General features: G+C 41.1%; 12 protein-coding genes, 2 long non-coding RNA genes and 4 pseudogenes across 21 annotated transcripts; 13 read left to right on the forward strand and 5 right to left on the reverse strand.

Annotated features, from left to right (window-relative positions):
- The first annotated feature begins 27010 nt into the window (after positions 1-27010).
- Positions 27011-28087, forward strand: LOC115664241 (disease resistance protein L6-like). The gene is made up of 3 exons (XM_056310365.1): positions 27011-27296; positions 27357-27519; positions 27931-28087. The coding sequence occupies exons 1-3, from the start codon at positions 27011-27013 to the stop codon at positions 28085-28087; spliced, it is 606 nt and encodes a 201-aa protein (XP_056166340.1).
- A 3238-nt stretch (positions 28088-31325) lies between these two features.
- LOC115664240 (sugar transport protein 1-like) lies at positions 31326-32243 on the forward strand. The gene is made up of 3 exons (XM_056310366.1): positions 31326-31461; positions 31560-31882; positions 32124-32243. Exons 1-3 carry the CDS (start codon positions 31326-31328, stop codon positions 32241-32243), a joined length of 579 nt encoding a protein of 192 aa, XP_056166341.1.
- Positions 32244-48006: 15763 nt separating this feature from the next.
- Positions 48007-56213, forward strand: LOC115663313 (disease resistance protein L6-like). Its single transcript, XM_056310882.1, has 6 exons — positions 48007-48190; positions 48295-48361; positions 50492-51129; positions 51993-53112; positions 53891-54172; positions 54250-56213. The coding sequence occupies exons 3-6, from the start codon at positions 50624-50626 to the stop codon at positions 55930-55932; spliced, it is 3591 nt and encodes a 1196-aa protein (XP_056166857.1). The 5' UTR covers positions 48007-48190; positions 48295-48361; positions 50492-50623; the 3' UTR covers positions 55933-56213.
- A 15295-nt stretch (positions 56214-71508) lies between these two features.
- On the forward strand, positions 71509-128276 carry LOC115679425 (disease resistance protein L6-like). Of its 7 annotated transcripts, none has more exons than XM_056310878.1 (8): positions 71509-71717; positions 71787-71907; positions 72001-72067; positions 120128-120765; positions 121708-122833; positions 123120-123401; positions 123479-125335; positions 126465-128276. In XM_056310878.1, the coding sequence occupies exons 4-7, from the start codon at positions 120260-120262 to the stop codon at positions 125327-125329; spliced, it is 3765 nt and encodes a 1254-aa protein (XP_056166853.1). In that variant the 5' UTR covers positions 71509-71717; positions 71787-71907; positions 72001-72067; positions 120128-120259; the 3' UTR covers positions 125330-125335; positions 126465-128276. The 7 variants fall into 7 exon arrangements, with proteins under 7 accessions (XP_056166853.1, XP_056166850.1, XP_056166852.1 ...); XM_056310879.1 differs by lacking the exons at positions 71509-71717; positions 71787-71907; positions 72001-72067 and adding exons at positions 117507-117694; positions 117848-117884; positions 117978-118044; XM_056310875.1 differs by having other exon boundaries at positions 71509-71907.
- Positions 74330-79816, forward strand: LOC115665892 (disease resistance protein RPV1-like). The gene is made up of 4 exons (XM_056310367.1): positions 74330-74829; positions 75768-76893; positions 77667-77948; positions 78026-79816. Exons 1-4 carry the CDS (start codon positions 74330-74332, stop codon positions 79814-79816), a joined length of 3699 nt encoding a protein of 1232 aa, XP_056166342.1.
- LOC115669198 (disease resistance protein L6-like) lies at positions 96222-99944 on the forward strand. The gene is made up of 4 exons (XM_056310368.1): positions 96222-96721; positions 97587-98712; positions 99487-99727; positions 99844-99944. Exons 1-4 carry the CDS (start codon positions 96222-96224, stop codon positions 99942-99944), a joined length of 1968 nt encoding a protein of 655 aa, XP_056166343.1.
- On the forward strand, positions 100087-101562 carry LOC130137869 (disease resistance protein RUN1-like). Its single transcript, XM_056310369.1, has one exon. It carries the CDS (start codon positions 100135-100137, stop codon positions 101560-101562), a length of 1428 nt encoding a protein of 475 aa, XP_056166344.1. The 5' UTR covers positions 100087-100134.
- On the forward strand, positions 102217-103967 carry LOC115679524 (disease resistance protein RPV1-like; annotated as a pseudogene).
- Positions 128277-146495: 18219 nt separating the features above from the next.
- Positions 146496-148344, forward strand: LOC115665056 (disease resistance protein L6-like; annotated as a pseudogene).
- A 2009-nt stretch (positions 148345-150353) lies between these two features.
- Positions 150354-153990, forward strand: LOC115665055 (disease resistance protein RPV1-like). Its single transcript, XM_056310883.1, has 4 exons — positions 150354-151032; positions 151808-152089; positions 152167-153757; positions 153890-153990. Exons 1-4 carry the CDS (start codon positions 150391-150393, stop codon positions 153988-153990), a joined length of 2616 nt encoding a protein of 871 aa, XP_056166858.1. The 5' UTR covers positions 150354-150390.
- Positions 153991-166057: 12067 nt separating this feature from the next.
- LOC115679493 ((-)-germacrene D synthase-like) lies at positions 166058-169258 on the reverse strand (annotated as a pseudogene).
- Positions 169259-189665: 20407 nt separating this feature from the next.
- On the reverse strand, positions 189666-194194 carry LOC115679490 (conserved oligomeric Golgi complex subunit 5-like). Its single transcript, XM_030603087.2, has 3 exons — positions 193514-194194; positions 192515-192991; positions 189666-190907 (listed from the first exon to the last, which is right to left on the reverse strand). Exons 1-3 carry the CDS (start codon positions 194090-194092, stop codon positions 189972-189974), a joined length of 1992 nt encoding a protein of 663 aa, XP_030458947.1. The 5' UTR covers positions 194093-194194; the 3' UTR covers positions 189666-189971.
- A 41-nt stretch (positions 194195-194235) lies between these two features.
- LOC130137998 (uncharacterized) lies at positions 194236-195294 on the forward strand. The gene is made up of 2 exons (XR_008816427.1): positions 194236-194375; positions 194635-195294. It is a non-coding gene; the product is annotated as an uncharacterized LOC130137998 (long non-coding RNA).
- A 28344-nt stretch (positions 195295-223638) lies between these two features.
- On the forward strand, positions 223639-233976 carry LOC115679455 ((-)-germacrene D synthase-like; annotated as a pseudogene).
- Positions 233977-236910: 2934 nt separating this feature from the next.
- On the reverse strand, positions 236911-237351 carry LOC115679492 (histone H2B.5-like). The gene has a single exon (XM_030603089.2). It carries the CDS (start codon positions 237349-237351, stop codon positions 236911-236913), a length of 441 nt encoding a protein of 146 aa, XP_030458949.1.
- Positions 237352-253952: 16601 nt separating this feature from the next.
- Positions 253953-257077, reverse strand: LOC115679491 ((-)-germacrene D synthase-like). 2 transcript variants are annotated; one of them, XM_030603088.2, is made up of 7 exons: positions 256895-257077; positions 256192-256471; positions 255476-255851; positions 255042-255260; positions 254790-254928; positions 254371-254622; positions 253953-254264 (listed from the first exon to the last, which is right to left on the reverse strand). In XM_030603088.2, the coding sequence occupies exons 1-7, from the start codon at positions 257033-257035 to the stop codon at positions 253968-253970; spliced, it is 1704 nt and encodes a 567-aa protein (XP_030458948.1). In that variant the 5' UTR covers positions 257036-257077; the 3' UTR covers positions 253953-253967. The 2 variants fall into 2 exon arrangements, with proteins under 2 accessions (XP_030458948.1, XP_056166783.1); XM_056310808.1 differs by lacking the exon at positions 255042-255260.
- A 9764-nt stretch (positions 257078-266841) lies between these two features.
- LOC130137871 (uncharacterized) lies at positions 266842-267753 on the forward strand. Its single transcript, XM_056310370.1, has one exon. It carries the CDS (start codon positions 266842-266844, stop codon positions 267751-267753), a length of 912 nt encoding a protein of 303 aa, XP_056166345.1.
- A 3175-nt stretch (positions 267754-270928) lies between these two features.
- LOC115679503 (uncharacterized) lies at positions 270929-271980 on the reverse strand. Its single transcript, XR_008816447.1, has 3 exons — positions 271751-271980; positions 271508-271663; positions 270929-271425 (listed from the first exon to the last, which is right to left on the reverse strand). It is a non-coding gene; the product is annotated as an uncharacterized LOC115679503 (long non-coding RNA).
- Between the last annotated feature and the right edge of the window lie 16378 nt (positions 271981-288358).

Below are 288358 nucleotides of genomic sequence, written 5' to 3' on the forward strand. Positions count from 1 at the left end.
CTATCATGAGATTTTTGAAAGGGCTCAGGCAATTTAGCGAGATCAAATGGATCGGGCTGCCGCTTCTAGATCGCGGTATACCCCGGCTAGGGACAACCGTCAATTTGGGAAAAGACCCATGGCGGGAAATAGTCGTTTTGTCCCTCCCGTTCGAAGGAATATCGGGAAGCCGAACCGTTTTAAGAATGCCCCATGCCGGATATGTGGAGGGAGGCATGGCAGCGGGCCTTGCCTGAATAGGGCGGAACATGTTTTATATGTAGTGGAAGGGGCCATCAGATGAGGGACTGCCCCAACAACAGACAAGCTAGGTCGCCTGCGCTACTGCCGCCGCCGCCTCAGAATGGAAATCAATTTGGAGCTATCCAGCCGACCAATCAGAATAGGCCGCCGGCCCAAGGACGGGTGTATACAATGGTAAGGAGGGAAGCTGAGGACGCGCCTGGCATTGTCACAGGTATGGTCTCTCTCTGTGATCATGCTGCATATGCTTTGTTTGATCCGGGGGCGTCGCATTCGTTTATATCTGAGCAATTCGTTAAATTATCTGGGATTGAGCCAAAACCGCTTGACGTTATGCTGTGTGTGACTACTCCGCTGAATGATAAAGTGCTGATTGCGTTTGGATGTCCTGATTGTAAGATAGTGATTGGCGATAGGGAAGAAAGGATAGATTTGACGGTTTTAGCTATGTTTGACTTTGAAGTGATTGTTGGAATGGACTGGCTAGTCAAACAGAGAGCTGTTATGGACTGTAGTAGCAGGGTGATCCAATTTAATCCGGTTGGACATCCTAGATTCGAGTTTGTGGGAAACCGAGGAGGAACCTCGATCCCTTAGATTTCGTCGCTCGAGGTAACAAAGCTACTAGACGAAGGGTGCCAAGGATTTCTGCCGTCCGTAGTTGACTCGATGGCTGGAGAGCCAAGGCTAGAGGACATAGCCGTGGTGTTTAATTTTCCCGATGTCTTTCCCTAGGAATTGCCAGGACTGCCACCTGATAGAGAAGTGAAGTTCGTAATTGAGTTAGCCCCAGGGACGGAACCGATCTCGAAAGCACCTTATAGGATGTCACTATCGGAATTGAAGGAATTGAAGGTCCAAATGCAAGAGTTATTGGATAAAGGCTTCATTTGCCCGAGTGTGTCTCCATGGGGAGCGCTAGTGTTATTCGCAAGGAAGAAGGATGGATCATTGAGGTTGTGCATTGACTACAGACAACTGAATCAGGTGACCGTTAAGAATAAGTACCCATTGCCAAGGATTGATGACATGTTTGATCAATTATAAGGGACGTCAGTGTTTTCTAAGATCGATTTGAGGACTGGTTATCATCAATTGAGGATTAAGAAGGAGGACGTGCCGAAGTCGGCATTTAGGGCGAGGTATGGACATTACAAGTTTACAGTAATGCCGTTTGGATTGACTAACGCCCCTGCAACCTTTATGGATTTAATGAATCGGGTATTCAAGAAATTTCTGGATCAGTTTGTGATCGTGTTCATAGACGACATTCTGGTATATTCGAAGAGTTCCGCCGAGCATGAGTTACATTTGGAAAAGGTTCTACAGACTTTAAGGGAACACGCACTCTACGCTAAGTTCAGTAAGTGCGAATTCTGGCTTCATCGAGTGGCGTTCTTAGGACACATGATATCCGGGGAAGGAATTGCGGTGGACCCGACAAAGATTGAAGCCGTCACGAATTGGCCGAGGCTGACAACAGTAACCAAGGTTCGGAGCTTCTTGGGTCTAGCAGGTTATTACAGACGCTTCGTGGAAAGGTTTTCGGCATTAGCGACGCCGTTGACGCGACTACTAAAGAAGGAGACGAGGTTTGAATGGACGGATAAGTGCGAAAGGAGCTTCCAAGAGTTAAAATAGAGGTTGACGACCGCGCCAGTGTTGACAATCCCATCAGGTCCGGGAGGATATGAGATCTACAGTGATGCATCGCTAAGAGGATTGGGATGCGTTCTAATGCAGCACGGGAGAGTAGTGGCATACGCATCACGACAGCTGAGACCGCATGAGCTGAATTATCCGACACACGACTTGGAATTGGCTGCGATTATCTTCGCTCTTAAGATTTGGAGACACTACTTATGTGGGGAGAAATTTTAGATTTATACGGACCATCAAAGTTTAAGGTACTTATTTTCCCAAAAGGAATTGAACATAAGACAGCGTCGTTGGATGGAACTCCTTAAGGACTATGACTGTGAGATTATGTATCCTCCCGGAAAAGCTAATAAAGTAGTGGATGCACTGGACCAGAAATCGAGCATCGCGCATATGATGGTCAAGGAATGGACTCTGTTGGAGGGAGTTCGGGATTCGAAATTTAAGTTTGAAGTGAGTCATATCTCAAGTCTGCTTGCAGTATTAAGGATTGAACTGGAAATCCAGACTAAGATTAAGGCTTTACAGTCGACGGACTCGGAGATTCAGAAGGTTCTGAAAATGGATGTCGCAAAACGGATATCGGACTTTCAAGTATCCGAGGATGGGATTCTGAAATTCCATGGAAGGTTGTGTGTGCTCAATGATGTAGAACTTAAGGAGGAGATTTTTTTTGAAGCACACCGTAGCAATTACAGTATTCACCCGAGTAGTACGAAGATGTATTTAACTTGCGACAGCATTATTGGTGGAACGGCATGAAAGTGGATGTAGCCAAGCACGTGGCCAAGTGTTTAACGTGCCAGCAAGTGAAGGTGCAACATTGCAAACCGGGTGGAATGTTGCAGCCATTAGAGATCCCTGAATGGAAGTGAGAACACATCACGATGGACTTTGTAATGGGATTACTGAGGAGTCAGAGGGGTCATGATTCGATTTGGGTGGTAGTCGACCGATTGACAAAGTCAGCACATTTTCTACTAGTGCGAAAGGACTTCGCCTTGGAAAGGTATGCCGAGATATACGTGCGACAAATTGTCCGTCTGCACGGAGTGCCAGTGACGATTACTTCATACCGTGATCCTAAGTTTACTGCCACTTTTTGGAAAAGTCTTCATACGGCATTAGGAACGAAGTTACAGTTTAGCACGGCCTATCATCCCCAAACGGATGGTCAGTCTGAAAGGACGATTCAGACTTTGGAAGACATGCTGCAAGCATGTGTATTGGATTTTAAAGGTAGTTGAGAGGAACAGTTACATTTGGTTGAGTTTACCTACAACAATAGTTATCAGCAGAGTATTAGAATGGCACTATTTGAAGCGATGTATGGCAGAGCTTACAGAACACCGGTTTGTTGGGATGAAGTTGGTTAGAGGAACATCACGGGCCCAGAGTTAGTTCATCAGTCAGTCGAGACAGTCAAAGTGATTCGGGACAGGCTTAAGACCGCTCAAAGCCACCAAAAGAATTATGCAGATCGGAGACGTAGGCCTTTGGAATTTCAAGTGGGGGACCACGTTTTCCTCAAAGTATCACCTATGAGAGGATTGTCACGGTTCGGCAAGAAAGGAAAGTTGAGCCCGAGGTATGTGGGTCCGTTCAAAGTTTTAGAGAGAATCGGTACCTTGGCCTATCGTTTCGCACTACCGCCGAATTTGTCCCAGGTTCACAATATATTCCACGTGTCTATGTTAAGGTAATACGAACCGGATCCGACCCACGTGCTGAATTACGAAGAAATAGACGTTGGTGACAGAGTGTCGTACGTGGAAAAGCCAGTAAGGATCGAGGACAGAATGGAACGAGTATTGCGGAACAAGACAATTCTGATGGTCAAAATAATTTGGGAGCACCATGGAACCAAATGTGCGACGTGGGAAAGTGAAGAATTGATGCGACATTAATACCCTCATTTGTTCGAATAGTTGGGTTGGATTGTAAATTTCGAGGACGAAATTTTTGTAAGGGGGAAGAGTTGTGACATTCTGAATTTCGACCCATTTTTGGGATTTATAAAACGTGTATTTCGTCAGTGCGCTTATAATAAAATCTCGCCCGGAACTGATCACTCTTGGGTTATTAAGGCATGTTCAGATCTGTTCAGAAGTTTCAAATGCTGGGCTGTCCAATTCTGCAACCGACCTTCCCCTGAACACGAATTCAAGGGGTAAGGTTCCTTTGCCTCCTGTTTTGAACCCCACACAGGAACATGAACGTACAAGGCCTGATCTGTTTTCCTCGAAGGTCCAGACCGCTGAGTTGGTCCCATCTGCTGCACCTGATCCTAAAGAACACCTTGTCCAACCACTAGGGGACCTTCTCATCAACTCGAAGTCTTCCTCTGAAGATTCTTCTGGATCACATATCGGGGAGGAGAATAGTGACTCTGAACAACAAGTGGTGGAGGAACCTACTATTTTATCCCCCCCAAACACCCGTTCTCGAGCCTTGGCTTCTTATACCGTGGAGGATCCCTCCAAAGCCTCCCTTGGGCCTATCCCTAACATGAGTTGCTTTGATATGACTCCTGGCCCGTCCTCCTCGAAGAAGAAAGACAAGAGGAGGAGGTCAAGGAAATCTCGAAGATAACCTCCTCTCCTCCCTATGTTTTTTGGAATTTGGAATATTAGGGGACTAGTAAATCCCCTCCGTCAAGCTGAAATCCGGACCTTTATAAGGAATAATCGCCTCTCTTGCATTGGTATCATTGAGACTAAAGTCAAAGTCCCTTTTTTTGCTGATATTTCTAGGGGATTATGCAATAGTTGGAGATGGGTTTCCAATTACGATTTCTCTCCCTTAGGCCGTATTTGGTTCGGTTGGGACCCGAATATGCTGGAGATGAACTTATTATACACTTCTGGTCAACTGATCCATATGCAGCTCAGGCTTCTAAATCTGAATTCACTCTGTTTGCTCTCTATTGTATACGGGGAACATACTTTTGTTCATTGGCGTCCGCTGTGGGCTGACCTCATACGGCTTTCTTCTTGCGACTTACCCTGGCTTGTTGCTGGGGATTTTAATGCTATCAAGGACCCGCAGGATAGGCTGGGTAGTACAACCCCGTGGATTCCAATCTTTGAAGAGTTTGTGGACTGTCTCAACCAAGCAGGACTTGAGGACCTTAGATATGTGGGATTCAGATACACATGGTCTCACTCTTCCGGCACTAACAGGAAACTCCGAAAGATTGATCGGGTTCTCATCAACAACCAATGGACCCAGCATTTCTCCTTCTCGGAAGCTTCCTTCCTTGCGCCTGGTATATCGGATCATTCCCCAATGGTGGTTAAAATCTTGTCGCCACAAAATTCTAAAAAACCATTCAAGTTTTTCAACTTCTGGGCTACGCATCCCTGCTTTCTGGAACTAGTAGCCCAAGCCTGGGACTCTCCAGTAGTGGGCACCCCCATGTACACTATTTGTTGCAAACTTCTAGTCCTAAAACAGAAGCTGAAGCAACTTAACAGGAGTTCTTTCTCTGACATCTCTGCAAGAATGGATCAAGTTAGATTAGATCTTTATTCTGTACAGGCTGCCCTTGAGCTCCATCCTTTTGACCAGAATCTCCTGGAAAGAGAAGTGGAGCTCACACGTGCCTTCTCTACTATAAGATTGCAGGAGGAATCCTTCTATAGGCAGAAATCCCGCATCCGGTGGCTGAAGGAAGGAGATCTAAACACGAATTATTTTCATCTATTTGTCAACAAAAGACGTGTTCAAAATCGTATTCTCTCGGTTTCATCAGAGGATGGGGCTCTAGTTACTGATCCTCAGGAGGTTAGGTCTCATATTGTTAATCACTTCCAGGGGATTCTTAACGGTCCTTCTGCTTCTTCTCGGCCCTCTGTTAGCGAGATTGGTGTCTTCCTTGGTCGAGTTCTTGATGAGAATCAGAGGAACATATTGGCGCATCCGGTCTCAGATGACGAAATCCGGTCCACTATTTTCTCACTCGCAAAAGGCAAAGCCCCGGGACCGGATGGCTACAATGTTGATTTCTTCAAATCTAGCTGGGAAATCGTTAGGCCCTCCACCCTTGCCGCGGTAAGGGACTTCTTTGAGTCAGGATGCATGCTTAAGGAGCTCAACAATACCATTCTTACTCTTGTGCCGAAATCCCCAAACGCTTCAGCTATGTCGGATTTCCGTCCTATTGCTTGCTGCAATACTCTATATAAGTGCATCTCCAAAATCTTGGCTAGGCGTTTAGCGAGTGTCCTTCCAACCCTAATTGGGCCTGCCCAAACGGCATTTGTTAAAGATCGTAGAATCAGCGACAACATCTTGATAGCTCAAGAGTTATTTGCGGATTTCCACCACCAGTCCTACCTTGCCAAGTGTGCTATCAAAGTGGATTTCCAAAAAGCTTTTGACACAGTGGATTGGAGCTTCCTAGAAAAGACTTTATTGGCCTTTAACTTCCCTGCTTCCTTTGTTAAGTTGGTGATGGCTTGTGTATCCACAGCAAAGTTCTCGGTCTCCATTAATGGGGAACCACATGGCTATTTTGGGAGCTCTAGGGGCATTCGCCAAGGAGACCCGTTATCGCCGTACCTGTTCATCCTGGTTATGAAGGTCTTCTCGGGCATTCTAAAAGCTAAAACTGATACGCCGATTTTCCACTGGTTTTGGCGATGCAAAAAGATCCGGCTATCGCATCTTTTCTTTGCCGATGATGTACTCTTATTCTCTGAAGGCCACTTGAGATCAGTTCAAATAATAAAGGAATCTCTCCTCTTGTTTTCCGATTGGTCTGGATTAAATCCGAATAATGCTAAAAGTAATATCTTTCTCTCGGGTGGGACCCAATCGCTGCATGACCAATTAATCCAATGCTTAGGGTTCCAGCAGGGTGCACTACCTTTTCGGTATCTAGGTGTGCCCATTATCTCAACTAGATTGCGTAAGGAGGACTGTAAAGCGTTGATTGATTCCATTACTACCTTTTCTTTCCTTTGCTGGTCGCCTACAACTTATCAAGTCGGTCTTGCATTCCATCCAAGTATACTGGGCTACTATCTTTTCTTTACCCAAAAAGGTATTATATAGTATTGAGGCTATTTTGTGACAGTTCTTATAGAAAGGTCCTGACCTTGGAGCTGGTGGAGCTAAGGTAGCGTGGAATGCTGTTTGCCTACCCAAAGATGAAGGTGGCCTAGGCATCCGACGACTTGTGGATTACAACAATGCGATGACTTTAAAACACATTTGGCTTCTCTTTACTGACAAAGAATCCTTGTGGTGTAAATGGATTCACTCCACCTTTTTAATGAAGAAAAACTTTTGGCTTGCACCCAAACCTACTTTCTGTTCATGGACATGGAAGAAAATCCTCGATATGCGTGCTTCGGCTCAATCTATGTTCCGATGGAAGATTGGAAATGGGCGCTCCGTATCCTTCTGGTTTGACTGTTGGCACAGTAGGGGCCCGCTATACTTGCTTTTTAGTAACGCGGAGATTTATCAATCGCGCATTCCTTGGGAGGCTACGGTCCGATCCTTCTACGAAGGTTCTTGGCAACCTTCTAACACCCTTGCCACTATTATGGGCTGGACAGATCCCCTTCCGCCTAATGTGGATAGCTCGATGGACAACTTTGTCTGGACACCTCATCCAGCTAAATCCTTCTCTGTTTCTCTTGCTTGGAATCATATCCGCAGGAAATGGCATCCAACCCCCTGGCATTCCTTCGTTTGGGATCGGCACATAGCTCCTCGTCATGCCTTTCTCCTATGGCTGATAACCCTTAACCGGCTACCTACCCAGGTATTCCTGTTACAAAATCGCAGGATTGACGATGCTCTCTGCGCCTTTTGTGGAGCTACACCAGACTCAATCAACCATCTTTTCTTTGGTTGCACTTCTACTTGTAGATTGGCTTCTCTTTGGGCGACAAATTGCAGACTACCTTGGCGCAACCGCCCCTGGCAAGAACATATCCTCTGGGCTATGAAAGTTTGCGGAGGATCTTCGTTTGCCCACCGCATCGCCAGATTTTCCTTTGGTGCTCTATGCCACATTATCTGGACCGAAAGGAACAACGCTATCTTCAGGAACAAGAGCGTCTTCATCCCTGGTATGCGAAAGCACCTTTTCAAAGTCGTGAAGGATAAAGCTATTTCCATGGGGACAGTTGAGGATACTTATAGGAACCGCATTGTACAGAGAAAGTGGGACCTTCCTCCTTCTATCTTTGATTAATGCTGGTTATGGCTGTTCTGGTGTCTCTTCGAGCGGATTCCGGAGTTTTGGGCTTCTCACCGACATGGTTTGGATTGGTTCGGCTCTTGTGGTTTCCTGCCGGCTTCTATGCTGCTCTCGGTTGTTTCCGTAGTGTGATGGCGCTGTTTTGTTCGGTGTCTTGGGCTTTATGCCTCCTATTTTCGGATTGGTTGGTGGACCTTGGTTGTAGTTTCCCTTCTTTCCATTTAGCCGAGCTTGGTTTCTTGTATAGTTACTGCTGAACCTCTCTTGACCTTGTGTGGACATCTCTATGTCCTAATAGGGTCAGGTACTGGTTTGGGCTTTAGTTTGTATTTGGTGTTCTGAAAAGTTATATATATACTTGCCTTACCAAAAAAAAAAAGATTTCGCTAGAATCGTACTCGATCGAATTTGGATGTTATTGTCACATCCCGATTTTTGGGCCTGGGAAGCGGCAGGTAAATTGTAATATCCTCAATTTCAGTCACTGGGAAATGGCTATGGTTTAAGTTTGATGGTTTTCCAATCAAAACTAAATTGTTTTCTCTTGTTTTGGAAAACCCAGTTTCGGATCCTTTGTATCCCTTTGTTTTGTTATTTTTTAGGAGACTTTTGTGATCCGAATTTCCAAATACTTACTTCTTGAAAGTTGTTCCAAAAATCTTGACGTTTTACATACTTTAATTTCAGAATTTTTTGAGTTGATATGAGTGGTATGATGGACTGATTTTTGGACCGTGTGAAACTGCCCAGAATGGGTATTTCGGTGATGTTCACACCGTCTTTATTTTCTACAAGCTTTTCTGGGCCGATTTTGGAAAAGTTTCCTTCACAAAATTTGTTGAGAACGTCCTTTTCTATAACGTGTATAAATTTGGAAATTTTCCGAGATGATTTGGATTCTGGACAGAGCTTACTTTGCGAAACAAGAATGTTGTTCCAGCGAACTGTTTTTAGTCTGTCTTTGAGCTACTAAAAATGGTGTTTACAGAGAGATTCAGATTTAGTGTTCTTCATTAAAAATGTTTGTTAAGGCCTTATTTATGACATATTCAAATTTTAGAATTTTCGGAGTCCATTTACTATGTTTTCAAGTCCGATTTCGTGAACAGTGCAAAACTGTCCGGTTTTGTCGGATTTCAAATATTCAGCATTTTCTATACGAGAACGTTGGAATTTGGACTTGGTGTCTTCTGGTGATTTAAAATACACGTTCTGAGCTTTCAAATGAGATATTTTATACTTTGATTGGAGAAAACCCTAGAAAGTTTGACTAAGTCAAACCTTATCATCTTCATCATTACTCTCATTTATTGCTTGGCCTTCTTTTCCACAAGCCTTTATGAAGCCATTATGAAGTCTTGGCCATCAAGTATTGACCAAGAAAGGGAGAGGAAGCCACGGCAAGGAGGGGGAGAGAGAGAGAGGGTCACGGCCAAGCTTGAGGAGAGAGAGAGGAAGACATAATTAGTCATCTTCTTCATGATTTTTGGCTTAGGCTATAAATGCTTGGATGACACGTGCGCTTACCTCATCCAAGCTTTGGCCCAAGTTTGTCTCTCTATAAATAGAAAGAAAGGCCATTCGGCCAAAAAGGAGAGAGAGAGAGAATAGCCGTGAGGGGGAGAGAGAGAGAGAGAGAAAGAGAAAACCGAGAGAGAGAAAATCAAGGGAAAGAAAAGAAAAAGGTCGACACCGTGAGTTGCCGAGATCTCGAGGCCATCGTCTTTCCCATCTATTTTCTACTCTCTAGTTCTGGTTTCGTTAAGAGTAAGTAAACTTCCTAATATCGGGAAAGGAAGTTGTGATACGTTGTGACACGGTTTGCTTGGACCGTTTCTCGGTCATTTGGTTGGTTGTGGTTGGTTCATTTCTCGATTTAATTATGTTTCATGTTTGACGTTTGTTTTGGAGATAGAACCGAGACTTGGATGGCAAGGTGCACATGTTATAGCCATGCTTGATGTTCTCTTGTATGAACTTTGCTATTGATCTGCCATCGATGCGGGTGCGGTAACGGCTGACTTGTGCTCATGGCGATCCCCTCGTCCTTGCTTGATATTAGTAGGTTTACTTGCTGAGTCTCCCCGACTCATCCCCCGTTGTTTCCCCTTTTTCAGGTCCGTAGGATGGCATCTCCCCTAGCCCGCGTTGGCAATCCCGTGGAGCAGCGAGCCGAAGTGCTCACCGTGATAGATGTCAGAGAAGACCGTTCCTATCGCCGAATCACGATGCTTGTGACGATTCGATGAGGGCCTAATGAACTTGGTGCCTCATCCGTGCGTAGGTTCAACGGTGCTTTGGCGGTGCGGGCGGGTCGGCTCCGGGATAAAGCCACAGGTGGGATGTGAGATGGCCAGGCGGATGGGACCGGAGTGAAGGTGAAAAAGCGAGGAGCGAGAAGCCGTAGTGGGTATAGGATAACCCAAGTCAAAATTTGTTATTCATAATCGACTATGAAAAAAATGTGTTATTTGCCATGGCCCGAAGGGCTTGTTAAAACATGTTTGTATGCACTGTAAACATAAGGTTTGCTCATGATGCTGTTTTTCTAAATTTCACTGTTTGTTTAAAATGTGATTGTCCCGATATATGCTTCCGCTTGTGTAAAGAAAGATAATAATGAACGAGACATCACGTTAATAACCCCGAGGTCAGGGCGTCACAGTTATTTAGAGCTCGAACTTTGGTGTCGAATTTCTAGGAGTTTCGTGACGAATTTAATTGGACGGTGTCGATATTATTGTTGCCAGCCTCGATATTGCTCGAGATATGTGAAAAGTGAAATTTTGATCGGGTACGGATTTGGACTAGTAGACCTCCCTCGTAGTGTGTTTTAATTAATATCCATTGGCCCTTTTTCCTAATTTATAATTAGGGTTTTTCGCGGACCGTTGGATCGTTTTAGGATTTGAACGAGGACCGTCAGATCGCACTCGAGGACAAAATTTGACTTTTGTCCCCTCTCTCTCTCTCTCTCTCTCTCTCTCTCTCTCTCTCCTCGGTCACCTCCCCCCTACGCCCGTCCCTTCTCGCTCCCCCATGCACGTCCCCTCCCCCTGCATGCACAGACCTGTCCCCCCCCTCTCTCTCTTCCTTTTTTTCTCCTCTTCTTCTTCTTCTTCTTCTTCTTCTTCTTCTTCTTCTCTTCCTTCTCTTCCCCGGCGCCGTGACTTCTGCTTCTTCTTCTTCTGCTGCTCGACCACCGCTTGTCGCCCGCCGCCACCGTCGCCAGCCAGCCCGGCTGTGTGCCAAGTCGCTCGACCGCCGCACCGCCCGCCGGCCGTTTGCCCCGTGCCGTCGCACGCACAGCTACCGGACGCCGTTTACATGCAGCAGCAGCTCACCGCCGCGGCCAGGCTCTGCCAAGCCACCGGCCAGCTTGTCCGGCCTTGCCCCGCCACCTGCGATGCCACCGTGCCGCCCCGACCGCTGCCGGCTCGCCCCCTCAGCCCCAGCTCTCCCTCTCTCGCCACCACCGCCCCAGCTTTCCCCCCTAAGCCGCCGTCACCGCTGCCTTGGCCGAGCCAGTCGCTCGTCGCCGCTGCGAGCCCAGCTCGCCTGCCCACCAGCAGCTCGCCGCCGCCGCCGCCGTCGCCGCCGCTGTAGCTCGTCGCCGCCGCCGTGTCGCCCAGCCAGCCGGCCAGCCAGCTCGTCGGCCAACCAGGCCAGCCCGCCCAGTCGCTCCCCCAGCCGTGGCTGGAATTCCCAGGCCGTGGCTGAGCTGCCCAGCCACTCGCTCGTGGCCCAGCTACCCAGCCACTCGCCCGTGGACCAGTCGCTTGCCCGATCGTGGCCAACCCCGTTGCCCGCGCGTCCCGGTCGCTTGCCCATTGCCCTTGCCCGTGGCCGAGTCGCCTAGGCCGTGTGCCCAGCCGTGGCCGAGCACCGTGCCGAGCACCCCAACCGTGGCCAAGCGCCTTACCAGCCACCGCGCCCGTCGCGCTCGCGCCGAGTCGCCACTGTTCACCCGGGCCATTTTGGGCCCGTACCGATTTCTCCCGGGCCAAATTTAGGTAAGTGACTCCCTAAACCCTACCTAGTATTTTGGATATTTTTAGACTTGTTTAGGGGTTAATTAGTACATGTTTAGTGGCTAAGCTTGGATTATGATCAATATGTGAATGTGGTTAATTGGTAAATTAAATTGTGATGATTGTGGGGCTTAATTAGTGACTGATATATATAGGTGCGATGATCGGATTGTCGTGGCGTTTGTGGGTAAAATTGACGTTTGATTGGGCCGACTTGAGTGTCGGATTGGTGGGCTAGTGTAATGAGTTCGTGATTTGAATTTGAATAGTACGACGGGTTATGATGGTAAATTGTGTTGTGGTGCATGTGCATGAGGAATGTCCTGAGGCGTGGTTACGCGGGACTAAGCCCGGATCGATCGGAGGGCTGACCCGAGGCGTGTTTACGTGGGTCGTGAGAAAGTGTGAAATGTCCAGTGAGGGACGGAGCCCGGATTGATCGGAGGGCTGCTCACCTGAGGCGTGGTTACGCGGGTGTGGCTAGAAAGGTAAGAAATGACCTGAGGCGTGGTTACGCGGGTCAAGAGAAATGTCCTGAGGCGTGGTTACGCGGGACTGAGCCCGGATTGATCGGAGGGCTGACCTGAGGTGTGTTTACGCGGGTCGTGAGAAAGTGTGAAATGTCCAGTGAGGGACAGAGCCTGGATATATTGGAGGGCTGGCCTGAGGCGTGTTGACGCGGGTCGTGGAAAGTTGGCTGGACACGCATGTGGAATGTGCTTGATTGAATTGGGTGAACGCACGTGAGTATGGTGCTTATATGATTTTGATATGTTCATGTGATTTTATTGAATTATAGTGACTGGACTAATATGCTGGGTTGGTGTGTGAATTGAGGCGAGGTAAGTACAGTTTTGTGAATTCTAGTTTGTTGGCTGTTAGATCGTATGTTAGACTCGTCTGGGTACGCATTGGCCTAGGTGGGGTATATGTTGTCTGCTTATTGAGATTTATTCTCATTGCTGTAATGCAAACCATTTCAGACCCCCGACCCCGACCATGAGTGATCCGCCTGAACGTTTTGGGATCCCGAGGCATACTGAGCACTCGGCGGTGGAGTACCCCATAGGGAACGGGGAGACCTATGTTAAGCATATCATGGTGGTGTGGGTAGATGCGGGTAAGCCGGAGTTGCAGCCCAATACATACCGGGCATACTGTTATCGGGATTTATACGGAGTCTATGGACCGCTACGGCATTTTGATGTTCCTTTTAATGGGATAGGTGAGTGGGACCCCACAGCTGTTCTTGCTCCTGATGGTGAGGTCCTGCACCCTGGAGATTCCCCGGTAAACCCTAGTCCTGAACCGGAGCCCGTACCCGAACCTATGGCCCCTGCAGACCTCGAGCTTGAAGAGGAATTCGAGGAGCCTGAGCCCGAGCCCGAGGAGGAACCCATGGAACCCGAGATCGAGGAAGAATTAGAAGAACCAGAGCCCGAGTCTGAGCTTGAGGAGGAGCCTATGGTGTCCGAGCACAACGAGGAGCCGATCGAGATCGACTCGGACACGAAGTCGGAGCCTTCAGGGTCCGATTCGGATTGGGCACCATAGGAGTGTTTGGGTGCTGGGCCTAGAAGCCCTTTTTGGTAGAGCCCTTTTTGTGCAGATAGCTAGCCTACCCTACCACCTATCCCTTTTTTATGATGAAGGTGGATGCTAACCCTAGAAGCCTAATGTATGAATATTTGTGGTCTCAAGTTAATGATATGAGTTCATTGTTTTGTGCAAGTACTACCATATTGTCATTATTAATTGTCTGGGTTGTTTGATTTCTGCTTCCGCTTGCGTTTGTCTTCGCGTGTTTCGTTTGGGTCGGCGACGCGTCCTGGGACGTCGCGTTCAATACAACCGTCGAAGGGGTGTCGCGAGCCCGTTGAAGTTCGGGGCGTGACACAGATGAAGTCCTCACTCATTGAATAAAACTAATGTGAATGGAAGTGTCGTCCGTTGAACGTAATTGGTCACTTATATGTTTGATGTTTGTTTTTTCTCGGTGGATTGATATCTTATGCTGACATGATTTATTATTTGTCCTATTTTACATTTGTCACTTGTGATTAGGGGCTTGTCGCAAGTAATCTACAAGGAATCCACATCATGCAGAGACCTTATTCTTTCTAAATGCGGATTACATATTCATGCTTACGATGACGTCCCCACCATTTCCATAATTCTCTCTTAAGGAAAGAGGAAAATGGGACCTGGTAGTCTAGTACTCTAATTTCCACGAATCTGTCCCAGGCATCAATAAAGGTTGTGATTTCCTTTATCTCTTGTGGTTGGTGTTCATTAATTAATTGAAAGGTGACATGGAATCAATTGAAATTATATATTTTCCATTTTAGAGTGATAGAATAATTTTTAATTTCTTAGGCCCTTCCAAGAAAAAATGCAATGCGATGAAGGAGACTTCCCACGACTTAGAACGGGAAGTGGAATCAATGCAATTATATATTTTTCTTTTTGGAGGATAATTAATTAGAATAGATGATAGAATAATTTTACATTGTGGGAAATTTCTCCAACCCTTCCACGGCTCTCTGGCTCGTCCATAAGTCCTCCAAAATCACGTCTATTAGACACTATTCTTACATCTCTCTCCTCATTATCAAACTCTACCAGTCTTAGTCGAAGCATGCATATTCCACGTTCTTATATTTCAACCCATTCAACTCTACCCGACTCTTGAAAAAGAAAAAACAAACCTCTGCCTGACTAATTAAAATCAATACATTCTCTTATCTTTTTTCTCCTTTTGAAAACCATATAATGAAATACTGTAGAAATTAATGAGAAGTGCATGCACTGGGCTAAGACAAATGTCATCTGTAACTAGATCAGACATGCTGCAATAGCCAAATAGAAATTGAATTTTTGTTAGCTCAATTTATTTATGGTTATCTAATAGCGCAACAACAAAATAAACGAGGGAATTGCAATAGAACGGTATACACATAATACTTGTGGAGAGTTACTCTTCTTCTTTTAGTTAATCATGCTAGTTGTGTGAGAATAAGTATAATAGAAGTCCTAATGTTTTGATGGTTGACTCATCAAGTCCTAAATGTCTTACTTTTAGTCAATTGAGTCCTAAATGTTTTGACAAACATGCAATCAAGTACACATGTCATTGCCGGTGGCCTTTAGTAACTGGACAATTATATTCTTTTAGAGTATTACCAAAAGGAGCATTATTTTAAGAACAATCAGAAATATGGCATATTAATCTTGTCGATCATTGAGTAGACAACATTATTATGGAGAGCAATTACAAAATAAAGCCTAAATTTTACCTAAACAGATAAAAAAAACCCAAAGAATAATTTTTATTCAATCACACAAAGTTGAGAAAAATTGAATTCTACTTTTCAATAAAATCTTATAATCAAATTTCTCCACTCAATTTTCAAGAAACATATGTGTTTTACTCCTCGATTGTTATCATAACAAGGTTTAGTTTTGTCAAAAACTAAAAGGACATGATTTTGTCATGAATAAATGGGGGATATTAGGACTCAATTGCACATTTTCAAAGGATTAGGATTCAGTTGACTAAATAGAATGTCTAAGACTCAATCAACAAACAACCGAAATGGTTTGGGCTCCTATAGCACATATTTGAGAACCTTTATTATTTAGTTGACACTTTACAATAAAAAAAATATTAAGTTCTCATTTACATAATAGATAGACATATCATTCAATTAGGGATTATATTTAAAATAATTTAGCAAATAATATAACTTGTGATTTTTATTTAGAGGAAAATGGATTGTCATGGGCGAGAAAGACAATACATTAAAAAGAGAAAAAAAGAACTGTCTAGTTACCTTCTTTGGGCGTTACCATAAGAGTTCCACACGCATTACAAACGTTATGTTTGAAACTCTTGGTCTAATGAGAAAATATTGAAAAAAGAATATTCGATACTTTTCCCTTATAGTTTAATTCGAACTATCACATATATAACATAAGTTTCTTAAATTTTAACAGAATGTGATACATGAATGAAATGCTTTCTTTATCTTAAATTTGAAAAGATGGAATACACTCATCGGTCGTGGAATTATACATTCTCCTACACCATGGGCAATTTTATATGGACCTAATGGAGTCCTTATGCATTGAATAGAACAACATGTGAATGGAAGTGCCGTCCCTTAACCAGTCATGATCTATTATTTTTCTTTTTTGTATTTGTCGCTAATGATTGGGGTGCAGACACTTTATTTTCTCTTAACACATGAACGAAATGCTTTCTTTATCTTAAAATTCTCTGTTGCATGGTATGCGCTCTCGTTATTAGATCGCACACAACACTATGAAATTGGATAGAGTTTTTGGTACTCTTTTCCATTTTTTAAGTGTTAGTGCTATAAAGAGAGAGGAGGAAATTCCCAACGCTATGCACACAGTTATTAGATGGGACGCACTTCAAAAATACATAAAATTCTGATATATCACTTAGTGAAAGAATAGCCGAGGTTCGAAATGATGCATTATGATTCCAAAAAGGACGAATTGAATTTATTTTGCACCCAATCCTATTCTCTTAGAAAAAGGTGGCGAGGGGTGAGCAGCACTAGCGATCCTCGTTGGGTGATATCATAAGAGTTTTACACTTGTTATGGAATGTTTAGTTTGAGTCACGACTGCTCCGCCCCACCCGCAACCCAATGATTCGAGGTTTGCGGGGTCATCGCTACAGCCCAACCAAAATGCTATCAACTAAAAACTCTTTCAAAATGAGTTATGATGTTGTTACGTAATACAACACCCAATGAGTGCAGAGTGAGATTGAAGTTGAAGTTTAAGACTGAGTCCCAAGTTTGATGCGCACCTTCCACCTTCCATTTTTATTTACTACGCCGGCCAACCGCCATTTTAATGTGATTGGGTGCTTGTTGCAAGTTATATTCGAGGAATCCACATCATGTGGACTCCTTATTCTTTCTAAATGCGTATTATGTATCTATGCTTATGATGACGTCCTCACCATTTCCATAATTGTCTCTTAAGGAAAGGGGAAAACGCCTGGTAGTCTTGTACCCTAATTTCCACGAATCTGGTCCAGACAATATTAATAAAAGATTATGATTTCTTTTATCTCTTGTCGTTGATGTTCATTATTTAATTGGAACGTGTGGAATCAATGGAAATTATATATTTTCCTTTTTTGGAGTGATAGATTAGTTTTTAACTTCTCGGACCCTTTTAAGAAAAAACACAATGCGACAAAGGAGACTTCCCGCAACTTAGAAAAGGAAGTGGAATCAATGCAATCATATATTTTCCTTTTTGGAGGGTAATCAATTAGAATTGTTGATAGAATAATTTTTTATTGTGGGAAATTTCTCCATCGCTTCCAAGAAAAAACGCAAAATAATGAAGGAGACTTCCCACGGCTCTCGGGTTTGTACATAAATCCTTGAGAATCACATATAATAGACACTACTGTTACATCTCTCTCCTCACTATTAAACTCGATCATTATACTTGATATAATGTTATTTGCATGGAATGATGTCATAAGTTAATGACTGATGGTTCGATCATACATATTTCACGTATACATATTTCAACCTGTTCAGCTCTGCTTGACTTTGGAAAAATAAGAAGAAACCTCTGCTAGACCAACTAAAGATATTTGACCCCAAAAAAAAAAACTAAAGATCAATGCATTCTCTTATCTTTTTTCTCCTTTTGAAAGCTATTTAACGAAATACTATAGAAATTAATGACAAGTACATGACCCTAGGCTACGACTTATGTCATTTATGGCCGGATCGAGCGTGTTGCTACAGTGAAATAGAAATTGAAAATATAGTTTTTGTGAGCTTAATTTATGTATATCTTTTAACGTTACCTAATAGGGTAATAAAAAAACAAACAAGAGAGATTGCAATAGAACCGAGTAAAAATAGCACATGTGGAGAGTTACCCTCTTTCTTTTAGTTAATCACACTAGTTGTGTGAGGATAAGTGTAATAGAAGTCCTAATATTTTGATGATTGATTAATTAAGTCCTAAATGTTTTATTTCAGTCAATTGAGTCATAATGTTTTAACGTAGATGCAGTCAAGTACTAATATCATTGCTGGTGACCTTTATATTATACTCTTTTAGCATATAATGAAATGAAGCATCATTTTAACCACAATCAGAAATAAAACATATGAATCTTATCGATGATTGAGTAGAGAACTTGATTAAGGAAACAAATAAAAAATAAAGCCTAAATTTTACCTAGACAGATAGGAAAAATGTAACATCCTGAATTCGACCCACTTTTTTGATCAATGAAATGGATGGTTATTTCTCATTTCGTTTTAGTAAGTCTCGGCCGGAACTGATCATTCTCGGGATACTGACCAATAGGGAATGGCTAACTAGGAAAACGGTACGTGGACCCAAGAACTCGACCGCGAATCGAGTCCGATTCCGAGAAACGACGAGGAAATATTTTGGGCCAATGTGGGTCGATCCAAGAAGGGTGACGGATTTGGTTTGGCCAACGATGTACGATCGGAACGCGGGTGATTCCGCACGACCGAAAGTACGCGTGGCGAACAATCCCGAACTTACTCCGAACGATCGCGACCTCCGAAACTGGTGATAAGATCCTCGTGTTCTCTTGGGAATCGAGACCGTCACGACTCGAGTAACCCTAGGTCGATACGCGTAACCCCTAAACAGCCGCCCGTTAGTAAGAAACGCTAAAATCGCATTTGAGCGAAATTGATCGTGGAATTGAGTCTGGACTTGGGTGTCGAATTTCAAGGACGTACGCGACTATTTTTGCAAGGACGACGTCGTATTTATGTGGCCAATTATATTTGGGATCAGTTTAGTCGAAAAATGAAATTTCGGACCGGGATTGAAAAATTACCGTTTTGCCCCTAGCCCTTAGGTGCTAATTCCGAATTTTGGGGTTTAGATTAGTCTTGATCAGCCTCTATTATTGCCAAAATTGATGGAATAATTTGCCCCTAGATATTTTTGCAAGATTCAATCCTAACCCTTGAAGCTTGGGCAAGATGAACATTTTTGGGTTGGGTAGTTCAACCACCCCACTCACCCAATCTCTCTAAAACTCCCTCTCAATATCTCTCTCCTCTCACTCTCACCATCTTCCTCCGGCCACTCCTCCCCCTCTCGCCACTCTCTCCATTTCCTTCCCTCCCGGCCGCGCGAAGGAGACGCCGGAGCAGCCCGCCGCCGCCCGCCGGTGCCGCACGCCGCTCGCCACCGCCCGTCCGCCACCATCTCGCCTCATCACCACCCCCATTCGACCGGCTCTCTCTTTCTCTCTCTCTCTCTTCCTCCTCAGTTCGGCACCATCACCATCACCGTCGCCCCCTCGCCGTGTGAGCCAGCCGAGAGCCGCCCACCGTTCGCCGCCGTGAGGACCGCCGGAGCGCCGCCGCTGAACCGGATTGAACCAGCCACCGTCCAGCCCATTGCTCCTCCTTGTCCAGCCCACATTTGGAGCTCAAAACCTAGTGAGTGGAAACCATAACCCTTAATTAGGCTTATGTGCACTTTAGACAAGTTTTAGGGGTTAATTAGGGTGTTTTAGGGGTTAAGTGTTGGCTGGTGATTAGGCTGATTAATGTGATGATTTTAGTGGCCTAACGAGTTGATTTGAAGGTGATTAAGAGGCCTAGACAGACCTGGTTGTTGGCTGGTTAATGTGGTATTGATTGAGCTCAGTGTGGCTATTTTACGGTCTAAATGTGGATTAAAATGGGTGCAATGTGCGGGCTGAGTAGTGGCTGATTTGTGGTGATTTAATGGCTAATGTGATGATTTGGAGGTGGATAAGTAGCCTAGAGGAGACTGTTTAAAGGCTGATCATGATGGGCCGAATTGGGCTATGTGCGATTAATTTGTGATTTAATTGTGAATCGCCAAGTATGCCTTGATTTGCTTATGTGGTGGCCGAATTATGCATGAATCGAGATCAATTATGAGATGCCATGTTGTGTGCTTGATGTGACCGAGAATCGAGATCCTTGGCGAGTCATGAATGTGCATATCGAGCATTGGCATAACATGTGCATTATGCGAGTGTGCACAAATGGCATGAGCATGTGATCACCTAAATCGCCCTGATGCGTTTTACGCGGGGTTCAGATAATAATTGGTGGATGTGTACGTGTGATCACATAAAACCCTGATGCATTTTACGCGGGGTATTGAACCCATCCTGACGCGTTTTACGCGGGATGATGCCCAGACTACCGGAAGATGGCCAACCTGATGCGTTTTACGCGGGTTGTGTCATGAGCCTGATGCGTTTTACGTAGGCCGGAGATCGATCGAAAAGTGATAGACCTGATGCGTTTTACGCGGATCGGACCTGATGCATTTAACTCGGGTCGGTGTCAAATGGGAAAGTTGACACGTGTGCAACTGTGCAGAAATGAGCTTGAGCATTTGCATAGTGATGACATGTGTGCAAGAGTGCATTAACGAGCGCAAGCATGTGCATGGCATGTGTCCGTGGCCAAGTGATTGCGTGTGTGTGCCATGATGGGATTCTGCCTTATTATTGCCATTGTTATGTGCCTAACCTGCAGGGTCACTAAAATGCTTGATTTGGGCCCGAGGGCCTAAATCCTTTGTGTACTGTGCTATCGTGGTTTAATACTTGTCCGGAGGTGCATGTTAGCCTAGTTTAGGTTTAGGGAGGCTACTCGCTGAGATTTATTCTCACTGTTGTTTAAACCCCAACTTTTCAGATCCTCGACCTTGAGATGGCAGGAGTACCGATTCGTTTTGGGATCCCGCACCGCATAGAGCGGTCGGTGATCGAGTACCCCGTAGGGAACGGGGAGACTTACATTTGACATTTTGCCACAGTTTGGGTCAATGTGGGTGGGCCGCAGTTCCAGGCTCATCAGTATCTGGGTTGGTGCTTTCGAGACCCGTTCGGGATTTATGGACCCCTTAGGACCTTTGATGTCCCGATCGTCAGGGTTAGCCAATGGGACCCGCAGAATATTGATGGAGAGGTAGCCAGCCTTGAGGCCGTGTCCGAGGAGGATTCTGATCCCCGGCCGATCATTTTTTAGATGGATTTCGACCCGGAGGAGGAGCCGATGGAGTGGGAGTCCGATCCCGAGCCGGAGCCGATGGAGCTGGAGCCGGAGCCGGAGGGCGATTCCGAGGAGGAGCCAGTGGAGGCCGAGTCCGAGCCGGATTCGATGGATTCCGAGTCCGAGTCGTCTGACGATTCGTCCGAGACCTCGGGATCCGACTCGGACTGATTGCCCTAGGGTTTAGCCTAGACCTTAGTTAGATAGGGCCGACACTTTTTGGATAGGAGCCCTTCCTAGTTTTAGTACCCTGACCGCCCCGAGCCACATACCCCTTTTTGACGTTAGTGGCTGCTGACCCGTTTTGGTATTTTGTGTATCTCTGTTGTATTGAATATTGTAAATCCCTGTTATTAATGCAAGTTGTAACTATTGTATGTATCGCTATCCTTGGTCATGTGTTGTTTTATTATGTTCAGATGTTATATTGCTTCCACATGTGCATTGTTCTCTGTTTCGGATTTTAGGTTGGCGACGCGTCCTGGGATGTCGCACTGACTCAACTGCGGTAGGGTTGTCGCGTACCGTAGGGTTCGGGGCGTGAAAAAAAACCAAAAATATATGATTTTGATTTTTTCTTGAGTCACATATAGTTATGAACAAAATTTAATTTAATTTTTAATAAATATGTTAGGATAAGAACAGCGCAAGTGCCATAACTTTCGTACGGCGCTCAATTGAGTACCATAACTTTTTTTTTCGCTTACTTGAGTCCCACAAATTCGAAAAATCGATCACTTAAGTGCCATCGGCGATTTGCCTTGCCGAAAAATCCGACGTGGACGCCGGTCATCTGGCATGGCTTCACCGGCGCTAACATGGATAGTTTTTTAATATACTTTTGAATTTTTATTTTATTTTTTTGAATTTTTGAATTATTCTTTTTGAATTTTGAATTTTTCTTTTCCTTTTTTTCTTTTTTTTTTCGGTCCAGCGAGGGTAACCGGCGACCCTCGCCAGCTGCGAAGCCCTCACCCAGATGGGCAATGGCCACCTTGCCCTCCACCGCGAAGGCTTGGACAAGGGCTTGCTCGCGGTCGCTTAGATCTGGCGACGGCCTTTGTGGCCTTGCCCATTGCCGGCGAGGCCGCGATGGCCTTGGCCGGGCCTTCGTGGCAGAGGGCAAGGTGGCTGTCACCCATTTGGGTGTGGGCTTCTGTGACATTTCAAATTTCGGCCCATTTTTGGGATTTATAAAACGTATAATTCGTCAATGTGCTTATAGTAAAATCTCGCCCGGGAACTGATCACTCTCGGTTATTGTTTTTAAAATTGAGATTTCGCTAGAATCGCATTCGATCGAATTTGGCCGTTATTTAGAGCCCAAATTTTGGTGTCGAATTTCTCGGAGTTCCGGGACGAATTTAATTGGACGGTGTCGATATTATTGTGGCCAGCCTCGATATTGCCCGGGATATGTGAAAAGTGAAATTTTGATCGGGTGCGGATTTGGATTAGTAGACCTCTATCGTAGTGTGTTTTAGTTAGTTTCTTCTGACCCTTTTTCCTAATTATTAATTAGGATTTTCGTGGACCGTTAGATCGATTTTGGATTTGAACCGTGACCGTTAGATCGCACTCGAGGACAAATTATGACTTTTGTCCCCTCTCTCTCTCTCTGCCGCGTCTGCGCACGTCTGCCCATGCATGCAGACGTCCCCTCCCTTTTTCCCGCTCACGTCTCCTCCCTCTCTCTCTTCCTTTCTTTTCTTTTCGTTTTCCTTTCTTCCTCTTCTTCTTCGTCTCTTCTGCTTCGTGCTTGCTGCTCGCCGCACGACCAGTCACTGCCGACCGCCGCGCGCCGCCGCCGTCGCCAGCCAGCTCGACCGCCGCGCCGCACCGTCCGCCAGTCATCGCCCCCGACCCGACTATTCTCTCCCTCGACTCCGCGCGACAGCAGCTCGCCGCTGCGTCCGCCGCGACCAGGCTCTACCGAGCCGCCGGCCAGTTCGTCCGGCCGCTCGCCCGGCGCCGCCTCCCTGCCAGCCGCCACGCCGTGTCGCCCCAACCGCCGCCGGTTCGCCCCCCCTCAGCCTCAGCTCTCCCCCTCTCGTCACCCCCGACCCAACTGACCTTCCCCTCCACTTCGGCGCCGTCGCCGCCACGTCGCCGGGACCAGCTCGCCGCCGTGCCGCCGTCGTCCCTGCTGCTCGACGACGACGCTGCTGCCCCCTGCTCCGGCCGAGATAGTCGCCGAGCTCACCACCGCCGCCGTCGTACCTGCCCGCCGCCGTAGCTCGCTGCCGTCGCCGTTCGACTGTCGTCCCGGCCAGCCCAGCTCGCCGGCCGAGCGTGCCCAGCCGTGCCCGAGCTCGCCGATCGAGCGTACCTCGCCGTGGCCGGACTGCCCCTACCCGTGCCGAGCTCGCCCCGGGCGGTGGCCGGACAGCCCAAGCCACTGCCCCAGCCGTGGCCCGTCGCCCGTCGCCGTGCCCTGCCGCGGCCAAGCATTTTGCCCGTGGCCAAGCCCGTGGCCGTGGGCCGCGCCGAGAATTTCGCCCGTGTGCCGAGCCGTGGCCGAGCCCCGCGCCCTCGCCCGTGCCGATCCCAGCATTGTTCACCCTGGCCATTTTGGGCCCGTGTGGATTTTTCCCGGGCCAAATTTAGGTAAGTGACTTCCTAATCCCTACTTAGTACTTTGGGTATTTATAGACTTGTTTAGGGGTTAATTAGTACCGGTTTAGGGGCTAAGCTTGGATTAGGATCAATATGTGAATGTGATAAATTGTTAGATGAAATTGTGGTGATTATGTGGCATAATTAGTGGTTGATTTATGTGGGTGCGATGACCAACTTGTCGTGGCGTTTGTGGGTGAAATTGACATTTGATTGGGCCGACTTGAATGTCGGATGGGTGGGCTTGTTTGGTGAACTTGTGAATGGAATTTGATTAGTATGACGTGTGAGAATGACAAATTGAATTGTGTGGCATGTGTACCTGTAAGAACGGGCTTGAGACATGTTGACGGTGGTCCGTAGAATGAAAGTTAAGGGACTTGAGACGTGTTGACGATGGTCCGTAGAAATGAAAGTTAACGGACTTGAAACGTGTTGACGGTGGTCCGTGAAAGGAAAGTTAGACCTGGGATGTGTTGACGGCGGTCTTTGGAAATTGATTGAATTGTGTGACATGTGTACCTGTAAGAACGGACTTGAGACGTGTTGACGGTGGTCCGTAGAATGAAAGTTAACGGACTTGAGACGTGTTGACGGTGGTCCGTGGAAGGAAAGTTCGACCTGAGGCGTGTTTACGCGGGTCATTGGAAAGAAAGAAATGTCCTAAGGCGTGGTTACGCGGGACTGAACCCGGATTGATCGGAGGGCTGACTTGAGGCGTGTTTACGCGGGTCGTGTGAAAGTGCGAAATGTCTAGTGAGGAACGGAGCCCGGCTTGATCTGAGGGCTGACCTGAGGCGTGTTGACGCGGGTCGTGTGAATGTGTGAAATGTCCAGTGAGGGACGGAGCCCGGCTTGATCTGAGGGCTGGCTTGAGGCGTGTTAACGCGGGCAGTGTGTAAGGACCTGGGAGGTCGTGGAAAGTTGTTTGGCCACGCATGCGAATTGAGTGTGATTGAATTGATTGAATATGCGTGGTTATGGCGTTTGAGTGGTGATGTTATGTTTCTGGATTATTATTGCATTATAGTGTTTAATTAATATGCAGAGTGGACGTGTGGACTGAGACGAGGTAAGTGCGTGAATGTGAACCCTGTACGTTATTGGTTAGATTGCATGTTAGACTTGTCTGGGTACGCATTGGCCTATGTGGGGTTTAGGGTGTTGCTTATTGAGACTCGTTCTCATGGTTATTATATAACCATTTCAGACTCTCAACCCCAACCATGAGTGGTCCGTCACAGCATTTTGGGATGCCGAGGAAGGGCCGATGGAGCAAGACTCGAAGACAAGCCCATGGAGTTGGTGAACCTTTTTGTATAGCTAGGCTAGTCTACCTGCCACCTGTTCCTTCTGATGATTATGGTGGATCTAACCGTAGGAGCCTAATGCCTGAATTGTACGACTGAATGTTATAAGTGACAGTCTTATATTTTTAGGATGTTTTTGGTTTGTGTTATTGTTACCTCCCTGTCATATTTTATTGTCTGAGTTGTTTTAAATTCGCTTCCGCTTGCATACTCATGTGAGTGTTTCTTTTGGGTCGGCGACGCATCCTGGGACGTCGCATTCAATACGACCAGCGAAGGGGTATCGCGAGTCCGTTGGGGTTCGGGGCGTGACAGCTTCATAGTCGGCGAGGTCGCCGGTGACCCTCGCTGGCCCTGAAAAAAAAACAAGTTAAAAAAGGAAAAGAAAAAAAACTAATAATCAAAATAAATAAAATTCAAAAAAAATATTTAAAAAATCCACGTCTAATGGAAAATTAATTAAAAAGCCATGTAGGATGGTTTGCCGGAAATGGCACTCAAATGATCAATTTTACTACAATGTGGCACTTAAGTGAGCGAAAAAAAAAGTTATGGCCTTCAAATGAACGCCATACGAAAGTTATGGCACTTGCGTTGTTCTTATACAAAAAATGTCATAATCAAGTTTCCCACTCAATTTTCAATGAAACTTTCGTAATTTATTCCTTAATTGTTGTCAAGTTAATGTCTAGCTTTGTGAAAAACTAAAAGGACATGATTTGCGATGAGAAAATGCCACCAGCAGGAGATTAGAGCTCAATTGCACACTTTCTAAAAAGGTGTAGGAGTCAATTGATTAAATAGAATGTTTAAGACTCGGTCAGCAAACAACAAAAATGCTTAGGACTTCGTAATTGAGAACATTTATTATTTAGTTGACACTTTCGGATAAAAAAAATATGAAGTTATCAATTACATAATAGATCAACGTATCTTTTAAGTAAGGCATATATTAGGATAATTTAGCAAATAATCTTAGGCAAGTTATTAGCATGTATTTGTTATTTGGAGGGAAATGAACTGTGGTTGGTGCAAAAAATAATAATTTGAAAGGAGGAAAAAAAGAAATTTTTTTTGGTTACCTCCTCTAGGGCATTACCATTAGTGTATCACACCCATTACGGAATATTCGATCTTAAATTTGAACTCTTTGTCCAACGAGAAAATCTTGAAAAAGGAGTATTTAGTACTTTCCCCTTTCGGTTTTATTCGAACTAATCTTTATATAACATAATTTACTTAATTAAATAGAACGTTATACATGAATGAAATGCTTTCTTTATCTTAAATTTAACAAATGATTACACGCATCGGTCGTGGAATACATTCACGTGCACCGCGGGCGATTTTAAATGGGACATATGGAGTCCTCACTCACTGAATACAACAAAATGTGAATAGAAGTGCCGTCCATCATACTTAATTGGTAACTTATGTTTGAGGTGTTTTTTTTCGTACATCGATACATTTCTTATCCCGACATGATTTATTAATTTTCCTTTTTGTATTTGTCGCTTGTGATCGGGTGCTTGTTGCAAGTTATTTTCGTGGAATCCACATCATGCAGACTCCTTATTCTTTCTTAACGCGAATGATATATCTATGCTTACGATGACGTCCCCACCATTTCCATAATTCTCTATAAAGGAAGAGGAAAATGCGACCTGGAAGTGCCGTCTCTTGGACTTAATTGTTGACTCATAGTCTAGTAGCCTATTTTCCACGGCTCTTTAGCTCATCCATAAATCCTCTATAATCACATCGATTAGACACTACTCTTACATCTCTCTCCTCATTATTAAACTCATCAGTATACTTTAGCTCTTGAAGATGGAGAGGAGGGACTCATCGAATGAAACAACAGTGTCGATGACCGATAGATGTGATGTCGAGTCACCACAGGGGGCTGAATTCGAGGTGTTCTTGAATTTCAGAGGGCCCGACACTTGCCAGAATTTTGCCGACTGTCTCTATCACTCTATGGAAGTAGCTGGAATTCGTGTTTTCAGAGACGACGATAAGATCAGAAAAGGCGAAGCAATCAGAGGCGAACTGGAGCGTGCGATCAAGAGCTCCTCAATTTGTATACCCATCTTCTCTAGAAACTACGCATCTAGTGCATGGTGTCTTCGTGAGCTTGCAATCATGGTGGATTGCAAAGCAATGATCCTGCCAGTTTTCTTTGACGTGAATCCTGATGATGTCAAGCTCAAAACTGAGCTATACCACGTCGCTCTAGAGAAGCACGAGCAGAAGTTTGACAGCGATGTCGTGAAGAGATGGAAGGAAGCTCTGGGGAAGGTTGCTCGGATGAAAGGATGGGATCTCAAAGATAGAGGGTAGAGTTTTGAGCTTTGCTTATATTTTCTTTTTAAATATTGATATAGATTTAAAGAACAAGAAATACTCTTCTCCTCTCATCAAAAGTTAAAACTATCAATTGTTCTCTTTTTTATCAAGTTGTGACTCAATCCACATAGTGTTAATAAGTACCCCACTACACATCCATTTAATTAAATAATCAATCAGTTTCTTACAAAACTAGATGATTTCTCTACAAAGATATGACAAATTCAATTTGAATCGATAAATTGATTTGCATCTTTTAAATAGAGAAAAAAAATACTTTTTTTAATTTACTCATATTTATAAAATATTTTTTTAGTAGGGAACTGGTCGCCCCGCCTCTCCCTCTCCCGTTGCTGGTTTTATAATATCTAATATTGCTGGGCTATTTTTGAGCTTGATAGGTACCATGGTGAACTCATTAGATCAATCGTTGCTGTGGTTTTGAACAAGCTGGATAAAAGAGACAAAAATCTACCCGATCATTTGGTCAGAATTCAGGATTGTGTTAAAGAGGTCATGCGCTTGTTAGATGAAGGTTCTCCTGATGTGCGTTGTTGACACCTATTTTTAATTTGCCCAAAATTAATTGCACAAAATTGAGGCCATGTTATTGTAAATCTGATACTTATTCTGAACTAATTTATTCCAGGTATGTTTATTCTGGAAGCTCAGAAGGAAGTTATTTAGACTTTACAAGCTGGCAAATATCTTATTGAAGACCCACATAATCTTAATTCTGAAGTTTCAAACGCTGAAATTGTTCAGACGCAGAAATTATTCAGATGCAGACGAAGAAATTATTCAGAAGCAGACGCAGAAGTTCTTCAGACACAGACGCAGAAGTTCTTCAGATGCAGACGCAGAATTTCTTCAGACGCAGACGCAAAATTCAGAACGAGACAAAACAGCTAGTGATCTGGTATGGATTTCACAGAAGGAAAGCTTTGATCTCAATCAAATTGATTGACAATCAAACACTACGACAAGCATGCATTACAACGGATAAAGCTCTACTTATGGAAACCAAGATTCTGATTGTATGGGCGACCAGAATCAGCGGGATTCAGAAAATGTCATCCAACGGCTACTCAATCCTTTCTATACAAATCTGTCCAAGGTGAAGATTGGAAGATGATCCTCTGAATGCTGTCCAACGGCTAGTTTGGAAGTAGAGGAGTATTTAAGGAGATCAACGAGCAGCAGAAGGAAGTATATAATCAAGAATCATCAAGTCCAAAGTCTGAGCATACTCCGATCATTTCTCTTGTCTTTCTGAGCCATACATTAAAATCTTGAGGGACACTTTGTAAAAGTGATTGTGTGAGATAGAGAGTCCTATCATACACAAGAGTGCTAACACTCAGATTGTAATTCCTCTTGATTACATAGTGAAATCCAGCCAGTAGGCTGTCAGCGTGGGAGAGTGGACGTAGACTTGCTATAAGCCGAACCACTATAAACTTGTGTGCAGTTTTTCTATCCCTCATCTCTTACTTTACACACTGCACATCAAGAGCACCGTCTATACAATCTGTCTTGAATCTGAATTTTATTCAGACTATTCTATGATTTGTTTTGTTTCCGCATAAATTCTCAAAATTGTTTAAGATCACATATTCACCCCTCTCTAGGTGATCCTTGCTAGCTACATCACTCGGTAATTTCTAGTCGTTCTTGACAAATACTGGAGTTCATGGTGAATCAGAGTCTTGCCTGAACCTGTCACCAAGTACACTAGTGCAGCATGTGATACCTTAATGGCCATCTCTAACGCCTCCACCTGATAACTCTTTTCTTTTTCTTTTCCTTTTTACAATCATCAATGCCCAAAAAATCATCAGCCCAAATTACCAAATTGAAAAAGGGTTAACTAGAAAGGGACAGTCTTGGCAGAATTGGATGATCATGTGAGATTGGATTGTCAAACAAGAGTAGAAGAGGAAAAAGGAAATGGCCATCCGGGAAAGGGAAGAAGATCGGCAGAGAGCTGCACATTGGCCTGTACGTCCATGGAACCAAAATTTTTAAGTCGTTCACGACAGATTCTGGTTCTGGTTCCAACGACAGATTCCAACCAATGCGCATCATTAAACGCGAACCCAACATGAGAACCCGAAGATGTTCAAAACCCAGTGAAACCAGCCTGAATCACACCACCCATGCTTCGCGGATCACGCCCAGTAGCCCCCCCACCCAACAGAAGTGGCCAGGACATCAAGAAAACGGAAACCATAACAACCCCACCTCCCCATTGGGGACAAACTGCAACCCAGCAACGGTCTCGCGAGAAAAGAGTCAGCGGACGACACGCATTACCTGAAATCTCCAAATTTGTCCACCGTGCACACGAACTACGCCGGCTTCCGGCAGCTCCACACGAACCCAATATCAATCTCTCTCTCTCTCTCTCGGTGTGGACTGGACTGGTGGTTATGGATGCCGGCGAGCTGCGGAGAGAGACATGGATCTCTCTCTCTCCTTGTGTCTCTCTCTGTGGGTTGAGGTTGTACAGTGTGATAGAAATCGCTGGAAGCTTTCTTCTACGTGGAGGAGATTCGAGGGAGAGTGACGAGTAAAGAGGGAGGGGGTGTTTTCATTCTCTCTTTAATTAATGTCATGTTTGAAAAATTCCAAAAAAAAAAACATTAAAAATCTCAAATTATGTCGTTCGTCGAGCCATAACTGTTTTTTTTAATGATACCAAAATCAAACTTATAACATATGGCACATTTATCCTCTACCATTACAGTTTTCTCAAAGAGCCACATTAAAATCCTACGCGGCGATTAACATGGTATTGTTAATGTTTTTTCAGAATAAGTGATGCCACATCAGAGATAGATAAACAAAAAAGAAGAACTAAAAAGATTAAAAAAAAAAGAAAGTTCTGACCAGAGGAGAACGAGATTGCAGATGGTCGAGGGTATCTAAGGGCCATTTGTCCTCCGCCCTTTGGTCACCGCACAATATGATTTCCTCCTCGAGTGCGCCCCGAAATCGTCCGAAGGCCTGCGAGGTTTGACGGCCCTCACCGGCAAGTCGGAATGGGAGACACCCTCGACCATCTACAATCTCACTCTCCTCTAGTCTCAAACTTTCTTCTTTTTTTGTTTTGATTTTCGGTTTTTCGTTTTTAATAATCTTTATTCTGATGTGGCGCTCATGTGGCACCAATTATTCTCGAAAAAACATTACTAATGCCACATCGGCCACCATGTAGGATTTTGAACGGCAGTGTTTGACAAAACTGCAACGGAGGCTAAATGTGCCACACGAGTACAAATTTAAAGTTTTAGACGTCACAAAAAGAGAGTTAGGAATAAACGTGTCATAGTGGCCACAGTTTGAGATTTTTTATGGCTTTTTTCGTAAATTTTAATTTGTTTGCTTACTTATAATAAGTTCTTGATTAATTATAGACATATACAAGACGATTTCTTACAAATTGACTGCACAAACTAATCTTCCCTGTACAGATAGATCCCAGTTAGGATGAGAATTCTGGGATGATCATTATCTAATAAAGGATCTTGGAGTCCATCAGTTGTTCTATTCCTACAAGCTTTCCTCAATCCCTATCTTTATTAAGAGGAACTATCTCTCAACTTTACTCACTTCCTCCTATCTTCATTAGAAGTCACCCTTCCTCAGGAATGTTGCACATGACCGACTCCTTGTGGGAGTAGAATTGGTTTGTCCAGATTGAAGAAACATCTCCACACCAACGCCTATATATACAGTCTTGACCCTCCATCCACGTCAAATCTACGTTTGTGTCTTCTGTAGTTTGTTCGAGATGGCTGGTGGTTTCGGCATCCAAAGCGGCGGCGTTCCCAAGCATTATCCTGGGAAAGTCACGGCTTACATTCTCATCACATGCATCGCCGCCGCCATGGGCGGGCTGATATTTGCATATGACATCGGTATTTCAGGTAATGCTTTATATCAGCCTTTTCTCTCTTCTGTCATTCATGTTGAAACTTCAGATTTTATTGTGACTAAGATTCTCTCTTGTAAATCATTCGCGTAGGCAGCGTGACGTTCATGCCTCCATTCCTGAGGAGGTTCTTCCCTGCCGTGTACCAGAAGGAGGCGCTGGACAAGTCGACGAACCAATACTGCAAGTTCGACAACTTCACGCTGACGATGTTCACATCGTCGCTCTACTTGGCGGCGCTCGTGGCTTCGTTGGGTGCATCCAAGGTGACGAGGAGCTTGGGTCGAAGGTGGTCCATGTTGCTGGGCGGCACCATTTTCCTCTACGGCGCTCTCATAAATGCTGCCGCCCAGAACATCGTCATGCTGATCATTGGCCGGATTCTGCTCAGTGTCGGAGTCGGCTTCACCATTAAGGTAAAACTCCTTGATGACTGCGCTATTTTTGTAACAAGTTTTCTTTATTCATCGTATCATAGGTTACATGTATCTATATACGCTTGACGAGATTTGATGATGATGCCTATAGACTATCAGTTGCATTTAATTATTTATATAGACTTCAATCAACCGTAATTGCATAATTGCAATTATGAGTTGTGCTTGAGATTGCAAAGAAATCGACCTAACCTAACATGACTGTAATTGAAATTCACAGTCCGTGCTGCTCTACGTGTCAGAGATGGCGCCATACAAGCACCACGGCACGCTCAACGTGCTCTTCCATCTGTCCATCGCGGTGGGCAACCTGTGCGATGCTTTGTCTTATGTGGCATGATCGGCGCTGAAGTAGACTATCTTTTATAATTTTTATTTAAATTTATGAATTTATGAATTATCTTTTTTTCTTTTTCGGTTGGACTCTGCCGTTGGAATCAGGACCATTTGATAAAAAAATGGCGATGCTTTGTCTTGAACCAGAACAACGGCGATGCTTTGTCTTGCCATCCTTTGCCAGTGAGGATTATTTAATTTTCTTTGCCTGGAGAAAAAAAAATTCCTTAAAAAAAAAAACTAGAGAAAGGTGGTTGTTCTTTCTTTACGAGAAAAATAAGAGCACGATATAAGGTTGTTGTGGTAACCAGATCTGGATTAGCGTGATAAAAAGCCGTGAAATCACCCATTAAATGCCACGATGACATCCTATTTGGCCGTCCAAAATAGAAGAATAAGATAGCTATTTTCTGAAAATTTCTCAAAAAGAAAGCTTGAAATGGAAGGAAAAAACAGAAAGACAAATCAAATAAGAGCTGTTGCAATGGGGTGGGCATTTTTGCTTCCGTTGCTGCTTTAATTGAGACAAAGAAAATTTAAATTATTAGAAAGTTTTATCTTAAAAAAAAAGTATTTGATAGTTTTCCTTTAAATTAATACTCGAAATCTAACCTATATATAACATACTTTACTTAAGTTACTACATGAATGAAATGCTTTCTTTATCTTACATTAGAAAAGATCATTACACGCATCGGATCTTTGTGGAATCATACATTCAGGCACACCACGGGTAATTTCATATGGACAGATGGAGTCCTCACTTATTGAATAGAAAAGAATGTAAAATGGAAGCGCGGTCCCTTGAACTAAGAAATTGCACATGTCCTAGTAAGCACCTGAACACGATGCGTCCTGACGTAGATTGATTCCGTAAAAGAGCGTGAAAGTTTCCCAAAATACTTGCTTTATACTTTCCTATTGTTCTATCGATCAATTTATGTAATTGTTCATCTTGCATTCAGTGACGGCGAATGCACATGCCACGAAAACAATGACAGTTGCATTTGAGATGACGATGACAACATCATTCGTTACTAACTTGCATGGTGTGCGCTCTTGTTATTAGATCATACATGATTGAAAACTGGTCGATATTAAGCTCCAATTAAGCCTATGAAATTAAACAGAGTTTTAAGGGGATAAGTACAGCGCAAGTGCCATAACTTTTGTACGGAGGACACTTAAGTGCCATAACTTTTTTTTGGCTCACTTGAGTGCCATAACTTTCAAAAAAAATGATCACTCAAGTGTCACTTACGAGTTGATCGTGAGGGCTCGAAACCGCGGTTTTTCCGGTCGAACGGTGACCTTCCCGGCGAGGCGAGCACCACCAACTTGAAGAGGGGGTGTCGGTGAATCATTACATGGCCTCCGTTTGTCTCGAAATTTCCGTTTTAGCCTCCATTGACGAAGGTAAAAATGCTTCGTAGTCACACAAATCGGCTTGATAAATATGTGACTACGAAGCATTTTTACCTTCATCAACAGAGACTAAAACGGAAATTTCGAGACTAACAGAGGCCATAGAATGATTCACCGACACCCTCTCTTCAATTTGGTGGTGCTCGCCTTGTCGGGAAGGTCACCGTTTGGCTGGAAAAGCCGCGGTTTCGGGCCCTTACGACTAACCCCTCTGACAAGCTGGTCGTGAGGGCCCGAAACCGCGACTTTTCCGATCGAACGGTGACCTTCCCGGCGAGGTGAGCACCACCAGCTTGAAGAGGGGGTGTCGGTGAATCATTCCATGGCCTCCGTTCGTCTCGAAATTTCCGTTTTAGCCTCCGTTGATGAAGGTAAAAATGCTTCGTAGTCACACAAATCGGCTCGATAAATTGTGACTACGAAGCATTTTTACCTTCGTCAACGGAGGCTAAAACGGAAATTTCGAGACGAACGGAGGCCATGGAATGATTCACCGACACCCCCTCTTCAAGCTGGTGGTGCTCGCCTCGCCGGGAAGGTCACCGTTCGACCGGAAAAGCCGCGGTTTCGGGCCCTCACGATCAGCTCATAAGTGGCACTTGAGTGATCATTTTTTTGAAAGTCATGGTACTCAAGTGAGCCAAAAAAGAGTTATGGCATTTAAGTGTCCTCCGTACAAAAGTTATGGCACTTGCGCTGTACTTACCCCGAGTTTTAAGTATAGTTTTCCCATGTTTTAAAGTGTTATTGTTATAAAGATAAAACGGGATATTCCCAAAGCCATGCACGCAATTATTAGATGGGGTTCACTACACGTTGTGCTTTGAAAACACATAAAAATCTTATATATCACTTGGTGAAAAAATTGCTGAGGTTTGAATTGATGCATATGATTTCAAAAGGGAAAAATGTAATTTATTTTGCCTCCATTCCTTTTCATTCAAAAAAAGGATGGGAAGGGAAGACCAGCGCTCGCGATTCCCCTTTTGGTATTATTATAAGAGTTCCGTACTTGTTATGGAATGTTTGATTTGAGTCACAGCTATTACATATCACCTGCAATCCAAAAGTCCAAGGTTGACAAGGTCTCTCAACAATCTCACCATCTGACCAAAAAAAAAAAAACAATCTCACCAAAATGTTAGAAACCAAAAAATTTCTCCGCACGAATTATACCGCAATTAGGTAACAAAATTTCTCAAGACTGAGTCCCTAGTTTGGTCCTCCACCTCTTTTTTTCTTTAGTGAATGTCAAAGAAGAAATTTTTTTTTGGTCAAGATGTCAAAGAAGAATTTAATTGGTCACTTATGTTTGATTTCTTTTTTCCGTTGATTTATTCTTATTTTTTCCATTTTGGATTTGTCACTTGTGATTGAGTGCTTGTTGTAAGTTATTTCCAAGGAATCCACATCGTGCAGACTCCTCCTTTCGTAATACGAATTATATATCTATGCTTATGATGACGTCCCCACCTTTTCCAAATTTCACTCTTGCACGGCATGCTCTCTCGTTATTAGATCGTACACAGTTGAAAATCTCTCGAGGATTAAGCTCCATTCAAACCTATGAAATTAGATAGAGTTTTAGGTTTCTTTTTTTCCATCTTTCAAGTGCTATTGTTATAAAGAGAAAAAATCGCAAAATTCGCAACACTATGCATGTGGCTATTAGATAGGGTGCAATAGATGTCGTGATTCAAAAACACATAAAATTCTTATATATCACTTAGTGAAAAAATAGCTGAAAAAAGAAATGATGTGTCATGATTCCCAAAAGGACAAGTTAAATTCGTTTTGCAACTAATCCTTTTCTTTCGGGAAAAGAGTGGGGAGGGGTGACCAGCACTATTTATCCCATTTGGGCATTCTCGTAAGGTTCCATACTTGCTATAGAAAGTTTAGTTTGACTCGCAACTACCCCGCACCACCCACAATCTAAAGATCCGAGATTGGCGAGGTCGACCAAAAAATGTTACCAACCAAAAATTCTCTTCACACGAGTTGTGGTGCGATTAGGTAACGCATCACGCAATGACTACAGAGTGAGGTTGCAGTTGAATGCTGGGTTTTGGTACGGTGAAGAAATGATGTTAAGACCGAGTCCCAATTTTGATGCCCACCTTCCACCTCTCATTTTTTATTTACTGTTGTCGCGACCTATCCATCCCGATTGGGCTAGGCCAATAGGTATTTGTCGATGGATATGAACAACGATTGGTTCGTATGAAGGACAAACCAAATGGTTCATTAATCCAATAACCGAGGCACTCCCGATCCTCATACCTCGCGTGACGAGAATTGTCTAATTTACGCATTTGATTGGAGTTGCCACTAGACATGATCAAGGGTCGGCTAGAAACCCTAATCGAGACGCGGGAATGTTGTCTCGATAAGCGCAAAAAAAAAGATTCTAAAATTCGAAAACTTGATTACACTAGCGATCTAACTAGTGCCCTTTCGGTACCTAAACTTGAATTTGTACAAACTAACGTAGCAGGCATCCTATCGAAAAAGCTAAGATTCCACCTAACCGTTCTAAAAATAGAAAATTAACAATCAATGTATTAAAAATGCGCAATCAAATAATCATGAAAAAAATAAACAACCAGCGACCTCGCATTGTCTCTAAAAAGAAAATGCAATCAAAAGCCCTAAAGTAAAGCCCTAATGGTTTATCCGATTTTTGGGAACTTTTTTAAAGGGTTTTCTCAATTTTTTAAGAGTTTTCAAACTAAGTCTAGAATAAAATTAACACCAAAATCTAGTGAAATTAAGCCAAAAAATGATTTTTGAACAATTCCTAATTTCCTGGATTTTTTGGAATTTTTCTGGATTTTTCTGAAATTTTTTTAATTTTTAATGTATTTTCTAAAATTTTTAATGTTTTTTAATTTTTCAGATTTTTTAATATTTTTTGGGCTTTTTAAAAATTTTCGAATTTTTTTGGAATTTTTAATATTTTAATATATATATTTTTTGAATATTTTTATTAATTAAAAAAGATTCCTGACCAGGTCCCCGACCCGATCCGCCCCGGATTATGACCCGCCCGGGATCCCCCTTTTTTCTATTTCTTTTCTACTTCTCTTTTTCCTTTTCTTTTCTAAATTTTTTTATCCTTTTCTTTTCTATTTCTCTTTTTCCTTTTCTATTTTTCTTTTTTCCTATTTCTCTTTTCTCTTTATTTTTTATTCCCTTTTTGTTTTCTTCTGCCAGGACGTCTTCTTGGGGACGTCCTCTGCTTCTTCACCGTGAGTGTCTTTCCACGAGTCTACGCCCCCATCCTTTCTTCGCCTCCGACCGTCGGCGCGTGTCGCCACCGCCAGCCTTACATTTTCACCGCCGGCCATCACAAACCACCGGACCGTCGGCTAACTCCGGCCACAAAAAATGACACCGGAGACCAAACACCGATATCGACTTCGGTTTTTTATATCTCCAAATCTCAACCAAATCTAAAACTCTAAATCTATACTCACATAAAACACACGAAACAAGGATGGGAAACTGACCACGGCGGACTCTTACCTCGGGCAATGCTCCGGTGAGAGGAGTGAGTCTCCGGAAGGTGCTCGTCCACGACTGACGACTGGCATCGACAAGTATGCCACGAAATCATACAAAAACATAGAGGCAGTCACCATTCGATAAACATGAGGATTAACCGAGCATAAAAACCGATTTCCAAGCATCGATTCAGCAAAACTCAATTCGGTTCTTCATTCAAACATTTCGTGTGCAAGTTGAGATATACGCTCTAAAGTGAGATTCAATGAGATCTTCGGTTCGGTGGTGATGTATGAAGACCTAAACCAGCATATTTCATATCAGCTCGATCTCAGTTTGCCATATCTCACTCAAACTTTGCGCAATCAAACTCGGTGCTCTAAGCACCTAATATCTCATTCAGGCATTTCAACGAACAGTTAGCATGTGACTAAGAATGCGAGGTCCGAATCTAACCTCAACGTGATTCTTGGCCTAAACACGATACGTACAGACCCAAGTCGTCATTATACATTACAATCCAGCTTCGGTATCGCATGATTGGGTCACGACACCACCGAGTGAACCCGGTATGTGAGTCCACCAAGATGCAAGAGAAAACAGGGGATACACGAGAAGCTTACATGGTTCGAAATGGCCGGAACGACGCGCGACGGCTGGCAGACTGGCTTCCGACAATAACGACGGTGGTTCAAGCCAACCACCGGTGAACGGGAAGGATTTGTGACTCCCTCTCTCTCGGTCTCCATCTTTCCCCCTTTAGAGACGTGGCCATTGAGCAGCTTCATTTTCTCCTTCCCCTCTTGATCATCAGAACCGACACTCCTCCTCAATGATACTATCTCGGACTTCAAGGCAGCGACTTCATTCTCCAACGAAACTCTGACGGATAATGCTCTCCCCCTTTCCTCTTTCACAAGGTCTGCACTTGTCCGTTCCGCTTCGCATGCTTTCTTGTGATTAAAGCTTTAGATCTGAATCTTGTCGAGCTGTTACTCGAGGAGCTTCGCGGCTTGTCTGAGAGCATTTCGTTTCTCTTCTAGCTTCGAGTATTTGACCTTCCACGCTCAGCAACAGACGTTCTCCGGCTCCCCCTTTCAGTGAAACATTTGCTGCCATTGCAGCCACCGCAAGCGAAGAACCACCGCCAGTTCAGCCTCGGATCCACCCCAGAAGAAGCGGTGCATTCATGGAAAACCCTCAAGCCTTGCCCTTCTCTGTTTCTTCCCTCTCTCGGTCACTCTTGGCCTCTTTATCCCCGAATGCTCCTCCTTTTTCCTCGGGACCACTGGCTATACTTCTGACATTCTCGGCGTCGCGCGACGCCCTCTGCCGCTGCGCGACCTCCCCCTCTGCTCCGTCCCGTTCTGCTTATTTCTCTTTTTTGTCCTATCCCTCTGGTCCCCTCAATGCAGAGCGTGAGGGAAACAGGAAGAGAAAAGAAGGGGGGCTGGGCTGGGGAAAAGGAGAGAAGGGAAGTTGGGCCCCGAATAGGTGTTGGGCTAGAAAAGGTAGTAAAGGTAAGCTGGGTTGGAGGTTTTGTTTTTTTTTTTTTTTTTTTTTTTTTAATTTAATTTTTTAATTAATTTTTTTAAATTTTTTTAAAACAAGAAAAAATGTGTCTAATAGCCCCCATTAATTCCAATGCGCCTAATGTCTATATGCTATGCAATTTAATGAAAATATTTTTGTTTAGGGATTAAAAAAATTAACCCTTAATTTTATATATAATTAACCTAAAACGGATAGGTAAAAATTAGGTGTCAACAACTGCGCCAGCCAACCGCCATTGTATTTTTAATTCGCAAATTGATTCTTATCTTACGTCCCTAAATTCTCCAAATTCACATCTATTAAACACTACTCTTACGTCTCTCCTCATTATCAAACTCGATCACTACATTTTAGCTCCTGAACATGGGAGGAGGGACTCATCGAGTGGAATAATGCCATCGACGACTGATAGAGGTGATGTCGAGTCATTGCTGGGGCTAAATACAAGGTGTTTTTGAATTTCAGAGGGCTCGACACTCACTTGAATTTTGCAGACTACCTCTATCACTCCATGGATGTAGCTGGGATTCGCGTGTTGAGAGACAACGAAGAGATCAACAAAGGCAAAGCAATCCGAGGTGAACTAGAGCAAGCAATCAAGAGCTCCACAATTTGTATGCCCATCTTTTCTAGAAACTATGCATCCAGTACTTGGTGTCTTCGCGAGCTGGAATACATGGTGGATTGCTCCAACCTTTCCAAGAAAAAATGCAACGCAACCAAGAAAACTTCCCACGACTCGCTGGTTCGTCCATAACTCCTCCAAAATCATGTCTATTAGACACTAATCTTGCATCTCTCTCCTCATTATCAAACTCTATCGGTCTTAGTCAGAGCATGCATATTCCACGTACGCATATTTCAACTCAACCCGTTCAACTCTGCCCAACTCTTGAAAAAGAAAAGGAAAACAAATCTCAGCCTAAATAACTGAAAATCAATACATGCTCTTATCCTTTTTCTCCTTTTGAAAATTATATAATGAAATACTGTAGAAATTAATGACAAATGCATGATGTTGTGTCGCGACCTACCCTTATCATGATCGGGTTTAGGTCAAGAGGTATTTGTCGATGGATGTGAACAACGATGGATTCATTTGAAAGACAAACCAAATTATTCATTAATCCAAAAACCGAGGCCTTCCTAAGCCTCGTACCTCGCGCGACGAGAATTTTTTAATTTATGCATTTGATTGGAGTCGCTATTAGCCATAATCAAGGGTCAACTAGAAATCCTAATCAAGGCGCGTGAGTGTTGTCTCGATATGCGCGAAAATATTCTAAAGTTCAGAAACTTGATTACACTGGCAATTTAACTAGCGTCCTTTCGGTACTTAAACTTGAATGTTTGCAAACTAATGTACCGGGCAACCTATTGAAAAAGCTAATATTCCACTTAACCGTTCTAAAAATAGAAAATAATAATCAATGTATTAAAAATGCGTAACCAGATAATCATAAAGAAAATAGATAACCAGCGACCTAGCATTGTCTTTAGAAAAGGAAAAGGCAATCAAAAGCCCTAAAGTAAAGCCCTAATGGCTTATCTGGATTTTTGGAAATTTTTTTTAAAGTGTTTTCTCAATTTTTACAAGTTTTAAACTAAGCCCAAAATGAGATAAACACTAATATCTAGTGAAATTAAGCCCAAAAAGTTATTTATGAACACTTCCTAATTTTCTGATTTTTTGGGGGATTTTTCTGATTTTTTCTTCTTCTTTTTTAATGAATTTTCTGAAATTTTTAGTGTTTTTTAATTTTTTTCATATTTTTTAAAATATTTTTTTGGATTTTTTAATATTTTAATATTTTTTGCATTTTTGAATTTTTTATTAATAATATAAAGATTCCGGACCGGGTCCCCCGACCCGATCCGACCCGGATTACGACCCGCCCGGGATCTCCCCTTTTATTTCTTTTTTTATTTTTTTTTTGTTTATTTTTCTTTTTCTACTTTTTGTTTGTCTTTTCTGGTCTCCATCCCCTTCTTCGTGCCTTTCCCAGAATTCCTCCCCTGTTCTTCACCGAGAGCTCTTCATCATTCCATCACCGGGACTTCGCCGGGGGCGCGCCATCGCTGCCCGACGGCTCGGCCCACACCGGTGACACCGACGGCCACCACCAGTTCCACCTCCGCCGGCGGCCAACGTGGCAACCGGACCGTCGACTAACTCTGGCCACGAAACGACATTGACGAACAAAAACTCGATATCCGGCCACCACCCTTCCGGCCCCAAAGAAACGCACTAAATCTAAGTAAATAAACATACACACTAAGCAGCAGAGATAGTGGATTAACGGGAGCGGCCTCAAACTGCGGGCGTCGTTCCGACGACGAGAATGGCACCTCCGGCGATGGCTTCATTGATAGCTCACTCGGATATACGACAAATATGCCACAAAAAAAAAGAACAAAACAACACAGCATCAGTCACCAAACATCACCCTTAGAACAAACAAACGTGAATCTAAGATTTTTACGGGTCGACGCGGTGACTTCGGTTTCGGTTTTCATTCGGGCATTTCATCGAACGGGTGGGATGCGCCTAAAAATAAGGGTTTCTAAGTGGATTTCAGCGGGATTCGAAGGTTTTTCTTGATGAAAATCGTTCAAGAACACATCCTGGAGGTGCAAAGAAACATTTTCCTCATCTTGTGATGCCGGGCGACCACCGAATAGACTCGGTGTGCCCGGCACCCGAGAGGCAGGGGAGGGGGAAAAGCAAAAACAGGGGAGCTAAGACACCCACCTGTTCGTGACTGGCCGGCGGCGACGCGGCGGCTGGAGACTTGTCGGCGGCACCTCGGGGTCTTCTTCAGGCTGATGGGGGCTCCCTACACTCAGGTTTTTCCTCAAAAACTCTCGATCCCTCCTCTAACCTTCTCCCCTTTGCTCTTGACGGACCAAGGGGAAACGCGACGGCCGGAGGTGGTGGACGTCCGGCGACGGTGGCTGGCTCGCAGGGAGGGGGGAAGAGATTTTCCGGCGATCCTCTCCGGTGGAGGAGCCGGGCGATCTCTTCTTAAACCCCCTTTCCCCTTTTTTTTCTCTCTCGGTTTCACCTCTCCCCCTCTATTCTCCCCGCTCTTCTTCGCTTCAGATACCGCCCCAGCCCTTGCTTTTTATCCTGGATCAGGACCTCCCTTTTGGGACCACTGGCCGCCTGATCTCTGCCCCCCTCGACGCGCGACGACGCCCCCTGCTGTTGCGCTAATTCCTCTGCTGCGCGTCCCCTTCCGCTCCCGTACCAGCCTCCCCTCTTGGTCCCCTCTGCCGAGAACGATGAAAGGGAAAGAAGACTCTGCTGGGCCGGGCCAAAGAGGAAAGAAAACTAGGCTGGCCTGTGCAAGAAGGGAAAAGGACCGGGCCGGGCTGATCCGGCCCACTCGAACCGGGTCGGATCGGCCCGGATTTTTTTTTTGATTTAACAAGAAAAATATGTCTAATAGACCCCATTAATGCCAATGCACCTAATGTCTACGTGCCATGCAATTTAATGAATTTTTTTTAGAGGTTAAAAATTAATCTCTAATTTTCTATGTAATTAAACCCTAAATGACTAGGCAAAATTTAAGTGTCAACACGTTGGGCTAAGACTTATGTCATCTATAGCTAGATCAAACATACTACTATAGCGAAAAAAAGTTGAAACTATAGTTTTTGTTGGCTCAATTTATATTTATTATTTAATGTTATCTAATACCATAATAACAAAACAAACAAGGGAATTGCAACAGAACAGTATATCCATAATACATGTGGAGAGTTAGTCTTCTTCTTTTAGTTAATCACACTAGTTGTGTAAGAATAAGTGTAACAGAAATCCTAATGTTTCGATAATTGATTATATAAGTCCTAAATGTTTTACTTTTAGTGAATTGAGTCCTAAATGTTTTGTCAAAGGTGCAATCGGGTACACATATCATTGCCAATAGCCTTTAGTAACTGGACAATTATACTCTTTTAGAGTATTATGAAAAGAAGCATTATTTTAACAGCAATCAGAAATATAGCATGTGAATTTTGTCGATCATGGAGTAGACAACTTCATTTTGGAGAGCAATTTCAAAATAAACCTTTACCTAAACAGATAAAAAAAATCCAAAGTATAATTTTTTCTTCAATCACATAAAGTTATGAGATAAATTGAATTCTACTTTTCAATAAAATCCCATAATCAAGTTTGTCACTCAACTTTCAAGAAACTTATGTGTTTTATTCCTTGATTATTGTCATAACAAGGTTTTATTTTGTCAAAAACTAAAAAGACATGATTTTGCGAATGAGTAAATGTGGGAGATTAGGACTCAATTGCACATTTTCCAAAAAGACTCAGGAATCACTTGACTAAATAGAATGTCTAAGACTCAATCAACAAACAACCGAAATGGTTAGAGCTCCTATAATACATATTTCAAGAACCTTTATCGTTTTTTTGACACTTTAAAATAAAAAAAAATTTAAGTTCTCAGTTACATAATAGACAAACATCTCATTCTATTTGGGATTATATTTGGATAATTTAGCAAATAATCTTATGCAAGTTAATAGCATGTGATTTTTATTGAGATGGAAATGGATTGTCATGGGCGAGAAAAATAATGCTTTGAAAAGAGAAAAAAAAGGAACTTTTTAATTACCTTCTCTGAGCATTATCATAAAAGTTCCACACCCGTTATGAATGTTCTGTTTGAGCTCTTTGTCTAATGAGAAAATTTTGAAAAAAATGTATTTTGTATTTATCCCTTAAAGTTTTGTTCGAACTGTCCTATATATAACATAAGTTCCTTAAATTAAATAGAATGTAATAAATGAATGAAATGCTTTCTTTATCTTAAATTTGAAAAGATGGATTACACACATCGATCGTGGAATTATACATTCTTCTACATCACAGGCAATTTATTATCTAGTCATCGAATGGAACATGTGAATGGAAGTGCCGTCCCTTGAACTTATCCAATTGAGATTAATTTTTTTTTATTTTGTATTTGTCTCTAATGATTGGGTCCTTGTCGTAAGTTTGTTTACAAGGAATACACCTTTGCACAGACTCTTTATTTTCTCTTAATGCGAATTATATGTCAATGCCTATGATGAATGTCCCCCCATTTCCAAATTTTTTTGTTGCATGGTATGTGCTCTCGTTATTAGTGTGAGATTTTATGGGACCATTATCAAGTATTCTAAAAGCTTAAGTTCTTAGATGAAAGCGTTATTTAATATTTAATTATTCTAACAATTAGATCATACACAACACTATGAAATTGGATAGAGTTTTAGGTACTCTTTTCCATTTTTTAAGTGTTATTGCTAAAAAGAGAGAAATGGGGAAATTACCAATGCTATGCACACGGTTATTAGACAGGACGCAGTAGATGTCGTGCTTCAAAAATACATAAATTTCGGATAATCACATAGTGAAAGAATAGCTGAGGACCGAAATGATGCATTATGATTCCATAAAAGACAAATTAAATCTATTTTGCACCCAATCCTTTTCTTTCAGAAAAAGAGTGGCGAGAAGCGACAAGCACTAGCGATCCATGTTGGCTGATATCATAAGAGCTTTACAATTATTATGGAATATTTAGTTCGAGTCACAACTACTCCCCACAACTAGCAAACTGATGATTCAAGGTTGGTGGGGTCATCGCGACAGCCCAACCAAAATGTTACCAACTAAAAAACCTTTCAAAACGAGTTGCGCTGTTGTTAGGTTATACAACACCCAATGAGTGCAGAGTGAGGTTGAAGTTGAAGTTTAAGACTGAGTCCCAAGTTTGATGCGCACCTTCCACCTTCCATTTTTGTTTACTGCACCGGCCAACCGCCATTTTTATGTGATTGGGAGCTTGTTGTAAGTTATTTTCAAGAAATCCACATCATTCAGAGTCCTTATTCTTTCTAAATGCGTATTATATGTCTATGCTTACGATGACGTCCCCACCATTTCCATAATTCTCTCTCAAGGAAAGAGGAAAATGGGACCTGGTAGTCAACTACCCCAATTTCCACGAATCTGGCCCAGACAACATCAATTAAAGGGTTATTATTTCTTTAGTCGCAATGTTCATTAATTAATTAGAACGTGACTTGACATCAATTAAAATTATATATTTTCTTTTTTGGAGCAATAAAATAATTTTTAATTTCTCGGGCTCTTCCAAGAAAAAGCGCAACGCAACGAAGGGGACTTTCCATGACTTAGAATGGGAAGTGCAATGCAATTGCATATTTTTCTTTTTGGAGGGTAATCAATTAGAATTGTTGATAGAATAATTTTTTATTTGTGGCCAATTTCTCGGGCCCTTCCATGAAAAAATGCAATGCACAATGAGACTTCCTTTGACTCTCTGGTTCGTCTATAAATTCTCCAAAATTATGTCTATTAGACACTACTCTTACATCTCTCTTCTTACTATTAAACCCCGTCGGTATACTTGATAAATTGTTATTTGCTTGGAATTGTGTCAAAAGTGAATGACTGATGGTTTGAACATGCCTATTCCACGTACGAATATTTCAACCCGTTCAACTTTACCTGACTCTGAAAAGGAAAAAAACACTGCGTGACTAACTAAAAATCGATGCATTGTCTATTGTTTTTTCTCTTTTTGAAAAACATATCAGTCAAGTAAAATTGAGACAGAATCTAGCTTTTATACCATGCTAGAAAAGTTCAATCTAAAAACTTAAGCCGAATGGTATAGGAAGACCACATGTATATAAAGAGAATATAAAACCTAGTAGCAATGTAGGATATTTTAACAAAAATAATGACAAGTGCATGACACTAGACTAAGACTTATGTCATTAATACCTAAATCGAATTTTCTGCTATAGTGAAATTGAAATCTAAACTATAGTTTCGTTAGCTTAATTTATGTATTTTTTGTAACTTTATCTAATAGAGAAAAAAAAACAAACAAGGGAATTTTAATATAACAGATTACACAGAGTGTTGTGGAGAGTTACTCTTCTTATTTTAGTTAATCACACTAGTTGCAAAAGTACTAATGTTTTGATGGTTGATTAATCATATCCTAGATCTTTTATTTTCAGTCGATTGAGTCCTTAGTAATTTGACAAAGATGCAATTAACATCATTGCCTTTGACCTTTAGTAAAAGGGCAGCTATACTCTTTTAGATTGTTATGAGATGAAGCATCATTTTAACCACAATCAGAAATAAAGCATAGGAATGTTATTGATCAGTGATCATTGAATAGATAACTTGATTATAGAAAATCTAAACAGATAGGAAAAACTCTAAGAATATTATTTTGATTTTTTCTTGAGTCACATAAAGTTATGGAAGAAACTTTGATTCTACTTTCAATAAATCTCATAATCGAGTTTCTCGGTCAATTTTCAACGAAACTTATGTGTTTTATTCCTTGATTATTGTAAAATAATGTTTAGTTTTGTGAAAACCTAAAAGGACATGATATTTTGCGATGAGTAAATGTCCCAAGCAGGGAGATTGGGACTCAATTACACATTTTCCAAAAAGGCTTAGGAGTCAATTTACTAAATAGAATGTTTAAGGCTCAATCAACAAACAATAAAAAAAGCTTAGGGCTCCAATAGCACATATAATGTATTTTGAGAACCTTTGTTATTTAGTTGACAATTTAGAATAAAAAATACTTGGAAAATGATCTCATGCAAGTTAATAGCGTGTAATTCTTATTTAGAGGGAAATGTTATTGTCATTTACGAGAAAGATAATACTTCGAAAAAAGAAAAAAATATATTTTTTGCTACTCTCTTTGAGAGTTACCGTAAGAGTCTCACACCCATTACAGAATATTTGGTCCGAATTCTTTGTCCAACAATATATCTTTATCTGTGAAATCTTTATCTTGAAAAAAAGTACTTTTTCTCTTGAATAAGAACCCGTATATGACATATTTCACTTAGTTAAATAGAATGTTATACATCAATGAAATGCTTTCTTTATCTTAAATTTGAAAAGATCATTCACGTACACCATGGAATCCATTGATGTTACATATTTTCTTTTTGGTGGGTATCGATTAGATTAGTTGATAGAATATTTTTAATTAGATAAATTTATTTGTGTTTTTTATTGTTATCTAGTAGAGTAACAACAAAACAAACAAGGGAATTGCTATAGAACCGATAACACAAAGTGCACGTGGAGAGTTACTCCTCTTCTTTCGGTAAATCACACTAATATAAAACAAACAAGGGAATTGCTATAAAACAAACAAGGGCTCCTATTGCTCGTATATTGTATTTGGAGAATCTTTATTATTTAGCTGACACTTTAGAATAAAAAATCAATTACATAATAGACTACCATAATATTCAATTAGGGAATATATTTGGATAATTTAGCAAATAATCTTTACAAGTTAATAGGGCGTAATTTTTAGTTAGAGGGAAATGGATTGTCGTCGGCTAGAAGGATATTACTTTGAAAAGAGATAAAAAAAGGAATTTTTTAAGCTACCCATATGGACCTAGCCATAGGAATCTTTTATTCGTTACGGAGTGTTCGATTTTAACTTTTTATTCATTGAGAAAATTTTATCTTAGAAAGTAATATCTTGAAATGGAGATATATGGTATTTTTTTTCCTTTAAAATCTTATTCGAAATGTAACCTATGTATAACATATTTTACTTAATCAAGTTTAGATGAATGAAATGTTTTCTTCATCTTAAATATGAAAAAATCATTAAACGCATCGGACCTTTGTGAAATCATGCATTCACAGATACTGCGATAATTCTTATATCGATAGATGGAGTCCTCGCTCATTGAATTGAACAATGTGGGAATGGAAGTGCCATCCCTTGATTCAAGAAAAGAACACAATCATCAGTCTTGCTATACCCGATCAAATGCGTCAGCTTGAATTTATTTGGAGCGTGGAAAAGTTATTTAGTTTAATAAATTAGCAGTGAAGTGGAATCAATTTTATTTAGTTCAACAGGTGGGTCTTCACGCGTGACTGACTGAATTGTCAGGCTCCACTTCCACGAAGGCTCATCTCCCCGTGTTCTCTCTCCTCTATTCTTTCATCCTTCAAGCAATACAGCGCTGGCCTTCAAGCGATGCAAGGGCTTCCGCGTGGAGGAGAGGCGATTGAGCCCGAACCAGGCAAGCGAATCCTCCCGTGAGCTTCCCTGAGGCGTCTCGGCACACACCGGTGACCGCACACGACATAGAGCCAGCAACGAAGGCCGCGTCCGCATTAAGCTTAAGAGCTCCTTTCTCCGGCGGCGTCCAGATCGCAGGTGAGATCCCTTCTCGTTCTTGTTTTTTTCTTTCGATTCGCGCGGCAAGTTTTGATATCTTCGTGCAAGGATATCGCTTCATTATCTGTCGCTTGCGGGTCTGGTGATTTGCCTCTAAAAATCGCACTTTTTCTCGCCTTCCACCGGAACCAGAGTACTTCGGAAACGAGCTCGAGAGACGGCAAGGCTGGTAATCCGCTCTTGTAGCTTAATAGCCACTGATCTATGCTTGCGAGGCCTTGATCTTCAATTCGGATTTGTATATTGTGGTCTGACCAAACTTTGGTTGTCCAGGGACGAAGGAGAAAGAGGTGTTCTGGTGTTTGGGGGGGCGTCTTACACACTGGGCACAGTGGGTCAGGTAAGTTTCTTCGCTTGAACAAGTTTTCCTTTGTAGGCAAGGCATTTTGGCAAAGTTGCCAGAGGCATAGTTTGATTTTGGGTAGGGTGTTCATGTTCCACCCTTTAGAGCGTAGGCCTCGTGGTATTTGGTGCGAGGACGAGGCTTGTTGATTGGCTGGGCTGTCTGCTTCCTTTGTGAGATGATTGTACCCGCTTTTAACTTAGTAATTCCCTGATTTGGCTGCTGTCCATGCTAGTCTTTCTTTCTCTTCTATAGATGGGATGGGGATGGCCAAGATTTCCTCCACAATATTGTCTTCAAACAAGCTATAAGGCTTTGTTCATTCCATATCGCCAGGTCTCTATCAATCAGTTCAGACACTAATTGGGGATCATCTTGGTTTGATGGACTTGCGATTGTGCCCAATCTTGTCCACTTGTCTTCACGAATTCTAATCGATTTTCCATTCTTTACGGACCATTGAACTGAGCCAGCTAATGCATCTCTTCCAATCAGCAAGTTGTGCCACCCTCGGGACGATCTTTGTCCTTTCCTCACATGACAAAAATCAGTGTTGGGGAAGTAGAGCCCTTTCGGTATTTGGCACCAAAGCGTCGAAGGTAATTAGGTCAGCATTTGCTCAGCATTGCCCTATTAAATGTAATTAGGTCACAAAAACGCATACCTCCACGGTCCTTCCTCTTTTTCATTACCTCCTAGCACTTCCAGTGTATACCAGCCTTGGAATCATTGTTTATCCACCAGAATGAGGCAATCTTTTGTTCAATGGCTCTACAAAGGGAAAGTGGTATCTTGAAGATTGACATGGCATATTGCGGGAGTGCCTTGACAACCGTTTTCAATAGGATCTCCATTCTAGCCTTTGACATCATCTTTTCCTTCCACCCTTCAAGTTTCATAATTACCCTGGCCAGTATCCAAGCGAACATTTGTTTCATTGATACGCCCTAATCCGAAGGGATACCCAAGTATTTCCCTATTTTGTCTATTTCTAGGACTCTCAATTCCTGTGCCATATTCCTACGAAGATTCTAGGGGCAGCCCGAGCTAAAGAAAACAGTTGACTTGTTTAAATTGATTGCCTGGCCCGTGGCAAAACAGTATTGATTGAGAATGTTAGCCAGGTTTTGGCATTCTATAGCTTTCCCTTTCGGGAGAAAGATAGAATCGTCCGCAAACAACAAGTGGGAGAGACTTGGGCAATGTCAATTTAGGTTTAGTCCTTTTACTCTACCATCTTCAACTGCTTTTTATAGTAAGGAGAGGACATTAGCCACAAGTATAAAAAGATAAGGTGAGAGAGGGTCACCTTGTCGGATTCCATGTGTCGGGTTGAAAGAAGGCAAAGGCTCCCCATTGAACTTCACACTAAATAAGATAGTAGTGACACATTGCATGATCCATGAGACCTATTTTCTACAGAAACCCATTTTTAGCATACAAGCTTCCAGGAAGTTCTGCTCAATCCTGTCGTAGGCTTTTTGCATATCTAATTTCAGCACTGCTTGGAATTTTTTCTTCCTTTTGCTGATTCGTAGTTGGTTCAGTGCCTCTTGAACTATCAGGATATTATCCTGAATTTACCTTCCACTAACAAAGGCACTCTGTTCCACTTCAATCAATTGAGGCAGCCACGTTCTAAACCGGTTAGCCTGCACCTTTGAATTTGAAATGATCTTGTACGTGAAGTTGCAAAGGCCAATGGGTCGGTATTGTTAATTAGAGCTTGACGTGATATCAATTGATATATTTTTGGGTCTGTTTGTTTGATGGAAATTAGTGGAATTGTTTTCATGAAAGATGAGTCATTTTCTTATGTTTGATGGTGTTGAAAATCACTTGAATGAAATTCTGGTGTTTAACAAAAAATGAAATTGATTGGAGAATCCATTACATATTGCCTTTAAAATAGCAGTTCAGTCGTATTTAGAGTCAATTTACAAACTTCGAGCTCAAATAAGTCTTCTACTTATTGTTCCCGGTGCGAATAATAAATGAGACGAGTTTACGAAATCAGATTTGAACTTGTCCTGTTGTGGCCTGGGCGAAAGTTTTGAGTTCAGTAAATTGGATCGTGAGGTGGAATCAATTGATCAGAATGGTTTATAAAATAATATTTTACTGCAGGAAATTTCCTCAGCCCTTCCCACGATTCTTTGTCTCGTCCATAAATACTCCAGAATTGCATGCATTGGACACTACTCTCTTACATCTCTCTTCTCATTATTCAACTCGATCACTACACTCTAGCTCCCGAAGATGGCAGAGAGAAAATATTCGGATGGACCAGCGGTGTCCACCCGTAGAGGCGATGTCGAGTCGTCGCTGGGGGCTGAATACGAGGTGTTCTTGAGTTTTAGAGGGCCGGACACTCGCCGGAATTTTGCCGACTGCCTCTATCACGCCATGGATGGAGCTGGCATTCGCGTTTTCAGAGACGACGAAGAGATCAGAAAAGGCGAAGAGATCAGAGGCGAACTGAAGCGTGCGATCGAGAGCTCCTCAATCTGTGTTCCTATCTTCTCTAGAAACTACGCGGCAAGTGCGTGGTGTCTTCGCGAGCTTGCATACATGGTTTATCACAAAGCGATGATTCTGCCGGTCTTCTTTGACGTGGAACCCAGAGATGTCAAGCTTAAAACTAAGCTGTACCAGGATGCACTGCAGAAGCACGAGGAGAAGTACGGCTGCGAGGTCGTGCAGCGATGGAAGGAGGCTCTGGAGAAGGTCGCTGGTATGAGTGGATGGGATCTCAGAGATACCGGGTAAGGTTTGGGCTTTTATTTTTTTCTTTGATTAGATATTCAATTGATATAACTATAAATAATAAGAAATATTATCATCCTTGCATTAAAAGTTACAACTACCGTTGTTCTCTTTTTCATCAAATTGTCACTCAATCTCCACGTATTTTATAACTACTCGCTACACATTCACTCAATTAAATCAATTCCTTTCAAAACTAGATGAGTTCTCTATTTAGACATGACAAATCCAATTTGAATTCATTATTCAAAATCCATCTTTTAGATTGAATAAAAATACCTTTTTCTTAACTTCTAAATCAATGTTATGTGGATTTTATAAAACAATTAGTCCATGCAAAACTAGTAAACCGAGCACACACTATGTATAAGCAATAAAAAATGAATAAACAAATCCTTTGCATATATTTAGAGGAAGAAAATCCAAAGGTTTCGATTTTTAACAATTTATGGATGAGGGAGCATCTTTTACAAAGTTTAAGATTTCATTCTTGTCTTACCAATTTACATCTTTGACCATAGTATACACAATTGCAATTCGTTTTAAGAAAATTGACTGGATTTTGGTTGATTTTTCTGAAAAAAGGAGTATGGATTGAAAGTATATGTGAGATTACCTTGTATATAATATAAATTAATATACTTTTTTGAGGAGGAGGGGCGCAATTCACTTATAGTTGATTTTTTCCTATATATTCACAGAGTATATATACAAAATTTTTTGGGAGGGGGAAGGTCGCCCCCGCTTCCTCCCCACTCCTCCTCTATGGTTGGTTTATCTTTAATTCATAATATTTCGGAGCTCGATTGTTTAATATTCTATTCGGATGTTTCTTACTAGACCCTTTTATCAAATATGACAGTCACGGCGAACTCATTAAAATAATCGTTGCTGAAGTTTCGATCAAGCTGAATAAAAGAGACAAAAACCTGCCGGATCATTTAGTCGGAATTGAGGATCGTGTTAAAGATGTCATGCGCCTAATAGATGAAGGTTCACCTGATGTACGTTATCTGGTAATCCACGGAATGGGGGGCATCGGTAAGACGACTCTTGCCAAAGTTGTCTTTAACCAAATTTCCAGTCGATTTCATGGGTGCAGCTTTCTTTTGAATGTTCGAGAAGCTTCAAAGGGCGGCAATGTCATTCAATTGCAAAAACAATTATTGTCTGAAATTCTCAATATCAAACAAGTGGAGATTTCCGACTGTGATGCAGGGATTTATCAAATTGAAAGGAGATTCCGCAATAAGAAAGTCCTCATCGTTCTTGATGATCTAGATAAGCGTGAACAATTCTCAAGACTTGTAGAAAAGCGTGATTGGTTTGGTCTAGGGAGCAGAATTATTATTACGACGAGGGACACCAACTTTTTGCCGAATGATGAGGAGAACCGAGAAAATAATGTCTGGACGCATTTCAAAGAGTTTACAATCTATCAAATGAGAGAATTGTCCTATTGGCATTCTCTTTGGCTTTTTAGTAACCATGCTTTCAGAATGGATTCTCCTCCACATGATTATGAACATATTTCTCGTGATATTATTCAGAAAACCGGTGGACTTCCTTTGGCTCTCGAGGTGATTGGATCCTCTCTTTGTGGCAAAAGTAAGCCAATTTGGAATGTCACGTTGAAGAAATTAGATTTAGTTCCCAATCAAGATGTATGCCACAAATTAAGGATTAGCTTTGATATGCTAGAGGATGCACAGAAAGAAATTTTTCTTGATATTGCGTGTTACTTTATCGGTGAAGAAAAAATCCATCCACATTATATGTGGAAAGCATTGGATTTTTTCCCCAAAATTGAGATCCCCGTCCTTTCTCGTATGTCTTTGATTAGAGGTAATGTCATATTGTCGATGCATGACCTGCTTAGAGACCTTGGAAGAGACATTGTTCGACAAGAAGACAAATTTCTTGAGAAGCGCAGTAGACTATGGTCTCCCAAGGATGCGTTGAACATAGTGCAGCATAGAAAGGTACATTTTATTCACAGCTACTATCTTTCTGATCATGGAAACATCAGCTCAAAGCTTAGAGTATATTCCTGGATGTGTTCTTTTGTCTGTGTTGTGCATCGCATAAAACTAAATTTGTCAATTTTGAGTGAAATAAAAGTAATTTCATAACTCATATCTGTTGGTTTTTGTTCCTATACTACTCGTTGGTTTTTGGTCCGATACCAATGTCGGATTGCGAAAGCATGATTTTGATATCACTATTTAGTTTGTGGTTTAATGTGCAAGTGTGTATGTGTGCGGGATGTATTTGGAAGAGGATGAAAAGAGAACAAGGTAAGAGAACTCCAAGGATATAGCCAATAGGATAAGAAAAAAACAATAGTTTCATTATTTCAACAAAGTAGTTATACTGCTCCTCACACAATTACATGAATGATTCTAAGCTCTACTTATGGAGCAATTCCACCGACTTTGACAGGGAAAATCTCTGCCGAGTTGTGCTTAGATATATTATTTTTTCTTTTAAGATTTTTCTAGGCACAAGCACAAGTGGACTTATATCCAAAAAATTTTGTTGCCTTTGCAGGGAAGCAGAGGTCTAGATGCTTCTTGAAAAGGGATCACTTATTTTAACAATATCTAGCAATATATATTAATTGCTTACATTTACAACCCCAAAGTGGAAGAAAAGAGAATGGTTTACTTATAGAATAGGTCTATGCAATATTTAATCACGGAATGCTTTGCTCTGTTTCTTCACCGTAGAAAGTTCACTTATGCCTTTTCATGTTGTCAGGGAACAGATAACATCACAGCACTCAAACTAACTGGACTTCCACAGGAGCACAACTTTACAAGTGAAGAGTTTTCACGGCTGCCTAACTTAAGGTTGTTGGAATTAGAGGGAGGGAACTTGACAGGAGACTTTAAATATCTTCTCTCGAGTTTAAAATGGCTCTCTTGGCATCATTGCCCTTCAGACTTGCAAGCGGTCAATCTATGCTTAGGGAAATTAGTCGTGCTCAAGCTTTCAAACAGCGAAATTCCCGAGAACTGGAATGGATGGGGCCCATGCTTGGTATGGTTTCACATCCCATGTATACGTTTGTTGCCATTTCCCTTGCCTTACTTTTCTAATTCTAATTTGATTCACAGGCAAATCATGACTTGAAAGTTCTACATCTCATGAGATGCCATCTATCGACAACTCCCGACTTCTCAACGTGCTTGAATTTGAGGATATTGGTTTTTGCTGAACATTGTCCAGAGTCGACACAAATCGGTAGCTCTATCGGTAAGCTAGAGCGCCTAAAGCGCTTGGAAATAATTGGAGCTAGAGTTCAGCCATCAATGTTGTCTGGAAGCCCCCATTTTGACCTGTGCACAATACCTTCTACAATATGCCGTCTAAAGAACCTGTCAAGTCTAAAGCTAGAGGGGCAGTGTATGCGAGAGCTTCATCCATCTATTGGAGGGATGGCGGGCTTGATGTTCATGTCTTTAAATCATTGTTATCGGCTTAGAAAGCTTCCAGACTCCATTGGGAAATTGAGATCATTGCTCGAATTGAATTTGTTCAACACAAGAATCGGAAAGTTACCTAATTCTATTGGAGATCTCAAAAGGTTGGAGACAATGAACCTGGGACTCACTCGGATGAGGGAGCTACCAAATTCCATAGGAGGACTAGAATCATTGCTCAACTTAGACTTGCAGTGTGCTGATGTTATAGCACTGCCTGCTTCCATTGGATATCTTAAAAGACTGCGGCACTTAAGTATGCGTCACACTAAGATAAGAGAGTTACCTGATTCTATTGGAGATCTCAAAAGGTTGGAGATAATGGACCTGCGCTTCACTCAGATAAGGGAGCTACCAAACTCCATTGGAGGACTAGAATCATTGCTCTACTTAGACTTGTGGTGTGCAAATATTACAGAACTGCCTGCTTCTATTGGATATCTTAAAAGGCTGGAGGGCTTAGATACGCGTGATACAAAGATAAGAGAGCTACCTCAGGCCATATGGACTTTGGAGAATCTTAACCGGTTGGTATACCATGGTTATGATTCTAGAAATATAGATATCACATTGCCTCCTAAGCTTTCGCGAGTACACATATATTGTGATGATCTTCAATCTCTCCCAAGGCTTCCTTTAGGTCTTCGTTCTTTGGAATTAAATGGTGTCAAGTCTCCGATAGAACATCCCCTCCTCTCCGATTTGAGATGTTTGTCTGAGTTAAAACTCTCCAATTTGGGATTGAGAGAGATCGAGTTGAAACAGTTAGAGAACCTCCATTATTTAGAGGTGGTTGGATGTAATTTGCTAGTGAGGCTATCAGGTCTATCAAGCTTAAGGAAGCTCAAAAAGCTGAGTATTTTTCACTGCTCACAGCTAATCGAGATTCGAGATTTGCGAGAAATAGAATCGCTGGTGGAATTCGACATTAGATATTGCAGCTCCATAGAAAGGTTACCTGATCTATCAAAACTACATAAATTGAAGCGCATGTACGTACATGAATGTGAATCGCTGCAAGGTTTGCCTAATTTGCCAACCTTGATGATGTATTTAGAAATTGAGAATTTGAGCTCTATAGAAAGGTTACCTGATTTATCAAAACTGCATGAGTTATATTACTTGACCATACGTCAAGTTGAATCACTGCAAGGTTTGCCTGATTTACCAAACTCACTGCAGCAATTATTAATTGAGAAATGGAGCTCCATAGAAAGGTTACCCGAATTATCAAAACTACATGAGTTACGGGTATTGAATATCAATCACTGTAAAGCGCTGCAAGGTGTGCCTGCTGTTCCAAACACATGCCTTTGAGATGTTCATGCATGCCCACTGTTAGGCGAGTATGGTGACTTTGACGAACGTTGCAGATGGTGCCGGGAATCCAACTTGGGCCTATCTTCAAGGAGGCCAGGTATGTATATGTGACACGTGGCACTCTTTCCCATTTCGTTCCTACTTTGCCTTATTTTCTTCATTTTTTTTTCTTTTCCCTTCCCATGTCTCCTTCTGAACAGTCAGCCAACTCTTTTCTGTAAGTTCTTCCTGTTCACTCCAAAAGATGCAAATCACCCAATTTTCACCCCATTTCTTTATTTCATTGTCTAATCTTATCCATGTTTAATTAGATGAATGCGTGGCGGTGCGTACTCGCACTGCTTTATGAATAGTTAGACATCGACACTCTCTCCATCTAACACATGGCGATTGTTCTTCTCTTTTCTTAGGCTAACTTAATTGTGATTAACGATAAAGAAACGCCACGAAATTTTTTTTAAAGAAGAATTGAATCAAGCTTCACCATAGCAGAGTATTAAATGAGTAGACAAAACCTTGCCTCCACCAGGTGATAAAATTAGAGGAAAATCGTAACAAAAGAGAGCTACACCAAAAACATCAGTACAGTATATCAATTCAAAGGTAAGAGAATATTGAACTATAGCAGAGGATTTTCAAAACTGACATAGCATGGTCATAACAAACTGGGCGTGGAAGCTAAAAGAGGTTAAACCCAAATTATCTAACAAGCAAAATGCGACTTTATAATTAAATATTGTATCAGGATAGAAAGTCTACGGTATAAAAAGAGGGATGAAGGCACGAATAGATCCTGGACTTTTGTAAAATGTTTAATCGAGTCTTTGAACCTTTTTTATTTTGGTCAGTTGAGTTCTTGAAGTTCAATTTTTAGGTTCGGCAATGACTACTGTGAAAGAAAGAAAGGAAGAATCATGATTTAGGCTCTGTTTATTTCGCGGAAAATGAATGATTTAGAAAATATTTTCCTAAAAATAATTGCTTATATCACTTGAAATAATTAGTCAATGAAAAATAATCTCGATATCGACAATAATTTATGTCTAAATATTTTCGTGGACGATGCAAATTTTTTTTGTTCATTAATTTGTGTAAGCGATACGAGCGATTAATTTTTGGAAAATATTTTTCAAATTATTCATTTTCCGCAAAACAAACGAAGCCTTAGTGAAATTAAATGGGTACTTCAAGAAGTCCAAACACTCAATGCTTAGATTACAAAGCCGCTCCGGCATGGCGTGACATCGTATTTCAATCCGAAACCGCTCATTAAAATTTCATTAGATGACATGAACGAGACATCCCCGTTTCGAAGGTGTAGTAAAGTAACGCCTTGGCTGCAAGGTGCATTCCCGTGTCCCCGTTGTGATTGAGGGGGGCATTGGTTCTTGTTCCTAGAGAACCGTTCTCTCTCTTGCTGACGTTAGAATTGCATGTATGCTCATCGCACCTCTTCGGTTTCGACTCTGTGTCCGGATCTTTGCTGCTCGATTTTGAATTTGGAATCTTTGCTTTATTCATAGGGATCGATTTTATTAAGTTGCTCAGCTGATGTGTTGCTATTGAGCTTTGTAGGACATAGACATCGCTATTGTTGCTATTGAGCAGGATTACCCACATAGTACCCTCGAGGTAAATCTCCATGTGCTTATTTTCTGTTTATTCGAATTTGTTTCGTTCTATTTCATAAAACTAACATGAAAATGCTAATCAGTGATAGCTTAAGTCTTAGCACACAAGAATAGATTTGACTGCCACCAGAAAGAGAGGACAACATTGATCACTTTCCTCAGGAAGGTGCCATTCTTGTGCAAATTCAGAAAAAGTGGAGAATGTCTTTGGGTTCTGATTTTGTTAGCAAATTGATGTGTAGATCACACACCCAACCGGCCCTCTTGTTCACTGCTGCATCACATAAAAATTCAAGATCTTTAATTTTACTTCTGAAGATATTTGGTCCAAGCTTTTATATTCGTGTATCAATCTATATCTTGGATTCTCCTTGAGAATTAATTATCAGGGTCAGGTGCAATTTGAAGTTAAGAGTCCTTGTCAAATCAAAAGGTGGTCACAGGCTCTATATCGCCATTTCATTTATTACCAAGGCAGAGAAAATCTATGTGATTTTTTCCTAGCTCTAGATCAGCAGCAACAGCCTTCTTGGAAGTCTTATTACCCATCTTCTTCTTCTTCTTTTGTTTTTTTTTTTCTGTTTGACATTTTCCTATGATGAGTCGATTCGACTATGCTTTCAAGCACGACTTGAACACAATACGACGTATGACAAGAAACTTGAGTGATGGTCAATCTTGCAGGTTAGAAGAAGTTTGTGTTGTGTGGTTGGCGTGCGATTATTGGTGATAAGAACACCCACGGAGTTATCGCTGGGCTCTTGCAAAGAACAAGATTAATTGAAGCCGACTTTCAACAAAGCAGAAAGAGAGAGAAGATTTTATTGGGTGGGCTGGTAATTTCATGGATGATAATGTACTACATTTTGGGATTGTGATTGATTGTTGTAGGTGTATTTTTGGAGCTTTAGATTGGTTGTTGTAGAATGGGCTGTGATTAGTGGAAAGTTTAATTGTTTTGTAAACTCATCTGTTGCGTTTTTTTTTTGTAATGCAAATAATTAAGTTTAATGTTCCTTTTGTAATGCAAATATTTGAGTTTAATGAATTAAGTGTTTATTGATGAGCGGACGATGATGGTTAATGATGGTTGGTTGACCATGTGCTTGCTGTTGAGCTGATGATAATGGTTAAGTTGATGATGGTTGAATGACGAGTTGTTGATGATGGTTGCCTGGCCAAATGCTTGCTGTGATCAATGGATGTTTCATATGTTGTTGTTGGCCACATGCTTGCTGCTAAAATTGTTGAAAAGCAATGCACAACACCTTCCGTGCTGAGTGCACAATACAGCACTCACTGCGCACACAGGCTGTGCGTACAGCACTTAGCCATGCTGTGCAAACAGTGCTGTGCTACTGTGGTGATGATTAATGATGGAAAAGGCACAACTCAATAGAAGGCAAAGCAGACTAAATAGCATTACATTAACTTATAGTGATTCACATTGTTTGATGTAAAAGAAAAACATCCCAACATGAGCAATCTTCCCAACACGGCAAACTTATACACACTATAACTTCAAAATGCTCCCTATATAGACCTATACAAATCCATCTATATCAACTAGTAGAACCAAAAAAAAAAAAACAGTTAGTGTTGTTGCTCTGCTACCCTTGCATATCTCAAAAATTCTCTTCTACCACTTTCATGTCATGGTCCTTACATCCTCCTCTTTACCTACAGTTGGATAGAATAATTCAATTAGTCAAGACAAAGCGCAAATAAGAACAGTTTTAGGACAAAGTCAAGGATAAGATGGATACCTTCATCTTTTTTATGATCACTTTGGTGGACATCTTCGTGGGGTACTGCGAGTCGGAAGAAACTCTGAACCAAATTCGGCATGTCCACTCCCTCTAAGAGAATTGTGAAGAGTATAATTTACCTTGAATGGTGAATTGTCGGTCCGAAACGTGATGTTCAGTACCTCTCCAATACAGGAAGCCTCTGCACATGTCACGATCGTAAGATATGATAGCTAAAAGTCTTGAGAGGAAAACGTGTTGCGAAATCAAACCATATTCCATCCAGCTTCTATAAATGGACCGACCCTTAGCGTTGCATACATTCCTAACTCACCGATCATTTTGATGAATTTGACCAAATCACAGTTCCCATTGAAATTGTGGTGCAGTTTTAGCCCAAATTGTGAAACATCTTAAATCCTAAAAATAGCTCATGAAATAGGAAAAGCAGCGAAGCTGAAGTGTTACCCGAGCCTGCGATTCATGAATGTTCCACAAGACATAAGTTTGAATCACATTGAGACCGCCCTTTTTCGCATTCTGTAGAATGTCTCCCCACATCTGGTCGGAAAAAAGAAAGGTGTTTGTTAGTTTCGAAATAGAGCGAAACAACTTCGAATAAACAAAAAATAAGCACATGAGATTTACCTCGAGGGTGTACCATGTGGGTAATCGCGCTCGACAGGATTACCCACAAATAGCAATGTCCGGCTCGCGCTAAACATGATGATCACGCTCAACATGATTCGTGGCTTTACCAATAGCAATGTCCGGCTCCTACAAAGCTCACTAGCAACACACACCAGCTGAGCACCTCTATAAAATCGAGCCCCGTGAATAAACCAAACATTCAAAATTCAAAATCCCAAGAAACAACTCAATTTAATTCTACAGCAACCTTCACAGTCGAGATGACTGTAACCGAACGGTCAGCTCCGAATCAGAGACTGCAACTACGACACAAACTTTTCTTCCTAGAGATCAAACAACACTGCATTTCTTCAAGGACACGGAGTGATCAAGCACCGTGATAAGCTCGCTATCACAAACGGTAAGAGCCGACTCCAAAGCCTCCATCAGTCGCAGAAGCCACAAGAAAACCCCAGCGAAAAGCCAGCGGCGAACCAAATACGCACGACTCCACGAAAAAAGAAACGTTTCTAACAACCCGAAATGCTCGATAAAAACCCGTGGAAAAGAGAAGAAGACGGAACAGAATCGGCGGCGACTCGATCGAGCAGCGAAGATCCGGACAGAGAGTCGAAACCGAAGAGGCGCGATGAGCACACATGCAATTCTAGCGATCGGCAAATCGAAAATGAAACCGAAAAACAACGACGGAGTTGAAGTTCGCGGACGACGGAACCTGGGAAAGAAGAGACGACGGCGGACGACGGATTGAAGCTGGCGAGGAGCAGGATCGGGCGGAAGCGTTTTGCTTGGGCAGCTGGGAGAGGAGGAAAAAAAATGTGAAAAATTGAAGGAAAATCGCAGTCCCAAATCAATTTGGGAGATTTTATCCAATTTTTTTACCCAATTGATTTGTCGGACAAAATTGCCCCTGATATAGTGGTCGGAAAAAGTCGGCCAGTGAGTTTCGGCCATTGTTTGAGATTACCTTGATCACTTCGTGCCTTTATTTTAGACAACGTCTACTCTAAATCATTTTCTGAGAAAATAGCCTAACTTCGTGTCTTTATTTGAAATTTTCCATTAATTTTCAGATGAGCACAAAGTTTTGCCATCCTTTTGCCGGTGAAAAAATTCCTAAAAAGAAAACTAGAGAAAGATTGATGTACTTTCTGTACGTGAAAAATAAAAGCACAATATAAGCTCGTTGCAGTAACCATATCTGGATTAACGTAATAAATGCCGTTAAATTAGGGGTGATCAGTTTCCAGTCCAGTCCGATCCCACCCAGGAGCTGGGAATCAGACCAAACGGAGCAGTTCCGGTCCTATTTGATTCCCGAGCGATCCAATGGGAGATGAAAATAAAATCAAAATGCAACCCCTTGCCCATATTCGTGTCCAGACATTGAGAATCCAAACTACTGCTTTCCAACGATAAGAACATGAATTTGACCACATCACGAACCCATTATGATACTAGTTGGTCGGTGTTGTACTCCCTTTGAGAGTTTATAGTGCTTATAGATTATTCATGGCTGTTAATTTTATGAGCGGATTACTGAACGCAGAGGATAAAGATAAACAACGAAGTAGCTCCGAGCAGGACACATGAGAAGGGAAGGGAAAGAAATTTTCACGGTAAATAAAAAAAATAAAAAATTATCTGTCCGATCCAGGTGGTCTAGTCGGTCCAGTTACCCCTGAAACCAGGGATCGGATCGTAAATCACTGGTTCCAATTTTATGGAATTGGGAACCGGACTGACGCCCTGGAGAATTGCCTAGAACCGGCCGATCCGATTCGGTTCGGGTGGTGCTCGGCTCGGTTGGTCTGTGTTGCTCGCCCTTACATTATTTTATTTTATTTTTGGTCGAAAGCCCTTATTTTTTGTAGCAAGACTCTCTCTCCCCTACGTTAAACCACCGTTAAATGCCATGATGATATCCTATTTGCCCATTCAAATTAGAAGAATAAAATTGAACTTATGGCTCAGGCCGTATAAACTATAAATATAGGCCCTTGCTCAAGCCCACAAAGTTGCTTTTGGCTGGCCCTTATGGCTCAGGCCGTATCTGGGTAGGCCCATGTTGTGGCGGGCCTATTTTTAAGTCTACTACCGATAACTGATTTATTGAGCAAAATATTTAAATTAAGCTTACTTGATAAGCAAAAATTTTCTTATAATAATAAATAAGGTCTAAAATGAGTTCACGATCTTTATCACTAATAAATAAATTTACCACTAGCTATTGCGGTAAGTATAACTCTTCGTAAATTTCTAGTCGCTCTTGATAAATACTGGAGTTCATAGTAATTATAAGTTGTTTTCGATAAATACTACATATAGAAGTTGCTCTAAGTCAACACAAGTTGTTTTCTTATAAAACTAACTTGTTCATGCTAAATATAAGTTTCCCTTTTCCTCATTTGTTTTAATAATAGTGTAGCATTACTAATGATAACTATAATGTATCGAGTATGAGTTTATTTGAAGCTATATTCACTAGGAATGAAAAAGTTTGCAATGAACATTTATCATGAGTTCATGACCTTTGTCGTTGTTGCGAAATAGTGCGAGAGCTAAAGGATCTAATTAATTAATTAATTTAGGAAACAAGAGTAAAAGTAAGAGAGCAAAAATCCGATCTAATTGATTAATTAGTATAAGGCCTGGCCTATAGACTCATTGGGTGCTCTGTTCTCCACGTGGCCACCTTTGATTGGTGGCAAGCCACTCGTTGGTGCCCGGGGGCGGCGCCACCGCCCATCCCTTCCCCTTCCTCGTCTCCCTCCCTCTCTAGTGTTTACGATTATAGATTTTTAATTTTCTTCATTATTTTATTCCACATCAATAAGTAAATTTAATTATTATCCATATGTTACTGATGTGGTTTGTCGCGTCAAAATTTTTATCCATGTACTTGATGGAAGGACTAACATGAACAAAAAAAAAATTATATAGTTCAAGGATTCAAGGTGGTCAAAAAATATTTTAAGGACCTCATTAAACAATTTCACGAAATTTCAGGGATTAATTGTGCTTTTATCCCATAAAAAAAAACCAATAGAGCTCAGCAAATCTTATCATTATTGAATAATACTCCTTTTTTGTCCTTTTCTCCAAAAAAGCCCCAACTTTCACCCATAGAACAAATTTCCCCAACTTCCAAGTGTTGTCCAAAAATACCCCTACTTACATCCCAAAGATAAATTTGGCCACAGTTAGACTTGTCATTAGACTTTGCTTATGTGGCATCTAATATGTAAAAGGGAGGATGACATGGGCAACAGCGACGGCCATGTCACTAATGGAGCTGAGACTTGGCTTAACTTAAATGGCATCGTGCCCCTCATTTAAAACAAAAAATGACGTTTGACGATAGAGCCCGTTGTGATTTCAATTTGGGGGATTAGGGTTCTTGAGCTCGATTTGGGACTTAGCTTGAGCTAAAACAGAGTAATGCAGCCTGTCCAGTCGACATCGTTCAATCATTTCACTATTTGAAGAAATCACGCATTGTTGTATTTTGATTCCGATTTTGACAAATGTGCGAGCAAGTTCGATTCATTTTCCTCCAAATCTGATCTGATATCATGACCTTAATTGAGCCTCCCTCCCCCTCACCCCTCCCTGTCTCTCTCACAATATGATTCCGAAGCCTTAACTTGATGGTGTCATTTTCTTTAGAAGAGGGGATGACGTTTTTTTTGCTTTTTTCTTTTTGTGTGTGGAGATTTTGCGATGTAAGCTGACGTGGCAATCATTGTTGGCCACATCGTCCTATGTTTGACAAATCAGATGCCTTCTAAGCAATGTCTATTTGTCTAATGACTCGATTGACAGTGGCTATCCCTCGGGCGAAATTTAAGTGTTTTTATGAGGCACTTGAAAGTTGGAGCCGAATTTATTCCACGGATCAAAATTGGGGCTTTTTGCGGGAATAAAAATTCCAAGTCTTGCACAACTCTCTCATTAATGTGGTTCTATATCCGCGTGGGTCTCATTTAGTTTTGACAAGGAAGGAATCCTCAAATTTCCATTCCAAGTAACATCATTATTCCTTGGGATAAGATTTTTTTGTTTTGATTATAAAAAATTCCGGTGTTCTAGTAGAATACTTCTTATTGACGATAGAGACTGCTGATTGGCAATCATCATGGCTACCGAGCAACTCGATGTTGATCAGCAGTAATCATTAGTGACTGCCGGCAGCAAGCAAGGGCAGCGATAAGCAACTGACGATGAACGGTAGTATTAGTGGCGACCGACAGCCGGCAGCTATGCAGTTGGGATTTTTTTTTTATAATTTTATGTTATAGAAATGTGGAAGTGAAATCCCAATACTAACTCTAGTTTGGTAATTTGCCAGAAGGATTACAATGGAATTTCGCTTAAAGAATTAGACTGCAGTAGCAAAATTGAAAAGTTTATGATCGAATTGGCATCCGTATAATAAATTTTGGACCGAATTTGTAATTTTTCCTACTACTATCATTGCTGCTGACCTTCAGTAACCGGAAGTTATACTCTTTGAGCTTATAATTGAATGAAGCATCCCTTGAACCACAATCAGAAATAAAGCATTTGTATCTATCGACCATTGAGTAGAGAGCTCGATTATGGAAACCAAGAGAGAACTACAGCCTGCAGTTTACGTATACAGATTGGAAAAACCCAAGGATATAACTTAGATTTTTTCTCTGAGTCACATAAAATTACGGAAAAAAATTAATTCTACTTTTCATTAACATTTCATAATCAAGTTTCACACTCATTTTTAATGAAACATTTCCATTTTATTCCTTGGTAATTGTCGAAATAAGGTGTCATTTTGTCAATAATTAAAAGGATGTGATTTTGCAATGAGTAAATGCATCAGCTGGGAGATTGTGACTAGATTGCACATTTTCCAAAAAGGTTTATGAGTTAATTGACTAAATTGAATGTTGACGACCCAATCAACAAACAACCAAAACGCTTACGGCTTCTAAAATGCATATATTGTATACTGAGAGCATTTATTATTTACTTGACGCATTATAATAAAACTATTGAGTTATGAATTACATAATAAATTAAAATATCATTTTTTGGTCGATTATTAACATATCATTCAATTAGGGTATATTTGGATAATTTTACAAATGATCTTATGCAAGTCAATAGCGTGTAATTTCTATTTTGAGGCAAATGGATTGTTATCAACACGAAAGAAAATACTTTGAAAAGAGAGGTAATTTTTTTTTTTCTGTTAGCTACTCCTTTGGACGTTACCATAAAAGTCTCCCACCCATCACGGAATCTTTGGTTTGAACTCTTTGTCCAACGAGGAATCTTTATATTAGAAAGTTTTATCTTGAAAAAAAAAACGTATTTGATAGTTTTCCATTGAATTTTTATTCAAAATCTAACCTATATATAACATACTTTACTTAAGTAAATAGAAAATAATACATGAATGAAATGCTTTCTTCATCTTAAATTAGAAAAGATCATTGCTAGCATCGGATCTTTGTGGAATCACACATGCAGGCACACCACGGACAATTTCATTTGGACAGATGGAGTTCTCACTAATTGAATAGAAAAAAATGTGAATGGAAGCGTCATCCCTTGATCTAAAAAACATGGGTATGTCCTAGCAAGCACCTGACTACAATGCATCACGACGGAGATTGATTCTTTTTTATTTATTTTTTGATTGAACAAAAATTGATACCGTTCACTTAAAGGAGCTTAGTGAATACAAATCTAAAACTTCATTGCATAATAAATCAAACGGGGCAAGCAGGGGATTTTGTTAGTTTCCCTTCACTTAAATGACCCAATTACAAGATAGGCAATTTGTCCGTTGGGCCTTGGCAACCCGTTCCACAATTTTGTTAGTTTCCCTTTTGCAGTAGGCCAAAGTGAGGCCTGATAAATTCCTCAACAGCGCCTGGGTATTGCATATTTGCCTGGTGACCAATCGTCTCACTGTTGTCGAAAAATGTCTATTTGCTAGTTTGCTCTTTTTGATTTACATTTCATTTACGGTACTTAAATGAAGCCACCTGGAATTGGCGACTCATGAAGACGATCATGACTATGTGCCATGTGTACGATGAAAAGCACAACTATGTCACATTTGACCAATTAACTGGTGCCTGAGGATTCCGAGCCCATTACATTCTTGAGAAAAGTGATGCTTGATTTTGCTTGAGAGGATATTTTTGTCGGACTCTGGTGATCTTCAGCTCTCTCTCGCTCGTGGTCTTCTCTTCTTGAATTAATCTGACAGTAGGTTACCGGTCATTAAGATGATCTTCCACTTGTTGAGTTGACGCTTATCCATATTAGAGAAGAAAATATACTTGTGAACTTTTTGGAAGTTCAAATTTTTGTTGTCCGTAGTATGTTTCAGCATGATGACACATTATACAGTTTCTTCCATGCCAACATGATAGTCGCTCAAAAGATGCACTTAGTATCTCTTAATTCTGGTCATGCTATTACGAGTGTACTTGATTATAATTAGATCAAGCTTGTTGTTTATACATTTTGGTATGAGTTTGCGCAGATTGCATATTTCTTGAGAATCTCTTGCTCACGGGTTGGGAATGCAATATGTCAAATTGGATAATCAATAGAAACTTGTCACGAAAGTGCAATTGAGTTTAAAACATTCAAAAAGTGCAATAAACGGAAGGACTCGTTTAGATCAATTTGACAAGTTTCAGGATTTGATTGTATTTTTTGAAACTCATAGGACTTGATTGTACTCTCGCGACGAGTTTTAGGATTCGATGACATTTTTTCGAAAGTTTAAGGGCTCGATTTTACTTTCGTGATAAATCTTAAAACTTTTGATGCACTTATTCCTATTTAATTAGTGTAATTAAGATTATGCGGATTTGTGTCCGATTTCTTAGACGAAACAAGTGGGACAAGGAATGTTAAAATCTCGATCTTTACCTCGGACAAGGACGGACATCTTTTTTTTCGGTTTCGTTCGCACATCGCGTTCTGCGTGGGGTCATGCAGACGATGGTTGGATTTCGAGACGTTGAAAGTGTGAACAAATTGGGGGAGAAAAAAGACGTGCTCCTGACGACTTCTCTGCCATCGAATTTCGTCCCCCTTTTTTTTAATCAATTATTTATTTTACGAAGGAATACGGCTTCTTTCTAGAAGTAGTTGGAGGGGGCATTAAAAATTAAAGTGAATGAATTGGAGGAGATAGTAATGTTTTAAGAAGTGGTTTCTTCTCGTCGTCGTTTGGGGGGCTATGAACGTTGAAAACGACTCTGCGCTGACTTGTTGATGTCTTTATTTTTTACGGTTTCAGTAAGGATAGCGCTCCCAACTTTAATAGTAGTTCTAATTTCACGGGCGAAGCTCGGCCTCTTCCATTGATCAACGAATTCTCACATTCGTGACAGTTTTGCTATAGTCTAGCTCCATTTTGCACATTTTCTATCGTTCTAGATTTCCGCACAAGTAGCGCCTTCCAAGTATACTATTACTTAGCATGAGAGCATCGTTGCCATTTATTTTTTCTATGAGCGTTACTATAAGAATCTCACACTGGTCAAGGAACGTTTGGTTTGAACTCTTTGTCCAACGATACAATTTTATATTAAAAATCGTTATCTTGAAAAAAAAAAGAACTTATTATGTTTCCTTGAATTATTATTGTAATAACCGATATTTGACACATTTCACTTGATTAAATAGAATGGATCACATCAATGAAATGCTTTCTTTATCTTAGATTTGAAAAGATCATTCACATGCGCCTTGGGCAATTTGTTATGGACAGATGGGAGCCCTCGAATAGAACAAAATGCGAATGGAAGTGCCGTCCCTTGAACTTAATTGGCTACTTATGTTGCATGTTTGTTTTTTTCGTGGATTGATACTTTTCATATCCCAATATGATTTATTGTTTATATATGATGTGCCCACCATTTCCAAAAATTCTCTCTCAAGGAAATAGGAAGATGGGACCTAGTAGTCTAGTAACCTTATTTTCCACGAATCTAGCCCAAACAACATTGAATGAAAGGATTATGGGCCTGTTTGGTTCAACTTTGAAAATGCTACTTGGGGGAATGCAAATACCTTTGGGTGAAAGCCCATTGGGGAAATGCAAATGGTGTTTGGTAAAAATATTTTGTAAAGCTACTTTGGCCAAAATATAGTGTTTGGTGAATTTTTTTTGCAAATGGACTTTGGGAATAAAAAACCTAATTTACCCTTCACCAGAGCCGGCGCCGGCCGGCCGCCGGCGAGCCAGATCTGGCGCCGGCCGCCGTCACTTGAGGTCGGGCGATCGCCGGCGGGCTAGATCTGGGGCCGGCGGCCGTTGCCCGAGGCCGGGCGACCCTCGCCGAGGGTCGTGGGACCAAGCGGCGCACGGGTCGCGCGACCCAGGGCGTCGGCCGCCCGGGTCGCGCGACCCGGCGGCCTTGCCGAGGGTCGCCCAGCCTCGGGCGACGACCGCCGGCCTCTTGCCGGCCCGATCCGGCGCCGGCCGCCTCGCCGGCCTCCCTCGTCGGCCACCTCACAAAGAAGAAGATGAACAGTACACACGAGGGGCAAAAGTGGGTTTTTAGACAAATTTTAAGGGCAAAAAATGCAACTAACATATTTTCATTAATTGGGTATTAGTATTCCGAGAATGCTGAAAGCTCAAGGCACCCTTTCAACCTTGAGAAGGCCAACATTTGGCCAAAGAGTCCCAAAAATAATTTGCCAAACACTCCATATTTCCCCCAAAGGGCTTTGGAGGCTGAAAGCTCCTTCACAAAGCCCAACCAAATACCCCCTATGACTTGCTGCATCTCTTATCGTTGATGTTCTTGTTTATCAATAAAAGAACGTGAAGTGAAATCAATTCAAATTATATATTTTCCTTTATGGAATGAAAGATAAATTTTGATTATGGGAAATTTCTCGGGTCTTTCCAGTAAATTACGCAACTCGATGAAAGAGACTTCTCACGACTTAAAACGTGAAGTGAAATCCATTGATGTTACATATTTTCTTTTTGGTGGGTATCGATTAGAATAGTTGATGTCTCAAGCATTTGTTTGTTTGTTTTCTTAGTTTGGGATCTAGTGCGTGGGTAGCTGAGCGTTGGTGCATTGTTAGCTGTAAGAATCAAATAGCCTTTGTCCTGTTGTGACGTGGGGGAATATATGTACGGCACTGACCAAATTACGAGAGCTTATGAATTTATTCTAAGACTATAGTTTTAATGAAACGAGGATGAGGAGGGCAAAGGATGCGTGTGACTCTACTTTCGGCGCGTGCATACATTAGACTCCTCCGACACTTGCTGATATATACTGTTGTTTGATGAACCCACTCAAATACTAGTTGTGCTATACCCGATCAAATGCATCGGCTTGGACTTATATGGAGTGTGGAAAAGTTATTTAGTTTAATAAATTAGCAGTGAAGTGGAATCAATTTTCCTTTTTATCGAAAATGCATCCTTCCATTTCATTTAAGTAGATAAAGTGAAGGACCCAAATGAGCTTCAGCAGACAAAACATCCAAAAGGGGTTTAGGGGGCTGGAAAACCAGCACTGAGGAAGAGTGCTGCGAAGTTGAGCTTTAGTGATCCAATCCGGTACTTTATTTTGGGTCGTAGAGCAGTGGGATAAACATTAAAAAAAGGCATACAAGAAAGCAAGGCCCGACAATCTTTGACTGCTACTTCAACATATTTGTCTTCACAACATCGAGACATATTACAATAGGCAAGAGAAATAATTACCATGGTTTGAGGACATAATTACTTAAATCCGATGAGCTGTGTATGGTTATATGAGAGAGAGAGAGAGAGAGAGAGAGAGAGAGAGAGTTATCGAGTACATAATAGATTAACATATCACTCACTGATTACATAATAGATTAACATATCACTCAATTAGCGAATATATCTGGATAGTTTAGCAAATGATTATCATTTGCAAGAGAGATAACACTTTGAAAAGAGAAAAAAAACACAATTTTTTAGCTACTCTCTGGCGTTACTGAATGTTTAGTGTGAACTCTTTGTCCAATGATATAATTTTATTTTAGAAATCGTTATCTTGAAAAAAATACTTGTTATTTTCCCCTTGAATTTTTATTCTAATAACTGATATATGACATATTTTACTGGATTATACATCAATGAAATTCTTTCTTTATCTTAAATTTGAAAAGATAATTCACGTACACCACGGGCAATTTGATATAGATAGATGGAGTCTTCAACCCACTGAATCAAACAAAATGCGAATGGGACCTGGTAGTGCCGTCCCCTAACTCAAGGAAATAGGAAGATGGGACCTGGTAGTCTAGTAGCCTTATTTTCCACGAATCTGGCCCAAACAACATTGAATAAAGGATCATGACTTCTTGTGTCTCTTGTCGTTGATGTTCTTTTTTGTCAATAAAAGAACGTGAAGTGAAATCAATTCAAATTATATATTTTCCTTTATGGAATGAAAGATAAATTTTCATTGTGAGAAATTTCTTGGGTCCTTTCAGGAAATTATGCAACGCGATGAAAGAGACTTCTCACGACTTAAAACGTGAAGTGGAATCCATTAATATTACATATTTTCTTTTTGGTGGGTATCAATTAGAATAGTTGATAGAATATTTTTAATTAGATCAATTTATTTGTGTTTTTATTGTTATCTAGTTGAGTAACGACAAAACAAACAAGGGAATTGCTATAGAACCGATAACACATAGTGCACGTGGAGAGTTACACTTCTTCTTTCAGTAAATCACACTAGTTTAAAACAAACAAGGGAATTGCTATAAAACAAACAAGGGTTCCTATTGCTAGTATATTGTATTTAGAGAACCTTTATTATTTAGCTGACACTCTAGAATAAAAAATCAATTACATAATAGACTACCATATTATTCAATTAGGGAGTATATTTGGATAATTTAGCAAATAATCTTTGCAAGTTAATAGGGCGTAATTTTTAGTTAGAGGGAAATGAATTTTCGTCGGCTAGAAGGATATTACTTTGAAAAGAGGTGAAAAAAGGAATTTTTTAAGCTACCCATCTTGACCTTATCATAGGAATCTTACCTTCGTTACATAATTTTCGATTTTAACTTTTTGTCCATTGAGAAAATTTTATCTTAGAAAGTAATATCTTGAAATAGAGATATATAGTATTTTTTTTCCTTTAAAATCTTATTCGAAATGTAACCTATGTATAACGTATTTTACATAATCAAATTTAGATGAATGAAATGTTTTCTTCATCTTAAATATGAAAACATCATTAAATGCATCGAACTTTTGTGGAATCATGCATTCACGGACACTGCGATAATTCTTTTATGGGCAGATGGAGTCCTCACTCATTGAATTGAACAATGTGGGAACGGAAGCGCCGTCCCTAAATTCAAGAAAAGAACACCATCATCAGTCTTGCTATACCCGATCAAGTGTGTCTTACTGACTGAATTGTCAGACTCCACTTCCACGAAGGCTCATCTCCCCGTGTTCTCTCTCCTCTATTCTTTCATAAAGATTCAAGAACTACTGGCCTTCGAGCAATAAAGCACTACTGGCCTTCAAGCAGTGCAAGGGCTTCCGCGTGAAGGGTCGATTGAGCCCGAATCAGACAAGCGAATCCTCCCGTGAGCTTCCCTGAGGCGTCTCGGCACACACCGGCGACCGCACACGACATAGAGCCAGCAACGAAGGCCGCGTCCGCATTAAGCTTAAGAGCTCCTTTCTCCGGCGGCGTCCAGATCGCAGGTGAGATCCCTTCTCGTTCTTGTTTTTTTCTTTCGATTCGCGCGGCAAGTTTTGATATCTTCGTGCAAGGCTATCGCTTCATTATCAGTCGCTTGCGGGTCCGGTGATTTGCCTCTAAAAATCGCACTTTTTCTCGCCTTCCACCGGAACCAGAGTGCTTCGGAAACGAGCTCGAGACACGGCAAGGCTAGTAATCCACTCTTGTAGCTGATCTACGCTTGTGAGACCTTGATCTTCAATTCGGATTTGTAAATTGTGGTCTGACCAAACTTTGGTTGTCCAGGGACAAAGGAGAAAGAGGTGTTCTGGTGTTTGGGGGGGCGTCTTACACACTGGGCACAGTGGGTCAGGTAAGTTTCTTCGCTTGAACAAGTTTTCCTTTGTAGGCAAGGCATTTTGGCAAAGTTGCTAGAGGAATAGTTTGATTTTGGGTAGGGTGTTCATGTTCCACCCTTTAGAGCATAGGCCTCGTGGTATTTGGTGCGAGGACGCGGCTTGTTGATTGGCTGGGCTGCCTGCTTCTTTTCTGAGATGATTGTACCCGCTTTTAACTGAGTAATTCCCTGATTTGGCTGCTGTCCATACTAGTCTATCTTTCTCTTCCACAAATGGGATGGGGATGGCCAAGATTTCCTCCACAATACTGTCTTCAAACAAGCTATAAGGGCTTTGTTTTTCGCCTGGTCTCTATCAATCAGTTCATACACTAATTGGGGATCATCTTGGTTTGATGGACTTGCAATTGTGCCCAATCTTTTCCACTTGTCTTCACGAATTCTAATCGATTTTCCATTCCTTACTGACCATTGAACTGAGCCAGCTAATGCATCTCTTCCGATCAGCAAGTTGTGCCACCCCCAGGACAATCTTTGTCCTTTCCTCTCATGCCAAAAATCAGTGTCGGGGAAGTAGAGCCCTTTCAGTATTTGGCACCAAAGCGTCGAAAGTAATTAGGTCAGCATTTGCTCAGCATTGCCCTATTAAATGTCATTAGGTCATGAAAACCCATACCTCCACGGTCCTTCCTCTTTTTCATTACCTCCTAGCACTTCCAGTGTATACTGGCCTTGGAATCATTGTTTTTCCACCAGAATGAGGCAATCTTTTGTTCAATGGCTCTACAAAGGGAAAGCGGTATCTTGAAGATTGACATGGCATGTTGCGGGAGTGCCTTGACAACCGTTTTCAATAGGATCTCCATTCTAGCCTTTGACATTATCTTTTCCTTCCACCCTTCAAGTTTCATAATTACCCTGGCCAATATCCAAGCGAACATTTGTTTTATTGATATGCCCTAATCCAAAGGGATACCCAAGTATTTCCCTGTTTTGTCTATTTCTGGGACTCTCAATTCCTGCGCCATATTCCTACGAAGATTCTGGGGGCAGCCTGAGCTAAAGAAAACACCTGACTTGTTTAAATTGATTGCCTGGCCCATGGCAAAACAGTATTGATTGAGAATGTTAGCCAGGTTTTGGCATTCTATAACTTTCCCTTTCGGGAGAAAGATAGAATCGTCCACAAACAACAAGTGGGAGAGACTTGGGCCATGTCAATTAGCTTTATTCCTTTTACTCTACCATCTTCAACTGCTTTTAGTAAGGAGAGGACATTAGCCACAAGTATAAAAAGATAAGGTGAGAGAGGGTCGCCTTGTCGGATTCCACGTGTCGGGTTGAAAGAAGGCAAAGGCTCCCCATTGAACTTCACACTAAATAAGATAGTAGTGACACATTGCATGATCCACGAGACCCATTTTCTACGGAAACCCATTTTTAGCATACAAGCTTCCAGTAAGTCCTGCTCAATCCTGTCGTAGGCTTTTTGCATATCTAATTTCAGCACTGCTTGGAATTTTTTCTTCCTTTTGCTGATTCGTAGTTGGTTTAATACCTCTTGAACTATTAGGATATTATCCTGAATTTGCCTTCCACTAACAAAGGCACTCTGTTATGCTTCAATCAATTGAGGTAGCCACGTTCTTAACCGGTTACCCTGCACCTTTGAAATGATCTTGTACGTGAAGTTGCAAAGGCTGATGGGTCGGTATTGTTAATTAGAACTTGACGTGAAATCAATTGATATAATTTTGGGTCTGTTTGTTTGATGGAAATTAGTGGAATTGTTTTCATGAAAGATGAGTCATTTTCTTATGTTTGATCGTGTTGAAAATCACTTGAAAGAAATTGTGGTGTTTAACAAAAAATGAAATTGATTGGAGAATCCATTACAAATTGCCTTTAAAACGACAGTGCAGTCATGTTTAGAACCAATTCACAAACTTCGAGCTCAAATAAGTATTGTACTTATTGTTCCCGGTGCGAATAATAAACGAGACGAGTTTATGAAATCAGATTTGAACTTGTCCTGTTGTGGCCTGGGGGAAAGTTTTGAGTTTAGTAAATTGGATCGTGAGGTGGAATCAATTGAAATTATTAATCAGAATGGTTTATAAAATAATATTTTATTGCAGGAAATTTCCTTAGCCCCTCCCACGATTCTTTGGCTCGTCCATAAATACCTCCAGATTTGCATGCATTAGACACTACTCTCTTACATCTCTCTCCTCATTATTCAACTCGACCACTACCCTTTAGCTCCCGAAGATTGCGATGAGGGAATATTCGGATGGAACAGTGGCGTCGACTAGTAGAGGCGATGTTGAGTCGTCGCTGGGGGCTGAATACGAGGTGTTCTTGAGTTTTAGAGGGCCTGACACTCGCCAGAATTTTGCCGATTGCCTCTATCACGCCATGGATGGAGCTGGCATTCGCGTTTTCAGAGACGATGAAGAGATCAGAAAAGGCGAAGATATCGGAGGCGAACTGAAGCGTGCGATCGAGAGCTCCTCAATCTGTATTCCCATCTTCTCTAGAAACTACGCTGTCAGTGCGTGGTGTCTTCGTGAGCTTGCATACATGGTGTATTGCAAAGCGATGATTCTGCCGGTCTTCTTTGACGTGGAACCCAGAGATGTCAAGCTTAAAACTAAGCTGTACCATGATGCTCTGCAGAAGCACGAGGAGAAGTATGGCTGCGAGGTCGTGCAGATATGGAAGAAGGCTCTGGAGAAGGTCCCTGATATGAGCGGATGGGATCTCAAAGATACCGGGTAAGGTTTGGGCTTTTATTTTTTTCTTTGATTAGATATTTAATTGATATAACTATAAATAATAAGAAATATTTTCGTCCTTGCATTAAAAGATACAACTACCCATTGTTCTCTTTTTCATCAAATTGTCACTCAATCTCCACATATTTTATAACTACTCACTACACATCCACTCAATTAAATCAATTCCTTTCAAAACTAGATGAGTTTTCTGACCAATTAAATCAATTCCTTTCAAAACTAGATGAATTCTCTATTTAGACATGACAAATCCAATCTGAATTCATTATTCAATTTGCATCATTTAGATTGAATAAAAATACCTTTTTATTAACTTCTAAAATAATTTTATGTAGATTTGATTTAATAAAACAATTGTTCTAGCTATTACTATTTTACTCCATGCAAAACTAGTAAACCGAGCACACACTTTGTATGAGCAATAAAAAATGAATAAACAAATCCTTTGCATATATATTTAAAGGAAGAAAATCCGTAGGTTTCGATTTTTACAATTTATGGATGAGGGAGCATCTTTTTCAAAGTTTAAGATTTCATTCTTGTCTTACCAATTTACATCTTTGACCATGGTATAAAATACACAATTGCAATTCGTTTTAAGAAAATTGACTGGATTTTGGTTGATTTTTCTGAAAAAAGGAGTATGGATTGAAAGTATACGTGAGATTACTTTGTATATAATATAAATTAATATACTTTTTTGAGGAGGGTGGCAATTCACTTATGGTTGATTTTTTTCCTATATATCTACAGAGTATATATGCAAAATATTTTTGGGAGGGGGATGGTCGCCCCCGCTTCCTCCCCCACCCCTCCTCTATGGTTTGGTTTATGTTTAATTCATAATATTTCAGAGCTCAATTGTTTAATATTCTATTTGGATGTTTCTTACTAGACCCTTTTATCAAATATGACAGTTACGGCAAACTCATTAAAATAATCGTTGCTGAAGTTTCGATCAAGCTGAATAAAAGAGACAAAAAGCTGCCGGATCATTTAGTTGGAATTGAGGATTGTGTTAAAGATGTCATGCGCCTAATAGACGAAGGTTCACTTGATGTACGTTATCTGGTAATCCATGGAATGGGGGGCATCGGTAAGACGACTCTTGCCAAAGTTGTCTTTAACCAAATTTCGAGTCGATTTCATGGGTGTAGCTTTCTTTTGAATGTTCGAGAAGCTTCAAGGGGCGGCAATGTCGTTCAATTGCAAAAACAATTATTGTCTGAAATTCTCAACATCAAACAAGTGGAGATTTCTGACTGTGATGCAGGGATTAATCAAATTGAAAGGAGATTCCGCAACAAGAAAGTCCTCATCGTTCTCGATGACCTAGATAAGCATGAACAATTCTCAACACTTGCAGAAAAGCGTGATTGGTTTGGTCTAGGGAGCAGAATTATTATTACGACGAGGGACACTAACTTTTTGCCAATTGAAGAGGAGAACCGAGAAAATAATGTCCAGACGCATTTCAAAGAGTTTTCAATCTATCAAATGAGAGAATTGTCCCATCGCCATGCTCTTCAGCTTTTCAGTAAGCATGCATTCAAAATGGATTCTCCTCCACATGATTATGATCATATTTCTCATGATATTATTTACAAAGCCGGGGGACTTCCTTTGGCTCTCGAGGTCATCGGCTCCTCTCTTTGTGGCAAAAGTAAACCACTTTGGAAAGCCACGTTGAAGAAATTAGATTTAGTTCCCAATCAAGATGTCAGTCACAAATTAATGATTAGCTTTGATATGCTAGAGGATGAACAGAAAGAAATTTTTCTTGATATTGCATGTTGCTTTATTGGTGAAGAAAGAATCCATCCACATTATATGTGGAAAGCATTGGATTTTTCCCCCAAAATTGAGATCCCTGTCCTTTCTCGTATGTCTTTGATAAAGGTTGATGGTAATGACAAACTGTCGATGCATGACCTGCTAAGAGACCTTGGAAGAGAAATTGTTCGAAAAGAACACAAATTTCTGGAGGAGCGTAGTAGACTATGGTCTCCCAAGGATGCGTTGAACGTAGTGCAGCATAGAAAGGTACATTTTATTCATAGCTACCGTCTTTTCGATCATGGAAACATCAGCTCAAAGCTTAGAGTATATTCCTGGATGTGTTCTTTTGTCTGTGTTGTGCATCGCATAAAACTAAATTTGTCAATTTTGAGTGAAATGAAAGTAATATCATAACTCATATCTGTTGGTTGTTGGTCTGATACTACTCGTTGGTTTTTGGTCCGATACCAATGTTGGATTGCGGAAGCATGATTTTGATGTCACTATTTAGTTTGTGGTTTAATGTGCTAGTTTGTTTGTGTGCGGGATATATTCGGGAGAGGATGACAAGAGAACAAGGTAAGAAAACTCCAAGGGTATAGCCATTGGGATAAGAAAAAAACATAGTTTCATTATTTCAACAAATTAGTTATACTGCTCCCCATACAATTGCATGAATGATTCTAAGCTCTATTTACAGAGCAATTCCACTGACTTTCATAGGAAAAATCTCTGCCGAGTTGTGCTGAGACATTTTTTTCGTTTAAAATTTTTCTAGACACAACCATATGTGGACTTGTATCGAAGATATTTTGTTGCCTTTGCAGAGAAGGAGAGGTCTAGATGCTTCTTGAAAATGGATCACTGATTTTAACAATATCTAGCAATAGATATTAATTGCTTACATTTACAACCCCAAAGTAGAAGCAAACAGAATAATTTACTTACAGAACTAGTCTATGATATTTTTACTCGCGGAATGCTTCGCTCTTTTTCTTTACCGTAGAAAGTTCACTTATAACTTTTCATGTTGTCAGGGAACATATAAAATCACAGCACTCAAACTAACTGGACTTTCAAAAGAGCACATATTTACAAGGGAAGAGTTTTCAAGTCTGCATCACTTAAGGTTGTTGGAATTAGAGGGGGGCAACTTGACAGGAGACTTTAAGAATCTTCTCTCGAGTTTAAAATGGCTCTCTTGGCATCGTTGCCCTTCAGACTTGCAGGCAGTCAATCTATGCTTAGGGAACTTAGTTGTGCTCAAGCTTTCTGACAGCAAAATTCCTGAGAATTGGAATGGATGGGGCCCATGCTTGGTATGGTTTCGTATCCCATGTATACATTTGTCGCCATTTCCCTCGCCTTACTTTTCTAATTCTAATTTGTTTCATAGGCAAATCATGACTTGAAAGTTCTACATCTCATGAGATGCCATCTGTCGACGACTCCCGACTTCTCAACATGCTTGAATTTGAGGATATTGGTTTTTGTTGAACATTATCCAGAGTTGACACAAATCGATAGCTCTATCGATAAGCTAGAGCGCCTAAAGCGCTTGGAAATAATTGCAGCCAGAGTGCAGCCGACAACGTTGTCTGGAAGCCCCCGTTTTGACCTGTGCGCAATACCTCCTACAATATGCCGTTTGAAGAAACTGTCGAGTCTAAAGCTTGAGGGGCAGTGTATCCGAGAGCTTCATCCATCTATTGGAGAGATGGCGGGCTTGAAGTGCTTGTCTTTAGAGCATTGTTATCGGCTTAGAAAGGTTCCAAACTCCATTGGGAAATTGAGTTCATTGCTTGAATTGAATTTGTTCAACACAAGAATCAGAGAGTTACCTGATTCTATTGCAAATCTCAAAAGGTTGGAGAAAATGGACCTGGGACACACTCGGATGAGGGAGCTACCAAACTCCATTGGAAGACTAGAATCGTTGCTTGACTTAGACTTGCAGCGTACTGATATTATAGCACTGCCTGCTTCCATTGGATCTCTTAAAAGCCTTAGGCGCTTAATTGCGATTAAGAGTAAGATAAGAAAGTTACCTGATTCTATTGGAGATCTCAAAAGGTTGGAGAGAATGGACCTGGGAAAAACTCAAATAAGGGAGCTACCAAACTCCATTGGAAGACTAGAATCATTGCTCTGCTTAGGCTTGTGTTATACAAAAATTACAGAATTGCCTGCTTCCATTGGATATCTTAAAAGGCTGAATTCATTAAGTACGCATGGGACAAAGATAAGAGAGCTACCTAAGGCCATATGGACTTTGGAGAATCTTGACAGGTTGGTATACCATGGTTATGATTCTAGAAATATAGATATCACATGGCCTCCTAAGCTTTCGAAAGTACACATATATTGTGATGATCCTCAATCTCTCCCACGGCCTCCTTTAGGTCTTCGTCATTTGGTATTAGACGATGTCAAGTTACCGATAGAACAACCCTTTCTCTCTGATTTGAGATGTTTGCCTCATTTAACACTCTCCAGATGGGGATTGAGAGAGATCGAGTTCAAACAGTTAGAGAACCTCCTTGAATTAAGTGTTGGGAAATGTAAATCGCTGGTGAGGTTATCAGGTCTATCAAGCTTAAGGAAGCTCGAAGTACTGAGTATCTTTTCGTGCTCACAGCTAATCGAGATTCGAGATTTGGGAGAAATGGAATCGCTGAAGAGATTAGATATTGTTGAATGCACCTCCATAGAAAGGTTACCCGATCTATCAAAACTACATGGGTTGTTGAGCTTGTATGTAAGTCGCTGTGAATCACTGCAAGGTTTGCCTGATTTACCAAAATCGCTGGGATCATTAAAAATTTACAATTTGAGCTCTATAGAAAGGTTACCTGATCTATCAAAACTACATGGGTTGTGGAGATTGTATGTAAGACACTGTGAATCACTGCAAGGTTTGCCTGATTTTCCAAATTCACTGGTGATATTATTTATTGGAGAATGGAGCTCCATAGAAAGGTTACCCGATCTATCAAAACTACATGGGTTGCTTTCATTGGCACTCTCTCACTGTAAAGCACTGCAAGGTTTGCTTGCTGTTCCAAACACATGTGGTCTCCATGTTCATGCATGCCCACTGTTAGGCGAGCATAGTGACCCTTCCTATGGATGCGGATTGTGTGACATTCCGGGCCAACGTTCAAGGAGACCAGCCAGGTATTGCTGACACGTGGCACTCTTTCCCATTTCGTTCGTACTTTGCCTTTATTTCTTCATTTTTTTTGTCTTTTCCCTTCCCATGTCTCCTTCCGAACATTCAGCCAACTTTTTTTTTGTAGTTCTTCCTGTTCACTCTTGATGCACATCCCGCACTTTTCAGTCTTTCCCGTTTCTGTATTTCATTGTCTAATCTTATCTAAGTTTAATTCGATAAATCTGTGATGGTGCGGACTCATAGTGCTTTATGACAAGTTGACATCGACACTCTCTCCACCTAACACATGGCGATTTTCCTTCTATTTTTTTTCTTTCTTAGGATGACTTAATTGTGATTAACAAATGAAGAAATGCCACGAATTGTTTAACGAAAAAATAAATCAAACTTCATCATAGTAGTATTAAATGAGTAGACAAAACCTTGTCTCCACCAGGTGACAAAATTAGAGGAAAATCGTAACAAAAGAAAGCTGCACCAAAAAAAAAAAATCATTAAAGCATATCAAGTCAAAGGTAAGAGAAGATCGAACTAAAGCAGAGGATTTTCAAAACTGACGTAGCATGGTCATAGCAAACTGGGCGTTGAAGCTAAAAGAGGTTAAACTCAAATTATCTAACGAACAAAAAGTGACCTCATAATTAAATATTCTATTAGGATAGATATTCTTGGGTACAAAAAGAGGGATAAAGGCACGAATAGATCTCGAATTTTTGTAAAATGTTCAATTGAGTCTGTGAACTATTTCTTTTTGGGGGGCCAATTGAGTTCTTGAACTTCAATTTCTAGGTTCGCCAGTGACTATTGTGAAAGAAAGAAAAGGAATAATCGCAATTTAGTCAAATTAAATGGGCGCCTTAAGAAGTCCGAACACTCGACGCTTTGATTACATAGCCGCTCCGGCATGGCGTGACATCGTATTTCAATCCAATGGCGCTCATTAGAATTTCGTTAGATGCCACGAACGAGACGTCGCGGTTTCGAAGGTGTAGCAAAGTAGCACCTTCACTGGAGCCCCCACGCAGATGTGCTCTCTCTTTCTATCTCACGTACTTCCTAATTTTGTGCGAACGGTATAAAATTTCTCGAATATTAATTTTCAGATGAGCATAAAGTTTTGTCATCCTATGCCAGTGAGGATTATTTGATGTTCTTTGCCCGGAGAAAAAAAAGCAAACGAGAGCAAGATTGCTGTTCTTTCTTTACGTAAAAAATAAGAGGACGGTATAAGCTTGTTGTTGGTGACCATATCTGGATTAACGTGATAAAAGGCCGCTAAACCACCGTTAAATGCCACGATGACATCCTGTTTGGCCGTTCAAATGAGAAGAATGAAATAAGTATAATCTGAGAATTCTAGAGAAAGAAAGTTTGAAATGAAGCTGCGAATGAGATCCAACCTTCTCCGTCAACCCGGCGCGTGCCATCAGTGACCTCTTGGCTGAAGCGAAACTAGAGGTGCAGAAAGAGCTGGGGTCGAAGAATCGTGGAGAATATGGTCGAGGAGGTTTGACGATGGACTTGTCGAATCCAGATCTGTTGTGGCCATGGAGGGCAATGGTGGCCATTTTTGCTTCCATGGCTGCTTTATATTTAGACAAAAGAACTTTGTTCTTAAAACTCCGAACTTGAGCGTCGTGGGCTTTGCTCTGAAAGTGCCAAAACAAAGAAGCAGCCAAAACGAACAAGAGTAAAAGTAAAAGAACAAATTTGATTTAAGAATTCCAGACCCTCTTTTTTTTTTCTCAAAGCATGAAGACACTTGCATGGCCGAGCACGTGGTGGTGAGGTGCTAGCTCGAAGATGCATCGACAAAGAATGATATAGGAGTTTGTGGGCTAGGTGGGCCTGGCTCGGTCCCAAACGGACCGGGCAGGATCTAATAAACGTAGGCCCACGAATATGCTTTTGGCAGGCCCTTATGGATTAGGTCATATATGGGCAGGCCCGTGTGCCGCCGGGCCCATTTCTAAGTCTACTGCCGATACTTCTGATTTCTCGAGTAATATGGTTGTTTAAGATTAAGCTTACTTGATATGAAAATATTTTCTATTGATGAATTGCGTTTACGAGTTCATGATCTTTATCCTTAATAAATAAATTTACCGAAATAACTGGTTCTCGGCAATTTCTATTTGTTCTTAACAAATACTGGAGTTCATGGTAAATACAAGTTGTTCTTGACGAGTGGAGAGAGAGGGAAAACCTCAGAGACGAGGATGAGTTTTTTTTTTTTTTTTTTTTTTTCGGTCTGTCTTACTCTAACTCTAAACTCACTCTCAGACTTTTACCCTGCTTCTTACAAGGCGTGAGAGTCGAAACCCTCATTTAAAACTACACATCCCCACCTTTAGCTTTTCTGAGGAGGTGGGGAATCGAACTCTCCATTTTCCCCTTTCCAAGTAGGAAGGGTGGCCATTGGGGGACGAGGACGAGTTGAGGGACCAAGAAAACAACAATGAAAGGGGAGGGTTTGCGAATCAGAGTCTTGCCTAAACCTGTCACCAAGTACACTAGTGTATCTTGTGATACCTTAATGGCCATCTCCAATGCCTCTACCTGATAACTCTTTTCTTTCTCTTTTCTTCTTTTTTACAATCATCGACGCCCAAAAAAAAAATCAGCCCAAATTACCAAATTGAAAATGGGTTAACTAGAAAGGGACAGTCTTGGTAGAATTGGGTGATCATGCGAGACTGTACATCCGGGAAAGGGAATAAGATCGGCAGAGAGCTGCACATTGGCCTGTACGTCCATGGGACCAAAATTTCTAAGTCGTTCACGACTGACCTCGTGAAGTAACAACGGCGATGCTTTTTTTGCCATCCTTTGCCAGTGAGGATTATTTAATTTTCTTTACCCGGAGAAAAAAAAATTCCTTAAAAAAAAACAAACAAACAAACAAACAAGAGAAAGGTTGCTGTTCTTTCTTTACGTGAAAAATAAGAGCACGATATAAGATTGTCGCGGTAACCAGATCTGGATTAACGTGATCAAAGGCCGTTAAATCACCCATTAAATGCCACGATGACATCCTATTTGGCCGTCCAAATTAGAAGAATAAGATAACTATTTGCTGAAAATTCTTAACAAGAAAGCTTGAAATGGAAGGAAGAAAAGAAAGACAAATCAAACAAGAGCTGTTGCAATGGGGTGGGCATTTTTGCTTCCGTTGCTGCTTTAATTGAGACAAAGAACCTTTAAATTATTAGAAAGTTTTATCTTGAAGAAAAAAGTATTTGATAGTTTTCCTTTAAATTATTACTCGAAATCTAACCTATATATAGCATACTTTACTTAAGTAAATAGCAAATACTACATGAATGAAATGCTTTCTTTATCTTACATTAGAAAAGATCATTACATGCATTGGATCTTTGTGGAATCATACATTCAGGCACCCCACGGGCAATTTCATATGGACAGATGGAGTCCTCACTTATTGAATAGAAAAGAATGTAAAATGGAAGCGCCATCCCTTGAACTTAGAAATTGGGCATGTCCTAGCAAGCACCTGAACACGATGCATCATGGCGTAGATTTATTCGTTAAAAGAGCGTGAAAATTTCCCAAAATACTTGCTTTATACTTTCCTGTTGTTCTATCGATCAATTTATGTAATTGTTCATCTTGCATTCAGTGGCGGTGAATACAGATGCCACGAAAACAATGACAATTGCATTTGAGATGACGATGACAACATCAGTCGATACTAACTTGCACGGTGTGCGCTCTCGTTATTAGATCATACATGATTGAAAACTGGTCGAGATTAAACTCCAGTTAAGCTTATGAAATTAAAAGGAGTTTTTAAGTATTGTTTTTCCCATGTTTCAAAGTGTTATTGTTATAAAGATAAAACGGGATATTTCCAAAACTATGCACGCAATTATTAGATGGGGCACACTACACGTTGTGCTTTGAAAACACGTAAAAATCTTAGATATCACTTGGTGAAAAAATTGCTGAGGTTTGAATTGATGCATTATGATTTCAAAAGGGAAAAATGTAATGTATTTTGTGTCCATTCCTTTTCATTCAAAAAAAGGGTGGGAAGGGAAGACCAGCGTGCACGATTCCTCTTTTAGTATTATTATAAGAGTTTCGTACTTGTTACGGTATGTTTGATTTGAGTCACAACTATTATATATCACCTGCAATCTGAAAGTCCAAGGTTGGCAAGATCTTTCAACAATCTCACCAAAATGTTAGAAACCAAACAATTTCTCCGCACGAATTATACCACAATTAGGTCACGAAATTTCTCAAGACTGAGTCCCCAGTTTGGTCCTCCACCTCTTGTTTTCCTTAGTGAATGTCAAAGAAGAAATGTTTTTTGGTCAAGATGTTAAAGAAGAATTTAATTGGTCACTTATGTTTGATTTCTTTTTTCCGTTGATTTATTCTTATTTTTTCCATTTTGTAATTGTCACTTGTGAGTGAGTGCTTGTTGTAAGTTATTTCCAAGGAATCCACTGTTGTGAATATAAATGGCTTCGAATCAAAAGAGCAATCAAGTCGGACTTTGAGGCGTGATATCACTTTCCTTAAGGATTTATTTGCCCCACAATTGTTGCTAATGGTCACCGGCAAAAATCCTCCAGGATACAACAAAGTCTCAAAATGAGAATACTAGATAGCAATTCTAATATTTTTCCAGGGTCTCTCTAGGAAACAATTGAAAAATGATGGCTGTAGTTTTCGAAAGAAGACTTGAAAAATTGATTTCGTTCTTTCTTTCTTGCCAAAAACTGACATATATAGAAATCGGTCTTAAAGAACATAGACAACTCTTCACGAAAAGTTGCAAAGCTAACAAAGATATTCCTTCGGAAGAAGTTGAAAACTGAATAGATGCAACCCTTCGGAAAAGATTGAAAAATGAACAAGTATAATCTCCAAAAGTTGTCTTGAAAAGACATATGTAAAATTCGGAATAAAATAAATAAATATATAATTCCGAATTTTCATAATTTTGAAAATTATTTAATAAACAAAAAACAAAATAAAATAAAAAATAAAGGGATTAGTGCTAATTAAACCGCGGCCGTACAAGCGTGCTAAGTGCGCCTAATAATCGCGCCAAAATCGCACACCCGCACGCGTGTATTGTGTGGACTAGCACACACCCCATTGTCTTCATTCTAAGGAGCAAGAAGATATTCACAATTATAAAGTGGCCCACTTTCTTAAAACTTTCCTATGTGAGACAAAGGAAAGAGCATTATTTTGTTTGTTTTACAAACAAACATCCAACATCCACATCATGCAGACTCCTTTCCTAATACGAATTATATATTTATGCTTATGATGACGTCCCCACCGTTTCCAAATTTCACTCTCGGCATGCTCTCTTGTTATTAGATCGTACACAGTTAAAAATCTCTCGAGGAAAAAGCTTCATTCAAACCTATGAAATTAGATAGAGTTTGATGTTTTTTTTTTCCATCTTTCAAGTGTTATTGTTATAAAGAGAAAAAATCGCGAAATTCGCAACACTATGCATGCGGTTGTTAGATAGGGTGCAATAGATGTCGTGATTAAAAAACACATAAAATTCTTTTATATCACTTAGTGAAAAAATAGCTGAAAAAAGAAATGATGCATCATGATTCCCAAAAGGACAAGTTAAATTCGTTTTAGAGTATTATGAAAAGAAGTATTATTTTAACAGCAATCAGAAATATAGCATGTGAATTTTGTCGATCATGGAGTAGACAACTTCATTTTGGAGAGCAATTTCAAAATAAGCCTTTACCTAAACAGATAAAAAAAACCCAAAGTATAATTTTTTCTTCAATCACATAAAGTTATGAGAAAAATTGAACTCTACTTTTCAATAAAATCTCATAATCAAGTTTGTCACTCAACTTTCAAGAAACTTATGTGTTTTATTCCTTGATTATTGTCATAACAAGGTTTAATTTTGTCAAAAACTAAACAGACATGATTTTGCGAATGAGTAAATGTGGGAGATTAGGACTCAATTGCAAATTTTCCAAAAAGACTCAGGAATCACTTGACTAAATAGAATGTCTAAGACTCAATCAGCAAACAACCGAAATGGTTAGAGCTCCTATAATACATATTTCGAGTACCTTTATCGTTTTTTTGACACTTTAAAATAAAAAAAAATTTAAGTTCTCAGTTACATAATAGACAAACATGTCATTCTATTAGGGATTATATTTGGATAATTTAGCAAATAATCTTATGCAAGTTAATAGCATGTGATTTTTATTGAGATGGAAATGGATTGTCATGGGCGAGAAAAATAATACTTTGAAAAGAGAAAAAAAAGGAACTTTTTAATTACCTGCTCTGAGCATTACCATAAAAGTTCCACACCCGTTATGAATGTTCTGTTCGAGCTCTTTGTCTAATGAGAAAATTTTGAAAAAAATGTATTCAGTATTTTTCCCTTAAAGTTTTATTCGAACTGTCCTATATATAACATAAGTTCCTTAAATTAAATAGAATGTAATAAATGAATGAAATGCTTTCTTTATCTTAAATTTGAAAAGATGGATTACACACATCGATCGTGAAATCATACATTTTTCTACATCACAGGCAATTTATGATCCAGTCATCGAATGGAACATGTGAATGGAAGTGCCGTCCCTTGAACTTATCCAATCGAGATTAATTTTTTTATATTCTGTATTTGTCGCTAATGATTGGGTCCTTGTCGTAAGTTTGTTTTCAAGGAATACACCTTGCACAGACTCTTTATTTTCTCTTAATACGAATTATATGTCAATGCCTATGATGAATGTCCCCCCCATTTCCAAATTTTTTTGTTGCATGGTATGCGCTCTCGTTATTAGTGTGAGATTTTATGGGATCATTATCAAGTATTCTAAAAGCTTAAGTTCTTAGATGAAAGCGTTATTTAATATTTAATTATTCTAACAATTAGATCGTACACAACACTATGAAATTGGATAGAGTTTTAGGTATTCTTTTCCATTTTTTAAGTGTTATTGCTCTAAAGAGAGAAATGGAGAAATTACCAATGCTATGCACATGGTTATTAGACGGGACGCAGTAGATGTCGTGCTTCAAAAATGCATAAATTTCGGATAATCACATAGTGAAAGAATAGCTGAGGACTGAAATGATGCATTATGATTCCAAAAAAGACAAATTAAATCTATTTTGCAACCGATCCTTTTCTTTCATAAAAAGAGTGGCGAGAAGCGACAAGCACTAGCAATCCATATTGGCTGATATCATAAGAGTTTTACACTTATTATGGAATATTTAATTCGAGACACAACTGCTCCCCACAACCAGCAACCCTATGATTTGAGGTTGGTGGCGTCATCGCGACAGCCAAACCAAAATGTTACCAACTAAAAAAACTTTCAAAACAAGTTGCGCTGTGTTAGGTTATACAACACCCAATGAGTGCAGAGTGAGGTTGAAGTTGAAGTTTAAGACTGAGTCCCAAGTTTGATGCGCACCTTCCACCTTCCATTTTTATTTACTGCACCGGCCAACCGCCATTTTTATGTGATTGGGTGCTTGTTGTAAGTTATTTTCAAGAAATCCACATCATTCAGAGTCCTTATTCTTTCTAAATGCGTATTATATGTCTATGCTTACGATGACGTCCCCACCATTTCCATAATTCTCTCTCAAGGAAAGAGGAAAATGGGACCTGGTAATCAACTGTAACAGTCTGAATTTTCGATCCTTTTCCCGGGATTTAAGAAATGAATTTGACCAATGCACTATAGTGAGGTCTCACCCGGAAATGCGCATTCACGGGATGCTAACCTTAGGGGTAAGGCTATTACGGGATTGAGTTTGCACGACCAAAAAACTCGACCTGGGTTCGATCTTCGACTATATGAATTGACGAGGGAATGTTTTGAGCCAACCGAGACCGGTCTATCTGATTGATCGTGTCCGAAGGGAACTAGTGACAGACCCTCGCAATTATATGACAATCGAGGTCGCCTTAGCTCGAGCAAAGTTAAACGTGATTTGACTTAGTGTCGGTCACGGGTCAAGAGCACATAATCCCAATGAGCCACCCGTTAGCCTGAGATAAACTAAAGTCGCGATTGTTCGATCTTAGTCATTTCTTGGAATTCGGGGCCGGGAATCGAGAATTTTGAAAGTGACAATTTTGGACGGCCGATGACGTTTTCGGCTTGGCCAACCTTGGGGCCACCCATTTCTGCAAAAAAATAGATTTCGGTCCGGGGCCGGAAAAATTACGGTTTTGCCCCTGTGGACACCGATGTTGGATTTTGAGGTCGTTTGAGGTTATTTTTCGAGGCCAAGGTCATTTTAGGGTGGCCACGCATATTTGGAGTGGTTACGGTAAAAAATTAGAATTTCGACAAAAATTGGAAAAATAATATTATTTTATTCCCGGAACTTCGCAGTTGATTTTCGAGGGCTTAGAAAGTGAATTTCGCGATTCCGACACCACATTATGTTGGCCACGCACATATGGAACGCGTATGTGCGAAAATTGGAATTTCGCCCCGGGACCGGAAAATTACCATTTTGCCCCTGGGCTAATTTTTGGGTCCGAATTTTTTTTGGATAAATTGGGATAATTATGGATAAATATCAGCTGCATCCTTGGGGACCATTGACCCTTTTGCCCCTCTCTTTTTAGATAAGAATGAATAGGAACCATTTAATTAGGGGCATTTTAGTCCTTTTTACCTAAGCTTGACACATGGCACCCCTAATTAAATTATTTGACCAAGTTGGCTGACCTCTCTCTCTCCTCACTCACTCTCACGTGAAGACCAGCCCTCTTCAGAAATTTTCTCCCCATTTTCCCACCTTTTCTCTCCACTTTCTCTCCATTTTCCTTCATTTTCTCTCTCGCCGGAGTTTCGCCGGAGCCACGCCGGCCAGCCGTTCCACCTTCCCGCTCTAGCCGAGTTAGTCTAGAGTCCGGTAAGTCGCTCCCTAAACCTCGCCTAGGACGTCGGGTATTTTTCGGACTCGTTTGGGTGCGGTTTGGGGTGATTAGAGGTTGATTAAGGTGTTGATCATGGTTATTGGTGGTTAATCATGGCTATTGGTGGCTGAGTATGACTGTTAGTGGTTGTTGCGGGTTGGATTAGACGTCGGGAAATGAGTTTTGGCGGTTGGAATTCGGTAGAAATCGGTTCGGGCTTGAATCCGTGAGGTTCGGGGTGAATCGCGGATTCGCGGTTACTGTACCCGCCCGGTTTGCTATTTTCGTAGAAAATTTTTTGGGCTGAATTTGAGGAAGTTTTCTTCATGAAAGTTTCTCCCAACATCTTTAAGTATAACATATTTTAATTTGGGAATTTTTGGAAATCATTTGATGCCATTCGGAAGTCCATCTTTGGACCGAAATAAAAATGCCCGATTTACTGTTCACCAGACCTTCGGGTCTGTTCGAATTTTTATAAATTTTTCCAGGCCTATTTTCAAAATACTTCCTTCGCAAAATTTGTTGGGTACATTCGTGGCTATAACATATAAAAATTTCAAAGCTTTTCAAGGTGATTGGGGTGTTGAAATAAATGTATTTTGAGGACAAAATATTCTGTTGGAGCAAACTGATTTTGGTCTGATTTCGAGGGACAAAAAGGCATGGTTGTAGTTTGAACCAGATTTCGTGTTCTTCATAAGAAATGTTTATCGGGATGTGTTTTGTGACATATCCAAAATTTATAATTTTTGGAGTTCGTTTACTATTTATTTTGATGGGATTCCGGTCACTGTTTAGGGTTCGGTTTAGGGGATTTTGTGACTGTTTTAGGGGCTGTTTGGGGCTGAATTGAGAGACTGGTTATTTGGTGGTTGTGGACTGATTTGGTGACGAAAATTTGAGGTATAGAAAGCTTGGGTAGGACCGTGATGTTGTGACTGGATTGGGGTTGAATTGTGCAATCGATCAGTGGGAATTATGCTATGAATTGAATTGTGTACGTGGTTGTGTGATTTGTGATCGTGGGCTGATTTGGATTATGCTTGGGCTGAATGTGGATTGGTGATATGCAGTGTGTGCTTGGCCGTGAGATGTGGTGGTGTGATAGTGCATTCGCGTATTGTATTCGCGTGCCAAGAATGTGTGATTGGGTGGCGTGTTCGTGTGATGAGAATGTGAAATTGTGAAATGTGTGTGAGGTGTGCGTGTTTGGCAGTGTGTAGGTGTGGCCGTGTGACAGATGTGGTTTGAGTGGAACGAAGGTACTGAAATGTAGGATTGGTTCGAAAGGTGAGACCCTGAGGCGTGTACGTTTACGCGGGGTGAGGTCCGTCCTGAGGCGTGTACGTTTACGCGGGACGATGCCGTCCCTGACGAGGTGACGATGCCCGGCCCGACGGGGTGACGATGCCTGACGTGGTCAGAAGACCGTTGGCCTGATGCGTTTTACGCGGGCGCGGTAGAAGGAAAGTGTGTGTAGGATTCCGTCCTGAGGCGTGTTCGTTTACGCGGGACGATGCCGTCCCTGACGAGGTGACGATGCCCGGCCCGACGGGGTGTCGATGCCTGACGAGGTCAGAAGACCGTTGGCCTGATGCGTTTTACGCGGGCGCGGTAGTGATGGAAAGGTTGAGAACGAGCGGGATTTGGCAAGACGAGTGAGAGGATTGTGAAAGTGATGCATGGTGTGAGTTAGTGTGCGAGTGTGTTTGTATCGCGTGATGCAGTGCGCGATTATGGAGTAAAATCTGCTAGGTATGGTATGGGACGTGCCCAAGTAGGTTTTGCTTTATAATCGAGGCACGCGCGCTGTGTGATGTCTCTGTGGTATGATTGGCGTGTGTATTGATATGTGGAAAGTGTGTGATGGCATGTGTGCAAGAATTGTATGTTGGGATTGTGGGCTAACGTGCATGGTGCGTATGCGAGAGAGTCCGGTATGTGTGAATGTTTGATTGCTGGTTGTGTGGTTGTTTGGTTGCGCGTTTGGATGTGTCTGGAATTACGTGATAGCCTAGGTGGGGCTTAGGTTGTGACTTATTGAGATGTGATCTCATGGTTATTTCAACCAAACCATTTCAGAGCCCCCGCCTGAATGTCGAGATTGAGGTCGACTCGGAGTCGTCGGGTGAGCAGACAGCTGCGGAGGATTCAAGTGGTGATGCCGAGGACAGTGAGTCAGAGTGGACGCCTTCGAGAGGGCGTAGGGGATAGTTCTGGGAGGAGGATGTGCCCCATTTTTGGATAGTGCTGACCTAGAGAGCTGATCTTAATAATTTGGTGGTTTGGAGTTTACAGTTCGGTGTGCATATAAATTATTTTATGGTTTGTATTGGCGGATGATGTAAATATTTGGAAGTGTAATATATGCTTGGTAGTTTGTCGATTTGTTCCTTCCTGGTGTTCTCCAATTTTATTGTTCGGGATTTTTGATTGCTTCCGCCGCGATTTAACTCTGATGTTTGGGTTGGGTCGGCGGCGTTCCTGGGACGTCGCACTCTGTTCGACCGGAGGTGGGATGTAGCGGGCTCGACGGGGGTTCGGGGCGTGACATCCCAGTTACCCCAATTTCCACGAATCTGGCCCAGACAACATCAATTAAAGGGTTATTATTTCTTTAGTCGCAATGTTCATTAATTAATTAGAACGTGACTTGACATCAATTAAAATTATATATTTTCTTTTTTGGAGCAATAAAATAATTTTTAATTTCTCGGGCTCTTCCAAGAAAAAGCGCAACGCAACGAAGGGGACTTTCCATGACTTAGAATGGGAGGTGCAATGCAATTGCATATTTTTCTTTTTGGAGGGTAATCAATTAGAATTGTTGATAGAATAATTTTTTATTTGAGGGCAATTTCTCGGGCCCTTCCATGAAAAAATGCAATGCACAAAGAGACTTCCTTTGACTCTCTGGTTCGTCGATAAATTCTCCAAAATTATGTCTATTAGACACTACTCTTACATCTCTCTTCTTACTATTAAACACCGTCGGTATACTTGATAAAATGTTATTTGCTTGGAATTGTGTCAGAAGTGAATGACTGATGGTTTGAACACGCCTATTCCACGTACGAATATTTCAACCCGTTCAACTTTACCTGACTCTGAAAAGGAAAAAAGCACTGCGTGACTAACTAAAAATCGATGCATATTGTCTATTGTTTTTTCTCTTTTTGAAAAACATATCAGTAAAGTAAAACTGAGATAGAATCTAGCTTTTATACAATGCTAGAAAAGTTCAATCTAAAAACTTAAGCCGAAAGGTATAGGAAGACCACATGTATATAAAGAGAATATAAAACCTAGTAGCAATGTGGGATATTTTGACAAAAATAATGACAAGTGCATGACACTGGACTAAGACTTATGTCATTAATACCTAAATCGAATTTTCTGCTATAGTGAAATTGAAATCGAAACTATAGTTTCGTTAGCTTAATTTATGTATTTTTTGTAACTTTATCTAATAGAGTAAAAAAAAAACAAACAAGGGAATTTTAATAGAACAGATTACACAGAGTGTTGTGGAGAGTTACTCTTCTTATTTTAGTTAATCACACTAGTTGCAAAAGTACTAATGTTTTGATGGTTGATTAATCATGTCCTAGATCTTTTATTTTCAGTCGATTGAGTCCTTAGTAATTTGACAAAGATGCAATTAACATCATTGCCTTTGACCTTTAGTAAAAGGGCAGTTATACTCTTTTAGATTGTTATGAGATGAAGCATCATTTTAACCACAATCAGAAATAAAGCATAGGAATGTTATTGATCGGTGATCATTGAATAGATAACTTGATTATAGAAAATCTAAACAGATAGGAAAAACTCTAAGAATATGATTTTGATTTTTTCTTGAGTCACATAAAGTTATGGAAGAAACTTTGATTCTACTTTCAATAAATCTCATAATCAAGTTTCTCGGTCAATTTTCAACGAAACTTATGTGTTTTATTCCTTGATTATTGTAAAATAATGTTTAGTTTTGTGAAAACCTAAAAGGACATGATATTTTGCGATGAGTAAATGTCCCCAGCAGGGAGATTGGGACTCAATTACACATTTTCCAAAAAGGCTTAGGAGTCAATTTACTAAATAGAATGTTTAAGGCTCCATCAACAAACAATAAAAAAAGCTTAGGGCTCCAATAGCACATATAATGTATTTTGAGAACCTTTGTTATTTAGTTGACAATTTAGAATAAAAAATACTTGGAAAATGATCTTATGCAAGTTAATAGCGTGTAATTCTTATTTAGAGGGAAATGTTATTGCCATTTATGAGAAAGATAATACTTCGAAAAAAGAAAAAAATATATTTTTTGCTACTCTCTTTGAGAGTTACCGTAAGAGTCTCACACCCATTACAGAATATTTGGTCCGAATTCTTTGTCCAACAATATATCTTTATCTGTGAAATCTTTATCTTGAAAAAAAATACTTTTTCTCTTGAATAAGAACCTGTATATGACATATTTCACTTAGTTAAATAGAATGTTATACATCAATGAAATGCTTTCTTTATCTTAAATTTGAAAAGATCATTCACGTGCACCATGGAATCCATTGATGTTACATATTTTCTTTTTGGTGGGTATCGATTAGAATAGTTGATAGAATATTTTTAATTAGATAAATTTATTTGTGTTTTTTTATTGTTATCTAGTAGAGTAACAACAAAACAAACAAGGGAATTGCTATAGAACCGATAACACAAAGTGCACGTGGAGAGTTACTCTTCTTCTTTCGGTAAATCACACTAGTATAAAACAAACAAGGGAATTGCTATAAAACAAACAAGGGCTCCTATTGCTCGTATATTGTATTTGGAGAACCTTTATTATTTAGCTGACACTTTAGAATAAAAAATCAATTACATAATAGACTACCATAATATTCAATTAGGGAATATATTTGGATAATTTAGCAAATAATCTTTACAAGTTAATAGGGCGTAATTTTTAGTTAGAGGGAAATGGATTTTCGTCGGCTAGAAGGATATTACTTTGAAAAGAGGTAAAAGAAGGAATTTTTTAAGCTACCCATCTGGACCTTGCCTTAGGAATCTTACATTCGTTACGGAGTGTTCAGATTTGTAAATTGTGGTCTGACCAAACTTTGGTTGTCCAGGGACGAAGGAGAAAGAGGTGTTTTGGTGTTTGGGGGGGCGTCTTACACACTGGGCACAGTGGGTCAGGTAAGTTTCTTCGCTTGAACAAGTTTTCCTTTATAGGCAAGGCATTTTGGCAAACTTGCCAGAGGAATAGTTTGATTTTGGGTAGGGTGTTCATGTTCCACACTTTAGACCATAGGGCTCGTGGTATTTGGCACGAGGACGAGGCTTGTTGATTGGCTGGGCTGTCTGCTTCTTTTGTGAGATGATTGTACCCTCTTTTAACTGAGTAATTCCCTGATTTGGCTGCTGTCCATATTAGTCTATCTTTCTCTTCCATAGGTGGGATGGGGATGGCCAAGATTTGCTCCACAATATTGTCTTCAAACAAGCTATAAAGGCTTTGTTCATTTCATTTCGCCTGGTCTCTATCAATCAGTTCAGACACTAATTGGGGATCATCTTGGTTTGATGGACTTGCAATTGTGCCCAATCTTGTCCACTTGTCTTCACGATTCTAATCGATTTTCCATTACTTACTGATCATTGAACTGAGCCAGCTAATGCATCTCTTCCAATCAGCAAGCTGTGCCACCCCCAGGACGATCTCTGTCCTTTCCTCGCATGCCAAAAATCAGTATTGGGGAAGTAGAGCCCTTTCAGTATTTGGCACCAAAGCGTCGAAGGTAATTGTGCCATCCTCCAAGCATGTTTGCCTAGCATTTCCCTATTAAATGTAATTAGGTCACAAAAACCCATACCTCCACTGTCCTTCCTCTTTTTCATTACCTCCTAGCACTTCCAGTGTATACTAGCCTTGGAATCATTGTTTTTCCACCAGAATGAAACAATCTTTTGTTCAATGGCTTTACAAAGGGAAAGTGGTATCTTGAAGATTGACATGGCATATTGCGGGAGCGCCTTGACAACCGTTTTCAATAGGATCTCCATTCTAGCCTTTGACATCATCTTTTCCTTCCACCCTTCAAGTTTCATAATTACCCTAGCCTGTATCCAAGCGAACATTTGTTTCATTGATACGCCCTGATCCGAAGGGATACCCAATTATTTCCGTGTTTTGTCTATTTCTGGGACTCTCAATTCCTGTGCCATATTCCTACGAAGATTCTGGGGGTAGCCTGAGCTAAAGAAAACACCTGACTTGTTTAAATTGATTGCCTGGCCCATGGCAAAACAGTATTGATAGAGAATGTTAGCCAGGTTTTGGCATTCTATAACTTTCCCTTTCGGGAGAAAGATAGAATTGTCCACAAACAACAAGTGGAAGAGACTTGGGCAATGTCAATTAGCTTTATTCCTTTTACTCGACCATCTTCAACTGCTTTTTATAGTAAGGAGAGGACATTAGCCACAAGTATAAAAAGATAAGGTGAGAGGGTCACCTTGTCGGATTCCACATGTCGGGTTGAAAGAAGGCAAAGGCTCCCCATTGAACTTCACACTAAATAAGATAGTAGTGACACATTGCATGATCCACGAGACCCATTTTCTACAGAAACTCATTTTTAGCATACAAGCTTCCAGGAAGTCCTGCTCAATCCTATCGTAGGCTTTTTGCATATCTAATTTTAGCACTGCTTGGAATTTTTTCGTCCTTTTCCTGATTCGTTGGTTCAGTACCTCTTGAACTATCAGGATATTATCCTGAATCTGCCTTCCGCTAACAAAGGCACTCTGTTCCACTGCAATCAATTGAGGTAGCCACGTTCTTAACCGGTTACCTTGCACCTTTGAAATGATCTTGTTCGTGAAGTTGCAAAGGCCAATGGGTCGGTATTGTTAATTAGAACTTGACGTGAAATTGATTGATATATATATTTTTGAGTCTGTTTGTTTGATGGAAATTAGTGGAATTGTTTTCATGAAAGATGAGTCTTTTTCTTATGTTTGATCGTGTCGAAAATCACTTGAAAGAAATTCTGGTGTTTAACAAAAAATGAAATTGATTGGAGAATCCATTACAAATTGCCTTTAAAACGACAGTGCGGTCGTATTTAGAACCAATTCACAAACTTCGAGCTCAAATAAGTATTCTACTTATTGTTCCCGGTGCGAATAATAAACGAGACGAGTTTATGAAATCAGATTTGAACTTGTCCTGTTGTGGCCTGGGGGAAAGTTTTGAGTTTAGTAAATTGGATCGTGAGGTGGAATCAATTGAAATTATTAATCAGAATGGTTTATAAAATACTATTTTATTGCAGGAAATTTCCGCAGCCCTTCCCACGATTCTTTGGCTCGTCTATAAATACCTCCAGATTTGCATGCATTAGACACTACTCTCTTACATCTCTCTCCTCATTATTCAACTCGACCACTACCCTTTAGCTCCCGAAGATTGCAATGAGGAAATATTCGGATGGAACAGCGGCATCGACCAGTAGAGGCGATGTTGAGTCGTCGCTGGGGGCTGAATACGAGGTGTTCTTGAGTTTTAGAGGGCCTGACACTCGCCAGAATTTTGCCGATTGCCTCTATCACGCCATGGATGGAGCTGGCATTCGCGTTTTCATAGACAACGAAGAGATCAGAAAAGGCGAAGAGATCGAAGGCGAACTGAAGCGTGCGATCGAGAGCTCCTCAATTTGTATTCCCATCTTCTCTAGAAACTACGCTGTCAGTGCGTGGTGTCTTCGCGAGCTTGCATACATGGTGTATCGCAAAGCGATGATTCTGCCGGTCTTCTTTGACGTGGAACCCAGAGATGTCAAGCTTAAAACTAAGCTGTACCATGATGCTCTGCAGAAGCACGAGGAGAAGTATGGCTGCGAGGTCGTGCAGATATGGAAGAAGGCTCTGGAGAAGGTCCCTGATATGAGCGGATGGCATCTCAAAGATACCGGGTAAGGTTTGGGCTTTTATTTTTTTCTTTGATTAGATATTTAATTGATATAGCTATAAATAATAAGAAATATTATCATCCTTGCATTAAAAGTTACAACTACCCATCGTTCTCTTTTTCATCTAATTGTCACTCAATCTCCACATATTTTATGACTACTCACTACACATCCACTCAATTAAATCAATTCCTTTCAAAACATACATGACTTTTCTGACCAATTAAATCAATTCCTTTCAAAACTAGATGAATTCTCTATTTAGACATGACAAATCCAATCTGAATTCATTATTCAATTTGCATCCTTTAGATTGAATAAAACTCCCTTTTTATTAACTTCTAAAATACTGTTATGTAGGTTTGTTTTAATAAAACAATTGTTCTAGCTATTACTATTTTACTCCATGCAAAACTAGTAAACCGAGCACACACTGTATGTGAGCAATAAAAAATGAATAAACAAATTCTTTGCATATATTTAGTGGAAGAAAATCTAAAGGTTTCGATTTTTAACAATTTATGGATGAGGGAGAATCTTTTACAAAGTTTAAGATTTCATCCTTATCTTAGCAATTTACATCTTTGACCATAGTATAAAATACCCAATTGCAATTCGTTTTAAGTAAATTGACTGGATTTTGGTTGATTGAGGAGGAGGGGTGCAATTCACTTACGGTCGACTTTTTTCCTACATATCCACAGAGTATATATACAAATAATTTATGGGAGAGGGGGTGGTCGCACCCGCTTCCTCCCTCACCCCTCCTCTATGGTTGGTTTATGTTTAATTCATAATATTCCGGAGCTCGATAGTTTAATATTCTATTTGGATGTTTCTTACTAGACCCTTTTATCAAATATGACAGTCACGGCGAACTCATTAAAATAATCGTTGCTGAAGTTTCGATCAAGCTGAATAAAAAAGACAAAAAGCTGCCGGATCATTTAGTCGGAATTGAGGATTGTGTTGATGATGTCATGCGCCTAATAGATGAAGGTTCACCTGATGTTCGTTATCTGGTAATCCACGGAATGGGGGGCATCGGTAAGACGACTCTTGCCAAAGTCGTCTTTAACCAAATTTCCAGTCGATTTCACGGGTGCAGCTTTATTTCGAATGTTCGAGAAGCTTCAAATGGCAGCAAAGTCGTTCAATTGCAAAAGCAATTATTGTCGGAAATTCTCAACTCCAATCCACACGAGTTTTATGACTCTGATGCAGGGATTTACCAAATTAACACGAGATTCCGCCGCAAGAAAGTCCTCATTGTTCTAGATGACTTAGATGAAATGGATCAACTCTCAAAACTTGCTGAAAAGCCTGATTGGTTTGGTCCAGGGAGCAGAATTATTATTACAACAAGGGACACGAACTTTTTGCCGATTGAAGAGGAGAACCGAGAAAATAATGTCCGGACGCATTTCAAAGAGTTTACAATCTATCAAATGAGAGAATTGTCCAGTCGCCATGCTCTTCAACTTTTTAGCAAGCATGCATTCAAAATGGATTCTCCTCCACATGATTATGATCATATTTCTCACGATATTATTTGCAAAACCGGTAGACTTCCTTTGGCTCTCGTGGTTATCGGTTCCTCTCTTTATGGCAAAAGTAAACCAGATTGGAAAGCCACGTCGAAGAAATTAGATTTAGTTCCCAATCGAGATGTCTGTCACAAATTAAAGATTAGCTTTGAAATGCTAGAGGATGCACAAAAAGAAATTTTTCTTGATATCGCGTGTTACTTTATTGGTAAAGAAAGAATCCATCCACATTATATGTGGAAAGCATTGGATTTTTCCCCCAAAATTGAGATCCCTGTCCTTTCTCGTATGTCTTTGATAAAGGTTGATGGTAATGACAAACTGTCGATGCATGACCTGCTAAGAGACCTTGGAAGAGAAATTGTTCGAAAAGAACACAAATTTCTGGAGAAGCGTAGTAGACTATGGTCTCCCAAGGATGCGTTGAACGTAGTGCAGCATAGAAAGGTACATTTTATTCATAGCTACCGTCTTTTCGATCATGGAAACATCTGCTCAAAGCTTAAATTATATTCCTAGATGTGTTCTTTTGTCTGTGTTGTGCATCGCATAAAACTACATTTGTCAAGTTTGAGTGAAATGACAGTAATATCATGACTTATATCTGTTGGTTGTTGGTCTGATACTAGTTGGTTTTTGGTCCGATACCAATGTTGGATCGCGAAAGCATGATTTTGATATCACTATTTAGTTTGTGGTTTAATGTGCTAGTTTGTTTGTGTGCGGGATATATTCGGAAGAGGATGACAAGAGAACAAGGTAAGAGAACTCCAAGGATATAGCCAATGGGATAAGAAAAAATATAGTTTCATTATTTCAACAAAGTAGTTATACTGCTCCCCACACAATTACATGAATGATTCTAAGCTCTACTTATGGGGCAATTCCATCGACTTTGACAGGGAAAATCTCTGCCGAGTTGTGCTTAGATATATATTTTTTTCTTTTAAAATTTTTCTAGGCACAAGCATACGTGGACTTATATCCAAGATATTATTGTTGTCTTTGCAGAGAAGGAGAGGTCTAGATGCTTCTTGAAAATGGATCACTGATTCTAACAATATCTAGCAATATATATTAATTGCTTACATTTACAACCCCAAAGTAGAAGAAAACTGAATGGTTTACTTATAGAATAGGTCTATGCAATATTTAATCACGGAATGCTTCGCTCTTTTTCTTCACCGTAGAAAGTTCACTTATGCCTTTTCATGTTGTTAGGGAACAGATAACATCACAGCACTCAAACTAACTGGACTTCCACAGGAGCACAACTTTACAAGTGAAGAGTTTTCACGGCTGCCTAACTTAAGGTTGTTGGAATTAGAGGGAGGGAACTTGACAGGAGACTTTAAAAATCTTCTCTCGAGTTTAAAATGGCTCTCTTGGCGTCGTTGCCCTTCAGACTTGCAGGCAATCAATCTATGTTTACGGAACTTAGTTGTGCTCAAGCTTTCGGACAGTGAGATTCTCAAGACCTGGAATGGATGGGGTCCATGCTTGGTATGATTTCGTATTACATATATGTTTGTTGCCATTTCCCTTGCCTTACTTTTCTAATTCTAATTTGTTTCACAGGCAAATCGCGACTTGAAAGTTATACATCTCATGAGATGCCATCTCTCGATAACTCCCAACTTCTCAACGTGCTTGAATTTGAGGATACTGGTTTTTGCTGAACATTTTCCGGAGTCGCCACAAATCGGTAGCTCTATCGGTAAGCTAGAGCACCTAAAGCGCTTGGAAATAATTGCATCTGGAGTTCAGCCGTCAAAGTTTTCTGGAAGCCTCCATTTTGACCTGTACAAAGTGCCTTCTGCAATATGCCGTCTAAAGCACCTGTCAAGTCTAAAGCTAGAGGGGCAGTGTATGCGAGAGCTTCATCCATCTATTGGAGAGATGGCGTGCTTGACATGCTTGTCTTTAGTGCAGTGTTATCGGCTTAGAAAGCTTCCAGACTCCATTGGGAAATTGAGATTGTTGCTCGAATTGAATTTGTTTAACACAAGAATCCGAGAGTTACCTGATTCTATCACAGTTTTCAAAAGGTTGGAGAAAATGTACTTGGGATACACTCGGATAAGAGAGCTACCAAACTCCATTGGAGGACTAGAATCATTGCTCGACTTTGACTTGCAATGTACCGAGATTACAACACTGCCTGCTTCTATTGGATATCTTAAGAGACTGCAGCGCTTAAATATGTATTGCAGTAAGATAAGAGAGTTACCGAATTCTATTGGAGATCTCAACAGGTTGGAGAAAATGGACCTGGGACACACTCAAATAAGGGAACTACCAAATTCCATTGGAGGACTTATGTCATTAATCGACTTCGACTTGCGATATACAAAGATTACAAGTCTGCCTGCTTCTATTGGATATCTTAAAAGGCTGAAGCACTTAAATATGTACAAGAGTAAGATAAGGGAGCTGCCGAATCCCATAGGAATGTTGGAGAATCTTGAATCGTTGGCATACCCCGGTTGTAGAAATACAGATATCACATGGCCTCCACAGCTTTCGGAACTTTCTATATTTGGTGATGATCCTCGATCTCTCACATGGCCTCCTCAACTTTCGAGACTCTCCGTATTTTGTGATGATCCTCAATCTCTCCCAAGTCTTCCTTTAGGTCTTCGTAGTTTCGCATTACACGGTGTCAAGTTACCGATAGAGCAACTACTCCTCTCCGAATTGAGACATTTGCCTGAATTAACACTCATTGGATGGGGATTGAGAGAGATCAAGTTTGAGCAGCTAGAGAATCTCCATTATTTAACGGTGGATAGCTGTAAATCACTGGTGAGGCTATCGGGTCTGTCTAGCTTACGAAAGGTCGAAAATTTAAATATCATTGGTTGCTCACTGCTAATCGAGATTCAAGATTTGGGAGAAATGGAATCATTGGAGAAATTACTACTTAGTGATTGCAGTTTCATGAAAACGTTACCTGATCTATCAAAACTACATAAGTTGCAAAGTTTGTCCATACGCAACTGTAAATCACTGCAAGGTTTGCCTGATTTGCCGCACTCGCTGGAGGCATTACTCATTATCAATGGGAGCTCTATAAAAAGGTTACCTGATTTATCAAAACTACATAAATTGAAGTATTTGTATGTAAGTCACTGCAAATCACTGCAAGGTTTGCCCGATTTACCAAACTCCATAATTGATCTCCAGCATCATGCATGCCCATTGTTAGGCGTGCCTCGTGACTTTTTCGAATTTTGCCGGTGGTGTCGGAAGTCCAACCCGGGCCAATCTTCAAGGAGGCGAACAATGTGGGGGTGACACTTGGTACTCTTTCCCATTTCACGCGTACTTTGCCTTATTTTCTTCAATTTTCTTTTCCCTTCCCATTTCTTTATTTCATTGTCCCCTTCCAAACAATCAGCCAACTTTTTTGTGGTTCTTCCTGTTCACTGTAAAGATGCATATCCCCATTTTCCACATTGCAAAATTACTCGCTCTAATCTTCTCTGGTTTATTTACAGAACTAGTCTATGCAATATTTACTAATGGAATGCTTCGCTCTTTTTCTTTACCGTAGAAAGTTCTCTTATGCCTTGTCATGTTGCCAGGGAACAGATAACATCACAGCACTCAAACTAACTGGACTTCCAAAAGAGCACAACTTTACAAGTGAAGAGTTTTCACGACTGCCTAACTTAAGGTTATTGGAATTAGAGGGGGGGAACTTGACAGGAGACTTCAAAAATCTTCTCTCGAGTTTAAAATGGCTCTCTTGGCATTGTTGCCCTTCAGACTTGCAGGCGGTCAATCTATGCTTAGAGAACTTAGTCGTGTTCAAGCTTTCAGACAGTGAAATTCCCAAGAACTGGAATGGATGGGTTCCATGCTTGGTATGGTTTTGTATCCCATGTATACGTTTGTTGCCATTTCCCTTGCCTTACTTTTCTAATTCTAAATTGTTTCACAGGCAACTCATGACTTGAAAGTTCTATATCTCGTGAGATGCCATCTCTCGACAACTCTCGACTTCTCAACGTGCTTGAATTTGAGGATATTGGTTTTTGCTGAACATTGTCCAGAGTCAACACAAATCGGTAGCTCTATCGGTAAGCTAGAGCGCCTAAAGCGCTTGGAAATAATTGCAGCTAGAGTTCAGCTGTCAACGTTGTCTAGAAGCCCCCATTTTGACCTGTGCACAATACCTTCTACAATATGCCGTCTAAAGAACCTGTCAAGTTTAAAGCTAGAGGGGCAATGTATGCGAGAGCTTCACCCATCTATTGGAGGGATGGCAGGTTTGATGTTCATGTCTTTAGAGCATTGTTGTTGGCTTAGAAATCTTCCAAACTCCATTGGGAAATTGAGATCATTGGTTGAATTGAATTTGTTCAACACAAGAATCAGAAAGTTACCTAATTCTATTGGAGATCTCAAATGGTTGGAGAAAATGAAACTGGGATACACTCGGATGAGGGAGCTACCAAACTCCATTGGAGGACTAGAATCGTTGCTCGACTTAGACTTGCGGTATACTGATATTATAGTACTGCCTGCTTCCATTGGATACCTTAAAGGACTGCGGTTCTTAGTTGCGATTAAAAGTAAGATACGAGAGTTACCTGATTCTATTACAGATCTCAAAAGGTTGGAGATAATGGACCTGGGATACACTCAGATAAGGGAGCTACCAAACTCCATTGGAGGACTAGAATCATTGCTCGTCCTAGACTTGTCCTATACAAAAATTACAGAATTGCCTGCTTCTATTGAATTTCTTAAAAGGCTGGAGAGCTTATGGATGTATGGGAGTAAGATAAGAGAGCTACCGAAGGACATGGGGATGTTCGAGAATCTCGAACAATTGGTAAACTGCGGTTATGGAAATATAGATATCACATGGCCTCCTCGACTTTTGAGTCTGCATATTTTGTGATGATCCTCGATCTCTCCCAAGGCTTCCTTTAGATCTTCGTTATTTGGAATTAAACGGTGTCAAGTCACCGCCAGAGCAGCCCTTCCTCTCCGCATTGAGATGTTTGGATGAGTTAATATTCTCTAGATGGGGATTGAGAGACATCGAGTTTAAACTGTCAGAGAACCTCCTTCATTTAAAAGTGGAATACTGTAAATTGCTGGTGAGGCTATCAGGTCTATCAAACTTAAGGAATGTCACGGATTTGGAAATCTATTCGTGTTCACAGCTAATTGAGATTCGAGATTTGGGAGAAATGAAATCGCTAGACCAATTAACTATTGGTGAATGCAGATCCATAGAAAGAATAACTGACCTATCAAAAATACATCAATTGGGGTATTTGAAAATATGTCAATGTGAATCATTGCAAGGTTTGCCTGATCTATCAGAACTACACAAGTTGCGGAACTTGCAACTCTCTCACTGTAAAGCGCTGCAAGGTGTGCCTGCAGTTCCAAACACATGCTGTCGAGATGTTCATGCATGCCCACTGTTAGGCGAGTACGGTGACTTTGCCGGAGATTGCTATTGGTGTAGGAAATCCATCCCGGGCCTACTTTCAAGGAGGCCATATATGTATATGTGACAGGTGGCACTCTTTCCTATTTCATTCGTACTTTGCCTTAATTTCTTCATTTTTTTTTCTTTTCCCTTCCCGTGTCTCCTTCCGAACAATCAGCCAACTTCTTTGGTAGTTCTTCCTGTTCACTCTAAAAGATGCATATCCCCCATTTTTCAGTCTTTCCCATTTCTGTATTTCATTGTCTAATCTTATCTAAGTTTAATTAGATAAATCTGTGACGGTGCGTACTCGTGGTGCTTTATGAGAAGTTGACATCGACACTCTCTCCACCTAACACATGGCGATTTTTCTTCTATTGTTTTTTTTTCTTAGGATAACTTAATTGTGATTAACAAATGAAGCAATGCCACGAATTGTTTTAACAAAAAAATTAAATCAAGCTTCATCATAGTAGTATTAAATGAGTTGACAAAACCTTGTCTCCACCAGGTGACAAAAGTAGAGGAAAATTGTAACAAAAGAAAGCTACACCAAAAAACATCAGTAAAGCATGTCAAGTCAAAGATCGAACTAAAGCAGAGGATTTTCAAAACTGACGTAGCATGGTCATCACAAACTGGGCGTTGAAGCTAAAAGAGATTAATCTCAAATTATCTAACAAACAAAAAGTGACTTTGTAATTGAATATTGCATTAGGAAAGAAAGTCTACGGCATAAAAAGAGGGATAAAGGCACCAATAGATCATGAAATTTTGTGAAATGTTTAATTGAGTCTTTGAATTTTTTTTTGGTCAATTATGTTCTTGAACTTCAATTATTAGGTCCGGCAATGACGACTGTGAAAGAAAGAAAGGAAGAAACATGATTTAGTGAAATTAAATGGGTGCTTTAAGAAGTCCGAACACTCAATGCTTAGATTACTTAGCCGCTCTGGCATGGCGTGACCTAGTATTTCAATCCAAAATCGCTCATTAAAATTTCGTTAGATGACACAAACGAGACATCGCCGTTTCGAAGGTGTAGTAAAGTAATGCCTTGGCTGCAAGATGCGTTCCCGCGTCCCCGTCGAGATTAAGGGGGCGTGGGTTCGTGTTCTTGGAGCACCCCCCTCCCCTTCCCTCCCCTTTTCACTCACATGCGTTCTCTCTTGCCGACGTTAGAATTGCATGTATGCTCATTGCGCCTCTTCGGTTTCGACTCTCTGTCCGGATCTTTGCTGCTCGATTTTCAATTTTGAATCTTTGCTTTATTCATAGGAATCGATTTTATTAAGTTGCTCAGCTGATGTGTGTTGCTATTGAGCTTTGTAGGATCTAAATATGGCTTTGTTTAAGGCCATGAATCACGTTGAGCGCGATTATCCACATAGTACCCTCGAGGTAAATCTTATGTGCTTATTTTTTGTTCATTGGAATTTGTTTCGCTCTATTTCATAAAACTAACATGAAAGTACTAATCAGTAATAAGCTTAAGTCTTCGCACACAAAAATAGATTTGACTGCCACTAGAAAGAGAGGATAACATTGATCACTTTCCTCAGGAAGGTGCCATTCTTGTGCAAATTCAGAGAAAAGTGGAGAATGTCTTTGGGTTCTGATTTTATTAGCAAATTGATGTGTAGATCACACACCCACCTGGCCCTCTTGTTCAATGCTGCATCACATAACAATTCAAGAATATCCTAAATTTTACTTCTGAAATCATTTGGTACAAACTTTTATATTTGTGTATCAATCTATGTCTTGGATTCTCCTTGAGAATTAATTATAAGGGTCAGGTGCAATTTGAAGTGAAGAGTCCTTGTCAAATCAAAGGTGGTCACAAGCTCTGTATCGCCATTTCATTTATTGCCGAGGCAAAGAAAATCTATGTGATTTTTTCCTAGCTCTAGATCAGAGCAACAACCTTCTTGGAATCGTGTTACCTATCTTTTTTTTTTGTTTTGTTTGACATTTCCTACGATGAGTCGATTTGACTATACTTTCAAGCACGACTTGAACACAATACAGCCTATGACAAGAAACTTGAGTGATGGTCAACCTTGCAGGTTAAAAAAAGTTTGTGCTGTGTAGTTGGCGTGCAATTATTGGTGATAAGAACTCCCACGGAGTTATCGCTGGGCTCTCGCAAAGAACAAGATTAATTGAAGTCGACTTTCAACAAAGCAAAAAGAGAGAAGATTTTATTGGGTGGACTGGTAATTTCATGGGTGATAATGTATTACATTTTGGGATTGTGATCGGTTGTTGTAGGTGTATTTTTGGAGCTTTAGATTGGTTGTCGTAGTATGGGCTGTGATTAGTGGTAAGTTTAATTGTTTTGTAAACTCATCTGTTCTTTTTTTGTAATGCAAATATTTAAGTTTAATGAATCAGGTGTTTATTGATGAGTTTGGTTAATGATGGTTGCTTGATCATGTGCTTGCGGTTGAGTTGATGATGACGGTTAATGAGTTGATGGGCTGTGATTAGTGGTAAGTTTAATTGTTTTGTAAACTCATCTGTTCTTTTTTTGTAATGCAAATATTTAAGTTTAATGAATCAGGTGTTTATTGATGAGTTTGGTTAATGATGGTTGCTTGATCATGTGCTTGCCGTTGAGTTGATGATGACGGTTAATGAATTGATGATGGTTGAATGATGAGTTGGTGATGATGGTTACTTGGTCAAATGCTTGCAGCTAAAATTGTTGGAAAGCAATGCACAACACCTTCCGTGCTGAGTGCACAGTACAGCACTTGCTGCGCACACAGGCTGTGCGTACAGCACTTAGCCATATTGTGCAAACATTGCTGTGCATTGCTGCTATGCTACTGTGGCGATGATTGATGATGAAAAAGGCACAACTCAATAGAAGTCAAAGAAGACTAAATAGCATTACATTAACTTATAGTGATTCACATTGTTTGATGTAAAAGAAAAATATCCCAACATGACCAATCTTCCTAACACAGCAAATTTATACATACTTTAACTTCAAATTGCTCTCTATATAGACCTATAGAGATCCATCCATATTAACCAGTAGTACAAAAAAAAATGTTGTTGCTCTTGCTGCCCTTGCATATCTCAAAAATTTCTCGTCTACCACTTTCATGTTGTGGTCCTTACATCCTCCTCTTTACCTACAATTGGATAAAATAATTCAATTAGTCAAGGCAAGTGCAAATAAAAACAATTTTAGGACAAAGTGAAGGATAAGATGGATATCTTCATCTTCTTTATGATCACTTTGGTGAACATTTTCATGGGGTACTGCAAGTCGGAAGAAACTCTGAACAAAATCCGGCATGTCCACTCCCTCTAAGAGAACTGTGAAGAGCATAATTTTCCTTGAATGGTGAATTGTCGGTCCGAAACGTGATGTTCGGTACCTCTACAATACACCTCTGCACATATCACAATCATAAGATATAATAGCTAAAAGTCTTGAGAGGAAAATGTGTAGTGAAATCAAATCATGTTCCATTCAGCTTCTATAAATGGACCCACCCTTAGCGTTGCATACATTCCTAACTCACCGATCATTTTGATGAATTTGACCAAATCATAGTTCCCATTGAAATTGTGCTGCAGTTTTAGCTCAAATTGTGAAACATCTTAAATCCTAAAAATAGCTCATGAAATAGGAAAAGCAGCGAAGCTAAAGTGTTACCTGACCCTGCGATTCATGAATGTTCCACAAGACATAAGTTTGAATCACATTGAGACCGCCCTTTTTCGCATTCTGTAGAATGTCTCCCACATCTGGTCTGAAAAAAAAAAAAGTGTCTGTTAGTTTTGAAATAGAGCGAAACAACTTCGAATAAACAAAAAATAAGCACATGCGATTTACCTCGAGGGTACTATGTGGGTAATCGCGCTCGACGGGATTACCCACAAATAGCAATGTCCGGTTCGCGCTAAACATGATAATCACGCTCAACATGATTCGTGGCTTTACCAATAGCAATTTCCGGCTCCTATAAAGCTCACTAGCAACACACACCAGCTGAGCACCTCTATAAAATCGAGCCCCGTGAATAAACCAAACATTCAAAATTCAAAATCCCAGAAACAACTCAATTTAATTCTACAGCAACCTTCTCATTCGAGATTACTGTAACCGAACGGTCAGCTCCGAATCAGAGACTGCAACTACGACACAAACTTTTCTTCCTAGAGATCAAACAACACTGCATTTCTTCAACGACACGGAGTGAACAAGCACCGTGATAAGCTCGCTATCACAAACGCTAAGAGCCGACCCCAAAACCTCCATCAGTCGCAGAAGCCACGGAAAAACCCCAGCGAAAAGCCAGAGGCGAACCAAATACGCACGACTCCACGAAAAACGAAACGTTTCTAACAACCCAAAATGGTCGATAAAAACCGTGGAAAAGAGAAGAAGACGGAACAGAATCGGCGGCGACTCGATCGAGAAGCGAAGATCCGGACAGAGAGTCGAAACCAGAGAGGCGCGACGAGCACACATGCAATTCTAACGATCGGCAAATCGAAAATGAACCCAAAAACCAACGACGGAGTTGAAGTTCGCGGACGACGGAGCCTGGGAAAGAAGAGCCGACGGCGGACGACGGATTGAAGCTGGCGAGGAGCAGGATCGGGCGAAAGCGTTTTGCTTGAGCAACTGGGAGAAGAGGAAAAAAATGTGAAAAATTGAAGGAAAATCCTAGTCCCAAATCAATTTGGGAGATTTTATCCAATTTTTTACCCAATTGATTTGTTGGACAAAATTGCCCCTGATCTAGTCGCAAGAAAAAGTCCGCTGGCGAGTTTAGGCCCTTGTTTGAGACTACCTTAGCCACTTCATGCTCTTATTTTAGATAACGTCCACTCAGTATCAATTTTTGAATATGGCCCAACTTCATGCATTTATTTGAAATTTTCCCTTAATTTTTAGATAAGCACAAAGTTTTGCCCGTGAGGATTACTTAATTTTCTTTGCCCAGAGAAAAAACAAATTCCTAAAGAGAGAACAAGAGAAAGATTGATGTACTTTCTTTACGTGAAAAATAAAAGCACGATATAAGTTCGTTTGCGGTAACCATATCTAGATTAACATGATAAAGGCCGTTAAACTAGGGGTAATCGGTTTTCTGTCCGGTCCGATCCCACCCAGGAGTCGGGAATTGGACCAAAAGGACTGGTTACGGTCAGGTCCGATTCCCGAGCGGTCTAATGGGAGATGAAAGTGAAATCAAAATGCAACCCTTACACATTCGTGTCCAGACATTGAGAACCCAAACTACTGTTTTCCAGCAATAAGTTCATGAATTTGACCACATCACAAACCCATTATGATACTAGTTGGTCGGTGTTGTACTCCCTTTGAGAGTTTATAGTGCTTATAGATTATTCACGATGGTTAATTTTATGAGCGGATTACTGAACGCAGAGGACAAAGATAAACAACAAAGTAGCTCCAAACGGGACACATGAGAAGGGAAAGGAAAGAAATTTTCACGAGAAATAAAAAAATAAAAAATCATCCGTCCAGTCTGGGTGGTCCGGTCGGTCCAATTCCTCCTGGAAACAAGGAACGGATTGAAAATCATTGGTTCCAATTTTATGGAATCGGGAATAGGACTGACGCCCGGGAGAATCACCTAGAACCGGCTGGTTCGATCCGGTCCGGGTGGTACTCACTTCAGTCAATCTGTGTTGCTCGCCCTTACGTTGTTTTATTTTATTTTTGGTCGAAAGCCCTTGTTTTTCCGTAGCAAGACTCTCTCTCCGCTACGCTAAGCCACCGTTAAATGCCACGATGACATCCTATTTGCCTATTCAAATTAGAAGAATAAAATTGAACTTATGGCTCAGGCCGTATAAACTATAAATATAGGCCCTTGCTCAAGCCCACAAAGATGCTTTCGACTGGCCCTTATGGCTCAGGCCGTATCTGGGTAGGCCCGTGTGGCGCCGGGCCTATTTTTAAGTCTACTACCGATAACTGATTTATTGAGTAAAATATTTAAATTAAGCTTACTTGATAAGAAAAATTTTCTCTTAATAAATGAGGTCTAAAATGAGTTAACGAGCTTTATCACTAATAAATAAATTTAACACTAGCTATTGCGGTAAGTATAACTCTTCGTAAATTTCTAGTCATTCTTGACAAATACTGAAGTTCATGGTAATTATAAGTTGTTTTCGATAGATAATACTTTTTTTTTACATATACAAGTTGCTCTAAGTCAACACAAGTTGTTTTCTTATAAAACTAACTCGTCCTTGCTAAATATAAGTTTCCCTTTTCCTCATTTGTTTTAATAATAGTGTAGCATTACTAATGATAACTATAATTTATCGAGTACGAGTTTATTTGAAGCTATATTCACTAGGAATGAAAACGTTTGCAATGAACATTTATCATGAGTTCATGACCTTTGTCGTTGTTGCGAAATAGTGCGAGAGCTAAAGGATCTAATTAATTAATTAATTTAGAAAACAAGAGTAAAAGAAAGAGAGCAAAAATCTGATCTAATTGATTAATTAGTATAAAGCCTAGCCTATAGACTCATTGGGTACTCTGATCTCCACGTGGCCACCTTTGATTGGTGGCAAGCCACTCGTCGGTGCCGGGGGCGGTGCCACCGCCCATCCCTTCCTCTCCAGTGTTTATGATTTTAGATTTTTAATTTTCTTCGTTATTTTTATTCCACATCAATAAGTAAATCTAATTATTATCCATATGTTACTGATGTGGTTTGTCACATCAGAATTTCAATCCATGTACTTGATGGAAGGACTAACACGAACAAAAAAAAAATTATATAGTTCAAGGACTCAAGGTGGTCAATTTTTTTTTATTAAGGACCTCATTAAACAATTTTACAAAATTTCGGGGAATAATTGTGCTTTTATCGCATAAAAAAAACCGATAGAGCTCAGCAAATCTTATAATTATTGAATAATACTTCTTTTTTGTCCTTTACTCCAAAAAAGCCCCAACTTTCACCCGTAGAACAAATTTCCCCAACTTCCAAGTGTTGTCCAAAAATACCCCTACTTACATCCTAAAGATAAATTTGGCCACACTTAGACTCGTCGTTAGACTTTGCTTACATGGCATCTGAACTGTAAAAAGGAGGATGACATGGGCAACAGCGACGGCCAACTCACTAATGGAGCTGAGACTTGGGTTAACTTAAATGGCATCGTGCCCCTCATTTAAAACAAAAAACGATGTTGTGCTACAGAGCCGATTGCGATTTCAATTTGGGACTTAGCTTGAGCTAAAACAGAGTAATGTAGCTAGTCCAGTCAACATCGTTCAATCATTCCACTATTTGAAGAAATCACGCATTGTTAAAAAAGGCGAGGGGGAGGGAGGCTCGATTAACCTTAATCAAGCCTCCCTCCCCCTCGCCTCTCCCTGTCTCTCTCACAATATGATTCCGAAGCCCTAAGTTGACGATGTCATTTTCTTTAGAAGAGGGGACGGCGTTGTTTTTCTTTTTTCTTTTTGTGTGTGGAGATTTTGCGATGTAAGCTGACGTGGCAATCATTGTTGGCCACTTCGTCCTATGTTTGACAAATCAGATGCCTTCTAAGCAATGTCTATTTGTCTAATGACTCGATTAACAATGGCTATCCCTCGGGCGAAATTTAAGTGTTTTTATGAGGCACTTGAAAATTGGAGCCGAATTTATTCCGCGGATCAAATTTGGGGCTTTTTTGGGGATAAAACTTCCAAATCTTGCGCAACTCTCTCATTAATGTGGCTCTATATTCGCGTGAGTCTCATTTAGTTTTCACAAAGAAGGAATCCTCAAATTTCCATTCCAAGTAACATCATTATTCCTTGGAATAAGATTCTTTGTTTGGATGATAAAATATTCCGGTGTTCTCATAGAATACTTCTTATTGACGATAGAGACTGATGATTGGCAATTGTCATGGCTACCGAGCAACTTGGTGTTGATATGATAAGCAGTAATCATCAGCGACCGTCGGCGGAAAGCAAGGGCAACGATGAGCGACTGACGATCAACGGCAGTATTAGTGGCGACCGATAGCTGACAGCTATGCAGTTAGGATTTTTTTTTATAAATTTATGTTATAGAAATGTGAAAGTGAAATCCCAATACTAACTCTAGTTAGGTAATTTTCCAGAAGGATTACAATGGAATTTCGCTTAAAGATTTAGACTAAAGTGGCAAAATTGAAAAGTTTATAATCTAATTGATATCTATACAATAGATTTTGGACCGAATTTGTAATTTTTCCTACTACTATCATTGCCGGTGACCTTCAGTAACCGGAAGTTATACTCTTTGAGCATATAATTGAATGAAGCATCACTTGAACCACAATCAGAACTAAAGCACATGTATCTATCGACCATTGAGTAGAGAGCTCGATTATGGAAACCAAGAGAGAACTAAAGCTTGCAGTTTACATATATAGATAGGAAAAACCCAGGTATATAACTTAAATTTTTTCTCTGAGTCGCATAAAATTACGAAAAAAAATTTAGTCTACTTTTCATTAACATTTCATAATCAAGTTTCCCACTCATTTTTTAATGAAACATTTCCATTTTATTCCTTGATAATTGTCGAAATAAGGTGCCATTTTGTCAATAATTAAAAGGATGTGCTTTTGCAATGAGTAAATGCATCAGCTGGGAGATTATGACTAGATTGCACATTTTCCAAAAAGGTTTAGGAGTTAATTGACTAAATTGAATGTTGAAGACCCAAATCAACAAACAGCCAAAACGCTTATGGCTTCTAAAATGCATATATTGTATACTGAGAGCATTTATTATTTACTTGACGCATTATAATAAAACTATTGAGTTATCAATTACATAATAAATTAACATATCATTTTTTGGTTGATTATTAACATATCATTCAATTAGGGTATATTTGGATAATTTTACAAATGATCTTATGCAAGTCAATAGCGTGTAATTTCTATTTTGAGGCAAATGGATTGTTATCAGCGCGAAACAAAATACTTTGAAAAGAGAGGTAAAAATTTTTTTTCTATTAGCTACCCCTTTGGACGTTACCATAAAAGTCTCACGCCCATCACAAAATCTTTGTTTTGAACTCTTTGTCCAACGAGGAATCTTTATATTAGAAAGTTTTATCTTGAAAAAAAATTATTTGATAGTTTTCCATTGAATTTTTATTCAAAATCTAACCTATATATAACATACGTACTTAAGTAAATAGAAAATAATAATGCATGAATGAAATGCTTTCTTTATCTTAAATTAGAAAAGATCATTGCACGCATCGGATCTTTGTGGAATCACACATGCAGGCACACCACAGACAATTTCATTTGGATAGATGGAGTTCTCACTAATTGAATAGAAAAAAAGGTGAATGGAAGCGTCATCCCTTGATCTAAAAAATGGGTATGTCCCAGCAAGCACCTGACTACGATGCATCACGACGGAGATTGATTCCTTTTTATTTATTTTTTGATCGAATAGAAATTGATACCATTCACTTAAAGGAGCTTAGTGAATACAAAACTAAAACTTCAGAGCATAATAAATCAAACGGGGCAAGCAGGGGATTTTGTTAGTTTCCCTTCACTTAAATGACTCAATTACAAGGTAGGCAATTTGTCCGTTGGGCCTTGGCAACCCGGTCCGCAATTTTGTTAGTTTTCCTTCTGCAGTAGGCCAAAGTGAGGCCTGAGAAATTCCTCAATAGAGCCTGGGTATTGCATATTTGCCTGGTGACCAGTCGTCTCGCTGTTGTTGAAAAATGCCTATTTGCTAGTTTGCTCCTTTTGATTTACATGTCATTTACGGTACTTAAATGAAGCCACATGGAATTGGCGACTCATGAAGACGATCATGACGATGTGCCATGTGTACGATGAAAAGCATAGCTATGTCGCATTTGACCAACTGGCGCCTGAGGATTCCGAGCCCATTACATTCCTGAGAAAAGTGACGCATGTTTATGCTTGAGAGGATATTTCTGTCGAACTCTGGTGATCTTCAGCTCTCTTTCGATCGTGGTCTTCTCTTCTTGAATTAATCTGACAGTAGGTTACCGATCATTAAGATGATCTTCCACTTGTTGAGTTGACGCTTATCCATATTAGAGAAGAAAATATACTTGTGAACTTTTTGGAAGTTCAAATTTTTGTTGTCCGTAGTATGTTTCAGCATGATGACACATTATACATTTTCTTCCATGCCAACATGATAGTTGCTCAAAAGATGCACTTAGTATCTCTTAATTCTGGTCATGCTATTACGAGAGTACTTGATTATAATTAGATCAAGCTTGTTGTTTATACATTTTGGTATGAGTTTGCGCAGATTGCATATTTCTTGAGAATCTCTTGCTCATGGGTTAGGAATGCAATATGTCAAATTGGACAATCAACGGAAATTTGTCACGAAAGTTCAATCGAGTTCAAAATTTTTAAAAAAGTGCAATAAACGGAAGGACTCGATTAGATCAATTTGACAAATTTCGAAACTCGTAGACTCGATTGTACTCTTGCGACAAGTTTTAGGACTTGATGGCACTTTTTCGAAAGTTTTAGGGCTCGATTTTACTTTCATGACAAATCTTAAGACTTTTGATGCACTTATTCCTATTTAATTAGTGTAATTAAGATTATGCGGATTTGTGTTCGATTTCTTAGACGAAACAAGTGGGACAAGGAATGTAAAAATCTTGATCTTTACCTCGGACAAGGACGGACATCTTTTTTTTCGGTTTCGTTCGCACATCGCGTTCTGCGTGGGGTCATGCAGACAATGATATAATTTCGAGACGTTGAAAGTGTGAACAGATTGGGGGAGAAAAAAGACGTGCTCTTGACGACTTCTCTGCTCTCGAATTTCGTCCCCCTTTTTTTTAATCAATTATTTATTTTACGAAGGAATACGGCTTCTTTCTAGAAGTAGCCGGAGGAGGCATTAAAAATTAAAGTGAATGAATTGGAGGAGATATTAATGTTTTAAGAAGTGGTTTCTTCTCGTCGTCGTTTGGGGGGCTATGAACGTTCAAAACAACTCTGCGCTGACTTATTGATGTCTTTGTTTTTGACGGTTTCAGTAAGGATAGCGCTCCCAACTTTAAAGGTTGTTGTATGATATAAGGATAGTAGTTCTAATTTCAAGGGCGAAGCTCGGCCTCTTCCATTGATCAATGAATTCTCACATTCGTGAAAGTTTTGCTATAGTCTAGCTCCATTTTGCACATTTTCTATCGTTCTAGATTTCCGCACTAGTGACGCCTTCTAAGTATACTATTACTTAGCATGAGAGGATCGTTGCTATTTATTTTTTCTCTGAGCATTACTATAAGAATCTCACACTGGTCAAGGAATGTTCGGTCTGAACTCTTTGTCCAACGATATAATTTTATATTAAAAAATCGTTATCTTGAAAAAAAAAGAACTTATTATTTTTCCTTGAATTTTTATTCTAATAACCAATATTTGACATATTTCTCTTGATTAAATAGAATGGATCACATCAATGAAATGCTTTCATTATCTTAAATTTGAAAAGATCACGTACACCTCGGACAATTTGTTATGGACAGATGGGAGCCCTCGAATAGAACAAAATGTGAATGGAAGTGCCGTCCCTTGAACTTAATTGGCTACTTATGTTGCATGTTTGTTTTTTTCGTGGATTGATACTTTTCATATCCCAATATGATTTATTGTTTATACATGATGTCCCCACCATTTCCAAAAATTCTCTCTCAAGGAAATAGGAAGATGGGACCTGGTAGTCTAGTAGCCTTATTTTCCACGAATCTAGCCCAAACAACATTGAATAAAAGGATTATGACTTCTTTCGTCTCTTGTCGATGATGTTCTTGTTTATCAATAAAAGAATGTGAAGTGAAATCAATTCAAATTATATATTTTTCTTTATGGAATGAAAGATAAATTTTCATTATGGGAAATTTCTCGAGCCTTTCCAGGAAATTACGCAACGTGATGAAAGAGACTTCTCACGACTTAAAACGTGAAGTGAAATCCATTGATGTTACATACTTTCTTTTTGGTGGGTATCAATTAGAATAGTTGATGTCCCGAGCATTTGTTTGTTTGTTTTCTTAGTTTGGGGTCTTGTGCGTGGGTAGCTGAGCGTCGGTGCATTGTTCGCTATAGGAATCAAATAGCCTTTGTCCTATTGTGACGTGGGGGAATATATGTAGGGCACTGACCAAATTACGAGAGCTTCTGAATTTATTCTAAGACTATAGTTTTAATGAAATGGGGACGACGAGGGCAAAGCATGCGGGTGACTCTACTTTCGGTGCGTGCATATATTAGACTCCTCCGATACTTGTTAATATATACTATTGTTTAATGAACCCACTCGAATACCAGTCTTGCTATACCCAATCAAATGCGTCGGTTTGAATTTATCTAGAGCGTGGAAAAGTTATTTAGTTTATTAAATTAGCAGTGAAGTGGAATCAGTTTTCCTTTTTGTCAGAAATGCATGCTTCCATTTCATTTAAGTAGATAAAGTGAAGGACCCAAATGAGCTTCAGCAGACAACATCCAAAAGGAGTTTAGGGGGCTGGAAAGCCAGCACTGAGGAAGAGTGCCGTGAAATTGAGCTTTAGGGCGCGAATGGTAACCATTCTGCTCCAGAAATCAAATTCTTGCCAGAAATTGATTTCCGGAATTCTTGCTAGAAATTGATTTCTGGAGGAGAAATCTGTTTGATAAAACATGACTAATTCTGTTCCAGAAATTGATTTCTGGAACAGAAATCTATTTTGATTTATTGATTTTTTTGGGCACCTCAAAAAAATTAAATTTCACTCAAAGTTGGTGCCCAAACATATTCTAAGCCATTTTGTGAAGTTTTGAAATTTTTTATTTTTTGATTTTTTTTGGCACCTCAAAAATTTAAATTTCACTCAAAATGGGTGCCCAAAGGTATTCTAAGCCATTTTGTGAAGTTTTGAAATTTTTGATTTTTTGATTTTTTTGGGCACCTCAAAAAAATTAAATTTCACTCAAAGTGGATGCCCAAAGGTATTCTACCATTTTGTGAAGTTTTGAAATTTTCGATTTTTTGATTATTTTGGGCACCTCAAAAAAATTAAATTTCACTCAAAGTGGGTGCCCAAAGGTATTCTAAGCCATTATGTGAAGTTTTGAAATTTTTGATTTTTTTCATATTTTTTGAAAAAAATTCACCAAATTTCCTATTTTCCCGAAATTTGACTTTTTTTTTATTTTCTAGAAATTTTTATGAATTTTTCTGGAATTTTTCAATTTTTATGCATTTTCTGAAAAAAAAATTAGTGAGATTTCAAAATATGTTGTAAAGGCAACGAAAAAGAGAGAAAATAGGGAAAATGTATTCTGGAATCAAGAAGCTACAAAAAGTAGCTTCTCTTTTTCTTGCCCAAAACTCATTCTGGAATCAAGTATTTTTAACAAACGCATTTTTATTTTATAATGTAAAAATTGCTCCAGAATGCATTTCGAAAATTTTTTAACAAACGCATTTTTGTTCCGGAATGCATTCTGGAGCAGAATTAATGGATTTCATGCGCGCCACCCATTTCGCTGCTTTATTTTGGATTGTAAAGCAGTGGGATAAACATTAAAAAAGGCATACAAGAAAGCAGGGCTCCGACAATCTTTACCTAACTACTTCAACATGTTGGTCTTCACACGTGACTGACTGAATTGTCAGGCTCCACTTCCACGAAGACTTATCTCCCCGTGTTCTCTCCTCTATTCTTTCATAAAGCGCTGGCCTTCAAGCAATAAAGCACTACTGGCCTTCAAGCAGTGCGAGGGCTTCCGCGTGAAGAGGCGATTGAGCTCGAATCAGACAAGCGAATCGTCCCGTGAGCTTCCCTGAGGTGTCTCAGCACACACCGGCGACTGCACAAGACATAGAGCCAGCAACGAAGGCCGCGTCCACATTAAGCTTAAGAGCTCCTTTCTCCGGCGGCGTCCAGATCGCCGGTGAGATCCCTTCTCGTTCTTGTATTTTTCTTTCGATTCGCGCGGCAAGTTTTGATATCTTCGTGCAAGGCTATCGCTTCATTATCTGTCGCTTGCGGGTCTGGTGATTTGCCTCTAAAAATCGCACTTTTTCTCACCTTCCACTGGAACCAGAGTACTTCGGAAACGAGCTGGAGAGACGGCAAGGCTGGTAATCCACTCTTGTAGCTGATCTACGCTTGTGAGGCCTTGATCTTCAATTCGGATTTGTAAATTGTGGTCTGACCAAACTTTGGTTGTCCAGGGACAAAGGAGAAAGACGTGTTCTGGCGTTTGGGGGGGCGTCTTACACACTGGGCATAGTGGGTCAGGTAAGTTTCTTCGCTTGAACAAGTTTTCCTTTGTAAGCAAGGCATTTTGGCAAACTTGCCAGAGGAATAGTTTGATTTTGGGTAGGGTGTTCATGTTCCACACTTTAGACCATAGGGCTCGTGGTATTTGGGGCGAGGATGAGGCTTGTTGATTGGTTGGGCTGCCTGCTTCTTTTCTGAGATGATTGTACCCGCTTTTAACTGAGTAATTCCCTGATTTGGCTGCTGTCCATACTAGTCTATCTTTCTCTTCCATAGATGGGATGGGGATGGCCAAGATTTCCTTCACAATACTGTCTTCAAACAAGCTATTAAGGCTTTGTTCATTCCATTTCGCCTGGTCTCTATCAATTAGTTCAGACACTAATTGGGGATCATCTTGGTTTGATGGACTTGCAATTGTGCCCAATCTTGTCCACTTGTCTTCACGAATTCTAATCGATTTCCCATTCCTTACTGACCATTGAACTGAGCCAGCTAATGCATCTCTTCCAATCAGCAAGTTGTGCCACCCCCAGGACAATCTTTGTCCTTTCCTCACATGTCAAAAATCAGTGTTGGGGAAGTAGAGCCCTTTCAGTATTTGGCACCAAAGCGTCAAAGGTAATTAGGTCAGCATTTGCTCAGCATTGCCCTATTAAATGCAATTAGGTCACGAAAACCCATACCTCAACGGTCCTTCCTCTTTTTCATTACCTCCTAGCACTTCCAGTGTATACCAGCCTTGGAATCATTGTTTTTCCACCAGAATGAGGCAATCTTTTGTTCAATGGCTTTACAAAGGGAAAGCGGTATCTTGAAGATTGGCATGGTATATTGCGGGAGCACTTGGTGACAACCGTTTTCAATAGGATCTCCATTCTAGCCTTTGACATCATCTTTTCCTTCCACCCTTCAAGTTTCATAATTACCCTGGCCAGTATCCAAGCGAACATTTGTTTCATTGATACGCCCTAATCCGAAGGGATGCCCAAGTATTTCCCTGTTTTGTCTATTTCTGGGACTCTCAATTCCTATGCCATATCCCTGCAAAGATTCTGGGGGCAGCCCGAGCTAAAGAAAACACTTGACTTGTTTAAATTGATTGCCTTGCCCGTGGCAAAACAGTATTGATTGAGAATGTTAGCCTGGTTTTGGCATTCTATAACTTTTCCTTTTGGGAGAAAGATAGAATCGTCCCCAAACAACAAGTGGGAGAGACTTGGGCAATGTCAATTTAGCTTTATTCCTTTTACTCTACCATCTTCAACTGCTTTTTATAGTAAGGAGAGGACATTAGCCACAAGTATAAAAAGATAAGGTGAGAGAGGGTCACCTTGTCGGATTCCACGTGTCAGGTTGAAATAAGGCAAAGGCTCCACATTGAACTTCACACTAAAAAATATTGTAGTCACACATTGCATGATCCACGAGACCCAATTTCTACATAAACCCATTTTCAGCATACAAGCTTCCAGGAAGTCCTGCTCAATCCTGTCGTAGGCTTTTTGCATATCTAATTTCAGCACTGCTTGGAATTTTTTCTTCCTTTTCCTGATTCGTAGTTGATTCAGTACCTCTTGAACTATCAAGATATTATCCTGAATTTGGCTTCCACTAACAAAGGCACTCTGTTCCACTTCAATCAATTGAGGCAGCCACGTTCTTAACCGGTTAGCCTACACCTTTGAAATGATCTTGTACGTGAAGTTGCAAAGGCCGATGGGTCAGTATTGTTAATTAGAACTTGACATGAAATCAATTGATATATTTTTGGGTTTGTTTGTTTGATGGAAATTAGTGGAATTGTTTTCATGAAAGATGAGTCATTTTCTTATGTTTGATTGTGTTGAAAATCACTTGAAAGAAATTGTGGTGTGTAACAAAAAACGAAATTGATTGGAGAATCCATTACAAATTGCCTTTAAAACAACAGTTCAGTCGTATAGTTATTGTTCACGGTGCTAATAAATGAGACGAGTTTACGAAATCAGATTTGAACTTGTCCTGTTGTGACCTGGGGGAAAATTTTTAGTTTAGTAAATTAGAACGTGAGGTGGAATCAATTGATCAGAATGGTTTATAAAATAATATTTTATTGCAGGAAATTTCGTCAGCCCTTCCCACGATTCTTTGGCTCGTCCATAAATACTCCAAAATTGCATGCATTAGACACTACTCTCTTACATCTCTCTCCTCATTATTCAAGTCGATCACTACACTCTAGCTCCCAAAGATGGCAAAGAGAAAATATTCGGATGGACCAGCGGCGTCCACTAGTAGAGGCGATGTCGAGTCGTCGCTGGGGGCTGAATACGAGGTGTTCTTGAGTTTTAGAGGGCTCGACACTCGCCGGAATTTTGCTGACTGCCTCTATCATGCCATGGATGGAGCTGGCATTTGTGTTTTTAGAGATGACGAAGAGATTAGAAAAGGCGAAGAGATCGGAGGCGAACTGAAACGTGCGATCGAGAGCTCCTCAATCTGTATTCCCATCTTCTCTAGAAACTATGCTGTCAGTGCGTGGTGTCTTCGCGAGCTTGCATACATGGTGTATCGCAAAGCAATGATTCTGCCGGTCTTCTTCGACTTGGAACCCAGAGATGTCAAGCTTAAAACTGAGGTGTACCAGGATGCTCTGCAGAAGCACAAGGAGAAGTACGGCTGTGAGGTCGTGCAGCGATGGAAGGAGGCTCTGGAGAAGGTCGCTGGTATGAGTGGATGGGATCTCAAAAATACTGGGTAAGGTTTGAGCTTTTATTTTTTTTCCTTTGATTAGATATTTAATTGATATAACTATAAATAATAAGGAATATTATCACCCTTGCATTACAAGTTAAAATTAGCCATGGTTCTCTTTTTCATCAAATTGTCACTCAATTCCCACATATTTTATAACTATTCATTACACATCCACTCAACTAAATCGATTCCTTTAAAAAATAGATGAATTTTCCACTCAATTAAATCAATTCCTTTCAAAACTAGATGAATTCTCTATTACGACACAACAAATCCAATCTGAATTCATTATTCAATTTGCATCTTTTACATTGAATAAAAATACCTTTTCTTAACTTCTAAATCAATGTTATGTAGGTTAGATTTTATAAAACAATTGTTCTAACTGTTACTATTTTACTCCATGCAGAAGTAGTAAACCGGGCACCCACAATATACGAGCAATAAAAAATGAATAAACAATCCCTTTGCATATATCTAAAGGAAGAAAATCCAAAGGATTCGATTTTTACAATTTAAGAATGAGGGAGCTTCTTTTACAAAGTTTAATATTTCATTCTTATCTTAACAATTTACATCTTTGACCATAGTATAAGATACACAATTGCAATTCGTTTTAAGTAAATTGACTGGATTTTGGTTGATTTTTTTTTTTCTGAAAAAAGGAGTATGGATTGAAAGTATACGTGGGATTACTTTGTATATAATATAAATTAATATACTTTTTGGTGAAGGACAGGGGCAATTCACTTATAGTTGATTTTTTTCCTATATATTCCCAGAGTATATATACAAAATTTTTTGGGAGGGGGGTCGTCAACCCCGCTTCCTCACCCACCGCTCCTCTATAGGTGTTTATGTTTAATTCATAATATTCCAGAGGTCGATATTTAATATTTTATTTGGATGTTTCTTACAAGACCCTTTTATCTAATATGACAGTCATGGCGAACTCATTAAATTAATCGTTGCTGAAGTTTCGATCAAGCTGAATAAAAGAGACAAAAAGCTGCCGGATCAGTTAGTCGGAATTCAGTGTTGTGTTGAAGATGTCATGCGCCTAATAGATGAAGGTTCTCCTGATGTACGTTATCTAGTAATCCACGGAATGGGGGGCATCGGTAAGACGACTCTTGCCAAGATCGTCTTTAACCAAATTCATAGTCAATTTCATGGGTGTAGCTTTCTTTCAAATGTTCGAGAAGCTTCAAAGGGCAGCAAAGTAGTTCAATTGCAAAAACAATTATTGTCAGAAATTCTCAACTCCAATCCACCGGAGTTTTATGACTCTGATGCAGGGATTTACCAAATTAACATGAGATTCCGCCGCAAGAAAGTCCTTATTGTTCTCGATGACCTAGATGAAAGGGAGCAACTCTCAAATCTTGCAGAAAAGCCAGATTGGTTTGGTATAGGAAGCAGAATTATCATTACAACAAGGGACACCAACTTTTTGCAAATTGGAGAGGAGATCCAAGAAAATAATGTCCAAACGCATTTTGAAGAGTTTATAATCTATCAAATGAGAGAATTGCGTCATAGGCATGCTCTTCAGCTTTTTTGTAAGCATGCTTTCAGAATGGACTCCCCTCCACGTGACTACGATGATATTTCTCGTGAGATTGCTCTCAAAGCTAGTGGACTTCCTTTGGCTCTCGAGGTTATCGGTTCCTCTCTCTATCGCCAAAGTAAACGACTTTGGAAAGACACGTTGAAGAAATTAAATGCGGTTCCAGATCAAAAAGTCCTTGACAAATTAAAGATTAGCTTTGAGATGCTAGACAATGCACAGAGAGATATTTTTCTTGATATTGCATGTTACTTTATAGGTGAAAACACAATCTATCCACATTATATGTGGAAAGCGTTGGAATTTTACCCAAGAAGTAACATCATTGTCCTTACTCGTAAGTCTATGATAAAGGTTGATAATGATGATAGATTGTTAATGCATGACCTGCTCAGAGACCTTGGAAGAGATATTGTTCGACAGGAAGACAAAGTTCCTAGGAAACATAGTCGACTATGGTGTCCCGAGGTTTCATTGGAAGTACTGCAGACTAGAATGGTAAACTTTCAAGGGAACATCAGCTCGAAGTTTATTGTATATTCTTGGATGTGTTCTTTTGCTTGTGTTGCACATCGCAAAAAACTAAATTTGTTAATTTTGAGTGAAATGAAGGTAATATCATAGTTTATATCTAGCAAACGATATTAATAGCTTATATTTACAATCTGAAAGTAGAAGCAAATGGAATGGTTTACTTATAGAAAAAGTCTATGCAGTATTACTCACGAAATGTGCTCTTTTTCTTCACAGTAGAAAGTTTACTCATACCTGTTCATGTTGATAGGGAACAGAGAACATCACAGCACTCAAACTAACTGGACTTCCAAAAGAGCATGACTTTACAAATGAAGAGTTTTCATGGCTACCTAGCTTAAGGTTGTTGGAACTAGAGGGGGGTAACTTGGCAGGAGACTTTAAGAATCTTCTCTCGAGTTTAAAATGGCTCTCCTGGCGTCGTTGCCCTTCAGACTTGCAGGCGGTCAATCTATGTTTACTGAACTTAGTTGTGCTCAAGCTTTCGGACAGCGAAATTCCCGAGAATTGGAATGGATGGGGTCCATGCTTGGTATGTTCTCATATCACATATGTACATTTGTTGCCAATTCCGTTACCGTACTTTTTTAATTCTAATTTGTTTCGCAGGCAAATTGTGACTTGAAAGTTATACATCTCATGAGATGTCATCTCTCGATAGCTCCCGACTTCTCAACGTGCTTGAATTTGAGGATATTGGTTTTTGCTGAACATTGTCCAGCGTCACCACAAATTGGTAGCTCTATCAGTAAGCTAGAGCGCCTCAAGCGCTTGGAAGTAATTGCAGCCAGAGGTCAGTCGTCAAAGTTGTCTGGGAGCCCCCATTTTGACATGTGCGTAGTGCTGCCTTCTGCAATATGCCGTCTAAAGTACCTGTCAAGTCTAAAGCTAGAGGGGCAGTGTATGCAAGAGCTTCATCCATCTATTGGAGAGATAGCGGGCTTGAAGTGCTTGTCTTTAGTGCATTGTTATCGGCTTAGAAAGCTTCCAGACTCCATTGGGAAATTGAGATCATTGCTCGACTTGAATTTGTTCAACACAAGAATCAGAGAGTTACCCGATTCTATTGCATATCTCAAAAGGTTGGAGAAAATGAACCTGGGATACACTCGAATAAGGGAGCTACCAAACACCATTGGAGAACTAGAATCATTGCTCGAGTTTGACTTGCAGTATACTAAGATTATAACATTGCCTGCTTCTATCGGATATCTTAAAAGACTGCGGCGCTTATTTATGGTTTTCAGTAAGATAAGGGAGTTACCTAATTCTATTGGAGATCTCAAAAGGTTGGAGGTAATGAACTTGAGAAGCACTCAAATAAGGGAGCTACCAAACTCCATCGGAGAACTAGAATCATTGCTCCGCTTAGACTTGAAGGCTACGAAGATTACAGAACTGCCTGCTTCTATTGGATATCTTAAAAAGCTGCAACACTTAGATATGTACGGGAGTAAGTTACGAGAATTGCCGAAGGCCATAGAGATGTTGGAGAATCTTGAAATGTTGACATACCCCGGTTGTAGAAATACAGATATCACATGGCCTCCTAAGCTTTCGCAACTTTACATACATGATGATGATCCTCGATCTCTCACCTGGCCTCCTCAGCTTTCGAGACTTTCCATATCTTGTGATGATCCTCAATCTGTCCAAAGTCTTCCTTTAGGTCTTCGTTATTTGATATTAGAAGGTGTCAAGTCACCGATAAAACAGTTACTCCTCTCCGAATTGAGATATTTGCCCGAGTTAGTACTCTCTAAATGGGGATTGAGAGAGATCGAGTTTGAACAGCTAGAGAATCTCCATTGTTTAAGGGTGTGGGAGTGTGAATTGCTGGTGAGGCTATCAGGTCTATCACGGTTAGGGAAGCTCGAAGAGCTACAAATCCGTTCTTGCTCACAGCTAATTGAGATTCGAGATTTGGAAGAAATAGTATCGCTGGAGAGATTATATATTGATGAATGTAGCTCTTTAGAAAGGTTAACTGATCTATCAAAACTACACAAGTTGCGGAGTTTGTCCATAAATCAATGTGAATCACTGCAAGGTTTGCCTGATTTACCAAAGTTACTAGAGGTATTATCAATTGAGAATTTGAGCTCTATAGAAAGGTTACCCGATCTATCAAAACTACATAAGTTGCGGGACTTGTGTGTAAGTCACTGTAAATCACTGCAAGATTTGCCTGATTTACCAAACTCACTGGAGAAATTATCAATCGGGAAATGGAGTTCCATAGAAAGGTTACCTGAGCTATCAAAACTGCTTAAGTTGCGGAGATTGCACCTCTTTCACTGTAAATCACTGCATGGTTTGCTTGCTGTAACAAAAACTTGTCATCGCGATGTTCATGCGTGCCCAATGCTAGGCGAGTCTCGTGACGTTTGCGAATTTTGGCGATTGTGTGAGAAATCCAACCCTGGCCTATCTTCAAGGAGGCGAATTATGTGGGTGTGACACTAGGTAATATTTCCCATTTCACAAGTCCTTTCCCTTATTTTCTTCTATTTTTTTGTTTCCCTACCCATTTCTTTATTACATTGTCTCCTTCCAAACAATCAGCCAACTTTTTTTTAGTTCTTCCTGTTCACTCTACATATGACTATCCACATTTTTCACATTGCAAAATTACTCGGTCTAATCTTATCTAGTTAAATTAATTAAATGCGTGGCGGTGCGTGGTGCTTTATGAGAAGTTGACAATGACACTTTCTCCACCTAACACGTGGCACTTTTTCTTTTAATTTTTTTTCTTGTCTTAGGATAACTTAATTATGATTAACATATGAAGAAATGCCATGATTTTTTAAAAGAAAAATCACATGAAGCTTCATCATAATAGTATTAATTATTAGGCAAAAACTTGTATCCACTATATGATGAAATTAGAGGAAAATCGGAACAAAAGAACCTGCACCAGAAATAAGACTAAAGTTTATGGCATTAACCAATGCAATGGTCAGAGCAAACTGAGCTAAAGCAGAGGATTTTCATAACTAATATAGCATGGTCATAACAAAGTTGGCGTTGAAGTTAAAAGAGGTTAAATTCAAATTATCTAACAAACAAAAAGTGACTTTATGAGAAGAGAGTTAAAGCCATGAATGGATCCTAAACTTTTGTAAAATGTTCAATTAGCTCTTTGAACTTGCTTTTTTATTTATTTTTGTTTTGAATTCTTGAACTATATACTATTTTGTTCATATTGGTCCTTTCTTCAAAAAACTGCTGACATCGCAATTAAATCACCGTTAAATGCGACAGTGGTATCCTAGTTGACAATGTTGGGAGTTAAATATCAACATCTGAAGGTAATTTTTATATCTGAGATGATATGCAACGGTGGATTCGGTGGCTGTAGAGGGAAGGTTGGATTAGGAATTAGTGTATTTGAGTGGAACTAGGTACAATCAAGTGGGATATGATAGATAAACTAAGGTGGAAGGCGTGAAATAATGCCCCTCAAGCGCTCTTAAAAGAACCAAGCAACTTTGCTATCAATCTGCTTCTACTCCCTTGATTATGATCTTTTGGTTATTTTACTTTTCTTTCCTAATTGTTGTTTCTAATCAAATAGTCAATATACATGCAGGGAACATTGAGGAGCACAAAGCATTTTTTTGATACTTTATATAAGTTCGTTTACCTGCAAGGGACATCTGAAACCACGTGTGAGTACACCTCCTTTTTAAGGTTCATAGACTTTTTTAGCTCTTTTTAGATGTAGAGTCAGTCTACTGCGTAATTGATAATTTCAGGGCTTGGATTTTCCTGAATTTCTCTCGGTTTGTGTGATGAACTCCTGGCATAATGTATTATTAGCTAGACATCATAGAGTAGGGTATGATTTCACCTCGCTGGATGAGAAACAGAACTTTCATCCTAGATTCCTATGATTCTGATGAATTATATAGTTGATGCTGTAAAACTCGTTTTATAGTTTTTGATTTGATGCTTCAAGTTCAGTGAATAAGTGGTTGAAGTATGTAGAATTAGCATTTTTGTCATGGATGAAAAGCTTGAAAACTACAACCTATGTCCGCATGAAGATATAGGGTACTCTAAACATTGTGGAACGCTAAAATAGCAATATGAACAGTAACCAGTTCACCATACGATTAGAAAGCGTTTACACATTTTTGAAATCTTGGAAACTAACTTGGATGAATGATCATAGTAACATTAAATAAAATGTTGCTCAAACTCATAATCTTGCAACAAGAACTGGCAAAAGAAACTTTCTATGTTACAAAGTGAGTGATGGTGGATGAATACCTGGAGCTCTATCACGATCCAAGTTATTGGACATACTTTGTTACAGATGAATCTTGTTGGAAAATTTGAAATTACACAGAAGTATGGTGTTTGATATCAATGATAGTTTGTGTTTTGATGCGTGCAAGTGTACATGCGTGTAGGATATTTTTGGGAGAGGATGGACAAGGGACTAGGTAGGATAGTTCAAGCATATAGGGTTATAGGCAATGGGATATAGAAAATATTGTTTCACTAGTTTAACATAATGGTGTGACATAGCTGGAGGAGAAGTTGTTGGTGTCGGTGGAGGAGTACAAGGGTATGTAGGCCATCTGAGCTCTACTTCCCACGCCTAGTACATGAATGACTCCCTCCCTATTTATAGAAGAGTTTCACCAACTTCAAGCACAACAAATTTGACTTGTTCCACCGCCATAGCAATGTTTTGGACTTCTCTTTATAGCTATCATTTCTTGCAACTCACGTCCGTCTAGAGTTCTCTAGATTGGACTAGAGATTTCTTCGTAAAAAATGGATCACAATTGTCAAAGTAGATGAGGTACCTCCGAATTGGTAGCTTGATCATTAAAACTATCTTGGACTAATGAACTGCATGATCACGATCTTAATGTGTAAGGCAATTCATGGTGAGATGAGAGGAGAAAGTCCTTGTAATTCTTGACATGATTCTTCTTGGAGAAGAACTAATTCCTTTTAATGTTTAGCTCTTGTACTCTCAATACTCTACATTCAATTAAGAGAGAAGAACAACCAAAAATCATTTAGATTTTCCCTCTTAATTGCTTGAGTCAAATATAAGGCGAGGGGCTTTTACTGCAATTGGTTTAGAGTATTCATCTGATATGCTTGGTTTCTTCCATGTCAAGCAGGATTCTCTTTCTAAAATTAATGGAATGATGCCCTCCAAGTTACTTTCATTATTCATTATTTTTGGAAAATAATATTCTATCAAAGTGTTTGCTTACTTGACATCAACTTGTCGGCCCGTTTTCACAGTAAAAACTGCAAGCTTAATCATTTAGTCGTCTGGGATTTATTTTTTCAGTCGATCAAAGTTGTTTGAATGTCTCAGCACTCGTATTAGTTTCAACTAATGAGTCGGTCACATATTATTTACTTCGCTCTTGGGCAGCTGGCTATCTTGGACGGTCACTATGGCAGGTGGAGTTGGAATTTCACTCCCTGGAATGTTTCGATTAACAACTAATAAAACCATGTACATTGCACATATATGCGCTTGTCGGGGTTGTATTTATTCTACTTCCTTTGTAAACTTACTTCTGATCTTTTAATGTAAAGTGAGGTTCAATGCCATTGGCTATAGTTACACTAGATTTTGCTTCTGAGCTAGATTATAGTTTTCTGGCCAAACTAGAAAGCTAATTTATCATGGGATTGGTGATTGATTAACACAGATTTCATGTATGATATGATGGCATGGGAGGTCCCTGAACTTCTATTGACTTGCATTTGTCGTCCCTCAACTTTTGTTTTTTTTTTAGCAATCAAGTCTTTGAACTACATGTTTGTTTGTTCGAGTTAGTCCTTCTGTGAAACAGTTCAAATGCAATGCGGACATGCCCATCCACATCAACGCCACATCATCATTCTTCTTCAGCAAATTTCTGTAGTGGGATAAAAAAAATTTAAAGGAAACCCTCGAGAGAGAGAGAGAGAGAGAGAGAGAGGGGGGATGGGGAAGGTCAGGGCAAGGGCGACTCCGGCCACTGCCAGGGTGCAGGCGACTGGGCCTTGCCACCATCGCCTCTGAATGCCGCAAGCAACAGAGAAACAGAGGGAGTTTGAGAGAGCGTTAATGGGGTCTTCGCACAACACAAAATCTTCAAGAAAAGAGGAATCAAATCACTGTGTCAACAAACATGAAATAGCAAAATTCCCAAAACACGAAGCCAGAACTAACAATACCAATCAAACTCCGCAAAACCCATTAACCCAAATTAAGGAAAATTAAGAAAGCATCAACGAAAATAGCACAACGGAAATGCCAAGTTCTTTTTTTTTTTTATGGGGTTGACTCTATTTGAGTCCAATGCAGAAAAATAAGAAGAAGCAGCTTCAATGACCACGCTTGAGCTGTGTGCTCTCTGAATCATAGCCCAATTGCTATGACCAAGCAATTCATCAGAAATCTAGCAAATGTCGAACAATTACCAGATTATCGACTCTGGAGAATATTTCCCTTATTAATAAAAAGTGCAAATTAGATGGTGAAAAATTGCAAAATGCATTAAGTCCATTTCTATAGGAGCTTGCTGCATCCCACATGAGGCAACTTTTACTAAATCTCGGGTAAATGAATGTTCACAAACATTACTGCTAACCAGCCACCCAATCATTGGCTGACAATGTATATCGCCAATCAGCTGCTTATCAGTGCGTCGGTTGGTTTATCACATGCCTTTGATGGTTGGAGAAACTGTCATACGCAAGCCATACATTGGAAAATAGTTTGTTAGTTGAACCATATGGAAATCAATCTGTACTACACTATGAGAAAGACTTATCTGGGACATGGATAATGAATCCGTAATGCAGAGGCAGAGGAAATTCCTATTCAACATGAGTTCCTCTTTCTGAACACTTGTCCCTTGATTGGAGTTGCCTTTGAGTATGATCAAGAGGAGTTTGAAAGTCATCTTTTGAAGCAACCACTTAGCTGTTCAATCAACCAAAACGACGAGACTTGACTTGGTCTTTCCATTTCCTTGAATTCTGAATTACCCTTCAAATGCTTTTTCTCTTTCGAACTTTCAAAGAATTTCAACTTAAAAGCTAGGAAAGCTAGCGGTTGCAGATACATATTCTCACTGAGCATGTCTTGAACCTATTAGAAAATGTTTGAGCAAGTTCATCCCAACCCGCAAAAATAGGTGTTATTAAGTTCAATATGTACCTTTTCAGTCTGTGTGGTGTGACATGATAGCAGTAGATCAAAACATAAACAATAGAGGTGAAATACTTGAAGGTTTCCAGTCTCAGAGGCAGTTGATAGAATGGACGCTCTCTTCCCACAGTTTTAACATGTTTAGTTTGTTCAATTTAGAAAAATTATTATCCATATTATTGGATGACGTGGATTATTATATCTTGCTTTGAGTTGAATATTTTACGTGGATAATCCACGTGTAGCGTTATTTTTTTTGTCCATCATTCAAATTTACCGGATTAAAAGCCAAATTAATAAATTCCGTTAACTTGAATTAATGGAAGGATAACATTGAATATTTTTATATAGTCTAGGGACTATATTGAATATTTACCAAAAGTTCAGGTACCACTTTGAATAAATTAAAAGATCAGGGACGACATTGCACATTGGGCCAAAATTCAATAACCATTTATGTAATTATGCCTTATGTCATTGTTTTAAGTGTTAGATACTCCTATAATACTTTATGTGAGAGTTTTTCATTGATGATAAAAAAGTATCACCATAGAAGCGAGTATTTGAGGTAAAAGAGATGAAGAGTGGGTAAGTTGTGATGAGAGGATAACTTTTATATTCTTAAAAGCAATAAGTTTAAATTTGAATGAAACCATAATAGAAAAATAACTAAATTGCAAAAAAAAAAACCGTGCAAACATGATTGCGATCGAGGGTGCTTTGATATTTCGTATTTTTCCTTTAAAGTTTTATTCGAACTATCCTATATGTAACATAATTTACTTAATTAAAAACAATCCAATACATGAATGGAATGTTTTCTTTATCTTAAATCTGAAATGATGATTACATGCATCGGACCTTCATAGAAAAATACATTCACGCACGTCACGGGCAATATTATATGTATAGATGGTGTCCCCACTAACTGAATAGAACAAAATGTGAATGGAAGTGCCGTCCTTTAAACTAAATTGGTCACTTCTACGTTTCATGTTTGTTTTTTCTCCGTGGATTGATATCTTATCCGGACATGATTTATTATTTGTCCTATATGCATTTGTCCCTTGTGATTAGGGCCTTGTTGCAAGTAATCTTCAAGGAATCCACATCATGCAGAGACCTTATTCTTTTTAAATGCGTATTATATATTCATGCTTACGATTACGTCTCCACCATTTCCATAGTCTAGTACCCTAATTTCCGCGAATCTGGCCCAGACAATATCAATAAAGGTTGTGATTTCTTTTATCTCTTGTCATTGATGTTCATTAATTAATTGGAACGTGACGTGGAATCAATTGAAATTATATAGTTTTTATTTTAGAGTGATAGAATAATTTTTAATTTCTCGGGCCCTTCCAAGAAAAAATGCAATGCGACCAAGGAGACTTCCCACGACTTAGAACGGGAAGTGGAATCAATGCAATTATATATTTTTCTTTTTGGAGGTAATTAATTAGAATAGTTGATAGAATAATTTTACATTGTGGGAAATTTCTCCAACCCTTCCACGACTCTCTGGCTCGTCCATAAGTCCTCCAAAATCACGTCTATTAGTCACCATTCTTACATCTCTCTCCTCATTATCAAACTCTACCAGTCTTAGTCGAAGCATCCATATTCCACGTTCTTATATTTATTCAACTCTACCCGACTCTTGAAAAAAAAAAAAACAAACCTCTGCCTGACTAATTAAAATCAATACATTTTCTTATCTTTTTTCTCTTTTTGAAAACCATATAATGAAATACTGTAGAAATTAATGAGAAGTGCATGCACTGGGCTAAGACAAATGTCATCTATAACTAGATCAAACATGCTGCAATAGCCAAATAGAAATTGAATATATAGTTTTTGTGAGCTCAATTTATTTATGGTTATCTAATAACGCAACAACAAAATAAACGAGGGAATTGCAATAGAACGGTATACACATAATACTTGTGGAGAGTTACTCTTCTTCTTTTAGTTAATCATGCTAGTTGTGTGAGAATAAGTATAATAGAAGTCCTAATGTTTTGATGGTTGACTCATCAAGTCCTAAATGTCTTACTTTTAGTCAATTGAGTCCTAAATGTTTTGACAAACATGCAATCAAGTACACATGTCATTGCCGGTGGCCCTTAGTAACTGGACAATTATATTGTTTTAGAGTATTACGAAAAGGAGCATTATTTTAAGAACAATCAGAAAAATGGCATATTAATCTTGTCGATCATTGAGTAGACAACATTATTATGGAGAGCAATTACAAAATAAAGCCTAAATTTTACCTAAACAGATAAAAAAAAACCCAAAGAATAATTTTTATTCAATCACACAAAGTTGAGAAAAATTGAATTCTACTTTTCAATAAAATCTTAGAATCAAATTTCTCCACTCAATTTTCAAGAAACATATGTGTTTTACTCCTTGATTGTTATCATAACAAGGTTTAATTTTGTCAAAAACTAAAAGGACATGATTTTGTCATGACTAAATGGGGGATATTAGGACTCAATTGCACATTTTCAAAGGATTAGGATTCAGTTGACTAAATAGAATGTCTAAGACTCAATCAACAAACAACCGAAATGGTTTGGGCTCCTATAGCACATATTTGAGAACCTTTATTATTTAGTTGACACTTTAGAATAAAAAAAATATTAAGTTCTCATTTACATAATAGATAGACATATCATTCAATTAGGGATTATATTTAAAATAATTTAGCAAATAATATAACTTGTGATTTTATTTAGAGGAAAATGGATTGTCATGGGCGAGAAAGACAATACATTAAAAAGAGAAAAAAAGAACTTTCTAGTTACCTTCTTTGGGCGTTACCATAAGAGTTCCACACGTGTTACAAACGTTATGTTTGAAACTCTTCGTCTAATGAGAAAATATTGAAAAGAGAATATTCGATACTTTTCCCTTAAAGTTTAATTCGAACTATCACATATATAACATAAGTTTCTTAAATTTTAACAGAATGTGATACATGAATGAAATGCTTTCTTTATCTTAAATTTGAAAAGATGGATTACACTCATCGGTTGTGGAATTGTACATTCTCCTACACCATGGGCAATTTTGTATGGACCTAATGGAGTCCTTATGCATTGAATAGAACAACATGTGAATGGAAGTGCCGTCCCTTAACCAGTCATGATCTATTATTTTTCTTTTTTGTATTTGTCGCTAATGATTGGGTGCAGACTCTTTATTTTCTCTTAACACATGAATGAAATGCTTTCTTTATCTTAAAATTCTCTGTTGCATGGTATGCGCTCTCGTTATTAGATCGCACACAACACTATGAAATTGGATAGAGTTTTTGGTACTCTTTTCCATTTTTAAGTGTTAGTGCTATAAAGAGAGAGGAGGAAATTCCCAACGCTATGCACACGGTTATTAGATGGGACGCACTTCAAAAATACATAAAATTCTGATATATCACTTAGTGAAAGAATAGCCGAGGTTCGAAATGATGCATTATGATTCCAAAAAGGACGAATTGAATTTATTTTGCACCCAATCCTATTCTATTAGAAAAAGGTGGCGAGGGGTGAGCAGCACTAGCGATCCTTGTTGGGTGATATCATAAGAGTTTTACACTTGTTATGGAATGTTTAGTTTGAGTCACGACTGCTCCGCCCCACACGCAACCCGATGATTTGAGGTTTGCGGGGTCATCGCTACAGCCCAACCCAAAATGCTATCAACTGAAAACTCTTTCGAAATGAGTTATGCTGTTGTTAGGTAATACAACACCCAATGAGTGCAGAGTGAGATTGGAATTGAAGTTTAAGACTGAGTCCCAAGTTTGATGCGCAACTTCCACCTTACATTTTTATTTACTACGCCGGCCAACCGCCATTTTAATGTGATTGGGTGCTTGTTGCAAGTTATATTTGAGGAATCCACATCATGCGGACTCCTTATTCTTTCTAAATGCGTATTATATATCTATGCTTATGATGACGTCCTCACCATTTCCATAATTGTCTCTTAAGGAAAGGGGAAAACGCCTGGTAGTCTTGTACCCTAATTTCCACGAATCTGGTCCAGACAATATTAATAAAAGATTATGATTTCTTTTATCTCTTGTCGTTGATGTTCATTATTTAATTGGAACGTGTGGAATCAATTGAAATTATATATTTTCCTTTTTTGGACTGATAGATTAGTTTTTAATTTCTCGGACCCTTTTAAGAAAAAACGCAATGCGACAAAGGAGACTTCCCGCAACTTAGAAAAGGAAGTGGAATCAATGCAATCATATATTTTCCTTTTTGGAGGGTAATCAATTAGAATTGTTGATAGAATAATTTTTTTAATGTGCGAAATTTCTCCACCGCTTCCAAGAAAAAACGCAACATAATGAAGGAGACTTCCCACGGCTCTTGGGCTCGTACATAAATCCTTCAGAATCACATATAATAGACACTACTGTTACATCTCTCTCCTCGCTATTAAACTCGATCATTATACTTGATATAATGTTATTTGCATGGAATGATGTCATAAGTTAATGACTGATGGTTCGATCATACATATTTCACGTATACATATTTCAACCTGTTCAACTCTGCCTGACTTTGGAAAAAGAAGAAGAAAACTCTGCTAGACCAACTAAAGATATTTGACCAAAAAAAAAAAACTAAAGATCAATGCATTCTCTTATCTTTTTTCTCCTTTTGAAAGCTATATAACGAAATACTATAGAAATTAATGAGAAGTACATGACACTAGGCTACGACTTATGTCATTTATGGCCGGATCGAGCGTGTTGCTAAAGTGAAATAGAAATTGAAACTATAGTTTTTGTGAGCTTAATTTATGTATATCTTTTAACGTTACCTAATAGGGTAATAAAAAAACAAACAAGAGAGATTGCAATAGAATCGAGTACACATAGCACATGTGGAGAATTACTCTCTTTCTTTTAGTTAATCACACTAGTTGTGTGAGGATAAGTGTAATAGAAGTCCTAATATTTTGATGATTGATTAATTAAGTCCTGAATGTTTTATTTCAGTCAATTGAGTCATAATGTTTTAACGTAGATGCAGTCAAGTACTAATATCATTGCTGGTGACCTTTATATTATACTCGTTTAGCATATAATGAAATGAAGCATCATTTTAACCACAATCAGAAATAAAACATATGAATCTTGTCGATGATTGAGTAGAGAACTTGATTAAGGAAACTAATAAAAAAAATAAAAGCCTAAATTTTACCTAGACAGATAGGAAAAACCTTCGACCAAAAAAAAACCAAAAAGATAAGAAAAACCAAAAATATATGATTTTGATTTTTTCTTGAGTCACATATAGTTATGAACAAAATTTAATTTAATTTTTAATAGATATGTTAGGATAAGAACAGTGTAAGTGCCATAACTTTCGTACGGCGCTCAATTGAGTACCATAACTTTTTTTTTTCGCTTACTTGAGTCCCACAAATTTGAAAAATCGATCACTTAGGTGCCATCGGCGATTTGCCTTGCCAAAAAATCCGACGTGGACGCCGGTCATCCGGCATGGTTTTGCCGGCGCTGACATGGATAATTTTTTAATATACTTTTGAATTTTTATTTTATTTTTTTTGAATTTTTGAATTATTCTTTTTGAATTTTGAAATTTTCTTTTACTTTTTTTTATTTTTTTCTTTTTCAGGGCTAGCGAGGGTAACTAGAGACCCTCGCCGACTGCGAAGCCCTCGCCCAGATGGGCTGTGACATTCTGAATTTTGACCCACTTTCGGGATTTATGAAATGATATTATCATCAATGCACTTTCTGCTATATCTCACTCGGAATTGGCCATTCTTGAGAATACTAACCGTTAGGGAATGGCTAGTTAGGATTTCGGTACGCACGACCCAAGAACTCGAACCTGGATCGACACTTCGACCATAAGGATCGACGAGGGGATATTTTGGGCCATTATAGGCCGATCCAAGAACGATTACGGAACAATTTAACAATGTTATACAATTGAGTCACGGGTGATTCCGTTTAATCGTTGTATGCATTCCAAACGTTCCAAAATCAATTTCTAACGATCGTGTTGTTCGGAACTAGTGATTGACCCCCGTAATTATATGACAACCGAAGTCGTCATGGCTCGAGTAAACTTAAACGTGGATTGATATCAAATCAACCACGGGTCGACACGCGTAAACCCTAAAAGCCGCCCGTTAGTTTGAGATACACGAAAGTCGTGTTTGATCGATTTTGGCCACGAATTGGAATCCGAACTTGGGTATCGAACTTTCAAGGATATCAAAATTATTATATTGGACGACACCGCGTTAAGCTCGCTTTATTATCGATTTGCTCAGAAATGCGCGAAAAAGGGAAATTTGGCTCGGAAATTGGAAAAGACGATTTTACCCCTGTGTGTTCTAGAGTTTATTTGTTGAGTGGAAGGACATGTTGGTCTTTTTACCCTAGTGGCCGAAAATTGTCAAGCCCCGAACCCCACGGCGCGCGAGCATCCCAACCAAGGTCAAAAGCGTTGCGACGTCCAAGGACTCGTCGCCGACCCAACGCCCAACTTAGAGATCATTGCACATGTGGAAGCAATATATAACCCGTACAATAATCAACATAACCAAGGATAGCACAACAATGAGAATCAGTATGATTAAAAACATACATTTACATTACCACTGAAATATATACATTATTCATTTACAGCGAACGCCAAAACCACAAACGGTCAATGGCCACCACTAACAAAAAGAGGTAAGTGGCCCGGGTGGTTAGACTGCTGACTAAGGTTGAGCTCCGATAAAAAAGGTACTAGCCCGACCTAAATACAGCTAAGGCTGACCTAAGGGATCTAGTCCGGATTGGATCCCGAGGACTCGGAAGATGAAGAACTATCAGACAGCTCCACCTCGGAGTCTAAAGAATCCAACTCGGACTCGGCCTCTGCCGGCTCCTCCTCTGAGTCCATCTCCTCAGGCTCACCCTCCGGCTCGGGGTCCTCCTCTATAGGCTCTGGCTCCTCATCCGGCTCTATCGGTTCCGGATCAACATCCCAGTCCCCTGGCTCCATATCCATTGGATCAAACTCGTCAACTTCAAATACAACGGGTCCGGCGTCAGAACTCGAACTCCTCTCGGTTGAAGTATCAGGGTCCATCAGATCTCCGTCGGAACACTGAGGATCTATCTCACCCTGCCCGTTAAACGGGACATCAAAAGTCCGAAGCGGTCCATGCTCTCCAGAGTAGTCTCTAAAACACAAAGCTATATACTCATGGTAATGCGTCTCTCCCACAGCAACCCATACCAAGGTATAATACCTAATATACATTTCCCCGTTCCATATGGGGTACACTGACATCGTCTTCTCTATGTGATGTGGGATCCCAAAACGTACTGGAGCTTCGGACATCTTCCGGGCCGGGGGTCTGAAATATTAGGTTTTAACAATAATGAGACGAATCTCAGCGAGTAAAACCCTCTAAACCGAAACTAGGCTAACATGCACCTCCTGACAGGCAACAAAACACAACAACTAACCATAAATGCCAATCAATTGACCTAGGCTCCCGGGCCCAGATTGAGCATACAATTGACCCTGTAGGTTAGGTATAACACAATAATACTCATGGCACATACGCGATCACACTTAGTCATGCGTACGCCATACGCATGCTCATACTCATTAGTGCCTACCTCACATACGAATCACCGGTACGTACATGCTCGCACACTTGCCCATGCACATACTCATGCTCTGACTCAATAATGCACATTAGCACACGGCTCATTTCTCAATTAGAGATTCGACCCGCGTAAAACGCATCAGGTCTATCAATCATTACCAACACTTCACGGCCCGCGTAAAACGCATCAGGCCCGGTGTCTCTAGCCTGCGTAAAACGCATCAGGCGCAACACCGTTCTCCATATACGGACCAAAACCCGCGTAAAACGCATCAGGCTGGCAATCTCCTGGTAGAACCGGGTACCGTCCCGCGTAAAACGCATCAGGACTCATAATGATCACACAGGCACATAACCAAATTTTATCTGAACCCCGCGTAAAACGCATCAGGGCAATTAGGCGATCACATATTCATATCAGGCTTGTGTGTTCGCACAACTCATGATTCAAGCCCAAGCTCAATATGCGAAATGCGAGGCCATGCATAATGAGCACTAAATTTCAATCATGAGCACATAAACCAATAATGCCAAGACATGCTCAATTTGTGCCATAACATGTCCAATCAAACATTGCATCGGCACGCCCTAATATTCAATTTAATACATTTTGGCACCGCACATAAATCATGTAATTAGCGCTTCACAAACCTGCGCACTAAAGGCCCGCTATGCCACACACATTCGGCCACCCTAGGGCACACCACATGGCATCACACAATTGAGCACAATCAAGCACAAATCAGCCATTAAATCATTCAAACTTGGCATACTCGGGAATTACACCACTCAATCCCAAAATTGGCCAAACTTAGTCCAATTGAGTCTACCATGGACAGCCATCAATCCGGCCATTCTAGGCCAATGATTCCACTTCCAAATCAGCATATTAATTCACTAAGTTCACCACAAAAACAGCCATAACATTCCATCACTAATTACCCCTAAAATCAATCTAATTAACCTCTAAAATCACCTAACCTATCTAGAAATGCATTATTGTCCTAATTAGGGTTTAGGAGCTAATTACTCACTTAATCGCCTAAGCTCCAACTAGCTGAACCGGTGGGGAAATTCGAGCGGTCCAAGCGGCGGCCTAGCGACGGCGGCGATCTAATTAGTGCGAAAGTTGAAGGATCTAATTAATTAATTAATTTAGAAAACCAAGAGTAAAAGTAAAAGAGCAAATCTGATCTAATTAATTAAGGGTTAAGATTTCCAACCAAAAAAAAAATTAAGGGTTAAGATCACGAAAAATCCCAAACTGGTACACTTATGACAAATTTACCCAAACTTATATTTTGATCACAAAAAATCCCAAACTGGTATACCTGCAATAAATTTACCCCAAACTAATTTTTTAATCACTGAAAACCTCAAACTGGTACATTTATAAAAATTTTACCTTGTTAAATTGGATTAATACCTCAAAAAACCACAAACCGATACACCTGTCAACTACCAAGTATTGTCCAATTCAGAAATTTGACAGTAAAATTTAATGGAAACTAACGGAGGGTAAAATTGTCATAGGTGTACAAATTTGGGGTTTTTGGTGGTCAAAAAATTAGCTTGAGATAAATTTGTCGCAAGTGTATAAGTTTAGAGTTTTTCGTAATATTAATCTATTAATTAATTAGTATATGGCCCGGATTTAAGAAGCCCAAGGCCTATAGACTCATTGGGTGCTCTGATCTCCACGTGGCCACCTTTGATTGGTGGCAAGCCACTCGTCGGTGCCTGGGGGCGGCGCCACCGCCCATCCCTCCTCTTCCTTGTCTCCATCCCTATCTAGCGTTTATGATTTTGGATTTTTAATATTCTTTGTTGTTTTTATTCCACTTCAGTAAGTAAATCCAATCATCATCCACATGTTACAGATGTGGTTTGCCACGTCAATATTTCTATCCATATACTCAATGCAAGGACCAACATGAACAAAAAAAAAATTATATAGTTCAAGTACCATTTTTTTTTTGTGGTCGTGTAGTTCAAGTACCTTAAGTGGCCAAAAAATGTTTAGGGACCTGACTAACCAATTTTGGCCCAATTCCAAAAAAAATCCTCAACTTTACATTTTGTCCCAATTATATCCTGAACTTTTTTTTGTCTCAAGAAAAACCACAAACTTTTATCCGAGTCCCAAATCTGCCCTCCCGTTATAAATCCGTCCAATTAACGTCAAAAAAAAAAAAAATAGAGAACCGGCAGCTGGGCGGTGGCCAAGCCTTTGCCGATGGCCGCCGCCACAGCCACCAGGAAGGAGTGGCGGCCCTCGCCTGGGCCTTCCCGAAGGCCGGCGACCCTCGCCGCCCGGGCGAGTCGCCGCGAGGGCGTGCGGCCCGTCCGGGGCGAGGTCGCGCCTCCCGGATCGGGGCCGCACGCCCCGCCGCGACTCGCCCGGGCCGGGAGGTCGCCCGCCCCGGGCCTTCTCGAGGCCGGCGACCCTCGCCGGCCTCGGGCGAGTCGCCGCGGGCGTGCGGCCCCGATCCGGGGGAGGGCGCGACACTCGCCCCGCATCGTGGGGCGCACGCCGTCGCCGGCGACTCGCCCGGGGCCGGCGAGGGTCGCCGGCCCCTCGCCGGCCTTCTGGAAGGCCCAGGCGAGGGCCGCCGCTCCTTCCCGGCGGCTGTGGCGGCGGCCATCGGCGAAGGCTTGGCCACCGCCCAGCTGCCGGTTCTCTGTTTTTTTTTTTTTGACGTTAATTGGACGGATTTATAACGATTGGGCAGATTTGGGACTCGGATAAAAGTTTGTGATTTTTCTTGAGACAAAAAAAAGTTCAGGATATAATTGGGACAAAGTGTAAAGTTGAGGGTTTTTTTTGGAATTAGGCCAACCAATTTTATGAAATTTCAGGGATTAATTTGTATTTTTATCCCATAAAAAAACCACTAGAGGTAAGTAAATCTTATCTATATTGAATAATACTCCTTTTTCGGCCTTTTTCCCGAAAGAGGCCCAACTTTCACCCGTTGAACAAATTTCCCAAACTTTCAAGTGTTGTACAAAAAGGCCCAACTTATATCCTAAAGATAAATTTGGCCACTGTTAGACTTGTCACTAGACTTTGCCTACGTGGCATCTGATCTCTAAAAAGGAGGATGACGTGGCCAACAGTGACTGCCACGTCATTTTACAAATGATCTTATGCAAGTTAATAGCATGTATTTTCTATTTTAAGGCAAATGAATTGTTATCGTTGTGAAAGATAATACTTTGAAAAGAGAGGTAAAAAAAAGCTACCCCTCTAAACGTTACCATAAGAGTACCAGTCATCGAATGTTCGGTTCGAACTCTTTATCCAACAAGGAAATTTTATATTCGAAAGTTTCATCTCGAAAAAAAAGGTATTTGATAGTTTTCGTTTATTTTTTTTCGAAATGTAAACATATATAACATACTTTACTTAAGTAAAAAGAAAATTAAACAGGGTTTTAAGTATTTGTTTTTCCCATGTTTAAAGTTTATCGTTACAAAGATAAAACAGGATATTACCAAAATTCCACTAGTTGCGTAAGAATAAGTGTGGACAGTTAGTCTTCTTCTTTTAGTTTATCACACTAGTTGTGTAAGAATAAGTGTAATAGAAATCCTAATGTTTCGATAATTGATTATATAAGTCCTAAATGTTTTACTTTTAGTGAATTGAGTCCTAAATGTTTTGTCAAAAGTGCAATCGAGTACACATATCATTGCCAATAGCCTTTAGTAACTGGACAATTATACTCTTTTAGAGTATTATGAAAAGAAGCATTATTTTAACAACAATCAGACATATAGCATGTAAATTTTGTCGATCATGGAGTAGACAACTTCATTTTGGAGAGCAATTTCAAAATAAGCCTTTACCTTAACAGATAAAAAAAACCCAAAGTATAATTTTTTGTTCAATCACATAAAGTTATGAGAAAAATTGAATTCTACTTTTCAATAAAATCTCATAATCAAGTTTGTCACTCAAATTTCAAGAAAATTATGTGTTTTATTCCTTGATTATTGTCATAACAAGGTTTAATTTTGTCAAAAACTAAAAAGACATGATTTTGCGAATGAGTAAATGTGGGAGATTAGGACTCAATTGCACATTTTCCAAAAAGACTCGGGAATCACTTGACTAAATAGAATGTCTAAGACTCAATCAATAAACAACCGAAATGGTTAGAGCTCCTGTAATATATATTTCGAGAACCTTTATCGTTTTTTTGACACTTTAAAATAAAAAAAAATTAAGTTCTCAGTTACATAATAGACAAACATATCATTCTATTAGGGATTATATTTGGATAATTTAGCAAATAATCTTATGCAAGTTAATAGCATGTGATTTTTATTGAGAGGGAAATGGATTGTCATGGGCGAGAAAAATAATACTTTGACAAGAGAAAAAAAGGAACTTTTTAATTACCCTCTCTGAGCATTACCATAAAAGTTCCACACCCGTTATGAATGTTCTGTTTGAGCTCTTTGTCTAATGAGAAAATTTTGAAAAAAGTGTATTCAGTATTTTTCCCTTAAAGTTTTATTCCAACTGTCCTATATATAACATAAGTTCCTTAAATTAAATAGAATGTAATAAATGAATGGAATGCTTTCTTTATCTTAAATTTGAAAAGATGGATTACACACATCGATCGTGGAATCATACATTCTTCTACATCACAGGCAATTTATTATCCAGTCATCGAATGGAACATGTGAATGGAAGTGCCGTCCCTTGATCTTATCCAATCGAGATTAATTTTTTTATATTTTGTATTTGTCGCTAATGATTGGGTCCTTGTCGTACGTTTGTTTACAAGGAATACACCTTGCACAGACTCTTTATTTTCTCTTAATACGAATTATATGTCAATGCCTATGATGAATGTCCCCCCCATTTCCAAATTTTTTTATTGCATGGTACGCGCTCTCGTTATTAGTGTGAGATTTTATGGGACCACCATTAAATATTCTAAAAGCTTAAGTTCTTAGATGAAGGCGTTATTTAATATTTAATTATTCTAACAATTAGATCGTAAACAACACTATGAAATTGGATAGAGTTTTAGGTACTCTTTTCCATTTTTTAAGTGTTATTGCTCTAAAGAGAGAAATGGAGAAATTACCAATGCTATGCACACGGTTATTAGACGGGACGCACTAGATGTCGTGCTTCAAAAATACATAAATTTCGGATAATCACATAGTGAAAGAATATCTGAGGACTGAAATGATGCATTATGATTCCAAAAAAGACAAATTAAATCTATTTTGCAACCGATCCTTTTCTTTCAGAAAAAGAGTGGCGAGAAGCGACAAGCACTAGCAATCCATATTGGCTGATATCATAAGAGTTTTACACTTATTATGGAATATTTAATTCGAGACACAACTGCTCCCCACAACCAGCAACCCTATGATTTGAGGTTGGTGGGGTCATCGCGACAGCCCAACCAAAATGTTACCAACTAAAAAAACTTTCAAAACAAGTTGCGCTGTTGTTAGGTTATACAACACCCAATGAGTGCAGAGTGAGGTTGAAGTTGAAGTTTAAGACTGAGTCCCAAGTTTGATGCGCACCTTCCACCTTCCATTTTTATTTACTGCACCGGCCAACCGCCATTTTTATGTGATTGGGTGCTTGTTGTAAGTTATTTTCAAGAAATCCACATCATTCAGAGTCCTTATTCTTTCTAAATGCGTATTATATGTCTATGCTTACGATGACGTCCCCACCATTTCCATAATTCTCTCTCAAGGAAAGAGGAAAATGGGACCTGGTAGTCAACTACCCCAATTTCCACGAATTTGGCCCAGACAACATCAATTAAAGGGTTATTATTTCTTTAGTCGCAATGTTCATTAATTAATTAGAACGTGACTTGACATCAATTAAAATTATATATTTTCTTTTTTGGAGCAATAAAATAATTTTTAATTTCTCGGGCTCTTCCAAGAAAAAGCGCAACGCAACGAAGGGGACTTTCCATGACTTAGAATGGGAAGTGCAATGCAATTGCATATTTTTCTTTTTGGAGGGTAATCAATTAGAATTGTTGATAGAATAATTTTTTATTTGTGGGCAATTTCTCGGGCCCTTCCATGAAAAAATGCAATGCACAAAGAGATTTCCTTTGACTCTCTGGTTCGTCGATAAATTCTCCAAAATTATGTCTATTAGACACTACTCTTACATCTCTCTTCTTACTATTAAACACCGTCGGTATACTTGATAAAATGTTATTTGCTTGGAATTGTGTCAGAAGTGAATGACTGATGGTTTGAACATGCCTATTCCACGTACGAATATTTCAACCCGTTCAACTTTACCTGACTCTGAAAAGGAAAAAAACACTGCGTGACTAACTAAAAATCGATGCATTGTCTATTGTTTTTTCTCTTTTTGAAAAACATATAAGTAAAGTAAAACTGAGATAGAATCTAGCTTTTATACAATGCTAGAAAAGTTCAATCTAAAAACTTAAGCCGAAAGGTATAGGAAGACCACATGTATATAAAGAGAATATAAAACCTAGTAGCAATGTGGGATATTTTGACAAAAATAATGACAAGTGCATGACACTGGACTAAGACTTATGTCATTAATACCTAAATCGAATTTTCTGCTATAGTGAAATTGAAATCGAAACTATAGTTTCGTTAGCTTAATTTATGTATTTTTTGTAACTTTATCTAATAGAGTAAAAAAAAAACAAACAAGGGAATTTTAATAGAACAGATTACATAGAGTGTTGTGGAGAGTTACTCTTCTTATTTTAGTTAATCACACTAGTTGCAAAAGTACTAATGTTTTGATGGTTGATTAATCATGTCCTAGATCTTTTATTTTCAGTCGATTGAGTCCTTAGTAATTTGACAAAGATGCAATTAACATCATTGCCTTTGACCTTCAGTAAAAGGGCAGTTATACTCTTTTAGATTGTTATGAGATGAAGCATCATTTTAACCACAATCAGAAATAAAGCATAGGAATGTTATTGATCGGTGATCATTGAATAGATAACTTGATTATAGAAAATCTAAACAGATAGGAAAAACTCTAAGAATTACATGATTTTGATTTTTTCTTGAGTCACATAAAGTTATGGAAGAAACTTTGATTCTACTTTCAATAAATCTCATAATCAAGTTTCTCGGTCAATTTTCAACCAAACATATGTGTTTTATTCCTTGATTATTGTAAAATAATGTTTAGTTTTGTGAAAACCTAAAAGGACATGATATTTTGCGATGAGTAAATGTCCCCAGCAGGGAGATTGGGACTCAATTACACATTTTCCAAAAAGGCTTAGGAGTCAATTTACTAAATAGAATGTTTAAGGCTCCATCAACAAACAATAAAAAAAGCTTAGGGCTCCAATAGCACATATAATGTATTTTGAGAACCTTTGTTATTTAGTTGACAATTTAGAATAAAAAAATACCTGGAAAATGATCTTATGCAAGTTAATAGCATGTAATTCTTATTTAGAGGGAAATGTTATTGTCATTTACAAGAAAGATAATACTTCGAAAAAAGAAAAAAATATATTTTTTGCTACTCTCTTTGAGAGTTACCGTAAGAGTCTCACACCCATTACAGAATATTTGGTCCGAATTGTTTGTCCAACAATATATCTTTATCTGTGAAATCTTTATCTTGAAAAATTTTTTCTCTTGAATAAGAACCTGTATATGACATATTTCACTTAGTTAAATAGAATGTTATACATCAATGAAATGCTTTCTTTATCTTAAATTTGAAAAGATCATTCATGTACACCATGGAATCCATTGATGTTACATATTTTCTTTTTGGTGGGTATCGATTAGAATAGTTGATAGAATATTTTTAATTAGATAAATTTATTTGTGTTTTTTTATTGTTATCTAGTAGAGTAACAACAAAACAAACAAGGGAATTGCTATAGAACCGATAACACAAAGTGCACGTGGAGAGTTACTCTTCTTCTTTCGGTAAATCACACTAGTACAAAACAAACAAGGGAATTGCTATAAAACAAACAAGGGCTCCTATTGCTCGTATATTGTATTTGGAGAACCTTTATTATTTAGCTGACACTTTAGAATAAAAAATCAATTACATAATAGACTACCATAATATTCAATTAGGGAATATATTTGGATAATTTAGCAAATAATCTTTACAAGTTAATAGGGCGTAATTTTTAGTTAGAGGGAAATGGATTTTCGTCGGCTAGAAGGATATTACTTTGAAAAGAGGTAAAAGAAGGAATTTTTTTAAGCTACCCATCTGGACCTTGCCTTAGGAATCTTACATTCGTTACGGAGTGTTTGATTTTAACTTTTTGTCCCTCAAGAAAATTTTATCTTAGAAAGTAATATCTTGAAATAGAGATATATGGTATTTTTTTCCTTTAAAATCATATTCGAAATGTAACTTATATATAACATATTTTACTTAATCATGTTTAGATGAATGAAATGCTTTCTTCATCTTAAATATGAAAACATCATTAAACGCATCGAACCTTTATGGAATCACGCATTCACGGACACCATGATAATTCTTTTATGGATAGATAGAGTCCTCGTTCGTTGAATTGAACAATGTGGGAACGGAAGCGCCGTCCCTTAATTCAAGAAAAGAACACCATCATCAGTCTTGCTATACCCGATTAAATGCGTCGGCTTGGATTTATCTGGAGCGTGGAAAAGTTATTTAGTTTAATAAATTAGCAGTGAAGTGGAATCGATTTTGTTTAGTTCAACACGTGGGTCTTCACATTTGACTTGACTGACTTGTCAGACTCCACTTCCACGAAGGCTCATCTCCCCGTGTTCTCTCTCCTCTATTCTTTCATAAAGCGCTGGCCTTCAAGCAATAAAGCACTACTGGCCTTCAAGCAGTGCAAGGGCTTCCGCGTGAAGAGGCGATTGAGCCCGAATCAGACAAGCGAATCCTCCCGTGAGCTTCCCTGAGGCGTCTCGGCACACACCGGCGACCGCACACGACATAGAGCCAGCAACGAAGGCCGCGTCCGCATTAAGCTTAAGAGCTCCTTCCCCCGGCGGCGTCCAGATCGCAGGTGAGATCCCTTCTCGTTCTTGTTTTTTTCTTTCGTTTCGCGATGCAAGTTTTGATATCTTCGTGAAAGGCTATCGCTTCATTATCTGTCGCTTGCGGGTCTGGTGATTTGCCCCTAAAAATCGCACTTTTTCTCGCCTTCCACCGGAACCAGAGTACTTCGGAAACGAGCTCGAGAGACGGCAGGGCTGGTAATCCACTCTTGTAGCTTAATAGCAACTGATCTATGCTTGTGAGGCCTTGATCTTCAATTCGGATTTGTAAATTGTGGTCTGACCAAACTTTGGTGGTCCAGGGACGAAGGAGAAGAGGTGTTCTGGTGTTTGGGGGGCGTCTTACACACTGCGCATAGTGGGTCAGGTAAGTTTCTTCGCTTGAACAAGTTTTCCTTTGTAGGCAAGGCATTTTGGCAAAGTTGCCAGAGGAATAGTTTGATTTTGGGTAGGGTGTTCATGTTCCACACTTTAGACCATAGGGCTCGTGGTATTTGGTGCGAGGACGAGGCTTGTTGATTGGCTGGGCTGTCTGCTTCTTTTCTGAGATGATTGTACCCGCTTTTAACTGAGTAATTCCATGATTTGGCTGCTGTCCATACTAGTCTATCTTTCTCTTCCATAGGTGGGATGGGGATGGCTAAGATTTCCTCCACAATGTTGTCTTCAAACAAGCTATAAAGGCTTTGTTCATTCCATGTCGCCTGGTCTCTATCAATCAGTTCAGACACTAATTGGGGATCATCTTGGTTTGTTGGACTTGCAATTGTGCCCAATCTTGTCCACTTGTCTTCACGATTCTAATCGATTTTCCATTCCTTACTGACCATTGAACTGAGCCAGCTAATGCTTCTCTTCCAATCAGCAAGCTGTGCCACCCCCAGGACGATCTTTGTCCTTTCCTCGCTTGCCAAAAATCAGTGTTGGGGAAGTAGAGCCCTTTCAGTATTTGGCACCACACGTCTCTCTCCTCATTGTTAAACTCATCAGTATACTTTAGCTCTTGAAGATGGAGAGGAGGGACTCATCGAATGAAACAACAGTGTTGATGATCGATAGAGGTGATGTCGAGTCATCACAGGGGGCCGAATTCGAGGTGTTCTTGAATTTCAGAGGGCCTGACACTCGCCAGAATTTTGCTGTCTCTATCACTCCATGGAAGTAGCTGGAATTCGCGTTTTCAGAGACGATGACGAGATTAAAAAAGGTGAAGCAATCGGAGGCGAACTGGAGCATGCAATCAAGAGCTCCTCAATTTGTATACCCATCTTCTCTAGAAACTACGCATCCAGTGCTTGGTGTCTTCGTGAGCTTGCAATCATGGTGGATTGCAAAGCAACGATCCTACCGGTTTTCTTTGACGTGAATCCTGATGATGTCAAGCTCAAAACCGAGCTGTACCACGACGCGCTGCAGAAGCACGAGCAGAAGTTTGACAGCGATGTAGTGAAGACATGGAAGGAAGCTCTGGGGAAGGTTGCTCGGATGAAAGGATGGGATCTCAAAGATAGAGGGTAGAGTTTTGAGCTTTGCTTATCTTTTCTTTTTAAATATTGATATAGATATTAAGAACAAGAAATAATCTTCTCCTTGCATCAAAAGTTAAAACTATCAACTGTTCTCTTTTTTATCAAGTTGTGACTCAATCCACATAGTGTTAATAAGTACCCCACTACACATCCATTTATTTGAATAATCAATCAGTTTCTTACAAAACTAGATGATTTCTCTACAAAAATATGACAAATCCAATTTGAATCGATAAATTGATTTACATTTTTTAAATAGAGAAAAAAATAATTCTTTTTAACTTTTAAATAGATTTTATGTAGGTTAGACATAGAAAACTTGTTCTAGCTATAATTGTCTTAATCCATGCAAAACTAGAAACTGAGCACACACCACATGTGAGCAATTAAAAATGAGTAAACACTTCTTTCGCATATTTAAAAGAAGAAAATCCAAAGGTTTGGCCTTTTACAATTTATGGACGAGGGAGCTTTTTTATTAAGTTTAAAATTCGTTTTTATCATTACAATTTACATCTTTGACCAGTGCATACCTATGTAGCACCGACACGCGATAGGCAACACGACACGACACGACACACGATGTCATTTATCAAAAAATAAAGAATTCCGACACATTAGGACATGTTGTATATTAAATATATATTTTTATATATACATAATAAATTATTATTTTTAAATTTGATTTAAATCCACAAATAAATAATAATAAAAAGCCTATAATTTACTTCATGTCTTGGAAAAATAAATAATAAAAAAATGATGGCGCATGCTGAGAGGGAGAGGAGGAGCTACTGCTAAAGGGGTTCTTGGTCCACGAAATGGAGGACGGTGGTGGTGGGTTCAGGGTCTGAGGGTGGGGATTCGGGGGTTTGGAGCTTGGAGGATGCGAAGGAAGAAGATGAGAAATGGTGAGACGCAATCGGTGTTCCTCTTCAAGGCCTCCTCCTTGACGGACGTCATTGGTTCAAGCGAAGAAGAGAAATTGCGAATTGAGAGGGGGAGGGAGAACATAGCGTGAGTGAAAGCACTGTGAAGATGAGAACGGAAGACTAAGGTTTTCTTTCACCCTTTTTTTTAAAAAAAACTTTTTATAAATTTATATTTTGATCCCTAATTTTTTGAAAATTTATAAAATTGACCCCGTGAAAGTCCGAATCGCGTGTCGGGATTCCGGACTCGCGTGTCAGCAGCGTGTCCGGCGCATTGACTGCGTGTTAGATTTCCGACACCTGTTGACCGCGTGTCGGAACGTGTCGGAGTGTGTCGGACACGTGTCGCATGTCGGACACTGACACGTTGGCCTCCTGAATGTGTCCGTGCTACATAGGTGCATACAACATATAATTGCAATTCAGTTTAAGTGAAATCACATGGATTTTGATTTTTGTTTTTGAAAAACAAAAGTTAAAGCTAGAAAGCATACTTGAGACTAGACATATATAATGATTTTTATTTTTTTGCCTGGGCGGGTGGTCCTACATATCCGCAGGGTATAGATACAATATTTTTAAGGAGGGGGTTGGTCGCCGCGCCTCTCCCTCTCCCGTTGCTGGTTTTATAATATCTAATATTGCTGGGCTATTTTTGAGCTTGATAGGTACCACGGTGAACTCATTAGATCAATCGTTGCTGAAGTTTTGAACAAGCTGGATAAAAGAGACAAAAATCTACCTGATCATTTGGTCGGAATTCAGGATTGTGTTAAAGAGGTCATGCGCTTGTTAGATGAAGGTTCTCCTGATGTGCGTTATCTAGTAATCCACGATATGGGGGGCATCGGTAAGACGACTCTTGCCAAAGTTGTCTTTAACCAAATTTATAGTCGGTTTGATGGATGTAGCTTCCTTTCCGATGTTCGAGAAGCTTCAAAGGGTGGCAAAGTCGTTCAATTGCAAAAACAATTATTGTCAGATATTCTCAACTTCAAAGCAGTGGAGATTTCAGACTCTGATAAAGGGGTTAACCAGATTAAAAGGAGACTCCGCCATAAGAAAGTCCTTATCGTTCTTGATGGCTTAGATGAATGGGACCAACTCTCAAAACTTGCAGAAAAGCGTGATTGGTTTGGTTCAGGGAGCAGAATTATGATTACAACGAGGGACACCAACTATCTACCGATTGAAGAGGAGAATCGAGAAAATGGTGTCCAAACACATTTCGAAGAGTTTAAAAAGTATCAAATGAGAGAATTGTCCCATCGCCATGCTCTTCAGCTTTTTAGTAAGCATGCCTTCAAAATGGATTCTCCTCCATATGATTATTATCATATTTCTCGCGATATAATTGGCAAAACTGGTGGACTTCCTTTGGCTCTTGAGGTCATCGGTTCCTCTCTTTGTGGCAAAAGTAAACCACTTTGGAAAGCCACGTTAAAGAAATTAGATTTAGTTCCCAATCAAGATGTTTGTCACAAATTAATGATTAGCTTTGAAATGCTAGAGGATGCACAAAAAGAAATTTTTCTTGATATTGCGTGCTACTTTATCGGAGAAGAAAAAATCCATCCACATTATATGTGGAAAGCGTTGGATATTTCCCCAAAAGTTGAGATCTTTGTCCTTTCCCGTATGTCTTTGATAAAGGTTGATGGTAATGACAGACTGATGATGCATGACTTGCTCAGAGACTTTGGAAGAAAAATTGTTCGACAAGAAAACAAAGTTCTTGAGAAGTGTAGTAGACTATGGTCTCCTAAGAATGCCTTGGACGTTGTGCAGAATAGAAAGGTACATTCTATTCACAGTTACTATCTTCCCGATCAAGGAAACATCAACTCAAAAATTAAAATATATTCCAAGATGTGTTCTTTTGTTTGTGTTGTGTGTTGCAGAAAACTAAATTTGTTAATTTTGAATGAAATGAAGGTAATATCATCATTTATATCTGTTGGTTTTTGGTATGATGTCACTTGTTGGTTTTTGGTCTGATACCAATGTTGTATTGTGGAAACGTGATTTCGATATCACTATTTAGTTTGTGGTCTAATGTATAAGTGTGCATGCATGTGGGATATATTTGGAAGATGATGACAAGAGAACAAGGTAAGAGAACTTCAAGGATATAGGGTAATGGGATAAGGAAAAATATAATTTTATTATTTCAACAAAGTAGTTTTACTGCTCCCCACACAATTACATGAACGATTCTAAGCTCCATCTATAGAGCAATTCCACCGACTTTGATAGGAAAAATTTCTGCCGAGTTATGTTGAGATATTTTATTTAATTCTTTTTAGAATTTTTTAGACTCAAGCATACGTGGACTTATATCCAAGATATTTTGTTGCCTTTGCAGTGAAGGAGAGGTTTAGATGCTTCTTGAAAATGGATCACTTATTTTAACAATATCTAGCAAAACATATTAATAGCTTTCATTTACGATCCGAAAGTTGAAGCAAACAAAATGATTTACTTGTAGAACAAGTCTATGCAATATTTACTCACAGGATGAACTCTTTTTCTTCACTGTAGAACATTCACTTATGCCTTTTCATGTTGTCAGGGAACAGAGAACATCACAGCACTCAAATTAACTGGACTTCCAAAAGAGCACAACTTTACAAGTGAAGAGTTTTCATGGTTGCCTAACTTAAGGTTGTTGGAATTAGAGGGGGGGAACTTGGTAGGAGATTTTAAGAATCTTCTCTCAAGTTTAAAATGGCTCTCTTGGCGTCGTTGCCCTTCAGACTTGCAAGCGGTCAATTTATGTTTACAAAACTTAGTCGTGCTCAAGCTTTCAGACAGCAAAATTCCTAAGAATTGGAATGGATGGAGCCCATGCTTGGTATGGTTTTGCATCACATATATACATTTATTGCCATTACCCTTGCCTTACTTTTCTAATTCTAATTTGTTTCACAGGCAAATGGTGAATTGAAAGTTATACATCTCATGAGATGCCATCTTTCGACAACTCTTCACTTCTCAACATGCTTGAATTTGAGGGTACTAGTTTTTACTGAACATTGTCCAGAGTCGCCACAATTTGGTAGCTCCATCAGTAAGCTAGAGCACCTTAAGCGCTTGGAAATAATTGTAGCCGGAGTTCAGCCATCAAAATTGTCTAGAAGCCCCCATTTTGAGCTGTGCACAGTGCCTTCTGCAATATTCCGCCTAAAGTACCTGTCAAGTCTAAAGCTGGAGGGGCAGTGTATACGAGAGCTTCATCCATCTATTGGAGAGATGGCGGGCTTGACGTGCTTGTCTTTAATGCATTGTTATCAGCTTAGAAAGCTTCCATACTCCATTGGGAAATTGAGATCGTTGCTCGTATTGAATTTGTTCAACACAAGAATCAAAGAGTTACCTGATTCTATTGGAGATCTCAAAAGGTTGGAGAAAATGAACCTGGGATACACACGGATAAGGGAGCTGCCAAATTCCATTGGAAGACTAGAATCATTGCTCGACTTAGACTTGCAGTTTTCAGAGATTATAGCACTGCCTACTTCTATTGGATATCTTAAAAGACTGCAGCGATTATTTATGATTTACAGTAAGATAAGAGAGTTACCTAATTCTATTGGAGATCTCAAAAGGTTGGAGAAAATGAACCTGGGATACACACGGATAAGGGATCTACCAAATTCCATTGGAGGACTAGAATCATTGCTTAGATTAGACTTGCAATATACAAAGATTACAGAACTGCCTACTTCTATTGGTCATCTTAGAAGGTTGGAGATCTTCCATATGCGGGGGAGTAAGATAAGAAAGCTACCGAAGGCCATAGGGATGTTGGAGAATCTTATATCGTTGGGATACCATGGTTATAGAAATATTGAAATGACATGGCCTCCTCAGCTTTTGTATCTTTTAATATCTGGTGAGGATTTTCAATCTCTCACATGTCCTCCTCAGCTTTCGGCACGGGACATATTTTGTTCTGATCGTCAATATCTCACAAGGCTTCCTTTAGGTCTTCGTTTTTTGCAATTACACGGAGTCAAGTCACCAATAGAACAACGACTCCTTTTTGAATTGAGATATTTGTCTGAATTATGGCTCTCTGGATGGTGCTTGAAAGAGATTGAGATTGAACAGCTAGAGAATCTCCATTGTTTAAGGGTGTGGGACTGTAAATCATTGGTGAGGCTTTCGGGTCTATCAAGATTAGGGAAGCTTGAAGAGCTGGATATTCGTGATTGCTCACAGCTAATCGAGATTCGAGATTTGGGAGAAATAGAATCCCTAGAGAAATTACATATTGATAAATGCGGCTCCATAGAAAGGTTAACTGATCTATCAAGACTACATAAATTCCAAAGTTTGTTCGTACATCAATGTAAATCACTGCAAGGTTTGGCTGATTTACCAAACTCGCTAGAGACATTATCAATTGAGGATTTGAGCTCGATAGAAAGGCTACCTGATCTATCAAAACTACAAAAGTTGCGGGACTTGTACATAAGTCACTGGGAATCACTGCAAGGTTTGCCTGATTTACCAAACTCACTTGAGAATTTGTCAATTGAGAAATGGGGCTCCATAGAAACGCTACCCGTGCTATCAAAATTAGTCAAGTTGCGGAGATTGCAGCTCTCTCACTGCGAATCACTGCAAGGTTTGCTTGCTGTACCAAACACATGTCATCACGATATTCATGCTTGCCCACTGTTAGGCGAGTCCGGTGACGTTTCCGTATCTTGCCGATGGTGTCGGAAAGCAAACCCGGGCCTATCCTAAAGGCAGCCATCTATGTGTTCTTAAGACGTGGTACTCTTTCCCATTTCACACGTACTTTGCCTTATTTTCTTCGTTTTTTTCCTTTCCCTTCCCATTTCTTTATTTCATTGTCTCCTTTCAAACAATCAGACAACTTTTTTCTGTTCTTCCCCTTCACTTCTAAAGATGCATATCCCCTTTTATCACATTATAAAATAACTCAGTCTAATCTTTTCTAGTTTAATTAAATAAACGAGTGGCATTGTTGAGTGCTTTATGAGAAGTTGGCGTTGACACTTTCTCCACCTAACACCTGGCAATTTTCTTCTATTTTTTTTTCTTTTCATAGGCTAACTTAGTTATGATTGACAAATAAAGAAATTCCGTGATTTCTTTTTAAAGAAAAATCACATCAAGCTTCATCATAATAGTACAAAAACTTGTCACCACCAGGTGACAAAGTTAAAGGGAAATCGTAACAAAAGAAAGCTACACCAATGATATCATTTAAGTCTATGTCATTAACCAATTTTCACAACTAACATGGCATGGTCATAACAAACTCGTCCTTGAAGTTAAAAGAGGTTAAATTCAAATTATATAACAAACAAAAAGTGATTTTATCAGTAAATATTGTATTGAAATTGAAAGTCTATGGTATAAGAACAAAGTTATAGGCACAAATAGATCCTGAACTTTTGTAAAATGTTCAATTGGCTCTCTGAACTTTTTTTTTTTGGGGTCAATTGAGTTGTTCAACTATGTACAATTTTGTTTTTGGGTTTTTAAGGTAAAAAACAATTTTTTTATGTGTCTTTAAAAAAAAAAACTGCTGATATGGTCATTAAATCACCGTTAAATGCAACAATGGCGTCCAAGTTGACAATGTGGGGGATTAAATATCAACATCTGAAGGTAATTTTTATTGCTGAGATGATAAGCAATGGTGGATTTGGAAAGGTCAGTTAGGAATTAGTGTATTTGTGTGGAACTAGATATTGAATCAGGTAGGATATGATAGATAAACTAAGGAGGAGTTTGTGAAGTAATGCCCCTCAAGTGCTCTTCAACAAACATGCAACTTTGCTATCAATCTGCTTTTACTCCCTTGATTATGATCTTTTGGTTCTTCTACTTTTCTTTCCTAATTTTTTGTTTCTAATTAAATAGTCAATTTATATGCAGGGAACATTGAGGAGCGCAACATTTTGTTTTGATACTTTATATTTGTTCGTTTACCTGCAATGGACATATCCGAAACCACGTGTGAGTACCTCCTATTTAAGGTTCATAAACTTTTTAGCTCTTTTGAGATATACAGTCGGTCTACTGCGTAATTGATAATTTCGGGCTTGGAATTTCGCCTGAATTTCTCTCAGTTTGTGTCACGAACTCTTGACACAATATATTATTAGCTGGACATCATAGATTAGGGTATGATGAGAAACAGAACTTTCATCCTAGATTCCTATGATTCTGATAAATTATATAGTTCATAATATAAGTCGTCTTATAGTTTTTGAATTGATGCTTCTAGTTTTGTGATAAGTAGTTGAAAGTATGCTCCAGGGTTAGCTTTTTTGTCATGGATGAAAAGCTTGAATCTCGCATCTTGCGGTATTTCTGGATCCCAATGATACCGAGGTTGCTAATATCCCTGCAAACTACAACCTGTGTACACATGCTGATATAGGATACTCTTACATTGCAGATCGCTAAAATTGGCAAACTGAACAATGACCAGTTCTTTCGACCAAAAAAACAAAAACAATGACCAGTTGACCATAAAATTAGAAAGAGTTTACACAACTTTTGAAATCTTGGAAAATAACTTGTATGAGAAATTATAGTAACATCAAATTAAATGTTATTCTAAACATGTAATCTCAACATGTAATCTCGCAACACAAATTAGCAAAAGAGACTTTCCATGTTACAAAATGAGTGATTGTGGATCAAAGTAAGTCCTTGTGGTTCTTGACACGATTCTTCTTGGAGCAGAAGTAAGTCTTTTTGATGTTTAGCTCTTGTACTCTTACTACTCTACCTTCAATGAAGAAAGAAGAAGAATTAAAAATAATTTTGATTTTCCCCACCATTTGCTTGAGTCAAATGTAAAGTGAGTGAAAATTTACTGCAATTGGTTTATAGAAGTCATCTTATATGCATGGTTTCTTCCATGTCAAGAAGGATTCTGTTTCTAAAATTAATGGCATGATGTCCTCCATGTTACAAAGTGGTTGCTTACTTGACATCTACTTCTTGATCCATTTTCACAGCCAAAACTGCAAGCGTTAACCATTTAGTGGGTGTAATATTCACCATCTGGGATTCATTTCTCAGTCAATTAAAGTTGTTTGAATGTTTCAGCACTTGTATTAGTTTCAACTTTAGAGTCGGTCACTTATTATCTACTTCACTTTTGGGCAGCTGGTTATCTCGGATGGTGTCACTATGGCAAGTGGAGCTGGAATTTCACTCCCTGGGATGTTTCAATTAGCAACTGATAAAACCATGCGTGACTTTTTCCAAATTGCTGGGACAATCTTGGTCTTTTTGCATAATAATGTGTACATTGCACGTATATGTGCTTCTTATGGTTGTGTTTATTCAACTTCCTTCGTCAACTTGTTTCTTATCTTATGAGGTTCAATGCCATGGCTATCATTACACTAGATTTTTGCTTCTGAGCTGGAATATAGTTTTCTGGCCAAACTAGAAAGCTAAATTATCATGCAATGGTGATTGATGAACACAGATTTCATGTACGGTATAATGGCATGGTAAGTCTTTGAACTACATGTTTGTTTGTTCAAGTTAGTCCTTCTGTCAAACAGTTGGACTGCAATGCGGACATGCCCATCCACATCAACGCCATATCATCATTCTTCTTCAGCAAATTCCTGAGGCGGAATAGAAAAAAAATATTAAAGGAATCCCTAGAGAGAGAGAAAGAGAGGATGGGGAAGGCCAGGGCAAGGGCGCTTGGCGGGGGGAAGCCAGTGGCAGCGGCCACCGCCAGGGTGCAGGCGACTGGGCGCTTGCCACCATTGCCTCTGAACGCCACACGCAACAGAGAGACAGAGGGAGTGCGTGAGGGAGCATTAACGGGGTGTACGCACAACATGAAATCTTCTAGACGAGGAATCGAATCACTGGGTCAACAAACATGAGATAGCAATATTCTCAAAACACGAAGCCAGAACTAACAATATCAATCAAACTCCGCATAACCCGTCAACCCAAAATAAGGAAACTTAACAAAGCATCAACAAAAATAACACAAAGGAAATGCCAGTTCTTTTCTTTTTGGGCGGTTGACTATATTTGAGCCCAATGCAGAAGAATAAGAAGTAGAAGCTACAATGACCACGCTTGAGCTGGGTGCTCTCTGAATCATAGCCAAATTGCTATGACCAAGCAATTCATAAGTAATCTAGCCAATACCAAACGATTACCAGATTATCGACTTTGGAGAATGATTCCCTTATCAATGAAATGTGCATATTAGATGATGAAAAATTGCAAAATACATTGAGTCCATTTCTTTAGGAGCTTGCTGCTTTCGATATCAGGCAACTTCTACTAAATCTCGGGTAATGAATGTTCGCAAACATTATTGCTAACCAGCCACCTAATCATTGGCTGACAATGTATATCAACGCCAATCTGCTGCTTATCAGTGCGTTGGTTGGATAATGGATATGATCGTATGGAAATCAATTTGTACTGCACTGTGAGAAAGACTTACCTCGGACAAATGGACAATGAAATCCCCAACGCAGAGGAAATTCCTATGCAACTCGAGTTCTTGTTTCGGGAACACTTGTCCCTTGACTGTTGTCGCCTTTGAGTTTGATCAAGAGGAGTCTGAAAGTTATCTTTTGAAGCCATCACTTAGCTCTTCAACCAATTAAAATGACGAGACTTGACTTGGTCTTTACATCTCCACGAATTCTGAATTGCCCTTCAAATGCTTTTTCTGTTTTGAACTACAAACAATTTCAGCATAAAAGCTAGAAAAGCTTGCCGTTGCAGACACATATTCTCACTAAGCATGTCTTGAACCTGTCAGAGAAGGTTCTTAGCGGAGCAACTTCATCTCGACCTGCAAAAATAGGTGTGATTAAGTTCAATATGTACTTTTTCAGTCTTTGTGACAGATAACAGTAGATCAAAATATAGAAAATAGCGGTGAATTACTTCAAAGGGTTTCAATTCTTAGCTTCTTTATGGCAGTTGATAGGATGGGCACTCGCTTCCCACAGAAGGTTAACTCACTCAAAGACTCTGATTCTTTGGGGACTTTACTTTAGCACGTAACCTTTCTGCAGAATCGCTATCCTCGATTGATAAGTACTACAGTGATTCCATCACACCAAGATATTGATAAGCTTGTGGGAAGCTCCGGCAACTCTTGAATCTCGTGACATCTACTTAAGTCCAGTTTTTGGAGGAGAGGAACCATGTTAACTGTGCTTGGCACGGTGTCTATCCGTGCACCTAATAAATTTAGAATTTTAAACATGGACTTTTCTAACATGGCTCACATATACCATAAAGAAAACTCGGTTATCTATATACACTAAGATGACATCTCTCTCTTGATTTGGCAATCATATCAAGTATATGTTTGTACTTCAAGTATTATAGCTCATAAAGTCATCATAGAGAAACTTTCAACTTTTAGCAACAAAAAAAAGCAAGAGAAACTTTCAAAATGATATCGTTTCGATTGGATGGATTAATAATTGAAAATGGAGAGGCAACTTACCTGTCCATTAAACTAATGGTGAGGGTATTAAAGAATATCGAAAAAAAAAGTAGCTGAGTGAAATTTCTTGAAAGTCAATGGAGACTTCTCCAAGTGCAATGTGAGTGATGATGATGGCAGCAACGAAAACTCCATTGCAGGGAAGATGGAAGCATCCACAGCAAATTAAGTACCGATCCTTTTCATGCCATCACATTTATCTTCTTCTCATAAAAGAATCACGATGATTGTTTATGTCAGAATATATTTAAAATTACCATTGTTAATCGGAACAGCAAGAGAGTTATTTCCAACGTGTTATCCTGTCCAACTGTGGTGCTACCTCATTTTTACAGTAGTCCATTCAGGGTCACTTAGGGCGCGTTTGGTAACATTTCTACTTCTGGGAACAATTTCTTTTCAGAAATAGTTTTTTCTATTTCTATTTCTTGGATGAGTTTTTGAGCAAAATAACGCGTTTGGTAACTGCACAAAATTTCTATTTCTGGAATAGAAAAAGAACAGAAATGCGTTTGGTAACTGCACGAAATTTCTATTCCTGGAATAGAAAAAGAACAGAAATGCGTTTGGTACAACCAAAAAAATTTCTATTCCTAATTTTTTTCATTGAAGTCTATATATTTTATTTAACTATAAGTACAAGTTATAAGTGAAAAAAACCAATAAGCATTGTTTATTGATTTGTCTAATCCTTTTTAACTCATATATATATATATATATATATATATATATATATATATATCTTTAGCATGCTCCTCATGGATAAAATTAATTTTCTTAATCTTTTTATTATTTTGAATACCATATTTATCTATTTCAAAAGTTTCTTCACACCCGCTATTATAAATACTATTTATTCTCATATTAAATTACCAAAACATAAAAAGAATACTTACATCTTAATCATGTGTTAGTTGTTTTTATTACCAATAAATAAACAAAACGATAACTCATTCTACGAATGTGAAGACTTACTTGGTATTACTTTCTTGATTCTAGTTGTTAGACTTGCAAAATTTAGTGCTTGTGAGTTCCAAAAAGAAGCGATGTGAACAAGCAATCAAAATGTTTGGTCCTGGTTATACGCCATCCTAATTCTCGCATATGATTACTTTAACATTGCTTGAACCTAGATATGGGATGTGGGCCTTGCTCAAGGATTTTCACAACATATGGAGCACCAGAAGAGGGCTTGGTCTCGTTGACTTCTCTCGAGCAGACCCTACGAAGTTTGCGAGCGGCAGTGATGATTGTTCTTTGAAGCTGTGGGCAGTCAATGAGGCATGCCATCCCTTGTATCTATTTTAACATTCTTGAAAAAGGGACATAATCTTCTCCCTAGTTACAATTTATGCATGCTTGAAAGCTTCCGTAGAAAAGAAGCTTGGACTGAGTCACATTAGGGGAATCAGACTGGCAAGGAAATTCAGTAAACTTTATGAACTCAGTTGATCATTCTTGGACTTTGAAAGCCCCGTTAATATTTATTTAAGCTGTAACCATAAGTTCAAGCAGCGTAGACGCAGATTCTTGCTTTGACTTTTAGTTAATTTATCGTCGTGGAATTTTATGTGAGGATTTTCTAATTCAAAAAGGAAGAATGAGGTCATTAATGTGATTTTCGAGAAAAACTCGGTCGGCACCATTTGGAACCCAACCAATGTCTGCTGTGTTCGGTTTTCTCCTCACTCGACTAATCTGTTGGTTTTCGGATGTGCTGATAATAAAAGAACATTCCGATGATCTTCGGCACACTCAGATTCCTTGGTGCAGTTTAGCTGCATAGGCTTTGGATTTGAAAAATACAACAATAATAATACCCGCTAATTAACAAAATGTTCCCAAATATTTATAAACAACATTACATAAGTCATAAACACAAAGTCATGGAATCTCAGGCATATTGTGATCCCTTGCCATTTTATTTGCAATATTTTTCTTAAGCATGTTCATCTCAACTGCCTCCTCATGCCACTCATCTGCATCCTCCACTTGTGTAGGTCCAAATGGGTACTCCGGATCTCCATATAGGGAAAGGTTTTTGTCCATCCTGTCTTGATCACGAATATAATTATGGATAGCACAACATGCAATTACAATACATGCTTGCTTTCGAATTGTAAATGAAGGCATGTGTCTTAAAATGAAAAAGCGATTTTTTAATGCCCCAAATGACCTCTCAATGACATTCCTTAATGAAGAATGCCTATGGTTGAACAATTCTCTTGCTGTTCTGGGCCGTCTCTCCCTACCCCTATAATCATTCAGATGATGCCGTCTCTCACAAAAAGTTGATACATGTATTTAGGCATTACTCGAAAATAAAATACTAACCTTAAGACAATGCAATTCGAAACCCTCCCTATCGTCGATACAAGGGTACCTGCCAAGTGAACGGAAGATACATATGAGGATCCACGCCTTCATAAAATTGAAACCAATTAAACAATAGATTCCTTCTGGGGTAGCTTCTGCAAATTGAGTACTGCAAGAACACAAGAGATAAGATATCAACTATAAATCCTACGGAATACCGATGGCTTAAAGCCATGACTTCACATACTGCCATATTTTCAGCATTGTGATAAGATCCTGCTGTCACTTTGTATTCTTCATCCAGCAAGATACATATTAACTATAAATCCTACGGAATACCGATGGCTTCAAAAAGATTTCTGTCGGCCGCTAGGCGTGTTGTTTTTTTCCAATAAGAACAAGAAGCTCCATTCCTAAACCTAAAAGAGCACCTGGACTGTTCATCTCTGGAGGTCAAGACCTCATTGAATGTTCAACCCACTAAGTACATGAGGGACAACTTTCCTTCAATATAGGGTCATGAGTGAATTCATGAACCCACAAAAACCATTTACAGGCAAATGAAAGTGAATGACAAGGTAACACAAGCTTCAAGTTCTAGATTACTCAATCCTAGAATATGATACACCAACAACAGTGAAGACGTGCAGAGTATTAGAAAATTTAGAACATGACAGAACTAGTGAGAGGACCACTATAGCAATGATCAAATAACATAATATCAAGCAATTATATCTAGAACTAGGAAGTTCAGTGGGGTTTAGCAACAGCTTGCCCAAGTTTCCTTGAGACTTGTTTTGCATCTGCCACCTAGGCATAACGCGATTTAAATCATAGGATACTGCAAGAAGCAAACCAAAGAGATAGCACCAGGTCATACAAACTCAACCCCTTGCGTTTCCAAAGAAATTCCCTCTGCTTTGTCCTCTATCACTTCATATTGAATTGGCAGTATATGCTTGTACACGAGCTCATAGAAAATCTTCCCTACGTTACACTACCTAAGTTTTTATCAGATGAACTATCATTCTCACAGAAGTTGCAGATAAAATTGACTATGTACCCAAACTAGAAAATGCTTTGGCTGGTTAGGTCGACCTAATATTTCCTGATTCTTTGAAGCATTGCTTCTCGTGGGCTTCGTTTCATGCCCTGAGGAAATGGGTTTTCGCTGAACACTCAAGCGAAACCAAACTCTGAAAATTTTATCTATTCTCACACAGAAGAAGCTGCAATGACATCCATCCATCCATCCATCCGAATCCGGACACACACTCCACATATCAACTAAAACATCAACATTGATCAATTACCGAATAGCCAGACAACCCACACAACCAGAAAAACAAGACTATTCCATCTAAAAGGGTTCGCCAAACCAACTTCACGACACAAAAAAACCCCCACGAGCAGCAGAATCCGACTCCAACCCAATCCACACCAACAAGAACCCTAGCTCAAAAGGCCAAGCACCATCTAAACAAGCACACGCGAGAGGCTCGGAAGGGAAAGAAGAGCATCCAATCAGTGAAGCGGAAGGCAGAACCACGACGAGTACCTTGCGGATCTGGGCGCGAGGGCCGCCGTCGCCGCCGTCGAGCGAGGGTCACCCTCACCGATCTGGGCGAGGAGGGCCGCCGTCGAGGGCTGCTCGCGCCCAGATCTGGGTGCGAGGGCCGCCCTCGCTCGACGGCGTCCCTATAGAATCGCCACACTATCAAACAAAGACGAGAACAGAAAGACGTACTGGCGGCTTTCGACTGGCCGGGGCTTCGCCGCGAGTGACGGGGTGGTGGCCGGTGCTCTGAGACGGTCTGCAGAAGAGGGAGGACAGAGGAGGAGCTGAAGCCGCGGCTTGAAAGGGAAGAAGACGGTCTGCAGACGACGGTCCTCTGTTTCTCTTCCTTTTTACCTTTCTGTTTTTGTTTTTGTTTCTTTGATTCTATTTATATTTCTATTTTTAGAAACAAAGAAGTAGATTTTTTATACTTCTTATTTCTACTCCAAATCTATTTCTTGATCACTTTTCTATTTTAGAAAATAGAAAAATAAAATGCGTTACTAAACGGATTTCTGTTTTTTTTTTGTTTCAGGAAACAGAAAAACAGAAAAATAGAGAAATAGAAGCGTTACCAAACGCGCCCTTAATGCCCCACCGGTTAGAAATTCCCCATTTTGGAAAATATTAGGTGGTCCTGAACCTCCATGTCATCTATAATCCCCTCCAATAGTTGGTCGCCACGTGTCCGGTGGGCCCACGTCACACACTTTTCAGAACTCAATTTCTCAATCACACGCTCCTTTCCGTAAATACCTCCAACTTCATCTTCCTCCCCTGGACAGAATCGCCGTAGCTTCCGACAACCAAGCTTCAAAACTCCACAAACACCCCTAATTTTAAATATATTTAATGATGACCCCCAAGAGCGCGATTGCTTGCTCGGCGAACGCTGCCGTACTCGCGTTCAGTGCGTTCACCACCAAGCACTACGCCGCCGCAAAATCCGGAGATTCTGACCACCTTGAACCTCCCGTGGGATGACCGAATGACTTCCTCGCCCACCTCCTCTCACTGTTCCCGATCAGATCCTCGGGGAGCGCGACCCTATCTCGGAGCTCCGCAGGTTCGAGATCGACGGAGTAGTCGACGACGTAGGCGTGGCTCCAAAGGAGCTCGAGGCCCACTTCTCCGAACCACTCCGACCCCAGAACAGTGAGCTTCTTGCCGCCGTCGCGGGCGACACGTGATGCCACGCACTTTCGCGCGGGGAGGAGGCTCCCACGGAGAGAAGAGGAAAAAGAATAAGCTGCGAGAGGGGGAGAGTTTGGTGAGTTCAATTGAGATCGTATTGGTCGCCATTTTCTCGGAGTAATGGCTATCGTTTTTCTAGCCAAGGAGATCCTTAGATTGTGGAGCTTTGAAGCTTGGTTATGGGAGCTTTTAAAGCTATGGCGGTTCTGTCGAGGGGAGGAAGATGAAGTTGAGCGTATTTACGGAAAGGAGCTTGTGACTGAGAAAGGAAGTCCTGAAAAGTCTGTACGTGGGCCCACCGGACACGTGGCGCTCAACTAGTGGAGGGGATTATAGATGACGTGGAGATGCGGGACCACCCAATATTTTCATCTCAAGTCCCTCTCCCCTCTCCCTTCTCTCTTCACGACTCTGCTCTGCTCTCTCCTTCCCTCCCGATTCATGCGACGATGCTCTGCTCTCTCCCTCCCGACTCATGACCTAACTCTGCTCTCTCTCGTCCTACGAACCATGCTGCCGCCTCTGCCTCCGCCATCGCCTCCATTTAATATTTACAAATCTCTGCTCATCTCTCCGTCTCCCTCTCTCTAAGTTTGCGTTGCGGTAGGGAAACTGGTGGAACATGGGCGCCAGTTGAACAATGAACGAAGCGCCTATGGACTGGTGTTCGTCGAGAATCACTGCGTGGGGCTGCATCTCCAGTGTGGATGCTGGGAGCTGGCCGAGAACTGAGCTGCTGCAAAAGGGACTCGTCGAGGGCGTCCAGAGCTCGCTAGTTGCTGGAGCGGTGCTAGGCCTGGATCATGGAGCTCGATGGAACACAGCAACGACACAGCGAGAGGCGGAGCGGCTATTAATCTGGAGGAAGCAAGGTGTCCACAAGGAGAAAGAAAGCTTTTTACTCTCCATCTGTTTCTCTTTTTTTTTTAACTTTTTCTTTTTCTCTCTCTCACCTGCGAACTATCTCTCCCTCTCTCTTACTTTTTGCTCTCTTTTAACACCAAGTCGCCTGGCCCGTTTAGTGACACGTGTCGCTCACTAAATAAGATACCATAAAGTGACGTACATAATATTTTCTTCATTGCTTGTCGTACCAAACAAAATGTCAAGAACAAACTTTTTTGATTAGGGATAATGACATAAACACTTCCTGAATTTTGACTTAATATGTAATTTGATCCCTAAATATTTAATTTATTCAATGTAGTTCATGAACGTTAACCTAATATTCAATGTGATCCCTAAACTTTTAGTACGTGTTCATTTTAGTCCTCGAACTATATGAAAATGTACAATATAGTCCCTAAATATCAATTAATGGAAGGACTATATTGAACATTTTTATAAAGTTTAGGGACTATATTGAATATGTACTAAAAGTTCATGGACAATATTGAACAAATTGAAAGTTATAGGGCCACATTGAATATTGGGTAAAAGTTCAGGGACTATATTGAACAATTAAAAGTTTAGGAACTAAATTGTACATTGAGTCAAAGTTCAGAGACTGTTTGTGTCATTTTCCCTTTTGAATAATAATCATGGTAATATATCTTCATAATCTAGCAGAAAAGGTAGTGTTTAGGTTCAATTTAGTTTCATTTTTAAATAGACAATAAGATCTCTCTACACTTTTGTTTGTTTTTTTCTTTAGTTAAGAACATGATGAAGTTTGCCTTATAATATTGTGTTTTATTGAAAAGGTATTTTAGCAATATAATCAGTCGAGTTTGGATGTCTACTCAAAACTATAGTTATTTTTTGCATGGGACCCCAAACTCGTCCAATTGAAATTAACAATCTAATTATGATCTATTAGGGTTTGGTTTGATCAGGTACTTGAAACACAACTTGCGTTTTTATGGAGCACATTTTTCATCAAATCCTAAGTATATATTCATTTTTCAACTCTATTTTCCATCAAACTCTAAGCCTAGGTTACGTAGAGCATAGATTGCTCCATTTATGTAGAACAAGAAGTAGGATTAGGTAACCTCCTTGTGAAAAGTATGGTATGATAGGGGGTGGATTTTTTTTTGAGATAAGACACGATTTTTTAGTTACGTTGAAGATGACATGGATAATTGTAATGTGATCAAGACTATGCAAAGTAAGTTCGAGTTTATATCACATGGCACAGTGATTGAACAATCACAAGATCAAGTATATACAACCGATAAATGAAGTGATTTTTGTTGGATATTGTAATTTGTGCTGGTGAGTGTACTAAGACTATCATAAGCATATATCAAAATAAAATATGTTTGATATTGATCAAGAAACTGAACCACTCATCGTATAGAACATTAATATATTCCAATGTCACATTTTTTACGGACTCCTTATTTTATTTTATTTTATTTTATTCGAAATCCACAGAGAAAAGGGGGCTCTCAGGCCAGAGAAACTTGTTCTTCCAAACCATCATATAGGCAATGGATTGGCATACAGAGAAGTCGCATGCTTTTTAAACTTGGTTCCAGCATGTGTGTAGAGATCTTTCTCATCTTTATATGCCACATGCATGGCTCGTGCAAAATTGAGAAATCGCACCAGGAGTAGCCTGGGGACGATGTTGGGACGGCGCAACCCTTTGTTAATGTCCTTCCACCCATCGGTCACCTGTTTACGGAGTTCCTCCTTAGCCTCTTCCTCCGTAACTCCGTACTGTTTCATGAAACACTCCACTGAGGATGCCCCATGACCTCTCTCTTGCTCAACTGTAGAAGAAATCTATTAGACAAAATTTTAGATAAAATTAATGTTGTTCACTGGTATAGCTTTTATATACCTTGTGTCCGGCAATGTCATCCAGGAGCCGACCGACTAATTTCACAGCCTTCACCATCTTGGGGTTCCCATATAACACCCAGTCAAAAGCATCTTTTGTTACGAAATCTCCCATTCCTAGCAGCAACATCACCTATAGCAATCCAACAGCAGAGGTTGCTAATGCAAGCGACATGTACTTCTCCATCGTTGGTATGTGATTTTGGTGGAACCATTTGGCTTCGGTGCAGTACGCTCTCACTTGGCTTTTCATCTAATGATTCATTCTCAAACATAAAGTTATGTCATTATTCGAACTTTAATGTGTTTGGTGGACTTGAACATATGACAGTTTCTTATGCTTATCCAAAAACCCGATATTTTGTTGCTAGTGGATGGAATAAAAATTGCATTTGATTGATATGACCTCAAATGCCTTACCACTTCTTTTGCATAGAAGAGCCGGTATGATCGTCCTTTATGGTCACCTCACAACCAATTTCATCGTACAAGTCAAGAGCTACCTTGTAACACGCTTGCATGTACTCTGGCAATCCATCTTTGGCTTCGACATCCCACCTAAGTTCAAGTTCAGAAAATATCACACTTGACCGTAATTAACAGCTGATCATATTATAATAAGTAAGTTTAGAATTGGTAAACTGAGAAAAGCATTCAAGTGCCAATAGTACCTTTCAATTGCTTCCATGAAGAGTTCTAGTTCTTCCGATGTGCCATAGACATCATAGATGTTGTCGATAATGGAAACCATGTTGGCCACTTTGGTTAGCATTTCCCTAGCGGCTTCATACTCCGGCTCGAAATAAACTCCTGACATCCATAGACACATCTCCACAAGCCTATCTCTAGCAAATGGGAACTTCCTTTCTACATCTAAATCCTTCCACCACCTATAGTATACCAACAAATCCTATTTAAGGTAAACACATTATTGATAGAATTATAGAAAGTATCTTAGCCTGATGAGCCAAAGAGATTAACACTCCTCGTCACTTTTACAGATGATTTTTAGCTCAGGATAATTGAAATTGCAAGAATCAATCTACGATGATTTGGTGTTCTTAGAACATCTAGCTACTTCAGACATGCAATCATGAAGCTAACCTTGTAAGGTTGCCGAGTTCCTTCTGGTGTTGCTCTTGCAATAAGTTGAAATCGAGTTTAGCTAAGGATAGTAGGACTACATTATGCGAAGGCTCCTCTTGGTAGAGGGGAATGCAACACCTCGCCTCTAGCCTTGGTAATCCCTTGTGGATTTGTCGGTTTAGGGCATGACTCACTTGTTTTTTGAGATTAGGGCTTGCTTTTCCTTTGTCAATTGTTTCGAGGTGAGTTACAGTAAAAGAAAGGGCATCATTCAAAATATCATCGTCATGAAACCCCAGATGGCAAGCTTCAAATAGACTTAGTAGTCCCTGTACGTCGGCGATGAGTGATTCGCTGAAATTCCCTGTGCTGTCCTTGAACTTGTTAAAGATTTCTGAATGGCCAAATGAAAAATTCATGTTCAACATCTAGATCAATTTGAAACGATTGAAAAAATGATGTAGTAAACCAAGGAATTAGAAGAAATGACTATTCACCTTTCAAAGCAAGAAAATTTGAAGAACTCGGGATATGAGAATTGTAAAGAGTAAAAGTAAACTAGAGAACAAATCAAAACAGGAGTGAACTAAACATGTTAGTAATATTATGTGTTCACTCTAATCAATCAAATGGACTATCAACTAGTATATGTGATATAATTTCGCCAACCAATCGATCATTGAGAATTAGAACATTACATTATTTACATACCACTTGATATTGTGTAACCTCGTTGTCGCAAAAATCGAAAGAGAAGAGCAACTATGTGTAGGTTGTCGTCATCGCCGTAGTGAAATTCGAAATAACTTCTGTGGATTTGTTCCGACTGCTAATCTATCTCAATTTCAAAATGGTAGGCAATTCCTAAGCGTTGGATTTGATCGATCAAGTTCAACTTCTGCGAAGCCTTATCCATAGCATCTGTCAATATCTTCCTCACTTCTCCTTTCAATCTCTCAATTCGATCCTCTGCTATGGCTGGAGAACTCTACAATAAATATAAATTTGAAAGTTAAAAAAATAATCAGCGGAAAATGACATGAATTTAGTAAGAATGCGAGAAAGACATTCGGTTGCCTATGTCCTAATTGACCACGATAAATATGAATTGAAATTTCCTAAAAATTATTCCATCATGACTAGTTTTATTAATAGTGGAGAAATCCTTTCTGCATTTGTTAAGTCATATGTGCATGCCACAAGGTTCACATAGAAATTTTGAATCACGTAAGGACCAACAGATGCATGGAGTTTCAAATCAACTGGAACTTCTTTTATTGTTCTTTATCAAATGCTGTGGGATGCTGCCCAATACCACGAGATAATTAGATTCTATGCTCTTGGTTCTCAGAAAACATGACGGTCGAAAATTTTTCCAAATATAATCCAAGAAAAAGAATAGCTTAAATGCTACCATCGAGTTGGATTCATAAGCATATTTGAGAAAGTAATCCCCCCATATGCCTGGATGAAAATTTGCTCATCGGCGTTCAGCGACGTGGCTTTTTTCCTGAGCTGGAGAAGAAGATGGGATTGTTGAAATCGGAAGAGACATTTCCTTTTCGGTGTTTTCTTAGGTGACTTAACAAATATAGATGAAGAACACTAAAGGGTAGAGGCTTTTCTGTGAGTGTCGAAACCTTATTGATGTGTACTTATAGGCTATAGCATAGTATGTTGGTGTTGACACCTATAATTAGTTAGGTTGTTGACAACTGAAGTAAATAAAATATTAGACATCAAAGGATGACGTAGCCCGTACGAGACAGCTCATGCGAACAAAACAGCTGGCAAGCACTGGCAGACACCGGCGGGAAATTTGAAATTCAGAGAGAACTGGTGAGCGAGTGCCAAAGTTATCAAGGGAAATTGTCATCGAGGCCATTGACAAGGAGAAAGATAGGTGTCAAGCCAGGAAGAGCTCAACAAAGGTCCTTGCTTCATAAGGACAAGTGTCAAGCTAGGAAGAGCTCAACGATGGTTCGTACTTTGAAAGGACAGATGTCAAGCTGAGAAGAGTTCGATGACGGTTATCGTCTCGGGGAGGATAGGTGTCAATATAAGAAGAACTCGATGACGGTTATCGTCCCGGGAAGGATAGGTGTCAGAAAAAAAAGAGCTCGATGACAGGTGTTAGAATAAGAAGAGCTCGATGACAGTTATCGTCATGGGAAAAACAAGTGTCAGAACAAGAAGGGTTCGATGACGGTTATCGTCCTAGGAAGGACAGGTGCCAGAATGAAAAGAGCTTGACGATGATTACTGCCTCGAGAAGAATAGGTGCCAAGACGACATGAGCTCTATGACAGTTAATGCCTCGAGAAGGACAAGTGTCAAGATAGTATGAACTTGACAACGGTTACCACCTCGGATAAAAGATAAGATCAATAGCAGTTGGCAGACAAATGTAATTAGATGGACGGTGAAGATGAGATCAACGGCGGTTATCGAACACAATGAGAAAAACTATTACCAAGCTCACATTATAAATAGCACTCAGCTGCTAGAAGAAAGGCCCCTCTCCCCCCCTCCCCCCCTCCCCCCGGCGCAAACACAAACCAAAATGCTGTTTTTTTATCTTTACTTTCTAGTATCGCACCTTTAGTTTCCGTAGCTATAGTTGTTTATTTTCCAAGCCAGTAACTTTGTAATATCATATCGATGAACTTCAGATGCTGCCAATAATTGGATAGGTTCGTCTGAATCCTCTATAAATCCAAGTCAAATTTCGTCATTGTACGAAACGTGTGTTATCAATCAAGACAATCAGAATCTTTGCTCACACTTGGATCACTCCTATCTGAAATTAGACCTAGAACCCAGTCTCATCTAATTAAAAATAGAAGAACGATTTTCGGTGAATTATATTTCGTCGCGGGAACCATTCCCGACGAAACATAATTTTGGCACGCCCGGTGGGACCTGTTTGGTCAGTTGGAGGAGTAACAATGGCACGAATGAGGAGTCAAAGCCAATTAGATCAGAATAACAATGTTGTAGGGAGTAGCGCACCCCCGAATCCTGCTGTGGAGCGGGTGACACATGCGGAGTCATTGAATGGATGGACAGTGGCAGAACAAGGACAAGTAAGAGAGATGGATATTTCTAGGCACCTTACTAAAGAACAGAGAAGGCAATTGGAACCGAATCCGGTTACACTCGCTACTATGAGAAGAATCATGGAAGAGCGGCACAATGATCTAGCCAATCTAGTCACTAGATGTGTGCTGATACCGTTAGGCCATTGATTATCAATATGGTCCATGAGATTACTGGCAAGCAGAACCCATCGATGAATTCTTCCCAGCCACAAATTGTCCCTGTTGTTCCTCCCGGCGTAGTTGGAGGTCTTGGACAACCCATTGCTACGCTCTCTGGTGTTGGAACCATAGGATAGCTTATAACTCTTGCGCTAATAAGGATCCTTCAAAGAGGAGAGAATGCACCGGTAGGTCAAGTGTATGGCCAAGTGGCGATAGGTAAAGGTAATGTGGTTAATTTATTATAGAGAAACGAGAATACCAACATTGGTTAGCCAGCAGCTAACGGTGTTAATTTGTCTAGGCCAGTTCAAATAAATGCGGCTAATGCAAATTTGGTTACTCAGCATACTGCTCTGCACCAGCCGTATGATAATGTGCTATCAGGTGGTTTTGCTGCTCAACCTAATCTCCCTCAGACTTTGTTTAGGCCAAATGCTGATACAGAGGTTCAAGGGAGAATTTTAACACCACCGCAGCCAGTACAATAGTACCAAGTTCTACAATTGCCACAACCATTGCCACAAAACCCGATTCCTCAATATCCATAGCCAATACCACAATATCCATTGCCGCATCCAATACCACAACCGCTAGTACTCCAATACCAAATGCATCAACCTTTGCAACAGAACGTATCTCAAATGATGCCTCATGTTGTGCAGGCGGCTCAACCAATCACACCGCCAGTTGTGATCCCACCAGGACAAAATCAATATGCAATCGATCCAATACTACGGCAATATGGTGGTGAAGCAGGAGGTTTTAGGCAGGTATACAGAAAACCATACACGGAATGGATGAATGTAGTTTCATACCCAAGAGGGTTTAAGATGCTAGAATTTAGCCTGTTTACTGGTGATGATGATCAGTCGACACAGGAACACATCAATTGATTCACTGCTTTGTGTGAAGATGCTAAATATGGAAATCATTGGAAGCTGTGGCTATTTCCATTGTCATTATCTAAGACTGTTTTTACCTGGTACACATCTCTACCACCTCATTTTGTATTTTCTTGGGATCAAATGGAAACGATGTTTCATAGTCAATTTCAAAGAGCTGTGCCAGATATGTCTGTGGCAGATTTATCGATAATGAAACAATATAACAATGAGTCAGTCAATCAATTCATGTTTCGATTTAGAAAGGCAAGGAATAGGTGTCTCATATCATTACCTAAGAAGACGTTCACTGAGTTTGCGTTTAATGGTTTAAAGTTTGCTATCAGGGAAAGAATGGTCGGACAGGCTTATTATGATATGTTTTCATTGACCTCCATTGCTGTGAAACATGAAAACTTTGAAAGAGAAGGATCGAAAGCATGTTAAACATGAAGTGAACTTTGTCGATGAAATACTGGTCAATGAAAATGAATCAGAATATGCTGAGGTGGCAGTGGCAAAGATGATAATAGAAAAGCCATATACGTTCCCTGCGCTGAAACCGGCTAAGGCGAAAAAGAAGGGAAGTGTTATAGTCAAATCGAAGAATGTGCAATATTATTCTTTTGACATAAATAAGGTCGATGAGATATTTGATTTGCTTTTGGCTAATAGGCAAATCAAACTTATTGAGGGCCAAGTAATACCGAATAAAGAAGAGTTGATAGGAAAGAAATACTGTAAATGGCATTACTCATGGAGTCATAATATAGTTGATTGCATTGTGTTAAGAAAGAATATTCAGGAAGCAATTCAACAAGGGAAAATTAGATTTGCGGATGACAAAGAAAAGGCTCCCATGGAGGTGGATGTCGACCCATTCCCTATGATGACTGGAATGGTGTCTTTAAAGTCTAAAGGTAAAATGATGCAACCACATTTGTGTGCTCGGTGTAAAGAGGAGATCAATTATGGCCCAAAAGGACGCCATTCCTTGACACGGGTTTTTTCACAAGAAAAACCTTTTTGAGATCGATTTAGACACCAGAATTATAACAGGATGGCCGGATATTGGAATTGACCCTGAACTGCTCAAAACGTTGATAAACATTGGATCAGAATCGAAATATCCAGGTTATCGACACCTCGAGACAGCGCCCAATAAAGTGAAAATCTTTCATACAGCAGTATGAAGAGGGCGACCCGAGAATTGGAACATTAGGAGAACCCAGTGGTAAATTCGATTACTATGTTGATTATGGTCCACCTCCCGGACATTCGGAAAAGGTGATTGTAACTGGATGGAGTGAAGAATTTGATGATCCGCATGAAAGAGAGGTCAAGGAGACTGTGACGCCTCATCGTACCAGGACTTTAAATGTACCAATTGATTGACCAAAGGATGAATGGTTTGAATCAGGAGAAATTCAAGGTCCGGGGGGCAATGTAATAAGAACTCAAAAAAAGAGATTGTAGAGAACGAAGAAGATGCATGAATTACAAAGATAGGTTAATCATATTCATATTACTCAGGTTTCACCAATCCCTTACAAACCTAAGAAATTCTGAGTTAAGAATTTGGTATGGAGAAGAAATCCTGGGAACTCCAGTCAGGATCAAAAGAATGACAACCAAAGAAATGCTGAGACCACTGAGAAAACATAATTTAGGCCAGCTGCGTTATTGAGATCGGCCTCCCTTTTAAGTTCATGCATGGTCCAAGCTAGGCTCCCATTGCACTATAAAGTAACATCTGTCGAGTCGACAATCGATGGAGATTCCGTTGTCGACGAGAAAGACAAAGCAGAATTTCAATTTGATGATCAAGAGGAACTGATGGAGTTTGAGAAACCATCTTACGAAGGGTGTAAACACCTTAAGGCACTTAATATAAATGCCAGGATAGATGGACGTCCGGTTTCCAAGGTTCTTGTTGATAGAGGATCTACTCTTAATGTGGTTTCATATAGATTCTTTAAAAAGATGATAAAAAAGGATGAAGAAATTATCCCATAGAATATTCAGTTATAAGATTTTATAGAAGAAGTGATGGAGGTTAAAGGAATATTTGCGGCTGATCTGACTGTGGGATCGAAAACTTCTAGAACAGCTTTTTGTGTTGTTGAGGCAGATGGATCATACAACTTATTGTTGGGGAGAGATTGGATTCATGGAAATCAGTGTGTACCCTCGACTCTTCATCAGATGTTAGCTTTCTGAAACGAGAGCAAAGTTGAGTATGTCAAAGCTAATAGTAAGGCTCATGTATCTTCGGCACATGCCTTAAGGATTGACCGAGAGTTAAGAAAGATACATGATGGTAATTCATGTGTTATCGAGCCACCTAGAATTGACTCAAGGAATGTCGCATTCTGCCGGTTTGACAAAGGAAATGTCTAATGGATTCTCAAAGTTGACCTGGCGGGATGTTTAGATAAGGTTATCCATGAATAACCTTACATTATTGGACAACCTCAATAGGAGGTATACGGCTTATATGGCCGAATTAGGTAAGCAAGATGTGGATATTAGTGATTGCATTATGGAATTTGAAGAAGCACCCCTTAAAGAAGACGCTAAAATGATTGAGGCTCAGGACCCATTAATAGAAGTTGATATTAGGGATTCTCAAAACCATCGACCAATTTTCATCAGTGCATTATTAAACAAGGTTACAAAGTCCCAGTTAATTGAGTTGTTAAGAAAATATGGGAACTACTTTGCATGGGATTATCATAAAATGCCAGGATTAGGCTGAGATGTGGTCAAGCGCAGATTGCCAATAAAGAAAGGGTTTCGACCACATAAGCAACAACCATGAAGATTTGCACCGGAAATTGTGCATAAAATCAAAGAAGAGGTCGAGCGTTTATTAGTAGCCGATTTTATTAAAATTGCAAGATATGTCGAGTGGCTATCTAATGTGGTGCCAGTTAAAAAGAAGAATGGGAAGTTAATGGTATGTATGGATTTTTATAATTTAAATGCTGCAACCCCAAAGGATGAGTATCAAATGCCAATGGCAGATATGTTGATCGATTCGGCATTTGACAACAAGATCATGTCACTAATGAATGGTCATTTAGGTTATAATAAGATATTTATATCGGAAGAAGATGTTCATAAAATAGCATTCTAGTGCCCAGGAGCTATTGGGACATTTGAATGGTTGGTGATGTCGTTCGGATTAAAGAATGCCAGAGCAACATATCAGAGGGCCATGAACTTTATCTTCCATGATATGATTGGAGATTTCATGGAAATATATATCTCGACAATATCATCATCAAATCGAACCAGGGAAGTCATCTAAGTTATCTCGAACGTGCTTTCATAAGGACGCAAAAGTTTAAATTGAAAATGAACCCTCTTAAATATGCTTTCGGGATAAGGACATGTAACTTTCTAGGATTCTTGGTAAATCAAAGAGGGATAAAACTAGATAAGAACAAAATAAAAGCCATCCTAAAGTTGCCACCGCCTTTAAATAAGAAATAGTTACAAATGATTATAGGTAAAATAAATTTTCTGCGTCGATTTATTGCTAATTTGTCAGGTAAGATAGATGTATTTTCTCCATTACTTAAGTTAAAAAACCAATATCAATTTGTTTGGGAGAAAAAACATCAGCATGCTTTTGAACAGATCAAAGAGTATCTGATCAATCCACCAGTTTTGATGCCACCTAAGCTAGGTAGGCCGTTGAAACTTTATTTGTTGGCAACTGATAATACTATTGAAAGTATGTTGGCCCAGGAAAATGACAATGGGAAAGAACAGGCAATATATTATCTCAGCCAGATGTTGAATGATATAAAAAAAAGATATACTCCGGTAGAGAAATTATGTCTGCATTGTATTTTGCGTGTACAAAATTACGCAATTACATATTGCCGACTATAGTTCAGGTAATTTGTAAAACGGATATTATAAAATATGTTAACTCTTCCGATTATCAAAGGAAGAATTGCAAAATGGGCCTTTGCTTTGTCCAAAATACATTTGATATATATACCACTTAAGGTAGTTAAGGGATAGGCGGTTGCCGACTTTATCACGCAATACCCATGTGCACATCTAGAAGAGGAGAATGTCGAGGGCTCGATACAGGTGGTACCGTGGACATTGTATTTTGGTGGATCAAGTACGGTGACAACGTCTGGTATTGGTGTCTTGATTGTATCCCCTCAGGGACATCGAACTAAACTTATGTGCAAACTTGATTTTGATTGTTGAAATAATCAGGCAGAGTACGAAGCGTTGATTGTCGGCCTTAACATATTGGTTGATATGAAGGTTCGTTTTGTAAAAATAAAAGGGGATTCTCAGTTGGTGATCAATCAATTATCGGGAAATTATCAATGCCTCAATGAAAACATTATTTGATACTTCGATATGGCGAAAGTTTTGTTGAAAAAGTTCTTTGACTATGAACTGGAGCATATAAAAAGAAATAAAAATGCAGAAGCCAATGAGTTAGCTCAGATGGCATCCGAGTATAAAATATCAAAAGAATTGGCCAGATTTATCATTACGCAAACAAAAACTTTGTCATCAATAAAAAATCGAATCATGATGGTGCAGTCTAATGAAGTGCACATCGATGTTGATGAAAGAGACTGGAGAACACCTTTTATTGATTATCTAGAGAACCCAGTTTCTGATGATAAAGGATTTAAGAGACAAGCGTTAAAATACTTACTGCTTGATAGTGAACTATATCGAAACACAGTCCATGGTGTTCTACTTAGATGCTTAAGTAAAAAAGAATCGATTGTAGCAATGGAGGAAGTGCATGAAGGGATATGTGGCACACATCAAACAGGCATAAAGATGAAGTGGTTGTTAAGACGTCATGGTTATTTTTTGCCAACAATGACCCAAGATTACAATGATTATGCTAAAGGGTGCAAGCCATGTCAGAAACATGGTCCGTTGCAACATGTGCCCGCAGCAATTATGTAGCATCCTCAATTTCAATCATTGGGAAATGACTATGGTTTAAGTTTGGTGATTTTCCAATCGGAGCCAATTTTACTCTTGTTCTGGAAAACCCAGATTTGGATCCTTTGTACCCTTTTTATTTTGTGGAGACTTTTGTGATCCGAATTTCTAAACACTTCCTTCTTGAAAGTTTCTCCAAACATCTTGAAATTTTACATACTTTAATTTTGGGAGAAGAACACTAGAAGTGCCAAAACTTGTGTACGGCGCTCACTTTAGTGTCAAAAGTTTGTTTCGGATCACTTAAGTGCCACTTTTTTTAAAAAACGATCATTTAAGTGCCAACTCCGATTTGGGTTGTCGAAAATCTGACGTGGCCATATTTTATTAATTTTTCAGTCCTACGTCGCACGTCGGCGCTGACAAGGACAATATTTAATAATATTTTAATATTTTAAAATTTTTTTATGATTTTTTTTTCTGTTTTTTCCTTTTTTCTTTTTTTCCCTTCTTCGTTTGGCCGGTGACCGGACACCGGCCACCTGCCATGGCCGGCCGCCTGGCCTCGCTGGGCGTCGCCCGGGGGAAGGCGACCCCCGGCGAGGCCGCCGTGGCCTGGACAAGGGCCAGCCCCGCCGAATTGCCCAGGCAAGGCGAAAGTGAAAGTGAGTGAGCACGGGAGCGAGTGATGGCGCGAAAGAGTCATAGGGGTGGATTGTGTTTAAATAAGTTGCGAATCAATTAAACCCCCACATTATTTTGGGCTTTACCATTTTAAACACCTTTACGACACATTTATTGAATATAACTAACTTATATAATAACTTAGCCCATTAAATATGGATTAAGAAATAGGTTATAACCCATTTTGACAACTCTAGTTAGAATTGCTACTGACCTTCTATTGTGTCCAAGGTGGCTTCTTGCGCAAAAGGGACCGTTCATTTTGTGGTGCAAATCATTGGCATCGCAAAAATTTTCGAATGGTTTGTGTGCGAAAGTGATCGCACACATGAAGGTAAATTTGTCATGGAGTACCAATTTGGGATTTTTAATGGTATTGACAATAGTGTTAAACTACTAGCATGCGGTCCGCAATTGCATTAATCCGATGATTTCCAAAGAGTTAAACAAATCATCTATATATCAACATCCTAATGGTTTTTTTCCGCGACTGTTGGTAAAATGATAAATCAAAAACATATCGACCCCGTTAAAAGTCGTTGCTATTTGCCCATGTGTCCACACGAACTGGTCCATTTTCAGAAGAATTCAAAACCATGTTGACCGAATTAAAATAAACTAATAATAACCAAGGAAATGCCAAATGAAATGAAACGAAAAAAAAGTAAATTCCAAAAATCAATTTGCAATTAATTTATTACATAATGTTAAGGGCCAGTAGATTCCATCTAGAAGTGCGGGCCAGTTCTAGATGAATTCCAAAACATATATATATATATATATAATTTATCTAAGTCCTATTATATATATAATTTATCTAAGTCCTATCAATGATGTAACTACATACATCATAATCATGACAAAATAGAATTTTAAATTACCAATAATCTGTCTCCGATTGCACAAACGTCAAACATGTTGAAGAGTTATGAGGTGTTGGGGAAGCAACCGATTGAATAGTAAAATAGAAAGGATAAGAAAATAAATCGAGCATTAGATTTATGTAAATTCACGGGGAGAGCAACACAAAATACCAGTATAGATCAAGTGATATAATAGACATTACAACTATACTCAAGTCACTCAAATACTTTCAGTGTTTTCTAGCCCCCAATTACATCAACACAGTATTTAGCCCAATAATTTCACGTGAAATAATCTCTCAATCTCATGAAGAAATTATACACAAATTCTTATCACAAGAGTTTAATCGACTTCAACACTAAATTTATTGGTGTAATTTCACAAGAAAAATCCACGCCAAGCTCTCTGTCACAACTGCACTTCAAGACTTTTCTCTCTTGCGTTGGACATAGACTTCACGAAAACCACGCTGCAACCATATCAGAAACAGCGCACCTCTCTTTTATATGAAAGCAAGACCCATAACAAACAAACCCTTCATTTCATTATATCACCGCCACAGTCCAAATTCGGTCACCCATTGGTCAGCAAAAAAAAAAAAAAAAGAAACAGGTTGACCCAATAATATATATATATATATATATATATATATATATATATATATATAATTATGATGTGCGCAGAAGGGTGGAATAGTAACCTAATTTCTGAGTAGGGTTAAGCACATATATGTATATGTATATATGTAATCCTACTATTGATTTTGACAATAGAAAATTATTATTTCTTCCACATGTATCATAAGTTCATGGACCATATTTAACAAATTAAAAGTTTAAAAATCACGTTGCACGTTGAGCCAAAATTCAGAGACAATTTATATCATTATCCATTTTTTTCGTTTGGCCACCAATTTGCGCATGAGAAAGAAGACCTTACGACCTTTCAACAATCCACGATAATATTTTACAATAATGTGAGCCCACCTTCCTACGGGCTTTGTCTAGAATTATGATGTGTGCAGAAGAGAATTCGTTGTTGGCTATTTTCTTTGACAACCGCCTCTTCACTTTTAGAATTACACATTTAAAATATACAATTAATTAGAATTTCGATCGATGACTGCTAATAATATTTGGTAATCAGAAGTACGACAATCTCACGAGCATGACTCTACTTATTTATGTTAATTTTTTGGTATCACCCACTTAATAACACGCACACGCACACATTTTTTTTCTTTACCGTTAAAATTAAGTGGGTAATAAATTATAATGAGGCATATGATATAATAACCTATATATTAATAAACTACTTGTGACAAATAGGTATTATCATATATTTTGTTAACAAAAAACCCACTCGATGGACACCATTCATGCCGATTGCCCCCGCCCGGCCAAATGCCCCGCGTGAGGCAATTTTTACGGGGAAAATTCACACCATTGGAATCCCTAGAGCAGTACGATCCTCTCGTAATACTAAAAATAGATAAACTTACATGTAACTATTTTTAGAAATTAAACCGAATTTGTTGGTACTTGTTTCTTTTTTGAGTCTGGTCGTATTTCCATATTTTGATTTTTCGTGTTTTTAGGTGAAATAATTGTTTTTTCATATATATGGTGAGATATTAAGAGATATGGTTAGGTATTAAGAGATAAGATGAGATATTGTGAGATATTCTTTCTAGTTATATTTTAGGAAATATAAGGGTCACGTAGCTTTTCTTTAAATAGGGGAGTCTTGTAATTTTTTTTATAAGAGTGAAATCTGAGTGAAATATATTAAGTCAGAAAATTCTATCTATCCTCTTCTTTCTTTGCGATTGTTTCACCTTCAAAAATTTCTTCCATCAAATCAAGTTGTTGCCGCGTCTCTGACGCTCAACAAATTGGTATCAGAACTTACGGTTCGTGATCATGGCCTCAACGAACAATCAGCTTCCTCTTCAATACCCTCGTCTTACCAAAGAAAATTATGGTAACTGGGCTGTTAGAATGAAAGCTCTACTCGGCGCCTACGGTGTGTGCGAACTTGTTAACACTGGCTATGATGAGCCAGAGGATGAAACCACGTTGAACCAGAACCAGAGGAATGCCTTGGAGAAGGTTCGAACGAAAGATCAGTATGCCCTATCGATCATCTATCAAGCGTTAGATGATTCCATGCTCGAAAAAGTTTCGAAAGCCACTACCGCTAAAGAGGCATGGGAGATTCTTCAAAACACACATCAAGGAGTTCAGAAAGTTCATAAGATTCGCCTTCAAACCCTGAGAGGCGAATTCGAGGTAATTCATATGAAAGAATCTGAATTGATTGCTGATTATTTCACGAGAATTTTGGCAATTGTTAATCAGATGAAAAGAAACGGAGAAGACGTTTCCGATGTTCGTGTTGTTGAGAAAATACTTCGGTCCTTAGACAAGAAGTATGATCATATTGCGGTTGCAATTGAAGAATCCAAAGACTTGGATGCCATGACGGTCGATGAACTTATGGGTTCATTACAAGCCCATGAAGAAAGGTTTAGAAAGAAAAAGATCGAACCGGTGGAGAAAGTTCTCCAAATGCAATTGACCATTCGAGATGAGAAGGAGGAAAGAAGAGATCCCGTACAAAATCGCGGGACAAATCAAGATCGTGATCGAGGTCGTGGCCGAGGTCACTTTTGAGGAAGAGGTCATGGACGAAGCAGAGGAGATCCTGCTCGAAGTGATGGAGGATACCAGTACCAAAGAGGTGTTTGTGGAAGATGAAAGAACTCAACAAGCCAATGGTATGATAAATGTAACAGCCTAAATTTCGATGTAATTCCGGGATCAATAAATTGACCATATTTCGCATTTCATTTTAGTAAGTCTCGCCCAGAGCTGATCACTCTCAGGATACTAACCAATGGGGTATGGCTAACTAGGAAAATGGTACGTGGACCAGGGACCCGATCGTGAATTGGGCACCGATCTCGAGAAATGACGAGAGAATATTATGAACCAGTATGGACCGATCTTAGGAAAGGTAACGGATCTGGTTTGGCTAAGGCCAACGATGTACCATCGGATCGGAGGTAATTCTGCAAGACCGAAAGTACACGTGGCCAACCAGTCTTGAACTTGAACCGAGCGATCGTGACCTCTGGAACTAATGATAATTTCTCATTCTCTCAATGATCGAGACCATTACGATATGGATAGCCCTAGGTCGATACGCGTAACTCCTAAACAGCCGCTCGTTAGTGAGAGACCCTGAAATTGAAAGTTTAGCGAGTTTTGTTCACGGAATTAAGCCCGGATTTCGAGGTCGATTTTCGAAGGCTTAAGAGACTATTTTTGGGAATCTGACGTCATATTACGCTGGCCACACACGTTTGGGGTTAGTACGAGTGAAAATTGGAATTTCAGTCCAGGGGTGAGAAATTACGGTTTTGCCCCTGTGGGCACCGAGGCCGAATTCGGAGGCCGTTTGAGGCTATTTTTCGCGGCCAATGTCATTTTGGGGTGGCCACGCACATTTAGAGTAGTTTTGGCCAAAAAGTGGAATATCGACAAAAATTGGAAAAATAATATTATTTTATTCCCGAAACTTTGCAGTCAGTTTTCGAGGACTTAAAAAGTGAATTTCACGATTCCGACGCCATATTATGTTGGCCACGCACATATGGAACGCGTGTGTACGAAAATTGGAATTTTGACCCGGGACCGAAAAATTACCAAAATGCCCTTGGACCCATTTTTGGTAATTCCGAATTTTGGATTTAATTAGGGGACTAACCAAGGTGAGTTAGGGCTAAACCAGGTCTGGTCAGCTTGGGTTAAGGATCAATGACCATTTTATCCCTAAATTATTGGATGAGAAGGAAGGATAGCTCTTGGATCAAGGGCAAAATTGTCCAATTGGCCTAGATCTTGACACTTGGACTCCACTAAGACCAAATTTGACCCATATTTGACCAGAGATCTCTCTCTCTCTCTTCCATTCTGCTGATCTGCCGAGAGCTCCCTCCCATTTCCTCTCTTCATCGCCATTTACGTTCGCGTGCACGATTACGCACGTCCGGTGTCGTTCACGCCGGAACAGTACCAGCCGGAGCTGCTGGTCGCCACCAGCCACCATCCCGCACCACCAGCAACCATTTTCGCCCTTAAACAGCCACCACAGTCCCATTTCCAGCTCTGAACAGAAGAAAACAGCAGCAAATCGCCGTTCCCGTCGTCGCCGTGACCGCCGGCTTGCACCCGGAATGCCGCCGTCGATCCTTACCGCGCGTCGGTGATCGACCGCCCGTTCCCGTCGTCCCGAGTCGCTAATAGGCGAGTATAAACCCCTAAACCCTTAATTAGTCTAATTGTGTCCTTAGGGGGTAATTAGGGGTTAATTAAGCTCATTTAGGACCTAATGATGTTTATTTGGGTGTAGGATGATTATGATAGGTCATTAGGGCTTAATGAGGTTATTTAAGTGTGGATTAGTGTTCAAAACAGCCCTTGTTCTGGTACTGTTCACAAAGTACCGAAAATGTGCATATTTGTCTAAGTTTTGCACTAATTGAATTCAATGATTCAAGGCTTGAAATTAGAAAATTCAAGTGTTAACTAAGCTCATTTGAGGCTTAATTATATGTATTTGGTGGTTGGATGTTTGGGGTAGGTGATTAGGCCTTAATGAGATGGTTTAAAGGTGGTTTAGTGCCTAAATGTTAATTTTTCCTGGCACTGTTCATTCAGTACCGAAAATGCCTAATTTGTGCCCAAGTTGAATATTCTAAGAATAATGGACTAATGACAAGAATTTAGGCATTTTTAGGGGATGATTAGGACGTGTATAAATCCTATTGAATGACCCCGAAGTGGTGAGAACAACTATTGAGATGGATTTGCCTAGGGCGGGCCTTTAACGCATTGAACTACCTTGGAATGAACGTGCGAATGAATGTGGGATTCGTTGAACCAAAGTGGAAATATATTGAATGTGCCAAGGATGCGTTGAATTCGTTGATTTGGTGAATGATCGTGTTCGGCATGTTGGCTTAGGTATTATCGGTGTAGTCCGGACTGGATTAGGTAGTACCAGTGTGTAATTCGGACTGGATTGAGGATCGATCGTTGGAAATTAAGTCTAAGGAATTTAGTGGGATTATTATAAATAATTATTGGACTAGCACAGATTAATCGGGGATTATGTGATTGGACTGCTGGGTATGCCCGGGTTGATTGACTGGTTGATTTCTGTACCCAATTATTGGGAAATTGAGTAATGCCATGTCGTGTGACTGCGTGGCTGACTTGTGCGGAGTGTGATTGGATTATTGAATTGCACATTGTGGAATTGAGCCGCATGGTATTAATTGGCCAGTGAACGATTGTTGCGGCATGAAATTAACTGAATGCTTGAATTGTGCTGATGCTCATGTTGCATTGTTTTGCATTTCATGGCACGCATAGTGAATGCCGGGAACGAGGCGTGTGATGAATTGTGCGAGAATGCGTGCCTGCCATGAGCATGTGATCACCTAAATGCCCTGATGCGTGATACGCGGGGTGCAGATAATAATTGATTGTGTGTATGTGTGATCACAATTTCGCCCTGATGCGTGTTACGCGGGGTGTGCCGTCCTGATGCGTTTTACGCGGGACGATGCCCTAGTACGTCCGGAAGACGACCAACCTGATGCGTTTTACGCGGGCTCTGGTTCGTGAGGAGATCGGTGTTGTGCCTGATGCGTTTTGACGCGGGCTAGAGACACTGGGCCAGTTGATGCGTTTTAACGCGGGCCATGAAGTGTTGTGATTAAATGAAGAGACCTGATGCGTTTTACGCGGGTCGTAATAAATGATAAATTGAGCAAGTGCCAAGGTGCCAGTGTGGGCTAGTGAGCCGAGGCATGAGTATGGTATGACGATAGCATTGCATACATAAGAATGCATGGACCGGTTTGCGGGTGTGCGGGACTCGGTGATTGACACGCGTTATTACCATTATTAAGTATGAGCATACGTTTGACGTACGCGTGAACCGGGTGCTCGCGTATGTGACTTGATTTAAATCATGATTGTCAATAACCTGCAGGGTCAGCCAAGTAAGAGATCTGGGTCAGAGGGCCTAGGTCGGAGTTTATTTATAAATTGGTTGGTTATGTTGTTTTGTGCTGTCGGTCAGGAGATTGCATGTTAGCCTAGCCTAGGTTTAGGGGGTCATACTCGCTGAGATTCGTCTCACGGTTGTGTAAACCGAAACATTTTCAGACCCCCAGCCGTAGGATGCCGAGGACACCACCACTTTTTGGGATGCTGCATTTCATCCAGCGGTCGTTGAGCGTGCACCCCTGTGGAGACGGAGCGGATCGGAGAAGTGGCTGTTTGGTTATTCCTAAGAGTTTGTGTTTTATTTGAGTTGTTGGGAGCACTGTAAAAAGAGTTTTAAAATAGTGATATAAGTATGTACATATTTTCTGCGTTGATCTTTGTTTATTGCTTGGTTATCCTTAGTCTCATGCGATTTATTGTATGGGTGTATATATTTATTTATATACGTTGCTTCCGTATGTGTTTGATCTCTGATTGGGCGTTGGGTCGGCAATGCTTCCTGGGAGCGTTGCACCATAATCGACCGTCGACGGGATGTTGCGTTCCGGTAGAGTACGGGGTGTGACAATAAATCTAAAATCCGATATTATCATTGCAATAAACTTGGCCATTATGCTTCTAACTGCTGGAACAAAGAAAGTAGTGGAGCAGACGAAAAGGCGAACTTGGTGAATGATGCTGATCAAGTTCTCTTATTGGCATTCAAAGAATACGAAGAAGGTTAAAACGATATGTGGTATTTGGATACCGGCGCAAGCAATCACATGTGCGGGAGAAAGGAGATATTTGCCGAGTTATATGAGACAATTAAAGGGACTGTCTCATTTGGTGATAACTCTAAAATTCTTGTTGAAGGGAAAGGTACAATTTTGATTCGCTTAAAGAATGGTGCACATCAGTTTATTACCACTGTTTATTATGTTCCAAAAATGTCAAGCAATATCTTGAGTTTGGGACAACTTCTGGAGAAAGGTTATACTGTTCATACGAGAGATCTTAATCTTATGTTGAGAAATCGAAATAATAAACTGATTGCAAATGTGAAGATGTCGAAGAACATGATGTTTATTGTTAATATAAAGAGTGAGATGACTCGATGTCTAAAGGCATGCGTAGATGATCCTTCATGGTTGTGGCATTTGAGGTTCGGCCATCTCAATTTGGCGGACTCAATTTGCTTTCTCGCAAGAAGATGGTTTATGGCTTACCACATATTGATCATCTCGATCAATTATGTGAAGGGTGTGTTATCGGCAAGCATTCTAGAACTAGCTTTCTAAAGGAGGCGACTTATCGAGCAAATAAGCTGCTTGAGTTGATTCATTCTGATTTGTGTGGCCCGATCAATCCTCACTCATATGGTAATCATCGATATTTTGTTACTTTTATTGATGATTTTACTCGGAAAACTTGAGTGTATTTTTTGAAAGAAAAGATAGAAGTGTTTGATACTTTCAAACAATTCAAGAACCTGGCTGAAAAGGAAAGCGGCTATTTTATCAAGGCTTTGAGGACTAATTGTGGTGGAGAATTCACCTCAGCCATATTTAACAAATTCTGTGAAAATCATGGTATTCGGTGTTTCTTGACGGCCCGTATTCTCCTCAACAAAACGGTGTGGCTGAACGGAAAAATAGAACCATTCTTGATATGGTTCGAAGCATGTTGAAGAGCAAAAATTTGTCCAAGGAACTTTGGGCTGAAGCTGTTTCGTGTGCCGTCTATCTTCAAAATAGATGTCCCGCAAATGGACTTGAACACGTAACTTCACAAGAGGCATGGACCGGGAGAACACCAAGTGTTTCGTATTTGAGAATTTTCGGGAGCATTGCCTATGCTCATGTCTCGGACCAAAAAAGATCAAAACTTGAAGACAAGAGCAAAAAGCTTATCTTTATTGGGTATGACTCATCATCCAAAGCCTATTGATTATTTGACCATAACACTTTAAAAGTATATATAAGTAGAGATGTCAAGTTCGATGAAGATGGAATGTGGGAAGAAAATCTAAAAGAAGAAGCGAATGTTCGTGGTGATTCCGATCAAACGGAGTTGAAGGATCAACCTTCACCTTCTTCTCCAACATCTTCTTCAAGTTCATCAACACCATCCTCTTCAAATAGTGTTGATGGACTGCTAGTGCCAAGATCGAGAAGATTGTCTGAAATTTACGAAGCTACCGAAGAGCTTCATCTTATATGTCTTCTTGCAGATTATGAACCACTTACTTATGATGATGTGGCCAAAGAAGAAAAGTGAAAAAAAGCCATGAAAGAAGAAATTGAAGCCATCGAGAAAAATCAAACATGGGAGCTTGCTGATCTTCCGAAGGACAAGAAATCGATTGGTGTTAAATGGGTGTACAAGGCCAAGAAGAATGAGAAAGGTGAAGTGACAAGGTACAAAGCTAGATTAGTCGCGAAGGGGTACAAGCAAAAAGTTGGAATCGACTATGATGAAGTTTTTGCCCCTATCATCTGTATGGAAACGATTAGATTGATTATTTCCATTGCTGCTCAAAATAATTGGCGGATTTATCAAATGGATGTCAAATCAGCATTCTTGAATAGCATCCTTGAAGAAGAAATTTATGTCGAACAACCCAAGGGATTTGTTGTGAAAGATCATGAAGACAAAGTGCTGAGGTTGAAGAAAGCTCTATATGGGCTTAAACAAGCACCGAGAACATGGAATTCCATAATTGATGCATATTTCAAGGCGAATGAATTCTCTCAATGTCCATACGAGCATGCACTCTATTTGAAGCAAGAAAAAGGTGATATTCTGCTCGCCTGTTTATATGTTGATGATTTTGTTTTTACAGAAAATAATTCGGCGATGATTAATGCTTTTAAGGCATCGATGGTGAAAGAATTTGAGATGACCGATAATGGTCTCATGAATTATTTCCTTGGTATAGAAGTGAAGCAAAGTGCCGATGGGATTTTTATTTCCCAAAAAGGATATGCAGAAAATATCCTTGAAAAATTCAACATGAAGAACTATATGCCAGTCAACACACCAATGGAGTGCGGAACCAAGCTTTCGAAGTTTGATGATGGTGCCGATGTTGATTCGACATATTATAGAAGCTTGATTAGGAGTTTGAGATACTTGACATGTACGAGACCAGATATTATGTATAGTGTTGGAATTGTGAGTCGATACATGGAGAAGCCAAAGTCATCTCATTTTAAAGCTGCAAAGAGAATAGTTGAGTACATCGAAGGTACTATTTCTCATGGCTTACACTATTATTGCTCTGAATCTTTCAAACTTAGAGCTTATTCGAATAGTGATTATGATAGAGATATCGATGATTGAAAAAGCACCACGGGATTTGTATTTTTCTTGTGCAACACTGCTTTCATGTGATCATCAAAGAAGAAACCAAGTGTTACTCTGTCGACATGTGAAGCTGAATATGTAGCTGCATCTTCATGTGTTTGTCATGCAATATGGTTGATAAGACTACTCAAAGATATTCTTATGGAGCAGAAGAAAGCAACGGAGATTTTTGTTGATAATGTTTCTACTATTGCTTTGGCGAAAAAATCAGTTTTTCATGAACGAAATAAATATATCGATATTTGATACCACTTCATCCGAGAACAGGTTAAAGAGAATGAAGTTGAAGTATTGCATGTGAAGACCGGAGATCAAGTAGCAGATATTTTTACTAAACCTCTCAAGAACGATGCTTTTCGAAAGTTCAAGAGTCTGCTTGGAATGATCGATGGAAGAGAATTTGGTTTAAGGGAGAGTGTTAGAAATTAGATCAAATTTGTTGGTACTTGTTTCTTTTTTGAGTCTGTTTTTTTTTTTTTGGGTAAGGAATTCTTTTTTGAGTCTGTTCGTTTTTCCATATTTTGATTTTTTGTGTTTTTAGGTGAAATAATTGTTTTTTCAGATATATGGTAAGATATTAAGAGATATGGTTAGATATTAAGAGATAAGATAAAATATTCTTTCTAGTTATATTTTAGGAAAGATAAGAGTCACGTAACTTTTCTTTAAATAGGGGAGTCTTGTAATTTTTTTTATAAGAGTGAAATCTGAGTGAAATATATTGAGTCAGAAAATTCTATCTATCCTCTTCTTTTCTTCGCGCGAGTTGCGATTGTTTCACTTTCAAAAATTTCTTCCATCAAATCAAGTTGTTGCCATGTCTTTGACGCTCAACAACTATCAGATTAGAAGCAAGACGAGGACTAATAGCATTAGTCTTAATCACATGAAAAATAACACGCTGCGTAATTCATCGATAAAAAAAATTTAGCTTCGACTTTGGAGAAGAATGCCTCCAAACGAAAACTCATTTCTTCGGTTTACATGTCACGCTTATATAAAGAATGTCGGAACCTAAAATCTGTCGTTGACCATTAAGAAAGGCTTGCTTGCTCCCATCCCTCAAGCGCCATAATATCCATTGCGGAAGGCGAGAGATGTCGTTTCCAATCAGCTTGATCATGGGAAATAACTTCGTAGAGAGATTTTTCGGAATGGGCTCATTGCCCGCAAATCTCAAAATAAGGCAAATCGCCGCCATGGTCGGCACCGGCAGATCGCCATTGTCGCCGTTTTTACGATTCGACTGGCAATATCTAGAAAGAAGATTAGAGACCAGACATTCGAAGCCGCCGATATTAATGTGTGCGGGACTCGGCATCATGAATGTAACGCAAGTAAAAGCAGAAAAGTCTCGCGCAATAATCCCAGATTTCCAGCACACGGACAAAAGGTCAGTGCACCAAATCAGACCCCCTTATTGAATCAGGCCTCAAAAGGATGCAATACAAGAGAGATCCATTTAACTGTAAATTTTCTCTCTTTGCTACTGCATTTAATAGAAAGGGACCATTAACACTCGCCATTGCTCGAGTCTCTTTCTACTCGCACATCCTCCCAACCTTTCAGATCTAAGCATGGCACACGGGAGACTATACAGCCAACTTTTTAAAACTTTTCGCCTTTCCAACGGTATCCTAATGTAAAATGAGATACTCACTCTAGAAGAAGGTCCATAGTATAGCTAGACTCAATCCAGCTCTGTACATCCTCAGTCTCTATACCGAGTTTCGCAAGTGGAAGTAGCTGCGTCATTGCTCCGTCTGGCCATTATTGACCTCACAACGGTTCATATTTATACCTTCTACGACCATTAAAGGCAATTGCAGATGAATGAACAGCCTACTAACTCCAGTCGAGCACGGTTCAATATCGCAAATACATCATGTTAATGAAAAATGAAAAGTGCCCTGGAAAATAGCCGATTAAAAAGGGTTGATATATCGCTTCAGAAGCTATGGCTGCAACCTGTACAAAGATGTTGGCTCAGCACCCATTATATATACCGGTCGAATTTGACATATAGTTCATCCTGAGCTATGGACAATTTAACCAAAGGCTATCACGAACTTCGTGTGCATTTACATTGATGGTGGGCACTAGGACTAGCACTATTAAAAGCCTTCTCCAACATCTCAAATGCAACATCATTCAAAAAAGAGATCGGGGTATGCTCTTATTATAGTAACTTCATTAGTTATATGCTCGTTTTCAGGGTTACCGAGCCACAGAAGCATTCTTGGTCAAAGATGACCCTACTCGAAGCATAAGGGGATACACAGGACTGAACTCCTTGTCCCCCCCTCTTACCCTTACTTTCGCAGCATAATCATCCAAAGTTGCTTTCACGCCTTTCCAGATCTGATCCTCTCCTTGTGAATCCATCCACAAAGAGTACTGCAACGGCGTGAGCTTGTTTCTTTGCATTGGAGACTGCAGGTCATCCGGACCACGGGTGTAGAGATGGTGAAGTATAATACTGACCGGCAGATGCTGAAGAAGAGGAGATGCTCCCAGCTGAGATGTTTCCAACAATATGAGAGGCCTAAATGCTCGAAGGGCTCGGTACGGTGCACCTAGTTGTTCCACCTTGAACAAGTTCTGGCTTACCGACAGCTCCAGCTCGGCCATGTCTCTAGTCAATCTCAGCCTCCCTGATTCTGAAAAAGGCCTCACAAGAGCAGCATGCCTGATGAAGAAAATCAAAACTCGTGAAGCCATGTTTCTAACGAGCCGAGTGCATATCGTTTCTGTCTTTCCACTTGTTGTCTTAGCTGGAGTCAACATCCTGACTAGAAACTCAGTACGGAAGTGAAGAATGCACTTCTGCAACTCCTCCATGTAGGGTGATACACTATTGTCCATAGCAACACCCATCCCAAGCACACCAAAGTTCTGGTCATGAATTTGCATTATGCAAGACTCCAGTCGATCCAGCATCGATTGAAATAAGGATGTCATTGGATTACATGCGACCTCATATATTGCACCCAGTGCAGGGGAAAGCTCATCGGCAGCAACAGGCCGGAATTCCCGGATCAGAGATGATATGCGGGTGTGAAATTCTTGCAAATGCTGACATATGGTGAAGTTCTTCAACTGGGCTGCTGTAACAGGACCCATCACTTGACGTGCTTCAGGACCAGTAGACATCTGCATTACAAAAATTGCCCTCCACCATTCAGAATTATGTTATGCAAGAATCATAAGATGACTTCATTCTAATCCAGATGTGACAAATTCAAATCATGGAAACTGTCACTACATTATATGGGTAAGGCTATGTGAATTCGATTGTCTCCCCTGTATTTACCAGAATATGGTTTTCTATTCTCTAACCATCAAAATTAGGATCATGTGTTCTCCCTTCATCCTAAAAAACGAATCAAGGATGAAACTTACTGCTAGAATCACACAAACACAGATGTCCCAATGATAAATATTCACCTACCATCTTAAAAGAACACCTCAACTGACCTATGTAATTCATTATAAAAAATAGATCTTTATCTACGCATCTAGCATATAGATAAAGATCCTAAACATTTCAAGTGATTGACTCTTGTTTCAAGTATGAGATTGAGACGGCTACCCCGTTGGATCATTTGATCATACAAGGTATGTTTAATAGTGGAATAAGCAGGCCCATTTAGGGTGCCAAACTGTCATTCTTAAGTCCATATTGTCAACTGGAATTCGATCTATAAACCACTGGGAAGAATCTTGGAGCAAGCATTGTCATACAGATGGCTTCTGGAACTTTTACTAACTATGAAGCATGCAGTATCTGGTTGGATACATGTAGTGGAGTTCATAATCCAAGGCAAATATCGTTTAAGATTAGCAACAGGTAGTGTGCTCTTCAAACTCACTAGACTTCACACGAGAATGGCCAACATGTGAAATTCCGGACTTTGTCATGGAGATAAACCACTTTGCATAAAGCAATATTTTGCTCTAGCAAATTGTAAGAACACTTCTTCAAAGAAGTACCCTTACAAATCACAAAAGAACCTATATCCCATTTCCAACACGATTAATCAATCAATGATGGTCAAAAGACTTGATCATTTACAGAAACTTAAATTGAAGCATGGTTTCGATAGACAAACCATTCAGCTTCAATTCTATATAAGCCTGTAAGGCATTCTCCATATTATGAAAGTTCTACAATTCACCTCTTTCCATGCTATTACTAACCACATCATCCAAAAGGGATAACAGAACTATTTTTTTTTCTTGTCTGTACAAAAATTAACAACATCTCTGAATGCATGCATCTATTTAGAAATTGATTTGCCGAGAAACCAGGTAACAAGATCACAGCAATAGCCAAAACCTCCCTCCAAGCAAAATGCTTCTCCTAGGGTTGACTAGCTTCGATAAAGAGGAGAAAAGGAAATTAAGTTGGCACTTCCTACATGCTGAAGGCTATCGTTTATGAAGCTGCTGAGCCTCAAATTCCCCTCTAGCAAGCTCCTTTTCCGGCACAACCCCGCTGCCCCCCCTCCCCCCCTCAAAAAAAAAAAAAAGAAAACTAAAGAGAAGAAAACCAATGCCACCTGAAAGAGAAAAATAAAATTGCTGGTCCACAATCAACTAAACATTTATTCTCCTGCCGTAAGGGCAAGCTAAGGTCCCTATATATGCTCTAGGGACATTTCATCCTAACAAATGGACTGAACAAATAAAATCTGGAGAATCATGCAAAAGAACAGAGAAATCTACCTTAGTGCAACGTATAATGTCCAGTAAATTACCTGGTTCTCAGCTTGTGGTGCCAGCTGGCGCAACGCCATACCAATTTCATGCAAGACAAGCAGAGTTAAACGCCGGTCCAACTGGACAGCTTTTTCAATCTCTTCCTGTATGTATGATACGATTCTTAAGAAAAATAATTTGGAGGGACCACTTCCCTGAGCGGACTCATCGATTACATATTTGACGAGAAATATAAGACGTTTGGAGCATTGACACAAGTATCGAGTCTCGAATATATCTATTGCTGAAACCATTTGATGTTTTACTTCAGGAGTGATAGCTGGCAATACTCCCTCAACATCGGTGTCGCGTGAAATCCATTCTAGAAGATTCTCAATTGTGGAAAGCATCTTTGGGTATTCCGCTGTAAAAATAGAATTAACAGAAATTGATCCAGCAAAAGCAGATTGCATTTGGCTTGCAAAGGCCTGAACAAGTGCCTCCCAGACACGGTCTGATAACATTGCATCACCGTCCTAAGCAAATAAAATAACTTTAGCAAGGCATACAGTCCAAGTAAGAAAAAAAAAGAGGGAATCACATATTATCGGAAAGTCAATACATGCTTTTCTCGATTTTTGCTTTGGAAGTAATATTTGGAGAACCAAATTGTTCAAATAAAATTGGATAATTCTGGCGTAGCAAGAGGAGAATCAAAATGGCATTGTGTTCAAAGGGATGAGAACTGAAGAGACTAAGAGACAGAGGTAGCATATTTCCTCAGGTCTTAAGAAATTAAGCTAAGCAGGCAGCCAAATAGATCATTTCCTTAAGCAAACTAAGACAACTGACATTATGGGCCAGAACAAGAACGTAAGCCATGCAAAAAAATCATTTTATAACTTGTTCGACACGGACGAATCACCACGCCAAATCTCCCCACTAATTTAAAAGTATGGGTCTTCAAAGTCTCATAACACAACAGAGAAACACCAAGGAGCATCCAAATGCAAACTACTACATTGATCAAGAGCCACGAAATCCTAACACACGCTAACCTGAACGACGTCGTCAAGCAGCGATACGTGCGTGACCGGATCCCTCGTCTGCGACAACACCCGCTGCAAGTGCCAAACCGCAACCACGACCAAGTGCAGTCGCTCCACACACTCCTCGATCCTCTTCCAAAGCGCATTGCGCGGATTCCATCCCCCTCCAGTCGTTGACATAGCCTTCGTATCCAATGCGGCATTAATGCTCTTCACTCCCATTCCCTCATACTTATTCACCAACCGCGCCACAGTGGCCTTCAACTCGCCTAGATCGTAAAGCACCTGTAGTCCAGCACCAACCTCCCCCTGGTTCAGCCCTTGCATGCCTCTCTCCAACACCTCCATGGCCTCGCTCCTGATCGCACCGCGGATCCACTTCGACTCTTCCCCCTCGACCGCATCGATGCTGGGCGGACCGTGCTCGGGATCTCTGGACAAGCGGAGGAGCAGGCTGGTGTGTCGCAAGACATCGGTGGATCGGTGGAGGTTGGAGAGCAGGAGCGTCTTGGAGTTGATGGGGGAGGGAGGTTCGGGGAGATCGGATCGGACACGGCGGAGGGAGGAGACGGAGGAGCGCTGCCCCATGGCGGAGGTGAGAGGCGACCGAGATAGAGAGATTTAGGTAAGGAATTAGGAAAGGAATTAGGGTTTTGTGAAATCATATATATAGATATCCCAATCAAGGAAACCTCCATTATCCCCCGAATCTTTCTCATATCTAATCAAAATCCTGATAAGATCGTGACAACCTACTGATAGCAAATTCTTTTATATTTTTCAATGAATCGAATGCGGGCGAGGGATCTTCCTAGAATTGTTCAAGCTGGTTGTCACTTCATACCCTGCTTTGTATTTAATCCTCAAGAAGGTTGGTCTTCTCACATGCCAGATTGTTTTCCAAACTGAAAAGTTGTAGGGTCGTTGTGTTGCTGATTCGTTTATTTCAGAAAGGGAGCGAGTACTTGAATGGAGTTATGCAGGCGTAATCCTCTTATCTAGTTTACTATGCTAGCCATTTATCTACCCGTTCTTGGTTTTTTTTCTTTCTTTCTTATAATCAATTAAAATATCTTCTTTCCAATCTGAAATAATACGGGTTTAAATTTTGCGTCTCACTACTCATGCAGGTTCTAGGAGTTCACTTTTTGCTGCGACAGATTCTGAGGTTCCAGAACACTGCGAGTTACTGAAAGCGGATGAGTGGCCTGTTTGTGCATTCATCTCTCAAGATTGCCGTCCAACAAACCCTTCTGAAGAAGCACACAATGTCGAAACCTCTTACCGGGTATGGGAAAAGACATTAGAGATGATAGGCCTTCCGTCAGATTCTGTGGAGAGACTTATAGAAGGGGAAGAGATTACATGCCGATACGGTGGTCATTAAGGTGTTTATCCTCTCTTTTTACATGGAAGTGCTGGTCGACGCAAAAGCCTCTGCACAGAATGCTCGTGAATGGCATCTTCAAATGTTTTCTGATAGTATTTCATTACACTGATTCTCATTCATGAAAGAAGGAAAAGGCCGATTAGAGAACTCCGGCCAAAATTCTGTGGGACAGTAAATGTTAGGATAAACTCCTCTTTCACACTTTGTGAGATAGTTTAACATTAGCGAGCCTTATCCTCGGAAATGCATGTGCTTGTTATAGGCTGTGAAGCCACTGCTAGTTTGTCTGCCACCGAGTTTCCCACTGTACATTGTTTTGTCGAAAATTGATAAAAGCATCGGGCAATTCTAGCATGCCTTTTGGCCATTTAACTGGATCTATCAAGGGTTGAACATGCTAGCAGTAGCTTGTTTTCACTTGGATCACTGGAAAAAGTTTACTGATATATCGTGTAAAATGTCATTGACATTTATTGTAAACGTGTTATTGATCACGATGTGTAAGTCACTAATCCCATAAAAGTTGTTACTTTGATGGAAGCGGGATTGATTTGATTTGTGAGACGTCATTTGCTCGCGAAATTAACATGGAAATCGGTTGTTGGAGGCTTGGAGCAGATACTTCTCGGTGGAAAGGTACCTTTTTATTAGAGCACAACCGCGGTAGACAATCGCCGTTGCTAGGCATGGCCACGGTTCGGAACCGGCGGGTTCCGGTTCGTGGCTGTCACGCCCCAAACCTCAACAGGCTCGCGACATCCCTTCAACGGTCGTATTGAACGCGACGTCCCAGGGCGCGTCGCCGACCCAAACAAACTACGCAAACGGAAGCGAAATAAAACAATCCAGACAACTAACATGATGACAAAAGGATAGCACGAAACAATAATTGCATAACATCATAAAACAGTCACTATTACAAAACGATAACCCAGGCTACCAATTTCAAACCACAATTTTCAAAAGGGGGCGGTGGTTGACAAGCTTATCTCCTTTACGAAAAGGTACTCAAAAGACAGGGTAATTTGATCTATCCTTCAATCCCTGTGGTACTCTGGCGGCATCTCCGAATCGATCACGGTCGCGGATCTGAAAGTGGTTATATAATAACCGTGAGAACGAGTCTCAATAAGCAACACCCTAAACCCCACCTAGGCCAATGCGTACCCAGACAAGTCTCAACATGCAATCTAACCGATAACATATATATAATTCACATCAACGGACTTACCTCGCTATCCAATCATATGCCCCCACTGCATATTAGTCAAATCATGATAATGAAATAATATTTCGATAATATAATACAATCATTCGAGCGCCATCCACACTCGCACCCAACCAATCTAACCAAACATCCACATGTACCATCAATCAATCCAATCAAATATCCACACGTACCATTAATCAATCCAATCAAATATCCACACGTACTTTAAGCCAATCCAACCAATCACATTTCGCACACGTGCCCAACCAACCATCTCACGACCCGCGCCACTGCGCCTCAGGTCCATTCTCACAGCCCGTGCCAATGCACCTCAAGCTCAGCCCTCCGATCAATTCGGGCTCTGTCCCTCACTGGACATCTCGCACTTTCTCACGACCCGCGTAAACACGCCTCAGGTCTGACTTTCCTTTGACGGACCACCGTCAACACGTCTCAAGTCCGTTCTCACAAGCACACTAGCCACACAATTCAATCAATTCCAATGGCCGCCGTCAACACGTCCCAGGCCAAACTTTCCTTTGACGGACCACCGTCAACACGTCTCAAGTCCGTTCTCACAAGCACACAAGCCACACAATTCAATCAATTCCAATGGCCACCGTCAACACGTCCCAAGCCAAACTTTCCTTTCACGAACCACCGTCAACACGTCTCAAGTCCATTCTCATAAGCACACAAGCCACACAATTCAATCAATTCCAATGGCCGCCGTCAACACGTCCCAAGCCAAACTTTCCTTTCACGGACCACCGTCAACACGTCTCAAGTCCGTTCTCACAAGCACACAAGCCACACAATTCAATCAATTCCAATGGCCGCCGTCAACACGTCCCAAGCCAAACTTTCCTTTCACGGACCACCGTCAACACGTCTCAAGTCCGTTCTCACAAGCACACAAGCCACACAATTCAATCAATTCCAATGGCCGCCGTCAACACGTCCCAAGCCAAACTTTCCTTTCACGGACCACCGTCAACACGTCTCAAGTCCGTTCTCACAAGCACACAAGCCACACAATTCAATCAATTCCAATGGCCGCCGTCAACACGTCCCAAGCCAAACTTTCCTTTCACGGACCACCGTCAACACGTCTCAAGTCCGTTCTCACAAGCACACAAGCCACACAATTCAATCAATTCCAATGGCCGCCGTCAACACGTCCCAAGCCAAACTTTCCTTTCACGGACCACCGTCAACATGTCTCAAGTCCGTTCTCACAAGCACACAAGCCACACAATTCAATCAATTCCAATGGCCGCCGTCAACACGTCCCAAGCCAAACTTTCCTTTTACGGACCACCGTCAACACGTCTCAAGTCCGTTCTCACAAGCACACAAGCCACACAATTCAATCAATTCCAATGGCTGCCGTCAACACGTCCCAAGCCAAACTTTCCTTTCACGGACCACCGTCAACACGTCTCAAGTCCGTTCTCACACGTCATACTAATCAAATTCCAATCACGAGTTCACCAAACAAGCCCACCCATCCAACATTCAAACATCAAATTCATCCACAAATGCCACGATAACACCGAATAAATCTCGAGAGAGAGAAAAACCGAGAATATACAAAATAGGGTCCAAACTGGGCAGTTGTGCAGTGACAGAAAACCATTTGAAATAAATAGTAAATAAACTCCAAAAATTCTGAAATTTGGATATGTTGCATAAAACATCTTGATAAACATTTTCCGTGAAGAACTCGAAACCCAGTTCCAACTGTAAACACCTCTTTTTGACACTCAAATCCGGACAGAATCCGGTTCGCTCGGACAGCCCCTCAGACCATCAAAATACAACTCATTCAGTACCCAAATCATTTTGGAAAGCTCTGAAATTTTTATATGTCATAGACACAAGTGTTTTTAACAATTTTTGTGAAGGAATCTTGTTGAAATAAGGTCTAGAAAATTTTATAAAAAATTCGGAAAGACAAGAAGGTCGGGTGAACAGTAACTCCGGTAGCCCTGAGATGGTCCGAAAGCCGACCTCCGAATGACCACAAACAACTTCCAAAAATTCTGAATTTAAAGTATGTTATACCTCAAGATGTTGGGAACAAATTCCATGAAGAACACTTCCTCAGATTCGGCCCACAATGATCACCAAAAAAATAACAAAGCACAGAGGTATAGTAACAACCAGAAATCCAAGAATCATTAAACTTGCACCATTAAGCAAATCAAGCTTATACAACCACTAAACCAACTATCCATAGCCCCTAACCCATCCCTAGACATGCCATTAGTAACCCACTAGCCTAACCAAGGATTAGGAAGTCTACCAAGGGTTTAAGCAAGAAAACCGGTGAACAGGCAAACTGAGCTCCGGTGGTGAACAGGGCTGAACGGGAATCTCCGACGACTTTCCGGCGACCAGGCTGGGATGGTTGGAACGAACACAAGATGGTGGTGGTCGGGGTACCAGGAGTGAGGCCTAAAGAGAGAGAAAGAGGGGAAAATGGGTGTTTTCAAGCTGGTTTCTGGGATAGTTCAGGCTTTTGTGAACAGTGCGCACTCCGGCAGCCGGACGGGTGGCTGACCGACGATTCAGGCGGCGAGTCCGGTGGCGTCTGAACCGGAGAAGCAAGGCGGAGGTGATGGTGCTTGGAGATTCGGCCGATTCCAAGGAGGGAGAGAGAGAGAGCTCCGGGAATAAGAAGAGAGAGAGAGAGAGAGCAAGTCAACCCACTCAAGTGCAATCCGAGGGTCCAAAATTGATCTTGGTGAGCAAGCCAAGATCTAAGGGCCACGAAAATTCCTAGTTTTCAATTAAAGAAAAAGATTAGAAGACACTAATTCAAATAAACACTGAGGGAGGTATACTGGTCTAGGTCCGCACCCGGTCCAAATTTCACTTTTCACATATCCCGGGCAATCTTGAGGTTGGCCACAATAATATCGACACCGTCCAATTAAATTCGTCCAGAAACTCCGAGAAATTCGACACCAAAGTTTGGGCTCTAAATAACGGCCAAATTCGATCGAGTACGATTCTAGCGAAATCTCAATTTTAAAAACAATAACTGAGAGTAATCAGTTCCCGGGCGAGATTTTACTATAAGCACACTGACGAATTACACGTTTTATAAATCCCAAAAATGGGCCGAAATTCGGAATGTCACAGTGGCCATGTGTGAACCGGAACCAGCCAGTTCCGGTTCGTAATTTAAAAATTTTAAAAATAAATTATGAAATAAAAAAATAATGAATTATAAAAATATGAAATAATGAATTATTCAATATAAATTATAATCAAAATGAAAATTGTAGGGGTGATCGATTCTTGGTTTCGACCGGGAACCGAACCGGTAAGACCGATCCTTTAATTTTAGAGCTAGGAACCGGACCGGCAAATCATAGAACCGGGAATCGGACCATTGGTCCGGTCCGGTTCTAGGCGGTCCAATGGACCCCTTTGCTTTTAACTAGCAAAGGATCGTAGCCACAAAAGGCATACAACTTCACATGCTCATGGCTTGACTTGGGTTTTATAAACAACCCCTTTGATGGTCTCTTCATTCCCATTCGATGTGGGACTCTTGGCATTTGCACGAAGACAAGCCAAGAGTCTCACATTGAAAGTGTTCAAGGCAAGCCGAGAGTCCCACATCGAATGGGAACGAAAAGGCATTAGAATCATTGTGTATAAAACCCAAGCCAAGCCTTATAATTAGAGTTCAATACACCCAAGCCAAGCATTGTAATTGGAGATCAATGCACTTACAATGCATGGTAATTAGAGTTCAAATTGTTTTATAAAAAAAAATTAAATAATGAATATTTTTTTTAAAAATTTCATTATTATTTTTTTTAAAAAAATAATTTGGAACCGGAACCGGAACTGAGCTCGGGTTTGACCGGGCCGGTTCCGGACCGAAACCGGCCCGTGGCCATGACTAGCCGTCGCCTTGGGCCCTCCTCTACTGCATGTAGCTAGGTTCGAGTACCAAGAGTAATGACAGTTTTTCATGGATGAATTGGACAGTGTACCGTAGTTATCATGCGCTGATATAGCACGCCGTTGTTCCTTGGGTCACAATGCTAATTAATTATTACTCTTTGCTTTGGCAAGAGATGACTTCTGGCAATTCATTAAGTAAAGGAATAACGCTTTTGCGCATGCCCGGTTGCTTTGGTCAAATCTAAGGCAGGTTGCGACTCGACCTATCAAGTATCAAGTTGTCAACCCCCTCTTTTTTAGCTTTATACCCGGCGAGGGTGATACAATTCGGTCTGCTCGGTGCCATCGGATCTCAGCACAAGCAATTTAGGCTCGGGCTTATATAATTCGTGATGAACGAAAGGTTGACATCACGGTTAATTCCCTCTCTTTTTTTTTTTTCATATTCGGGGTTCTTAATTTTTTTAAGAATGATTCTGAATTTTGACTCAATGTGTAATGTGATCCCTAAACTTTTCACAATGTGCAATGTAATCTTTGCACTATATAAAAATATTCAGCATTGACATATAGTTCAGGAACTAAATAGAATATGTACTGTTAAAAAATATTGTGAGTAATAAGGATAGAATAGTAACCTAATTCCTGAGTAGGGTTAAGTGCGCGCGCGCCCACACATATATATATGTATGTAATCCTAATGTTACTTTTGATAATAGAAAATTATTATTTCTTTCGCATTGGTATCAGAGCCATAGAAAAAAACCCTAAACACAAAAAAAACCACCTTTACCCTAGCCGCCGGACTACCGAAGGTCACTATTGCGTCACCGAAGGAGCTGCTGTCGTAGGCCGGCGACACCCATAACATTGCCGATTCATCAAGCCATCTTGCCTTGGTGATTCACAACACCAATTGACACCCATGACGATGGGTATTCGAGCGACGCCTTGGTGACTCACGACCTAGCCGTCTACGGGCCTTGGTGTATAAGCCATTCTGGCGTCGCCAGACCTAGCTCAGCTCAGATCCGATGACATTCGAGTCACCCGACGTCGCCCAGCCCAGGAGTTATGATCGCCCAGCGTCGCTTGAGCCTGAGTTACCTTCGCCGAGTCTAGGCGACCAGACTTGGCATCGTATAAGCCGGTTCCTTCCAGAGCCTTTGAGTGACGGAGGTTGAATCGACGGGAACAGGCGAAGGCTTGGCCTATTTTGGCACCTGCCGACGACTGGAGACCGACGAGTTTTCTGCCATCGGGTTTTGCTGGACTTCCACTTCAACGAAGATCCGAGACCATAATCCCAGAGAACACCCTTTATTCACCCAAATTCTTAGAGAATTTACATGCTTGGCTGCTGGTATAAATATATCCTCATGTGATGTTTCATTTGTTGACACCTATTTTTAATTTTCCCAAAATTAATTGCACAAAATTTAGGAATTAATTTTCTTTAATTCCTAAAACAAAAATATTTCAATTTAAATGCATTGCATATAGAAATTAGGTACATTTGCACTAATAGAGTCTATTATAGAGTTTAATTTAAAAAAAAAAAAATCTAGTCGGGCCGGGTCGGAGCTGGGCCGACCCGGCCCATTTCTTTTTTTTTTCCTTTTTCGCCCGGGCCCGGCTTTTCCTTTTCTTTTTTTCCCTTTCGCACGGGCCCGGCCCGCTCCCTTTTCTTTTTCTTTTCTTCCTCCCCGCGCGGCCCAGCCCATTCTCTTCTTTCTTTTTTTTTCTTCTTCCGCGCCGGCTGGGCCTGGCCTGGCCCGGCCCTCCTCCTTCCTTCTTCCCCCGTCGCTCTCGCCGCCCCTGTTCGCCTCTGTGCTCGACGGCAGCGTGACGCACGGCGGCGGCGCTGCTCCTCGGCGTCGCTATCCGGCCAGAGCAGGGCCGGGATGAGCACGCCGACGGGACTGGCATTAATTGCCAGTCCCGTCCTCCCCGTCTTCCCGGCTCGCCCTTATCCCCTCCTCTCTCCCGGTTCTCTATTCTCTCCTCTGCATCCCGGAACTGACACCCCCTCTGCACCGGCCTATGGCCGCGGAATTCGCGGAGCCTAGGCCGGTGCAGGCCATCGTCACACAGACGCCACGGAGAGGGAAGCCATCGTCCGTCGTCCGGCTTTAAATAGCCAGAGAGAGAGAGCCCCGGTCGGCCGAATTGAGAGAGAAACAGAGAGAGAAAAATTGAGAGAGAAAGAGAGAAAATAGAGAGAAAAAGAGGGGTGAGTTGGTTCTTGCAGATTCCCAGCCGCGTCGCCGTCGCCCCCCGATCAACCGGAAAGCCCCAGACGCGCCGTCGACGGTGAGCTCTCCCCCCAGCCCGAATCGCCTCTGTTCTGCTCTGTTTTTCTGTTCGGTTTGGCCGGGCTCGCGCCGGCCGTTTCGCGCGAATCCCGGCCCATACCGTCATCGTTCGCCGTCCATCTGTCCTCACCGAAGGTAAGTTGGGTTGCCTGAATCCGCCGGTTCGCCGGAATAGGTCAGAATTTGTTGTTTTCGGTCGCGCACGCCATCTGCTCGACAAAAGTCCTCAATGAAACCAGTTTTTGTTTTGGTCGCCGGCCGGCGAACGGCGGTCGGACGGTGACCCCGGTGGGTGGAGAGGCTCGGTTTTACTCCCAGGAGGCCGATTTGGGGGCAGCGCTGGTCTGGGTCCGCCGGCGAGAGGCCGTTTTTGGCTTCGCTGGCGGCTGCTCCCACGAATTCGGCCTGACCCGGTTCAGCCGACCCGACCCGGTCAACGATCGGGTAGGATCCGTTGACCCGGGTCGGTTCCGACCGATCCGGTTCAGCTGATCCGACCCGGGTCAACGACCGGGTCTGATCCGTTGACCTGGGTCGGTCCGACCGACCCGGTTCAGCTGATCCGACCCGGGTCAACGACCGGGTCGGATCCGTTGACCCGGGTCGGACCCGACCCGGTCCGGATCCGCTCCTTTATTTTTATTTTTATTTTATTTTATTTTTAAAAAATTTTTCTTTTTTCTTGTTTCTTTTTTTTCTCCTTCCCTTTTTTATTTATTTTATTTATTTAAAAAAGGTTTCGTATTTTATTTTATTTTATTTTATTTTTTAATTTTTTTTATGTGATATATTGTTGTTATTTTAATCTAATGTGATATTATTATGCATGTTTTTTGTCTTGTTTAAATTAGACAAGCCTGAGGTTGCGCGGTAGTATTTTGCATGTTAGTTTTTATTACCGTTATATTGTTATGCATGTTTTTAATACAATTGCATCAGTGTTGTGTTTTTGAATGTCATCTGACTTAGTTAAGGTTAGAACCTTAGGCTACATGAATTGTTGTGTTCCTGACTGCTAATCGTTTCTGATTATGCACTCGTTTGATCACCTCACATGTTAGGAGAAAGGTCCTAAAATCAATCCAAATTGCCTGACAAACGTTTTCAAAAATGAACAGGGTAAAATGGTACCGAAAGGGCATTAGTTATCCAACTAGTGTAACCAAGTCCCCGAACTCATTTAATCTCTGGTTCGTAGGAAAAGGGTGATTCTCCCATCACCCTATTTGGGTTTCTAATCGACCCACCCCAAATCGATTAGTGGCGACTCCTTGATATAAATCACTTGCATGTTAAACACTTAAACCCTAAGTCGCGATATGGTATGGGCTTGGGAGAGCCCGAGTTAAGTCCCGAACCTAGACTTAGCACGTACCAGGCGAGCCCTCCCTTTTTTGCATGTTGTTTAAAAAGGGCTCGGGAGTTCGGTCGCGACAGACTGGCGACTCCACTGGGGACCTGCATTTTTTAAAAAGTGAACTTAAGCCAAAAATTTATCCTGTTCAAAATGATTTTTGTTTGGCAGCAAGGACTCCAGGTATGATCCTGACATTAAGGTGTTATTTGTCCTGCAGGTTCGAATTGATTGTTTATAATTTGTTGTGCATGCTTTAATGATTTAGCACTACACCGTTGCACACACAACCACGCTGCCGGACCTGGGCCGCGATAGGGCATCTTAGGATGGTGTTAAGAAAGATACGACCTCGACCGCGAGTCCGCGATGTAGAGGTTGCCTTTCTTTTCCCCGAAATTTATTTCTAAAAAATCGTAAAGAAGTATCTTTAGCCGCTATTCGCGTGACTATAAGATATTCCTTTCGATTTGGCCGAGGTTAAAAGGACTTGACACCAACGCGAGACTGCGACGGTCAGGCACCCTTTTAACTTCATTTTGCTGGGCCAGTCTAGATAGAAATTGAACCTCACTCCTCATGTGTATGTCATTGTGATTGCCATGGTTTAAGGAAAGGTATATATTCTGTCCCTTTTCATTTTATTATCCAGCGTACTTATTCATTTGGTTTGTTTTTTTAGGCCACCCGTTGATTGCATTCTATACACGATGGGAAGAGCTGATGTCCAATTTGTCCCCACTCCTAAAAAAGAGCTTCTGGCATGGTGGGACCGACTCGATCAGAATGGCCAACAGTATGTTAAAGCAAGAATTGGTCGCCTACTCCCCTTGCTCAAAATCAACATCCATTCTGGTATGATGCAAGCATTAGCACATTTCTGGTGTCCACAAACATCCACTTTCATATTCGGTAAGTTTGAGATGACCCCGACCCTGGAGGAGTACAGCGTTGTCATTGGAAAGCCTTTGGGATCTGAACTCATCAAACCACTTTTGGGTGTGTCCCCTCTATCCGAATTATCCCAGTTTTTGCGAACCGATAGCAATACTGTGTAAAGAGTTGTCAAAGCCCATTGCAATGCCTGCCCCTGGTTTTTCCTAAATGAGCGTTTTGAAAGTCAACCCATGAGCCAAAAAGCTAAAATTTTTATTCTTGCTTTTGTTGGGTGTGTCATTTTCCCCCATCGCAGAAATTCAATAAACCCTTCAATTGCGTATGTGGCCAAACAAATTTGCACCGGCTTGGGTTATGTTAACTCGGTTCTAGCAGAAACATTTTTGTCTCTGAACCGTTTTAAACAAAATGATGATAAAATTATGCGGGCTGCCCCAGAGATTTTGCAAATCTGGTTTTTATCTCATTTGAGAGGTTTTGGGCATCTCATGCAGCTTTTTGAAGTCGATGACTTCATGCACCCGATTCAAAAGTTCGAGGTTTTAGAAAAACCCCGATCCCGAGGCTTTCTTATGGCGTGCTAAATGGTTCCATGAGGGTCAGGTTCGGTATGCTCACCAGTTTCACAACCCTGTCCCTTTGCTCGGTTTATCTGGCATCACTTCATATTACCCCTACCGGGTAGCTCGCCAGTACAGGGCCCTCCAGGAGATCCCGCCACCTCTCACGACAGATTTGCTTCGAACCCGATTCACTCGCTCAAATTACAATTACGCTGACGAAATTGGTGTCATCCAGAGAAGATGGACTGAATGTCAACCTGAGAACATTCTTGTGCCTGAACTATTGAAAGGGCAAGAAAAAGTCCACCATGCCTCTTTATTCTACATCATACATCACAAAATCCCGACAGAGCTACAGCCAAAAGTCCCGGATGTACCCAGCAAGCCCAGTCGCCAAACACAGATCGACCAGCTCGAGAGGACCGTGGGGACGAAGGATACGCTTATTGCGGAGCTTGTCCGTGAAAATAAACGGCTCTGAGAGACTGTAGCTTCCCCATCGTCTATAGAATGAGCATCCGGGAAAGGGCATCTTTTTGTTAAAAACCCTGTCTTTTATATTTCCCTGTATTTATGTTTAGGGGTTTTGAATATCTCCTGTAAAAAAGTTTATGGGTTGTACAAATGTTAATATAACTCGGGCCGCTTTTTATACTTTAAATAATTTTTTTTGCCCCTTATTGACACCACCGCGGCCTTCGGCCCAGTGGTATCCGGGGATGTAGCCTCAGGGTCCGAGGAGACCGGGGTTCGAACCCCGGGGTCGCCACCTGTAATGATATATAAATAAAAACTTTTTTTTTCTCTCTTTTTTCTTTGCAAATAAGTACATTATGCAATAATAATATGATTAAGTCATAGAATGATTCTTTATTGGGCATTATACTCATTCATATACGCGTTTTCACAGGTAGTTACCAAAAATGGCCGAAGAAAATGTCCGCCTCAATAACATGGAAGATGAGATGAAAATGGTCATCAATGCGATCCAAAATCTCACAAAGCAAGTGGAATCCATTCATGGCAAGCTCACACCTACGCCTGCAGCAGTTGAGGTGGTGTTATCACCACCATCTACTGGAAAAGACAAAGCCTCTGCCAGCAACAATAAAATGCCCCCGCTAGAGGACGATCCGCTTCCCCTTGCTGTCAGGAAGCTTGAACTCGAAGCTGTACTAGTAACGGAACAGGACAAACGCCTTGCAAAGATCGAAGAAATGCTGAAACAGCTACAAGGCCCGCAACATGCCGTTCCACTTGACCTGTCCATATACAAACGGGTCAAAGTACCAGAAAAATTCAAGATGCCGGAATTCGAGAAGTATGATGGCACTTCATGCCCCAGACATCATTTGCACATGTATCATGTGCGGATGACCCAGTACGTTGACAATGAACCCCTCATGATTCAGACCTTTCAAGCGAGTTTGACGGGGCCAGCTTTGACGTGATATATGTCGAAGGATGTGGATACTTTTAAGTCTTGGGATGATGCCGCTGATGCATTCCTCAAGCAATATCAGTTCAACCTTGACGTAACCTTCACTCGTGACGATCTGGAACGCACGGAAAAGAAGAAGAGCGAGTCATTCAAGGAGTATGCCACCAGATGGAGGAACTTGGCCGCCCAGGTTACCCCACAGCTCATTGATCATGAACAAGTAAAGTTGTTCATAAAGTCGCTTCCATACGAATACAGACACCGCCTGGTTGGCGCCACTGCTGAATCCCTTAATCGTCTCGTCCCTGTGGGTGAACGAATTGAAATGGGACTGCGTGACGGATGGTTCACAGATCCCGCTTCCACAAGTAAGAGACTCCACACACGAAAAGAGAAGGAGCCCCTGACGGATGGAAACATTGCATATACCCAGACTGTTCATCCTCCTCGGACAGTCCAGGTGAACAGTGAGCAGCAGCCTACCTCAAGTCGCCAGCCTCAGAGGCGATATAAGTAAAGACAATTCACTCCACTGCCTAGATCCCCTTCTCAAGTCCTGGCCATACTCCGGAAGAAAAACCTGCTTTCTACCGAACCAAAATGACCCAACTCAGAAAGCTTTTCGAATTATGATCCGTCAAAAAAATGTGACTATCACATGGGCGAGGTAGGGCATTCGACTGATGACTGCTATGCCCTCAAACACCGAATCCAAAACTTGCTCGACACCAAAGCCTTTTCATTTCAGACATCCAAGCCAAACATATAGAACAACCCGCTACCCGAACATGAAAACAGAATCAATGCCATATCTACTTTCAACGCCTATCGATTCAAGAGTGAGAGAGTACGCACTGTTGATGTTTATAATGCTCTAGTGAAAGCAGGGTATTATCCTACTGGTGAAGTACTGCCCCTGTCCCTAATGAAAGAAAGGGTTGCCAGCATGGCGAAAGCAGGTTTGATTGTGTACGCCGACTGTACCGATATAGTAGCCACCATCTCTGAGGTTATCATCGACTGGGACAAAGAATTTTCAGCACTGAATGCCGAAACAAGTGAAACCATCCCCACGCTTGTGAACGAACCTTTGTCTGATAGCCCAGACGAGGAGGAGGAGCTGACGATTGAAGTACCCTTACCCGCAGAGCATATAGTGATTGAAATACCTCAGCCCTACCGGTACGAGAATGACAAAGCGGTCCCATGGTCCTACGAATTGGATGTGGATCTAATCACCAGGTCAGGACGAACGTATGCCCAAGCCGACGCTCAGCCTCCGAAGCCTGTTACCAACGAAGAAGCCAAAGAGTTCCTGGCCATCGTCAAAGCCAGTGAATATAATGTGGTGGATCAGCTACGTAAGTTGCCCGCTCAGATTTCCTTATTAGAGCTCCTCCAAACGTCCGTAAAGCATCAGAAAGCTCTGATGAAGGTACTCAGCGAAGTAAACGTACCAGAGACAATCGAGCATGACAAGCTAGAAGCATTTGTGGGGTCTATCCTTTTGAAGGATCAGATAACATTCTCGGAGGATGAATTTCCCGCTGAAGGAAGGGGACATACTAAAGGTCTCTACATTTCCGTCAAATGTAGAAACTCCCACGTAGCTCGAGTTCTGATAGACAATGGGTCTGCACTGAATATTTGCCCGCTGGCAACCTTGCGCCGTCTTAATGTGGACACATCTAAGCTCCGTGCCTCCAAAACATCCGTCCGAGCTTTCGACGGAATGAAGAAAGACACTGTGGGTGAGATCGATCTCGATGTCCAGATTGGCCCAACAGTATTCAGCATCCTATTTCAAGTAATGGACATCCCCACTGCCTTTAGCTTTCTACTGGGCCGTCCCTGGATTCACTCTGCCGGAGCTATACCTTCAAGCCTTCACCAAAGCGTAAAGTTTGTGGCCCAAGGGAAGCTGATCACGGTCCTTGGAGAGGAAGACCATCGGATCTACCAAGAAACCGCCATCCCGTATGTCGAACCAAGCGGTAAAGTCGAATCTAGCTATCAGTCCATCGAGCTCGTTTCGACTGTGCATGGATATTGAGGAACTGCTCCTCTTGTCCCCGATATGTCAAAAGCCTCGGTCATGGTAGGGAAAGTTATGGTTGGGAATGGCTTCACCCGTGTCAAGGACTCTACAGAGGAGGCCGGGCATTCGAGAGCCTATTCAGCGCCAAGAATCACCGCATCGTTGGTCTAGGGTATCGCGGAGGAAACCCATCAGCCAACAAGGGGCATATAGCGGGTCAAGTCGGTTTGCCACTTCCCCATATCCGGGAAACTTTCCCGTCACCTGCTAAATTACTGCAGGATGAAAAAATTTATCTTAACCTCTCAGGACAATCAGGAGAGGGGTTCAAGCATCCTGCCGAATCTTCAAGTCAACCGAGCTCCTCGATGCTTCCCGTAAATGTTGCTGTTGACCGACATCGGAACCCAGACAAGCTACCGATTGAGGAAGATTGTGGACGAGAAGAAACGCTGGATAATGTGGTCACCCTATTTGACGACATCTTTGTAGGAGCCATACAAGAAGACTCGGCCTCTCAGACAAGTACGAACCCGCCTGATTTGTTTGCACGTTTGCAGTGTCGGTTAGGGGAGCTACGAGATTTGCTTGCGTCGTTAATGGATACTATCGGCCAAATCTCGGATGTATTACTGCCGTTTCCCGATCAGGAGCAGGTGACCCAAGTAAATCGTCCCGAAGAAAACCCGCCATCGGGAGCCTTTCCCGACACGACTTGGCAGGGCAATGTACGACGATACTCGCCGGTTCCCAAATCCATGGATGTGATATTTTCTATCCTTTTGCGAAAGGGGCTGATCACAAGGAAGCCAAAACACCCTACTCCTGAATACTTCATTAACTATGATCCCTCCAGATCTTGTGACTTTCACTCAGGAGAGGTCGGGCACTCGCTGGATGATTGTGAGGCTATGAAGAATAGAATTCAAGATCTACTGGATGCTAGGGCATTCACTTTTCGTGCCCCATGGTTGTGTCATGGTGAAGATGACCTCTTAGTGGTACCTAGCCTTCGTGACGCTGCCCCTGAGCTTTCTGATAAGGCACGCAAGGGAAAGAAAATTATGGATACCCTGGGCCAGCCCAGTGGTAAGTTCGATTATTACGTTGACTACCAGATGCCACCAAGTTTTTATGAAGACCAACAGAACAGCATTCCTATCGGATGGGACGACATGGAAAAGCAGACACCAGTGAAGAGAAGAGCCGATGAGCTAGACCCCTGGAACGATGATTTCGAAGATTTCTTCGTCGGCGCAATAGACGAAGGACCGGTGGAGGGAAAGGGCGCAAGCCCGCTTGAGTAGAATTCCTCTTCTCCCTTTCTGCATGAATCCCTGGAAAAGGGGCTATCCTTGTATTTTGTTTTTTGTAGTCATTTCTGCTGGAAGAAATGTCTTTTTGAACTCACCCTCTTTTGAGGTTGTAAATCCGCGTATTGTAAATAAATAATGTTTTGAGGGCATGAGGTAATATACCAAACCGGCCCGTTGATGATATCCAGCCACGGAAAGGAAAGTATTCTGAGGCCCGGGCTATCTCATGTTTCCTCGTTTTTAAAATTTTCTGAAAATCAAAGACGTTTCACAATTTCTTCAAAAAAAAAATAATCTTAAGTGGAAGAGGACAATGAAAAAATCCATATCCCCATTTGTTTTTCTAATCAAGTTACCCTGTGTTTCAGGTATAATCTTGCGACTTGCGAGAGAGTTAGTGCGGTCCAGCCTGATGATGTAGATATTGACAGCAGCGATTATGACGATTCAAGCGATGACCCCGCTGAAATCCAAAGAAATTGGGAGCAATATGAACAAATCAAACCCCTTACAATCGAAGATACTATTACCATCAATTTGGGTGGTACTCAGGAGCCAAAAGAAGTGAAGATTGGGGCCAACCTTCCCGAAGAGAAAGCCACACGTTTGACTGCTCTCCTCAAAGAGTATCAAGACGTCTTCGCATGGTCTTATTCTCGATATGCCGGGATCGGACCCTCGGATTGTTGAGCACGGTTGCCTACCAATCCCGACATGCCTCCCAAAAAGCAAAGGTTACGAAGGACCAAACCCGAACTGTCGAAAAAGATCGAAGAAGAAGTGATGAAGCTGTTGAAAGTAGGGTTCATCGAGGTTTCGCAATACCCTGATTGGGTAGCGAATATCGTACCAGTGAAGAAGAAAGACGGTCGAATTCGAGTTTGTGTAGATTACCGTGACTTGAACAAGGCCAGTCCAAAGGACGACTTCCCGCTCCCCCATATAGATGTCCTTGTGGATAGCACTGCTGGTTTCGAATTATTTTCTTTCATGGATGGATTCTCTGGATACAACCAGATAAGGATGAACGATGAAGACAAGGAGAAGACGGCGTTCATCACTCCATGGGGGACTTTTCACTACAGGGTTATGCCTTTTGGTTTGAAAAATACTGGGGCAACATACCAACGTGCTATGGTCACTCTCTTTCATGACCTGATGCACAAAGAAATTGAAGTCTATGTCGACGACATGATCGCCAAAACCAGGTGCGGAGAGGATCACGTTGAAGCTTTGAAGAAGCTATTCAGCCGGTTGCGTGAATTCAAATTACGCCTGAACCCTGCAAAATGCATATTCGGGGCGACCTCTGGTAAGTTACTCGGATTCATCGTGAGTAGCAAGGGGATTGAGGTCGACCCCTCGAAAGTCAAAGCAATATGTGAGTTGCAACCCCCATCCACAGTTAAGGAAGTCAGAAGCCTTTTGGGAAGGTTAAACTACATTGCTCGGTTCATCTCCCAACTATCTGAGACTGCGCGGCCTTTCTTCAAACTCCTCAGGAAAGGCGCTCAAATCAACTGGGATGAAGATTGTCGGGAAGCATTTGAAAAGCTGAAGCAGTATTTGATGAGTCCCCCGGTACTAATCCCACCAGTTCCAGGGCATCCTCTAACTCTCTATTTAACGATTCACAGTGAATCATTAGGAGCCCTATTGGCCCAGAGCCACCCCGACGATGGAAAAGAACGAGCCATCTATTATCTGAGTAAGAAGTTCACTGTTTCGGAACAGAATTATTCCGAATCAGAAAAAACATGCGTCGCATTGGTGTGGGTGTTGCATAGACTCCGACAATATACTTTGCACCACCGGACGTTCCTCGTAATGCGAAAACGACCCTATTCGGTATTTGCTCAACCGACCAAGCATTAGTGGGAAAATTAGCTAAATGGCGATTCTAATTTCGTAATTTGACATCCAAACGTCATCACAGAGGTCGGTGAAAGGCCGGGTGATCGCGATATCGGCCAATGCCCTGGGGAAACGCATGAGGATGGTCTTCCAGATGATCGCATTTTATCAACGGAGGAACACACATGGACCATGTTTTTCGATGGAGCAGTAAAACTGTCTGGCTCTGGCACTAGGGCGGTCTTGATATCCCCAAATGGGCAGCATTATCCTGTGGCCGCGAAATTGGTGTTTCCTTGCACCAACAATATAGCCGAGTATGAAGCATGTATTCTCGGTTTACAAGCAGCAATTGATATGAAAATATCCAAACTAAAAGTGTTCGGCGATTCTGCCTTAATTATACTCCAGACGGTGGGTGAATGGAAGACCAGGGATACTAAACTAGTACCCTATCGTGACTATCTGGAGGAAATGGTTTCAGATTTCAACGAGATCTCGTTTGACTACCTATCTAGATCTCATAACCAATTCGCCGATGCACTGGCTACACTATCATCCATGTTGCAGGTTACCAATGGTTTGGAAATAGAACCTCTGAAGATTGAAGTCCTAACCAGACCGGCCTATTGCATGACCTTGACTGAAGAACCCGATGGTAAACCATGGTACTACGATATCATGAACTACATCAAGGAGCAGCAGTTCCCTAAAGGGATTAGCTCTACAGACAGAAGGTACATAATGAAAATGGCGACGAAGTTCTTCGTCAGTGGTGAAAGCTTGTACAAGAGGTCCTATGATTCTATTTTGCTAAGATGCGTCGATGCAACCGAAGCAACACGAATTATGCAGGAATTGCATGAAGGAGTATGTGGTCCACACATGAATGGACACATGTTGGCTAGGAAAATAACAAGACTAGGCTATTACTGGCTTTCCTTAGAAAGCGATTGCATCCGACACGTTCGAAATTGTTACCGTTGTCAGATCCATGGAAACAAGATAAATGCCCCACCAACTGAATTACATCAGTTATCTGAGCCATGGCCATTTTCAATGTGGGGCATCGATGTGATCGGCCCAATTAATCCGAAAGCATCAAATGGACATCGCTTTATCTTGGTCGCAATTGATTATTTTTCCAAGTGGATCGAGGCTGCGTCATATGCCAATGTCGCTGCTCGGAATGTGATGAAATTCATCAAGCGGGATATAATCGCCCGCTATGGCATCCCTGGAGCCATAGTTACAGATAATGGGACGAATCTGAACAACAAGATTGTTGATGATTTACTCAGTGAATTCAAAATCCGCCATCTGAATTCGTCTCCTTATTGTCCCCAAATGAACGGAGCTGTTGAGGCTGCTAACAAAAACATCAAAAAGATCTTAGCCAAAACTGCTGAGAACTACCGAAATTGGCATGAAAGATTGCCTTTCGCATTAATGGCTTACCGAACATCAATTCGGACATCTACCGGGGCAACCCCTTTTTCCTTGGTGTATGGCATGGAAGCAGTCCTGCCTGTTGAGGTAGAAATCCCCTCACTGCGGGTATTATCCCAAGTGAAACTGTCTGATGCAGAATGGAAGCAGCAAAGATTGGAGCAGCTGAATATGATTGATGAAAAGCGATTGATGGCTCTTTGTCATGGGCAATGCTATCAACAGAGGGTAGCCAGATCATTCAACCGGAAGGTACACTCTAGACACTTTGAAGCAGGCGATCTTGTCCTAAGAAAGGTGCTACCACTACCCCCTGAGCTTGGAGGTAAGTTCGCTCCTAACTATAAGGGTCCCTATGTCGTGAAAAAGACACTCCCGGGAGGAGCTTTGATTCTGACTGAAATGGATGGACGCCAATTCTCCAACCCGGTCAACTCGGATGCTGTGAAGAAGTACTATCCTTGAAATAACTTCTGTGTCCCAACTTATAACAAGGGAATTGGCAGAAAAGTTATTGACAAGGACATTCTTGGTGGCAAATCTAACCGGAAAGGATTTCGCACATGACAAAGTGACTTCAAGGCCGATCCTGACAATCATGGAAGTCTCAATGGTAGTCACGCCCATATCCATCAAAGACCTTTAAAGCAGAAATTAGCTTTGCTGCGAAGTTCCCCATGCAAGTAATTGCACATGCCTGTGCAATCGGGAATCGGAGCATCCACAAGAAACCTCTCAACATGCTGGAATCGCATTGACACAGCGTGCGCTGACAGTAAAACCCTCTATTCGGAAGCATCCCTAATCATAGAGGATTTCATTCGAGCTTCGAGACCAAGAGTATGGAGGAGTAGACTGAAACAAAGAAGGCTGAACAAAGTAAAGAAAAGAAAAGACTCTGCTAGCTTTGAAGGCAAAATGGAAGAAGGGTAATTTGTATCATTCTCAATTTACCCTCAATCATCACATTTCTAACATAAGTTCATGTTTTTGTCAGAAGGGAATTATCGACATCCGAGGAAATTCAAGGAGCTGTCAATCTAATCTCAAATGAAGGGAATTACGAAGGGTAATATTGTATCGTTCCCAATTCCTGTCCCTCAATGAACAGTTCATTAACACGGTCTTTCTTATTACCTGGTAGGTTTGTCTCGCCGCCATTGCAGCATAGGTAAGTATCTCTTTCCCTTAAAACTCTTCTTTAAGAGTTGAAAGAAACAAAAGAAGGAGGAAACATGTTAAAGCAAATAAACGCTTAACCTTCCCCCAAGTGTATTGCATGTCTTTTGGAAAGAATTTCGCATGGTAATTTTACCTGTTTAGTTCACCAATTCCCTGTGAAAATTTTGACAATTCGACGAATGGTGTCGAACTGCTCCGATGTATTGAACGAGGTGTCTCAGGATGATGAGAGGCAATCCTTAGTCTATACACATTCTCACGTACCAAACCCATGTAAGATGAGCGAAAAGGTTCCACTTCTACAAGGTAAAGGGGTTTCTCGCATACGGTACGGTAGCCAAAATGACGAGAGGCAGTTCATTTCCCTGCCCCATACACTTCCATTAATCCTTTGCTTGACCATTTAAGCCCATACACTTGGAGGTTCCCTTTAAATCACCCCTGTCAAGAACCACCCCACATTGGGGCAGCTTGAAGTAAATCAGCATCACAGGGAGAATTCAAATTCAGAGGGAGCAAGAAGAGCGTCCCTCCCTTTCGATCACCGCCCTTGTGACTTCGGCCTCGTCGTTTTCACGGATCCGGTGGTCCTCGACAGAGTCTTCCAAGACAAGCACACCATCGACGGCCGGACAGTCGAGGCTAAGAGGGCTTTGTCAAGAGAGAAGCAGCAAACTAAAGCTTGTCCAAAATGCCAACATCTTATTGATAACAGTGATGAGCAAGACAAGAAGGATGAGGAGTTTGTAATATCTAAAATTTTCTATGATCATCAGCTGCAGCAGCTCACACAAGGTGAAAAGATGAATAGAAACTTTCTTGCTCTCATTTGCATTAATCTTGAGTGTTTTTATTGCAGATGAACTCTCACAATAATTTAAGTGCCCTAGGATGACGAAGAGCGGTTCTTCTTCTATCCCATACACTCATATCCCTTGCTAGCCCAATTGAGCCGGCGATTTCATTTCGTACCAACCCAGTTGGTGATCATCCCCTACACTGGGGCAAGGCAAAAGTCATCACAACTTGAGCATCAGGGTCCAAAGTACCGAATCAAGATGAAGACTCCAAGAGCCTAATAACATTGTCTGCTCAAACTTGTTTAGGCTAGTCCTGACAACACCAAAAGAGCAGTAAAAAATGCTGAAAACTTGGGGCATGAAAAAGCAGTGTGCCTGGTAAAAGCAAGGCCAATGCCCATGAATAAAAAAACAAAGAAAAAGGAAAAGGAGAAGAAGAAAAATGATGAAAAGACGACCCCAAAGGGTTAAACTTGAGTTCTTCTTCGATACAAATTCCTACTTTACGAACTCTGTCTTGACAAAGATCTGTCACATGATAGATGAAGACGAAACTACTCTTGAGAAAGCAATTGGAACAGAGATAGAATGGTATCTAGGAAAATGCTTGACGCATAAGCTCCTCAACAAAATGTTGTCAAAGATGCTAAAACACGGGATTATCCAGGGAGTTGTCCAAGAGGATCCTGATGATGAAGAAAAAGACAGGTGACAATGCCAAGATGATCACCAACTCTCACCCTTACACACATTTTTGATCCTAACGATCCTTTCGTTTCTCAACCTGTGAACCGAGCCCACGTTACGTCCCTCATGAAGTCTCTTCTGACTAGGACACTTGAATTAACGTGAAATTTCAAATGTTTATAAACAACGCTCGAGGAAGTGCGAGCAAGACTATTTCTATCTCGTTTTGCAGGGTTCTTGACTTGTAAACCCGGAGATGATTGCAGAATATTTTCTTTCATGGCCTTGACTTGGACAGTCACCTTCATTAAGCTATTGACCAAGCCTACATTACGACCTTGAAGAAAACCTCTCAGATTGGCAGCGTCGTACCGCTTGCGAGAAAACTCAGACCCTTGCGGATGTGATAACGGTCAGATTGAGTGTTTTCGATGTTCCCGTATTAATGGACGGGACAAATAGCCCTTTTCAACGAGAGCGAGTGTAAAGTCCTTTCTGACTGAGGATCCCTCGTTCAGCATCTCGAGAAGTCCACCTCCCAAGCAAAAATTGTCTTGATTGACCCTCGGTGGATGTTTGGTGATGCAAACATGGCAAAATCATCATGCATGAACTTTCAAATACACATTCTAGGATAGCCTAGCTTGTCTATCCTCGATGAATGCATGCATGTTTGCGCTAACCCTCTTTGACAGGTAAAATATCCTCAAAGACTCAAAAAACATATGACCTTTGGAGCGTCTCCAAAGATGTCACAGAAAATTTCTTCCGCCCCCCAAGTGGAATTGGCACAGCATGCTTTTGCTGCTCAGAGTTCTAATCCCCAGTGATAGAACACGAAAATTCGAGCGCTGGAGAAGCCCTCATTATCATCACAGAAGAGATGCCCTGAAAAAGGTCGGGTATTCAGCAGATGATACATCAAACCTCCGGGTAAGAAATCCCAGGTATTTCATCATATTTCTTTTCAAACTACCCAGAAGGTAAACGGGGTGTTTCTTTGAAAAAGAAAAGCATCTTGACTAGCTGGTCAAGATATTTCATACGATATTCAAGAATAGCCTCAGTTGTCTATTTCTCCGATGAATACGTATGTCTTTGTACAAAGAAAAACTTGTCTGACAGGAGACACGCCCTTAAGAGGCAGGAACGTGCCCAGGTACCCCTTATGATGCAGGTACTTTGGTAAAGCAAAATCCAGTCAGTCAAGGCGACCGAAGAAAGGTTCGGGTCCTAGACAGACAAAATCCAGTCAGTCAAGGCGACCGAAGAAAGGTTCGGGTCCTAGACAGACCAAATGAAATCCAGTCAAGGCTACCGAAGAAAGGTTCGGGTCCTAGGCAAGCGATTTCCCCAGTCGAGGCAACCGAAGGTAGATTCGGGTCCGAGACAAATGAAATCCAGTCAAGGTGACCGAAGATAGGTTCGGGTCCTAGGCAAGCGATTTCCCCAGTCAAGGCGACCGAAGAAAGGTTCGGGTCCTAGACAAATGAAATCCAGTCAAGGCGACCGAAGATAGGTTCGGGTCCTAGGCAAGCGATTTCCCCCAGTCAAGGCGACCGAAGAAAGGTTCGGGTCCTAGACAAAAGCAATCCCCGTCAAGGCGACCGAAGATAGGTTCGGGTCCTAGACAAACCATTTTTTTTGTCAAGGCAACCGAAGACAGGTTCGGGTCCTCGACACACAATATCAACTATCTGGAATTACTCTACCCTTCGGCAAGGTAAGTAGCCCCAGGTATGTTTTCATTTGCTTTAGCATGCATCATCTTATATCGCATCAAAAAAATGGGACTCTGGTCTCGCCAAAAATAACATTCATTGAACATGCCTGGGCCAAATTTAGGTGTCATTTTATCTTTGAACGTAACCTCTGCGAGCTCAATCTCTGCGAGCTCACCTTCAAAGAGGGGCAGCTGTTGACACCTATTTTTAATTTGCCCAAAATTAATTGCACAAAATTTAGGAATTAATTTTCTTTAATTCCTAAAACAAAAATATTTCAATTTAAATGCATTGCATATAGAAATTAGGTACATTTACACAAATAGAGTCTATTATAGAGTTTAATTTTAAAAAAAAAAAAATCGAGTCGGGCCAGCTCGGAGCTGGGCCGACTCGGCCCATTTCTTTTTTTTTCCTTTTTCCCCCGGGGCCCGGCCCCTTTTCCTTTTCTTTTTTTCCCTTTCGCACGGGCCCGGCCCGCTCCCTTTTCTTTTTCTTTTCTTCCTCCCCGCGCGGCCCAAATTCTCTTCTTTCTTTTTTTTTTTTCTTCTTCCGCGCCGGCCGGCCCGGCCCGGCCCGCCCTCCTCCTTCCTTCTTCCCCGTCGCTCTCGCCGCCCTGTTCGCCTCGTGCTCGACGGCGGCATGACGCACGGCGGCGGCTGCTCCTCGGCGTCGCTATCCGGCCAGAGCAGGGTCGGATGAGCACGCCGACGGGACTGGCATTAATTGCCAGTCCCGTCCTCCCCGTCTTCCCGGCTCGCCCTTATCCCCTCCTCTCTCCCGGTTCTCTGTTCTCTCCTCTGCATCCGGGAACTGACACCCCCTCTGCACCGGCCTATGGCCGCGAAATTCGCGGAGCCTAGGCCGGTGCAGGCCATCGTCACGCGGACGCCACGGAGAGGGAAGCCATCGTCCGTCGTCCGGCTATAAATAGCCAGAGAGAGAGAGAGAGCCCCGGTCGGCCGAATTGAGAGAGAAACAGAGAGAGAAAAATTGAGAGAGAAAAAGAGGGGAGAGTTGGTTCTTGCAGGTTCCCAGCCGCGTCGCCGTCGCCCCCCGATCAACCGGAAAGCCCCAGACGCGCCGTCGACGCTGAGCTCTCCCCCCAGCCCGAATCGCCTCTGTTCTGCTCTGTTTTTCTGTTCGGTTTGGCCGGGCTCGCGCCGGCCGTTTCGCGCGAATCCCGACCCATACCGTCATCCTCTGCCGTCCGTGTGTCCTCACCGAAGGTAAGTTGGGTCGCCTGAATCCCCCGGTTCGCCGGAACAGGTCAGAATTTGGTTTTTTCGGTCGCGCACGCCATCTGCTCGACAAAAGTCCTCAATGAAACCAGTTTTTGTTTTGGTCGCCGGCCGGCGAACGGCGGTCGGACGGTGACCCCGGTGGGTGGAGAGGCTCGGTTTTACTCCCAGGAGGCCGATTTGGGGGCGGCGCTGGTCTGGGTCCGCCGGCGAGAGGCCGTTTTTGGCTTCGCCGGCGGCTGCTCCCACGGATTCGGCCTGACCCGGTTCAGCCGACCCGACCCGGTCAACGACCGGGTCGGATCCGTTGACCGGGTCGGTTCCGACCGATCCGGTTCAGCTGATCCGACCCGGGTCAACGACCGGGTCGGATCCGTTGACCTGGGTCGGTCCGACCGTCCCGGTTCAGCTGATCCGACCCGGGTCGGACCCGACCCGGTCCGGATCCGCTCCTTTATTTTTATTTTTATTTTATTTTATTTTTTTAAATTTTTTTTCTTTTTTCTTTTTTCTTTTTTTTCTCCTTCCCTTTTTTATTTATTTTATTTATTTAAAAAAGGTTTCGTATTTTATTTTATTTTTTTTTAAATTTTTTTTATGTGATATATTGTTGTTATTTTAATCTAATGTGATATTATTATGCATGTTTTTTGTCTTGTTTAAATTAGACAAGCTTGAGGTTGTGCGGTAGTATTTTGCATGTTAGTTTTTATTACCGTTGTATTGTTATGCATGTTTTTAATATAATTGCATGAGTGTTGTGTTTTTGAATGTCATCTGACTTAGTTAAGGTTAGAACCTTAGGCTGCATGAATTGTTGTGTTCCTGACTGCTAATCGTTTCTGATTATGCACTCGTTTGATCACCTCACATGTTAGGAGAAAGGTCCTAAAATCAATCCAAATTGCCTGACAAACGTTTTCAAAAATGAACAGGGTAAAATGGTACCGAAAGGGCATTAGTTATCCAACTAGTGTAACCAAGTCCCCGAACTCATTTAATCTCTGGTTCGTAGGAAAAGGGTGATTCTCCCATCACCCTATTTGGGTTTCTAATCGACCCACCCCAAATCGATTAGTGGCGACTCCTTGATATAAACCACTTGCATGTTAAACACTTAAACCCTAAGTCGCGATATGGTATGGGCTTGGGAGAGCCCGAGTTAAGTCCCGAACCTAGACTTAGCACGTACCAGGCGAGCCCTCCCTTTTTTGCATGTTGTTTAAAAAGGGCTCGGGAGTTCGGTCGCGACATCATTGAATCGAAGAAAAAAAGCTTGCTGGTGGTTTGATGATTAGTGTTGTTACTCACTGATAGATGCCATGATTTTATGAAGTGTCGGTAAACTGTTGCGATTAGTGACTGGAGAGATCAGAAGCCACAGTGTTTGGCACATGTCAATTTAGATGGATGGAGATGTTTGGAGATTCTTCTTTTTCATTAATAAATGAGAATGTCAATACACATAAATTTCAATTCAAAGAGCTAAGGATTGGAGAATACTTTGATTTATGTCTCTGTGGAGCTAATACACATAATATTCATTACTTGGTCTAATCGAAATGAGAAAATTCACCAGTGAAAGGATAAAATATCGATGATGTCCTGCAGATAACAGGGGAACTTTGAAGAGAAAAGGAAGAAGAGAGATGTTTGGACTTATCAAATTACGGAAAAAGCTTTGCCTCGTTTAATGACTAGCCTTGCTGCACTTCTAATGGTGAGGGCAAATCACTTTAAATATACTAATTTTGTTGTATTATCTCCACCTGATCATTAGAAAATTGTTAAAACGTTATTTGTTGTGTTAGGGACAAAATGTACTTTAAATAAGATTAATTAAACTAGTTACAAAACCTTATTCAGTTATAATTAACTGCATTCTAATCATCCTAACCGTTTAAAACCTATATTGATTATAAAGTAATCTCGGTCAAACTTGTGATTGTATATTTAAATTTCTATCAGAAAAAATTAGAAAAGATAAAATAATGCATACGTAATCTTCAATAAGCTCACTTGTTAACTCCCTAATTGTGATTGATAGCGATGATATACGAGATTTGATAGAGTATATAGTAGACACAATGATATCTGACAGATCAAGAAACAAGGGAAAATCAATGTATTGAGACGACATAAACAACCAATATAATTCTTAGTCTTAATACTTGTCAATTTGTATATACAAATTAAACCTCATCTGTAAATTGTTTTATTAAATAATTCTGAGAAGAGCTTGAAAGGTATAGGATAATATAGGGAAAGATCTATGGCTATAAATTCTTAGAAAGTATTATACTTTTCAAATTTATCTTCATTATTGTAACGTCTAAATGAAAAAAAATTAGGGATGTAGGCTTAATGTTTGAATATACAAAATCTTAAATAAGTAATGCACATTTAACTCTAAACTTAACGGAACAAGTATGAATTGATCTGGAGTATAAATAAATTGAGTAAGTAAACCAATGCTTGTTGCTGTGGATAAAAAAGATTGAGATATCACATGGTATGCGATAAGAATACTAGAAGTGTCAATGATGCACAATTTAGTATCAAAATCTTACGAATGGTCACTCCAATCGTTCATTAACTTCAAAGTCGACAGTGTAGCTTGACAAAAAATCTTACTTCCCGTTGTTTTAAATTAAAAATAGAAATATTTATAGCATATACCGTCGCTATAAAAAAGAAAATTTTCACAAGTAGTCATATCCACTATTAATTTGAAAGAGCGAGTAGGTATAATTTTCAATATTAATGATAAATGAGATTGCTTGTATAAAATTTTGTTTACACTAATGATGTATACCATACTTTCCTAAAAAGATATCCGTACAGCGCTTTGTATATTGATCCACGTGGCACGCAGTCCAAGAAATGGTTGGCAGAACATTACATTATTCTCTCTTTCTCTCTCTCTCTCGAACCTTTTGCCACCGCTGCCTCACCACCTCCTCCTCCTCGTCCTCCTCCATCTCGCCTCTTCACCATGCCTCCCCTCTTCCTCCTTCGGACACCGGCGACCACAATGACTTCCTCATCGACAATGTTTTCCACATATTTCAAGGGCAAATTGATTTGAAAAGCCATGTTGAACAATTTATTCTTAAAATAATGCTACGGAGGATTCTCATGCAAGTTAACTCACCGACATCATTTAAATGAATGATCATAAAAGGTTCTGCAATCAAAGTGATTGTCCGTGAAGTGTTATACTGTACACCGTATAATAATTTTGGCACTTTTAGCATCCCATCGTCATATGATCCATTCCTTCATGTAAAGCCCTTTTTTTTGTGAAGGTTTTTTCTCAAAATTATTCGTTGTCCAACACATGTCATGCCTTCTGCTGAAACTTCTAATAAATCATGCAATTGACAAAATTAAAGAAACACAAACAAGCACGAAAACTGAGAAAACATGGAACAAACTCATTGTAAACTGAGGGTCATGGCATACCTTATTCATACATATAGGTGAAACATTTCCGTGAAATGTCATCCTCAGCAAATAGTGGACACCTTCATACATACAAATACGAGCTATGTCGATCGAATTTGAAGAGTGGAAAGAGAAAAGCGGGTCTTTTTCGATCCTAAAGAGTTTTGCATTCACCAAGTGAAAAAAGGACCATTAACTTCTAAAGATTGAACTTACTGATTTCTTTTACCCTGTTCGGAGAAAGCATGCATATAATTTTTTGAATGAATTTCAAGTATTCTTTTCATTGAAAATTTCCCTAGATTGGTTTCCATTGACCTCTTTCTTTTCTACAATCTATTTAGCAGAATGATTTCAAGATGCACATATTGGTCTAGTTATAGTTCAAACTCAGAAAGGATGAAGGGTTTTTATCCAATAAATTTCAGTTTTCTTCTCATTTTAGTAGGTTTATTGAAACTTTTTAGCATTTTTTTTGCAGTTCTTAATAAAGTGTAAAACAAGTGGGCATGCCAAACACATTTTCGCATATTAGCTAGTAAAGTCTATTAGTGACGGTGCAAAGTCTAGTTGAATCCCTCCTCTGTATTATATTGGGTTGGTTTTGAATAGAGAATGGCTTCCACATGTTGCACAACCACCAATTAGACCAAGAAAATATCATTCTACTGAGTTTTGTGCTTTTACAGAGGTGATTATGGTGGCATTTTCTTTACAATAGAGAGAAAGAGAGAAATATGCTGAAAGGTGGGATGAAGAGAAAGGAAAATGGGACCCGCAAAAAATAAACCAAAAAAGATAGCGAGGGAAGGTTTAAGATGCTGAAGGGTGGGACCCACAATGGGTGAAATAGTCCAAACACTTTATTGGGGAGTATTTTAGCCAAAGTATGAGTGGAAAAAGCGCGGCCCTATAGTATATTACTAGTCTATTTTAGGAACTCTAAGGTAGGACTTTTTAAACCTATGGATATTGAATTTCAGTTGTTGTTACCAAAGAAGTCTCACTTTTTAGTTGGTAGGAGCGTGAAGTTACTTTAACAAGACATAATAATTTGTCCATGATTGTCGACAAAAGTGACGGTTGCGAACTCTATACTGGTGTAGAGCTCTTCACTCGACCCGTTGAGAGTCGTTCATTAGTTTGGCATGATTATCTTACTCTTGTATTATTCAATCAATATGCGGTTGGTTTTACGAGCGGGTTACGAACACGATGTCTATAAATACCCATCAAGCATTGATGTTTTTGCAACGCCGAGAAAACTTCTCCTTGCTCTTCCGTGTGTGCATTGGTCCGACATCCGCAAAGGAAACACAAAAAAAAAGAGAGAATATGGCGGTTCAGGTTTCAGAAATTCCATCTTCTTCTCCAAATAAAGGTACAGGCCGCGTGATCGAACGTCGGTCGGCGGGTTATCATCCGAGCATATGGGGCGATTACTTCCTTAAATACGCTTCTCCCTCCAACTCAGTGGTTAGTAATTCTTCTTCTGTCATCTTCTTCTTTTGTTTTCTCGCAACTGCATTTTGTAGACTTACTTCCATATCCTTTAGTTCCGCCACATCGCTTATATGATTTCAATGGGTCTCATACATGTACGTGGTGCCTTATACGCACATAAAGAAGAAGTTGAAAATCATGAAAACATAAAGAAGGCTGAAGAACAACAATCCCACCCCATCAGAATGTCTTGTAGGACCTATGTCTGGCCCACGTGCCACCACATCGATGTCAAGTGTCATTTAAAGCAACAAAAGATTAATTGAGTTGTTTAGTCTTTGTGTAGTCACTTAAGGGTTCACAATAACTCTGATTCGAACATAAGATTTCAATTTTTAGTCCAAAAAACACTGTTAAAGCTTCACCAACCACAATATGTCCTCCATTATAAATAGACCTGTTAAAATAGGTCATAAACCCACTTCTTAACTCATATTTAATAGACTGAGTTGTTAACTTGTTATGTGGTTGGTTATATTCAGTAAATAGATCATAAATGGGTTTAGAATGGTAATACCTAAAATAATATGATTCTTAAATGGGTTTAGAACTTGCTTAGACCCAAGTCAGCTCTATGACTATGTCTTCCCTCTCTCTCATCCTCACTCGATCTTACACCCACTCACTCACTCTGTGTTCTCACCTTAATTTGGGTACGAGGTTTCCCACATTAAGTTAAATATAAAAGTGTTTTAGCAATATAAGTCGGTTCGAATATTAGTTGGGTTGAGTATGGGTCACTAGATTTGTATTACATAAAAATAGGCCAAAACGGGTTTAATGGGTCAATTTGGTCAAACCATTTTTACCTTATCTAACCCACATGTTTGACAGATCTAGCTATAAGAAACATCTCATTGTGGCATTAACTCCGTCCTCTCATATGGTCGTGGTTCTTACGGGTCCAATTTCGCTTGTCTCATGAACGAGTAACATCGAAATACAAAAATAGGGTGCACAGACGGGGCCATCAAGATTAAATTTATTTTTAAAATTTACGTATCTCATGCTTGCTTTTATTTGAAATAGAGTATAATATATTTGCAGAATTTCAAATTCCTTGGAAGAGTGGAGGGACAAATTGAGGAACTGAAAGGAGAGGTGAGGAAGATGCTGACTGGTGTCGTGCATAAACCTTTACAAAAGCTTCACTTCATGGATCAAATCCAACGATTGGGAATTGACTACCATTTTGAATGTGAAATAGACGAGCAATTAGACGAAATCCACAAAAGTTTCTCTCAACTTAATGCAGATTTTAAGGGAGATGACCTTCACATGGTGGCTCTTATGTTTTGATTGCTGCGACAACAAGGTTATAATGTTTCATCGGGTGTGTCTAAAATGTAGCGCACCAATTTGATAAGACATCCATAAAATTACTTCTATTGCTCAATTGAATTTCAAGAGAAACAAGTAAAAGAAAATCTAGAACATTAAATACGTGTATCACCTTCCTAATTTCTATTCGTTACATCTTTTTTCCAATGTTGGTTGGTTGCACAGAGGTGTTTAACAAATTCAAGAAAAGTGAAGGGAACTTCAGGGAATCACTCATCACCGATGTGCACAAATTGTTGAGCTTATATGAAGCTTGCCATTTGAGGTGTCATGGCGATTCTATCTTGGAAGCACTCCCTTTTGCTATAACTCACTTTGAATTGATTGATGAAAGCAAAGTGAGCACTAGTCTTGTGAAACAAGTGAGTCACGCCCTAAAGCAGACCCTTCGCAAGGGGTTGCCAAAGCTCGAGGCAAGGCGTTATATTGCACTCTACCAAGAAGAGCCTTCGCATGACAAAGTCTTGCTCGCCTTGGCTAAACTAGATTTCAACTTACTTCAAGAGCAACACCAGAAGGAGCTCGGCGAGATTTCAAGGTTCATTAACTTCATGTGATAGCATAATCTAAAATTAGCTTCAAGAATATGTTTTAACAACACCCGAACTTTCGATTTTTCTTGTTCAGTTTTCCAAAGGTTTACTCGTCTAGTTTCGGTTTACCCTACTAAATAGTGCTTTTGAAAGTCCTTTACAAGTGAAAAAAGGAGTTTGAACCACGCAAAGTAATCGGGCAAAAGTACTCTTAATAATGCTGATGTTTGTTTAATCGTAGGTGGTGGCAGGATATAGATGTTCCAAGAAAGTTCCCATTTGCTAGAGACAGGATTGCAAATGTCGCAACCTAACCTCCCGCAGGATTACACCACCTAGGAGTTCGGCTAATGGATTATTAAGTCTAGGCCTAACTCGGGCTCTCCCAAGCCCTTATCAATTCGCGACTTAAGGTTTAAGTTCTTAACATGCAAATCATTTCAATCAGGAGTCACCACTAATCTATTTTTTGGTGGGTTGATTAGAAACCCAAGTAAAGTATCGGAAGAATTACTTTACTCCTACGAACTAGAGATTATGGTTTCGGGGACTTGATTACACTAGATTACTCTAATGCCCTTTCGGTACATTTTCTCTTTTATTTCAAAAAAATATTTGCAGCTAGCTTGGATTGATTTTAAACCTTTCATCCACTAATATGCGAAGTGATCATTCGGGTACGTAACCAATAATATAACACTCAATAATGCAAAGCAATAAATTGCAAAATAGGGACTTACCTCAAAGCAACGAAAGCACCTGCAATGTTAGTTAGAAAATCACATTGACAACTCTAATATGATTTCTAATTAACACACAAATTCATTCAAATCTTTTTTTAGGGTTTTCTCTAATTTAACGAAAACTAAACTTTATGCAATGCATTCTACGTCTAGTATGACATGCGACATACGATTTATTTAAATGTCCTAATTCTAACAACAATTAAATGCACTATCTCTAATATGGCATGCAAATGAATCTAGACGTGAGATTTCTAATTACGAGAATTAATTAAAATGCAACTACTCTAATATAACATGCACGTGGTATTTTTATATTTTTTAATTTAAATTCGGAATAAATATTTAACCTAATTTAAATATGTAATAACAAAATCTAAGAAAGGAATTTAATCTATTCTAAGAAAATAATCAAAATTTATCCTAAACATGCAATATATTATCTACTCAAATTTTACCTAATCTTTTTGTATTTTTTATGGAAAGACAATTGATTCAATTCAAAAAAAAGACGGAAAGAAATAGCAATAAAATGAACACGACACCCAATCACAGGAAATATTATCCATATCCATTTAAATTTAGAAACAATAGATTGACAAATGATATCTCGGGCATGAGGATTGGATTGACCAATCTTTCGCACAATCGCGAATCATATCTCGGGCGGGAGATCGGATTAATGATTTTCCATACAATCGCGAGTCATATTTCGAGCATGAAATCGGACTGTCGACCATAGCACATTACGAAATTAGGAAATAATTCCTAATTTAAAGGCTATTCGGGAACTTATTTGATACGATAATAGTACTCACAGATTTGCATAAGATTGCAATATTTCAAACAAGGAAGCAATATACTCGAAAGTTAAATTAAATGAGTTTTTTACCTAATTCGAATATTTGCTTTCCAAGTTTGGACTAGCGGATGATGGCGGATTTGACGGTGGCCTCACTGCGAGGACACTTGTGAATTTGCTGGACGTTGCTGGAGTTCACGTGAAATTGCTGGCTTCACTGGTCAACCTGCAAATAATTTACCAAGGAATTCAAAGAATTTTTCCCGGGCCTGGTGAAGTATCACTCGGAGTCGTACACGATGAAATACAGCACTGCAAATGCTATAAGAGGTGTAGGCTGCGTTTGGAAACACTTTTGGGGAAAGTCTTTAGGAAAATGTAAAGGACTTTAAGCTGAAGGAGTTTTTCAAAATGCAAATTGTGTTTGGTAAGTTGTAACTTAAAAGTTCCTTGCAAAGCAACTTTGGGTAAAATAGCGTTTGGAAAAATTATACTTGCAAAGCTCTTTTTTTATTTTTTATTAAAGAAAAGTTAAAACCCTTCGCCGGAGCTGGCGAAGGGCAGGCGGCCGCCGGCAACCTAGATCTGAGGCGCGCCCAGGCGGCCCTCGCCGGCGGTCGCCGGGGCTATCCGAGCTCGTTCAGCCTCAGACGACGGCCGCCTGGCGCCGGATCTGGGTCGCCGACGGCCCTCAAAGGTCGTTTAGGTCGCGCGACCTCAGGCGGCCCTTGCCTGGGTCGCCGAATCTGGGTCGCGCAGCCCCTTGCGGCGGTCGTGCGGCTTCTTGCGGCGGTCTTGCGAGCCCAGGCGACGGTCGCTGGGTTGCGCGACCACACCGGCCCCCCTCCAGCGGTCGCCGTCCCCTCACAGCCACGCCGGCCGAGATGCAAGCGAAGAAGATGATGAACAGTAGCAGACGAGGCTAAATCCGGAAAATCAAAAATTAGACGAGGGTAGTTTTGGAAGAAAATTTTTGTCACTTGCTGGCACTATAGCATGCCGAAAATGCTGAAATGCCCAAGGCACCTCCTAGGGTGCCTTGGGCTTTTCGCCTTTTGAAGGCCGACTTTGGATCAATGGGTCTTCAAAAAACAATTACCATCCCTTGGCAAAGTGGTTCCCAAACGGAGCCGTAGAGCAGCAGCTCGGGTGTAGTGGGTGACGCTCAATGGCTTTGCGGCACAGCAAATTCATCGTCATTGGCTCAAACTGTCACGGAACGGAGCAGCGGGTTCATGACTGATTACTGGAGCAGAGACATCGTCGAGCGGCTAGGACTGATCGCGGTGGTGCAGCATGGAAGAATAGTGGCAAGCGGCGATCGCGGAGGGAGCTCTTTGACTGGACGTTGGTCACGGTCAGAGCAGCAAATCACGGTGGCTAGTGAACAGAAACACAGCGGGAGTACCAGCGTGCGATCTGGTTGTAGGTTGAAGCTCATGCCGAAACAATAAAGGAGAAGGACGGCAACTCTCTCTCGCTTTCTTACTCTTCTCTCTATGTCTCTGATTGTGTGGTCATACCAAGAGAAAAGCCCCCTCTCCCAATATTGTAAACGAAGCCCCCCTTTTATATGCAAGTGAAGCGGTCTCCGTAGGGAAACGACCAGCTCTTCTTTCCTCTTTCAAGATATTCGTACATCACGGCCAAAGATACATTCCTCCACGAGTAAGACTAATTTCCCTTCTTTTGACTGTGTGTACATCTTCTAGTGATCTGTCTATATTTGTCCCTTAATCCCTTTTGACCGAATATGGCTTCAAATCTTGCACGATTGATTTCATTCTTTAATTCAATTACCCCTAGATAAATCAATCTCCCAATTCAGCAAACTTCCCAATGAATTTTAGCCATGAGAATTAATGGGCTAGGTCAAATTTTCATCACCGCGGGCTTAATTTGATTAAGCTTAGAACCATTCATTCGAGTCCATCCGCCGACGGTTCAAATGCAAGTATATGAGCCTATTACTACTAATGCTCCTAAATTCTATATGCAATGTAATATTTTTGTTTAGGGACTAAAGATTAGTCCCTAATTTTTTATGCAATAAATTCTTAATGGTTAGCCAAAATTTAGGTGTCAACAGCAAAGATCTTCTTCTGGGCCTCAGGAGTATATTTTGAGCCGGAGTTCGCCATGGCCAGGGCTATACTAGCCAAAGTGTTCGCCATGGCTTCCATTCTCAACGATATCTACTATGTGACGCCCCGAACCCCCATCGAGCTCGCGACATCCCGCTACAGGTCGAATTTGTTGCGACGTCCCAGGAACGTCGCCGACCCAACCCAAACATCAGAGCCACATGCAGAAGCGGGTATAAAAACCCCGGACAAAAAGATGACAACAACGGGGTAGAACACCACAACAATCAAACAACAACATCTTCATACAGCACCAAACATACAAACATCATATTACAGACATAAATACAGACGACCATACTCCGCCACCGTTTTAACAAAAGATCAAGGTCTGGTTAACTTAACTTCCCTATCGGATAACCCAAGTTATACAACCCCTAATAAAATGCCCTAGGGAAAAACCTAAGGGTCGCCTCCTTCCTTCATATTCCCACTTCGCTTGGTTCGATCCTCCGGAAGACCTCTTAGGCATCGCCTGCAATTCCACTGGGCTCCCTGGGCGACTCCTCAAAACTCCAAAAAGAGGAGGCGGGCCTCCTGGGTCTAAGGCTGGGAGTCTGAAAGTGGCGGTTATACAACCGTGAGACAAATCTCAATAAGTGTACAACCCCAAACCCCACGTAGGCACTCACGTACCGCCAGACGAAAACACACATAACACACAATGATCAGCCAAACTAACAATCACATGCGACCCTACCTGGAATTCCTCACGCACGTCCCCACACATTAGTCAACCACACAGCCAGTATGCCATAGAAATACATCACCGCCGCGCGCGTGCCTCGATTATAGAGCAAAACCCACTTGGGCACGTCCCATACCATGCCTAACAGTTTTTACCTCATAATCGAGCATCACACCACGCGATACAAACACACTCGCACACCAACTCACACCACACGCCACTTTCTTAATTTCACTCGTCCCGCCAATTCTTGCTCATTCTCAGCCTTTCCACCACTACCGCGCCCGCGTAAAACGCATCAGGCCAACGGTCTTCTGACCTCGTCAGGCATCGTCACCCCGTCGGGCCGGGCATCGTCACCTCGTCAGGGACGGCATCGTCCCGCGTAAACGTACACGCCTCAGGACGGAATCCTACACACACTTTCCTTCTACCGCGCCCTCGTAAAACGCATCAGGCCAACGGTTTTCTGACCACGTCAGGCATCGACACCTCGTCAAGCCAGGCATCGTCACCTCGTCAGGGACGGCATCGTCCCGCGTAAACGTACACGCCTCAGGACGGACCTTTTTCCAATCAATCCTACACATCCGAACCTTCGTTCCACACTCTCTACACGTACCACGCCACTACACAAACACACTGCCAAACATACACACTTCACACACATTTCACATTTACACAACCTCGTCACGCGAACACCACACAAACACCCAAACTTGGCACGCGAACTCAATGCGCAATCACGCCACCACACCTCACAGCCACACAATCACACATACGAGCTCATTCAAGCATCAAACTACCCGTCAAAATGCCATGATAACACCGAATAATTCTCGAGAGAGAGAAAAACCGAGAATATATAAAATCGGGTCAAAACTGGGCAGTTTACACAGTGACCGAAATCCCAATAAAATAAATAGTAAACGAACTCCAAAAATTCTAAATTTTGGATATGTCATGAAAAACATCTTGATCAACATTTCTTATGAAGAACACGAAATCCGGTTCAATCTACAACCATGCCTTTTTGTCCCTCGAATTCAGACCAAAATCAGTTCGCTCAAACAGACCATTTTATCCTCAAAATACATTTATTTCAACATCCAGATCATCTTGAAAAGCTTTGAAATTTTTAAATGTTATAGACACAAATTTCCCCAACAACTTTTGTGAAGGAAGTATTTTGAAAATAGGCCTGGAAAAATTTATAAAAATTCGAACAGACCCGAAGGTCGGGTGAACAGTAAATCGGACAGTTTTATTTCGGTCCAAAGATGGACTTACGAATGGCATCAAATGATTTCCAAAAATTCCCAAATTAAAATATGTTATATTTAAAGATTTTTGAAACAACTTTTATGAAGAACACTTCCTCAAATTCTGGCCACACAAGTCACAGTAAAAATAACAAAATCTGGCGACGCCTAGCCGGAAATTAGTCAACACGCACCACCGAGCAAACCAGCCACTAAATTCACCCTAAACCGAGCCCTAAACCAGCCTAACAATACCCGAGGTCCTAGGCGACATTTGGGGAGATCACTTACCTAAGAAAGGTGAGACAAACTAGCTGGATGGGTGGCTGAAACGGGCGGAACAGCAGCAGTAGCAGCTCTGGCGGTGATGGAAGGAAACGAAGATGAAGAGAGTGAGAGAGAGAGAGAGTGATCGTGGGGCTGGCTGAATGAGAAGGAAGAGAGAGAGAGGGAGTCCAATCTGGTCAAAGATGATGGCTAAAGGGCGCCACGTGTCGCGATCCGGGAGTTTTGACCAAAATATCCCTAATCCGACGGCCCTCGATCAATCCTATCCAATAATTGAGGGGCAAAAGCGTCCAAGGTCCAATAATGCAGCTGATTTTTCAGACCTGATCAATCCCAAAATTATCCTAAAATTCGGAACTGAAAAATAGCCCAGGGGCAAAATGGTCATTTTTCCGGTCTCGGGGCGAAATTTCAATTTTTGTCCAAATCAACCCCAAATGTGCGTGGCCAACATAATATGGCGTCGGAATCGCGAAAATAGCTTCTTAAGCCCTCGAAAATCGACTGCAAAGTCCTGGGAATAAAATAATATTATTTTTCGCTTCCGAGCCAAAATTCCAATTTTTGGCCGTAACTATTCCAAATGCGCGTGGCCACCCCAAAATGACGCTAGCCTCGAAAAATAACCTCAAACGACCTCAAAATCCAACATTGGTGTCCCTAGGGGCAAAACCGTAATTTTTCCAGCCCCGAACCGAAATCCATTTTTTTTGCAGAAATGGGTGGCCCCAAGGTTGGCCAAGCCAAAAACGTCATCGGCCGCTCAAAATTGTCACTTTCAAAATTCTCGATTCCCAGGCCCGAATTCTAAGAAATGACTAAAATTGAACAATCGCGACTTTAGCTTATCTCTTGCTAACGGGTGGCTCATTAGGATTACGCGCTCTCGACCCATGACCGACACTAAGTCAAATCACGTTTAAGTTTGCTCGAGCCAAGGCGACCTCGATCGTCATATAATTGCGAGGGTCTGTCACTAGTGCCCTTTGGACACGATCAATCAAATAGATGGGTCTCGGTTGGCTCAAAACATTCCCTCGTCAATCCATATGGTCGAAAATCGAACCAAGGTCGAGTTCTTTGGTCGTGCGAACTCAATCCCGTAATAGCCTTACCCCTAAGGTTAGCATCCCGTGAATGCGCATTTCCGGGTGAGATTTCACTACAAGTGCATTGGCCAAAATATTCATTTCATAGATCCCGGGAAAAGGATCGAAAATTCAGACTGTTACATACTATGTCTATGGCACATTGGAAGAACTCGTACTTCTCACTAAAGCAATCCAGAAGTACATGATCCGCATTCTCTTTCTCAAATTTTTGAATTTGATCAATTTTATATAGATTCAAGTGTCATTTTCCAAGATTTGAATCCAACTGGGATGTTGATGCCATGGATGGACTACCAGAGTATATGCAAGCTTATTACATGGAGCTTCTTCATGTCTATCAACAAATTGGGAATGAAGTGGCCACAAAAGGAAGATCATACTGCCTCGTCTATGCAAAAGAATCCGTAAGCATAATCTATACACTTTACATGCATCGAACACAATTTTTACTTAGAAATCCAACATTCTTGTTTGTGTTTAATTTCTCATATGAAGAAGCTCGCGAGAGCCTACTATCCGGAAGCCAAATGGTTCCTAACCAACTACACACCAACACTGGAGGAGTACATGCCCCTTCAACTAGTAATGACTGGCTATGGAATGATGGCGACTACATCACTTGTGGGAATGGGCGATGTGGTCACAAAACATGCTTTCGAATGGTCGATTGGCAACTGCAAGATTGTGAAGGTTGCACAAACCATCTGTAGGCTCATGGATGACATTTCGTCTCACGAGGTATAGTATAAACATGATTATCCTCCAACAGCCTAATAAAATTAGATCGACCACCAATTAATCTAATAACACCTATGTCGTTTGCATGCCGTTTGAGCAAAAGGGGGGGGGGGGGGGGGAGTGGGGGCATTTAGTATCTACGGTGGAGTTGCTGATGAAAGAACATGGCCTCTCAGAGCGGGAAGCTGGGAAGAAACTCCAGAATAAAGTCATCGATACGTGGAAGGACACTAATGAAGAGTTTCTACGTCCAACCGCAGTCCCTATGCCGATTCTCACACAAATGATCAATCTCTCGCGGGTGATGGATGTGTTATACTGCGATGGGGATAATTACACCCATTCTGGAACCATGCTCAAAGATTATGTGACATTGCTCTTCGTTAGTCCCTTGCCGATGTGAAGTTTGGACCAAACGTCGTCACACCAATTACAAGAATATGAGATGTTTGAATATATGTAAACAACCAAATGCAGTCTTGTCTCGACGCTCAAAACACATTTTTGGTGAGGGCTCTGAGTATCTTTATCATTGTTGTTCTTTTTTGTAACACATGAATGAAAAATTTCAATACTCACGGAAAAGGTATTACAAAAAGTATTGCTTGATTTGAACATTTCGCTAAGCAAGTAGCACTTGCGTTTTTTATATGGAGAGAGAGAGATCTCGCCCCTATTTACATTGCTATTGGGACAAGCCCTGAAGCCACACTATGACGACACGTGTGACGAGCCGTCCCTGAAGAGGTAGTCTAACTAGGAATGATCGTTTTTTGTGTGGTCCGGTTCACACCCAGGAAATAGGAACCTGATCGATGGGACCGGTTTCCCTTTTTTGGAACTAGGAACCGGACTATCGTATCCTGAAGAGGTAGTCTGACGATGGCTTTGACCATTCATAACAAGGCGTAATTGTTTATTAAGGCCTGATTGATTCCGTAATGGGCGACTCTATATAGAAAGTAAATTTTCCTGTATCATGCATATCGTGCTAAATAGTTATTTGACAAATCATGCAACAAACGCTAAAAGTTAAAATGGTATTTATGTTATATAAGAATCATTAATATCTTGCATGAATGTTTAATGCAAAAAATTATTCGAAGCCTGCGTCAAATATGCTGAGATAATCGCTAGTGGCAAGATCCTAAAACACGAATTGCCCAGAGTAACAAACTAAACCCCTAAGGCTACATTTGATAAACCATGCACTGATTAGGATAAGATATGATATGATAGAATAAGATAGGATTAGAAATCCTCCGGAATATGAAATATCTAGAAAATGACAATAGAAGTACTACAATTTTCATACGACACTCATTTCAGTAAAATAAACTTTTCGAGCGATCACTTCAATGCTGCATCGGTAAAAAATCATCACTTAAGTGTCTATTTTGACAATTCGTTCTACATGGCCTTTTGAATTAAATTTTGACTCCCAAATGATTTTTTTTTTTTAAAGAAACTCAAGTTTGGCATGAACAATTTTCGACTAACGTGGCAAAAAAGGGCCAAAACAACTTCGTTTGGCTTTTTATTCCCCCAAATTGACTTTGACAATGAATCCCTCATTCTCGAGTCTTCTCTTGAAAGCTTGACCGGAGAAGAATAAGATTGAAGAACCATGACTCAACCATCGGAGAAGAAGAGATAGAAACGGAGGATTCGGTTGTGAGGTTAGGGTTCGAAGAAAACAACTAAAGCACCAATTTACCTTATCTTCTACTTCATCTTATTCGTCTTCTTCTTCATCTATGTCTTCACCTTCGTCCAAAGAAGCCCAATTACAAGAACCAATTCATTCAAGTAACCATGTTGCTTCCTCTCCTTCGTAGCTCTTGTTTGTCTGATTCTTTTTTGATTCTTGTTCATCCAGCTCTTGCTCTCCATTGCAAATTTCAACACCTAATTTTGTCCTAATTTCTCGGCTGAAGAACACATCAAAATTAGGATTTGAAGAAAAGAACGAATTTAGCCCCAATTTACAAATTTGGGGTAAATAACACACATGGATGACGTCATTTAGGGCAATTTGTGCTGACTCACTTTACCGGTGACCCACGTCGAATAGAAAAACATTAAACTATTGCTATGTCAGATTTTTTGGCAACCCAAATAGGAGATGACACTAAAATGGTCGTTTTTTTTTTTACAAAAGTGGCATATAAGTAATCACTTGATAAATTTTGATACTAAAGTGAGCGCTATACGAAAGTAATGACACTTTAAGTGTCCTTTTCCTATGAAAAATCCCATCAAGAATAGGAATTAAAATCTTTAAAAATCCTCCAATTTGTCTAGCTACTCTGGCCTTCACCCCACCATGTGCGGCACTCCCCTATAGTGCCCCGAGGCCGCCGTTTGTCCATTACCCTCTTGATTGGTTTTCTCGTGGTCTTCAATGTCTACGCAACCACCCCCATGCAAGGGTCGCAACCCCCTATCCACGTTACAAAGATGGACATATAAAGCTCGATGCGATTGATGTAAAACTGAAAATATCAGGTGTAATGTAAATACTGGCTACTTAACAAAGGCTATTTAGATTAGGGGTGTCCAAAATACCCTAACCAAATTGAACCAACCCCACCAAAACCGATCGAACAGAAAATTTTGGATCTTTTTTATTCGGGTGTCATTCGGTTTGGGTAACAAGTAATGGAATTTGGGTAATTTGAGTTTGGTTTGGGTTTCGGGTTTTCCCTTCTTCTTTTTTTCCTTCACGCGCGCTCTTTCTCTCTCCTTACTCTAATTGTCCACTCGCTTCTCTCCTCTCACTCACTTTTCCCGGCAAAAGGACACTATAAGTGCCATAAGTTGTATACGGCGCTCACTTTAGTGCCAAAAGTTTTCGCCGGCTCACTTAAGTGCCAAATCGGAGGAAAAACGATCACTTAAGTGCCAAATGTTTTTTTTTGGATCACTTAAGTGCTAAAATTTTTTAAAAGCGATCATTTAAGTGCTAAAATTTTTTAAAAACGATCACTTAAGTGCTAATCTCCGGCGAGCCACATCAGCTTCAGAAATTAATAAAAAAAATGCCATGTTGGATTTCTAGCGAAAAATTGTGTACGGCATCGGAGTTTGCACTTAAGTGATCATTTTTCAAAAATTTAGCACTTAAGTTATCGTTTTTCAAAAATTTTAGCACTAAAGTGATCCAAAAAAATTTTTTGGCACTAAAGTGAGCGTCGTACACAACTTATGACACTTGTAGTGTTCTTTTGCCCACTTTTCCCTCTCTTTCCCTTTTCCGCTTTATTCTCTCTCCTCCACTTTCCTCGCAGCATTTTCATTTCCCAAATAGTGACAAAACACAAAATCCACTGGAGCTTCTCGATTCTGCAATCCCCACCGAGTTTTTAACACCAAAAACTGAGCACTACATCAAGAATCGCTCAGATCAAAAGAAACCTAAGAGCTGGTGAACTTGGTCACCGCCTTGGTGCCCTCTGACATGGCGTCCTTGGCAAGCTTGCCAGGGAGCACGAGCCGGACGACCGTCTGGATCTCCAGGGAGGTGAAAATCGGCTTCTTGTTGTAGCCGTCGAGCCTCAACGACACCTGGGTTAGCTTCTCAAAGATGTCATCGATGAAGCTGTTCATGATGCCTATGGCCTTGCTCAAGCTGCCGATGTTTGGGGGGACCTGATTCAGCACCTTGATGATGTAGATCTTGTGCGTCTCGACACTCCTCTTCGCCCGTTTCTTCTTCTTGTTGCCGGCTTCTTCTCCACAGTCCCTCCAGCTACACCGCCACATTGGACCGCTCAACCGTTGCTGCAGCATCCTCATACTTGGGGAAGCTTGTGGCTGTGGCGGGGGCTGACGACGAGCTTGAATCGACATGGCCATGTCGCTGGGTTGGGTCAGGAAGGGGGGTGATGGCGAGCAGTGTGCCAGCGAGCGGGACCACTATGTCCGTTGTCACGATGTCTCCTAGTACGTTCTATTTTCTGGAGACAGAGGATGCGAAGGGAAGAAGAAGAAGCGCAAAACAAGAAAGAGGAAACCGAACCAAACCGTGTTTTTGGTTTGTCATGATGTCTCCTAGTACGTTCTATTTTCTAGAGACAGAGGATGCGAAGGGAAGAAGAAGAAGCGCTGTTGACACCTATTTTAATTTGCCCAAAATTAATTACACAAAGTTTAGGAGTTAATTTTCTTTAATTCCTAAAACAAAAAAATATTTCATTTTAAGTGCATTGCATATAGAAATTAGGTACATTTGCATTAATAGGTTCTATTAGAACTTAAAAAAAAAATTTCAAAAAAAAAAAGCGAGTCGGGCCGGGTCGGGGCCGGGCCGACTGGCCCTTTTTCCTTTTCTTTTTTTTCCCCGCACGGGCCCCTGGCCCTTTCCCTTTTCTTTTTCTTTTCCCCGCGCGGCCCATCCCGCTTTTCTTTTTTTCTCTTCCTCCCCCCGCGTGGTTGGGCCTAGCCCGGCCCAGCTCCTCTCCTCCTTCTTTCTCCCCCGTCGCCGTCCCTGTCGCCTCTCTTGTTCACCCCTGCAGCCGGCCGCAGAGCGTGAGCGGCTGAGCGCCTCCGCGCTGTCCCCATCAGGCCAGACGATGGCCGACAAAGCATGCTGACGGGACTGGCATTAATGGCCAGTCCCGTCCCCCCCGAAAACCCGGACCATCTCTCCCCCCTTTTTCCTCTCTTCCCCGTCTCTCTGCACACTCCTCAGACAGGCCCCCCCTCTACACCGGCCTGCAAATGGCCACGAAAGTCGCGGGGCGGCGTAGGCCGGTGCAGGCCGTCGTCAGCGTGCGTGAGCAGGTGAGACGCGTCGTCGCCGGCTATATTAGCCAGAGAGAGAGAGAGAGAGAGGCCGGGTCGGCCATTTTGAGTAACAGAGAGAGACAAGGATTGAGAGAGAAAACCGAGAGAGAGAAAGAACAGACCGAGAGCATACCGACCGTGAGGAGAAGGCCAGTCGTCTCGCCGGCGCCCGCAGACCAGCCAGAAACCTCCCAGACGCACCGCCGACCGGTGAGCAGTCCCGGCCCTGTTTTTACTATGTTTTTCTGCACCGGTCGGCCGGGATTCGTGCTGGCCGTTAGGCGCGAATCCCGGCCCATACCGACCATCCTCCCGGTCCTTAGTCACCGTCGGGATCAATCTGTAGCCGCCTGAGTGAGCCGGAGTCCCGAAGCAGGTCGGAGTTCCTTGTTTTTTGCAGCGCCGCCCACCTGTTTGATGAAATGCCTCAAAGAGGCTGATTTGTTTTTTGGCCGCCGGCCGGCGAGCCGGACGTCGGACGGTAAGTGGACGGCAGAGGAAGCTCGGGGACGGTCCCAGAGGCCGGATTCGGGGCCGGCGCCGGTCTGGGTCGGCCGGCGGAAGGCTAATTTTGGCTCCGCCGGCGTCCCCGCGTGTTTGTGCAAGCGGGGTTGACCCGACCCGGATCAACCGACCCGACCCGGGTCAACGCCCCGGGTCAAATCCGTTGACCCGGGTTAGTTCCGACCCGACCCGGGTCAACGCCCTGGGTCGGGTCCGTTGACCCGGGTCAGACCTGACCGACCCGACCCGGTTATTATTATATTATATTATTTTTATTTTTTAAAATTTAAAAAATTAAAAAATTTTAATTTTTTTTCTCTTTTTCTTCTTTTTCTTCCGTATTTATTTATTTTATTTTTATTTTTAAAATTTTTTTTTAAATTGGTGTGATATATTCTAAATGTTTAATTTATTGTAGTATTATTATGCATATTTTTGTCTTGTTTAAATTAGACAAGCCTGATATTGCGCGGTAATATTTTGTATGTTATTTTTATTACCGTTGTATTATTATGCATGTTTTTAATACAATCGCATGAGTTGTGTTTTAAATGTCATCTGACTTAGTTAAGGTTAGAACCTTAGGCTGCATGAATTGTTGTGTTCCTGACTGCTAATCATTTCTGATTATGCACTCGTTTGATCACCTTACATGTTAGGAGAAAGGTCCTAAAAATCAATCCAAATTGCCTGACAAATGTTTTCAAAAATGAACAGGGTAAAAAGGTACCGAAAGGGCATTAGTTATCCAACTAGTGTAACCAAGTCCCCGAATTCAGTGAATTTCTGGTTCGTAGGAATATTCGTAAGAATAGGGTGATTCTCCCATCACCTTATTTGGGTTTCTAATCGACCCACCCCAAATCGATTAGTGGCGACTCCTCGGTATAAACCATTTGCATGTTAAATACTTAAACCCTAAGTCGCGATATGGTATGGGCTTGGGAGAGCCCGACTGAAGTCCCGCACCTAGACTTAGCACGTACCAGGCGACCCCCCCTTTCCTTTTACATGTTCAAAAAGGGGAGCTCGGAGGTCGGTCGCGACAGACTGGCGACTCCGCTGGGGACTTGCATTTTTTTTAAAAGTGGACTTAAGCCAAAATTTTTATCCTGTTCAAAAATAATTTTTGTTTGGCAGCAAGGACTCCAGGTATGATCCTGACATTAAGGTGTTATTTGTCTTGCAGGTTCGAATTGATTGTTTGGAAATTGTTGTGCATGCTCTAATGATTTAGCACTACACTATTGCACACACAACCACGCTGCCGGACTTGGGCCGCAATAGGGCATTTTAGGATGGTGTTAAGAAAGATACGACCTCGAACGCGAGCCCGCGATGTAGAGGTTGCCTTTCGTTTCCCCGAAATTTATTTCTAAAAATCATAAAGAAATATCTTTAGCCGCTATTCGTGTGACTATAAGATATTCCTTTCGATTTGGCCGAGATTAAAAGGACTTGACACCACCGCGAGACTGCGACGGTCAGGCACCCTTTTAATTTCATTTTGCTGAGCCAGTCTAGATAGAAATCGAACCTCACTTTTCATGCGCATGTCTTTGTGATTGCCATGGTTCCTAGTAAAGTAAGTTTTCTATTCATGCACTTTGCAATTTATTTATTTTTGTATACCCCAGTCGGTCCATGATTAGTCTAGGTTAGTTGTGGATTTAATACCGTAATCGTTTTGGAAGAAATAGTTATTAAAATTTTTTCTGAATATTTACTTCCAATTCATGCTCTTGTTTTTATAAACATATTACAAATAGTTATTTTCCCATGCAATTTCTTGTCGTTTTCAAAAAAGAAAAAAATTGTGTATAAATAAAAAAAAACGCATCCCGGAACACTACCAGCGCTTCGGCCTGGTGGTACCCGGGAGTGAAGGTGGTCCGAGGCGACCGGGGTTCAAACCCCGGGGACTCCGTTTGTAATGAATATATAAATAAAAACTTTTTTTTGCTTCTGATATTTTTTGCAAATAAAAAAATGCGTGATAGACAGATGCAATACTAAACTAAGTCATGGACTGATCATTTATGAGATTTTATACTCATTCGTTGCCATTCTTTTAACAGGTAATTATGAATTATACCAACCCGCCAAGTAGAAATGGCTGAAAAAGATATGACAACTCGTGTGGCGGACATGGAGATCGAAATGAAGCAAGTCTTCGCTTTGCTTCAACAACTCTCGAAACAAGTGGAACATTTGTCAGTCCGCTTAGACCAACTCACCATGACTCCATTTTGCTATCCAAGATCAGGGGTGATGATTCAAATGGAGCCCTCCAGTGTCAACCATAAAGGTAAAGATGTCATAGCTGATAATGTCCACGAGTCCCCTGATCCTAAGAAATTGAGCACCCTATGCCCAAAGTTCATGCGACATGAACAATACAAACCCAGTATTCCTCCATCACAAAAGCGAAACGATCGGAGACAGTTCACTCCCCTCCCAGGACCTCCGTCTCAGATGCTGGCAATACTCCGGAAGAAGGGACTGCTCTCCACTGAACCAAAGCGACCTAATCCTAAGAGCTTTTCAAACTACAATCTGTCTGAAAAGTGTGATTATCACATGGGCGAGGTCGGGCATTCAACTAATGGGTGCTATACTCTAGCACCGAATTCAAAACCTGCTGGACACCAAGACTTTCTCATTCCAGACCGATGAAGGGAATGAGTGCAAGCCCACTTGAGTAGAACTTCTCTCTTCCGCATGAATCCCTAGAAAATGGGCTATCCTTGTGTTTTGTTTTTTGTTGTCATTTCTGCTGGAAGAAATGTCTTTTTGAACTCTCCCTTTTTTGAGGTTGTAAATCCTTGTATTGTAAATAAACAATGTTTTGAGGGCATGAGGTAGTATACCAAACCGGCCCGTTGATGATATCCAGCTATGTAAAGGAAGGTGTTCTGAGGCCCGGACTTCCTCATGCTTCCTCGTTTATAAGCTTTTGAAAATAAAACAAACGTTTTATCATTTTTCAAAAGGGCAAAAAAAGAATGGTAATGGAAAAGCATGCATGCTCATAGCCCTGTTTGTTTTTCTAACTCGCTCACTTCGTGTCTCAGAGCATACTCCTTTTTGATTTATTATTACAAAGGGGACACTTGAAAATGACACAAACTGAAGAGCACATCAGATCCTGATGATGCTAGCGGACCAACTCATCTGATTGGGGCAGTCCAAGCGAAGATCATCCAATATTCAAATGAAACATGGGGCAAATCTCATTACTACCGGTGGATGACATCAGCCCCAGAGAGTCAAAGAGAATGCTGAGCATTCCTTGATTCCATGATGAGCGAAACATCATCTCGTACAAAAGTCAGGGGCAGATCAAGAAAAGATTACCCCTTTTGAAAGAAAACGGTATGTCTTATTCCTTAACAAATTTTGGAAATGACATTCCATCCCTTTTCTTTTGCAGATAATGAAATGGGGAACATGTTAGACTCTGACGTGCTAGCGAGCCGGGTAGAGCACCAATGTTGGGACCTCTCGAATGGAACATGACGAATAAGCGCTTAATTGGAAGAGTAGACTAGGGGGCATGCAATCCCCCAGTCCATCAAAAAGGGTGTATTTCGTTCCTAAATTTCATCCACTTTAGCATAGAAATGACATATCTTTTCCTTTTACATAGGATAAAATTGAATAAAGAACACTCATGGTGCAAGCAGCTGGAAAGGACTTCGCACATGACAAAATGACGTCAAGGCCGATCCTGACAACCACGGAAGTCTCAATGGCAATCACACCCACATCCGTCAAAGACCTTTAAAGCAAAGATTAGCTTTGCTGCGAAATTTCCCATGCAAGCAATTGCACATGCCTGTGCAGTCAGGAATCGGAGCATCCACGAGAAACTCCTCAACATGCTGGAACCGCATTGACACAGCATGCGCTGACAATAGAACCTTCTATTTGAGAGCACCCCTAATTATAGAGGATTTCATTCGAGCTTCAAGACCAAGAGTATGGAGGAGCAGACTGAGACAGAGAAGACTGAACAAAGTAAAGAGGAGAAAAGACTCTGCTAGCTTTGAAGGCAAAATGGAAGAAGGGTAATTTGTATCGTTCTCAACTTACTCTCAATCATCTCATTTCTAACATAAGCTCCTGTTTTTGCTAGAAGGGAATTATCGACATTCGAAAGAACTCAAGGAGCTGTCAATCTAATCTCAAATGAAAGGAATCACGAAGGGTAATGTTATATCGTTCCCAATTCCTGTTTTTCAAAGAACCGTTCATTAACAAGGTCTTCCTTATTACCTTACAGGTTTGCCTCACTATTACAGCACAGGTAAGTATTTCTTTCCCTTAAAACTTTTTTTTAAGAGTTGAAAGAATCAAAAGAAAGAGGAAACATGTTAAAGCAAATGAATGCTTAACCTTCCTCCAAATACATCACATGTCTTTTGGAAGAATTTCGCATGGTAATTTTACTTGTTTAATTCACCAATTCCTTGTGAAAATCTTGACAATTCGACGAATGGTGTCAAACTGCTCTGATGTATTGAACGAGGTGTGTCAGGATGATGAGAGGCAGTCCTTAGCCTATACACATTCTCACGTACCAAACCCTTGCAAGATGAGCGAATAGGTTTCATTTCTACAAGGTAAAGGGATTTCTCGCATAAGGTACGGTAGCCAAAATGACGAGAGGCAGTTCATTTCCCTGCCCCATACACTACCATTTATCCTTTGCTTAGCCATTTGAGCCCATACACTTGGAGGTTCCTTCTAAATCACCCCTGTCAAGAACCACCCCACATTGGGGCAGCTTGAAGTAAATCAGCATCACAGGAAGGATTCAAATTCAGAGGAAGCAAGAAGAGCGTCCTTCTCTTCCGGTCATCACCCCCGTGGCTTCGACCTCGTCGTTTTTATGATCCGGTGGTCCTCGACAGGGTCCTCCAAGACAAGCACACCATCGATGGCCGGACGGTCGAGGCTAAGAGGGCTTTGTCAAGAGAGGAGCAGCAAACTAAAGCCTGCCCAAAATGCCAACATATCATTGATAACAGTGATGATTTCACCTATGAACTGAGCAAGACAAGAAGGATAAGGAGTTTGTAATATCTAAAATTTTCTATGATCATCAGCCTCAACAGCTCGCATAAGGTGAAAAGATGAATAGAAATTTTCTTGCTCTCATTTGCACTAATCTTTGAGTGTTTTTATTGCAGATGAACTCTCGCGATAATTTAAGTGCCCTAGGATGATGAAGAGCAGTTCTTCTTCTATCCCATACACTTACATCCCTTGCTAGCCCAATTGAGCCGGCGATTTCATTTCGTACGAACCCAGTTGGTGATCATCCCCCACACCGGGGCAAGGCAAAAGTCACCACAGTTTGAGCGTCGGGGTCCAAAGTACCGAATCAAGAAGAAGACTCCAAGAGACTAATAACATTGTTCTGTTCAACTTTATTTAGGCTAGTCTTGACAACACCAGAAGAACAGCAAAAAATGCTGAAAACTAGGGGCATGAAAAAGCAGTGTGCCTGGTAAAAGTAAGGCCAATGCCCATGAATAAAAAAAATCAAAGAAAGAAAAAGGAGAAGAAGAAAAATGATGAAAAAGATGAAGAGAAAGGAGTCCCTAATTTCTGGGTAACTGCTATGAAAAACAATGAAGTTTTAGCTGAGGAGATCTCTTAGCATGATGAAGACACTCTCAAATATCTCAAAGATATTAAGTGGTGTAGAATAGACGACCCCAAAGGGTTTAAACTTGAGTTCTTCTTTGATACAGATTCCTACTCTAGGAACTCTGTCTTGGCAAAGATCTGCCACATGATAGACGAACTTATTCTTGAGAAAGCAACTGGGACAGAGATCGAATGATATCCAGGAAAATGCTTGACGCATAAGCTCCTCAAGAAAAAGTTGTCAAAGAAGCTAAAACACAGGATTACCTAGCGAGTTTGCCAGAAGGATCCTGACGGTGAAGAAAAGACCGGTGATAATGCCAAGATGATCACCAATTCTCACCCTCACACAAATTTTTGAGCTCAACGATCATTTTGTTCCTCAACCTGTAAACCAAACCCACGTTACATCCCTCATGAAGTCTCTTCTGATTAGGGCACTTGAATTAACGTGGAATTTCAAATGTTTATAAACAACGCTCGAGGAAGTGCGAGCAAGATTATTTTTATCTCGTTTTGCAGAGTTCTTGACTTGTAAACCTGGAGATAATTGCAGAATATTTTCTTTCATGGCCTTGACTTGGACAGTCACCTTTGTTAAGCCATTGACCAAGCCAGCATTACGACCCTGAAGAAGACCTTTCAGATTGGCAGCGTCGTACCGCTTGCGAGAAAACTTAGACCCTTGTTGATATGATAGCGGTCAGACTGGGTGTTTTCGACGTTCCCGCATTAATGGATGGGACAAACAACCCTTTTCAATGAGAGTGAGTGGAAAGTCCTTTCTGACTGAAAGTCCCTCGTTCAGCATCTCGAGAAGTCCACCTTGCGAGCGAAAATTGTCTCAATTGATAATTACCCTCGGTGGATGTTTGGTGATGCGAACATGGCAAAATCATCATACATGCACTTTCAAATACATATTCTGGAATAGCCTAGCTTGTCTATCCTTGATGAATGCATGCATATTTGCGCTAATCATCTTTGACAGCTCAGAGTTTTGATCCCCAGTGATAGAACATGAAAATTCAGGCGCTGGAGAGGCCCTCATTATCATCCCAAAGGAGATGCCCCGAAAAAGGTCGGGTATTCAGCAGATATGCATTAAACCTCCGGGTAAGAAATTCCAGGTATTTCATCAGATTTCTTTTCAAACTACCCAGAAGGTAAACAGGGTGTTCCCTTGAAAAAGAAAAGCATCTTGGCTAGCTGGTCAAGATATTTCTTACGACATTCCAGAATAGCCTTAGTTGTCCATTTCTCCAATGAATGCGTATGTCTTTGCACAAACAAAAACTCGTCTGACAGAAGACACGCCCTTAAGAGGCAGGAACGTGCCCAGGTAAGTATATTCTACCCATGCCCGGTTCCAAAAATCCATGTACCTACGATTGTTATGGTACCCTTTGAACATTGGATTGACCCCTCTGTTGACCAACTGAACATTGGACTGACCCCTCTGTTCACCATGTACCTACGATTGTTATGGAGCATAGGACTGACCCCCTCTGTTCACAACAAATCCGCGGGCGAGGATCCCCAGGTGCTCATTATTTGAGTCTTTTCAAGACCTGCTGGCGAGGACCTACCAGGCAAACCATCAAATCCTCGGGCGAGGACCCCCAGGTGCTCATCGTTTGAGCCTTTTCAAGACCTGCTGGCGAGGACCCACCAGGCAAACCAACAAATCCTCGGGTGAAGACTCCCAGGTGTTCATCGTTTGAGCCTTTTCAAGACCTGCTGGCGAGGACCCACCAGGCAAACCATCAAATCCTCGGGCGAGGACCCCCAGGTACTTTGGCAAAGCAAAATCCAGTCAGTCAACGTGACCGAAGAAAGGTTCGGGTCCTAGACGAAGCAAAATCCAGTCAGTCAAGGCGACCGAAGGTAGGTTCGGGTCCTAGGCAAGCGATTTCCCCAGTCAAGGCGACCGAAGAAAGGTTCGGGTCCTAGACAAACGAAATCCAGTCAAGGCGACCGAAGATAGGTTCGGGTCTTGTGCAAGCGATTTCCCCCAGTCAAGGTGACCGAAGAAAGGTTCGGGTCCTAGACCAATGAAATACAGTCAAGGCGACCGAAGATAGGTTCGAGTCCTGTGCAAACGATTTCCCCAGTCACGACAACAGAAGGTAGGTTCGGGTCCGAGACAAATGAAATCCAGTCAAGGCGACCGAAGATAGGTTCGAGTCCTATGCAAGCGATTTCCCCAGTCAAGGCGACCGAAGAAAGGTTCGGGTCCTAGACAAACGAAATCCAGTCAAGGCGACCGAAGATAGGTTCGAGTCCTAGGCAAGCGATTTTCCCAGTCAAGGCGACCGAAGAAAGGTTCGAGTCCTAGACAAGCGAAATCCAGTCAAGGCGACCGAAGATAGGTTCAGGTCCTAGGCAAGCGATTTCCCCGTCAAGGCGACCGAAGATAGGTTCGGGTCCTCGACACACAATATCAACTATCTGGAATTACTCTACCCTTCGGCAAGCTAAGTAGCCCCAGGTATGTTTTTATTTGCTTTAGCACGCATCATCTTATCGCATCATAAAAATGGGACTCCAGTCTCGCCAAAAATAGCATTCATTGAGCATGCATGGGCTAAATTTAGGTGTCATTTTATCTTTGAACGTAACCTCTGCGAGCTCAAACTCTGCGAGCTCACCTTCAAAGAGGGGCAGCTGTTGACACCTATTTTAATTTGCCCAAAATTAATTACACAAAGTTTAGGAGTTAATTTTCTTTAATTCCTAAAACAAAAAAATATTTCATTTTAAGTGCATTGCATATAGAAATTAGGTACATTTGCATTAATAGGTTCTATTAGAACTTAAAAAAAATTCAAAAAAAAAAAACGAGTCCGGCCGGGTCGGGGCCGGGCCGACCCGGCCCTTTTTCCTTTTCTTTTTTTTCCCCGCACGGGTCCCTGGCCCTTTCCCTTTTCTTTTTCTTTTCCCCGCGTGGCCTAGCCCCTTTTCTTTTTTTCTCTTCCTCCCCCCCGCGTGGTTGGGCCTAGCCCGGCCCAGCTCCTCTCCTCCTTCCTTCTCCCCCGTCGCCGTCCCGGTCGCCTCCCCTGTTCACCCCTGCAGCCAGCCGCAGAGCGTGAATGGCTGAGCGCCTCCGCGCTGTCCCCATCAGGCCAGACGATGGCCGACGAAGCACGCCGACGGGACTGGCATTAATGGCCAATCCCGTCCCCCCTGAAAACCCGGACCATCTCTCTCCCCTTTTTCCTCTCTTCCCCGTCTCTTTGCACACTCCACAGACAGGCCCCCCCTCTGCACTGACCTGCAAATGGCCACGAAAGTCGCCGGGCAGCGTAGGCCGGTGCAGGCCGTCGTCAGCGTGCGTGAGCAGGTGAGACGCGTCGTCGCCGGCTATATTAGCCAGAGAGAGAGAGAGAGGCCGGGTCGGCCATTTTGAGTAACAGAGAGAGAAACAGAGAGAGAGAGGGATTGAGAGAGGAAGAACAGACCGAGAGCATACCGGCCGTGAGGAGAAGGCCAGTCGTCTCGCCGGTGCCCGCCGACCAGCCAGAAACCTCCCAGACGCACCGCCGACCGGTGAGCAGTCCCGGCCCTGTTTTTACTCTGTTTTTGTGCACCGATCGGCCGGGATTCGTGCTGGCCGTTAGGCGCGAATCCCGGCCCATACCGACCTTCCTCCCGGTCCTTAGTCGCCGTCGGGATCGATCTGTAGCCGCCTGAGTGAGCCGGAGTCCCGAAGCAGGTCGGAGTTCCCTATTTTTTGCAACGCCGCCCACCTGTTTGATGAAATGCCTCAAAGAGGCTGATTTGTTTTTTGGCCGCTGGACGTCGGACGGTAAGTGGACGGCAGAGGAAGCTCGGGGACGGTACCAGAGGCCGGATTCGGGGCCGGCGCCGGTCTGGGTCGGCCGGCGGAAGGCCAATTTCGGCTCCGCCGACGTCCCCGCGTGTTTGTGCACGCGGGGTTGACCCGACCCGGATCAACCGACCCGACCCGGGTTAACACCCCGGGTCGGATCCGTTGACCCGGGTTGGTTCCGACCCGATCTGGATCAACTGACCCAACCCGGGTCAACGCCCTGGGTCAGGTCCGTTGACCCGGGTCGGACCTGACCGACCCGACCCGGTTATTATTATATTATATTATTTTTAGTTTTTTAAAAAAAAATTTAAAAAATTAAAAAAAATTTAATTTTTTTTCTCTTTTTCTTCTTTTTCTTCCGTATTTATTTATTTTATTTTTATTTTTAAAATTTTTTTTAAATTGGTGTGATATATTCTAAATGTTTAATTTATTGTAGTATTATTATGCATATTTTTGTCTTGTTTAAATTAGACAAGCCTGAGATTGCGCGGTAATATTTTGCATGTTATTTTTATTACCGTTGTATTATTATGCATGTTTTTAATACAATCGCATGAGTTGTGTTTTAAATGTCATCTGACTTAGTTAAGGTTAGAACCTTAGGCTGCATGAATTGTTGTGTTCCTGACTGCTAATCGTTTCTGATTATGCACTCGTTTGATCACCTTACATGTTAGGAGAAAGGTCCTAAAAATCAATCCAAATTGCCTGACAAATGTTTTCAAAAATGAACAGGGTAAAAAGGTACCGAAAGGGCATTAGTTATCCAACTAGTGTAACCAAGTCCCCGAATTCAGTTAATTTCTGGTTCGTAGGAATATTCGTAAGAATAGGGTGATTCTCCCATCACCTTATTTGGATTTCTAATCGACCCACCCCAAATCGATTAGTGGCGACTCCTCGGTATAAACCATTTGCATGTTAAATACTTAAACCCTAAGTCGCGATATGGTATGGGCTTGGGAGAGCCCGACTGAAGTCCCGCACCTAGACTTAGCACGTACCAGGCGACCCCCCCTTTCCTTTTACATGTTCAAAAAGGGGAGCTCGGAGGTCGGTCGCGACAAGCGCAAAACAAGAGAGAGGAAACCGAACCAAACCGTGTTTTTAGTTTGGGTCATATTTGGTTCAGGTCATGATTCCGGTCAAAACATGCACACATCCCATACGGTTCGGTTTGATTCAGATATCATGAAAACCCGAATGCTAAGGCTTAGATCAAGCAAGTTGCTTTTCGATCAAACTTGCTTTTCGATCAAGCACATTTTTCATCAATTTCTAAGGCTCCGTTTGTTTCATAAAAAATGAATAATTTGAAAAATATTTTCTTAAAAATAATCACTTGTATATCTTACAAAAATTAATTAATGAATGAAAAATATTCCCATTGTCCATAAAATATTTAGACATAAATTGTTATCATTGATTACTTATTTCAAGTAAACAAGCGATCACTTATAGGATAATATTTTCTAAATCACTCATTTTTCATGAAACAAATAGAGCCTAATTATATATTCACTTTTCAACTATATTTTTCATCAAACTCTCTAGGTTACGTCGAGCTTAGATTGCTCCATTTATGTAGAACAAAAAGTAGGATTAGGTAACCTTCCTGTATAAGATATGATATAATAGGGATATACTTTTTTGAGATAAGACATGATTGTTTAGTTACACTGAAGATGTAACGTCCCGAAATTCGACTCACTGTCGCGATCAATGAAATTGATATATTTCTCATTTCATTTTAGTAAGTCTCGCCCATAACTGATCATTCTTGGGATACTAACCCATAGGGAAAGGCTAACTAGGAAAAACGGTACGTGGACCCAAGAACTCGACCGTGAATCGAGTCCGATTCAGAGAAGCGACGATGGAATATTTTGTGCCGACATGGGCCGGTCCAAGGGTAGTGACGGATTTGGTTTGACCGACGACGTACGATCGGATAGCGGGTGATTCCGCACGACCGAGAGTACGCTCGGCGAACGATCCCGAACTTATTCCGGACGACCGCGACCCCTGGAACTAGCGATAAATCCTGGTGTTCTCTGGGAAATCGGGACCATCATGACTCGAGTAGCCCTAGGTCGATACGCGTAACCCCTAAACAGCCGCCCGTTAGTGAGAGACACTAAAACTGCAAATTGAGCTTAAACGATTGTGGAATTGAGTCCGAACTTAGGTGTCGAGTTTCGTGGGCGTACGCGACTATTTTGCAAGGACGACGTCATTTTTATGTGGTCACTCATATTTGGGATCAGTAGAGCCGAAAATCGGAAATTTGACTCGGGACCGGAAAATTACCGTTTTGCCCCTAGGCCTAAATGTGGTGTTCCGAATTTTGGGGTTAATTGGGGAATATATTGTTGTATCTCAGCCCAATAATGCTGAAAATATTGGTCCATATTGCCCTTAGATGTTTATTCTAGATTTAATCCTAGCCCTTGGATTAGGGGCAATTTGGTCTTTTGTGCCTAAGTAGCTCAACCACCCCACTAGCAATGTGTATATCTCTCTAGCCTCTCTCTCTCCTCATTCATTTCCCCCTCCCCAAGCCAGCCGGTCACTCTCCCTCTCATCTCTCCCCTCTCCCGCGAGCTCTTCCCCTCCCGGCCTCTCGCCGCCGCCGCTCGCCGGTGCCGGTGCCGCCACCGCCGTGTGCCGCCGTTCACTTCGCCTCGCCACCGCCATTCAGCCGTCTCTCTCTGCCTCTCTTCCTTCCCCCTCTCGGCCACGTGAGCAGCCCCCACCGTGGACGCCGTCCGCAAGCCGTTGCCGCCGGTGCCGCCGCTGTGAAGGCCGCCCGTCGCCGCCGCTTGCCCCGCCGCTGTTTGGCCGCCCTCGCCTCGTGTTCAGCCTTGTTTAAAGCTTAGGAATCCAAGTGAGTACAACCCTAAACCCTAATTAGGCTAATTTACATTTCTAGATAGGTTTTAGGGGTTAAATAGGGTATTTTAGAGGTTAAATTGTGGAGATTGTTAGGGGCTGTTATGGTGGCTGATTTCGTGGCTTAGGGTGATAATTTAATTGAGGTTTAGAGGCTTAGATTGGGTTGTGTGATGGCTAGACATATTGGGTTGAATCGGCCCAAGTTTGGAGCAAGTTCGGGTTCAATTGTGGATTGTAGTGCGCGCCTAGTGTGGTCCTCGAGGTGGCTGATTTGGGTGATGTATTGGGGAGCCAAATGGAGTCTTTTGAGGATATTTAGTGGCCTAGAGCGATCTGTTTGGTGGCTGTCTAGACCGGGGTTGAATCGGACAAGGCGCGATCGATTTGGGGTTTAAAGGTGTAATTACCGGGAATATTGGATTGACGGACTGAATGGCTGAATTGTCCTTGATTGTGATTGGTTTTGTGATGCTGTGTCATGTGCCTAGTGTGACTAAGAAGGGAGTAGCTTGGCGGGCCTCGAGTGCGCGAATTCATGTTGATCCGGTTGTGTGATTTATATGCATAAATTATGTGCCAAGTTTGTGCCATGGCTGATTTGAATCGATTGACTGATTGGGCATAACGATTCATTAAACTGAATATGTGTGGTGTACGTTGAGCATATTGCGTTGTGAATTGATCAAGTGGTGATGTGCAATTGAATGCTCATTGTGAATTTCTTGAATGCCCAAGTGTGAACGTTATGGCCATGGGTGTACATCTCGAGCATTGGCATGGCATGTGCATATACGAGTTTGCACGAATGACATAAGTATGTGATCACCTAAAATGCCCTGATGCGTTTTACGCGGGGTTCAGATAATAATTAGTGTTTGTGAATGAGTGATCACATAAAGCCCTGAGGCGTTTTACGTGGGGTATTGAACCCGTCCTGCGGCGTGTTACGCGGGACGATGCCCGGACTATCGGAAGATGGCCAAACCTGATGCGTTTTACGCGGGTGTTGTGCCATGAGCCTGATGCATTTTACGCGGGCTAGAGATCGATCTCGAAGTGATGGACCTGATGCGTTTTACGCGGGTCGGACCTGATGCGTTTAACGCGGGTCGGAGGAGAATTGATAAATGGCAAGTGTGCAAGAGTGCAAGTGTGCGACAATGCATCGATGAGGCATAAGCATGAGTGTGAGCACGAGCATATGCATGACATGCGTCGTGACTAAGTGATATGCATATATGTGCCGTGATTGAATTATGTGGCATTATTGCGATTATATATCAAATGCCTAACCTGCAGGGTCAAGTAAATTTTGGATTCAGGCCCGAGGGCCTGAGTCAATTATGTTTTGATCTGTGTGATGTTTAGTACTCGTCAGGAGGTGCATGTTAGCCTAGTTTAGGTTTAGGGAACCTACTCGCTGAGATTTATTCTCACTGTTGTTGAAAACTAATTTTTCAGACCCCCGGCCTTGAGATGTCTGCAGTACCTATTCGTTTTGGGATTCCTTATCGGATAGATCGGGAGGAGTCGGTGTACCCCGCAAGGAACGGGGATTTTTAGGTTAGATACCTTTCTACAGTTCGGGTGGATGCGGGCGAAGATGTTGACCAGGTCCATAGATAAATAGCGTGGCGTATCAGGGACCATGAGGAGACCTACGGGCCTCTCCGATCTTTTGAGGTTCCGCTCACCGATGCGGGGGATGTAGACCCTCAGTGTCCCGATGGAGAGTTGGCGAGCCCCGATCGTGCGCCGGAGGATGGGGGTCCAGACCCAGAGCCGATGGATTCGGAGGATGAGGAGCCTGAGCCCATGGAGCAGGACATGGAGTCGGATGACGAGGCCGAGCCAATGGATTTCGAGGAGGAGTCAGCTGGGGCCGAGTCCGAGCAGGATTCCCTAGACTCGAAGGTTGAGATGTCTGACAGCTCTTCCGAGTCATCGGGATCCAACTCGGACTGGGTTCCGTAGGTTTAGGCTTAATCCCAGATAAAGAGGGCCAGTACCTTTTTGACCAGAGCCCCTTCTAGCTTTAGTAACCCTGACTGCCCGGGCCACTTACTCCTTTTTGTTAGTAGTGGCCATTGACCCGTTTTTGGTTTTTGATGATCAGGCTGTATATAAATATTGTATATGGTTCCCAATATTAATGCAAGTGTATATTTGTTCATGTGGTTGATTGTTGCGGCTGTCCTTGGTCATGTGTTATTATTTTGTACGGGTGTTTTAATACTTCCGCATGTGCTTTAATCTCTGTGTTAGGCGTTGGGTCGGCGACGCGCCCTAGGACGTCGCATTCAGAATCGACCTTTGCGAGGGATGTGGCGCGCCATAGGGTGCGGGGCGTGACAGAAGATGATATGGATAAAGTATAATACGATCAGGACTATGCAAAGTAGGTTAAAGTTTATATCACAAGGATATAGTGATTGAATAATCGCAAGATCAGGTATATACAACTGATAAATAAAGTAATTTATCTGAAAATGTGAAACTTGGAGTGTGCTAAGACTTTCATAAGCATATATCAACAAAAATATGTTTGATATTGATCAAGAAACTGAACCACTGAGTGCATAGAACATTAATATATTCCAATGTCACATTATTTTACAGTCTCCTTATTTTATTTCATTCGAAATCCACAGAAAAAAGGGGGCTCTCAGGCCAGAGAAGAGCAATGATCTAGTGTCGACACACAATTCGAATTGTACGCAGAGCATTGGACTCGAAGGCTGTCTAATGCAATCTACGACGGTTTGGTACTTAAACTTGTTCTTCCAAACCTTCACATCGGCAATGGATTGACGTACAGAGAAGTCACATGCTTTTTAAACTCGGTTACACCATGAGTGTAGAGATCTATCTCATCTTTATACACCACATGCATGGTTCGTGCAAAATTGTGAATTCGCACGAGGAGTGGCCTGGGGATGATGGTCGGACAGTGCAGCTCCTCGTTAATATCCTTCCACGCATCGGCCACCTGTTTACGGAGTTCCTCCTTAGCCTCTTCCTCAGTAACTCCGTACTGTTTCATGAAACACTCCACTGAAGATGCCACATGACCTCTCTCTTGCTCAAACTGTAAACAAATATCTCGTGGAAATTATTTTTTTCTCCTATTGATAAAATCTATTGGACAAAATTTCGATAAATTAACGTTGTTCGCTGGTATAGCTTTTATATACCTTGTGTCCAGCAATGTCATCCAAGAGCCGAACAACTAATTTCACAGCCTTCACCATCTTGGGATCGACGTATAACACCCAGTCAAAAGCATCTTTTGTTACGAAATCTCCCATTCCCAGCAACAAAGTCACTAGTAGCAATTCAACAGCAGCCGATTGTAATGCAATGGGCATGTACTCCTCCATCGTCGGTACGTGGTTTTGGTGGAACCATTTGGCTTCGGTGAAGTATGCTCTTACTAGGTTTTTCATCTAAGGATTGATACTCAAACATAAAGCTATGTCAATATTTGAACTTTAAAGTGTTTAGTGGACTTAAATATATTAGTGTCTCTCGTTCTTATCCAAAAACCCGATATTTTGTTGCCGGTGGACGGAGTAAAAATTGCGTTTGATTGATAGAACCTCGAATGGCTTACCGCTTCTTTTGCAAAGAACAGCCGGTATGGTCGTCCTTTTCTGGTCATCTCATAGCCAATTTCATCATACAAATCAAAAACTGTCTTGTAACACGCCTGCATGTACTCTGGCAATCCATCTTTGGCATCGACGTCCCACCTGAGTTCAAGTTCAGAAAATATCACGCTTGACTCTATTTACCAATTGATCAAATTAGAATAAGTAAGTTTAGGATTGGTAAACTGAGAAAAGCATTTGAGTGTGAACTGTACCTTTCAATTACTTCCGTGAAGAGTTTTAGTTCTTCCAATGTGCCATAGACATCATAGATGTCATCGATAATTGAAACCATGCTAGCCACTTTGGTTAGTATTTCCCTAGCGCCTTCATACTCTGGCTCGAAATAAACTCCTGACATCCAGAGATACATCTCCACAATCCTATCTCTAGCAAATGGGAACTTCCTTTCTACATCTAAATCCTTCCACCACCTATAGTATAACAACAAATCCTATTTAAGGCAAACACATCATTGAGAGAATTATAGAAAGTATCTTACCCTAATGAGCCAAAGAGATTAACACTCCTTGTCACTTTCACAAATGATTTTTAGTTCAGGATAAATCGAAATTGCACGAATCAATCCACGATGATTTGGTTTTCTCATAATATCTAGCTACTTCAAACGTGCTATTATGAAGCTAACCTTGTAAGGTTGCCGAGTTCCTTCTGGTGTTGCTCTTGCAATAAGTTGAAATCGAGTTTAGCCAAGGATAGCAGGACTTCATTATGCAAAGGCTCATCTTGGTAGAGTGGAATGTAACGCCTCGCCTCTAACCTTGGTATTCCGTTGTAAATTGGTTGGTTTAGGGCATGACTCACTTGTTTTTTGAGCTTAGGGCTTGCTTTTCCTTTATCAATTGTTTCGAGATGAGTTATAGTAAAAGCAAGTGCATCATTCAAAATATCATCGCCATGAAACCTCAGATGGCAAGCTTCAAATAGACTAAGTAGTCCCTGCACGTCGGCAATGAGTGATTCGCTGAAATTCCCTTCACGATCCCTGAACTTGTTAAAGATTTCTGAATGGCCAAACAAAAGTGGGGAAAGATGCTGTCATGAGATACCATGAAAAATTCATGTTCAACATCTAGATCAATTTGAAATGATTGGAAAAAATGACTTACTAAACCAAGGAATTAGAAGAAAGGACTATTCACCTTTCAAACCAAGAAAATTTGAAGAACTCGGGATATGAGAATTGTATAGAGAAAAAGTTGACCAAAAAAACAAATCAAAATAGGAGTGAACTAAACATGTTAGTGATATTATGTGTTCTAATCAATCAAATGGACTATCAACTAGTATCTGCAATATAAATTTGCCAACGAATCGATCAATGAGAATTAGAACATTACATACCACATGAAATTGTGTAACTTTGTTGTCGCAACAATCGAAAGAGAAGAGCGACCGTGTGTAGGTCGTCATTGTTATCATTGTCGTGCAATTCGAAATAGCTTTTGTGAATTTGTTCAAGCTGTTGATTTATCTCAATTTCAAAATGGTAGGCAATTCCTAAGCGTTGGATTTGATCGATCAAGTTCAACTTTTGCGAAGGCTTATCCGTGGCATCTGTCAACATCTTCCTCACTTCTCCTTTCAATCTCTCGATTCGACCCTTTGCTTTGGCGGGAAAACTCTACAATATATATAAAATTGAATGTTGGAAAAATAATTAGAGGAAGTAAATTGTAAGAATGCAAGAAATATATTAGGTTGCCTATGACCCGATTGATCACGATATTTAATATGAATTGAAATTATTGTAAAATTATTCCATCATGACTAGTTTTATTAATAATGGAGAAATCCTTTCTACACTTGTTAAGCCATATGTGCATGCCACAAGGTTCACATAAATATTTTGAATCATGTAAGGACCAACACATGCATGAAGTTTCAAATCAAGTGGTGCTTCAATTCTTTTTCTTTAGCAAATGTTGTGGGATGGTGCCCAATCATTCGAGATTTATTATGTTCTATGCCCTTAGTTTTCAGAAAACACAACGATCGTAAAGTTTTCCAAATATAATCGAAGACAAAGAACAACTTAATATGCAACCATCGAGTTGGAGTCAGAAGCATATTTGAGAAAATAATCCCCCCATATGCCGGGATGGAAATTGGCTGAACGGCGTTCAGCGACACGGCTTGTTTCTTGAGCAGGAGAAGAAGGTGGGATGGCTAAAATGGGAAGAGACATCTCTTTTTCGCTGTTTTCTCGATTTAGGTGACTGAGCAAATATGGATGAAGAACGCTAGAGGGTTGAGGCTTTTCTGTAAGTGTCGAAACCTTATTTATGGGTGTTTATAGGCTATAGCATAGTATGTTGGACAGGTAGCTAGGATAAGGAACAGACAAGGCAAAAACGTTTATTGTCTCAGAACACGTTTTTTTCGTTTAATTTGGAGGTCTGATTGGCAAGGAAAATCCAAAAGATGTCACATGACTGGGGACAGATATGGACTTTGATCATCCACTACACTAGTAGCAGTCTCAAGTGTTCTACTGACCTGTCACATGACTGGGGACAGATATGGACTTTTAATGTGCTTTTTCTTGTTAAATTCTTCTTCTTTTGCTAGGCGTATTACACGGATATAAATTTTCGATTTTTGGTATCACAAAAGAAAAATCTGTAATAAAAATGTTACATATGTATAAGTTTAGGTTTTGATGTAAAAAAAAAGTTTGGTATAAATGTGTCACAGTAAATATAATTTAAAATTTCTAATAGATTTTTCCTTTTATTTTATGTAACACCCCGAGTCTACACTGTGTAATATTGTCCGCTTTGGGCCCACTGACCCTCACGGCTTTAAAACGCGTTACACAGGATAGGCCACCCAGGCCTTATAAGCAACCCCAGGACTCCCCCCCTAAGCGATGTGGGACAGAGAGATGCCCCCCTTGCCATCCTAGAAGCCTGCCAGGAGCCGCTCCTTGTCCAGGTCCTTAAACCCCGGCGACCACTCTCCGCCCTCGTCGGACCAGGTCGTTACATTTTACTAGGGACTTAATTCCACCATACTTCTTAATTTACCAACCCCATCCAGCAAACGTGGTGTCTCGTCATCTCTTCCATCTCCGATTGCGATGTTTCTGAAGATTATGCTTCAAGCTTTTTCTAGGTCTAACATGAGTCGGCAAAGGTTGATAAATCACATAAAAATAGAATTAGTACTTTCATAGAAGAGTTGGTAAATTATGACATTATTAATTATGGGTGTTTATAGGCTATAGCATAGTATGTTGGACAGGTAGCTAGAATAAGGAACAGACAAGGCAAAAACGTTTATTGTCTCGAAACACGTTTTTTTCGTTTAATTTGGAGGTCTGATTGGCAAGGAAAATCCAAAAGATGTCACATGACTGGGGATAGATATGGACTTTGATCATCCACTACACTAGTAGCAGTCTCGAGTGTTCTACTGACCTGTCACATGACTGGGGACAGATATGGACTTTTAATGTGCTTTTTCTTGTTAAATTCTTCTTCTTTTGCTACGCGTATTACACGGATATAAATTTTCGATTGTTGGAATCCCAAAAGAAAAATCTGTAATAAAAATGTTACATATGTATAAGTCTAGGTTTTGATGTCAAAAAAAGTTTGATATAAATATGTCACAGTAAATATAATTTAAAATTTCTAATAGATTTTTCCTTTTATTTTACTAGGGACTTAATGTGACATTTTGAATTTCGATCCACTTTTAGGATAAATGAAATGTGTATATTCTTCAATGCATTTGTAGTTAAATCTCGCCTGAAACTGATCATTCTCGGGATACTAACCTTTAGGAAATGGCTACCTAGGGAAATGTACGTGGACCTAAGAACTCAACCATGAGTCGAGTAACCGCAGGTCGTGTCACGCCCTGTCACGCCCCGAACCCCATCGAGCACGCAACATCCTTGCCTGGTCGAATATCGCGACGTCCCAGAAAATCGCCGGCCCAATTCATCATATCAGAGATTTAGATCAATCAGCGAAAGCCACTAATACCCGGACAATAATAACTGGGGTGAAAAGGGGAGGTTAAGCACATCCATTATCGATTCAAACTTATACAATATCCACAATTTACATACCACGATGTATATACAAGCACACCGAACTTCTACACTATAATCCACTGACGTAAAAAAGGATCAGCAGACTAGTATACCCTATCTCCAAAAATGGCACCCTTCAAAATCCTATACCCAACCCCTACTCTAACCCCTACGCCCTCTGCTTGGTGTCCACTCCGAGTCTGATTCCTCATCATCTGAATCTGAATCCCCCTGAACTGTCTGCTCCTCTGAGGACTCCGGCTCGACCTCGATCTCGATCTCGATCGGGTTGCTTATATCACCCGACTCCGCTGGAACCTCAACTCGCTCCTCTTCTACTGGCTCCTCATCTGACTCGTCCTCTGGCACAAACTCGGGATCGTACCAAGAAACGTTCTCTGGTTCATACTCTGGCTCGTACTCGGGTGCGAGCTCCGGTTCATCCTCAGGCTCTTCTTCCGGTGCCTCCTCAGGTTCGTCCTCAGGGTCTTCGTCTTCTAGTTCCTCCTCGGGTATTACTTCGAGATCCACGTCCATCGGATCATACCCCGCCTGGGATTCTTCCGGTTCCGGTTCATGCTCGGCTCCAGAGGGCTCAGGTGCTGCAGGCGCAGGCTGAAGTCCGGACTGAGCCAGGCTAGTCTCTAAACTCGTCATCTCGCAATCGGGAGGGGAGGAGGTATGGCCGATGGGTCCCAATCCCCAACTCCATCAAAGGGGACATCAAATCCACGGACTGGGCCAAACTCATCTACCCCGTCCCGAAAGAACCAAGCGGTATAGGTATGGGCCTGCCAAAGGGGTAACCCTACGTCTACCCAAACTACTGTAGTATGCCTAATCCAGGTCATATTATCGTCTATCGGGAACTCTACAACGTTGTGGTCGGTGTACATCGGTACTCCAAAACGCTCAAGTGGCAGCGGTGGGAGATTCATTGCTCAGGCCGGGGTTTCTGAAATTGTTGGTTGAAACAACCATGAGAATACATCTCAGTAAGCACACACCCTAAACCCCACCTAGGCTATCACGTACCTCCAGACAATCATAATCACAATCACACTCAGCCATCACATCGCAGGCACACAATTTATACTTACTTGGGCCTTCCCTGCGTGCAACCTGCACGTTAGCCACAGTAGTATAATTTCCAATCACATGCACGTTATAATTACATTCCACGTACTCATTCCTGCCTCATCACATTATTTCCACACAACTTGCCAGTGACCCGTATAATGGTACCGCTTCAGGTTCACTGCGACCATCTCACACTCGACTCGCCAGTGACCCGCGTAATAGTACCGCCTCAAGTTCACTGCGACTAACTCATACTCAACTTGCCAGTGACCCGCGTAGTAGTACCGCTTCAGGTTCACTGCGACTAACTCATAACAACACTTCAGGGCCAGCGTAATGGTACCGCCTCAGGCCGTGTATCTTGCCCGCGTAAAGGTACCGCCTCAGGCCGTGTATCTTGCCCGCGTAAAGGTACCGCCTCAAGCTCAACACCCACCACCTACGACACAACCCGCGTAATGGTACCGCCTCAGGTTGGCCGTCCTCCGGTAATACCGGGCATCGTCCCGCGTAGTCGTACCGCCTCAGGACGGATCAATTCTCCACGTAATGATACCGCCTCAGGGATTTCCGTTATCACACATACCGCACCGCACTCGCTTTCTCACTCGTTCACACATTTAACACCCACATGCCAACATATTGGCCAATCACACTTGGCCCGTGCACGCATCAAACCACGCATTTCTCAAGCTCAATAAACACCCAACACGGCCAATTGACAGTCAATTTCAATTCGGCCCAAGCATGCACATAACGAAGCACATTTCAATCAATCCAGTCACGGTACAACAAGCATACAAGGCCACTAACGGGCCCACAAACACAGCCACTACATAGGCACAAAATTCAACATTTCCTCATCCATTTTTAGCCCGAATCATCACCACAATTCAGCCATAAATCAACGCACCAAACCGATACCGATTTCCCCCGAAATCGAACCATACGCTCGTCAATGCGAGCCCAATTTCCAGCACCCAATTCCACATCATCTCAGCCCCGAAACATCATCATTTCACCATCTAAAATCAGTCAATACCAGCCCCTAAATCAGTCCGCTCAATTAATCCCTAAACAGCCCCTAATAACCCCTAAACGGCCCCTAATTAACCCGATTCAACTATAATTCGTCCGTCGATACCCGAAATCCTAAATAGAGTTTAGGGCGCAACTTACACAAACTCTAGACTGGGTCGGCTAGAGTGAAATGGGGACAGCAGACCGGCGGGCAAGCGGTGGCAAGCGGCGGTGGCGAGCGGCTCCGGCGGGCGGCGTACGGCGAGCGGCGGTCTGCTGGCTTCCCACGGCTGAACAGGACTGAAAGGGGGGGCTGGTGGTGTTCGGTGAGGCGGAATAAGGGAGAGAGAGACGGTGGGGGCGGTGGTGGTGGCGTGTGGCCACGGTGAGCAGCAACTGCTACGACACGGCTGCTCCGGCTGAACGGGCGGGCGGCGACGGCAGCTGGCTAGGCCGAACGGCCAAGGGCACGGTGAGGGGAGGCTGGTTCGGTCGGGAGAGGGGAGAGAGAGATTGAGCCGAGAGAGTGAGAGGGTGAGGAGAGAGAGAGGAAATTGGCTTCAATTGAAGGACACCAATAATTGGTGTCTTGACCAAGCCCAAATGACCATCTTGCCCTTTTCTCATATATCAAATCGACGGCTGAGATTCATTCTTATTCTGAGATCGACGGCCCGGATCGAATCTTTTCCAAAATATCCAAGGGCAATTTGGGAATTTCTCAAAAAGTCCAAGGGCAAAATTGTCCAAAAATCTCTAATTCTAAGGCTAGGGCGAAATTGCCAAAATGCCCTTCCCAAATTACATTGGCCTTAACAAATTTCCAGGGGTAAAATGGTCGTTTTTCATTTCTCGCCAAAATTCGATTTTTCTGAAGGATTCGGACAAATTCGAGGCTACCCGAGCAAATGACGACATCATCCAAATGATCTGTCGCGACTTTCTAAATTTTCAATGCCCAACTTGGTCTCTAATTAATGCCTAAGTTCTGAATAACGCAACTTGCACATATCTCGTACTAACGGGTAGCTTTTAGGGAAATTCGCATTATTGACCCGTGGCCGATACTAAATCAAGTCACGTTCAAGTTTACTCGGGTCGTGACGACCTCGGTTGTCACTTAATCGCGAGGATCGATCACTAGATCCGATGGGCACGATCGTTTGGTATAGGTTTGGGGTCATTCGTCAATTCATTTCGTGGTCAAGCGGAATCACCCGCGATCCACTAATATGACAATGGCGAACTGATCCCTAGCTATCCTTGGACCGGCCTATATTGGCTCAAAATGTCACCTCGACAATTTTCATGGTCGAAAGTCGGTTCACGATCGAGTTCTTTGGTCGCGCGAATTTAAATCCCTAATTAGCCTTTCCCTAACGATTAGTATTCCCAAAGTGATCAATTCTGGGCGAGATCTAACTACAAGCACGTCCATAACTACTCATTTCATAAATTCCAAGTGGGTCAGATTTCAGAATGTCATAGGTCGATATGCGTAAACCCTAAAAAGCCGCCCGTTTGTCAGAGATATACTAAAATCGCATTTGAGCGAAATTGGCCGTCATTTGAATCCGAACTTGGATGTCGAATTTCTTGAAGTGTCATTACTAATTTATTTGGACGACGCCACATAAGCGTGGCCAACCTTAAGGTTTATTGGATTTGTCGAAAATTTGGAATTTGGACCGGGAGTGGAAAATGACCGTTTTACCACTGGGATTATTTGAATTCATTTGAAAGATTGAAGGGCAATTTGGACTTTTGAACTTTCCCTCCTTTGGCCAAAATTCTTGGACAAGTATGCCCCTCTACATCTTGCTTATTTATTTTGGTTGCCATTTGTAATTTTGGGGATATTCATGTGAGAAAAATTAGGAACCCTTGGATCTTGGCTTGGGGAAGAGGGTAGATTTTGAGCCTTTGGATGTATGAGTGGGGTGGGTGATGGGGTTTTTAGTGGGATTATTAGAGAAAATCTGATTCATTCTCTCTCTCTCTCTCTCTCTCTCTCTCTCTCTCTCTCTCTCTCTCTCTCTCTCTCGCATTCATTCTCCTCTTGTTCTCTCTCTCCCTCATCTCTATCGGCCGGCTTCTCCTCCTCCCCCTTGGGTGAGCAGTTGCTTGCTCCGCCTCAGCCGGCCACCATCTCAGCCCGCCTTCGCTAGAACCACCATCGTTGCTGATCTGCCAAAGCCGTTGCTACTTGCTTAGCTTGGATTTGCTTAGATTTTTCCCTAGTAAGTGGCTTCCTAACCCCTGACTAGGCTAAGAGGTGACTAATAGACATGTTAGGGATGGTTTAAAGGCTGTGGATAGTTGGTTTAGTTGCTGGTTGTGCTTGGTTTGCTTGGTGGTGCTTGTTGGTTGATTTCCAGTAAGGTTGCTCCTGTGTCGCTATATTTTCCTATTTTTTCTGTGACTTGTGTGAGCCGAATTTAAGGAGTAGTCTTTGTTAAAGTTGTTCAAAACATCTTGGAGCATAACATAATTTAATTTTGGAATTTTTGGAAGTCATTTGAGGCCATTCGGAAGTCCATCTTTAGACTGAAATAAGTCTACCGGAAATACTGTTCCTTTGATCTTCGGGTCTGTTCGAATTTTTATAAATTTTTCCAGACCATATTTCATAATGCTTCCCTCACAAAACTTGTTGGGGACATTTGTAGCTATAACATATAAAAATTTTAAAGCTTTATAAGGAGATTTGGTTACTGTTTGAAATGCATTTTGAAAGTCGGATGGCCTATCCGAATGAAATATTTTACGTCCAACTTTGGATGACAAAAATAGGTGGTTCTAGGAAGAACTGGGTTTTGAGTTCTCCATAAAAAATTTTCATCAGGATGTTTTCTAGGACATATCCAAAATTCATAATTTTTGGAGTTGAATTACTATTTATTTTAAAAGGAATCCTAGAACTGTGCACTGGCCCAGAATTGCTCCGAATTTGTGTATTCGGTTTTCCTTTGTTTCTTGTGGCTGAGTTGATTGTGGTGATGCTTGATGGCTGAGTTGAATATTGGGATGTGTGGATTTATGCCATTGAGTGTATAACTTGAATTGTGGATTGAAAGGTGTTGGAATAATTGAGTGATATGGTTGAACTTCATTGTTGCCCTTATGAATGGATTGGTTGGGTCGTGGTTGATTTGGAATTGAGCATGTTTGTGTGTGATTAGGGCATGTGGATGTTGTGTGAAGGGAATGAGATGTGTATCGCGTATGATCGATAGGCCCTGAGGCATGTTGACGCGGGGAAAGGCATGAAATTGAATGAGGATGTACGTTTGATCCTATAATCCTTGAGGCGTGTTTACGCGAGGAATTGGATTTGTCTTGAGGCGTCTTATGCGAGACAATGCCCGGATAAACCGGAGGACCGTTGACTTGATGCGTCTTTACGCGAGTCGTGCCGTAGACTTGATTCGTGTTATGCGAGTCGTACGATGAGGTGGGCCTGAGGCGTGTCAAGCGGGTCGATATTGATCAAAGTGGATACATGTGTGTGTCAGAAGTTGAAAGATGTGAGCATGTGTAGAGATTGAGATTGAAATAGGTTGGGATGTTATTATGGATGCATGTGTAGGAAATTGGTTGTATCTTGGAGTGCATGTGCATTGAGAAGTTGGTTATGTTGTCGTGATTCGACTAACGTGCAGGGTTGAATACATATGCCGAGGTAAGGCTAAGTGCCTTTAAACGTTATTGCGTGTGATTGAGTGTGCTTGGTGTTTACTCTTGTCTGGAGGTACGCGTTAGCCTAGGTGGGGTTTAGGGTGTTTGCTTATTGAGACTCGTTCTCATGGTTATTGTATAACCATTTCAGACCCTCGACCCCGACCATGAGCAATCCACCAGAGCGTTTTGGGATACCCATGGATGTGGACCAGTGGATCCGGAGACGCCGCCATGGTACCGTGGAGACTTGTGATAGGCATAGTTACCTCGTCTTTTGAGTACTTCTTTTTGTAAAGAAGCTAAGCTAACCAACCACCGATTCTTTTGTGGTGCGTGGTTCTGGTATAGTGGCCTCTTGTAAGGCTTGTAATTATGCATTTGTATTTGACGATGTGTTCAAAAAAATGTTGTGTTGATGTGATTTTGTTGTCTCCTTACTACCCGTTTAATTGTACGATCGTATGGAGAGTTCAATTTGCTTCCGCTTGTTCTGCTCTTTTGTTTGTTCGTGTGGGTCGGCGACGAGTCCTGGGACGTCGCATTCGAAATATGACCATGGAGGGGTGTCGCGGGCTCGGTGGGGTCCGGGGTGTGACACTTAATTCCACCATACTTCTTAATTTACCAACGCCATCCAGCAAACGTGGTGTCTCGTCATCTCTACCATCTCCGATTGCAATGTTTCTGAAGATTATGCTTCAAGCCTTTTCTAGGTCTAACATGAGTCGGTAAAGGTTGATAAATCACATAAAATAGAATTAGTACTTTCATAGAAGAGTTGGTAAATTATGACATTATTAAGATAGGTAAACAAAAGTTGGTAAAAGATAATAAAATTTAGTAATTGACACTTATATTTTATTTTACTATCCTATAGCACTAATATTGTTTTTTGTGAATGTTTATTATACATTTGACACTTTAGATTAAAGAATATTAGGTTATTCATTACACGATAGATTACAATCTCTTTGAATAATCAAATCTATTTGGATAACTTAGCAAATGATCCTATACAAGTTAATAGGATGCAATTTTTATTTAAAGGGAAATAAATTGTCGTCGGCAAGAAAAATATACATTGAAAGGAGAAAACAGAAAGAATCCTTTTAGCTACCTCAATGGACATTATCACAGGAGTTCCACATCCTATACGGAATATTTTTTGTCATCAAATTTAACACGCGATTCCATCGAAATGATCCACTGATATACCAAATCCTCAAATGTTGCCTGATGTACTAATATAAATTTTATTGTATCTCTTTTCATGCTGATAACACATATGGTCTAGCAAGTTATTTGGATTAGTGTTTGGCTTTTTTAAGTTCCATTTCGAGTTTGATATGGGATCTTCACGGACAGTAGAAAGTACAAAAGCTCTATTTCTACGATTCACTTGCCTATTTACCGACCATTTAATAATCTGATACCTAATCTAGATTTTCTGATCTATCAAATCCAATTCGATAATGTCATATGTCTCATCGGATAATTTTATAATCTAATAAGTATTTCGGTGCTTCAAAGGGTAGACCTATGCATGATTGATGCACGGTACTGTTCTCCTTTCACACGTACCTTGCTTTGCCCTTGTCTTTTTCGGAAAATTGTCCAAAATTTCATAATCCTAATTCACTTTTGCTAATTCGACATCTTAAATTCTTGTTACAAGGTTAAACTTTGGAATGTCCGCCGCTCCTCTCGACCGCTCTGTGTAGCTCCTCTCTACCGCTTTGTGTAGCTATGGCTTCCTATACCTTAAACCCTAACCCAAACCCTACCAAAAGCCCCAACCTTCCACCATGATTTAGCCCGATTTCCTGCTTTCTCTACTCAATTCGTTAAGTTTCCCAGTGTTCACTTTGCATCTGTGTTTCAACTCGTAGTTCTCTTCTACAGCTTCTCCCCTATCCCACAACCATTGAAGCATCTGCGTGTCTTCGGCTCTTGGGTTCTCCGCTTTGTCCCCGACCTTTGACACCTGCCCACTAATCCATTCCCATTCTCTCAGCTTTGTCTCGCACCCATGTTGCCCTCCACAAATTTCTTGGCTCCTTCTGCGATTTTTTGGCTTTCTGGACCTGTTGACCTCTACTACCAGTGAATGCATCCAGGCTTTGTGTCCCATTTTCAATAGGGTTTCGAGCTACTAAACAACATTGATGATGGATGAGGAAGAAGGTGCTGCTGAGCGTTTGGCACATCTCTACAATAAACTGGGTAAGTTAATGTACGAAAATGATATGAATATTCTAGATGAGGAACTTTCAGAGGAAAAAATCATGGAATGTCGGGTCTCTCTTATCGGGCAACTTTTCCAACACCCTAGCGTAAATTTCCAAGCACTCCAAACAGCTATAAAGAAGGCTTGGAGGAATGAGTATGTAGAGGTCAAACCCCTCGGAAATGGCAAGTTCAGTTTTGCATTTCGTAATGAAGGAGAAAAGAATCGAGTGCTGGAAGGAGGTCCTTGGTCTTTTTCTAATCATTTACTGCTCTTGAAACCCTGGGAACCAGATACTCCTCTCCATTGTTATGAGTTCAAGACCTGTGCCTTTTGGGTCAGAATTTTTGGACTCCCTCTTGAATGGAATTCTGAAGGTATGGTAAAGAAAATTGCTAGCTTGATGGGGAAGGTACTAGAAGTGAAAATAGATGCTCGAGGCCCTGCAGCTCAAAGAATTGGGAAAGTGAGAGTCAAAATGGACATGGATACTGAACTAAGAGTTGGACAATTGATGAGACACCAAAACAGGAAGGTCTGGCTTGATTTTAAATACGAAAGGCTGCCTTTCGTTTGTTACTCGTGTGGGAAGATTAGACACTATGCTAATTACTGCAAAGACATTCCCTACGATGAAGGAAAATTTACGATAGAGTTGGGAAGTTGTTTTGGAAGCTGGCTGAAAGCTGAAACTACAGGGCACAGTCCCTTTTGGAAAGTTTTCTACAAGAAGGAATCTATGGTAGAAGAAATTGAAGAGAATATCCCTGAAACTCCTGAGCACCAAAGGCAAAATGCGGTTATGGAAGATGTTCAGCCCATCTCTCCCAATATTAACTCCAATATACAATAGGGAGATCACATGAGGACAGATCCCTACTACACGCAGGAGATAACACTATATAATTCTGGTAAAAGAGCACTTCTGCTTACAGGCCCTACTCATGAAAAAGGCTTGAATTCTCAGCCTGCCCAAACAAGTTCAAAAGGCAACAGAATGAAGAGCTGTAAGAAACCAAAAACTCCCTCAACCAAAAAACAAAAGAGGTTCAGTCCTTACAATTCACTACCTAAAACCCCAACTTGGCTGGATGAAACTCAACTTCTTGAAACACCTGTTCGTATGATTGAAGAAGTCGCTGCATGGGCTTTGGTGGCTGGCCCTAATAAGCCACCAAGTGAACCATGAATATACTATGCTGAAACTGTCAAGGGTTGGGCACACCCTTGACAGTCCGAGAATTAAGAGCTTTAGTGGCTCGTTTTAGGCCCACTGTGGTTTTTCTTATGGAAACGAAAAATCAGGCTAAAGTTATTCAGAGAATAAAGAGAAGACTCCACTTTCAAAGTTGTTTTGTAGTTAATCCTGTGGGCACGGCGGGAGGCTTGGCTGTTCTGTGGGATGAAAGAATTTCACTGGAAATAGACTCAATGTCTGAGGAATTTGTGAATTTGAGGTGTAAAGAGGTGGTTAGTGGAAAGGAAATGAGAGTTACATTTGTTCATGCTTCTTATTTGTACCAAAAAAGGCTACAACTTTGGGAGGAATTGCGAAATATAAGTTCCAAGAATGTACTGCCTTGGGTGTGTTTGGGTGACTTTAATGAGGTGCGGTTTTACTGGGAAAAAGTTGGAAAGCGCTTGGCTGAAAACTATAGAATGAATGCTTTTCGGGACTGTCTAGAGGCCTGTTCATTGATGGACATTGACAGTAAAGGGTGTGCGTTCACTTGGGCCAATAATAGAGAAGGGGACGAGTACGTTAAAGAACGACTTGACAGGGTGGTATGTACGATTGAATGGAGGTTGCTGTTCCCTGAAGCGGAAGCTTATGCTCTCCCAGCAATAGGATCAGATCACAGTCCTATACTTCTATCTCTTTGGGCTAACCCTGTTAAACGAAAAAAGGACTTCAAGTTTGAAGCCTTCTGGCTTGAGAGTGATGAATGTAGAAAGGTCGTGAACGAAACTTGGAGCTCTCCCACTCACTTTGAAAAGGATTTAGTCGGGAAGTTGCAGGCGATAACTTTTGCTCTTTCCAAATGGAGTAAGAAGAAATTCGCGAATGGACATAAGGAAATCAACTTGCTGAAACAGGAACTGCAGTGGCTGACAAACAATACCATGGGGTCCAGACAAAGTGAGAATCAAAAACCTGCAAGAAGATATTGATTATTTATGGAGGCAGGAAGAGATGTATTGGGGGCTGCGATCGAGAATTAATTGGTTGAAATGGGGAGATAGAAACACAAATTTTTTTCATGCAACTACCATTCAGAGGAGACAGAGGAATAGGATCTCTATGCTTCAGAATTTAGAGAATACATGGCTATTTGAGCAGTGCCAGTTGAAAGAACATACTATACTCTTTTTCCGAGATCTATATCAATCTATTGGCCCTCAAAATTTCTCCCCAGTTCTGAATCAGGTATCTCGGGTGGTAACAGAAGAGATGAATCACCTCTTGTTGGCTGAGGCAACCTTGGAAGAGGTCATGAATGCAACTTTCCAGCTCGGCGCAGCAAAAGCACCGGGGCCTGATGGCCTTAATGCTTTGTTTTATCAGCAGAATTGGGAAGAGATTAAATGGGATATTCTAAAGGAGGTGAGGAATTTCTTCAACACTGGATCCCTGTCACCAGATTTAAATAAAACACACATCTCCCTTATCCCGAAAGTCCCAAACCCAGAGAGACTAGATCAATATCGCCCAATTAGTTTATGTAATTTTGGCTACAAGATTATCTCAAAAGTGCTGGCCAATAGACTCAAACCACTTCTACCAGAACTTGTTGCAATGGAACAAAGTGCTTTCGTCGGCGGGAGGCAAATTCAAGATAACATCTTTATTGTCCAAGAGGTGTTGCATCAAATTAGAATTCGAAAGAGAAGAAAGAAATTTCAAGCGGTACTCAAGTTAGATATGAAGAAAGCCTACGATCGAGTGGAATGGGATTTCTTGGAGGCATGCCTAATAAAGATTGGCTTTGATGAGAAATGGGTGGGATGGATTATGAAATGTGTCACAACAGTTTCATTCAACGTTAAGTTTAATGGAGAACCTCTCCATTACTTCAAACCTTCTCGAGGGATTAGGCAAGGGGATCCCCTATCTCCCTACCTTTTCATTCTGGTGGCAAATGTACTGTCCTCATTAATGAAGACAGCTGTGGACAATGGAAGTATCACAGGGATTCAACTGAACAGGTGGTGTCTTACCCTTTCTCATTTACTCTTTGCGGATGACTCAATATTTTTCTTGAATGGTACACTTCTAGAGTGTCAAAATTTGGCATCTATCCTGAATCAATATTGCCTAGCATATGGACAAGCGATAAACTTAAACAAATCGGGGATTTTCTTTGGTAGTGATTGCCCCCAAACTCTGAAAGACAATATGGCAAGGGAATTGAGAGTTCCTATTATTGACAAAACTGGCAAATATCTTGGAATTCCTTCGGATTGGGGAGTATCGAAAAAACAAGTGTTTGCTTGGATTTTAGGACGAGTCAATTCCAAACTAGAAGGGTGGAAGGAAAAACTAATGTCAAAAGCTGGTAAAGAAGTTTTGCTTAAAGCGGTGGTTCAAGCATTACCACAATATGCCATGTCTGTTTTTAAGATCCCGATTTCTATTTGTAAGGCTATTGAACAGAAAATTGCTTTATTCTGGTGGAAAACCAATGAGACCAAAGCCGGAATTCACTGGAAGAGATGGGATGTTCTGAAAACAAGAAAGGATAAGGGTGGCCTGGGATTTAGAGATCTGCTCTCCTTTAATAAAGCAATGTTAGGAAAGCAAGCTTGGCGTCTGAGTAACAGTCCAAACTCTCTCTGGAGCATTCTATTTAAGGGCCTTTATTTTCCTCATAGAGATTTCTGGCATGCGGAAAAGGGACAACGCCCCTCATGGGGTTGGCAAAGTCTGATCCTAGGAAGAGACTCCATCTCACCCCAAGTGCTGTGGGCAGTAGGGGATGGTTCACAGATAACAATCAGGGAGGACAAATGGCTGAAGAAGGGAATCATAGGAGGTCCTGCTAATAGAAATGAACCACGGTTTGTCTCTGAACTCGTTATTAGTGAGGAAGGCATATGGGATGAAACAGTTTTAACTGAACATTTTGAGGATCAATTAGTGAGAGAAATCCTTGCTATCCCGATTAAACCCCAAATAGAGAAAGACCGGCTCGTATGGACCGGAACTCAAGCAGGCAAGTACACAGTTAAAAGTGGATACAACTACGTTCGAGAGAAAGCCAATAAACAGAATGAAAATCAAGCCTCAACTTCTTTTCAACCTCCTCCCACCCTCTGGACAGATATATGGAAATTACACTCTCCATCCAAGGTTAGAATTTTCATGTGGAATTTATGCCAGAATGCTCTCCCAACTAAAGAGAATTTATTTCGAAGAAAAGTTATACCTGATCCCACATGCTCTTTATGCAATCGAGGAGTGGAAACTGTGGAGCACCTGTTTTTATTGTGTCCTTGGACGAAGGAAATTTGGTCGAACCCTGTGCTGAATGTTCATATATCAAGTCAAGGTCTTACTCGAATTGAAGATTGGTTCGGGAGTTTGAAAGGAAAGTCCAGCAACTCACCTAATCTAGAGCTGGTTGCTGCAACACTATGGAATATATGGAAGGCGCGCAACCAAACCATCTTCAAGAACAGATAACCCAACACAATCAGCCTCATCGACGCTGTTCTAGCTGGGTTGAAGAGTTTTAACATATAGAACCCCAAATCAAGCAGATCTGGGAACAAAGCCGATGAATTTTCAGAGACCTGGAATCCACCGCCGTATGGAACTTATAAGATAAACATAGATGGAGCGTACGAACCTGGAGCTTCGGACGATTCGGTCACCTGCGTTTGCCGTGATTCCGTCGGAAGGTTGCTGGACGGAGCAGCTCGTACAGTGGCAACGTCGTCCCCGCTGATGGTTGAGTCCCTTGCTCTGTTAGAAGCCCTAACTCACTTCTTTCCCAAACGACGTGAAGTCCTTATAATTGAGTCTGACAGCTTGGACTTAGTCAATGCCTTAAAGATTCCAGATCCACTTAGTTGGGAAGTCCACGCGCTTCTCTTGAAATGCAAAGACCTGCTACGATCCTTCTCTAGTATTCGGGTCTTTCATTGTCATAGAGAGGCCAATTTTGTAGCGGACTGGGTTGCTAAAGCCCACAAAAAAAATTACCTACCTTTCAATTGGGTCTTCTCCCCTCCCCAAGCACTTTGGGAGCTCTTATGTACTGATGCCCTTTTATCGGGTCCCTCTTAGTGAATGATATATTTATCTTTCCGACAAAAAAAAAATTCACTTTTGCTAATTCAATCATAAATCTTTTAATTGTGTCAATTGAGACAATTCGTCTAATTTTGACCAGAAATTATTAACGTGGACGCCAGCCATCTTACATGGACCGCGTCTTACATGGCACGGTCGGCATTGACGTAGACAATATTCCATAATATTTTTATATTTTTATATTTAATTCTAATATTTTTTATTTCTTCTCTTTTCCTTCTTTACTTTTTCTTTTTTTTTCTTTGTTATCCTTTTCTCTTCTTTTCTTATTTTTCTTTTCTTTTTCCTCTGTCCCTTTTTCCCTCTACCGGCCTTAGGCCCTCGACTGAGTGGGCGTGGGCCGCCCTCGCTGGCCCTTGGCAAGAGTGGTGTAACGTCCTGAATTCGACCCACTTTCGTGATCAATAAAATGAATATGTATTTCTCATTGCGTTTTAGTAAGTCTCTCCCGGAACTGATCATTCTCGGGATACCGACCAATAGGGAATGGCTAGCTAGGAAAACGGTACGTGGAACCAAGAACTCGACCGTGAATTGAGTCTGATTCCGAGAAACGACGAGGGAATATTTTGTGCCAATGTGGGCCGGTCCAAGGAGAGTGACGGATTTGGTTTAGCCAACGACGTACGATCAGATCGCGGGTGATTCCGTACGACCGAGAGTACGCATGGCGAACGATCCCGAACTTATTCCGAACAATCGCGACCCCCGGAACTAGTGATAAATCCTCGTGTTCTCTGGGAGATCGAGATCGTCATGACTCGAGTAACCCTAGGTCGATACGCGTAACCCCTAAACAGCCGTCCGTTAGTGAGAGACGCTAAAATCGCATTTGAGCGAAATCGATCGTGGAATTGAGTCCGGACTTCGGTGTCGAATTTCATGGACGTACGCGACTATTTTGCAAGAACAACGTCGTATAAGTGTGGCCAATTATATTTGGGATCGGTAGAGTCGAAAATTGGAAATTTGGGCCAGGACCGGAAAATTACGATTTTGCCCCTGGACCCCTAGGTGATAATTCCGAATTTTTGGGTTTTAAATTGGTTTATATCAGCTCTAATATTGTTGAATTAGTGGACCAATCTACCCCTAGATATTTAGTCTTGGTTGATCTTGGCCATTAGTGTGAGGGCTTGATGCTAAATTTTGGGGAGTTAGTCAACCACCCCACTCACCACCTTTGCTTAAACACTCTCCCTCACTCTCTCCTCTCATTTCTCACCCTCACCAGCCGGCCACTCCCCCTCTCCTCTCCCTCTCGCCGAGTCCCTCTCTCTCTCTCTCTCGGCCGCGCGCGCTGCTCGCCGGGTCGCCGCCGCCGTGCCGCTCGTCCACGCCCCACCTCGCCTTGTCTCACCATCACCACCTGACCCCCACTCTTTCTCCTTCTCTCCACTTTCCCCTTTGGCCGTGAGGATCAGCTCGCCTTGGATCGCTGCTCGTCCACGCCCCACCTCGCCGCCACACGCCGCCGCGGAAACCGCTGATCGTCACCGCCGCTTGCGCCGCCGCGAACCAGCTCGATCCGCCCATTTCCCCAGCTCGGTCAGCCACCTTTGGGAGCCTCGGATTAGGTGAGTTTTAGGGGTTATTTAGGGCATTTTAGGGGTTAATCTGTTGGCTGGTGTTTAGGCTGATTATGTGGTGAATTTGGGAGTTTAGGGTGATGATTTAAATGTGATATGATGGCCTAGAATGGGCTAATCGGTGGCTGTTTATTGTGGATTCGATTCGGGCCATTATGTGGATTAAATGGGCGCAATGCGTGGGCTGTTAGTTAGGCTGAAAATGTGGTGATTATGAGATCCTAATGTGATGATTTAAATATGATATGATGGTCTAGAGTGGGCTGATGGTTGGCTGTTCATTGGGGAAATTAATTTAGGCGATTATGTGGATTAAAATGGGTGCAATTGTGTGAGCTGTGTAGTGGCTGATCTTGTGGTGATTTTGGAGGTTTAATGTGCTGATTTGGAAGTTGTTTAGAGGCCTAGATCGGCATGATTAATGGCTGATCATAGTGGGCTCGTTCGGACTTTGTGCGATTGATTAATGGACCAATTGTGAGATGCTAAGTGTGCAATGATTAGGGCTGTTCTTATAGCTATTTTGGTGGCTTAGTGTGATGATGTAATTGTGATTTGGTGGCCTAGAATGGGTGGATTAATGGCTGATCATTGTGGACTTAGTTGGGGCAATTATATGGATTAAACTAGGTACAATGTATAGGCTGTTTAGTGGCTGATTTTGTGGTGATTTAATGGCCTAATGGGATGATTTAGAGGCGGATTGGAGGCCTAGAATGTGTTGAGTTGTGGCTGTCCATATTGGGGTCTAATTGGACTAAGATTGATTAGTTTGAGGGTTAATCGTGAAATCGCCGTGATTGCCTTGTAATGTCCTCGTATTGGCTGATTCGTGTTGATTGATGATTGATGTCGTGATGTCATGTCGCGTACCTAGTGTGGTCGAGAATGAGGAGGCATGATGGGCCGTGCGTATGTGTAAATTGTGTCGCTCTAATCACGTGAATTATGTGTGCCGATTATGTGCCATGCAAGATTGAATTGAAGTGCATAATTGGGCATGCTAGTATATTAATTGGGCACATTGTGACTAAGCTAAGCATGTCGAATAATTATTTGAGCACGTAGTGGCATTTGTTTGAGCATGTCTTGGCATGAATTGATTATATGCTTAGGTGAAATTGAATGCTCATTGTGAAGTGCATTGTTGCCTGAGTGCCGGACTGCATGGCCACGCATTTCGCCTGCTGGGCATTGGCTTGATACGAGAATTGCGCGAGTATGTGTGCCTGATGTGATCACCTAATCGCCCTTATGCGTTTTACGCGAGGTTCAGATAATAACTGGTGTATGTGTACGTGTGATCACATAAAGCCCTGATGCATGTTACGCGGGGTATTGAACCCGTCTTGATGCATTTTACGCGGGACGATGCCCGGATTGCCGGAAGACGACCAACCTGATGCTTTTTACGCGGGTTCGGTCCGTATATGGAGATCGGTATTGCGCCCGATGCGTTTTACGCGGGTTAGAGACACTGGGCCGGATGCGTTTTACGCGGGCCAGGAAGTGTTGGATATTGTTAGACCTGATGCGTTTTACGCGGGTCAGACCTGATGCGTTTTACGTGGGTCAATTAATAAATGAGAATTGGCAGTGTGCAAGTATGAATTATTGAGCCGGATCATGAGCACGGACATATTGATGGCATATGTGTGCAAGAGTGCATTGGCAGATGTGCAAGCATGTGCGTATCGGTGAACCGTGTGTGTGATGCAGACATCAAGGAGCATAAGCATGTGCATGGCGTACGTGTGGCTATGTATGATCGCATGTGCGCCATGCGTGGGTTCTGCACTTCTAGTGCTATTATGAACTATCTAACCTGCAGGGTCAGTAAAATGTTGGATTTGGGCCGAGGGCCTAAGTCATGTGATTGCTTGACTATTTATTTAGTTAATACTTGTCCGGGAGGTGCATGTTAGCCTAGTTTAGGCTTAGGGGGCTTACTCGCTGAGATTTATTCTCACTGTTGTTTAAACCCCACTTTTCAGACCCCCGACCCTGAAGATGGTAGATGCGCCTGACCGCCCGAGCCACCTACTCCTTTTTGCAATTCGTGGCTATTGACCCATATTTGGTTAGCATATAGTTATGTATTGATGAATATTGTAATCCCTGTTATCAATACAAGTTGTATTTACTGGTATCCTTGGTCATGTTGTTTTGTAATGTACGGGTGTTTTGTTGCTTCCGCATGTGCATTGTTCTCTGTGTTGGATTTGGGTCGGCGACGCGTCCTGGGACGTCGCACTTGAATCGACCTTGGTTGGGTTGTCACGTGCCGTAAGATTCGGGGCGTGACAAGTGGACCTTGCCAGGCCAGCGAGAGCGACCCTTGCTTGAGGCCGACGACCTCCGCTAGCCATCGACAAAGCTCAGCAATGGTTGATGAAGGGAAAAAGGGAAAAGAACAAAGAAAAAAGAAAAGAAGAGAAAAGGAAAAAAAAGGAAAAAATTAAAGAAGGAAAATAGAAGAAAATAAAAAATAAAAAATAAACAAAGAAATTCAAAAAAATATTAAAATATTATTAAAAATAATCCACATCAACACTAGCCGTGCCACGTATGACGGCTAACATCCATGTCAGCAATTTCCAACCAAAATTGGTAGGATGAAGTCAATTGGCAAAACATGAATAGGTTTAGAATTCAATTAGCACAATTAAAAGTTTTATGACTAAATTGATAAAAGTGCAATAGGTTTAGAAAAAAGATAATTTTCCCTTTTTGTTCATGTTTCTTTCTCCCTTCCATTTATTTATTGGAAAAAAACTATTAAAAGCCACAAACTATCCTTAGTGTGATACATTTACCCAAAACTTGTAATACTAAAAATCCCAAATTTGTACATAAGTGATACATTTACCCGTCCGTCATAGTTTCATAAAAAAAAACGCTGTTAAAAATCCTAGTGGTAGATAACGTAGACATGGCCACGGCTCAGGAACCGGCGGTTCAGGTTCCGGTTCAAAACCGGCAGTTCCGGTTCCGGCCGGTTCCGATTCGAGGGGGGAGGAGGAGAAAAGGGGAGGAGGCGCAGGGTAGCGAGGGGGGAGGAGGAGGGGGCGTCGGCGTCGGTGGCTGCGGCCATGGGCGGGGGTGACGGCGGCGAAGGCGGCGGGGGGGTCAGATCTGGGAAGACAGGGGGCGGGCGGAGGAGAAAAGGGCAAGACTGGAGGAGGCGCAGGGGAGAGGGGGGAAGGAGGGATTTGGAGGAGGACTGGAGGAGGTGGGCGTGGGTGGGGGTGGGAACGTGGGGCTGCAGGCTCCCGCTAATTATTGTCGGCGACGTTGACAAGGATCTCGTCGAAGATCTTGTAGAGGCCGGGGACGTAGGCGACGGGGCGGTGGACCACCTCGTCGCCCTCGTAGACCCACAGCGACCGAGTGTGCTTCTCGACGGAGCCGATGTGTCACGCCCCGAACCCTACGGCACGCGACAACCCTACCGTGGTCGATTCAGTGCAACGTTCCAAGACGCGTCGCCGACCCAAAACCCAAAACAGAGAACAATGCACATGCGGAAACAACATAACATCCGTACAAATTAAAACATGACCAAGGATAGCAATGATCAACAACCATCATGAATACATACTTGCATTAACTAAGAGAATGTCGCGACCGACCTCCCGAGCTTTTTTTGAATACATGCAAAAAGAAGGGGGGCTCGCCTGGTACGTGCTAAGTCTAGGTTCAGGACTTAACTCGGGCTCTCCCAAGCCCATACCATATCGTGACTTAGGGTTTAAATTTTTAACATGCAAGTGATTTATATCGAGGAGTCGCCACTAATCGATTTGGGGTGGGTCGATTAGAAACCCAAATAAGGTGATGGGAAAATCACCCTATTCCTACGAACCAAAGATTAACTGAGTTCGGGGACTTGGTTATACTAGTTGAATAACTAATGCCCTTTCGGTACCTTTTTACCCTGTTCATTTTTGAAAACATTTGTCAGGCAATTTATATTGATTTTAGGACTTTTCTCCTAACATGTGAGGTGATCAAGCGAGTGCATAATCATAAACGATCAGCAGTCAAAATAGATATGCAGCCTAAGGTTCTAATCCTAACTAAGTCAGATGACATTCAAAAATACGACAGTTCATGCAATTGTATTAAAAAACGTGCAAAATAATACAACGGTAATAATAAAAAAAACATGCAAAACACTACCGCGCAACCTTAAGCTTGTTTTAATTTAAACAAGACAAAAACTTACATAATAATATCACAATAAATTAAAACAACAAATATATCACATAATTAAAAAAAATTTGAATTTTTTTTTAAAATAAAATAAAATAAATACAAAAATTTTTGTTTTTTGTTTTTTTTTAAATAAAAAAAACAGGAAGGGAAAAAGAAAAAAGAAAAGAAAATTTTTAAATTTTTTTTAATAATTTTATTTTTTTTAAAAAAATGATAAAATAAAATAAAATAAAAAAGGTAGGCGGATCCGGACCAGGTCGAAACCGACCCGGGTTAACGGATCCGACCCGGGGCGTTGATTTAAACAAACACTCAGCCGAATCAATTGAGTGAATATGGCTGAAATCTAATCAACAGCTATACTCCAAATACAGTACCGGAATTTAATCGACGACACTGAGCTAGTGGCACAACACTGGAATTTAATCAACAATGCTGAACTTGATAAAGACCCTTGCCGGAATTGAATCTACGACGCAGAATCTGAAGATTATGACTACAGCTACTCCTAATGTGCGTAAGAATAAAGGTTAAATAAAAGATGTGTTGCGTTGTTGAAGCAGATCCCTCTTCATTGGAAGTCCTTGAGTATTTATAGAGCAGCTTGACAACCGTTCCTTGAAAATCGCTTTCCACTTCCTTACGTTTCGTGCTTTAATTGTTTCCTGACTTGTCGATATTGCTTACGCTCCTTGGGCATCACGTAGTAGCTAATTTTCTTCCACGTGTCATTTTATTTCTTGTCATCCTTGACGCCCACGGTTGTATCTTTACCTTTTGACGCGTGTAAATGAATTTTCACCACGTATTATCATGGTTTTGCGCAAAACTCGCGATCCTGAACTGTGTTGACGTCACGTGTAAAGCCCATGATCTGGGATTTGTCGACGTCACGTGCAAAGCTCGTGATTTTAAACTTGTCGACACCTTTAAGACATGTCCTGTCAACAACTACCTCTGGGCCTGACTTATGGCCTTTCTCATATTTTTCCATGTGGGCCGTACTTTATATCTTTTATTACTTATACGCGGCCCACTTTCACCAGGGATAATTTTGGGTGTCAACATATACCCCCTTTTAAAAGGAATAAATTTGAATTTATTTCTTTTAAAGGTGTACCTTGTCTGTGTACGAATCCCTAGGCGATGATCATGCCTTTCTGTCCTTTGGTGTCCTTTCGAGCAGTCCCTACGAATTCTTCATCCAATATCCTTTGAACACGTCACCTAATATCCTCCTCGAACAGCTGTGACTTTTCAAATTGTCTTCTTCATCCTTTACTCTTGTAAAAACCTTGTTTCACGGTCGCGTCTTCCTCTCTAACCCTAAAAATCCTTTCTTGAATCCTTTTCTGTTCTTGATCCATGGTGTCCAAAAAGTCTGAACACTCAGCCAGAGATTACATCGCAGCTTTTGATAAGTTTAAAGAGGATCCGTGCGCTTATAATTGCTGTTTTCATTTACTGAAAGCTGTCGAGGGTGAACACAACTGTTTCTCTCTGGATCCCAGTTTCATGGACCACCTCAACATTCCTGTGAATCTTCAATTCCACTTCCCGTATAAACACAGTGAGACTTTGGCACTGCATCATTCTTCTATTACAAATGTGTAGTCCACTGGGTCTTCTCGATTCCGAAGTTTCCCTTCTTACGAAAAAGATTTTCACAGATGGTTTATTCGGTTAAAGGCCGACCAAGAAACTCGACTTTTATGGACAGCTGCTGGAATCGACATCGCTCTCGAGGTCAGTATGTCATCTTATGACTTGGAACGTGTGTTATTGGGCTCTGTCATCAATTTCTGGTCATCTTCCAGCAACTGTTTCTTTTTTCCTTGGGGCCACATGTCCATCACTATGCTCGACGTGTTTGCCATAACGGGCTTTGAATTGGTTGGTCATGCCGTCGAAGATTTGCCTAAACTGCCCATTCCCTTTATCTCTGAAGATGCTCTGGCATATAGAAATTTCTTGTCTCGATTCTATCGAGCTTCAGGTCCTGTTACTCAAGATGAGCGTTTCTTTTTCTTGCTCTTTTGGCTATCAAAATATGTGTTTTTTAGTCCTGTCCTTAAAGTTTGTAAGAACTATTTGCAAATTGCTGCAACCCTAGCCATGGGACAACATCTTGCCTTGGCCCCTCTTGTTCTTGCAGTTTTGTATAGAGGCTTTACCCACGCCTCTCGAGCAATGAAGTTCGGGGATTCTGGAACCATTTCAGGTGCTTTTTGGATACTTCAAGCATGAATGGCTTTGTATTTCCCTTCTCTTTTTGGTAAAAACACTCATCATCTTCCCCATCTATCACTACAAGGGTATAGACAACTTATACCTTTACCTCTGGGCTGTCGACTGCTGAGTTGTTCTCCTCGACATATTTCTTCTTCAGCGCCTCCTTTTATCTTTTATCTTCGGGTTCTTCTTGAATTGAATCATGACCAAGTTATTTTCTTCAAGTATGGCCATGGAGAACTTGATTATTTGCTTGATCCAGCTCGATTCAACCTCTATAGGCTTTTCTGGACTTGTGCTTTATCTGCGGTAGATCTTCCCATATGGACTTCATTGAAGGGTCGATTCTATCCTGGGTTTGAGGTGTATTCTCCACAATATTGTGCTAGGCAATTTGGACTCTGGCAAGCAATTCCTATGCCAATTCCTTACTCAATAGGCTTCTCGGAAGGAACTAAGAAGAAAGAATATTCTCTGAAGTATCGAAGCCCACTTATTTGATGTATTGAAGTTGCCAACACAATGCGTACTCATTATAGTGCAGACCTCTCTAACGTTTTCAAAGCCCGTCCAGGACACCTTGCTGAATGGCAGACTTGGTGGTATTCCTTTGCGTTTGAGAGTACATACGAAGAGGCTCTCCGGTCTGCGATTGGTCGTGTGAAGCGGAGTAATTCTAAGAAATCGATTGCTCAAGGTATAGACACCATCACTCTATGTTCCTATTCAATTTCACTCTGGCGCATCTTCTAACCTTCCATCTCTTAATTCAGAAACAGAAGAAGACTCTGATGTAGAGGATGTTGACACTGCAGAAAATCCTACTGATGGTAAATCTCTGTCTTTCTTTCTCTGTGCCAGCCCACTTTGTCCTTCTTTGTGTTAGTTGGTTATTTACAAGGTCTTTTTCCCTTTTGGATTGTCTGTGGGATAAATGAAGAGGAGACGTTGGAAGAGATGGTATCATTATTGAAAAGGAAAAGGAAAAGATCTTCTCCTCTTTCTTCAAAGAAGAAATCCAGCACTTTATCTGTCGAACTATCTGCTGAGCTGGTCACTTGCAATGTGGTTTCTTCAGAAGCTATTGCTTCTTCGGATAAAGGTCCAAGGGACAACATCTCTATTCCCATTCAGAATCTTGTTACCATCTCGACATCTATTGGCCTTCCTTCCGTCGAGCGGGTTATCAATCTCCCAATTCCATCGACTGGTATTTCTAGCACCACACCAGCCATAACTACCTTGATATCTTCTAGCTACATTGTTACCAGTTCGATGGCATCCCAAGTACAGCTCTTTCCTCAGCCTGGTTCATCCACTCTTATGACCCCTGTAAGCTTTTGTTGTTGTCTGGTATATTCTGCTCGTTATTGTTTACTCGATTTATTCATTCTTTTTTCCTTCCAGCTATTGTTTCCACTTCTGCTCCGATCCTTGATTCTACCATAGGGGCTACTGTCGCTCTTAATATGGTTGGACGTGGGACAACCATGCCTGAACTGGTATATGTCTTTCAAATATTACGTTGTCTTAAATTCTAATCTTGATACTGAGATATCATTCCGGTCTTACAACATGTGGTTCGTCGACGAGTATTGTGGCACAACAGACTACTATTCCAGCCACTGTGGTCAATCCTTCCACGGTCTTTCCATCGACATCTACTCCAGTGTTCGTGACTTCGGCTTTCACGACTAATTCTGGTGTAGCTTTATCATCGACGTCTGCCTCACCAACTTTTGATCATCAGTCGACTGCTGCTTATACGGGCAAGGCGATACATGCTATAAACGAAGCTGAATTTATTTTGGCATTTAATCCATATGACTTATCGCCTCATTCTGGTCAATCACAACTGACTATTGTCAAGAAGAAGATGGAGTTGACGCGCTTTTTAGACTTCTCTATAGGAGGATTTGCAAGGATGTCATATGATACCATAGCTTTAGAGCAATTCAAACTCCTCATTGAGCGTCTTGGGAATGACAATGCCGACATTATGTCTATTCTTCCTTCGGCACTGAGAGAACGCCTCAAGGTTTTCTCCCAAGAATTTTAGACTATGTTCGATAAATATCAACAACTCTTGGGTATCGTACAGAAGGCGTCCATTCCCACAGAAATACATGAAGAGCTAGCTGATATTGTGAAGGAGGCTAGTGAAGCAGTAAACACTCATCGTGAGTCTCTTAGGACTATTGCGGACGAAGTAAGTGTCCTTGTTGAGGAGGAGAGGCGCCTTATGGAAATCCTCGAAGGGACTCGTCGACGGCGGGAGGCGAAGCTTCGTCAACTGGCAGAAATTGAGCAAGAACTGAGTCCCCATGTCGGTGTCTTGAAGAATTTGAAGCAACAAGAGCACGTACGAATAGTAAACTCCATAATAGAACGCCATCAAAATAAAGGCGGATGTACTTAAGAGATGAGTAAATTAGAATCCCAACTGTTTTTACTCCAACGAGGATTCATGATTTTCTGTCAGATAAACCTTATTCTCTTTAATAAAATATCCTTATTTTCCTTAAGTGTCCTACGTGTGCCACGATCATTTATAACCACTTTTGATAATGGATCTCGAGCCTTGCGCCTTCATTTGTGTGCACGTCACCAGTTAGTGGGCCTAAATCGTCGGCCAAATAGACTAGTATAAACACCTGATAGCCGTTAGCAAGTTTCATCACTTGACCCATCATAATGGCTAACTTTTCTTCTCCCCCAACCAATGCTCAAGCTCTCCTTCGCCTGAATTGTTTTGAAAAACTTCGGAGTTTCGAATGACAAGGGCGCCTTTCCCTATCTTTCATGGACTATGACGCAAAAACTTGTCACGTGATCCTAGGTCCGTACCTCAAATCAATACCCCCACCATCCATCTTCACCGAACATTTTCCACGTCATTACAAGGAGATGCTTCCCATTAGTCGATCTCGACTTAGCATTTCTGCATGGGCAACACCAAATTCTCGCTTCAACTCGTATCTGTGCTATGACGAGCAATTCTCTCGGTGGTACCAGAGAATGAAACCATAAATGTCTAGCATTTGGAAAGCGGCAAAGATAGAGGAAGCCTTGTCACTAAGCTGCCTTTCTATAGATCCTGTGGAATATGGGCTTATCGGAGCTCTTTGCTGTCTCTGGTCACTATCAACCAATTGCTTCTTTCTGCCCCCTGGTTCGGTAACTATTACTTTGCTTGATATGTGGTCACTGACTGGACTATCACCTTTTGTGGAATTTTATAATCAAAAGTCATGGTCATGTCCAGATTTTTATGGCTCTTCTTTCGTTGATCTCTCATTCCCTGATTTCATCAAGAAATTTAGCAAGCCAGACAGACCCGTAATGCCTCAAGAACATGTTGCGTTCCTACTTTGTTGGCTCTGTCGATACGTCTTTTGTACCGCCTCCGTATCGTGCGGACTTATGGACATCGCATATGCCCTTACTCAGGGCGTTGATGTGGGGTTATGTCGAATGGCCTTGTCCGCCTTGTACAAAGGCCTAACTGATGCACAATCTTTATTATTTAGTGTGCATACTGACCCTTTCATTGGTCCGCTGTGGATATTGTATGGTTGGGTTCGATCATATTTTCCTTATCTGTTCACATCTTATGGTTCTACGCCCGTCGACTGGTATGATGCGTATAAACAACCTATTGAAACTGCTTTTGGACCTTGGAAGTTCTGCATCATTTTTCTCCGGCCAATTGGAGGACTTCCGGTCTTAGAATACTTTCTGAGTATTCTGCTTACCTTGAAGGACTTCACTTTTCATAGGTTTGGCGTAAACTTTGTGTGTGATCCATTGACCGTACAACATGATACCTCAATATTTTGGGCAAGCATCCTTGTTCTTATCAATCTTCCACTGGAATTCACTTTTGGGGAAAGATTTTCCATTGGCTTTGAGGCATACAACCCTCATTACTGTGCTCGTCAATTTGGATTGGTGTAAGGTATTCCTATGCCAATTGTCTACTCGATGAACTTCCCTTATCTTCCGTCTCCTCGGAATGATACTCTGTCATGCTACAATGAGGTTGCCAAGTATATCCTGGGACAGTTCAAGCTTGTCGACAATTTCGGCACACCATATGGTTCGACATTATTTAATCAATGGTGAGATGAATACAAGGTCTTGATTTTTCCTGAGGACATAGATTCTGCCTTGTCGAGGATTATCCTGCTGCCAGTGGGGTTGCTACATCCTTTCAGGATGTTTCCTACGTCAGATATACCTTTATCTCCGAGCACGCCATCATTGTCTTTCTCCGACGTGGACTAATTTCTAGGCAAATCGATGGATGAAGTGAGTTCTACTATGGATCATTCTTCCTTTAAAACTCCTCAAGTTAACAACATTAGAGTCCTTGGGGGTAAACGTCCTTTGGTAAGCAACTCTTTTCCCCTTGCTAATCATGATGAAGTTCGCTCGAAGGGGGCTCAACTTTGTGGGCTCCTAAAGGAAGGGTATGACGTCATTTGCGACGTCCCGGAGATCGAAAGTAAAGTCAGGTCTTTGCTTGACTATCTAACTACTTTACCATACCCTTTACCTTGTCGAGCTTTAGACTTTGCCCTCCATGAATTCTCTGATTCATTTGATGTGACTATAAAGGCTTTTAGGGCAGGGCTTGAATATGTTAATTTCGTCGAGGGCAAAGAGAAAACCTTGAGTCTTCAAGAAGAAGAACTAGTCGAGGCCCGTAAGGTTTTCGAGGTATTCCGTGTCGATGAAAATATTTCTCTGTCGACGCTCTTTGATCAAAGCAAGGCTGTATTGAACCTCGAAGCGACCATAAAGCAACTGAGCACTGAAGTAGAGGACAGCCAAGCTAAAAAGGACGAAATCCTAGAATTAAACTGTGATCGGGAAGTCCAACTCCACGGCTTTGTCCTGGGTCTTGAACAGCACTTCACTTAGTTTACGACTAGTGCCATCTGTTGCTTTCTTTTCCCATGTCATTAATGCTGAGAATGGCCCTGATGTAAATATCTTTATTGCTCAGCTTTTCCTCTTATCTGAATAATCATAGTCTGCATCTGCTTTGATGACCTGTATGGCGTTATTGATTGAACTACCCTCTCTTTATATCTTCGAAAAGACGTCTCTGCGCGATTTTCTGTACTTGCATTCAATGAATCAGTACGATGCTTAAATATCGGTGTGATTCACTTCTGCCGTCGTATGGATATCCGTCGGAGTAGTATTTGAATCCTATCGATACACGTGTAAATCATCGAACGGCTACGAGTAATCATCGGCACGTTTTTTCCCAAATCTTGCTTCGTAACCTTCAAGGAGTAAATGTCCATTACTCACAACGTTTCAATCTCTGTATCTTGGACTGATCAATCGGATACGATTGTGCTCTCCGAGATATTCGTCACGTCAGTCTATCTTCTCGTACCGATTCGTGATGATTCGAGACTCTAGTTGCGGGCTATAAATAGTGCATCTATCGTGATCAGGACTTCACCATTCGAATTCGCATTTTAACCCCCTAGCCTTTAGAAAAACCCCCTTTCTTTCATCGTATCGATCATCGATGGAATCCAGCGGCTCGTCACCAAACTTGAGTGCTCGGAATTTCAAAGCCTTATGGAAGGAGATCATCTCCTACCTGAGCCTGTCCTACGCCGCTCTAGTCGTCAAACCTCAGGCGGTAACCAAGGTCGAGAAGCTGCTTCGCAAAGGGAAACCTAATAACCTGCCCTCTGATCATCCTTTTCTGGCTAACTATGAGGAGTTCGTGACTGTCTTCGAGCACGGGGTGTCCTAGTTCCAGGACAATGGAAAGGCCATCCATATGTACTTTGTTATGGACAGCTTGTCCGAGAGCATCAAGGAGGAAGCTCAGCATGCCGATGTGGTATATAACATGCTTTGTGACGTGCAGGGTCAACTTCACTCTTCCCACGAATATCTTAACAAATATCGGGAGCCGATTGTTGAGCGGATCCGAGGAGCGGAGAAAAAACTAAGGCGAGGAGTTCCCAGCCCTGAAAAGGATGAACTCGAGATGGACGTCTCGATGGACTCTCGTTGTGAAACCTTTGTCTCTTCTGCTTCCACATCCTTGGGCCGAATGGCCACAAAGTCGGATGAACTGGTGGAGTCCCACCTTGAAGTTATCCGAAAGCTCAACAAACGGCTGTCGAACTTGGAAGAGATGCTCCCTGGACTTGAGGAGGCCAAAGAGCGGGCCGAAGTGGCAAATCAGCGCTTAGAGGAGCGGATGCAGTACTTCGTGGTCTGTTTCAAAGAGCACCTTGGTCTCGCCCTGGGAGAGTGAAGATGGCTAGCAGGTCTGGGTTCGAAAGGAAGGAAGGAGAGAAGAAAGGAAAGAAGGAAGGAAGAAGAAGAAGAAGAAGGAGAAGAAGAAGAAGAAGATGGATGTAAAATTTTTTTTTAATATGTTTTTAGGCTTATGAATGAAACCTACTCAGAATTTTCAGTCTCTTCTTCCTTCATATCTCGTATTTCCCACATAGTAGGATAATACTTCTTCAAATACTTACCGTTAATAGTACGAGGAAATTTCTTTCCGTCAATATGCATTAGTCGATAAGCATTTCCAACAAGTGCTTCGGTTACCATAAATGGTCCTTCCCAAGTTGGTGACCATTTACCAAACTTTTCGTTGTCCGAATTTGTCGGTAGAATGGTTTTCCATACTAAGTGGCCAATTTCAAACTGTTTACACTTCACATGTTTATTATATGCTTTGGCGACCCTATCTTTCTAGATGATTAGCTTTTCTAGGGCAATCGCTCTGTTTTCCCCCAATTCATTGACGTTGGCAAACATTAACTCGTCATACTCCTCTTTGACCAAGTCATTCTGAAGCCTGAATCGTAATTTCGACAGGGAGGACTGCTTCTTATCCATAAGTAAGCATATATGGGCTAGTTCCGGTAGCAGTCTTTTTAGACGTTCTATAAGCCCATAATATAGTCGACAACAACACATCCCACTCTCTGGGATTATCCTCCAGATGTCGTTTAATCAGTGCAATGATGACTTTGTTGGAGACTTCAGCTTGACCATTGGCTTGGACATAATAAGGAGTTGAATGAATCATTTTAATGCCTCTAGACTTGGCGAAACTAATCACCTCCTGCCTAGTAAAAACAGTGCCTTGGTCCGTAGTTATAGACTCTGGAATGCCAAATCGATGAATAATACGCTCTTCGATGAATTCCTTCACTGTTTTTTGTGTTATATTCTTATACGAGGCCGCTTCAACCCATTTGGTGAAATAGTCAGTAACAACCAGAATGAAGCTATGTTTTCTTGACGAAGGGGGGTAGATTTGTCCTATTATATCTATAGCCCAACCTCTAAACGGCCAAGGTTTGATAACAAGTTTCATTACGGCTGCAGGAACATGTTGAATAGGTCCATACCTTTGGCAAGCTTCACACCCCTTAGCATAACTTATGCAGTCTCGGGTAATAGTCGGCCAAAAATAACCATGTCGACGGAGTAACCACTTCATTTTTATCCCTGATTGATGGGCCCCACATATGCCTTCATGAACTTCAGCCATTGCTACCATAGATTCTTGTTGTCCCAAACACTTGAGCAATAGCCCATCGATAGTCTTACGATATAACTCGTCTCCAATCATTAAATAATTGAAGGCTTTTCTTTTGAAATTTCTATCAGTAGAGATTGGGTTATTGAGATACTCTATAAATGGGTCTCTTCAATCTCGGATTACCATTTTGTCGACAATTGTGTCGTTGACAAGAATTTCTGTCGACATGACTCTATTGTCCATCGATGGTAAGACCTTGGTCTGAGTAATCATGTGGTCAACAAGCTCTTTTGATATTTTATAACCGGAAGCCATTTGTGCCAAATCATTGGCCTCTGTGTTATGCTCTCTTTTAATATGGATCAACTCAAAATCGTCAAAGTGATTTAGGAGCTCCTTGGCCAGTGAATAATAAGATATAATATTTTCGTTAAGACACTGGTACTCCCCAGATAATTGCTTTATCACTAATTGAGAATCTCCTATAACTTTGACGAAACGTATTTTCATATTGGCCAATAAATTTAAGCCGACAATTAAGGCTTTGTATTCGGCC

Source organism: Syzygium oleosum, unplaced genomic scaffold, assembly GCF_021117445.2.
Source record: "Syzygium oleosum isolate NSW1041296 unplaced genomic scaffold, Sole_v2.1 Sole_v2.04, whole genome shotgun sequence".
In the NCBI taxonomy this organism is placed as follows: domain Eukaryota; kingdom Viridiplantae; phylum Streptophyta; class Magnoliopsida; order Myrtales; family Myrtaceae; genus Syzygium; species Syzygium oleosum.

Bases quoted from the DNA above. Each gene is read 5' to 3' on its own strand.
- LOC115664241 (XM_056310365.1), top strand. From the start codon at position 27,011: ATGGAGAGGAGGGACTCATCGAATGAAACAACAGTGTCGATGACCGAT. The intron at 27,297-27,356 runs GTGCATGGTGTC...TGATCCTGCCAG, and splicing joins CTCTAGAAACTACGCATCTA to TTTTCTTTGACGTGAATCCT. The intron at 27,520-27,930 runs GTAGAGTTTTGA...TGAGCTTGATAG, and splicing joins TGGGATCTCAAAGATAGAGG to GTACCATGGTGAACTCATTA.
- LOC115664240 (XM_056310366.1), top strand. From the start codon at position 31,326: ATGGCTGGTGGTTTCGGCATCCAAAGCGGCGGCGTTCCCAAGCATTAT. The intron at 31,462-31,559 runs GTAATGCTTTAT...TCATTCGCGTAG, and splicing joins ATATGACATCGGTATTTCAG to GCAGCGTGACGTTCATGCCT. The intron at 31,883-32,123 runs GTAAAACTCCTT...TGAAATTCACAG, and splicing joins GAGTCGGCTTCACCATTAAG to TCCGTGCTGCTCTACGTGTC.
- LOC115663313 (XM_056310882.1), top strand. From the start codon at position 50,624: ATGGCAGAGAGAAAATATTCGGATGGACCAGCGGTGTCCACCCGTAGA. The intron at 51,130-51,992 runs GTAAGGTTTGGG...CAAATATGACAG, and splicing joins TGGGATCTCAGAGATACCGG to TCACGGCGAACTCATTAAAA. The intron at 53,113-53,890 runs GTACATTTTATT...TCATGTTGTCAG, and splicing joins ACATAGTGCAGCATAGAAAG to GGAACAGATAACATCACAGC.
- LOC115665892 (XM_056310367.1), top strand. From the start codon at position 74,330: ATGAGGGAATATTCGGATGGAACAGTGGCGTCGACTAGTAGAGGCGAT. The intron at 74,830-75,767 runs GTAAGGTTTGGG...CAAATATGACAG, and splicing joins TGGGATCTCAAAGATACCGG to TTACGGCAAACTCATTAAAA. The intron at 77,949-78,025 runs GTATGGTTTCGT...TTTGTTTCATAG, and splicing joins ATGGATGGGGCCCATGCTTG to GCAAATCATGACTTGAAAGT.
- LOC115669198 (XM_056310368.1), top strand. From the start codon at position 96,222: ATGAGGAAATATTCGGATGGAACAGCGGCATCGACCAGTAGAGGCGAT. The intron at 96,722-97,586 runs GTAAGGTTTGGG...CAAATATGACAG, and splicing joins TGGCATCTCAAAGATACCGG to TCACGGCGAACTCATTAAAA. The intron at 99,728-99,843 runs GTGAGATTCTCA...TTTGTTTCACAG, and splicing joins TGTGCTCAAGCTTTCGGACA to GCAAATCGCGACTTGAAAGT.
- LOC130137869 (XM_056310369.1), top strand. From the start codon at position 100,135: ATGCGAGAGCTTCATCCATCTATTGGAGAGATGGCGTGCTTGACATGC.
- LOC115679425 (XM_056310875.1), top strand. From the start codon at position 120,260: ATGGCAAAGAGAAAATATTCGGATGGACCAGCGGCGTCCACTAGTAGA. The intron at 120,766-121,707 runs GTAAGGTTTGAG...CTAATATGACAG, and splicing joins TGGGATCTCAAAAATACTGG to TCATGGCGAACTCATTAAAT. The intron at 123,402-123,478 runs GTATGTTCTCAT...TTTGTTTCGCAG, and splicing joins ATGGATGGGGTCCATGCTTG to GCAAATTGTGACTTGAAAGT.
- LOC115665055 (XM_056310883.1), top strand. From the start codon at position 150,391: ATGATTACAACGAGGGACACCAACTATCTACCGATTGAAGAGGAGAAT. The intron at 152,090-152,166 runs GTATGGTTTTGC...TTTGTTTCACAG, and splicing joins ATGGATGGAGCCCATGCTTG to GCAAATGGTGAATTGAAAGT. The intron at 153,758-153,889 runs CACTTGAGAATT...CTGTACCAAACA, and splicing joins TTTGCCTGATTTACCAAACT to CATGTCATCACGATATTCAT.
- LOC115679490 (XM_030603087.2), bottom strand. From the start codon at position 194,092: ATGGGGCAGCGCTCCTCCGTCTCCTCCCTCCGCCGTGTCCGATCCGAT. The intron at 192,992-193,513 runs GTTAGCGTGTGT...TTATTTGCTTAG, and splicing joins TGCTTGACGACGTCGTTCAG to GACGGTGATGCAATGTTATC. The intron at 190,908-192,514 runs GTAATTTACTGG...TTTGTAATGCAG, and splicing joins CACCACAAGCTGAGAACCAG to ATGTCTACTGGTCCTGAAGC.
- LOC115679492 (XM_030603089.2), bottom strand. From the start codon at position 237,351: ATGGCCATGTCGATTCAAGCTCGTCGTCAGCCCCCGCCACAGCCACAA.
- LOC115679491 (XM_030603088.2), bottom strand. From the start codon at position 257,035: ATGTCTCTTCCCATTTTAGCCATCCCACCTTCTTCTCCTGCTCAAGAA. The intron at 255,852-256,191 runs GTATGTAATGTT...TTGGCCATTCAG, and splicing joins AAGTTACACAATTTCATGTG to AAATCTTTAACAAGTTCAGG. The intron at 254,623-254,789 runs GTAAGCCATTCG...ATCAATCCTTAG, and splicing joins TGTTCTTTGCAAAAGAAGCG to ATGAAAAACCTAGTAAGAGC.
- LOC130137871 (XM_056310370.1), top strand. From the start codon at position 266,842: ATGGATGAGGAAGAAGGTGCTGCTGAGCGTTTGGCACATCTCTACAAT.